Here is a 288,358-nt window from a genome sequence, read left to right on the forward strand (position 1 = left end):
GTCATAGCTATGCGGTGGGAAAACCGTATAATGCTGTGTTTTTACACATCTCCTCCCGACTCTGTGTTCAGTGATGGTACTTCATGTTAGTAGATTGAAATCAGGCACGGAGTGAATATTTATACCATAGAAACCAGCAAATGCTACAAATCAGGGCTCCCCTACTAACCCAGTGCCCTCTTCCCCCACCCCAAGCTACTCTTTATCAGCACACCTCTGACTTTGCTCAGCCTGGAGTGGGGGATGGGGTTGGGGGTGGCAGAGATTAGAAGGGATAGAGATCTTCAAAAAGTTTATCATTTGACAAAACTTACAATTTTTTGCTGCTTCATCCCCAATTTTTCTTCATGTTAAGGTTTTCAAAGGTCACTATATCAGAGTGAAAATCTGAATTTTCCTCTTCTCATTTTCTTTCTTTGCTCATAAGCATTTAGATAAGTAACTTTTGGTAGCAGAGAAGTAGCAGTTTATGCTACTGCTGGCTCTGTAACCCCAAAATACATTTGGAGTTCACCAAGCTGTCACCCCCAGAGCCAGCCATTCAGCCAGGGTTCCTTCAGGCCCCAAGGCTCGTCCAACAGCCTTGACCTTCTCATTGTCACTCTGGTCTTTCAATCCGTTTTATCACATAGCAGTAGGGAGGGTTCCCCCCCACCCCCCAGAATACATTAACTTTACATTTCTCCATTCTTAAAAAAAAAAAATCACTTTATTGGGTTATGATTGACGTACAAAAAGCTGTCTATATTTAATGTATACAACTTGATGAGTTTGGAGATAACTATACATTTGTGAACTCATTAGCATAATCTATGCCATTAACATACCCATCACCTCCAGAAGTTTTCTCCCATTCTTTTCATTATTGTTATGATTATTATCATTTTTGTGATAGGAGAACTCCTGCGATCTAGGCTTTTAGCAAATTTTCAAGTCTATGATACAATTTAACTGACTATAGGCACTATGTTATATTGTAGATTTCTAGGATTTAGTCATAGGAATAATCCATGAGACATGTGAGCCAGGTCATGTCACTCCCATCTGAGAACCTATCCAGAGTTGTGCTTTGCACTTAGGATAAGATGCAAACATCTTGTCACAGCCCGTAAGCATCTACAAGATCTGATCTTTGCCTGTTTGCTCACTTTGTCTTTTCATTGTTTCTCTGACAGTGCCTGGATCACACCCATTTTTTTTTTTCTGTGTCTGGGTCTTTGCACAATGGCTCTGCTGTCTGGACCATCCCCGAACTTCCCTGTTCCCTAAAGTCTAGCTGCTTTTTGTCCTTCAGGTTTGAGCTGAAGTGTTACCTCTCAGGGAGGTCTTCTTTGGTCTTACTGTATAAAATACAGTAAGACCTCCTCTTATATCTGTCTTCACCATGGGTCTGTATCTCTTTCATTTATTGCATTTTTTCATCATTTGTAAATGTGTATTATTTGTTTACTTGCTCCTCTTTGGGCTGGTTCCCCAACAAGTCAGGGAGCTTCCAGAACTCAGGGCCTGGGTCTGTCTTGTTTCATCAGAGCATGCCCAAAGCCTAGCACAGTGTCAGACACAGTTACATTTTTTTTGTTTTTGTTTTTGTTTTTAATTTTTTATTTTTTCAGCATAACAGTATTCATTATTTTTGCACCACACCCAGTGCTCCATGCAATCCGTGCCCTCTACAATTCCCACCACCTGGTGCCCCCAACCTCCCACCCCCCACCCCTTCAAAATTCTCAGATCGTTTTTCAGAGTCCATAGTCTCTCATGGTTCACCTCCCCTTCCAATTTCCCTCAACTCCCTTCTCCTCTCCATCTCCCCTTGTCCTCCATGCTATTTGTTATGCTCCACAAATAAGTGAAACCATATGATAATTGACTCTCTCTGCTTGACTTATTTCACTCAGCATAATCTCTTCCAGTCCCGTCCATGTTGCTACAAAACTTGGGTATTCATCCTTTCTTTTTTCTTTTTCTTTTTTTTTTTTTTTTTACAGCTTTATAAACATATATTTTTATCCCCAGGGGTACAGGTCTGCGAATCGCCAGGTTTACACACTTCACAGCACTCACCATAGCACATACCCTCCCCAATATCCATAACCCCACCCCCCTCTCCCAACCCCCTCCCCCCATCAACCCTCAGTTTGTTTTGTGAGATTAAGAGTCACTTATGGTTTGTCTCCCTCCCAATCCCATCTTGTTTCATTTATTCTTCTCCTACCCCCTTAACCCCCCATGTTGCCTCTCCTCTCCCTCATATCAGGGAGATCATATGATAGTTGTCTTTCTCCGATTGACTTATTTCGCTAAGCATGATACCCTCTAGTTCCATCCACGTCGTCGCAAATGGCAAGATTTCATTTCTTTTGATGGCTGCATAGTATTCCATTGTGTATATATACCACTTCTTCTTTATCCATTCGTCTGTGGATGGACATCTAGGTTCTTTCCATAGTTTGGCTATTGTAGACATTGCTGCTATAAACATTCGGGTGCACGTGCCCCTTTGGATCACTACGTTTGTATCTTTAGGGTAAATACCCAGCAGTGCAATTGCAGAGTCATAGGGTAGCTCTATTTTCAACATTTTGAGGAACCTCCATGCTGTTTTCCAGAGTGGTTGCACCAGCTTGCATTCCCACCAACAGTGTAGGAGGGTTCCCCTTTCTCCGCATCCTCGCCAGCATCTGTCATTTCCTGACTTGTTAATTTTAGCCATTCTGACTGGTGTGAGGTGATATCTCATGGTGGTTTTGATTTGTATTTCCCTGATGCCGAGTGATATAGAGCACTTTTTCATGTGTCTGTTGGCCATCTGGAATTCAGTAAAGTGTCAGGATATAAAATCAATGCACAGAAATCAGTTGCATTTCTCTACACCAACAACAAGACAGAAGAAAGAGAAATTAAGGAGTCCATCCCATTTATAATTGCACCCAAAACTATAAGATACCTAGGAATAAACCTAACCAAAGAGACTAAGAATCTATACTCAGAAAACTATAAAGTACTCATGAAAGAAATTGAGGAAGACACAAAGAAATGGAAAAATGTTCCATGCTCCTGGATTGGAAGAATAAATATTGTGAAAATGTCTATGCTACCTAAAGCAATCTACACATTTAATGCAATTCCTATCAAAGTAACATCCATTTTTTTCAAAGAAATGGAACAAATCATCCTAAAATTTATATGGAACCAGAAAAGACCTCGAATAGCCAAAGGAATATTGAAAAAGAAAGCCAAAGTTGGTGGCATCACAATTCCGGACTTCAAGCTCTATTACAAAGCTGTCATCATCAAGACAGCATGGTACTGGCACAAAAACAGACACATAGATCAATGGAACAGAATAGAGAGCCCAGAAATGGACCCTCAACTCTATGGTCAACTCATCTTTGACAAAGCAGGAAAGAATGTCCAATGGAAAAAAGACAGCCTCTTCAATAAATGGTGTTGGGAAAATTGGACAGCCACATGCAGAAAAATGAAATTGGATCATTTCCTTACACCACACACGAAAATAGACTCAAAATGGATGAAGGATCTCAATGTGAGAAAGGAATCCATCAAAATCCTGGAGGAGAACACAGGCAGCAACCTCTTCGACATCAGCCGCAGCAACATCTTCCTAGGAACATCCCCAAAGGCAAGGGAAGCAAGGGCAAAAATGAACTTTTGGGATTTTATCAAGATCAAAAGCTTTTGCACAGCAAAGGAAACAGTGAACAAAACCAAAAGACAACTGACAGAATGGGAGAAGATATTTGCAAAAGACATATCAGATAAAGGGCTAGTGTCCAAAATCTATAAAGAACTTAGCAAACTCAACACCCAAAGAACAAATAATCCAATCAAGAAATGGGCAGAGGACATGAACAGACATTTCTGCAGACACAGTTACATTTAATGAATAAAAGACACATGAAGATAATCTTAAAGCCCAGAGTTAACATTTTGCTACAGCTACTAGTTTCAAATGAAAATAGCACTCATGGGGTGCCTGGGTGGCTCAGTAGGTTAAGAGTCTGACTTTGGCTCAGGTCATGATCCTGGGGTCCTGGGATTGAGCCACATGTTGGGCTCCCTGCTCAGTGAGGAGTCTGCTTCTCCCTTTCCCTTTACCCCTCCCCCTGACTTGTTCTCTCTCTCTCTCTCTCATTCTCAAATAAATAAAAATCTTAAGAAGAAATAGCACTCATTTTACTTTTTTCTCTTTTGATAGGATAATAAAAAAATTGTTTCTTAATACTCTTGTGTATTTCTTCTCACTTTTCTGACTTTACTGGTCTGTTCCCCCCCACAATACCTGCTGCCCCTCTGTCCCTTGTTGTCCTTGAGGTCTCATCTCAAAGGCCACTCCCCCAGAGCTTTCCTCTGCTCTTCTTGGATATGCCCTTTATTCAACCTTCTTCCTTCCCTCTTGTGCCTTCCTAAAGGCTCTTACCTTGCTGAATGTCACTGTAAAGGAGACTATAAACTTTTCCAGAACCCATACAAATGCATATCCCCTAAGAACCTAACAGCATGCTTTATAGACAACACTGTCCTCAGTAAAAGTTGCTCAATTAGTTTATGATGAAAATCGAAAAAAAAAAAGAGTTAATTACCCAAATGTTTCCAAGTTTATCTTCACGTAAGAAAAAAGAAAACTTTGAATGACTGATTAAACATCTTCCTTTTCATCTCTGTGGTTTAGAATTGTTTAAACGCAATCCCATGGTTTGTTTCTTATCAGCTAAGCCATGTTCTCTCCTTTGCTCCAATAGAGCAAATTTGTCTTCGCTTAGTGCTTCCTCTTTAGAAAAAAATCTTAAAAAACTTGGAGTTTCCTCTTTAAGACAAGGCTGAGAAACACTAAAAATACTAATATGGGATAATAAATATCATGAGGTGAAATTCCTTTGTGCATTTTGTAGGAAGAGCCAAGGCAGACCTGCTCAAAGGCCTGGCAGTCCCTCTAGGCTGGGATCAAAGGGCAAGTGACCTAGATTCTAGACTGATGTTTGCAGCATAATGTGTTTGCAGCTTTGCCTCCAAATTCCAAAGGAAGTCACAGTGAAATGGGTGGGGCTGATGTTGACTCCATTTTCTGAATTTAAAAGGCTTAAGAAAGTAACGTGCCACTCATTTGCAAACTTAATGAAGATCTTGTTTCTACTGTGACCTTGTCCAGATTTATTTTATAACCTAGCTACACAAAATGGAGGATGTGGACTTTCTGGGTGATGTCAATGATCTCTATCTTTATAGGGGTGTGGATTACCCAGGAGCACTTTTGTTAAAATTCTTAGAACCAAGCACTTAAGGCTTGTGTGTTTCCCCCTGTAGATATTAGACCACAATTTTAAAAGGAAAAAGTAAAACGTAAGACATGGGCATTGAAAAACAATCCAAGTAGTACGGAATTGGATAAAGAAAAAGATTCACAATGAAAAAACGACCCAGGCAATCACGACACAATGTGGTCCATGGCCAGCAGTATCCTTTAGCGTCACCTGAGACCTTGTTTAGAAGTGAAGACCCTCAGACGTCACCAGGGCCCTTAGTCAAGGCCCATAGTTTAGCCAGGTGGCCTAGGCCAGTTGTCTCCAGTTAAAGCTTGGGAACCTCTGCCTTGAAAAAAACTGTTGTGTCTGGGGGCACAGTTATCTTCTCCCCATTGAGGTCCCTTTTACCATCTATGGGGCACTGTTAGCCGGTTTCTTTGATTAAAATCTAGCCATTTCTTACTTTCCCCCACTTTACAGAATCCCCCCCTTTCCTTCCCCTGCCCCTTGCCCCTGCCTGTGCCCGGCATTGGAGGCTGTCATCCCGATTTTGTTGTTCCTAGCCACACAGTGATTGGGTGAACTGAGCCTAGTAGAAACCACTTAACTTCCCGCATGTCTGTTTATGCTTCTTTACAAAAGACATAATGGCCCTGGACTACCCAGAGCTTAAATTAATTAATGTTTATAGAGCACTTCAAGCCTTGGGGATAAAAGCCTCTTTGAAAGTGTGTGTAATTATTATTATGGCTAATGAAGCTGGCTGCTAGCCCCTCCCCCTCACTGGGGAGGAGTGGGGTGGAGGGAGCTGCTCTGGGTAACAAAATCCAGAGAAGGTGGAAATTTAACTCAAGTGTCATTTTCCTTCTTTGCTTACTCTATTGGTATTTTCAGGGCCTCTTTCTTTTTCTTTCTTTCTTTCTTTTTTTCTTTCTTTCTTTTTCCTTTCTTTCTTCATACTGCATCGCGTGTAGATGAATTAAGTCAAGTGGGTTTATGATAAAATAAGCAAAACACATTCTAAATACAGCGCTTTTCTCTCACCTCATACACTGCACTCTTCTTGTTCCCTTGGTTGGGAAGTGAGATCCAAAAAGCCTCAGAGAGAGAGAAGATTTTTACTAGAAGGTGACTTAGAGTTTATAGTGATGGTTCTCAAGATGTTGAGGTTTATTATTTAGTCTTGCAATTAACCAACTTCTAGGAACATAAAATTTAATGCTAATTGCAGTAATACGAAGACATTCTGCATAGGTCTCTGCTCTAGGAAAATGACAGTTTAAAGTACGTATGCATCTCCAAGAGGTAAATGCAGAGCTGACAGTGTTCCAAGGGAGACCCATTTACCCAACGCAGATAATTGCACAAAGGACATTTGGCATTGACAATCTCAATTTACTTTTCATTCATTTCTGTGGTGTAAGTCTCAGATTGTCTCTGTTGGCTTGATTTCAGAGATTATTAAAGAAGTAAATGCAAAAAGTCAATAAAGTTGCCCCAGTGCCTTTTGGGACCTCATTGTACAATGATCTATTATTTAATTTTTGGGAAATCAACTCATATGTATATGTACTAGGAGAAACTCGCTACTTTATCTATTTGGAATCATTTTGAAGTGAGAAACTTTAGTATGAAACAATCTTTTAAAGATAAATTCACATGTTTGTTAACTGGGTTTTATCGCAGCTAGATAAAGCTATCCAAGTAAGAGTTCCTGCATCAGGCCTCACAACTGGTCTTGCGGGAGTGAAGTCAACACTGTTGGTTGAGGGAGTTGATCTATAGGAGAGGCCACCATTGGAAGAGGAAGTATCACTGAAACTGAAGTGTAAGCAAGGCTTGTCTTAGGCTTGTCTAGATATGGGCGCCATCTTGGCAGCTTCTTCAGGACAGCCTCCACCCCCTTCACTTCTTTTGTATTCTCCACATTCCCCCTCCCCCACCCCTTGCAAAAGTTTAAGACCCTGATTGGGAGATGGTGGACAACTATTTACTGAAAACTTGAGTCTGAGTCCTATAGGCAAATACACCAAGTCAGTTATGAACATAAATATCAAATTCACTTAGGGGACAGCAGTCAATTAAGAGGCATTCCTGGGACTCTCCTTTGCCCTACAATGTGAAAAGTTGTTCCTGCCTTCAAGGGGCTTTTGAGATACCTATAGAGGCAAGCGAAACAGATTTGTATTTGTCTCTTCCTCTGGAGGAGCTTTATGAGGGCTGGACCCAGGTCTGTTTTACTCACTGTTTAAGTTTTGGTTCATAGTAGAAAAGCAATACATGTGTGTGCTTTTTAAAAGATTTATTTATTTATTCAAGAGAGAGAGAGAGAAGAGGGATGGGCAGAAGGAGAGAGAATCTTCACACAGACTGCACTGAGCACGGAGCCCTACCACAGGCTCCATCTCCAGACCCTGAGATCATGACCTGAGTGGAAATCAAGAGTAGGAGGCTTGCTGATTGAGACACACAGGTGCCCCCCGCCCCCATAGTTAGATGATTTTTAAATGCATGGAAGGAGAAGGATGGAAGAAAGGAAGGATGAAATGTAGGAAAGAAGTGAAATAGACTATGCATGTTGCTTTTTATTCAAATAGAAGTCAATTACTATGTATAAGTTTCAGGAAGGAGGAAGGCATTGAACAGGGATCCAATGGTAGTAAGGGCTTAGAGAAACATGTGGGAAAATGAAGATGTTCCAGTGGAGGGAAAGAATGAGAACAAGGATGAAAATGAGTATATCTGTGGCTTGAGGTGAGAATTAATAGTTAAAAAAAAAAAAAGATGAATGGAGAGAGTGGAGACAGCTTATAGGCATTTAGGTATAAGTTAGAAAGACAAAGTTGCTCTTTACCAGGTCATGTGCCCATAATAATGAAAATTTATTAAAACTAAAAAGTTTAGTTAATAATCCAGGAATTTCCTGAATAAATAACTGAACATTTGTGTTATCTGGAAAAGAGTATTGAAATATGAATTAGGTTCACATTTTCCAGGCTTTTGAAAAAGACCAGTAAAGAATCCCAGAAAGACTTTGTTATTTATATATTAATGCTGATGATAAGTTCTTAATTTCTTTGGAATAATTTGTGTCTTAGGAAAGGCATAATTATAATAGTAAATGCATGAAAATGAAGCCCTTCTCTTTTTTTAATGGAAACTAAATTATTTCCCAGACATATCCAAAATCAGGAAACAGAACAGAAAGGGATTAAAAATTTGTTTAAAACCTTTCTAAATAATTGGCCAGGATACAACTTGAACCCTAGGCTCTCTGGATGTGAGTTGAAAATGACATACTTACTTCGTTCTTTGAATATAGAGTTTTCTATTCTAAAATAATAAGGGGGGGAAAGTACAATTTTTCACATATCTTACAAAGCACCATGATTGCTTAAGCCTAGACTCTTGACATTTTATACAGGATTGAGCCAATTCAGTGAGTGAAGTGTAACTGCATTTTGACTTGGTCTAGACAAAGTCTTTGAGTGTTCAGACAGGCAAATCTAAGAATAATAGTAATGAGTGGAGTGTGAACTTTCCCATTCATCTTAATGGGGTTGTCAACTATGAAGTTTAATTATATCACTGTTAGCCATTTGATGGCAGTTTTGAGACTCAGAGGCCAGCAATTAGTGGTGACTTCTAGCCCAATGAAGTACCTCCACTTTCTTGATTGTTGTAATGAATGTCCGCTAAGCAGAAGGTCAGTTACAGTCTTTTTGATCCCAATCGCCTTAGTTACTGAGTCATTAGCTGCCTAATAATTGGCAGATCCTTCTGGTCGGCTAGATCTGTCTTAGGTGTGTTGGTCATTCTTGCCAGATGAACCAAATTGTCTTTCATTTCTGATTATGATTTCCTAAAGAAAACCACAAAATATAATTAAGAAATGGCCAGTGAGCAAGTTCTGTTTCTTTTGTGTGACTGCCCCTGCTGTCCCTCTCGGGGGATCTAGTCCAGCTCACTAACCTGGTGAATACTCAGTGTGGTTGAGTTACAATTGACAGGGGGAGCCTACAGGGAGAAAGAACTCATGGTCCGTTCATTCCTATATTCTTCTATCTATTCATTTTGTGAAGTATGTTTTCAACTCTACTGTGTGCCAGACACTGGTTTAGAGTAAGCTTGGCCAACAAGATCTGTGGGGCTTATGGTATACTAGGAAACATTTTGGAATTGACTTGTGTAATTCCAGTACACGGTAAATAGATTAGAATTTATTTTAAGAGTGATAAAGTGCTATGATGACAAGAAAGCAGGGTGCTGCGGGTCATGTGGACATTGCTCTAGATCAGCACTGAACAATAGAAATACCATGTGAGCCAAAATATGAGCAACATGTGTCATTTTAAATTTTCCTATAATCACATTAAGAAAAATTTAAAAAAGCATAATTTTAATATGTTTTTTAACTCAATATATCCAAAATAAAATTTCAACATGTAATCAATATAAAAATGATTGAGATGTTTTACATTCTTTTTTTCCCATGCTAAGTCTTTGAACTTTAGTATATATTTTACATATTGAGTACCTCTGAAATGTTCAACATCCACATATGGCTAGTAATTACTATACTGGACAGCACAGCACAGTTTGAGATAGTGGATGGAGAAGGACTTTCCACTACTCTAATAGTGAAAAAGAACCTCCATTGTGAGATATGCCTTCCAGACACAGGAACCGCTAAGTGCAAAGGCACTGAGGCAGGTTAAGTTTTTAACCAAGTTTGAGTTCAACTGTAAAATTAGAAAACAAATATAACTTGACATTCAATTTATAATACTTGTATGTAGCCCTGCTAAATGGTCAAAACCAAATTGTCCTTTCAAGATGCTCGTATAATCCAACAGGTCATAGTTTCTTATGAGCTTAAATGAAATGACCTGTTCAGCTCAGTTTAATAGCTTGGTTGTAAGAGAAAGAAGTCTGGGTAAAACAAAACTTTTAAAAAAGATAATGGCTAAGTGAAGGCATCTGAACATATTTTTTTTCCTTTTGTCTTTGAACATGCAAATTCATCATAGTCTAATGTGTATTTTACTGATAAATATGCTAATTGTAGATTCTAGGTTCTAATAGCGTTATCTATCTTCAGGACAGGACTTTGTGAAAAATACATCTGTGTACCATTGCTTGTGTTTTATCTTTCTCTAGAGGCAGGCTGTGTTTGACCCCTCCATTAGCCCAGCAACATAATGAATTAATTAAAAACAAAGGTTTGCTCTACATAGAAAATGAGAACTCACGCAGAAATCACCTAAAAAGAGTCACTGAATGTATCTTAAAGTAAAACGTCTGGAATAAGCTTTTCATGTCAAATAAGCATTCTCATATTTGCCTATTAGTTTGATGTATGTCTTCGTTTGGATACCTCCAGAACTGACCCCAAGAGAAGGATATGAATGTAAGAATTTTATCTGAGGGGCAATTCAGGATGCAGGGGTAGTCAAGGGGAATGAGACAGGGAGGGAGGGAAGCCAACACAAGGTGCATTCAGAAGGCAGGCACCATGGTGGACTACTGGAGCCTACTCAAGCAACACTATTCTGAGATTCATGTAGAACATGCTCCAGTATTATTTCCCTTCCAGGTTAATACATTTATTTCCCAACTCTGTCTCCAGGGTTGGGGGAGAAAGACATGAAATCCCTTGTAACCTGACTCCCACACTCATGGAGAGGGCTCCAGTGCCCAGGGAAAAACCTCAGCAAAGTGATGTGGGTGTCAGCAATTAGAAGTTGGGAAAGGCCAAGTGAATCTGGTAGATCATGGATGGTAGCTAGCCCATGTGTATAATGGAAATTCATCCAGAAGTTTACCTTTAGCACTTAATAACTTAAATGTACCTTATATCATCCAGCACTTTACAGTTTTCAGAGGACCTTCATTTACATGATCTTACTCAGTCCTCACAGGGACCCTAAAGGGTGTGTTGAGCAGGGTTTACTTTTCATATGTCAGAGAGGATGTATTCATGCGACCTTAACCATCCCAGATGGTTAAGGAGGAATGCAAGGATTTGGCTTTTGTGGAAATCCTGTTGCCTCCCCATCATCTTCATCTATTGTCTCTCTCCCCTATGCAACTATACATTTGGCACTTGGCACTGGGTATGAGATTGACCCCATCCCCACCTACAGGAATTGGCCTCGATTGGCCAATCAGATCTGTGTGTTCTTACCAATAAGGCGGTTGGTGCAGTTCAGTCTGAGCAGAGTGAAGGACTGTACTAAACTAAATAGCTGGGATAAAAGAAAGATATATTTTCATCTCTTCTTTTTTATTTTACACCTGTATGAGACAGCAGGTAGCCCTGTAGTTGTTGGCAGCCTTCATGAAAGCGTGAGATAACCCAGCCTTAGGAGGAAGCCAGTGTCACTGATGGCAGAAAAGACAGATGAAGAAAACACACACAAACCCCCCCCCCCCCGCCAAAACCAAAAACAGGGTCCTTGGTAACATTGTTGACCCACTGGATAAAACCCTGCTGAAGCTGAGAAACCCCTTTGAATTTTTATGCAAACCATCTGGGGTAGGATTTTCAAATACTTGCAGTTGAGAATATTTTATCTGACTCCTGACTTGGTGCTTATAACAAATGCCCCACATCCTCCAAGAATGAAATAACTTGAACCTCCTATATGCAAAATCTAGAGGGATTTTATATGTCATCTCTATGACATGTTCACATAAATTCTATCTTATCATTTGAAGTGTGTGTCAAAATCCATGTGAGCATACAGTCCCCGTTATAGCTTGGAGACCAGCTCTATGTCAGGAATGGCAGCAAAAGTGTTAAGTAGACAAAGAAGAAAGACTTGCTTCAGTTTTAAGTAGACTCGTGGCTAATATAGAGAATATTTTATGAAAAAAATTTTTTTTGAGAAATCGTAAATTTAGACAACAAAGGAAGAATAGGTAAAACAAATGATATCTGGAAAATCAGATTGTCTCTTTTTTGGGGGGGCGGTATGCAACTGTTGCCACTATAAGGGGTTTGTCTACTTTCTTCTCCCTCACCTACCTCACTTCTATAGATTAGAAAAGTGAAATACTCATTTTCTTAGCCCTACCTTGTTGCAGCTACGGATGGCTAAGGAATATAGTTCCAGCTAATAAGATTCAAACAGGTCGTGTTCTGGGGAAATTTCAGGGAAAGAATTTGTTTTCCTGATAAAATGGGACATATAATACTATTATGCCTCTTTCTTCTTTCCTTGGTTTGAATGATGCACATGTGAAGCCCAGAGCTACTGTGGGCATTTTGAGGTAATGAGGAGACAGATGGAGTGAAAAGACAGAAATAATCTGGCTGGCCCTGCTGAGCAGTGGAACTCATGCTTCAAAGAGATGTCTCTGACCTTTCCTAACTGGTATACACAACAACCTTAACAGCTTTTTGAATATTTAAGGTTATTTTAGATTTTTGCTTTATTTAGTTTTTTTTTTTGTTGTTGTTGTTTTGTTTTGTTTTTAGGTTTTGATGGTTGTAACTTAATTCAGGAGATATTCATATGTCAAACATGTTAGTGACTAAGTCTTTTTTAAAAAAATTATTTAATAAAGGAAACACCCACTTGTTCTGGTAAAGTAGGAGGAGCCTCTATTATGGTTTCAGATAGTTTTGGGAGCATGTCTGAGTTCTTCCCACTAAACACCTCTTTGATTTTTCATCTACTTGGGCAATTTCTCTCCTAACTGGTTTGTTTAGGCCTTTCATATTTTAAATGGTTATTGGTATAATTAGATTATAATTAATCTGCTTGTCCCTCTCCCTCTTCCTCTGCACCTTCCCCAGCTCATGCTCTTTTTCTCTCTCTCAAATAAATAAATAAATTCTTTAAAAAAGAAGTGAATCTAAGTCCATCTTCAAATAACATTATAATACTTTATATGAAGTTTAGGTACCTTTTGGGAAAATATTCCCAATTCATCTCTCTTACCCCTTGTGACATTAATGTCCTTTTTTCACTTATCCATATGTATACTCACTGCAATATATTATTAATTATTATTTTGTAAGTTACCATATAAGCTAAGAATAATAAGAATAAAATATTTTGTTTTACCTCTACTTATTCCTTCTCTGGCACTTTTTTTGTTCTTTATGTAGATCGAAGTTTCTAACCTGTATTATTTTTCTTCTGCTTGAAGAACTTCTTTTATCTTCTTGCAGAACAGGTCTAGTTGTGATGAATTCCCTCAGTTTTTGTTTGTCAGAGAAAGTCTTTATTTCTCTTTTAACTTTTTAAAAAGATTTTATTGTTCAGTCATCTCTACACCCACCGTGGGGCTTGAACTCACAACCCTCAGATCAAAAGTTGCATGCTTCACTGAATAAGCCAGCCAGGTGCCTTTCTCTTTCCATTTTGAAGGATTATTTCATTGGATATAGAATTCTAGGTTGATGTTTTTTTTCTTTAACACTTCAAATATTTTACTTCATTCTCCTTTTACTGGCAGTTTCTGATAAGAAGTCCACTGTAATCCTTTTTCTTTTTCTTTAGGGAGGGTGTTATTTCCCTGTGGCTTCTTTCAAGATTTTCTTTTTGTCTTTTTCTGCAGTTTGAATATGATATGTCTAGGGTTTCTGGTTTTTGTTCGTTTGTTTGTTTTTGTATTTATCCTTTTAGGGTTCCCTGAGCCTCCTGGATCTATGATGTTTTTGTACCCATCAGTAGTTTTGGAAAGGTCTCAGCTATTATTACTTCAAACATTTCTTCTGCTTCATCATTTCTTTCTTCTTCTGGTACTCCAATTACTTGTATGTTACACCTTTCAAAATTGACTACAGTTCTTGGATCTTCTGCTCTGGGAAGTTTCTATAGCTTGAAGATAGCTTAAACCTGTCTTTTAGCTATCTCTCCTCTGTCATGTCAAATCTACTGATAAGCCCATCAAAGGCATTCTTCATTTGAATTACAGTGTTTTTTAAATTTTTAACATCCCCTTTTGATTCTTAGAGGTTTTATCTCTCTACTTAACCACCAGTTTTTGCATGTTGTCTACACTTTCTATTAGTTGATTGATATATTAATTATAGTTATCTTAAATTCCTTGTCTTATAATTCAAACTTCAGTTTCATATCTGAGTCAGGTCCTGATGATTGCTTTGTGTCTTCAGACTATATATACTTTTTCTGCTGTATATTGTATGTTGTATTAGGTAATAAACACTGGGGTAAATAGGATTTATGTTTGTCTGGTTAAGAGTATGCCTCTGTTTTTAACAGTTGCTGCAGCTATGGGGGCAGGAATTTAGAATTCCTTAGTGTCCTTGTTTTTTTCTTGACTTTGGACTTCCCTAAGTATTCCTTATCAGGGAGAATCTGGTCAGCAGTTTGAGCTATGATGCTCTATTGTTTTACTGAAGTCCTGTTAGTATTATGATAAGATGATGGGGACGGAGTATGCTCTATAGACTTTCAGTTAAATCTCAGTGTTTTGTAAGCCTGTGTCTTTGGGCCGTGACCTTCACAAGTGGTTCACTATTAGTTTATAGCTTTTTTCTCTTCTGCTCCCTACTTCCTGCCCTCGCTTCAGTGTTCCCAATCTATTTCCTTGGAACCTTGTCCCATGTTGACTATGGTCCCCAATCCCTTCCTGATTAGATGAAACAAGAAGACTAGAGTGGACTGAACTGGATTGCATGCCCCTTTCTCTGGTGAGGTAAGGCTCTGGTAATGTTTTTTTCTTTGGAGAGTATGTCTTTCTTATGGAAATATTCTAAACATATTTTTATAAGGTCTACTCCCCTCCTGGTCAGTGGCCTCTTCACCATGAGAACTTGATGGATTTCCTGGAGGTAAACCCCATGAGAATTTGCTCCCCACCCCCCTTCCAAGCCCAAGGCCCTAAGGAGTTTCTTACTGTCATGCTAGATCACACTTAGCTTCCAGAAATTCATCAGAATTATCTTTGAGTGCCCCTACTACTTTAGGGCTCTAGCAGCTTCTGTTCTAGGTAAGCAGTCATGACTGTCACTTTTGGATGGCCCAGTCTCTCCAAATTTCTAAGCAGTTTTTTGCACACCTCAGTTTTCTGATGGGCCTGAGAAAGTAATTGATTTTCAGTTTGTTTAGTAATTTCTTGTTGTAAGGATGGGAGTGGCACTTTCAAGCTCTTCACACATCAGAACTAAACCCAAAGTCCCCTTACCTCCCCTTTGGGTCTCTCTTTCCTTACCCATAAAAATGCTATTGCCATTATTTTATGAGGCAATAATCTGTGAAAAAGTAATCTAATAGCAATAGCAGGTGGTAAATGAAATGCCTTCTATATTTACATTTTACAGGGAATTCCATTATAAAGAAGGGAAGTAGATTTGAATTTGATACATTTACATTGCATGAAATCAAGTTGATGTGCTCAAAACAAAAATTAATAGAGAGAAAATGATTTAAATAATGTGAGTAGTTCTTCCTGTTGATCCACGGTAAAGTTATGTCAATTAGCAGAAAAGAGCAGTAAAAAGTTGGGGAGTGGGGCTGAGGAGGAGAAGGAATAAAAACTTCCAAGCAGGAGGAACAATGTATGGAAAGTGCCTGGGGCAGGAAGAAGCTAAGAACATTTAAGAAATGTGGGAGTGGAGGGACACCTGAGTGGTGTAGTCAGTCTGACTCTTGGTTTCAGCTCAGGTCCTGATCTCAGGATCATGAGATCGAGCCCCACGAAAGACTCCAAGAACAGTGTCTGCTTGAGATTCTCTCTCCCTCTGTTCCTTCCACCATGCTCTATCTCTCTAAAATAAATAAATAAATCTTTAAAAAAAGAGAAATATGAGAGGGGAGCTTAAGGGGAAGAGAGGTGGAGATAATGCTGGAGGGGAGGCCTAGTGATCATTGCAGAGTGCTCGGACTCTGTTTTAAGAGTACTGGATTCATTTATCCAAAACTCAGTTTCTATCATTCATTTATTTAATAGGTAGAAAATTAGAAATGGTGCCTTACTATAGATTTATTTTGTATTTCTTTCTGTTGCTATGTGAAGTCAATATTCTTCTTTATGTATTTATGTGAAATTTCATGTCTTTTATTTATATTTAAATTCATTTTTAATTCTTATTGGTTCTTATTACTGTTAAAAATTATAAAATATGTTATTTTTTAAATCTTTCATATTTGAGGGAAAATAATATCCCAAAACTTTTGTTTTTCTTTCATTTTAGTTCTTACCACCTTAAAACATATGGCTCTTCCCATCTGTTGATGTGATACTTCAGTGGCTTATAATGATAACCATTTATTTCTCACTCATGTGTCTGTAGGTTAGCTGAAATTCAGCAGCACTAGACTGGGCCCTGTCTACATAGCTGGTGATTTTGGCTTTGTTTTTGTATGTTTGTTTATTTGCAGGATGATCTTATAGATATATCAATGTTTGGTTTCTTGGAGCAGGTTGCAAGAATGCTATAGTTGGGCAAGTTCTTGTGGCTCCATTGACTAGAGGCCTCAAGGTTAGATGTTTGTAGGTGAAAGGGAAAGGTGTCTTTTTGCTTGGGTTTACCCAACAGCGGAGCCAGGGATAAGGATTTGGGTGCCAGAAATTAGTATATTTGGGAGATGATTCCAGAAGCATAGTGAGAGAGTAGGAAAGGGAGACAAGAAATAAAAAACAGCCAGTAAATTGTTCATTGATGAGCAGGTTACCACCATGGGCAGCTGGAGCCCTAACCTGATGAGGACACTTTGAGAAACTACTTAGAATATACCTTCCGATTGTACTCCCCAACTTCAAAGAGGTGCACCTACCTGCCAACTTCCATCATTCACTAGGGAGGGCTGCTCCTGGGATAGCAATTTATGCTTTGTGTGAACAGGGGGCTACTAAGTACAGAGAAAACCCTTAGGAAGAAGGTTGCAAGTATTATGGTAGGAAGTTGTCAGTGTGCAGGAAAATGTCCACCAGGCTGCAGGTAACCTCCAGGGTGGGCCAAGAGGACACAGGCAGAACATCTGCCAAAAAAAGGTACTAGAATGCAGAGACTAAAATAAGCCTTAGGAACTCATGCCTCTTTCCATTAATTACTACTGCAAACTCAGCTGGCCTTCAGTAAACACACTTGTTATATTTAACCAGACCATTGGGTTCATTTACCAGAATGTGAACACTTTGCCTGTAGGGAAGAGGGGTTGTCTTCCTTTCCCAACATCTAATTCAGAGCCTGAAACATCATTACTCAACAAATGATGGTGTAGGGAGGCAGTTTAGGAGAGTAGAGAGAGCTTGGCCTTTGGGGCTGGACAGAGAGTGTAGGCTCTCGTGGCTTGGTGATTTATGTCATTGTATTCCAGTGGGCAAGCTACTTGCTTCTCTTATTCTCTTTCTGCATTTTCAACATTGAAATAATGATACTGGACTCAAATATTATTGCAAGAAGCAAATGAGTTAACAAACGTTCAGGGGCTGCTCTAGAATTTTTCTAATAGGGGAATTTAGAGCAGACAGCAATCTAGAGGGAAGGGAAAACAGAGCTAGGTACTTTGTAGAAGATTGAGAATATATCATCAGCTGGGCAAGAACTCCATCCAAACACCCGCTTGGTGCTGTCACAATATTTGTCAGGTCCTTAGATGAGAGCTTAGCAGATTACAGGCATTTAACCAAATGAAGATGTTACTATCAGGCTTGATACTTGATATTAATAGTATATTGATAGGCTTGAACACTATCAATATACTCTCAACACAACAACATTTCCAAACAAGATTGTTCTTGTTTGGAAATGTTGTTGTGTTGAGAGTATATTGATAGTGTTCATATCTTGTGATACATAACTGTTATTACAATATAATGATGTGACCCCTAAAGTGGAAGCTTATAGTTCAAGGGAGAGGGTATCCTTGAAATTGTTAATTTTTCCTTAGATTTCTCTCGTGTGAGTATCTGGGTCCATGTGAGTGACTGTCAACCTCAGGTCAGGTCAGGGTCCATACCCTGAATATTGAGAATGGCCAACCCTTCCCCATAGAGTATAAACTCTGTAGCACAGGGAGACTTGGTGGATGGTGATGTTGGGGAAATCAACAAATTCATCCTATAGAATAGGATGGAGTCCAACTCTGTCATTTTGCTCACCATGTTTGCTGGTAGGCAGTGGGTGGGTGTCTTGAAAAACTTGTAATAGGCTCCTCAGAGTACGTGACTATGGGGGATAAGGGCCATGGTGGCTAGACGTTGACTCCGAGTGATGAATTCCATATCTGAGATCTAGGTTTCACTCTGCATGGATCCTAAGAGACTTCTCCATTCTTTTGTCTCTGAATGCAGAGCCATAAACCTGTAAGCAGCCTTGACTAGTATCTTGAGGGCCTAGTACCCATAGCAGGGACTTCAAATCAAGATGGGAAAAAAAAAAAAAAAAAGAATTGTTAACCCAAAGAGTAATGTTCTGAGCTATTCTAGTATATTCGTATTTTTCCTCTAAATTCAGTTTGTTTTATTTTCTAATTGTAGAAGATCACACTCCCCCCCCATCAAACACTCATAATCTTTATCCACAGAAAATGGCATATAGTCTTCCAGATCTTTTCTTATGACTTATATAAATATGTTTCAAATATTTAACTAGTTTTATAAAAAATTTATGCTTCCAATATCAATAGATACATTTTTTTCAGTATCATTTAACCTTGAGTTCATTAAACTTAAATAAATCTTAAAAAAAATCTTTAGAAAACTTAGAAAAATCTTTAGAAAATTTAATAAATCTCCTATTTATGGACAGTTATGTTATTTCCAACATTTAGATGTTATAAACAATGCTTTGATCCTTGTTGCTAAATATTTGTGACATACTTAATTTGTTCTTAAGCTCTCTTTCATATTTATATGTGTGTATATATACACTTATTATTTTTTTAATCTCAATCTTGCTGGGTCACATTCTGAAAAATTTTCTTGCTTACAGTTTACTAATTCTCTCTTAACCTTTGTCTATTTAACCCTACTATTGAGATTTTATTTTCAATTGTATTTTGACATTCCTAAAAGTTCCTTTTTCCAAATCTGTCCCCTCCTTCTGACATTTTCTGTTCATTTTTCAAAAATGTCTTTCTTTAATCATTTAAACATTATTTTTTGGGGCACCTGGGTGGCTCAGCAGGTTAGGCCTCTGTTTTAGGCTCAGGTCATGGTCTCAGGGTCCTGGGATCGAGCCCTGCATTGAGCTCTCTGCTCTGTGGGGAACCTGCTTCTCCCTCTCTCTGCCTGTATCTCTGCCTACTTGTGATATCTCTCTCTGTCAAATAAATAAATAAATAATTCTTTAAAAAAATGATTTTTTTTTTTTATGGAGTCTCCTGTCTTTGTTTCTGATATCAACTTCTTGTGCTCTTTTTTATAGTGGATATTTTCCCCATGAGTTTTGCAGTTTGGGGCCATGAGCTCATCTTCTGTGGGACCTCATTATGAATCTTGGTGTAAGACTATGTCCCTTGAGAGAGATTTTAATCTGGTAGCTTCTGCCAGGCACGCACTGGGTATTATAAACTCAGAACATGTTTTATGTTAAGTTATAGACATGAGAATTCTAGTGTAAATCTGAATGCCAAGTCCATGAATTCAGACCTATGGTTATGAATTCTCAAAGTAGACCATTTCTTTTCCTCTATCTAGATCCTAGACAGCAAAACATCATTGTCATCTCTCTCTGCCTTTGGGTGGATTGTTCTAGTTCAACTTCTCACCTCTCACTGATCAGAGTCCTTATCTGTGTTCCCTGCATGGTGTTTAAAACACAAGCCTTGAAGTTATGAGACCAGAAAATGCCCATAGAACTTCTAGAGTTTTAGCTTAGGTGTTACAGCTTAATATCCCAGATTCCTCTTCTTCTTTTTTTCTTTTATGCCAAGCGACTTCCTTAACTTTCCTGCAAGGCTCAGATCTGCATCTAAAAAGATTTTAGATTTTCCTGGTATTTCCTGGTATTTCTACATTGCAGTGACAGAGTTTCTGATTGTTTAGACTGAAATGTTACCAGAAACTAAAGGTCTTCAGGATTTCTGCAGTCTAAATTCTCAGAGGAAGAATTTCAAATTTAAAAGGCATGCACATTATTAATGTATCTCATACAGTAACATTTGATAAACAATACACAATGTGGAAAGCAGTTTGACATTGGAATATCTTATGAGTATAACTCAAGAGCACAACGATGAACACGGGATAGCTTTAAAATAAGTTCTTAGCTCTTTGGTTAATTCAATCTGTCACCTTATTTCTCTTTCATGTTAAGCATCAAAACTTTATTTATTTTTTTTCAAGAAGCAAAAAAAGCAAGTGGCCACGTGTGAAACTCTTAGATTTTTTATTTCTGGTACTTTTCCCCTTTAATAGAACATTTGTCTCATCATGAACTTTGGAAATATAAATCCAAAATGCCTGAACAGGAATGTTCATGGGATTCTGATGAACAATAAGTTTTCTGAAAGCATGTCCCCAGATTCTTACTTCTGCAAGGTGAAGACCTCCTATATATAAATTCTGTGATTCTGTGTTCACATCAGTCACATCTATATATAAGGTTGGATGGTTAAAACAGAGGAAGACACTACATAGGGAAGGGACAGGAATGAATTAGTGCACAAGCTGTTATTTTTAGTGGCTACCTTGCCTAGTCCTTAAACTGTCACTGAAGAGTAGCTTTGAACAAGCTGCAAATGCCCTAATGGTCATAACCCAGGAGAAGAGAGACTCTAGGAACGTGCACCAGGGAAGATGCAGATGGATAAACAAGCCATAAAGTGCACCATATTTTCTCTTTCCCAACATTCACTGAAGAGCTGACCTCAGGCTATTACCCTGTGAAAGTGGAATTTTAAGAGTCAACCCCAAACAAACCTGTACCAATCCCTGGGTGGCTGGCTTTCCCCATCGCTAATGAAACCCAGGAGGGTCCCGGAGGGAGGTGTGACAATTTGAGAGGCAGAGTGAAGATCACAGAAGTGAGAAAACTATCACCTCGTTTTCCCCATCCTGAGGAGCATGCGGGCCAGACTCCGCATGCCGGAAGTTCTTGTGGCCTGGACAGAGGTCTCCCTGCCTGAGAGCTGCACAGGGATGGACACCCATCTCTGTGACACCCTCTCCTCTAGCGGCTCAGCTCAGCCTTCTCGAAGGTGCCTTAGCTGAGGGGGGGCATTCAGATGTGACAGCCCCTGCCCATGTCATTTCTGAGGAACCAGATGAATGCATTCACATGAAAGGAGAACAAGAAATGGTGTAAATGACTGCTTGACCTGTAGGCTGGCTGGCTGTGGGGTCATGACTCTGGCCTCCATCACAGGAGTAGGGATAGAGCTTATAAGTTCTCATCTATCTGACAGAGGTAAATAGGATGGTGTTGGAGCATCTGGGTCTCCAGGAGGTGGGGAGGAGGCTGGGTCTGTAGGAACTGAGATACCAGGGTGTTATCTGCCTCAAATCTTCTTATCGATCTCCCGATACTCCCTTGGGTGGTGGAATCAGGCTCCACCACACTCCTCAGAATGTGTTGGAAGAGACAGAGTTAAGTCACTCATCAGACAGTGGTAAGAGGTGGGCTTCCTCCACACTCATTTTTCCTTTCTCACTTGTGGAAATCTAGAGCCTCAACCACACATGAAACTATTATCTATGAAATGATTATGTCTTAAGACTTTATGGAGCCACAGGTGGGAAAATAGCCTGTGTCCTTGAAACACTGTGTGGAGGAGTGTGCTTGCCAACCCCAGACATTAATTTTGACTTATATCTATATGAGCAAAAAAAAAGAAAAAGAAAAAAAAGAAAAAGAAGCTCATCACCTCATGTTAGGAAAGTTTAATGTACTTTAACAAATAAATTATCATTCTGAGTCTTCTTTGCATGGCACTCCTAGATAAATTCTGATCTTTTCTGGATGCCATGTCTTCCTCTAGTTTGGAGGTATTTATTTTTGAGGATTAGTCAAATAATTTTTTAAAGGAAGATTACTGAGGAAATAAACTTTCTGGATTTTGGCCTTTCTTAATTAGGTAGATTTTTTTAGATATAGAATTTTAGATTTAAAGCTATTTTCCCTCTAAATCTGAAGGCATTGCTTCATTGTCTTTTTGAGTCCAGTAATGCTAATAAGACTTCACAATAGAAAAAGTGTCAGGGGGTACAAACAACGTATGGACAAAAGACCAATACAAATAGCCAATCCACACACAAACTGAATTACTAGTAAATGGGAATCAGACATTAATGAGAACCCATTTTCTTCCATCAAATTGACAAAGATTGTAAAAATGGTAATTGTCAGCATGGGCACAGATTAGAAAAATGAGTATTTGTGTACACTGCTAATGGGTCTGACACTGGAACAAAATTTCTGGAGAACACATTTATTTTTTTATCTTGTTTTTATTTTTTGAGAGAGAGAGAGAGAGAGAATGAGCGCTGGAGGTGAGGGGTGGGGTAGAGAGAGGAGTAGAAGGAGAGAGAGAATCCCAAACAGGCTTCATTCCCAGCACAGAGCCTGATGCAGGGGTGATCCCATGAACCTGAAATCATGACCTGAGCCAAAATCAAGAGTGGGATGCCCAACTGACTGAGCCACCCAGGCCCTCTGGAGGGCACATTTATAATACTCAGAAATAAAATCATTACTTTTACCTTTGTAGGTGAGGTTTTGTTTTTTTTTTTCCAGCTGGAAACTTTTTAGTTCTTCTCTTTTATCTTTGGGGTAGCAAAGTTTCATAAACATGTGTTTGGGTGAAAAGCTATTTTTATTTATCAGCTCAGCACTTACTGGGCCATTTCTACCTTTTGTTTTGTTTCAGCCTCAGGGAAATAGTTCTTTTATTTCTTTGAAATTTTTTCCCCCTGCCTTTAGTTTTCCTGATTTTTTTCTTTCTCAAGTTATTATTAGATGGATATTTGTCCTCTCATATGGATCTATTATAGCTTTTAAATTTTCTCTCATGTCTTTTTTTGTCCTTTGCTTTGTATTCTTTTTTTCCCTTTCAATTTTTTTTTTTGTGAGGGGGGGTGGGACTTCTGGGTGACTCAGTCACTTAAGCATCTGTCTTTGGCTCAGGTCATGATCCCAGGGTCCTGGGATCAAGCCCCACATTGGAATCCCTGCTTCACGGGGAGTCTACTTCTCCCTCTCCCCCTCCCCCTGTTTGTGTTCCCTCTCTATCTGTGTTTCTGTCAAATAAATCAGTAAAAACTTTTAAAAAATTATATGAAATTGGTATGGACATTATTAAGATAGTTGCATGACTTAACTATAATTATTTACAAAATAGACACATTATGGGAAAAATCATGTATTGTTGGCAAAAAAGATTATTTTTCTTTTTAAAAACACTCCTAGACTGATTGGCTGCATCAGTCTGGTAAAAAAATTTTCATTCAAAAGATGCCAAGATCTTTTTCCATGATCTCACATTGCTACCCATTCACTTTTCACACATGGAGCCTTGTTCCTGCTGGGGCTCACAGTCAAATTGTAGGCTACATTGATCTCATCACAGTGAAGCCATTACACTTCTTCTGGTCTTCCTTACACGTTTGCTCCATGCGTGCTTAAAATCTGGGAAAAACATACTCATGGGCTGGTGAAACAAAGCAGCAGCAATTTCCTTGCCTTATTCCTTGGCTGATGATGAAGTAGAGAGCATGATGTGGTGATTGGAGCCAGACCTAACCCTGACCATGGGCATTGCAGCCGACCCAAACCTAATTAAGAAAGATCCTGAATAAACTTGGGTGAGAGCCAAAATCACTAGCCTCTTCAATCAATATTTTTGATATAAAAATTAGCATCTGGGCTGAGTAAAAGGGAGCACTGTTTCATGTCACAGCAGAAAAAAAAAAAAAAATCTCTCCTGCTTCTACCCTGACCTCCTGATGTTGGCTATTTGATTGATTTGTATCTGTGATAATTTTCAGAGCAGTTGACTTACTCATGCCAAGTTCTGTCCTAAGCTCTGTCACAGGAATCAGCCATTTCCAAACAGGTAAATTGGTCTCACTTGCTCTCTTATTCCTGGAAAGAAATTCCTGGAAAGAAATACAACATTCTCCAAAAAATAAAGCCAGACCCTGTTGGAGCTTTAGAAGTCCTCTTTACACACTGCTAATCCCCTTTAACACACTGGCCTTCCAAGATGAGTCCACTCTTAATCTCTACGAGGGTGTCCAGACGATAATGTATGTCGGAGTTCTTACTAGAGTGTCTGGCACATGATAAGTGTCCAAAAAATGATTGACTTGCTGTCTTTCAAGACACCACATACCTGCTTTAGAAATAATTCCTAGTCTTGATCCAGGAAATTTGCAGGTGGAGTATGAGATAAAGAATGAAAAGATTAGGGGCGCCTGGGTGGCTCAGTGGGTTAAAGCCTCTGCTTTCGGCTCAGGTCATGATCCCAGGGTCCTGGGATCGAGCCCCGCATCGGGTTCTCTGCTCGACAGGGAGCCTGCTTTCCTTCCTCTCTGCCTACTTGTGGTCTCTGTCTGTCAAAAAAAAAAAAAAAAGAATGAAAAGATTAATATTTGACTCATATCCATGCCTTTGTTATCCTAAAGACTCTTAATGAGGTTGAGACAAATTCAAGGGACCGATGAAGACATCTCTACCTTTTAGAGAGATCCAGTGAAATATTTCCTAATAAAATCACAAGATTTCTGGGGCTTGCTTTGAAGTAAACTGTGAGTGGGGGAAATAGATGAAAATGACTAGCCATGGACAGATAATGTTTGAAGCTAGGTGACAGATGCACTTGGGTTCATTATACTCTTCTCTCCCTCTTACTCTATGTTTACAATTTTCCATTCTAAAACCTTTTTAATGGAGATGGATTAGGAATAGTTATTTTTAAGTGGATGGACTGCTGTCAGTTCATAGCTGAGTTCCTCCCCCAAGAAGTGCCTTTGGCTGAATGGAATTGTCTTGGCAAGGTAATGCCCTCCCCCACACTTCTACCTTGGTAACCTGTATCTTATGATTAGTTGATGGCAGAAAGGACATAGAAGCCTGACTCCCTTGCCTCACTTTGAGATAATTCTAAAGGGCCATCTCCCCATGGGAGTGACTAAGACCTTTCTATGATGAAATCATAGTTAGGCTTCTTCCTTTTCCAATCCTGTCTCATCGCTCTATCTTACCTATAGTTCCATTGTGTGTGGTCTCAGTGGTGTGTTGGTAAAGGTTTAACAGATGGCTCTTCAGATCCTGAATGTGTAGGGTTTGCCAATATCTGTGGTGTAAATGCTTCCAGCATGGCCAATTTCAAGCTACCAAAGTGATGTTACAGAGGAGGAGTTGGGAATAGATGAACACAATTGGTTCTTGTGACAGAGTTCAAGACAGTGCCAGCCACCCTTGCCCATTTTCCTTAATGAAATTCTTAAAGGCAAATCTCTGAGTCTCTATTTAGGGTAATCCAAACTAACACAGAACCTTCAATTATTTTTTATATTGTCTATTTTGGTGATTTGTCTATTAAAAAAATAACATTTCACAGGCAAAATGAAATGAAATTGGTCACCTCAAATGTTTCAGTGAAACACAGACACACACACACACACACTCACACACACTACTGTTAAGACAATGTCCCATAATAATTGCTTAGATACATTTTAAAATATAGTTGCCTTTTAATTTCCAAATATTACACAGCTGCATAAAGTGTTCTGAGAAAACAGACTTCAAATATGTTGTTTATATGGAGACCAGGAAAAATGGCCATGAAATCACCAGAGAAGTTCAAAGTATAATTGTTATTATTGCCATAAATCCAAATACAGGAAATTAAGGTTTCCTCATAAAAAATTTTAAGTCAGAGTAAGCCATTTGTAGTATTTGCTATCTCTGCAGAAAATAGAGAGGAGCACTGCATGTGTGAAGAACTGTTAAGACTTTCACCCAATTTGAGAGCTGATTTTGGAATAAGTAAATAATCAGAGGCAGATTATTCTTAATATTCAATTTTGTAAAAAGAGAAGGTACCTGGAAAATGGGAAGAAAATATCTCACTGAGGAGAAAAGGTTGGAATAATTCACTTTACTTCAGTAGTATAAGCACCCTTGATTATCAACAGAGAATGAGGACAAAATTTCTGTTATGTTGCTAGAGACAATTGATCTATGCAAACAAAAGCTCCAACAATGGTTCTCAAATTAGGACATGGATTAGAAGCACCCGAGGAGGCTGTCTAAACGTAAATTTCTAGGCACCACAGCTATTCTTACTCAGTGGAAGTCTGGCTGCAGTCCCAGGGACCTGCATTTTGATAAGCTTCTAGCAAATTCTCAAGCCTATGGTGTCTGTCAAAACAAAACAGCTGAAAGGCAATATAATCGAACATCCAGGATAACACAATTCATAATGGGATTAGGGACATATCTCACCATTTCCCTGTTAAGCAAATATATCCTCCCTACAAATATTAGTCTGAATCCTTTATCTTCTGTTTCACTGAAGGCCACTTTTAAAACATCTCCCATCTATCTATCAACCAGCCAGAGTCTCACCTGTGTATCTTTACCTTCTTGCTTGCTCTTAAAGGAAGGGTAAAGTTGTGTATATGTGTGTGTGCATGCGTGTACATATGTGCTTGTGCGTGAATGAGGGGAGGGTTGGGGAACATAACAGAGTTTTCTTAGGAAATTCTCTTAACAGAACTCACTGAAGGGACATTTTGAACTGTGGTATATTTATTGAGACTCAATAATCCCTATTGATTTAAAATTGTGGTTTTATAACCTAGCAGTAGGTGTTTTCTTATAAAAAGTAAAAATTCTCATGATCACCCTCTTAAACAACCTCATTCTATATATGACATATACTCTTCTATTACCAGCCCTATGAGATCTGGGTCTCTCCTAATGGTCTCAGGAAGCATTGTATTTGGTTTATAGTTGTTCTCCTAAGTGATTCCCTCTGACAGAGATAGTTTTTCATTTTTTTCTTTAAATCTTGCACATGAGAATGTAATAAATTGTCCTAAGACTCTGGGATCTTGATGAAGCAATAGTAATGCCCTCCCCCTGCCTTGTTCTTCAGGCCAGGTGGATAAATAAATATTTTCCTATCATGAGTTAGACTCGGGATCCCCCATAAAAGTCATAAAGATGGACGAATATAGCAGCTCACAAAGACACCCCTCTAAATGCTTAAAATTCAAAGGGTAGTTGTGAAGGTGTATATGAAGATCATGGACATCTAGAACGGAAGGGGAGGTTTATTGCTTGCTATACCTCAGTAAGGTCCTCTTCGTCTACTGTTCCTTTTATAGGACTGAAGACATTTATGCATTTTTGGACAACTAACTAGAATCAATTTCATTTAAATGCACATTTTCAAGAGAAAAGACCTTTTTGGGGACATGGATACCACACGTATTTTCTTTGCATAATTACTGGTGCACCGATGCATTGGGAAGAATTAGAATTTAGTTATCAGAATTAGTCACTGGAGGGGGAAACTGCATTGTGAGAACTCACTTCCTCTCCTCTTCCATTGATAGTGATCCTTACAAATGTGTGTAAGAAACCTTATTGTTGTGATCTACTTTTAAACTGATATACCTAATAGGGGTTATACTCTCCCCATAAACAGCTTTCCACACTGCTCATCTTTATCCTTTAATCAGTTGTGAGCATCAGGCGTGTTGCTCTCTCCAACACCAGTGTGCCCGGCTGGGTTTCTGTCTCAGGGTATGGCATGAAAGCTTGGGTCCATCTGTGTCACAAGTCAAGCCTCTCTTGAAGTGATTTGTTTATACTGTCATTTGATGGAGTGGAATGTTCTGTAACTCATTCGAACTAGTATAGAAGCTTTGCTAAAAGGTCACCACTGCTCTTTTGAATTTCCAAATCTGGGAACCATATGGGAGCTTGTTAAAGATAAGGTTTTCCACTGGCTTTTTCCATACCAACGAGAACCAATTAGCAAAAAGGTACTATTCCAGATAAATTCGTGTTCACATTTAGAAAGAGAGACAGACAGAGGAAGAGAGAGAGAGACAGACAGAGAGAACTCAAGGAAATTACAGTTCTTTGCTCAATAGTGTGTGAACCCATTTTATACCAAAATTGGATTGCGTGTGCCAGCAGACAGTAAGGACTATTTAATAGGCCTGAATGGGGGTGTCAGTCTTGAAAAAGTTGAATAGAATTTGCTTTTAATGTCATTTTTGGATTAATACATTCAAGTATAGTCTTGCGAGTCAACTCTAAAGGAAACTACATCTCACCATTTACTCAAAATTTAATAGGAAAATGACAACTCATTCTTTAACGTAATAAGGGTTATGTATGCAAGCTAAACATTCACTCACATGGCACCAACAACCTTCCAGTTGTCATAACATTACAGTTTGAATCTAAGCCTACAATTGGTTTGTGTTTGCTTTCTGCCCCCTTCCTTATGAAACAAAAGTCTTGAGTTTTCCAAACCTCAAAAGCTCAGCTGTAAAACTGTAGGAGACCAGCAAGAGGAAAAGGAAAGTTTCCTTCAAAGAAGTTTGGAGTCACTGCTGGCCAGTCCTGCTCTCTCCCTCCAAACATTAACTATGGCTTTTGACACTCGTCCTTGGAAAAGTCCAAATGTGGCAAATGGTAGAAGCAACATTTCTTTACTCTCCTGCCTGGGGCTCCCCACGATACAGAAGAGTTCTAGCTGGGGCATTCATGGGTGAAACAAGGAGGTCAGCTACTGTCCACCACGCTTGCTCACGTCTGCAGATGAAATAAATACACCCATAATGAGATCTACTGAATTAAAAATCAAAACCCTCTCATTTGGTTGGAATGCCTGAAAGAGTCTGGACCAGAGAGTCTGCACAGTAGCAGTGAAAACACAGGCTCATTGCCATTAAAAATGTTCTAGGAAGTGTGTGTGTGTGTGTGTGTGTGTGTGTGTGTGTGTGTGTGTGTGATGTACTGTAGCAGGATACTGGGAAAGGAGAAAATTTTTAAAATCTGGAACCATATTTTTGTCTCTGCCATCCCAAGCTGGAGACATTAAAAACACAACATTTCCTTCATTCAATTAAGCTGGTTTGGAAACCAAAATTGTCCTTAGAAAAGGGGGAGAAATCCATTTATATTCCTTTTGAGGCAAAAAGGGGGGGTTTTCTGGCAAAGTCTTTAGGTGCAATTCAGGACCAGGAGACTTAATCATCCAGTTCAAAGCTTGTCTCATCGTAGAGTTCGGGGCGTGCTGACTTCCTGTGCCGAGAATACTTCAGTTGTAGGAGATCACCCATTTCATCCAGGTTTTCCAAAACCTGCAAAAAAATTGCCTTCCATCAGTTATTCTTTAAACCCCCTACGCCCCACGGAGATATAATCTTCTATTGCCAACTTCCTTGATTTTAAAGAAAAGGAGAAGATCCAAATCACTAAGGTGTGGCTTATAAACCAGCCCTCGAGTAATGTTATATGTTAATTCATTTTATTTCATATCCTTTAATAGTCTACCCCACATTACAAATATTTAACTTATTTTTGGGGTGTGAGGAGAGGAATAAAAGCATTGGACCCATGCTTACCCTTTCAGGCTTTATTTTAAAGTTTAATGACTTACATATATGTTTTAAAAGATTTTCTTTATTTATTTGATAGAGAGAGAGAGAGAGAGAGAGAGAGACAATGAGAGAGGGAACCCACGCAGGGGGAGTGGGAGAGAAACGGGTTTCCTGCAGAGCAGGGATCCTGATGTGAGGCTCAATCCCAGGACCCTGGGATCATGACCTGAGCCCAAGGCAGACGCTTAACGACTGAGCCACCCAGGTATTCTTAATGACTTATATTTAAACTTGTGGAAGAAAGAGGTAAGGTTGCAGATTATATTTGGGTTTATGTCCTCATGACACAGCAAATCAATCTGGTCAGGGGCAAAATGGAACATTGCAGGAGCTGGTTAGTGTCCTCTTCTCCGTCTGATACTGCCCCACTCCCCAGCACTTAAACTTAAATTTAAACTCATCTCTATGTTCCATAGAATTGTAGGACTTAAAACCACAAAGGACCGAGAACTCATCTGTTTCAGTTCTCTGCATTCAGGCAGATAAATGTATCCCCAATTTTCCAAAGCAACGACTGAGATGGAGAATAGACAAATGTTATTTTCCCATCTAGTATATCACTGATCTTATGGTATTAGGCATGCCTTTTAAAACTTGTTAGGCCATCTTGACCTGTCAGATGAGGAGGACAACATTAGGACCTAATGTTTTGAAAAAGGTGCAGATGTTTGTTAATTCTGGAATGAATGACTAGTGGGACTTATGGGCTTTCCTCTTTGGGAAGTCTTTCAAATGTATCAAATTTGATATCCACCAACATATGAAGAGTCTTTTCTTTCTGGGTGGTAGCATTATAGGTGGTTAAAATGTTTTTTTTACTTCAATGTACTTCCTAATTTTTTACATCAAATCTAAGCACTAAGACAAAGTAACAAAAGTTATATTTGAAATGACATCAAACTAGGATAGTGTCTATTGTTCTTGGCTGAAGGTGGGGATAGAGTAGCTCAGAGTGGGGCATCTGCATGCTTGGAGGAGATGAGAGACAACTCATGGAAGGTGTGGGAGAACATAGGATTTCTAGTCGTTTTAATCTGTCTTTTTAACTTCCATTTTGGTATCTGCTATAAAATGTACACAATATCTTGACAGTGCTTATACAACTTATAAGTGGATTTATGTTGAAGCCCACTATCAGATGACCCAGAGGACACCTGTACTCAAAAAAGGCAGGCATGAATTACAGAAGAAGCATCTTAGTAAGAGGGAGCTGGGAAGGGCTACTTCCCACATTTGAACTTGTGCTCGAGATGACTCTAAGGATGCAGGGACCAGTCGGGGTTGATGTTGTTCTGAATGGGTGAAGTTCAGAGATTGGTTCTATGCAGAATTCTTATGGGGCAGGTGGGATGACTAAGATGAGGTCATTTGTAAAGGAGCAGCCATAACTCATGTTAGAAGAAGGAAATTCTAAGCCATTTTGTGTATATAGAGTGGCCTCATCTCTGTCTTGGTCCAAACATTGTTATAGAAGGAACTTGTCTAGTATATGTATTTTCTGTGAGTGTTATGTTCAGTTAGCTACTTCAATGTCTTGGTTATTCAAGGGTCATTTTTCACTTACCCATATGTGCATATTAAGAAATATGCTCACAATTTTTTATTGATATAGGTGCCTAATTTCAAAAGTTCTGAGGCATCTGTCTACATGATGTCTCCATGCTCCTTCCAAGCCAACTATTCAACAGGATTAAGAACGTTTGAAGAGAAACCTGAGGTCTGATGTTTCCAGAACTGCATATCCATGAATACCTAAATGCTGTTGGGGTCACAAAAAATATAAACTCCCCACTGCTGTCTACCCCCTCTTGTCATCTCTGGGAGCATACTCCCCGGTCATGTCCTTTCCTCTCCTATGCCTACTGCCTCTCTCTCATTACTTTTTTCCTCTCTTCATGTGTAAACATGCCCAAGTCTTTCAAGGGCTTTTATAAACCTATTTTTCTTTCTTTTACAGTCAAGCTTCTTGAAATATCTGTCTACTATTTCTTTTTAAAAGAAATAACTTGTTAAAATTAATTACTAGAAATATATACACATATTGGAGAACCTAAACAACATAGAAAGCTATAAGGTGGGGCGCCTGGGTGGCTCAGTGGGTTAAGCCTCTGCCTTCGGCTCAGGTCATGATCCCAGGGTCCTGGGATCGAGCCCCACGTCGGGCTCTCTGCTCCGCAGGGAGCCTGCCTCCACCTCTCTCTCTGCCTGCCTCTCTGCCTACTTGTGATCTCTGTCTGTCAGATAAATAAATTTAAAAAATCTTAAAAAAAAAAAAAAAGAAAGCTATAAGGAACAATGCAACAAAGTTCACCCATCATCTCAAAACCTAGAGTTAACACAGTTATTAGTATGTCATGCAAGAAGTTGTTATAATGTATGCACTTTGTAGTGGACACTGGTTTAAGTCCTAAGAATGTAATGGTGAAGCAGAAAGAAAATACACTGTGTATATAATTTATTATTTGAACTCAAAGTATTCACTTTTTTATTCTTTGTAGAACTATCTCCTAGTGTATGTATATATACATACATACTACATATACACACACATACAACAATCCATAATACATGTTATATGTGCATGTATATTACACATATACACATAATTCATTCCATCTTCATGTAGAATAACTCAGTCATATATAATGAATGACTTCATATAATCCCATATATAATTCCCACCTTCATGTTCCACAGTTGTCTATATTTCTTTTCCAAAATGAATTTATTCTATCTGTTATCACTAGTCGCTTATTTATTAGTATCTGCTCTTAGAGTTTTTGCCCCAGGGTTTTGCACAATAGTAGATACTCAATATGTTTGCTAAATTGCTTGACACTAGGAGACAGTTCCATTGACTCCAAACCAATTGAGATGGTTTAGTTGTCTTCTCTCACTCATTTCCATAAAGATCAAAACCAAAGGACAGTGAAATGTGGTTTTGAAATATTTAAAACACAATGTAGGTCTGGATGATATGATGGAACTGTCTTTGCCAACATGTTGGTTAGTTGGGTCGTATTTTCATATGATGGGCTTGGTGGCTCTAAAAGTGTCAGTTTGTGAGTGATTGTGGCTGAAATAGCACATCAGATTAGCTATTGCATTTAAGATCAAGTAAATAGCACAACATGTGGCTACTCAGTCAGTCTTTTTTATGAAACCAAAACACTGCCTTGAGTCAAGTCTCCACTAAACTAATTTTTCTTTCCTATCCACTGAGTTGATCACATTGTTGGGCATTGTTGGCAATCCCTTGTCTTTCCGCAGTGAGTTTTATGAGTGTTGTTTTCTAAACCACCAAGAGAAACCCAGGGAGCCCCAAGCTAGCTCAGTAAAAGAATTTGCTCACAATGCAAAGTGCCAGTACCAGAGGTTCTGTTGGCCTGTGGGTACTCACTGTGTCTAGCATCTCCCGGGTATGTGCTGCTGAAACACAAAACCGAGCCCGAGCTTCTGCGAGGGGAGTAGCTGGAAATCCAACGACCACCACCCCGATTTTTCTATTTAATAGATGCCTTGCAAAAGCCCTACGGGAAAGGTAAAAGAGAAGGTTAGCTGAGAGATGACAAAATTATGTGGCAGGAAAAAGAGTGTGGTTAATCGACTTTTCTGATAACAACAAATAGAGATGATTGAAATTACTAAACTTCTATTACGTATAATTGACAAGGAAATGGGGACAGTGTCTCGATGGCACCCATAGCTGAGGGTGCATATGATAGGGCCTGGCACACCCATTAGAGCATTGTGAGTACTGAGTCTTTGACACTGAGCAGAAAATGCTGATGTACAGGACCCTGGTTTAAGGAGTCAGCATTGATATACAAATTCTTTGTCTGCAGGGTTCCTAGGAACAAAAGCCCAAAAGCTAACAAAATGCAACTGCATAAAGAAAGAACATATAGTAAGTGCAAACTTGAATATTTTAAAAACCTAATACCAATAACAGAGTGTGAAAATTTCAAGAAGCCTATACTTAGTGACTATAATTTGAGAACCAGGATCTGAGGGTCTGAAAGGAGATAATCCCGAGCTGTATTATCACTCCAGAGCTGTATTTTCCCCCCATTAAACCAGAGGTGAAAAATAGTAAGGGTCTCCTCATTTTTTATTGTGTGAATAAATCCACCACTGTATGTTCAAGGATGATAAACCCATTGACTGAGTTAAAGGGGGAACGGGGTAAGAGGAATTCAGGGAAGAAATGTGTACACACAGAGAGGCTGGCCCGTGGATGCAACCTGTAGAATGTAGGTCATAACTATAAAGCTTTTTGACACAGGGTGTTACAGATTACAGGGTGTAATGTTTCTCTGTAGTGATTCCTTGCCTTTATCTTCTTCTAGACTTTTTTTTTTTTTTTTCAGAGCTAATCTCAGTAACGGTTCTGGAATATCAAACTCTCAAGTCTACATTTTTTGTGCTAAGAGCCAACGTCAGACAAAAAGGCATGCGCCCCTACGTGAATCTTGCCCCACTTTGCGCTCTGTTGCTTTCTGCAGGAAATCTTACTTACTAAATGTCTCTGCCCACAAGCAAGGTAAATGCCTCAGATCTGTTCTTAGCATTTAGAGGCTCCTGGTGTCCTTTTTAAGGCTGGAAGATGACAGCAGCACCACAGAAACCTTCCAGTCATAACTCAGGAAGAATTCTTGAGCCAGACATGGAGAACTAGCCTGTCCGTTTATTCATTCCTCTTGCCATGGAGCTGTGTGTCTTTTTGGTTGCCTCACGGAGAATGCATGTTATCAATGGAGTGGTGGAGATTGCAAGGTCTGGGGAACACAGTGTCTCTGGCCCTGTGGCCCAGCTGAGGCAAGAGTCACCTTTGATTTGGACAGGGAAGATTAACAAGAAGATGAGGCTTTCTGAGAAAGTTAGAAAAACAGAGGCTGTGCTTTTTCTTGTTCACCCTATGGAAGGTTGCCCATGGAAGGGCACACGATGAGAGCTCATAATTATCTGAGAAACAAGGCAAGTGCTTTTATTGCTAGACTACAAACCACTTGACCCATGATCTCAAGCTAATTTTCGGGACTCCCCAAAGACCATTTTCACTGTCTGCATGTTTCTCTTTGTACCAGAGGAAGTGAGTTTTGCCAAAGAATGTAGAGCAAAATATAGGACTGTTGATTCATTAGGCTAATCTGAGGCCTCCCTGGAGCACTTTCAGCCTTAAAATTTACACTACTAATCCTGGCCTCCTTCGGTTGATGTGCCTGATTGCCCTGAACGTTTTATATAATGAGCCTCTGGGTTTGTACTCCCCAAAACAAATCAGAGCCTGTAGTGTGAGTTGAAAGAAGCTATGCTACATAGATACTAATAATAAGTGGTTAGCAATGCATTATGGGCATCATCATTGTACCGCATATCCTATCATCCTGAAAGTGTATGACGAAGCCCATGGAAGGAGAATGTAAACTCTGTATCAGAGACTAAATATAATATATTCTTGATTATTCAAATGAATGTTTTATGGGTGAAATCACATGATACCAAATGTTGCAGAAGATTCCAGTGGTTGAGTCGCAATGAAACTTTGCTCAAAAAGATACCTTGCTGGAGAGGATATTTTCATTCTGCAGTAGACGGACATGTGGAGAAATCACAATGCTTCAATAAAATCAAAGGGTCAAAAATAAGCACACGAAGGAAGTGCTCATACACTGACTTATACAATTAACTCCTTGTCTCAAAAGCTTTTCTCCATATAAACTTTCTGTTGAAGGAATATCTGAGAAGAAAACAAGGCCAGGGGGCAAAGAAACTTTCGGGAGCAACTCCTGCCAACAAGAGAGGACATTACTTTTGGTCACTGACCTATTCTAAGTTTCCTTAGACAACTCAAGCAACTAGAGTGTTTTGTTTTGTTTTTCCCATTCGCTGGGTTTGAGGCCTTTTGATTCATCAAAGATGACATTGAGAGTTAAACTCATACTGTGTGTTTGCCTTAATGAGATGTGTTTCCCTCCCGCTGTGGACAAAAGCTTCAGAGGTAGTGCTAGGCACTGAGAAGAACTCAGGTTTAGGAGGCAAGCAGAACTGGCTCTGAATTCTGGGCTTTGCTGCCTGTAAGCTGAGTGACCCTCAGTAAGCAATTTCACTTTTGTGGGTCTTGGTGTCTTTGTTTATAAATTAAGGCCAAGTATCCACCTTTGGTAGGTGATCACTGGATTGGACAGTCTTCCTTAGCATAGAATCAGCATTCAGCCACATCCACTCCTCCTTAAATACCATCTTCATTGGAAGGTATTAGATGGCTTGACATATCATCTAGGCTCTAACATGGCATATTTGATTCACACAATAACAGGATCTCTACCTACTATTTTCCTGAAAGTTCTATTTTTATTAATGCAACCAAAGATTGCAATAATTATTTTGGAGAGCCATGCAACCACGGTGACTCAATCTTACACTCAGTTGAAACTAATAATAATAATCATTGTACTAGTAGAAGTCCTAGTAGTAGTAATAATAACTACCACTGATGAAGTACTGATAGTATACCAAGTACTATGCTAAGTGTCTTATATACATTAACAATTAAAACTACTAATAATAACAGCTCCCACTTAGTAGCTCCTATATGGGACAACAGGCTGTATGCGGACAGACCTCATCTTGTTTAACTGAAACAACTATGAAATAGGTCTTATTACATCCTGTCATAAAAATGAGAAAACTGAGGCTTTAGAAAGTTGGGTAACTTGTCAAAGATCTCCCAGCTAGCAAGAGACAGAGTCAAATTCTTCTTCATTCCGAACTCCTCACTACACCAAGGAGCACAGTTCTTACACATAACAGCCTCTGATCTCATTTTTTTCACATTAGCTGTTGTCCAGTTAGGACTCCTAGCATTTGAAGGAGCAGAATTACTCCCTCTTTCTTTCTGTTATTGCAAAGGTAAATTCCTGAATTTAAATGCATTTGTTTTAACTCTTCAGTACTCTTCCCATGGCATGGATTCATACTAATATTCTAGTTCCAGCCTCCCCCACCAAAGTCAGAACTATCCGGCACGCTCCCCACGACCACCCTCCAGCATTGTGCACTTTAGATGATCAATAATAAGACAAATTTATCGTTGATGTCTTCATTTGAGCTAATGATAACATATGAGATAGACATGGGTTACGTGTGGAATATTTCTTCCAGAACATACCATTTTGCTAACCATTCTGAACAAACATAGGTTTTCATTTTGCCTCCCCAAATCAGATGTTTAGGATCATATGCTACTTTGAATCCCTGTTGCCAACCCTCCCTGCCCTAAGTACCGAGCAGCATCCTGTGGGACGTTTCTGTAGCTCAGTATCCTCTTGACCACTCCATACACTGTTAGCCTTACCCAGTTTTGTGAACAAAGGGCCCACTGGTGGTAATGGTATGGCCTGCAAAATAACTCCTGTGTGGTTTTAACTGCTTGTTATTTTGCTGTGGTGAAATGATAGAAGAATGTACTCTGAAGAATTAATCAGTTCTATCTACCATGAGTTCTCAACTGATAATCCCAGAATCTCTTCTCTACACTTGAAATACTCTACCAATCTTTTCACTCTTTGAGAGTCAAGCAGAAATTTCCAACAATGGAGTTATGTTGCAGGAGAGTTAAGACTTCTAGAATCTTATAAATATATGTTGACTATTACTTTCCACTGTGCACATGGTCAGACACCCAAATAAACATTTTATATTTAGAAAGGACTCTAATTAACTTCCTTTTAATAACAGAGGTAGTTTAGTCTGTGGCAGGTTGGAGAATGGCTCATGTATCAAACTGTCTATGCCATATTGAGGAAAAGTCACCTTTTCTTTTTATGTAGTTGTTCTCGTGCTCAATTTCAGAATTGCAGTCAATGGGAAACAACTCCACATAGGTTTATAGGAGAGGCATTAAAATTTAGTGTTAAGATTGTGAGCCTAAATTTGGGTTTGCCTCTTGATAGTCTCTTGATTTTATTACTGCTCAACTTGTATGACTTTGGGCAACTATTTAATTGTCTGCAGCCTCAGTTTCTTCCACACTTGAAATAAATCTGCTTTCTTCTGAGGATGGGCATGAAAGGTCAGCAGAGAAAGCACAGAGTCTGGTAATTTTGTTTTCAAATGTTGAGAGATATGGTCTCCAGAAGTTCTCCCTGAAAGAGGCTGTGGGACAGAAGTAGGCACAGGATCATCTTTAATTTACAGTTGAAGCCTAGAAGGTGACACCCAAACTCAAAGGGCTTGAAAGTGGTGGACACTTGATTCTCTTCTTAGAGAACCTGTGAAAAGGCCCAGCTGATGGGCTGGCAGGTGGCTTCCAAGAAACTGTGCAAGCGAATTCTGAACTCGGCACCCCATTCCAACTACATAACCATTGCCTATGCTGAAAGAGACTTGTAGAGTCAGAAGCACTGTCTTAGATCACCCTGGAGCTTTGGGGTTATTCTGAAAACCCATTGAATACTCACGCTACTTTAGCAGGCATGTAAAGGAGCAGAGGGATGACGGGAGACTCCTCATTGCCATAGATAATGAATCCCATTTCATTCAGTCTCTGTCTGAAGTATCTTGTGTTTTTTGCAAGTTGTCGTACTCTCTGCAACCCTGAAAGGAGACAGACACGAAATCCATCAATTCCCACCAGGAAGAGAGAAGCAAAGGTCAAACTGACTTAGCAAGTATTCCTATTTCCTATGTCTTTCTACAGGCCTGCATCATTAGCTGGGAGGGGGTCAAAATAGGGTGGGGAAATACCTCTTGGTGAGCAGGTATGGGCACTGATGTCTGAGAGCTGTTCTGAGTCTGGAAGCCAGGATCCAGTGGGGTATGGTGCTGTTAGGTTCTGCTAGCAAGTAAAGGCAGGCTAGCCTATGGGGTGGAGTGGGTAGAGAACATGTCTAGTGAGAAGGAAGGAGACAAGCTATCATTTACTAGGTACCTGCTGTGTATGGACTCTGTGCTAAGTGCTTTATTTTATTTGTCATTTTTTTAATTTTAATTTTTATTATTTTTAAAATTAACATATAATGTGTTATTTGTTTCAGAGGTGTGCTAAGTGCTTTAAAGACATTAACTCAGGGGAAGGGAATGCGACAAGGAGTGACACACACTCAGACACAGACACACAAACACACAGACACAGACACACACCACACCTGTTGTTGGTAGAAGCTTTTCAGCCACTCTGAGCTGGCCCTTTAGGTTGGTTCTCATCCAAGTCTCTAATCGAAGAGCACTTCACCTAACCTGAGCTTGAAGTGGAAACACATCCCTGGACAAAGATAGGTCCTGCTGAGACCAGAACTGTTTTGTGAGGAATTTGGTAGTGGTACAGGGAAAGGAATCGAGTGAATGGAAGAAGGGGACCTCTGTTTTCCCCAAGCTCTAAAAATGACAGCATGGGCTCCAAACAGAAGGTCAAAGAAGGTAACATGTGTCCCTTTCCAGGTTATTGGTGCTTCAGCTCAAAAGCTTAGCCTCTGTCCTCCATGTATGTCCTGGGGGTAGGTTACACATATGTGATGGCAAAGAGAATTAAAGAGTGGAAAGAGTTCTGAAGACATCTGTCTACTCCATTACCATCTCCAGTGAGGCAAGTGAGCAAACCAGCCAAATCCAGAGTGTTTGTGCTTGATACAGAAGATTTAACAGAATTGGATGTTTAAGTCCCCTAGAAATCAGTCCAACATTTGCATCTAATGCAAAGTGGCTGTTGAGCAGGAACAGCTGCTATAGCTGACTTCCATTATGATTGGTTGGGTTTTTATTCAAACTGATTAGTCTTTGCTTTACTGGTGTTTCAATATTCTGAACATCACTCCTGCGTGTCTGCAACTCTGCAGATGGAAAATGGTTAACATCTCAGTAAATATGTCAATCACAGTTCTCCAGTTCCTTCTTGGAGAAATGGTCCCAGATTGTGTCTTGACAGAGGGTTGAACAGTGGACATTTCCTGCTCAACATCCTGCCTCCAGGGGGCCATGATGTTCAGACAGAGTTGGACCTGACTTTCCTCTTTTCTACAAGGTTATCATATGACCAAGGCCTAGCCAATTGGAATAATCCATCCCTGTAATCATTGATTCAATAATGATGAACTATAACCTGGGCTTATCAGAGTCTTTCCGATCTGTTGAAGAAGTATATAAGTGAGGTGATCCAAAGCTACATGTTTGTTGTCATATGGAGGAAACCTGCTTGAGAATGATGTTAATGCAGAAAGCCAAGGTAAGAGTCCTGATGGCATCATTGTAACCTTAGGCCTAGCCATGCCTAAGTGAGTCTGTCTTTTGGACTATCTCAGTATGTTTCTTTTTCTTAAGCTATTCTGAGTTGCATTATACAACCTATAACCAAATGTGTTCTGAGTAACACAGGTGACCATTTTATTGGATGTAGTTACCTCTAAAGGACAATGCTAATATCAACCACAATAGTACTTGCAACTCACATAATATCACATAAAGCACTTGACAATAATTTATTTAGTCTTCACAACAACTGTATTGAACTAGATGCTATATTCTCATGTTACACATGAAAAGAAGTCAAGTGACTCGCCCAAGTTCACATGGTTGGTAGGTAGCAGAGTCAGAATTTGAATCCAGGTAATTGAGTTCTAGAATCTGTGCTGTTAACCTCTACATTATGCCCAAGAGTAACAATGGATGATGTTTATCCAGGTAATGGATGATAGCCAACTCTTTACTACAAGCTCAATAAAATGTATCTCTTCCAGCTGTTAGAATCATTGTTATACCAAGTTTTTCGTAGAGGCAGTTCAGATGTTGAGGACTGAGCAGTCTTTCAACAGCCTCATGTTGTAGAGAAAAGGAGTAGGACATCAAGGACTAGAATCTGAGGCCTGCCCCAGGGGAAGACTAGTGAACTCCCTTCACTTTAGTTGGGCTTGATGGGCTACTCCTGAAAAATAAGGGTGAATCAGAAGTAGATAGGCCCCCAAAGGGCACATTCTTTATCCAATCATCTGACATTTTTCAGTAGGCTCTATCACTCCCAAAACACTTCAGCTCTTCCCTGAGAGTTTTGCTTACCAGGCCCAAATCTACCCGACTTCTCTGGCATCTTAAATGTGTTAATAATATTTGCAGAAGAACAGAAATTTAGTTGAGGAGAACACCAACCAAGAAGGAGGGGTGTTGAATGATCCAGCTGCCTCTGCTTGTTCTCTGTTACTATACTTCACTTAAGCCCGGTTTTCAAGGAAGACTCCTCTCTGACTCTGCCAGCAGGTTATGATGGAGAAAGCATCTGGATTTCCCTTCAGGAAAGCTGATGTCTCAATTCTACCATGCTGGCCACAGCTAATGGATGCACGACACTCTTGATTGAAGGCCAGTCCAATTGGGTGTTGGCCAGAGAGCCATGAATTGGTCTATCATGAGAACTTTACCAAAGAGATAATAAATATGAATTAAACCAATAAGGTCCTTTTGCTGGTAGAGGGAGAATGTGAAAAATTTAGAGAAAACCAACAATTGGCATTAAGACCTGAAATTAAGAGACATAGAGAGAAAAGCTTATAATCACAATCTATAAGACACAGGAAGCTGCTGGTCAGTGGCCGTGATGATAAATCATAAAAAAGAGAAGTGGGCAGTGCAAGGTTAGTCAGTAGCAACTGGAGGATAAACAGAAACAGGGAAGAGCATTTAGTCTAGTGGGCAGACAGATATGACATCTACAAATGGATGGAAAATTGCAACTCTAATGAGTGCTGTGAAGAATACTATATGACTAGAAGTCAATACATGTTTAGTGAGTTGAGATTGGAAGGGTAGACAGATGTTAAGAGGCAAAAAACCAGAGGGGAACATTTCAGGTATAGGAAACAGGAGCAACGGTCAAGTGGTTTGTGGAAGAAAAGAGTGGTTGAGAACCAGGTAAGATGTGGTTAAATGTGGGGCAAGAGGAGGCTAGAGTGATGGGTAGATTTTCTTAAAAAAAAAAAAAAAAAAAGAGGACAGGGATAGAAGAATCCAACATTTTGTGGCTGGGAAGAGAAAGAACTTACAAGGGAGACAAACAGAGCAATTAGTGAGGGAGAAGACAAATCAGGAGATGAAATAGTTTTACTGAATTTATCAACATGGCAGTCATTGATAACCTTTACTTCAGGGTCCCTGGTTGGGACTTTGGTTTTCAAGAAACAGGTAGCTGCAAATATGGTTTAGTTTAATGCATATATGCTTTTATTTTCCTGCCCACCTCCTTCAAAAAGGAAAAGATAAGCCCTCAATCCCCAAATTCCAGATTTATATAAATGTTGCTGCATAGAAAAACCTCCTGGGTGCTTAAAAATGAATTGCTTTGTAACATGCCGAAGTGATCCTTGGAAACTTGTATATGTACAGAAAGCACCTCTTTGAAGGCCAGAACTAGAAATGAGGAGGAGAATATTTGTTTTTACTTAGAAGAAAATTTCATCTATACACCGAAACTGAGTATTTAGGGGAGTATAAGGAGTAGGGGGAGATTGTGGAAGAAGAAGGAAAAGAAGAAGAGGGCTGGAGTAAGACTTGTTTTAAAGAAGGTGATTCAAATGAAGTCACAGATCTACATCCCAGCCACCAAAATGTATTCCATATGTCCTATCGCCTTGTACGTTTAGTTCTTTTGTTGATCGTTAGCGGCACAATGAATAGATGACTTCATCAGGCTTGGTCTGATGATTCCTAAATGATCCCCCTCAAAGACTAGAAGGATTTCCTGGCCCGGAAGTGCATGAATGACTTAAATTGTTTTCCCAGTGGCATTATCTTTGCGCTTGCCCATAATGACTCATCTATCATTGAGCTGCCCAGCTACTTAATTGGCCCCGTCTGTCCCCTTTGCCTTGATTAACCCAAGTAACTGGATCATCAGCTAATGCCATCACTTTACTGCTTCTAGATTCTTTGGAGAGTTGACCAAATAGATCAGAATATGGATCCCAAGGGTAGCTGACTCTAAAGAATTGCCCTGTCTTTTCTATCTTTGAATCATTTAGCACAACACGGCTGACAAGCCATTATGATACACTTCGTGGTCACCATGTTTTCTCATATAGTCACTATTAATGCCTTCTCATATAGTCACTATTAATGCCTTTGCATCGGCCAAGATACAGCTCCTTTCAATTACTCTATTGTTCACTCTTTAAAATTGGAAACATTCTACTCCTGTAGGGCCTGGGGGAAGAGAGGAATTTATGCATATAACATGCTACTCATCTAGACAGGATATGGGTGATTTTATTAATTGTGGTGTGCTTTGAGATCCTTGCTTGAAGAGTGCTTTGTAAGTGTAGGAGGAAATTTTTAGCACTTGTCTTTTTGTACAGGGATGGCCAAGTGAGGGTGGCATGGAGATTGGGCATTGCTCAATTACAGACTCTAATTCAACCCTTTCTGGTTCTTCTTTCACACATCATGTAGAAGACAGGGCGGTCTCTGCTCAGATAATTAAGTAAATGAGCTGATCCCTTATGTAGGGTTCCAGAGAGTTTATAGGACTGTTTATTTTGCTATATTGTGGGTTCCCTGTAAAAGGAAGAGTCTTTAGAGTTAAATGGACTAAAAAATAAATAAATAAAATAAAATAAAATAAAATAAAAAAGAACACCGAACTCCCTCTCGACAATATATGGCTTGATACCTCAGTTTTACCTGTAAAATACAGATAAATAAGCTCATTGCCCGAAAGGTTGGTGGAAATAGAGGGGTTAATGCAGAAACATGCTTCATACTGTGCCTGGTACACAGTAGGTATTTGGAAGTCTAATTACCCTTTTTTCCATAGGGCAGTAGTTCCTAGCAACCTTAATGGCACCTCAGAATCATCTGAAGAGCCTGGCAAAGCCCCGGTCGCACTCCAGATCAACTGAATGAGTATTAAATTAATATAAATCAGGATGGGACAGGCATGAATTTTGGTTTCCAGGAGGCATAGCCATGGAGACTCGGATGTCTCAGAAATGGCCGCCATTGCCAGTCGAAGTCCACAGACATGCCTGTTGGCATTAAGTGCCTGACTGTGTCCTGGCTGTGTCCTTGGTAGTGGAAAATAGAAGATGGGCATATGTCCTGGCCTCTTCTTTGGCACGCTTGCCTCCCAGCAGTTAACCAGTGCTTGGGTGTTTGAAGAGTACGTTTTGTGGGGCTGACCTGCTCCCCTGACAGCTATCTGCTCTGACTTGAGATCACCCCAACTGTCAACCCCCACCCCCTCGCCATATAGGAGGCTGGATAAAAATCCAGCTGACCTGTACGTTGCTGTTCTACCCATTCAGATTTCTAGCTCTGCCAACTTGAGAGATGGGGTAGGTTACCGGAGGCCACAAATACTTTAACCTTCTCTCCAATGCTGTTAAAACAAAAACAGCTGGGGCAGGGGAAGGAAAACAAATAAAACACAAAGCATCCCACTACAAAGCTTTGCAGTCCCCTAATAAAAACAATCGTCTGTGGTGTTTCCAAAAATATGCTTGGGAGAACTCAACCTCCAGAGGGCCAGAAGGCATTGCAGACAGTGGAGACTCCCGGAATGACCTGTCAAAAGCCGAAGAAGGAAAATTTGTTGTCTGCTAAACCATCGGCATGCAAAAAACAGAGAGGCACTTCCCTCTGAAGGACTAAGTGGAAGAGGTGAATTTCATGAGCTTGTGAGCCAACCTGGGTGCCGCTCTCTATTTTCTGCAGGTTTGCAGGCTCACATGCTAATAGAGGAAACATGAATGTGCCCAGATGCCACAGAGGGACTAATTTTATTATTTTCCAGGCTTAAAAATGCACATAAAGAAATACATGCCGCTATCCTTCCCTAAATTATTTAGCACGCCGCCACAACAGTCGGAATTCAGACTGGACAACCTTGAAGAGGCTCTTAGGCAGCTTTGCTTGGAAAATGTTGTCTTTTTTCTTTTTTAGAGATGGGAAGAGCCTTCCCATAAAACATCTCTTAAAATTTAAGAAGTCGATCTTTCTAAAAAATCACATTGATATTAAAGAATAACTAAACGATCTAAGAATGCCTCATCTCCTTGCCTCTTGCCCCTTCTTTGTCCATTCACTCAAGGCTCCTCCCCCTGGCATGGTGGGGCATGGCGGGGGTGGTCTCTGTGGTGAGATGGGGGGTGGGGGATGGACAGGACGGACCTTGGAGTAAAGTGTCAGTGTGACAGCAGGAGCCCAGCGGTCTGTTATTTTAAGCTCTGGAGCTCAGACAGGACATTTTGTTTGCAACACACTTAGGGGCAAAGTGATCTCAGCAAAGATCAAGAAGCTACAGAGCAGGAAGAATCATAAGAATCACATTAGCAGTGACAAGCTTCCCAGTGGGATGGAGAAAACTGTTTGGAGTGGTTTGCTGAGAGGAACACACATTTTTATCAGGCACTGAAGCTCTCCCTTTTGATGTCTGGATTCCAAGGTTACAGCATGTTTTATAGTCACATACACATGTTCTTGGGACTCTTCAGGCCACTTAGTCATACCCCCTGGGAATGCACATAGGAGCAGGGAGGCCGGACATCCAGGGTGGACAGCTGTGTGCACAGCCTGATTTCAGTGCCTGCACCACTGCCTCCACCTCCCTACCCGCGGCTCACACACACCATCAGGAGTTTCACCCACGAGGAGAGGTGTGAATGGATAGGTCTTGCGTATCTATTATGCGCCAGAAACGGTGTTTTGGGGCCCTCTTCACAGATACCAAAACTGAGGCTGGGAGATCATTAATGCATTACCCAGCTGACCTGGAAACGGGCCGTACCTCCCGGGCTAATCAAGGTCTGCTCTTTGGAGAGAAGCTGGTAAACTTATTTCTGATGAGGTGTGAATTCCATGATTCATAGATTCGCACATTTCGCAAACGAAAAGCACTCACTATGTTCAGGAGCTGGACCAGCTGGGAAGGTGAAGTAGAAGATGCGAACATTCTGTGGTGGTTTGCAAGGAAATGTTCGCATGGAAGACAGGGCAGATAGCAGACAACATACAACTGAGCGGAAGAGCCTTAAGAAAGGTGGAGACAGAGTTGGCAGGCTTTTCACACAGTAGGGCTTCCCGAATATTTACAGAACGAATGACAAGATTTAATGGTAATTTGCATCTCAATAGAGAGCAGTGTCTTTGCAAGTCACGAATTGTGGAAGTTTGCACATTCAATGGGGTAATTTGGAAGGCTAGGGGCCATCTGGGAACTTTGTAAATTAGTGATTCTTAAGCACAGGAACACACCAGAGTCTTCTGGGAATATATCTTTTTCTAGAATACATACAATAAAGTCCCCCTGCGCCCCCCCCACCCCTGGGGATTCTGCTCCAGAAAGACTCCTGGGGTAACTGTGTCTTGCTCCAGTTGAGAATCATTGCTTGAAGGCATGACTGCTATTGTGGGTGTCGATTCTACAAAGATACTAGGGCTGATCCCAACCGAGGACACCAAAAAGCAATTTCGTTTTGGAATATTTTGTACTCCATCAACAGATCTGCATGAAAGATTCCACCTGCCCTTTCCTTTTTTTTTTTTTTAAATGAAGATGAGCAAGTGACTCATCAACTCTGAGCCTTCATTTACTGATCTGTTAAATAGGGAGAATAGCAGTAACTGCCTCACCTACTGGAATGCTCCATGGAAGAAATGCTTTGGGATTTTTGGAGCAAAGAGCTAGAGGTGGTAAGTGAACATTGTGTGTATCTAAGTTTGGAGGTGGGGGGGCATCTGGAAATGGGTAACTCACTTGCCATAACGTTTGCATCACAGTCATGAGAAAGATTAGTGGAGTCAGACCACAGAGAGCTCTGAAGGGTACCCTAGGATTTGGTAGGTTTTGGTGGGTAGTAGGGAGCCATGGCAGCATCATGAGCAAGACATGCCATGTTCTGAGGGGGTTTAGGAAGAGGAAGCTCATGGTGTATAGCACATGGTTGACGATGAGGGAAAAACTGGAGTTGGCAAGACAAGTAGGAGGCCAGAGTGGCAGCAAACTCTGAAGCAGGTGAAGGGGTGCGCGTCCTCAGCTGTTGGGATGTGAGGCAGGAAGGCAAAGGAGGCAGCAAAGGACAGGTCCTGGGCTGAGCCACTGGGTTCATGGGGTCCCCTGAAAGGTCTCTGTGAGACCATGCAAGTCAATGTGGCCACCAGGAAGTCCCATCAAGAAAGCTGCCTACATGATTCCACCCTCTGGCTTTGTAAGTGTCCGCTAGGAGTGCACTGGTGAAGCCCCAGAGAGGCAGCATGGGGGGAAATTGAGGGAACGCTCAGCAGAAAGCCGATCAGACTGCCCTGCCCCCACTACAACAGTAGCATCAAGGCCAAGAACTCAAAAAATGTGAGAGCCCAGTTTCCTGGGTCCCAAGTCAGCTTTACCGTCTGGGGCAAGGTACTTCATCTTTTTATAACTCAGGCTCTTCACCTATAAAACAGGACTAATGACAATGTAATAATAATAATATCCATTACATTCCATTCTGCACATTAAATGTTAAGCACTTAGAAGAGTGTCTGCACACGATAAGCCCCTATGAGTACTGTAAAATTTAAAAACTATTTATATCTTATAATATGGATGCTCATATATATTTCATTTGGAAAAAAAAATTCTGTAGTTCAAAAATACTGAAAACTATTCATTTGAACCAAAGACCAGACCGACTGACTTGGATTTGCCCTATAGGGCTGCGTCCCTGAGCTCAGTGGAGGTTAGGAGGTTATCTGTGGCACCTGCACCCAATCTGGCTGTTCCCTGGGCCCTTCTCAGGTTTTTGTTTTTGGTTTTTTTTTTCTTTTGTGGGATTTTTTTTTTCAGTGTCTAGGACATGTCCTCCAATCTCTTCTTATCCACCAGAATCAAATGTTCACTGGGACAATTTTCAGTTTCAGTATTCAAGTTGAAGAATCAAACTATATACCTTCCTCCTATTTTAGAAGAGTAAAATAAATTTTAGGGACATTAACCCATACCTGAGGCCTGATCAGGTGAGCCCTTAGAAGGGACTGGGCTCTCCCTGAAGAAAGAGATTCAGGAAGAGAGAGGGGGAGATTCCTGAAAATTCATGAAGGAGATTCCCCATTGCTGGCTTTGAGGCGGAGGGAGGGGCTGGATGGTAAGGAGTTCCAGCAGTCTCTAGGAGCAGAGAGGGGCCAGCTTGCAGCTGGCAAGGAAAAGGGGACCTCACCCTTGCACCCCCAAAACTGGATTCTGCCACAAACATGTGAGCTTGGGAGAAGAGCCTGAGCTCCAGAAGAGAAGCCAGCCACAGATACCTTGATTTGGCCTTGAGCACAGAACAGACTATGCCCAGACTCCTGACCCAAGGAGAACATGAGATAATAAATGATGTTGTTTTAAGCTGCTTAATTTGTGGTAATTTGTTATGCAGAAATAGAAAACTAATACATTCGTTCTCTCTAGCCCAGAGCACACGCCGGGCTTCTCCAGGCACAAATCCACCTGCTTAATCTTCCCCAGCTGTGGCCCATAGGGTAGCTGATTTTCTCCACAACTTGTCCAGATAAGAGTGGGGCTGGGGCAAGGTACCCATGGCATTTGGGGTTTTTGCTGCTTAGCTGAACATGAACCAGTGATGGGAAAAACACAGATCAGTGTGAAACAGCGGCTTCCCTTCACCCTCTGTGATGCTACAGCTGGAATTGCGTTCTTTCCTTCTCTAGTTGTACTGAGCCAACATGAGTCCCACATGTGTTCCATCACGGACTCGCCCATCTCAGCATCCCTTGACACAGAGGACAAAAGCCAAGAGGAAGCTTCTGGAGGGACTCATGGTGTAAAAGGATATCTTGTTTGCAGGGCGTGGAAGGAAGTGGCCACACTAACCTTTTACCCCAGTGCCATCTAAAAGACAAACAGATCCTCTTTACCCTCCTGCTAGGGAAATTTTGTAAGGCCTTAAAGTAAGTGCAGAATTTACGGAGCTGGCCTAAACCTCCACCCTTGCCTAACCCTCACGGTGAAACAAATGAAGGGATGGAAGATCTGGCGAGCCAGTTCCGCACAACCAGACCAGCTTCCCCTCCTTGCAGGGGTTCAGTTTGCCGGCTACTTCTGTGTTTATGGGATAAACCCAAGCTGTCCTATGTGCACAGAAATGGCAACAGGGCAGAGAAGCAATGTTTCTCACTCGGCTGGCTCAGCCCAGCCTGAGGTCCGCACATACAAAAAAAGGGCCAGGTAGGACTTTCCACCCCCACCCCCCAGCATAGGTGATTAATCACTACGGAGGTAGCCCCTCAGTTGAAAGCCAGCGGAGCGTAGCGCCCGGCCATCTGTTTTGTATTAGCTGTTGCTGAAATGCCAGTGGCCTGAAACCTTTGGAAAGACCACAAAGCCCCGAACGTCTTTCTCTGCCTCTGTCTGGTCCCCAGTGGGTAACCAAGCATGGATCTTCAGGAAGAAGCAGCGAATGCCTCCCTCAACAGTGCCCAGGCCCTCAGAGGGCCTGATTCAGGTGGGGTGCTCTGTGGACCCCACTGGCACTCTCTAAGGGACTTCCAAGGGACAGAATGGAACAGAAAAGAAACTGTAGGAAGCTGATCTTGGATCTGCTCTCTGCCAAGGTAGGTGCTAAGAAACGTGAGAACTTTTAAAATCACATGTCTCATTATTGAGTTTCTTCGCCCCAACCAGGGTCCTTTGGGTGTTCACTGCTTTTTCCTCCCTTTCCGGAGGACACAGAATTCCCTGGGGAAGAGTAGATGAACAAGGACAGCTCCAGAAAAGCTCAGTGATGCGGATGGATTAAGGTATCTATAGCTCCCACAAGCACTGAAGAAAAGCAACAGCTTCTGAGGGAAGTTTGTGACTGTATCTCATGTCAAATATAAACAGTAAGAAAGTGAGAAAATTCGACTGGAGAGCAAATTGCTGTCACCCGGAGTACTCCTCCCTCATCCCCTCCCCCACCTCAGGCCCTAAATCTTCCCAGTTACTCACTCCCATTTTTAAACCTATCAAACTCAAGTGTAAAAATATGCGTGCCCTGTTCCAGGACCCAGAGCAAAGGTCCAAGGTCACAGCTGGAAGGCACTGGTGCCACTTTCTCCAAGTCCACGTCGGGTTAGAAGCGGGGTCAACACCTCACCTGCCAATCTCATGATAAAAGTTCACAAATGACTGGGATGAATGAAATAATCCATACAAAATGATTTAAAGATGAGGCATGCGCGTATTTTCCAGTTCGAATGCATTCTATTTTAAGTCTCACTCTTTTTTTTTCTTTTACCCTTAGATTTTCTCTCCCGAGGGTAAAAAAAAAAAAAAAAAAGGAAAATGATGGAGATTCATAAATTGATGAAGTTCCTTGAAAGACCTTGCCATTGTATTCCACTCTTTCTCTTAATAACTGAATAAAAAAACAGGTTAAGCCTTCAAAAAATCTGTTTGGCAAATCTCAAATACAGGACAGCAGGAACGATCTGGAGAGAGCTTGCCCATTTAGGCATAACAGAAACAAACAGTGCTTCTCAAAGTCGATGAAATGCTTCAAGCAATGTGGGGCAGGGTCATAGCTTTATGTGATCTCAATCTTGGCACAAACTCTCGTTTTAGTTCTCTGTCTGGTGCAGAGTGGTGAGTCACCCTGATTAGTCACCTGCTGGGTCCTGGTGTGATGAACGTCAGAGGTTCAATCCTTGTTCAAGTCTCTTAGCCTCCTTTAAGTCCATGGTCCCCAAAGAACCCAAGGGTGGCTGAATGTGAGGGTTGGGCTGATTCAAAACCAGCCCCTCCATTTCAGATAATTAGCCTAAATGTGCTTGTTTATAAATTGCATGTTTTAAATGACAATGTTCTATGTTCTGTCCCATCATGTTCCCCCTTCCAGAAAAAAAGTCTGACTTGTCCGAGAGTACGCTATTATTTCCAAAATATACGTTCTTCCCTGATCTGGCCTGACTTCCAGAGCTGTCCTAATTTCATGTCATTTTAATGTCTTCTGGAGAAGCAACATGCCCAGGGTCCATTTTTCTGCCTCCAAAGAGTGCACGGTATTGGCGAATTTAGCAACAAGTAATGATAATTATCTTAATACCTGCCGTGGCCTGGGACTAGGTTCTGTGCAAAAGAAGCAGAAATGGTTGTAGTAAAATCCAGACGAGGACCCCTGAGAGTCCCTACGAAAGGAAGAAAGATTTATCTTCAGTCCTTTGGATTTTGTTTTTCTTTTTCTCTTAGCTACTTTTATTCTATCTCAGGTTAAGAGATTATTTAATCAGTCAACAGGGAAAGACTGGGAAACTGCCAAAAATATACAGTGTCTTCCTACAGTATACATCCATCAAAAGTCTGGGAAAGAATGTCCCGGACTGAGGTTAAGGACTGTGGCAAAACCTGGCTAGTTACTCACTGAACCCATTTCCTTCTAGGCAGAGAGTTACTTCATTTCCCTGGCTCCTCTGTGGTCAGGCAAGGTCATGTGGCTGAGTTATGGTCAATAGAATGTGGGCAGAAATGAAATGTACCTTTCCAGTTCCGGCCCATGAAAAGATTCATCCCCTCTGTTCCTCCCTCCTTCGGTGGCAAGCTTGGAAGCTATACATTGAAGCTGAAGAAACTACAAGTTGGAAGGAGGTTGGATTCCTGGAAGAGAACTGCCTACGCAAAAGGAGCAACCATTCTGGACTTTGTATGACCAAAAAATAATTTTTTTATTATGTTAAGTCACTAATATATTGGAGTTTGTCTGCTACAGCAACTTATAACCTTAACTAATACCAGCCTTATAAGACTATGTATACCATGAAAACTTTCAAGGGTTTAAAACCCTAATGCCCTTCTACGTTTCATTGGCTAAATGGTATAAAGGGAAACCGTAATTTTTGTGTGAGAATTTTAGTTTCTCAACCTCTCATTACTAGTCACCAAGTAATGTCATGAAAACCTGAAGTTTCTTGATTGAAAAAGATCCTAAGTGCAAATCATCATTAAGATAGAGTAGGGGAGAGAAGGAGGCCCCCCTCCAGCATATTTAGTGGAAAATACCATTGTGGATGCCTCAGAATCAACTTATTCTCCTCTATTTTAGATATGTACTTTGCCTCGGACAGAGGATTAGCTGGTGGCCAGTCCTTGCTGATTACTGTGTATAAAAAAGTCACATGCACTTTTGGGCTTTGGATGTCTCCATGGGAAACGTTAAGTAAGGGATTCAGCTAACTGCTTAGATAATTAAAGGAAAAACTCCATTTTTGTTCCTGCTATTTGGGTAGCATTGGCTTGAATTACCCAGCTTACTCAACTCTGTATTAGATGGTATCTAGACAGAGCCTTAGTATATGTGATAATATAAAACCACTCATTTATCAAAAGAATAGGAAAGGAACCCTAGATTTTGGCGTATACATGTATCAATCAAAGGAAGTGATTCTAACTCCAGTATTTGAACCAAAATAAATCTCTAGGTAATTTCTAAAGAAACCATAATTGTTTATAGGTAGTGATTAGGTTCTAAGCCTTGTCCAGGAAATCTGTTTGGCCCCAAATCTGGTCAGTGAGCATTCATTTACATAGTTGATGCTTAAGACACAATTAATTAACCAAACGCTAACTATTTGGAAGCCTGGGTTGGGGTTGTGTGGCTAACATAGGAGGGATAAATTGCAGGAGATGGAGGAGGGAAGCAGTATTTTCTGAATGCAGTCATTGAGATAGGGCTTCGAAGGCTAAATAGGGATTAGGAGATAAAGAATATATATAAGTGCAGGGCACCTGGGTAGCTCAGTCAGTTAAAGCATCTGACTTCCATTTAGGTTATGACCTCAGAGTCCTGGGATCAAGCCCCACATCAGGCTCCATGCTTAGCAGGGAGTCTGCTTGGCACTCTCTCCCTTTCTCCATCTTCCCCTCTCCTTTAGCCCCTCTCCCCACTCATGTTTGCTCTCTTTCTCTCTCAAATAAATAAATACGATCTTAAGAAAAATTGGTATGAATGGGTTGTGGGAAGAGATGAAGGCCTTCCAGATGGAGGAGATATCTTGAGCATACATAAGGGAGGGACCAATGCCTGGTGAATAGTTGATGGTATATGGCCAAAGCTCCCATTGAACGGGGTCATTCATCCCATCAACATATATTGCTTGGGGTTGGGGACAGGGTCCTATCCTCATGGCATTTGTATTCTACTGAGGGAGACAGACAAACCAAGGAAGCAAGTATATAATTCTAGGTGGTGGTGAGTACTATGAAGAAAAATGGTGCAGAACAGGGGAGTAGAGAGAGTCACCCACAAAGAAATGGGTGATATTTTAGAAAGGGTGGTTAGTGTTGGTGGCAGAAGTTAGAAGGGTCATTCCTGCATGAAGTCCCATTCCAAGATGTTCTGAGTCCAAAGTTCATCTGGGCCCTGAGTTTGGTTCTGAACCAGTTCTGAGAGATGAGTGGGTGGCAGAAAGCACAAGGGCACTTGTGTCTGTCTGGGGTCAGGAGCAAGGAAGTTCTTATGTGGTGGTCAAGGGATCAAAACGAGGAAAGGTTACAAGCTTCTGGGGAACCAGAGAAAGTTCTAATTGTTTTCTTCCAATTTGAAGATAGACCCTTTCCTTGTTGATGAGGCTAAAAAAAATTTTATTGGTGCCAATTATCTGGTGATTTTAAATATGATCTGAACTTGTTCAATGAACAATACATGTCCCCTTTCCATTAATTGTTCCTTTTTGCACAGAAACCGGTCATCTTCAGCCCCTCAGATATTCTCAGTGAATAGAATCTACCAGGGATTTTGCAATGAAGGGACAGAATACTCAGTTTTAATTTTAGAATAGGCAATGTTGCCATAAAATAGTGACACCATAATATAAGCAAATTTTGATTTAAAAGAAATCACTTCCTCACTTCAGGGATGGAGAGCCTCTCATGGGGATAAAGGAGAGTGATCCCATTCCCCAAGAGTCTTCATTCCCCAGCCCTGCCAAAGACAGCATGGAATGTGTAAACAGACCTGTAAACCTACTCTGTTTACAGAGTAGATCCCAGGTAAGGACCTCTTCCCAGATGGAATGTTTTGAGTACTTCCCAAGTCAAGCAGGAAATAAAATCTCAGAAAGATTTAGTGTGAGCAGGCCCTCTGTTTGGGAGTGTGTCTATTTAATACTTCCTCCTCAGATCCTGGCCCATCAGTTTTGATTTGCCAGCAGGCAAAGGAAGCCAGCCTGAGGAAGAATTCCTTGTACTGGCACAACGGCTGAGGGTACTTAGCTTCCATTTGCAGACTCAGTTTCCCCATCCGCCCTTAACTTTCGTGCTCAAGTACACCAAAACCAGTTTCCAGGCTCTCTTAGGCTTGTTAAGCTTTTTCTTCATCTTGAAAGTGGAGAATTGAGGCAATTATTTGGATAATATCTAAGTTTGATCGGTAATATCTAAAATGACTGAGGAAGGATCCTAGTAATACTGTGCTTATTTGTGTAGTCCTTTGGTAGCAATAATCTCTGCCCACAACCTTCAGAAAACATTAAATTAATAAGATAAAACTCCCTATTATTGTTCCATCCTGTCAAATTACCCTACCTTTAAGGACCCTATATAGTGAATTGCTTTATTTCCAGGAAGAACACAATTCATTATCTCATCTTATTTTTTTTAAAAGACTTTTATTTATTTGTCAGAGAGAGACAGAGAGAGACAGAGAGAGAGCACAAGCAGGTAGAGTGGTAGACAGAGGCAGGGAGAGAAGCAGGCTCCCGGCTGAGGAAGAATCCCGATGCAGGACTCGATCCCCGGACCCTGGGATCATGACTTGAGCTGAAGGCAGAGGCTTAACCAACTGAGCTACCCAGGCATCCCCATTATTTCATCTTAATTTTACCTTTAGTTTTTCCTCTATGGCCATAATATCCAGACACATCCCCCCCTACTATTCACAAACTCCCTGTTAAAGGGCGAAGAGGGACAAATGTGACTTTGAATAAAAATAGAGAATTTCATTTTTCTTAACTTCATTGCATATGACTGGGAGACTTTATTAGCAGTGATGAAGGTTTAGGCTACTTAAATTGGGTATTATACATTAGGAACTGCAAATCTGTATACATTTTCTCTTCCAAGTGCATTCTCACTACTGTTTTCATTTCTAGGGATACTCCTGGCCACTCAATTATAAACATCAAATATTTCCATGCATATGATAGCAAAAAAGAGTTTTTTTTTTTTTTTTATTAAAAAAGTTGGTGATCATCCTAACAGTCTAGCACTGAAGTGACAGAAGGGAGAAGGATGGTTAAATCACAGATATGATGATTTTTTCATAAAGCCATTTTGGTAAAATAAGAAATGAGTTAGCCAGTGGAGTCATTCAAATGTAAGTACTGACCTATTAATTATAGCTAGATTTTTTCCAAAGCTATTCCTGTCTCTGATAAAATTTTGTATCTAAAAAAACTGATGTTACACAAAAAATTAAAAATATTATACGTCCAGGGCGCCTGGGTGGCTCAGATGGTTAAGCATCTGCCTTCAGCTCAGATCATTATCCCAGGGTCCTGGGATCAAGTCCCACATCGGGCTCCTTGCTTCTTGGGGAGCCTGCTTCTCCCTCTGCCTCTTTCTTTCTCCATCTCTTATGAATAAAGAAATAAAATCTTTAAAAAAATTACATGTCCAGATTAAACTTAGATATTCAAATAAATGGGTCTGTAGCTTGCATGTTGGCAAAGAGGTAAGTGTTTTGTTTTGTTTTGTTTTAATTTTTTATTTATTCATTAGAGAGAGAGAGAGAGAGAGAGAGTGAGAGAGGAAACACAAGTAGAGGGAGTGGGAGAGGGAGAAGAAGGCTCCCCACTGAGCAGGGAGCTTGATGCAGGGCTCAGTCCCAGGACCCTGGGATCATGATCTGAGCCAAAGGTAGATGCTTAAAGACTGAACCACCCAGGTGCCCAAGGAGGCAGTGCTTGATAAAGTGTATAGTTGCTGTTTCATCCTGATGGGAAATTGAAAGTATTACAAAATCTTAGCATCTTAGCATATTCTTAGCATAAATCTTAGCATATTCAAAAGATGTATTAGATTGAGCAGACCATCTTTTCTAAGAAAAGTGCCAATGTCATTTCAACACCATATCAACAAAATTGTAACAATCACAGCAGGAAAATGAGTAGCCAATAGGAGGCTGATAATTACAGTGCAAAGTCAAGCAGACCCCACACAGTAATCGGAAAAGCCATTCTTCCCAAGTTATGGATATGAAAGACTTGGTTGTAGTTTATTTTAACTTACTAAACTTCCTTCTTCATAATTTAATTTAAACTTAGCAGTTGCCCATTGGGGATCTCCTTTCTCACTGAATGGAGTTCACCTATTATAGATGCTCTGAAAAACTGAAGTATTTATTATACTCCGTCCATCCCAAGAGATACGGGTTACTAGAGAAATGGCAATCCTTGGGTCTGATGTCTCCTTTCAAATCAAATAATATAATCAGTCCTGTGATAATGAACTCCTAATGACTCTCTGTACTTCAAAAAGTTATATAGAAGGGCAGGTTGAAGGGAGAGGCTGTTGTGAACACAGGTACTTCGTGAGGGTATGGAATACTGGGCTATCGGGCACCTGTGGGCTGTGAATTTCTAATGAATATAGAGACCCATCATGTTCCCATCACCAGTGGTAAGCACAGTGTCTGACACCTAGTAGGTCTCTGATATACATTTTCCAAATTGAATTAAAAAGAAACATTCTAAGTCCCAATTATGCACTAAGCACAATACAGGTACTGATAATGTATCTGTTCTGGGCCATCTTTTCCTCCAAAGGATGGAGCAGAGCCTCTGAAAACTTAATATTGGCCATCTCAGCATTGAGCCTGGCCACAGCCAACCTCTTTCTTGGGATTCTTGCCCTATGTCTATATCTAGTTTTGCTCTTACATTTATATGCTAATTTTAGTGCCACCGATGTCTGAAAAAGTTGCCCACGTGTCCCCAGTCATCACTTCATGTCTCACGGAGTGATGGGACAACCTGATGGGAGGGAGGAAACTGAAGTGACTACAGATCATCATACACCTGTGATTCTCAGTCTGGTCCCTGGGGCAACGGCTTCAGCATTACCTGGGAGCTTATGAGACATGCGACAAGCATTTCTTTCTTTTTTTTTTTTTTTTAAAGATTTTATTTATTTATTTGACAGAGAGAAATCACAAGTAGGCAGAGAGGCAGACAGAGAGAGAGGAGGAAGCAGGCTCCCTGCTGAGCAGAAAGCCCGATGCAGGACTCGAACCCAGGACCTGGGATCATGACCTGAGCTGAAGGCAGCGGCTTAACCCACTGAGCCACCCAGGCGCCCCGCGACAAGCATTTCTGAGCCCAAAGCTGTCAGCAGCCTGTTCTCACCATCCCCCCAGGTGATTCTGATACAGGCTCAAATCTGAGAATCATGTCTCTACATAAGGGAAAGGATAAGGGGTGTATATGTGTGTGTGGGGGGGGGGGCGGTGTGCCTGTGCAGAGGGAATTTGAAAGGGAACCGAAGATGGAATTCTGGCAAATGCAGGCAGGCATGCATACCTCACAGAAATGGGGAGTAAGAACAGACAGAAAAATAAAAAAAGAACCAGAAAAGAAGAGCATCTCCATAATTAAGAGAAGACTTCAAAGAGAGGAAGAGTTGGAGAGGTCAGTCAAATCTAGCCAGTGAAGGGCTAGTGAACTTCGAGGGGGCAGAGGCCACGGAAATGGGCTCAGGACAAGCTCAAGTTGCTGAAAGCTGAGTGGGGAGAAGGGGGGACGCGGACAGGCAGCAAATGCCACCGTTTCAGGAAAATCTGCAGCCGTGGAAGAGATGCAACTCATTGGCTGGTTGAAGAGGATGAAGGGGTGAGGGAAAGCTAAAAAGGATGCGGGAAGAGAACAGTTCATCACTGAGAAAAGGGGCTATGCCTGTAGCATGTGGGAACGGAGAGAATCAAGCACAGAGGAGTGAAGGAAACAAAGGTCATTTCTTTGTGGAGCAAAGAGGGAAAGAGAAAATTCTGTCTTTCCACAAGCATTTGTTGAGCACCTGTAACTGCCGGGCACTGTTCTCAGTGTAATGAATAAAACAAGACAAAATGTTTGTTCACCTGGAGTTTACGTTCTAAGGAAGGAAAACAAAAAGCAAGGCGATATCTACTTCATTTGTCAGGTGCTTCCAAATGCCATGAAGACAAGAGCGAGGTAAGGAGAACAAGAGGGACAAGGAGGGAGCATAGTTTAATATAGGGTCACTCCCCTAACAGGCTAATGTTATGTAAAGACGCTAGGGACATGCGGGAGGAGCCACACAGATATTGGTCAGCAATGCTGGGCTGGAGAGGCTGGCAAGGGCACAGTGCCTCTGTAGGCATCGTTCCCTGCATTCTAGGAAGAGCAAGGAAGCCAGCTTCTTGGAGTAAACGAAGCAAGGGAGAGATGGTGGGAAAACAGAAGACCTTATCATGAGAAGACTTGAAGGCCACGGTCTGGGCTTCACACTCAGCAGGATGGGAAGCAGTGAAACGTTCTGCAAGGGGGGTATTCTGAGTTACACTTTTAGAAAAAAAAAATTACTTTGGCTTCTGTATGGAAAACAAGTCCTACAAAAGACAAGAGTGGAAGTGGAGAGGATATCCAGGGGCTACTCCAGTAACATGGGTGGGAGCTGACTGAGGGAGAGCTGAGGCTCACAAGAAGAGACCAGATTCTGGAAATAAAGCTAAGGACGTGTTGTGGGATTTGCTGGTGGAGGAGGTACAGGTCTGAGAGAAAGGCAGAGCTCTCCAGTGAGTAAAAACTTGACAATCTGGAGAAGGGCAGAAAGCAGATGACTTAAAATAATAGTAATAATGGGGGCGCCTGGGTGGCTCAGGTGGTTAAGGGGCTGCCTTTGGCTCAGGTCATGTTCCCAGAGTCCTGGGATTGAGCCCCGCATTGGGCTTCCTGCTCAGAGGAGAGCCTGCTTCTCCCTCTTCCTCTGCCTGCCGCTCTGCCTATTTGAACTCTCTCTGTCAAGTAAATAAGTAAAATCTTTTCATGGGGTGCCTGGGTGGCTCAGTGGGTTAAAGCCTCTGCCTTCGGCTCAGGTCATGATCCCCGGGTCCTGGGATCGAGCCCCGCATTGGGCTCCTTGCTCAGCAGGGAGCCTGCTTCCCTCTCTCTCTGCCTGCCTCTCTGCCTACTTGTGATCTCTGTCTGTCCAATAATTAAATAAAATCTTTAAAAAAATAAATAAAATCTTTTTAAAAAATAATACTAATGGTAACTGTTAGGTTTATTGAGTATTTCCTATTTATCAAGTGTCGCGCTAAGTTTGTTACCTGTATGACGTCATTTACTCCTACGGACAACCCCGATTAAAATTAAGGGACGGAGGCTAAGCAAGGGTAAGCAGTTTGCCCGTCATGGAGCAAAGGCACTTGGGGACCGGGCCCCAGGCAGTCTAGCTACAGAGAACATACCCTTAATCCTCCCTGAGATACAACTCTATTTTCTCCTCAGAGTGCAGAAAGGGAGAGTGGGGAAGGAAGGCTAAATTGGCATTTCAAAAATAATATTGACAGATGCATTGAAAAACATGCATGCAAGATTTAAATAAATAATAACAAGACACCTGTTGCTGGTGCTTTCCTTAGGGGGGTTGCTATGATTTGGGGCCCTGCCCTGTCAACTGTTTGTGCCAAGTGGAGGCGAAGCAAATGACAGAGCTGCGATCTTCCTGCACCTCTTCAAAAGTGATGTCAGTTACAGCGGGTCCCCAGTACTAAGTGATCCCTTCAGCGGACTCACGGGTGTGGAACACATTCCTGGCTTCCACTCCTCTGAGATAAGCATTCCCTTGACCTGGTTTAGCAGAAACTCTGACCTAAAACCGAGTAGGCCGGCAAGATGGAAGTTGAATTGTGATGTATTTATTAAGCCGAGCACTGGGTTTGACACTCAGAGGCACAGCAGATTAATTCAAGACACATTCCTTGCCCTTAAAGGGCTTAGAGCCCTGATTTGGCTTAGGGACCACTCAACAACCATGAGGATGGAGAAACCAAATCTCCACTCTGGGCTCATTGCACTGCATGATGGGACAGGTCAGGAGATTAGAAGGGCCCTGGTGCACGTGGAATGAATGCCTGCACGGCCCGCAGCTTCTCAGTCCGTGTGCCCGAACTCCACAAGTAGCCCGGCTGCAGAGGGAAGGTGGCTGTTTGTGCATAAACGTTGTCATTTCACAGAGACTGCTATTTCATCTTTGAACCTTGGCTTCAAAGGAACCCTGACCTTATTCCTGTGGCTTGCCTTTCTTTGAAGCCTATGGCTTTGCATTGCAGATTAAAGTGAAGATATTCATCAAGGGACAGATCTGGCCAACTGCTCCCCAAACTCAACCCAAAACAAAGCCTTGAAAGGCTCCAATCACAGTTGCAGTGGAGTGGGCTAAACATGAAGGCTTGGAGCCGTGCTCTCTTTCTCAGATCCTGTAAGGCAGCTCCGGAATGACACAGTGTGTCCCTTTGAGCTCCAGACAACTTTACCCCGAGAATCCGTGTATCTCGGCAGAGACGGGTGAGTTAATGCAATGTTCTCAACCTGTCCTATTAATTTTATTTAAAGCAGGCATTGTCGTCAATGAGACCAGCATGAACACTCACTGGTGCCTTTGAATTCTTCAAAAGATGTGTCAGATAGAACGATCTGAAACTTGGCAGATGATTCAGTCAATTTTCTCTTCTACTACTTTCCTTTGTTGACCCCTTCAAAAAGAAATTGTCCTATCTTTCCCCCGGGTTCTCCCATCTTGACTCTAAGAAAACAGGCTTCATACATTGCCTTCTCTGTTCTTTCTTTCTCTCTTTTCCCTATTAAGATGGCAAGAGGAGGAAAGTGAGAAACTTTAAGTGGGAGGTAAAAAAAAAAAATAAGCAAGTAATTCTTTAATTATTAGGTGAAAAGAGAGAACCAAAGGAGATATCTCCCACCTCAGAGGAAGAAAAATGGATGATAGATGACTATCAAAGAATAAATGATTGTATCTTCCAATGTGATTTTTCTGCAGATTTTCAGCTGTGATCAGATAAATGAAGTGAGTTCTGTCTATGATGAAGTGGGAAACCAATCCAGAGGAGGGAAGGGAATGATTGTCAGGTTGACTACACATAAATCAACTGCTTCTGACAGCATATACACTAAAGGGCTTAAGAAACCAGTGATCCTTGGGGCACCTGGGTGGCTCAGTGGGTTAAAGCCTCTGCCTTCGGCTCGGGTCATGATCTCAGGGTCTGGGATCGAGCCCTGCATTGGGCTCTCTGCTCAGCAGCGACCCTGCTTCCCCCTCTCTCTCTGCCTGCCTCTCTGCCTACTTGTGATCTCTATCTGTCAAATAAATAAATAAAATCTTTAAAAAAAAAAAAAAGAAACCAGTGATCCTTACTGAGACATAGGCTAATTTTCAGGTAACTTTCCTAGTTATTTATCTTTAAGATAAGACCAAAGGAAAATTCTGATTATTGTAGGACAATTCATTTAACTTGCATTTTAACTTAATCTTAAATAATTGTTTTCCATTAAGAAAAGCATGGAGTACAATGAGATACAACCTTATACCAGTTAGAATGGCAAAAATTAACAAGACAGGAAACAAGAAATGTTGGCAAGGATGTGGAGAAAGGGGAACCTTCTTACACTGTTGGTGGGAACGCAAGCTGGTACAGCCACTCTGAAAAACAGTATGGAGGTTCCTCAAGAAGTTAAAAATAGAGCTACCATACAACCTAGCAATTGCACTACTAGATATTTACCCCAAAGATACAGATGTAGTGAAAAGAAGGGGCACACACACCCTAATGCTCATAGCAGCAATGTCCACAATGGCCAAACTGTGGAAGGACCCAAGATGCCCTTCAACAGATGAATGAATAAAGAGGATGTGATCCATATATACAATGGAATATTACTCGGCCATCAAAAAGAATGAATACCCACCATTTGCATCAACATGGATGGAAATGGAGGGGATTATGCTAATTGAAATAAACCAAGCAGAGAAAGAAAATTATCATACGGTTTCACTCATATGTGGAACATAAGGAATAGCACAGAGGACCATAGGGGAAGGGAGAGAAAACTGAAGGGGAAGAAATCAGAGAGGGAGACAAACCATGAGCTGGACTCTGGGAAACAAACTGAGGGTTACAGAAGGGAGCGGGGGCGATGAGGTAGCCAGGTGATGGATATTAAGGAGGGCTCCTGTTGTGATGAGCACTGGGTGTCATATGCAATAATGAATCCTTGAATACTACATCAAAAACTAATGATGTACTGTATGTTAGCTAACTCAACATATTAAAAAAAAAAAAAAAAGAAAAGAAATGCATGAAGTTCAGGGTCCCTCTGTGGCTAAGTGTCTGCCTTCTGTGGGTCATGATCCCAGGGTATAGGATCAAGCCCTGCTTTGGGCTCCCTGCTCAGTGGGGGCATCTTCTTCTCCCTCTGCCCCTCCCACTGCTCATGCTCTTTCTCAAATAAATAAAATAAAATCTTAAAAAAGGAGAAATGAATAAATTTCAATATGATCATTAATAATGGCTTTGTGAGCAGCCACTGGTTCCAGACTAGTTTTTTCATACAACCACACAGTTCATGTGGGCACAGATGCAGCTTTATTTCCAGCTTCAGGTTTAACAGGTTGAAAGATTTCTGCTTATCCATATCCACATCCTTTAAGTTACCAGCTCCTCCCTCAAATCCGGGTTTGGTCATATGCCTGGTTTTGGCCAAAGGACTATAAGCAAGGTGGTGTCACTTCCAGGCTGAAGTTTCTCTGTTCCCTGCCACGGGGACTGTGGAGGCTAGAAGTAGGCTTAACTGGTGCTTCTTTAGAGGACAGCTGTGCGGAGAGTTATCTGATTTGTGTTAGACTTGGTGTGAGCAAGAAATAAAACTCAGTTCTGTTAAGCCATAGAGATTTTCAGGGTTTGTTTGTTATGGTGGCATAACTTTGCTTATCCTGACTAATCCAGGGCCTTGGAGGACACCCAGTCTTACCTGACTTCCATCATAAGAATCTTTCCTACAACATCCCAGAGATGTAGTCCAAATACTTCTCTCCCGAGAACTAAATACCTCAATAATAGTAGCAAATAATGGCAGCAAGCACTTATATGATGCTTACTAAATAATTGTTTTCAGACATAATTTTAAGTATTTTGTATAACTTAATTTACTTGATTCTCACAAAAGCATGAGCTCGTCAGTATTATTTTCCTCATTTTATAGCTGGATGAACTGAAGCACAAGGAAGTCACTTGCCCAGAGCTGAACAGGTAAGTTAAATCACTTGCCTATGGCCACAGAGCCATAGGATTCCAGTTTACTTTCAGTTTCTGCTCCTAACCATTGCACCACGTGGCCTCCCTAGATTGGATTTCCATTTCCTTTTCACACCAACTATTCAACAAGAGACAGAACCATAAAACTCCAAAGACGAGGTTGGAAGAGGCTTTGGAAAACCATTAATCACTCCATTTTACATGAAGGAACAAAATCACTCTGCAAGCCAATTTCCTGCGGTTTTCAAACTGGTGTCCTGGGGGGCGCTAGGCTTCAGGAGAAGGGCCTCAGGGGCTGTCAGTACTGAGGTAGGTGTACATGCTACTTCAACCAGCCCAACCCTGTTATAATCTGTCTTAGATAGTAGACTTTTGGGTAAAATTTGCATATGAGTGAAGTATACTGCTGCTTTAATAAAATTGGGAAATGGATCTCCCCACACTTCTACTGAAATAGTAGGCTTGGAAGATGGCAGTTAACAGTGGAGGGCTTCCCACAAGCTGGGAGGTCGGGTGGAGCACATGGATTCTATGGTCCCTTCACCATTCCTGGGGCTGGGAGATTTTGCTACTTCCATAAATGCACTCTGGAGATTGCCTGGTGGCAAGACCTGCCTTATTCACCATTGCATCCCCACTGTGACATGTAGTAGAAGTCCCGTAAACTATATCTAGAAGTAGAAGGCAAGTTCCAAAAGGCTTTGCTAAAACAATTTTTCAAAAGAAGATTAAGCTCATTTGGGTTGAACACAGTAGCACACTTTGGCTGTAGTGACCAAATGCAAAAAAAAAAAAAAAAAAAAAAAAAAAAAGAAGGAAATGGAAAAGGAAAGTTATTGTTCATGTTTTGTCCACCTATCCTCAAATGGGAAGTGGCCCTACTGTGCGCCCAGGGAAACACAAGTGACGGCCCCAAGCAAGTGCAGGCAAATACACACAACTGTTTGCTTCATTTTAACTCAACTGATTACACAAAATTATCCAGATTTGCTGATCACATTAAGAGGAAATTAGAAAGTTTTCTTTGCTTTAAAAAGGCATTTCTCTCTCTCTCTCTCTCTCTCTCTCTCTCTCTCTCTGTGTGTGTGTTGGCAGCAGTTCTAGTACATTTTTGTACTATATATGATTATATATCATGTACAAATTGGGTTTATACAAATTGATTAACAAATTGGGTTACATTAAGAAAAGGTGTATATCTGAGAAGGGGGCAGACTGAATGAGGCAGAAGGAAGGTAGAGAGAAGTCTAAGAAAGGATTTGTGGGAGTTGTCCCCCACTGCAGACCCTCTTACCTTGTGTGGTCCCATCCAGTCCCATGATAAATTTCATTGATCTGATGATTTGCTCTGCTATTGGGGGGCTCATGGATGTAGCATAAACAGCACTGTGTGAGTGAACTCGTAAATAATCCACAAGGTCCTTTAATAAAAGAGGAAACCAAAATAGAAAGCAAATAAGTCTCAGTGTTGGTGGTGAGAATTGTGTCTAGTCCCCTCCCATCTACCAATGCACAAGACATTTGATTCTTGAACGTGGTCTACATTTTCAAGGGGCATCACCAAAATGTTTATTTTTTTCCATCTCTTCTTCTTAGTATCTCTCTCAAAAACCTACTAGGTATACAGAAGTGGGATGCTAAGAATTTGGAGTTGAGGTCTGTAAGGCAAAAACCATAGGTACAAAGGAGAATGATTTCCCACATGTTTGTTGGATATCTAGCATGCACAAACACTAGTTTAGTATTTAGGAATATCCAGGAATACAGGATGTGGTTCTTGCCCTTAAGCATATAACATTAGATTGTGCCTGTGGAAAAGTAATAGGAGGAAAAGTAATAGGATACACAGATCAGTATATGCAACAGGGCTATAAGACTGCAGATGAAAGAGAGGGGTATTGCTGGCTGGAGCAGACAGGGAAGGCTTCAGTGAGGAAGTAGAATTGTCTTAAAGAATGAAGACAGATAAAGAGGAAAAGAAAACTTGGGGTGGGGGTAGGGAGTGGCAGAAGGGAGAGGTGGGAAATTAAACCAGAGTGCAGGTTAGGACCAAGTAAACTCTGGTTATGTCTTGGACAGTAGAGAGCTATTGGAATTTTTGTGCAGCACTGCTTGGAGTGTTGACTGACTGCTGGTCTTGGGGTGGTAGGAATGATTCTTCACTTGCATGCCTGACTCCCAAGGCCGAATATAAGGTCCCAGCTGAAAGCCTGCTGAAAACCTTAAGATGTTCCAGTAACTCAAGGCCCAGTGGGGAGGGCTGCACTGGAGGTGCTCAGCCATCTATCGGCTGAGCAGACCATCCACAGGCTCACCTGCTCTGGTTCATGGCTCGGGACCCTCGGGACGCGCAGCAGAAAAGCTAATGGTCTAACGCTAGCTCTCTGCGTTAGCAGCGAGTCTATTAAGGATCAGCCACCTTCTCTTCAAGAACAGGAAGACAGTTAAGAATCCCTCTGAGAGGTCTTCTCCGATCATTCCCTCCTAAAGTTGACTGGGAGGAGCCTTACTTTGCGCAGGCGCATCTCCTCCTAAACCCCTCTCATCGGCTACCTCCAAGCCTGGCACTGTGGCCACCCTTCACTTTCCCACGTCTCTTGGGGAATGGATGGCATGGTCATTCACAAGCATTTTAAACATTCTTAGTTCATCTTCCTCAGTAAAGTGAATGGTCTGTCTCACAGGTGGTTGGTGATGTGATGCATCTATCTGGCCCACAGGAGGACCCGCCAGACCAGGTCCTGACCTCTCTCCCTCCTGCCCCCTTCAGTGTGACCTTCATTCAAAATCCCGCCTTCCATGCATTCTTCTTCCCCAACTTCCTTTCTCCTTCTTGTCCTTTATTTCACACTCTTCATTTCTTTCTTTTCTTCCTTTTCTTCTACTCTGATTTCCTATTTCCCTCTTTTGTTTCAAATTCATTTAAATCTTTTTTTCTCTCCATTCCTAAGTATTTTCTTCTCCCTTTACCTCCTTTCCCATCCTCTTCCCCTCTTCTCTCTCCCCTTTCCTTCCCTTCTTTCTCTTCCCTATCCTCTTCTTTTTCTCTTCTCTCCCTACTCCTGGGCCTTCTTCCCTGCTTTCATTTTTTCCTTCCAGCATGTTTGTACAAGGACTTGCTCCAGGCTCTGTTTTAGATGTGGGAGTCTAAGAAGAGAAGGAGGATGGAAAGGCCAGTAAAATTAAAATTAAATTTCTATCTCTTCATTTGTTTAGTGAATCTCATACAAGCAGTTGGGTGGGTTTTCACTATATCTGAAGAGTATATGCAGGTTGATGGCCTGACTTAAGTCACTGGCCACACAGTATTTAGAAAGCTCACTCTGGAGGAGGCAGAGAGGGGAGCACCTAAAGAGAGAACGGCATTTTCCAGAGTAGTTGCAGATAGGCTTTTCCTCACAGCTCTATGTTCAGTGTTGCTCTAGGAGCAGCAACAAGGGTTTTCTTTGTTTGTTGAGAGTTGGTGCCTCCTGACAATGGTGGGGAAGCCAAGCGGAAGAGAGTGAGTAGGACGCCGGTGACACTATGATGGGGCCTCATGTGGACCTGGGCTGGAAAAGGGCTGTTTCAACGAGGTTATCTGGCCTTGAAGGATGGGCAGATCTGAACAGATGCGGAGGAGGGGAGAGGCATGGACCTGTGCTAAAATTGGGAATGAGGACGGCATCTTATTATCAAAGAATGGAGGAGTCAATTGGGAGTAGAGGGAGAAGCCAGTACTTCCAAGACAAGGTTATCACTGTGAAGGGAAACGTGACCGAAGAGTTACAGGACAAGCTCTGGAAATGGGCTGCTTGGGTTCAAATCCTGGCTCTCCCACTTACTGATACGTGACCACCGGCAAGTTACTAAACCTTAGAGCTAGGCGCATGGGTTGGGAGGAGGGGACCCAAACACAAAAACTCCTCAAAGTATCTCTATGCCAGTCCTCTTGTTTGGCAGAGGGCAACATTCTAAGGTTAGGGAACTACACATTGGGACACCCAGATAGCAAAACAAAGGTTTTCCGCCCAGCTCTTCCTCCATCCTTATTGGGGTAGTAAAGGACAGAGAAGAAAAGAAAGGAGAAGAGCGTTTTAAAGAAAAGAGAACCCAGATTTGATGACAATTGGCAAGGTCCCGAAAACATAATAGGGCTTGAAGTTAAGACCACAGCTGATATTCCTTGGCCACTTGAGGCGTCAGTGTAAGAACTTTACATGGGTTAATCTGCCCAATCACTCTATTTTTATCTCCCTTTTATAGTTGGGATGCCTGAATCATGGAACAGATCAGAAAATTATCCAACCAAAGCATGGTTGGATAACAAGGATTTGGACCCAAAGAGCCTGACTCTGGAGTCCCTGCCCTTAGCACCACACTATAATTCTTTTCCAGACCAGCGAGCTGGCTTGGCCTGTGGTGGTGGTGGCGGGGGTGGGGTGGGTCGGTGGGTGGATCGCATCAGTCTCAAAATGCTTTGGGGCTATTGCTCTTATTTCTTGAAAGTGAATGAGACCCCCTTGAGAGCAGGGATGGAGTTACACAGTCCTCTGAAATCCACAGCAGTGGGTACCTAGCAAGCACTGGTAAATACCGATGATCTAATGAAAAGCAGAGGGGTTTTAGAGACTGAGGAAGGATGGTGAGGGTCCCCGAAGTATATAGAGAACTGCTAAGCTGCATTCTTAGGAACAAGGACAGAAATAGTCTTGGGGCATCACTGGCAAAGATCAGACAAAGAAACAAAACAAAGCTTCCTTGGGCTCCTCAAGGGCTCTTCTCAATGTCCCCAACCCGTAATCTTCCTTTCCAAATTGGGAAATTTCATAAAGCCAAGGTCACGTGCATTCTTAGTTTGAATAAATGCCTCATCAGGGCAGTTATCCTTCCCTTTTAACATTAAGACTCTCTTGCCCACAGTCTTATCTCTTTTAGACTGGGTCCCCTTCCTTTGAGGGCCTGTTTGTGGATGGGGTTAATTTTTTTGCATGCTTCCAAAGGTGGGGCTCCTTAGGTAACTTCTGCAGAGCCCCGTTCCTGATTCCCTTCTCGCATTCTGCCACCGGGCACTAGGAGCATTGAATTAAGAGTTGGCTTTGGTCTCTCCGAGGCAAGTCTGGGTTATGTCTTCCTTCAGAGTGGGTTAGAGGTCTCCTCCTACTGAGGTTTCCAAGTCCATTTGTAAGTTCAAAACCCTGATTATTTTCTCTACCCATAGGCCTGGAGTTCAAGGGCAAGGGTGGTTTGCTGAGGAAATCAGACAGGAGGCTCTTAGAATAAACATCTTGGTGTTCATACCATGACCCCCATTTACTTCAAAGGGCTGTTAAATGCAGCAGGGGCTGAGGCTGGCTCCTGCGAGGGGCCGACTTTGTCTGGCGCCCAGGCTTCTGGGGCTGATGCTCACCCCAAACTTGGCTGCCCTGTCTGACTTCCCTCCTTCAGCATTCCAGCCCTGCGGCCTATCAGTCATGAAGGCTACCTTTGCTCCACTCATTTGCAGGTCTCTGCTCAGCCTGGGGAGACTATGAAAGCCAGTGGTTAGCAGCAGGCATACAAAGGGATTTAGGACAAATGCCTGAGAAACATTTGGTCTCCGCAAAGCAGTGTCTTTAGAAAATACCTTCTCTGCCACTGGACTGGCACAAGGTATAAAATAAACATAAATCTAGCTTCATCAGTTCAGGTTTCCTCCAAAGAAGACATTCACGGCATGGAGCTCTTGTCAGGTAGAGAGAAGTAATGACCTCAGAGGTCTTGAAAGGACAGAGCGTTCCAAGTTGGGTTGTTCTCAGATCATCTACAGTAGCTTCAAACTCAAAGTGAACAAAATTGCAAAATCTTGCTGGCTCTGGAGAGACCGTTTTGCCGGTTCCCCTAAGGTGGGGAGAGAAGGGCAAGGCCAGGGCAATAAATTCCAACAAGCAGAAATGACTTTGTTGGACATTCTGTGACAGGCAGCCCAAGGCCAAGACAAAATCTCTACTCTCTGAGGTACTATCTTAGCAAATCAACGTTTTCTCCCCTTGTTTGTTTCCGAACACTTCTCCTTTTGTGACATATCTGGTTGTTAATATACACATTCCTGACCTTGACTAACTCCAGAAGACTTCTAGAGCCTCCTAGAAACTGTTATTAGGAATATAGTTCATCTACTACTAATGCTAACATTAACATATAAAAAGAGAGCCAGACTGTTTTATCTTTTTCTAGATCTTTGGACCCAAGTAACTATTTTCAAATTTCAAGATTTACTAAGATCCTCATGAACATAGTGAAATTGAAATTATTAGGGTTTCAGGAAAATGTAAAGTCCCAGTGTGTGTGCTTTTACATTTTTATGGTTCATTTTGTTGCTTTTGTACCCATTGGTTAGAATCCTGGATATTTTGCAGTTACTCGCGCCCCCCACCCATCACACAAATTGAGATATACATTCTAAAATATCCAAGAAAAAATATGATAAAATGCTATAAAAACTGTACTCTAAGTATTTAAATAACCAAATAGAAAGGTTTCTTTCAAATTAAAACTGTTAGCATTTGTCCAATCCTGTCCTTTCAGTTAAAAAGCATAGTTTAAAACAAACGCAAAGTCAAAATTTTTTTGCAAAAATAATTCAAAATCCAGGGGAATAAAAACTATGACTTAAACGGAAACTACACATAATTTAAAATTAACATAACTTAAAAAGGTAAAGGTACAGATGAGCAGATGCAAAAATTCCATTAACTCTTGGGCTTATCAAATCAGATGGAAACCGGTTACTCATCAAAACCATTCCAGATAGGTGTGCATTTGACTGATTTTCAAATCAGGGAACGACACATATAAACACTTTCCCAAGTGGCCTCCAGTCTCTGGCTCACCCTCCATGTCTTGAAACTGCCCTATGTTTTCCAGGTTTTGTATCTATCTTGCCATTTGAGGGAAGCTAACTAAGGCTCTCTTTGGTTAATGGACCTCTGCCAAAGACTCTAATTCTTGCTGCCATCTCGTGGTAAGTTTAGAGACTGCAGTGTAGTGTGGAGGGGGAAGAGAAGACAAAGGCTCCTGGAAGCGAACGGGAGGAGGAGGCTTAGGGATGATGAAGTTCTTTGCATCGAAGCATGTAGAGAATGAATATTTTAAAGAGCAAGGAAATGAACAGATCTACACATTTTTCTGCATTGCGATTAATGTGAGTAATGATTTTCCACGATTGCCCAGTATCTACCCCAAATGAATACAAGTTACATAGATAAAAATAAATACACTTTTAAAACAGTCCTAGTGGCTTGAGGATGGATAGGAAGAGAGAGCCAGAGTGAGCTGGTCCTAACTTCAGACCAGTCATGAGCCTTCGTTTAAAGTGGATATACGACGAAGGAACTCCAAGGGGAAAATGTGACATGTACCAAATTTGACAACATTTCAAGGATCCGCTCACTTTAGTTTATTCAGGTGCCCTTGGTTCAGGAAACAGAGTTACGCCTGGTTAAAAATTTTGTAGTTCAGAACTGCTGCTAAAGTAATCACAAAACCACAAGCTCACAAAGCCATGTAGCCCGGATAAGGGACCTCCTAAATTTGAGAACCTCTGATCCCTCTGCTTCCACTGTTGAGGAAGGAACATTTAACCTTTCACCAGATTCAGCTAAATTTTGTAGGATCCTAAGCATTCCCGATGTTTTTAGCATTACGCAGCTAATTCCCACAGGCCAGTGGAGGGAGGATGGAAAACAGTGCTTTGAGCTCAGAAGAAAGTAATGCTTGTTGAAGGGTCAAGACCACTGTAAACCCTGAACATTTGAAGCAGTTGTGCCTCTCATGGTCACAGTGAAATCTGTTGTTTTAAATCATAGGATTTCAATTGGTCAGACTGTCTCCTGCTGCAGTCCCTGATTTGTCTAACTGGTTTATCAGGAGTCTGAACTCTTGTTCCTGCTGGTAACAATGAGTAAGGAATTGGGAATTTTGGATAAGCCGTGATGCCACCTGCATGCTGTGGGTTTGGGTCTGGTGTGTCTCCTTGGTGGAACCAACGTCACTCTCACAAGTCACTCTGGGACAGGTGTAGGTCTGTGTGAGACAGCCCTAGGATTTGGATATAGGGCAGACCACTGGCTTCTTTATCCCTCAAAGCCAGCTTTGAATTTTTCATTTTCTTTTTCTCCATGGCTCTTCCCTCCTTTCTTTAGTTTTTTTTTTTTTTTTAAACATTTATTGGTTTATATGGGCAACCCCTTTGATGATATTGGCTCAAAATGACTGGGACAACACTCAATAGTCTGATCCCATCAGTTCAGAATTTTAAGTCCTATAGATGAGATATGAGAGGGGCATCTGGCTGGCTCGGTTGGCCCAGCATGCGATTCTTGATCTCAGGGGTCATGAGTTTGAGCCCTACACTGGGGGGTTGAGATTACTTAAAGGAAGAGAAAGAGAAAGAAAGAAGGAAGGAAAAGAAGGAAGAAAGGAAGAAACGAAGGAAGGAAGGAAGGAAGGAAGGAAGGAAGGAAGGAAGGAAGGAAGGAAGGAAAAAACCTTAAAAAAAGGTATTAGAGGGTGACCCAATTTGACCTATGGCTTATCCAATGTGCGGGAGAGAATTATTTTGCACAGAAAAACTCTTAGAAGGGCGTTTCTGATCTTGCCACGATTTTGATGAAAACTCTTAAAACCCAGAACTTGTAGCAGAGTCAACCTTGTTTTTTGCCCACTGTTGCTGTTATCTACTTTATGTTTTTCATGCCCCCAAAACCAAACTACTGACAGCTCTGTAACCTTCCCTTATCATTTCTGTGGTTTGGTATACATTATTACCTCTTTTTTAAAATATACCCTCCCCCCATCTTCTGCCTTTGAGAATGATATTTATTCTAAGACTCCTCAGCTACTACCTGCAGAGTTAACTATCTCTCTCCTTGTATCAAGTCTTTGCCTAGGTACACTGCTGGTGTTGTCATTTTATTATAACGTGATTATGTATCACATGCTTCCCTTCACCATTACAGGGTGAGTTCTTTGCCATTCCGGGCCTATTTGGCCTTGGACCCACTGTATCCAGGCTGCCATGATCTACTGAGGTGTGCTGAACTGAGCTGAAGCTCTCAGGGTATCCACATAAGCCTGCAGACTATGTCCCCAGAGCTTTCAGATTTTATTTTATTCATTTTTTAAAAAGATTTTTATTTATTTATTTGACAGACAGAGATCACAAGTAGGCAGAGAGGCAGGCACAGAGAGACGGAGAAGCAGACTGCCTGCTGAGCAGAGAGCCCGATGCAGAACTCGATCCCAGGACCCTGGGATCATGACCTGAGCTGAAGGCAGAGGCTTTAACCCACTGAGCCACCCAGGTGCCCCAGAGCTTTCAGATTTTAAATAGACACAGGGATCCCTGGCTTACCTTCCTTCCAGCTATGTAACCTCCTGAGGCTCCAAAGCTTTTGGTGAATGTGCCCATAAGCACATCAACATCTCGAGGGTCCAGTCCAAAGAATTCTACAACACCCCGGCCAGTTGGGCCCACGGACCCAATACTGTGAGCTTCATCTATGTAGAGGTAAGCCTTATATTTCTTCTTTAGAGCCACGATCTGAGGCAGATGCACGATGGAACCTTCCATGCTAGGGCAGAAGGAGAAATGCTTGTCACTTGTGTACACTTTTCTGGGAAGCCCTGTGATGGTCTTCCTTCCAATCCTTCTCAGACAACCTGTCCTGACACCAGTCAGTGGTGACAAGGACACACGATTCCTTTCTTCCTAAGGCATAACTTAGTTGGTTAAGACAACCCTCCCAATCTTGTAAAGCTGATCTGGCATTATTTTACTTGGAAAAAAAAATTACATTCGATGGATTAACGTGCTCCAAGTTGTTATAGCTAATTCCCAAATGAACAATGACCTTACTGTGTTGTTGATCAATTTATTTGTAAAGTCAACTAGTGTAACTAGACTGACCATTTTGGATTCTAGGTATTTTGCTAGTTTTAATGAAATTGCTCTATGGTAATCTGTCTTTGTCAGCCTGCTGCTGTCTATTTGACCAGTTCTATCTGACATAGACTCATGCTTGAATTGCCAAAGATTAAAGGTAAGAACTAAAAATACACAAAAGAATTTTGCTTAAGATACATAGTATTAGTGAAAGCACAAGAGAAAGTTCTTAGGATGTCTTGTTCACTGCTCATTGGAAGTCAACGGCTATTTTGAGACATCTGGTAATGTCCCCTCTTTCTGTTCATTTAGGGGAAATTGTTCTCATTCTTGGGTGAGCATCAGAATCCCCTGGACAGTTTGTTAAAACACAGATTACTGCTCCCCCTCTACCCTGCTCCTGAGTTTTTGATTTGGAAGTTCTGGGCTTGTGGGGGGGGGGGGTGCTACGAACTTGTATTTCTACCAAGCTCCCAGGAGACATCCTACTGTTGGCTGGGGAGAACACTTTGAGAACCACTGCCATAGAGGAACCTTTTTGTTTTAGCCCTAAGTGCTTAATTTTTCATGGTATTGTAAATTGCAAAAACACTTCAAGTCCTCCAGAAAAGGGAAAAATATGAAGGAAATAAATAAGTAAAACTCACATTTACATGGCACCTTTGGAACTCGATGGATTTGAAAGGACTTTCGGCTTTCATCAGTTCTCACAACACTTTGTGGGCTGTGTCTACGCCACACACAGTTTGGACTTCCCTGACAGGCGAATTCTATGAAAACACACAGACTCTCACCCTCACCATGCAAAGGAGCTTGTCAGACAGCTCAAGCAGTTTAGTTCAAGAACTAATCAAGTGAACTTTGAACTTCTCCCTTCTTCCTAATTAATTTATTTATTAAATTTAAAGCATTATAAAAATAAACTTAAGTGTTAGGTCAATCCAGTCAAAACAGTCCGGCTGGTTGTGTGGTGACCCAGGCCAAGAGGTGTTGGTTTGGAGGGAACAGACTAGCCAGCCACCAAGTGAGCATTTGTATTTTTGGCTTCTTTAAAGGACTTCATTAAAAAAAAAAAAAAAAAGGACTTTGTTCTTGAGAGCAGTTTTAAGGTCATGGCAAAGCTGAGCAGAAGGTAAAGATTTCCCATATACTCCCTGCCCCGCATACACATACATATCATCACCCCTATTACCAACATCCCCAAGGGCAGTCCATTTGTTACAAATGCACCTATACCAACACATCATTGTCACCCAAAGTCCATAGTTACCATGAGGGCTGCCTCTTGGTGTTGTGCATTCTATAAGCTTGGACAAATGTATGACAACATGTAGCCATCCTTATGATACCCTACAGACTATTTCTACTGCCCTACAAATCCATTGTTCATTCCTCCCCCCACCCAACCCCTGGCAACTACTGATCTTTTCATGGTCTCCATAGTTTTGTCTTTTCCAGAATGCCATGTAGTTGGAATTATGCACTGTATAGCCTTTTGGGATTGCCTTCTTTCACTTAATAATATGCATTTAGGTTTCTTCCGTGTCTTTTCATGGCTTGAGAGCTCATTTCTTTTTAGTACTGAATAGTGTTCCATCATCTGGATGCCCCACAGTTTACTTAGTCATTCACTGACTGAAGGATACTTTGGCTGCTTCCAAGGTTTGGCAATTATGAATGAAGATACTATAAACATCCATGTGCAGGGTGTTGTGTGGACACAAGTTTTCACCAGTTTGGGGAAATACCAAGGAACATGCTTGCTGGGTTGTATGGTAAGAGTATGTTTAGCTTGGTAAGAAACCACCAAACTTTCCTCCAAAGTGATTGTGTCATTTTGCATTCCCACCACCAATAAATGAATCTTTCTGTTTCTGCATATCCTCTCCAGTCTTCCAGATTTTGGCATCCTAACTGGCGTGTGGTGGTATCTTATTGCTTTAATTTACATTTCCCCCATGACATATGATGTGAAACATCTTTCTCTATGTGTATTTCCATTTACATACCTTCTTTGGTGGGGTGTCTGCTAAGGTCTTTTCGATCAGATTGTTAGCTTTCTTACTGTTGAGTTTTAAGAGTTCTTTGTACATTTTAGATCACAGTCCTTTATCAATGTATCTTTTACGAATGTTTTCTCCCAGTCTGTGGCTTGTCTTCTTATTCGCTTGGCATGGTCTTCCGCAAAGCCCAAGTTCTTAATTTTAATGAAGTCCAGCTTATTGCTTTTGTGTTTCTCACAAAGTCATTCTGAATGGTTGGGTTCAGATTTTAATGAAATGGAAACCAAAGACACTCATCTTCTCTTATATAAGTTTCTGAGTTAATTCCAGTATTTTCTTAGATTAATTGTTTGTTAACATGGTTTCCAATGAGGGGAGAAGGTACAGCCATCTGACTGGGCTTAGAGTGTAGCCACACCACTTACCAACTGAGGGCTTGGGCAACTTACACGATGTTTTCTGCCTCCACTTTCTCAGATGTAAAGAAAGCATGATGATGAAACCCTCCTCATAAGGTCTTTCTAGAAATAATGTTTGTAAAGGGTCTGGTGCATAACAAGCACTCACTGTGTTGTTCTTTTTCTTAGGAGGAAATATTTGGAGTGAGGCCTGACTTGAGAAATGGGGACCCCTTAACAATGCTCTGTGTTGAATCTTCCAGGAAAGAGGCATATGGGTGTCATACATAATAAATGGCTATATGCCCTCAAAATTCTAGGATATACTTCTCATCTTTAACATGTTATAAGTTGGTAACACAACTATGCTGAAAACCTGACATGCCACAAATAACCATGCTTTGTTCTGGAACTGAATTTGGCAGGAGCCAGAGTTAATGCTGAACAGTTTGCAGACACTCAAGGCAGCTAATTAGCCATCTTTTGCCGGGGCTGGTCTAGCTGATGTTAGGAGTCTGCCCACCTGGTTTATATTTCTTCCTCTAAGATTAATGACTCTACAGTACTGTTGATTTCTGGAGTTACTACAGGGCACGCATGAGTCCTGGGGAGAACTCAACTTTTATAAAGAGTTATATTCACCTGAACTAAGTTTTCATTTTCTTAATGTGAACAAATTTGAATCGAACCCTTTCCTACAGTGGGATATTGAGATTGGTGCATGCGTAGAAAAGGGATTTCTATGTTATTCCTGTAAATTGCTGTCAGAAAACACAGTGCCAGAAATGAAAAAGAAAACAAGGATGGTGTTTTATTTTTTTCTTCCTGAATGGCAAGTTGTGTTTTCTTTTGACTTCAATGAAAGAAAAACAACTAAAATTCAACCGTAGGTAGAGATAATTCCATCACTTAATTTGAAGCTCTGTGCAAGGATTTGAATTAGTCTTGAAGCACAAGCTGATGAATAATTTCTTTATATCGTTTCTGTTACATAATGTATTAGCTAAGTGGCAAGACTCTTTTTTGAAATTTCCCTCTCACCACCTTCCCCTCCACATAGAAAGCATATTATCCATTGGCAGGACTGGAATTAAACCACTGGTCTGCCAACTTACATGGTGGAAAAAATCTCCTTGGTAGGCCCCAAGTATAATCCAGGGAATAAAGGAAGGTAGAAAGAGAAAAAGAAGAGAGCTAAGACTAATTAAAAATAAAGTACTTTCTTTTCCTTTTTTCCTGTATGTATTTAAATCATGTAGTGACCACCGTGAATCCACCAACTAGACTTTTCAGAGACACAAAACTAGAAGAGTCTGACTTTAAAGTAATACTTAAAAGAAAATGCAGATGAGAACACGATAATAGTATGATTGTAATTTTAAGCCCCAAACCATGAACTTACGGAACTTTAGATCTCAAGTTTCACTCTCCCTATTTTACAGATGAAGAAACTGAGCCCTGTGTAGGTAAATGGTGAAGGCCACACGGAGGACTTTTACAGTTTCCATGTTTATTTCATGGGATAGGGGCACATGGGTGGAGTCTTCTGTTGATACTGGACCTCTGTTCCAGTGGGGCTCCCTGGTTTGAATCTTGGCTCTATTTCATCTCAGTTATCTGTCCTGGGTTAAGTGTCTTCCTCTTCACAGTAACCTCAAAGAGAATGGGAAGGTTTCCTCAAGATCACACATGTGAAGCAAGGAGCAGACACAGAGTAAATGCAAGCTCCTTCCCCTGACATCCATCCTTCAGCTGGGTGGAGAAAACAGCTTCACTACGCAGAGAGCTTACTGCTTTCCATGTTGCAACCTCCTCCACTGAAAAGAAATTTAATGATCCAGACAGCTGCCCTTGGTTGTGGGCTTACCACAGACTGGGATTCTGCCAAGAACAAGGTTCTATGATCTTATGTAATACTTACAATAGAACCCTATGAAGGGCACAGAACCGTAGGTGACAACACTGGGATTCGAACCCTGATCCCAGGCCTCTCTCCAGATCCAGGATCCTCCATATTCTCTCTCTATATAATGAGACTTAGATGGTTTATGGATGGTGACACTATTATTGTTATTATTGTTAGTATAATTATCATTATCATAACTGCTTTTGTGGAATTGATGGATTTCTTAGACTAGGTATCTGCTTTTTCCACCTTGATACCTGCCTGAAACTGTCTGATTTGGCTGACTCTTTTTTTTAGGAATTATGAAAAATTGATTTATATGAGGCATTTGTGGTAGGGGGTAGGGGGAACTTGGCCCATGGTGGCAAACCACAGCAATAGATTAAAAAAAAAAAATACAGGAGTGAAAATTCAAAGGAGGCTTTGTGTTGATGTTAACAGGGTATGTGTCCATAGCACTTTGTTAACAAGTAGAAGTGCATTTATGAACTGCTGATTTCACATTATTAACCCTGGCCTTTTAGAAAATTTTGTGGGAAATAATTTCATTTTTTGGTGACAGCAACAAATGAGAACATCCACTATGTTCCAGAACTCCAGTCTTGGTTAGCCTTATTCTGCAGATGAGGAAACTGAGGCCCCAGGAAGTACCGAGCCTTTTTTTAGAGGTGCCCTGTTTCCTAGCTATGTATGGGTCTTTGGAGGTCACAGTTTCACTTTCACATAAAGACAAGATTCCGTCAGATGAGATAAAAGGAAGCTCTCTATGAAGGAAATCCAAGGAAAGTGGAGGTTTCCTCATACAAATAAATGCCACACTGATTCAACCACTGTGGTAGATTGCCTTCAGATATGGCTGACTGCAAGTCTTCCCAAACTTCTACACACAAGCCAATCCTCCCATCAAAAGGTAGGTTCTATCTTCCTTTCCTTTAAATCTGGGCTGACCTTTGGCCATACTGTGACCAATAGAGCATGGCAGAAATGATGCTATCCCAGTTCAGGGCCTTGCCCTTAAAGGACTGGCAGCTTTTCCTTTCATTCTCTCAGAAGACAGCACTATGTTTTAAGGAAGTTCTGGCTTGATTGCTGAGTAAGAAGAGCCAATAGACCAAGCACCCCAGAGAAGAGAAGGGAACAATGTACTTTGGCCAATAGCTAGTATTGAGTGAGGTCATTTTGGATGTTCCAGATCCCAGCTGGACTCCCAGCTGAATGCAACCCCATGAATGACCCCAGCCAACACCATGTGGAGCAGAAGAACTGCCCAGTGGGTCCAGGCAACCCATTGTGGTGTGGGAAATAATAACTCATTGCTGTGTAAGCCATTATGGTCTGGGTGGTTTGTAACATGGTGTCAGGTAACAGGGCAGGACCCATTGCTAAGTGAAGCCCAGATTGTGGTTTGGTGCCATGTCGGCTTGGAGCCAGAAGTCCACACCTGTCTCTGCTGTCCTCCTGAGATCATGGTGGTAGGACACAGGCCCAGCCATGAACAAGCCCAGCTGCTGGAGTGAGTTCTCTGTGTAACTGATGGGACTAGTTGACAGTAAAATACTGGTGGTCCAGTCCACTTAATTTCAGCTACAATCAAAGTACTTCAAACACAACTTTCCTTTACTGGAACCAAGTTCTGTTTACTTGCAGTTGGATTCTGTCAATTCTGGTTAAAGGAGATGCCCAGTCTGCTCTCCCTCAGCTGATCCATGCTCCCACAAGTTCAGGCCTGAATGACATGTGTTTAGATAAAGGCTCTCTTCCCAGACTGGCAGCTGGCACAGATCACACAGGGAGAAAGATCTGGGCTTGAGGTTATAACAGCCCAGAGTCAATAAGATTATTTCTGAAAAGTAGCAAGTTCAAGGCTAGTGAGTAAACTATTCATAAAATTGATTATTAATTGAATGACTCTACAGTAGGGTCTTTCAGTCTTGGCACTGTTGACACTTGAGCAGGTTGATTCTCTGTGGTGGGGGCCTGTCCCGTGCATTGTAGGATGCTTAGCGGTATCCCTGGCCTCTGCCCACTAGAAGCCAATAGTACTCTGTGGCTGTTGTGCCAACTGAAAATTGTCCAAATTCTCCAAGATAGGGGCGGGTTGTGGAAGGGAATCACCTTGATTGAGAATGCTCCTCCAGGGTGACCCCAAAGACTTTATAAATAGGGTATCGTCTGGGGGCTGACCTGAGGAGTTATTGATGGGGATACATAACGTGGGCTGCTGGAAACTTGCAATGCCATCTTTGCAACTCTACAGTAGCACTAGGGACATCCAGAACATCAGGCGCTGGGACAGTGAGGCTGAGGGAAAAAACCAAGATGGTACCTGGCTCCTTATTATTACTATTACAGTTACTATTATTATTATTATTTTAAATTGAGGAGAACGCACTTCTTTTTCCCAAGAAGGGTGGAGACATGTTTCTTCTGCTGCTTGTTATCCATTCATGGAATGGAAATGATGCACACTCTGGCTGAGTGGAAACTCCCATCAGATCTAAGTCTTCTTTGCGAGCACACCTATCCTTGTAGGGAAGTTAAGCTCTCACTCCCTTCCATCTAATATTGTTCGCTTTTCCATAATTATAAGAAATAACTCCCTCAATTCTTTGAACATGAAGATTGTTTGAGAACTGATTTAAGGAGGGAGCACTCTGAGATGATGTTTCTTTGACTCAGGGACAAGGGCATTCGATAGAAGAATAGCCTAGAGGCAATTTCCATTTCAGTAGTGATAACCAATTCAGACAGAGAATGAAACCAATTCCATCACAACTGCCTCGTACAAGCTCTCAGTGGCTTAGTGGGCGTTTTGTCTGCATGGCTTCAAAGTGGTGGGAAACTGAGCACACCTTCAGATGCTAAATCCAGCTGCTCCCAGCTCTGGATCAAGAATTGGCTTTGAGATTAGTCTTAACCTTGTGGAAAATGTGCTGGCTTTTTGTATTCTAATGCCAGCAACTGGCCCAGTTCAGCAGGCAACTTGTGTTTGGGTGCACTCTCCAATTAGAAGCATCTGGGTGCCTACCAGCAATGCCATGAAGGCAAGAAGCATTCCTTTTCTCTCTCTCTGTCTTCTTTCTCTCTCTCTCTCTCTCTTTTTTTTTTTTTTTTTTTTTTTTTGAGAAAGAGCTTGCGAGTGGGAGGTTGGGAAGGGACAAAGAGAGAGGGAAAGTAGAGAATCTTAAGCAGGCTCCTTGCTCAGTGTGGAGCCCAATTCAGGGCTCCATGTTGTGACCCTGAGATCATGACCTGAGCAGAAATCAAGAATCTGATGCTTAACCAACTGAGCAACTCACACACCCCAGGCAAGAAGCGTTCTGATGTTGAGTAACCAAGCCCCCCTAAGCCTTTGAAACTGTGGGGCAGCCAACGGTAGTGGAGAGAATCAATGCAAGTTATCGGTGCCCTGGGAGGACATTTCTGAGGACACCTTCACAAGAATCCAGCCTCTGAAGCGTTCTGTCATATGCAGAGACATTGAAAAGCCAGGTGACCCAAGGCCTGACAGCTCACATTAATAGCTCTGGCTTCAGTCCCTTCATAATACCTTACATCCAACTCATTTTTCCATGGAGCTAGGAGAGGTCAGACTTTCGTCAGTTGTCAGCTCGCTGTGGGCCCCAGTGCCTAAAAATGTCTCTGGTTATTTCCATACCTGTAGATGCCCTCCACTAGGATGAGAATCTTCTTCCAGGCTCTGCGGATTCGAGGCTGGCCGTAGATTACAGCATCTCTCAGGAGCTTCTCAAGGCTTTGCATGTCTTTAAATAATACCAAAAAAGAAACTGAGTCATGAGAAGGTTTTTCTATCCTCCCCCATTTTCTTTTTTGAGACAGCATCAGACTTCTTGGGCTCAGGCTCAGACCTGAGCTTTTCAGGGAGCAAAATCGGAATCAGAGAACACCTGGGGGGGAGAGAAGGGCTTACATTTTAGTACAACTTAACTCTGACAAGATGACTCGTGGGGTTTGTATAACAGGCAGAATCAACCCCCACTGGACGCACATTGTTTCATAAGCTCTTAAAGGCTCTCCTCTCCTGCCTCAACAGAGATAGAAATGCTACATTACATGCATCCCTGGGACTTCAGCTTTGTTACCAGGTTGAAATGAACTCACAGAGATATCATAAACGAACACTCATCAACTGTTTAGGCATGAGCATGTTAGAGTTAGTTGAGTTTGTACAGAGCGGTAGCCTTGCTGGCAGGTGTCTCACTATCTGTACTTTGAGACCTGACCTTCGACATCCTCCATCTTTGGAGGTTTCAGAACTCCCAGTCAGGGGAACCATCCACACTCCTTTGCAAATTATTTGGAAACATCTGGACACATTAATAGGCGCTCCCCATTATTAAGCCCTGTCTGCATTCCAGGTATCCTTCCAGGCATATTTTTTGTAAGAACTCTTCTAATCCTTACCATGACCCTACAGAGGAGGCATATTCATTTTACGTTTCAGGAAACCAGGACATAGGAAAGTCTGGTAAGTCTCCTGAGGTCATGATCACAACCAGCAAAGTCAGGATTTGAACCCATGCAGTCTTGTACCATGACCCACATTCGGAACCACTACCTTCGACTGCCTTAAATGAGAGCTGTTGTCCCTTCTTCAAGCCCCATAGTCATGTAGAACAAGGAAGGGTGGATGTGTGCTAGAATATTCTTCTTAACTTGGGGCATCAAATATAATTAATAGTGACTTTTTATTTATCTGCAATCACATGTAGATGACCAGGCTTTGGTTGAGAGACCATATTGGGAAAGACTCGTCTACATTTCAGCTGCGTATGTGTGTGTGTGTGTGTGTGTGTGTGTGTGTGTGTGTGTGTGTGTGTGTATGTTTAACCTGCAAAGCCCAGAAAGAGATATAAAAGGCAGAGGCTTATGGGCTTGTTTTTTTTTAGACTCCTTGTATTTCTACTGTGTGGCTTTGTTTTTGTTTTTTTACCTCCCTGAGGTAAAATTTTCTCTTTTTGAGAATCTGAAACTGATGTATCTTAGTCTGGAATCTGATTGTAATTTGGAAAGACGGAGATGCTACTAAACAGCTGACCTGTTACATAATGTTCTCCAGGAATTAGAGACTCCATTAAAAATGCTCATAGAATAAACTTAGTAGATATAAATCTAAAATGGCACAGTCTCAATATCGGTTTTGGTTACTGCGACGAGAAGTAGGTGTGCCAAAGAAACAGCTATTTGTTGGGTTATCACTGGTCTAAGCTCAAGTTAGCTGAGGTTCTTGGTTTCAATGGAGAGCCCTGAAACTTTACCTTTTAGTTTCCAGTCTGTGGTTGGATCTGCCTTACGGCTTCCTTTACAGCGTTAATCCTAGTGCACAATATTAGTGCCAAATAAATGATCATTCAATCGGTTGCCTTCCCATGGAAAAAGGAAGGAGAATAACACATTGGATCTAAAAAGAAATTCTGAGAAAGGATAATTGCCTGATGTCTGCAATAATATTTCTTTAATTATTGTGTTTGGGGGGTTTGTTTTAAAGACAGGCAGGCAGACATCTTCTGTCTTCACAGATGTCATGTGTTTTATTGACATGACATCATTACCCACTAGATGGCAGCCAAGGAAACGAAAAGTAGCTCTTCTTCATTCGAGAATTTCCAGGATAATAAACCTTCGCCTGTATGGACATTTTTCTTTAGGCTGGGTTCCTAAGATGTTGAAGGAGCCCCTGTGATTGAGGGAGACAGCTCCTTTTTCTATAATCTACTGCAGGCCTGTAAGTCTCTGAACGGAATGAAGAGATGATGAATATAATCATTCCTGTTTCAAGAGTGTTTTTCCTTCTGGGAATTGGAATTTATAAGTTTTGTTTGGTACAGAAAGGACACATGATCAGTGTGGTCCCAATGCCATAGTAATAAAAACAAACCCAAGTGAACGAAACTACCAGCCATTTAAAAAATGACTATTCTGGGGCACCTGGATGGCTCAGTGGGTTAAGCCTCTGCCTTCGGTTCAGGTCATGATCTCAGGGTCCTGGGATTGAGCCCCACATTGGGCTCTCTGCTCAGCGGGGAGCCTGCTTCCCCTTCTCTCTCTGCCTGCCTCTCTGCCTACTTGTGATCTCTGTCTGTCAAATAAATAAATAAAATTAAAACAAAATAAAAAATGACTATTCTAAGATTTTGAAAAATATGTATAGGCAGAGATTATTCTATTGTTTAGGCAATCAAATAGGTCCCATACATATTATAGGCTTAGCATGGGATTAGGTTTAAAATAAACACCACTAAAGAAAAACAGAAGGTTCTCCCTATTCTTTTAATAATAAGCAGGACAGAGAACAAGCCTTTCAATGGCCATGATGTGTTTCATGCATTTTGCTGATGGAAGCTAGAGGAATCGTGGTCCCTTCTATGGAAGGGACCTGTTCCACTCGAATAGAGAGTTCCACGGGGCTGGGCTTTGGTGAAACATCACACAGCTGCTGGTGTCCACACACTGGGATTCTTGAGCAGGGTGAAAATCAATAAGCCTTGTTTCCCACCTTATTTCCAGTAAGCAGGAACTCACCGGCCCCTTAGAAATAGAGAAGCTGGGCAGAAAAAGGGATGACTTCACTCAGTGTGGGATTCCAGACCCACATTAGTGTCTGGAAGCTTCTCTTTGGTTCTTAGGGTCTTGCTCTATTAATGCTAAGAGCTTGTGTGGGTTATAGACCCACAGGATTTAGGGCTTTGTGGTTTATGTTCTGCAGGCCTTGGGAGAGTGTACTATTTCAGCAAGCCACACGCTAACATCTGCAAGGGATTTTTAAATAATGATGCTTAATAAAGCACTTATATTTGCATTAAGTTAATTCTCATGACACCTCTAAGAAGTCGGAAAGAATGATTAGGTTTTTGTTTTCTCTGATGAACAAACCAATGCCAGAAGGTTTGTAAAACCAACCACCCCAAAACCAAACCCAAACAAACCAGTTTCTTGTTGATGTATAAAAAAAGGTCTGAGAAATGGAAATTAAAATAAAAAAACAAATTTGATTCCCTCAAGGCGCACACACAACACTACAATATCGTTCTGAACTTATTGCACACTATAGACTCGTAATTTGGCCACAAGTTTGGGTATCAGCAATGCCTTCAGCATCATTCGCCACCGTCTGGCTCACTGAGGAGATTTCCTTTGGTTTGTGAAGGGCTGAGAGGAGCGAGCTGGCATGATGCGGGATGAATTGTTAGCTATCAAAAATGAAGGCATGGAGGCCACATTCTGGTGATCCGTGCAAAGCAAGCCCTGGGGTGTCACAGGTATGGTGAATCAGATTACTGAATTGCTAAATACTTGGAATAATCCAACGATGTGCCAGAAACTACCATCAGGCTTATGTGACAAATACCCTTTGAGGGCTTGTTCCTGAGCCTGTCCTTAAATTCAGAGCCCCAATAATATCAGCACGCCTCTGGATCTAGGGCCAGTCATGGTGGTTACGATGATTATCAGCTCTGTTTTCCTATGCTGCACAGTGTGGCTGATGGTTCTTCCCTTGTCCTACAGGGCTCCGTGAAAACCACCTCGAGGTGCATTTAGCTACACCCTCTGCTTCCCTGTTCTGTGGGCTCCTCACCAAAAATATCATCATGCCTGCACATGACAGGCATTCATCAGCTATCTCTTAAGTGAAAAGACGGTTGGATGATGAAGGAACACTACTGGCTACTCTAAATCCTTGCTCTCCATCTGTCCTCCATTCTTCTTGTTCTTGTGGAGATGCCCAGTTTCATCCTTGAACATTGAACTGAAATGTGAACTGTGAAGCAATATTACTCAAGTGACTGGGAACAATGATAAATAAATTATACATACTTTTTAGATGATGATGGGGGAAATGTACCTTGTTTAGCCTTTGGGGGAAAGCATAATCATAATGGCTAACTTTGGTAAGCAAAGTAAATGTTTTTGAGATTTATGAGGGAATTTCTCATGCATTGAAAATTTGGTACATTAAGTTTTGCAGTTTGGGTAAATAGTTTGGTTCAGTATCAATATTTTCTTGATAGCCCTGTGGGTATGTGGAGAGGTGTTGCAGGGCCTTGGGGCAGGTCTTCAAGAAGCAAGGTGATCTCCTTGCAAGGGCACCAAGGCAACTGGGAGTAAAGGACCAAGCTGATTTGAAGGTGAGGCAGGTGCTAGGGGCAGGACCTGTGTACCAGAGGAGAGGATCATACGAGCGACTTGACCATTGAGGTCAATGCAGGAAGGTCAGATGTGACTTGGGGAATGATGTGGGAGCTCAGAAGTCAGTGCTGGGGTCCTGTGTCTCAGGTCAAGGGCAACCACTGCGAACCGTGGCTGCATCTGCCTAACCCAGCTGCCCGGCTCAAGAAGAGTTGCATGGGAGAGGGAGAGGCAGGCTCCTGCCCTTCACCAGCCAGGGGGAGGCAGCTTGGAAAGGAGGTAAAAGTGCGTCATGCTTAAGAATGGGAACTAGAGTCAGATCTTCTTGGTGTACATTCCAGCTCTGCCTCTTATTAGCTCTGTGTCTCCTTCCTACTTTGTGCCCCTGTTTCTTTGTGTAAAAAGGGGGATAATCCTAGCAGGTGCCTTGTGTTTATGAGGCTCAAATGAGTTAGTACATGTAAAAGGCTCATTACAGCAAAGGTTCAGTACTGTTAGTTGTTGTTAGAGCACATCGCGGCGATCACTGTATTTATTAATATAGAGGGCACGTATTGCATGGATCACTGGGTGTGGTGCATAAACAATGAATTCTGTTACACTGAAAATAAATTAAAAAAAAATCCAAAAAAAAAAAAAAAAAAAAAGAAAGCAATCCAGTTCAGGAGTCCAAGTCAGACCTTAAGATCTAAAATGTTGTGGCTCATAAAAAGTAGTCTCGGTGCTGTTTCTAGGTTTGAACTTCCACGGAAACAACACTTTTGAGCCCTCAGAGGCAGAACCCAAGAGTTTCCCCACAAACATTGCACTCATTCTTCTGTCTCCTCTTGGCCTTTAAATGCCATTAGGTAGAACCTTGGTTCTGTTTCTCCACCTTTTCAAAAAAAATTAATTAATTAACTAATTAATTAATTAGTTTATACCAACTTCTCCAAATTCTTGGCTTGCCCAGGGCTCTGACCCCATGGCAACTCTTCTAGCTGAAAAGACTGCTTCTCCTCTCCAAGACTAGTTCAAGAAGCCCTTTGTGATGCCCTTGAGGACAGAGATTGCCTTTACCCTTGCTAAGTGTGGTCCCACACCAGCACCATTGGCGCTACCTGGGAGAATGGCAGAAATGCTGAAGCTCAGTCCTCACCCGGGATCTACTGCATCCATGTCTGTATTTTAACAAAATTCCTCTAGTGAATTTAGTGTATGTTAAAGTCTGAGAAACATTATTCCAGAATCTAGGTCCCATGTCATTATCAGTAAAGTGAGCAAATTCAGAGAAAAAAAAAACCCACCTCAGTCCTGAGTTACCAAATCTCTGGAAGAAGTTGTCAGTTTTTCCAGAGAGTTAAAATTTATCCAGGGCTTGAAGTCCTGGAAAGCCAGGGTGTTAATTCTCAGCCTGGAAGATGTGTTTACCAAGGGCATCCAAGTGCCCCAAGGGGCTGTGGACCACTTCCTCAAAATGTACCAGAATCATGATGGAGAACAGACTTAGGGGTCCCTTCTTGGAGCTGACTCCTTAGCTTTGGTTATGAAATGTCTGAAGAGTCTGATTTGTGACACCTGAGGAGTCATGAAGGAAACCTAAGGACTGGCTAGTTCACTGAAGCTGCCCAAAGGAAAAAAAAGAAGGAGATATTCTTGGCACTTCCGGAGGGATCCAAATTCCAGAGGAATTTAGAGGCCAAACTTTAGGATTCTGAGTTAAAATTTGGGCAACTAACAGGATAAGCTGTCACACTAAACTGATTTTTACACAGGAGCCCTACCTCTGTGGGTCCTACATTCACTCTGCCAATAGCTGAACTTAGTGGGTCAGAGCATTAGCGAATGCTCTACGGGCCCTGCCTACATCCCTCAGCCCACCTCTTATTGCAAACACAGGCCATTCTTTGTCCAAGGGCTTTTTTTTCCCCTGGCTGTGAGGGCCATACTCAGTCTGAGCAGGAATAGCCTCCAGTCACCCACAAATGGGAATTGGTGTATAAATAATGCAGCTTCCTCACACCTCAAGTGGGATAACACTGAGGTATGTCTACACTGGCCTAAAGAGGTTCCTAGTAGGATTGAGCTTCAGTTGTCTATTGTGGTAGCTTGCTTGACAACATGCCCTTTGTTGACTGCCTTTCCTTCTCTGTCTCCATTCCCTGTTCATCTGCTGGTGCTTCCTGGGGTTCTCATCCTAAATAAATCACTTATACTCAAACCCTTGCCTCAGGCTCTGCTCTTGGGAGAAATGAACCAAGAGAAAAGCAACACACTTGGGTTTGAATTTTGACTCTGGCCATTTATCATGTGTGATGTTACGCAGGTCATTCAATCACTCTGAGAATCAGTTTCCTCTTAACAATGGAGAGATAATGGAGAAAACTATGAATATGGGGTTTTGTTAAAATTAAATGAACTGATTATATAAAGGGCTTAAACATAGAGTTTGGCACCAGGGAATGAAGAATAAATGATAGGTAGGGCCTCAGTAATTGTCCATATTCACTATCTAGGAAGAACTAATCTATTGGTGATAAAGAAGTCTGGTACCCAACTTTGAATTTACTACCACTGAAAATGTTCTTCTGAGTCCTTAAAGAGTTTCCTTGGAAACTAGCTGTCACGTGTTCTGATTTTGTTCCCTTTCAGAATTTTCCTTCTGTTTGGTCTCCTTTGATCCTTATTCTGATTTTGTGGGAAATTGAAAGAGAAATGAGGAATAGCTTCAAGTTAGTCATCAAGCTTGTTCAAATAGGATTTAAAGCTTGCAACGGTCTGAACAGGTTTAACTGTTCCTTTAGGTATATTCTACCCATACATAATTCAGAAATTCAAGGGTCCAGAATTCGGATTTATACACAGTTGCTGTAAATAGCAAAGGGGATTCTCTAGTACTGATTTGTATAAAATAGGACCGCCTCTCCTCCACAAGTCAGGGGAGTATCCTCAATGTATAAGCAGAGGACACAGGCAGGGGAGAGCCCAGGAGAGCAGAAGCAGAGAGTTGTACAAAATCCCATCATCGTGGTGTTTAAGAATGTTCGGTCGAGGTGGCCATTCTTAAGAACCCGTCTCACAAGTTACTAGCTTCTGTCTGGGCTGGTTGCATGCCTCATACACACACAGGAAGGCAATTTAGTATCCTCTACATCTTCTTTACATTATCATTCCAATCTGCATGGATGCATATTAAGGATTAAAGCATCACCGTTTACTGTGGAATTTAGTGTTCTCCTGGGAATGGCAAAGCAAGAAAGACGGCCAGCAGCAACTGAAGCCTTACATATCATGACCTCATTTAATTCTTTCCCCTCCATATACCATTCCACTTCTCTCACTTCTCGAGGAACAAGTCACTCAAAGGACCCCAGAGGTACCCCGGCTCCTGGAAGTGGCTGTTTTCATGCTATAAACACAATAGCTGGGAAAGTACACCCATTTGCAAAAGTAGAAAGCATGTCAGTGAGTGGGAACAAGGGCTTTGTGTGTCTGGGAATGAAAGTGTATTAGTTTCCTTCTAGGCTGGGAGAAATTAGCACAGACATGGTCAAAAACAACATAGATTTGTTATCTTACAGTTCTGGAGGCCAGAAATCTGAAATCCTCTCCCTGGGCTCAAATCAGGGTATAGGCTGGGTTGCTTTCCTTTCCGGAAACTCTAGGGTAGAATCCATTTTTCAGCTTTCAGGGACTTCTGGCACTGCTTGGTGTGTGACCTTTGCCCACTTCAAAGCCAGCAGCATCTTTCTCACATGGCATCACTCTGATGCTTCACGCTCCTGCTTCCCTTTCCTACATTTAAGGACCCTGTGATTACACTGGAACTGTGTGGACGATCTCTATGTTAATGTTCATTGTTGAGCAACCTGAATTCTGTCTGCAACTTCAATTCCCCTTTATCACATAATATAATATATTCACAGGCTTTGGGGATTAGGACACAGACTTTTTCCCCCCCCCTAAGTAGGCTCCATACCCAGCATGAAGCCCAACAAAGGATCCTGAGATCAAGACCTGAACAGTGGTTCAGGCACTTAATGGAATGAGCCACCGAGGTGCCTGCAGGTCATGTACATCTTTAAAGGCCATTATCCTATCTACAACAGAAAAGAGCAATGGCAGCTCATACATGAGAGAATTTTCACCAGATGATGGAGTTTGAACCCTTGCTGCGCACAGCTCTCCGGTAGTTGGAAGGGGTGGATTTTACACAGACAGCTCCCAGCTTCCCCATTGAGCAGTTGTAGGATCTTGGACAAAGCCCACATCTCCTCATTGGTAAACCAGCACCTGCCTCATGGGGTCGTCCATGAGATTAAGTAAGTACATAAGAGAAGGCCACTAGCTCAGGATGTGCTGCAGCATAAATTCTCAGTGAGTGCTGGTTGCTGATATAAAATAACCACAGTTAACATTCATTATAGAGATGTAAATGAGAGCTATTCTCTGTGTTCTGCGAGGACAAAGGGAGGGCATGAGGAATAAGTTACTAAATGTTTTGAGAGCTTTGTAAAATTGGAAGATAAAATGAAATTCTTGAATTAGAATTTGAGCAAAGGATTAAGGAATTAAAATGTTATTTGAAAGTAATAGCAAACCTAACAAAAAAAAATTGCAAGAATAAGAGTACTACAAAGAACACCTACATACCCTTTGATCTAGATCCATCTATTAACATTTTATTCCATTTAATTGATCACTTTCACCTATCGATCGATCAACTGATTGATCTATTTTTATCTCATACTGTCTTTTACTGAACCGAGACTACTTTGCATATATAATGGTATTTTTGAACATTGTAGCGTGTCTTCCCTAAGAATAGGGTATATCCTCTTATGAGAATACAGCAAGGGCCAGAAAACTTTTTCTGTAGAGGACCAGAGAGTAATACTTCAGCTTTTATGGTCACACATTCTTCTCTGTACTTTATACAATCTTTTAAGAATGTGAAATCTATTCTTGGCTCCCAGGCCATAGCTTGTTTACCCTGGATGACAGAGGAGCTATCGGCTTCAGTACATTTAACGTTGATACCATAGTCTTATTTAGTAATATCTAACCCTTGGCAAGTTCCAGTTTTGTGAACTACTCAGGAAAGTCCTTTATAGCACCTCCTTGTCTCTTTCGGAACCCAGAGCCCCACATCGGGCTTCCTGTTCAGTGGGGTGTCTGCTTCTCTCTCTCTCCCTCTGCCTGCCGCTCCCCCTGCTGGTGCTCTCTTCTCTCTCTGTGTCAAATAAGTAAATAAAATCTTTTAAAAAAAGAAAAGAAAAGAAAAAGAAGAACCCAGTCCAGAGTCAGGGACTGTATTTAGTTATCATAGCACTTTGGTATCCTTTAATCTGGATCATCTCCTCAGCCTTTCTTTGTCTTTTACAATATTTGCGTTATGTGGAGAATACATTCCTTTTTTCCCCTCTGTTTTCTTTTCAGTAGAATATTTCTACTTTGGTGCTGCCTAATAATAAAATTCATTATTCTGATCTGAATACTATGTAAGTCATGTTGAGTCCTTCTTGGGGTATCGTATCTGGGGATACACACTGTCCCTCTACCCCTCATCAATGATGTCAGTTTTTACCTGGTGTCCAGAAGGTGTCAGATTTCTTCCCGATGTAGTTACTATGCTTCCTTTTCACTGGAATTGTTATCCTGAGCTGGAATCTGAAGTAGAAGATATACAGCTAGCTGCCTAGGGTGTTACGGGCTGGACCAGGAGAAGCCGGTTGAACAATTACGGAGAAGTTGGAACTAATGGAAAGATTCAATCCGTGACTGAACTGAATTATTTGAATATTTAAAATAAGGCTGTTTTATAGCGGTCTGTTTAGAAGTTTTCCCATTATACTGTTTCTGCTAAATTATGTGTGTGTTTGTGTGTGTGTGTGTGTGTATGAACAAAAACGTGGAAATAACCTTCACTGATGTGTTCCTGTTGTTGGCATCTATTCTATATATGCATGAATAAGAGCAGTATTTTTTGGTAACTGTTTGTGGGACTGGAATACAGGTGGTGATTATCCCCTTCTCTTCATATTTCAGCCTCAGCCAACAGGCAAAGAATCAATTCAAGCCATCCCCTGCCCCACTCCCCTCAAAAGAAGGGTTGTTAACATAGGGGGGCCAGGGCCTGAAATTCCTTTGCCATGTGGGCCATAGGAAACTATCTCAAGAAGCATTAGCCAAACCCTAGTTCACTTCCTGACCTATGTCCTATAGGCTTTCAAGTTTCTTCCCTCCATGCAGACCAAGAATGGTTTGTCATCCAAGTTTTCCCATTTTGGCTTCTTCGCCAGTGATGAGGGGTGTAAAGTCGCTGGGTAAAAGGACTCAGAGTCTGCTAAGTCGTTTTAGATTCATAGGAGGAAGAAGTGGGAAATCATGCATGGGTGTCCAGCTCCTGCCACAGCAATGGTGGTTAGAGAAGCTGTGTTAGTTATCTATGGCTATGTCACAAATTACCCCCAAACAACAAACACTTATTATCCACAGATTCTGTAGGTTAGGAATCTGGGAACCTTAGGTGGGTGTTCTGGCTCAAGAAAGTTGTGAGCTGCAGTCAGGATGTTGGAGCTACAGTCATCTGAAGGCTTGAGTGAGGCCAGACGGTCCCCAAAGATATCCCATTCACAGGGTTGTTGGCAAGAGGCCTCCGCTCTTCTGCACAGGCTGCTTAAGTGCGCCCCCTAGTGATGCCAGAGGGAGGAACAGCAAAAGCCGTAATGCCTCTAAAAAACTAGCCTTAAGAATGACATATCATCACTTCTACTGAGTTCTTTTGACCACATAAGCCAACCCTGAGACAATGAAGGAAGGGGCTACCCAAGAGCATAAATGCCGGGAGGTGGGGAAGTCACTGGAGAATCACAACCGTAGGTCCTAGGTTGGAGAGTAGGGAATTCTTTTTTTTGGGGGGGGGGGTAATTTTATCTATTTATTTGACTGAGAGAAACACAGTGAGAGAGAGTGAACACAAGCAGGGGGAGTGGGAGAGGGAGAAGCAGGCTTCCTGCTCAGCAGGGAGCCCGATGTGGGGCTCGATCCCAGGACCCTGGGATCATGACCTGAACTGAAGGCAGATGCTTAACGACTGAGCCACCCAGGTGTCTGCCCCCTGCCTTTTGTTTTTAGAGTAGGAAATTCTTGGTTAGTGAATAAGAAAACTCTCTGTTGTTTATATATACTTGTCTCTCTCTCTCTATCATCTATCATTACCCCTATAAAGCCTTCAAGGGAAAAGTAGAGAATGGTAGAATTTGGGCTAATTTCCATATAATAATACATACAGAAGGTGTACAACAACTGTTTTGGGGACAGCTGATCTTCACAATCCATAAGCATATTGTCTTTTCCACCAGATTCTGTTCAAAGCTTTAACTTAACTCAAAGCTTGTATCTCTGTTTTCACTGCCACTAGACATGGTGGGGGGGGGGGTTACTAAATGCTTTGAGCAAATACAGTTCATCCAGAGAACAGCACAGAATGAAGCAGAACTGTCCAAACACTTTTTGTTGCTTCTTCAAGTACATATATCTTCGCTTGTATATATATCTTAGTGGCTCTACCTTAACTGGCCAGGACATTTTTTTCAGGCTCTTCTCCAGTAGTTCAGTTTCACGCTAGAGCTTTTGCTGCTCTTTACACACTCCAGATTAATCTATTTGAAATACCCTTTCCCTTATCTCTGATCAGAATTCTCTTAATCCTTCAAAGTCTTTGGCAGATACTATCATTTTCATGCAATCCCCAAAGTGAAATGACCTCTGCATTCTTCTGGGTCTTCATAATGTTTTCTACAGTCCTTTAGTGGCACTGGCAATGAAAATGATGAGGATAATAATAACCTAATAACAGCAGATACAAGCAACTCAGAAGTTTCCATTGCCAGGCTTCATGCTAAGCAAGTTTATGTGCCTTTTCCAACATATTGTGAAACAGGCATTGTAATTACCCTCATTTTTGCAACAGGTAAATTGAGATCCAAGAAGTTTAAGTAATTTGCCAAGGATCACATGCTAATAAGCTATAGAAGAAGGACACAGATGCTTGGGCCAAAGCCTATACATTTTTCTTTTCAATACCAAAGATATTGTATGATAACAATTATATTTTAGGAAAACTTATTTACAAGGAAACTGACAGAGTTTAAATGTAGAATTCAATGAATTTTAATAAGAATGTACATATCAGCCCAATCAAAATAACAAACATTTCTATCATCCCAGAAAGTTCCTTTATTCCTCTTCTCACCAAGCTCCTCCCCGAAAACCAGGGGGAAACATCGTTATGATTTCTATCACCATAGATCAGTTTTACCTAAAAGTTTCTTTTATTTACTATAAATAAACTCATATAGTATGTACTGTTTTATGTCGGGTTTATTTCATTAAAAATATTTTTTCTTGAGAATCATCCATGGTGTGTGTATCAGTAGTGTATTTCTTTTTTTATCAGAGGGCCATATTTTATTACATAAATACAGCACAGATCTTTTCCATTCTCCTGCTGATAGAAATTTGGGTTGTTTCCAGTCTTGGCTATAATGACTAAAGCTTCCACAGACATTCTTGTGCAAGCCTTTGGGTGGACATACACTGGAAATTCCAAGATGAGGAATTTATGGGTCATAGTATAGGGACATATCTGCTTCTCCTACTAGATTGTAAGCATGTGCTGGGTGGGGAGAGTGAAAGGAGGCATTATTTTAAGGAAGAACATAACTTTTTTACCTGACTGTAACATAGAACTTAAGTCTTAAAACTTTCCAAAGGCAGAATTATAGAAAAGGAAGAGTTATAACACTTCTGATAATCTAACGTCAGTCTCCTACGAGATCAGTCATGTCTACAGAGGCTACATTGCAAAACCACTAATAACAGTGACATTAATGTGTTTGGGTTACACTTAGCAATCTGGGTGTTTAAAGCACTTCAACCATTTGTTTCAGGTCAGCAGAGGTTAACAAGCCAGTAGTGAATATAAACATAATTGTGTTTCATGAGACTAAATTCCCAGTGGGAAGAGCAAGGACAAAGCCTCATCAATAATCTTTACTATCCTCTAGAAGCAAGCAGTAAATGTTGGGATAAATTGATTGATACTCACTGTTGTGTTTGAAGATCCTTATGGTTGCACCTGAGAGTCGGGCCCCAAGTACAAGAGATGCATGATTTAACTCATCACTTAAAATGAGGCATCCCTGTTCAGAAAGCAAGCACACAAAACACACAAAAAAGTAAATAAAATTAGAGAAAAACAACATGTGGGAACAGAAAGACACTTAAAGACCTGTAATATACACCCCCAAACCCTCTTTAATTTTAAAAGGACAAGTTTCGCCTGATGTCTATGTGGATAGAAGCCTGTAGACAATTAGCTGATAAAGATGGGGATTATTTTAAGGGATTACATCTTTAACCATTTGCATTTGAAAAGATCGTTCAAGACCTTGGTTAAATGCCAGTTACCATTTTCTAAAGAGTTGATCTTTGACGGGAGAGTGGATATACTTTGGGTGGGTTGTGGTTTGCTGGGGTTCTTCCATGTTGTGCTGGATTATTTGGGACAATTTTGGTGTACTCCCTCTGGAGGGCAGGGGTCCTTTCTGCAAGGCCTTTCAAGCCCTTGTTTTCCTATTCTCATTCTCTTCTGTATTGACATCCTTGTAGATGAAAGCGTCACTGCTTTCCAGCTAAAAAGTTGCATTTGGAAAAGTGTGGATGGCAATTCAGTCTGAGGTGAGCGATAAAGATCAATCGAATTTACTGCATATAAATTATAATCATGAAATTCATTTTCTTTTTTTAATTTAAATATTTCTAAATTTTAAAATTGCTCAAGTGAACCAAAAATGCAGAGACAAATTCTGGTGGCCATTTGTGGCCACCCAGAATCTTTGAGGTCTTGCTCATATTTTGGAAACTTCATACGTGACATGTTTTAAGTTTTGGGGGCAAGAGTCAGCAATATTCTCATACCTCCATACTCTAGATATGTGTGTGTGTGTATTTATAATTTTTTTAATGAGCATTTGACAGTTATTTGTAAACCTCATGATACCTCACCCCTAAATTCTTCATCATGTATTTACTAAGAACAAGGACATTCTCTGGCTAAATCACGGTGCAATGATCATACCCAAGAAATCCAAAATTCATAAAGTGCTATCACCTAAGATACAGCCTGAATTTACATTTCCCCAACTGTCCTAATGGTATCAGTGTCTTATTTTATAGATGTTTTATTTCCTTCTATTTTTCTTCAATGCAGAATCTAATCAAAGATCATATATTGCATTTAGTTGTCATGAATCAGATTTTTTTAAACCTAAATCTGGTTATGACACTTGCTTACTTAAACTGAGTCAACCAAATTCCCACTTTTCCTCAGAAAGAATTTCCAGTACTCAAGCATGACTATATATGAGGCTTTTTCCAACTTGCCTTAACCTCTGGTCTCTTCCTCACCTACAACCTTACATTTTAGTTTGTCCAAAGCTCAGTGCTTTATGCATGCTGCTCCCTCTTCCTTATCTTAAAGTAAAAACTCAACAGGTGAGTAACAGATTCAGTTCCATGTCACCCACTTTGCACAGACATCTTAGCCTTTCCCAAGAAGAGCTTGGAAGCAACTCTTTTGCCCTTCTCAATGGATGTGCATGGCTTTTCTGTGGTATTCATCCTATTTTATTTGGTGCATTGTTTCCACTAGACTATAAACGACATACATCTATAAGGCATAGGTCTTATTCATCTTTTTATGCCCTGTATCTTGCTTTATATGTGGACAAAGTTGTTTCTCAATAAGTGATCTGTTGAATGAATAAATGGAATGAGTGGCATGAGCAAAATGTTTTGTTCAAATAAATGCCCGATAAGCATTTTCTACATTGTAAGTGAGGACATGAGAGCCTTAAAATCTCATTGATCTTGCTAAATAATCATCAAAGATGACATTTGACCCACATCTAGGACTGCAATTCTATAAACAGAATATCATTATAAACAGATTTGCTGGACTAAGCTGGTATATCAATTTAAAAAGCTGGACATTCAATCAGCTTTTCCCAGAAAAAGGACCTTCACCATACTTCTAATGAAGGACTTGCTCAGAGTTGTAATTCTTAGGGTTAACACAGCAGAAGACAGTTATATTGACAGATTCTCACCTTTCCGACTAGTGCAGGGATATTCATTGAGTTAGTTGCAAATCCCATCCCAAAGACCATAGCTGCTTCTACATTCAGGAATTTAGCCACAAGGTTCTCCAATTCTTCATGCTTATCCAAGGTTCCTGCATGTGAAATCATGGGATGAGTGAGTCTTCTCTTCTCAACAAGTTTGGAAACTCAAAATCCAGTGCATACCCGTCACCAAAAGACACGTATAAGAGTGTATGTAGCAGATATATTTGCCACAGCTGCCATCAAGAAACAACCCACATGTCCACATATTGTCAAATGGACAAATTAAATACCTTGTGGAGGTATTTACATAGTGGAATTAAACACCATAGTGAGAAGGAGGAGTCTATTACGCTATACAACAAAATGAAAAAAATCTCACAAATATGTTGTTGAGTGCAAGAAGTCAGACACTTATACACTCATATAGGCTGGGTCCATTTATATTAAGTTTATAAACAGACAAACCTACCCTATGTGTTAGCCATCAGTATAGTTAATTTTAAGTTAATTTTGTTGCAAAAACAATGAGAGTTTTGAGATTCTCTCAGTGTTTTGTTTCTAGATTTGGGTGCTGGTTACACAGGTATGTTTGCTTTGTGAAAATCTTTTGAGCTGTATAGTTAGGATTGGCATGTTTTTCTACGTAAATACTGATAATGCAATAAAGTCTACAAAAGATACTATAATTTTTCTCTCCTCTCACCCTACCTCCCTCAAGTGATTAATTAATTATAACCCCTTCCAAGGGGTCCTGCACTTAAATCCAAACAGATCCCATGATTTCTATAGATATTAGTAAATCTAGTTATAACTTAGCGAACCTTTGGAATGTGCTAGATTTCAAAGCCCACTATTTAGGTTATCTCATTTAATCTTAAAGGGACCATAATGCAGATATCATTACTTTACAGATTAGAGAGCTGAGGTATAAAGAGGTCACAGATAAAAACCAACGGAGATAATTTGGTCTAACTCCAAAGTTCATGTTTTTACCACTCTGCTACCTTTTATATGCTTATGCTCTGATTCCTTCTCATACATTACCTCTATGCCTTACTAAGAGTAAATGTTAATGATCCTCATATTTTTCTTTTTGCCATCACTTTAAGTTCTAGATCTGCTGTGTCCAATATAGTAGCCGCTAGCTACATCTGGTTAGTGCAAGAGTTTTAAATTGCATTTAATTTCAGTTAACTTTATTTAAGATTAAAAGCGGAAGCACTGTAGGGTGCCTGGGTGGCTTAGTGGGTTAAGCCTCTGCCTTCAACTCAGGTCATGATCTCAGGGTCCTGGGATTGAGTTCCACGTTGGGCTCCCCGCTCAGTGGGGAGCTGGCTTCCCCCTTGCCTATCTGCCTACTTGTGATCTCTGTCTGTCAAGAAAGTAAATAAAATCTTTAAAAAGAAATGGAAGTACTGTAAAATATTTCTACTGAGCACAACTTTATTATTCATGTAGGATTATATTCTACTTATTTCACTTTAAACAATGAAAATTTAGTGTCCGAATTGAGATATCCAGTAAGAGTAAAATATACATTATTTTTTGAATACTTAGTACAACACAATAAAATAATGTAAAATAGTTCATCAATATTTTTATATTGATTACTTCTTATTTTATTTTTTTAATTTATTTGACAGACAGATCACAAGTAGGCAGAGAGGCAGGCAGAGAGAGAGGAGGAAGCAGGCTCTCCGCTGAGCAGAGAGCCTGATGTGGGGCTCAATCCCAGGACCCTGGGATCATGACCCGAGCTGAAGGCAGAGGTTTTAACCCACTGAGCCACCCAGGGGCCCTATATTGATTACTTTTTTAAATGATACCATTTTGGATATTTTAGGTCAAACAAAACATATTATGAAATTAAGTTTACCTCTTTTCTTTAAACTTTTTTTAAAGTGGCTACTAGAAATTTTATTTATTATTTATTATTTATTTTATTTTTTAAAAAGATCTTATTTATTTATTTGACAGAAGGAAAGATCACAAGTAGGCAGAGAGGCAAGCAGAGAGAGAGAGAAGGAGAAGCAGGCTCCCTGCTGAGCAGAGAGCCCAATGCGGGGCTCAATCCCAGGACCCTGAGATCATGACCTGAGCTAAAGGCAGAGGCCTAACCCCCTGAGCCACCCAGGTGCCCCAGCTACTAGAAATTTTACATTCCACATGTGTCTTGCATTAAATTTTTATTGGACAGTGCTGCTCTACACGATACACTTGACAGAACATAAAAATGTACAAGTGGAGAGATGTTGTAATTTGCAACCACAGAACATAGAAGCAGATTTAACTCAGATTTAAATTAGAGGAATATTGTTAGCATATTTGGGCCTACTATAAACTTTCTTTGTTCAACCTAAGGATCAACATATTTTACTATACATAGTGTGACACCAGAATTTTGTTAAATTGGTAAATTATCTTGCTTACTGTGCTAACATGGTGAAGAGTTAAACTTAAGAAGGCATGGATTAGTGAGTTCAGAGTTATTTTGCATTTAATATGAAAGAGGACATTTCATGGATCATCTTTGTCCTTCCTGAGTGGTCACATTGTCATACAACAGATGGCTGATGGCCCTCTTCTTGATCTAAAATTCATTTACCCCCAAATTGTCAGAAACCATAGTAAAACAGTATTCTAGCAGAATCAATTTTGGGGGGTAGGGAGTTAAAAATCTAAACTGTCATTTAAAACTTTATTAACAAAGATACAGAGAGAAAAGAAATACTAAAATTTAAAGATAAAACATGGGCACATAATCACTCATCAGATTTGTTTTTATCTAACGGAGACTGTATCCCAAGGGAAATGTCCCCAAAGATATGTAGTGAAAAGACCATTGGTCTGGGCATGACAGCCTTGGGTTCTGGCCTAAGCTCTTCCACTAAACTGTTGAGTGGCCTCTGGCTACCTTTCCTCGAAATTTCCAGAGAGATTGGGAGAGGTGCTGTTTTAGGCTTCCCTGATGTTGGGAATGGTCTTTCCTCCACATAATGGTCTTCTTGTAGATCCCACTCATTCTTTGATGTCCACCACATATGATGTCTTTTCTTGGATGCTGTTCTTAGTTTCCCCAGGCAAATTTGGTCATTTTCTTCTGAGATCACATAAGTTTCATCACATAATGATTATACCACTTACTAAGTTGACCATTCAATTGAGGCCATCTTCTCTACTACAGAAAGAGCCGTTGGGGTGCCGATACTGTGTGTTGGATGTTCATCTTGGCACAGTCTAGCACAGTACTGGTACATAGTAGGAGCTTGTTGAATTGCATGCTGTCTTTTGATGGAGAATAACCCCAGAATAGGGTATGTCACAGGGAAGAAGGTCAAGAGGTCACATGATGCTAGGGCAACAAGGTGATTAGGTAATGAGCTCCACCTTGAAAACAACCATAACTGAATAAGGCCTCCAGCAAGGATGGAGGGTGCCCAAACATTGCCACCGTGGTAAATTTCCTCTTTCCTTTCTAGAGAGTCAGGTGACAACTGTGTACCAGCCTGGTCACCCAGAAATAATGAGTAGAACTTCACGGTGAGTCTCTGTGATGTCTTCCTCCACTTTCATCTTCCCCAAGTCTGCCATCCAGGGGTTTATCTATAACAGATGCTTCACTAGAAGTCCTTAGGATAATGTAGAATGTGTTGTAAGCAATGAGACAGCCAAGCAACTACTAAAACTGGGTATATCCAAGAACATCCTGAGAAAGTGCCCTCTGTGAGTCTTCATTATTAGCCCAGGCTTGTGCAGAGGAAGAAGAGAGGAAATGCAAGTGTCCATATTAGGTCTCCAGATCTAGTCTTCTTCTGGATTTCCAGTGGTCAAGCAGAGAGTAAACTAATATTCAAATATACCTATTCTTATGACCACATGTCTCACAGCTGAGTTACAAGTAGTTTTGCATCTAGGGGCTTACCTTCATTTGTGGAAAATAACAGTCCCCACTCCCAATTCCCATTTTTATAGAATATCTCTGTCTGGTGCTCGCAGCTCAAACTTAATAAACAGTTATGAGAGAGTCTCAGGATGTCTGGACATTTTCTACGTCAGGAAACCATGCCTCTCAAATTCACACTGGGCTGTCTGGATGGGGTGTTCATTAAGGAATACTGCAAGTATGGCTCATGTGTATTAATTGAGTGCTGCTTTCCTCCTCCTGCTCTTCACAACGAAGAACTAAAATGTAGGAAGACCTTGGGGAAACAAAGCAGTCATCACAAAAACTGGATGAGCTGCAAACATTTAGGCCAGATCCTAATTGGGTGGAGATGTCTGAGTCATGTCAAGTTGAAGTTGGTGGTCTGAGTACTTGAGTGGTTCTAATAATTATATTCAACATTTTGTCTTTGTTATGTAAATATGGTAAGTTTTTTTAACCCTTGAAAGTAGGGTTGCAGTCCTTACCCAAGATACAGATAAATTCATATTGATTTTTATTTCTCTCTGACTTCAGTGTTTTTTTTAGTCTCTGAAGGTCAACCACAGTCACAAATTGGCTAGTGACAATGGATCTCCAAATTGCTATGTTGTGCATATATTGACACTTGTTCTCATCCTGAAGGTTTATTTGCCCAATGGGATACAGAAAACCTGCTTTGTGAATAAAAGAATAAATACAAGTTGGATGTCTCCTCTTCCCAGCTCTCTCAATGGTATTTCCATGTGCCAAACACTGGGCTTGCCGCCATCAGTCAAATCAATAAAAATCAGACACAGGAGAAAATACCAGTATTATGTTTATGGACTGTGTACTTCTGCTGGATTTTTACTGATACTGGCTGGCTCATACTTTTTAGTCAGAACATAAAGACTGCTGGCTTTCAAATGGATGCTGAGTAATAGTAAAGAGTGTGGGTGTTATTAATAAGCCTATTTCACCGTCACCAATTCTTCCCGTGCGGTACATGTGAAGACTATTTTCCAAACTGTGACTGTAGTCCTTTTTGTCCTGTTTATAGATTGTTTCTTAGACTTGATCTGGGAGAAAGTTGGCATTTGTCGTGACAACCTGTCAGCAGGCTCACCTGGCTGTTCCAAATGTGCCATGGATATCATCCCAATCTGAGCCACTTCGCTTGAACTGGGGACATGGATGTGGGAAGCTAGGGGCAGACATTGACAATGCCCTTGGTCTTCCTCAAGTTGGTATTCCTGGCTATAAAGGATATACATAGGTGCTGATGTCAATGAAAGATAATCTGTATCCTCAATGTGTTTGGATGTAACAGGATTTCTTGTCTAAATGAAGTAAAAAGAGACAAACTTTGATGCACATTGATGTGCCTTGGATTTGGAAATCTGGACAATTGCTAATAAATCTAGAGGATTCTTCTTCCCAAGTTGCCACGAGGGCATGTGCTTATCTACAACAGCAAACATGTTATGGAGGGCCAGAGAGAAAGTAGTTTGGACTTTGTGGGCCAGATGGTCTCTGTTACAACTATTCCACCCTGTTATTGTAACGTGCAAGCACCCATAGACAATACACAAAGGAATGGCTTTGAGTGTGTACCAATAAAACTTTATTTGTGGATACTGAAATTTGAATTCTATGTAATTTCACAAGTTGCAAAATAGTATTTTTATTTTTTCAACCATTTAAAAGCATAAAAACGGGGCGCCTGGGTGGCTCAGTGGGTTAAAGCCTCTGTCTTCAGCTCGGGTCATGATCCCAGGGTCCTGGGATCGAGCCCCACATTGGGCTCTCTGCTCAGCAGGGAGCCTGCTTCCCTTCCTATCTCTCTCTGCCTGGCTCTCTGACTACTTGTAATCTCTATCAAATAAATAAATAAAAAATCTTAAAAAAAAATAAAAGCAAAAAAAAAATAAAAGCATAAAAACTACTTTGTGACCTGCAGGCAATACAAAAGCAGGAGGCAGCTAGAATAGTCTGGTGACTCTCGATGGGGATGGTGTCCGATTTTAGCTATGAACAGTGTGGGGTAGTGTCAAGAGTTCTTTGGTGGGACTCAGGAGAACTGGTCTCTACTTTTGACTTCTCAACCTACCAACTGCAATAACATTGATTGGCAGCTTATTAAAAAACCCTAGGCTTCATGTATCTCATTTTATGTTATTTGTGTGGGTGGAGAGAAGATGGTGGAAAAGCCACATATTCTGAAATTCTATGAGTTTCAACTTTGTTCAGTCAACCCAGGTATTACCTCGCTGGCAAGTATTTTACTTACATAAAATTATTGGGATATCTTGTTGAGTTGTTACGCCTGCTTGGCTTTGTTGACTTACAAGGCCAAATCTACACTTGCAGAAATATCTCTTCTAGTTGCAATTTGGTTGTGCTGTTATTTCTGTCATTGTCAAGAGAAGGGCAATTACCTTGTCAGAACTATAAGAGGTATCAGGAAATTGCCCAAAGGCTTTTAGAAACCAAGAGGTACCTTCATTTTCTTACTCTCAAACAATTCCTCCGAGAGTCTGTTTCCCTTTACAAATACTCTTAAAGGAAAATAAAGAGGCTTGAGAGAAATGGAATGAAATCTCATTAATCAGAATTTACAATAATTTCGTCAGAGAGGAATCGGCACTGTTTATGAAGAAGAGTTTTGCTGTTGTAAATTAAGAAGGTGAAACTAATTGATGTGGGGATGTTTACAGCTTATTTAATCAAATGCACAGTTTTAGAGCATGTTTATGGCATTGGTTTGCATAAAACTGTGTTAATTACAATTGCTTTTTTTTAAAAAAAGAAAACAAAATCTCTACTTGGTAGCAATTTGTTAGAAGCTGCTTATTTGCATAGGAACTTGAAGGCCATAAGATGATATTTATTTGAAATTGATTTAATTTAGACAGTATACAGACTCAGGCTGGCCCCTTTTTCAATAGTTCAGACTAGTGAGACTGTACATTTCCTGGATCTAGACACAAATATTTGAGAAAGAAACACAGAAAGAGCCTTGCAAATTTGAATGAGATGCTAGCAGAAAACTTTAGGAAGATAAAGAGGGAGAAGAATTATCAAGGGATTTAGGACCATGTTCTCAAGCTGAGAAATAGAAATTTCAGCAAGTTGGTACATTACAACTAGCATAAAAATCACATGTCAAACTCAAAAATGGAAAGTGATTTCCCAATATAGCCAGTCATATCGATTCCTGAGTTAATGCATCCTTTCTGATGTCTTTAAGATGAAAATATTTGAAGGCTACTTCTTAAAAGTTTAACTATAATTTGAATGAATATTCTCCACCAAGTAGTTTTGAGGTGCGCTTAGTCTTCAAGTTTCCCTGTTGAGCTGAATCAAGCACAAATAAGGCTTTCCTTCTCAAAGAATGAAGTCTCCTAGTAGAAACGAGCTTTCCTTGTGGCGTTCCATGAATTTGTTTTCTTAGAAGCAAACCTCTGACTAATAGTTGCTCCAGCACAAAGGACTTACAGAGCATAGGTTTCCAAATAATATTGTTACAACATATCTGCTCTTAAACAGGGAAAGAAAGACCAAGAAACTAAACACCCTTGTAGAATAAAAGTGGGGGGAGGGGGAAGAAAGGAAACAAAAGTTTCTCTTCTGTTTGCCTGAGTTTAATCTTCCCTGGATTTGGAAATCTAGAGCAGCCATGTGTGGCAGGATGTCCTCAGTGATCGAAACTAACTTGCTGCATTGATTTTCTGGCTTGTCTTTTACCTACTTTCCAGTTTTTATTTATAGATCTCATCCCCCAGCCACATGTGGTACTCACTCCACATAAAGTAAAAGACCATTACATTTTGGAAAATGTTTGATTAATTTTGTCAAGAAAGTCAGCCATGCTAGATAGTATCCATTGATTCCCAAAGTGTAGTCCCCAGAGCAGCAACATGGGCAATGGCTGGGAAGTCATCGGAAATGTGAGATCTTGGGTTCTATTCCAACATGGCTAAACCAGAAGCTCTGTAGGTAGGGCCAACAACCTGTATTTTTCCAAGCCTTGCAGGTGATATCTGATGTAAGCTAAAGCTTGAGAATCACTGGTGTAAACTCAAGAATCCACATAGTGGGGTCCCTTCAGGAGACTGGAACATTTGGTCAGTCTGATTCAGTGGGCAAGTCTTGGAAACGCCAGAACTATTTTCATAAGTCTGTGCCTTCATTTTAGACTCCTGTTGACTTTTAAGGAAATCATTAACTGGGGAAATGTGGGCTCATTGTGGAAAAATCAGAAGATACTACAAAATAAAATATAATCATCTTTATCAATGCAAATATTCAAGTAAAATATATGTTTTAAGATGGATTCATAGTAAACATACTCTTCTGTAACTTGTTTTATTCTCTTAACAATGTATTTTCTGTTTTCAGAATATTGAGGACTGGGAAGGCATAGAGTTTATCTCAGGCCCTAGCTAGTTAAAGGGGAGAATGAGGATTTGAATCCAAGCAAACTAATTCCAGAGCCTTTGCTCTGAACCACCCTGCTAAGAAACTGCATTGTAATTTTGCATGGTTAAATAATTTTGCGTGTTAAACAGATCTATGAAGTATATTTAATCAATTTCCTATTGTTGGAAACTCACTTATTTTCCCCAAATTTTACTATTATTAAGCATATTACATTGATTATTCTAGATCACACATCTTAGAACACTTATTCAAAAATTTTAAGGCAAAATTTCTTGAAACAAAATTGCTGAGTTAAATGGCTTTCCATTGATATATTTTCAAATTACCTTCCAATGTACTCTATCAACAGTATGTAAGGGTGTCCTTTTCTTTATTCCTTTGAAACTATGGGATATTATTATTTTTTAAAGATTTTATTTATTTATTTGAGTGAGAGAGAGAGCACCAGGAGGGGGAGGGACCAAAAAAGAAGGAGAAGCAGATTCCCTCCTGAGCAGGGAGGCTGACGCAGGGCTGGAACTCTGGACCCTGGGATCATGACCTGAGCCTAAGGCAGATGCTTAACCTACTAAGCCAGCAAGGTGTCTCTAATGGGATATTGCTTTTTTTTTTTTTTTTAACTTTTGTCAATTAGGTGGAAAATGGTAACTCTGTCTTATTCAGTCTTTGACTATTAATGGGACAGAGTATTTTCCACACTTTCATTGGCTACTTATATTTCCTTTTTTCCTTAATTGCCATTTTGTGTACTGGATCTACTTCTTAATGTAAAATTTTCATTACACTATAACATACATGTAGAAAAGAAAACAAATTTTAAGTATTGAGCCCTATGAGGTTTCAAAAAGTGAACACACGCATATTACTGCATAAAAAAAACCCTCAAAAACAATATAGACAGCACCCAAGAAGTCCCACCGTGCTCCCTTCTGGTCACCATCTACTTCCCCTGAAGGGTAATTACTATAGTATGCATTCTCAACAGCTATGATATTGGTCCCAAAGGGTTGACAATCTGTTCTTGGAGGAAGGACAGATAACTTACTCTATGTATAAGGCACAGATATCCATGACCTATATTGCAGATATACTATATCTGCAATATTAAAATATCAGAAGAGAGAGTGATAAGGAAAAGCTTGAGAAACATTACACAATTTGGACTATGCATGTTTTACCTCTTGACTTTCCCAAAATCTTGGCCCACTTATTTTTTTTTAATTAACATATAATGTATTATTTGCTTCTGGGGTACAGGTCTCTGAATCATCAGGCTTACACAATTCATAGCACTCACCATAGCACATACCCTCCCCAGTATGTCCATCACCCAGCCATCCTATCCCTACCCAACCCCTACCACACACACACCCCAGCAACTCTCAGTTTGTTTCCTGAGATTTAGAGTCTCTTATGGTTTGTCTCCCTCCCTGGTACCATCTTGTTTCATTTTTTTTCTCCTCCCTTCCCCCCATGACCCCCTGCCCTGCCTCTCAAATTCCTCATATCAGAGAGATCATATGATAATTGTCTTTCTCTGACTGACTTAATTTGCTTAGCATAATACCCTCTAGTTCCATCCACATCGCTGCAAATTCTTAGCCCACTTCTTAAGTTGGGATGTTCTTTTTCTTCTGATTTGTAAGTCTTTTGTGTTAAGAATATTAACATTTTGTCTTATATTTTGCAAATAACTTTTTCTAATTTCGTTCCTTGACTTTCAACTTTGTTGACATGGTTTTTATGTAAAGTTTAAATGCTTCATTTTGTTGGCTCTTTTCCCCTGTGATTTCTGGATGTGCTTTCTTTGGTTCTCCGGAGCATGAGGACACAGGAGACTACTGTCTGAATGAGGCTTGACAAGTCTGAAGGGAAAGTAGTTGTGTCTAGAGGCTGGGGTGGGAGCAAGCTGTCTTTCCTCTAGCAGGGAAGAGTGCTTGTTTTCCCACAGACAAGGGTGGCTTGTGTTGCATGGAGTCAGCCTGGAAGTCATTTCAAATGGATCGCTCCCACTAAGAGGACATACTGCCAGGTAGGGTGAGTTAGGTAAGGTGAGTTCCACTGGAGGTCATTATGGGTTACAGAATGGAAGGGCGATTACAAGCGACAAGTCTAGAGAAGAGGCTGCTGTGGATGAATGTTTATGTCTCTCCAAAATTCGTATTGGAAACCTAATGGCCAAAGTGACGGTAGTAAGAGGTGGAGCCTTTGGGAAGTGATTAGGTCATAGAGATGGAGCCTTCGTAAATAGGATTAGTGTCCTTATAAAAGAGGTTCAGACAGCTGGCACCTCCCTTCCACCACGTGAGGGTACAACCAGAAGTTTGCACCATGGAAAAGGGCCCTCACCTGACCATGCTGGCCACCTCCAGAACTGTGAGAAATGAACTTTGTTGTTTACAAGCCACCAGGCTGTGATATTTTGTCACAGCAGCCTGAAGGGATTTGGACGGGGGGTTGCACTTATCAAAGGAATGACAGCCTGACAATCTTAGCAGGGGCCTAACCAAGGAAAGCATACACGTGCATTTTGTATTTGAATTGTTGAGGTTCTTTTGCTCTGTTCATTTGTTCATTCATTCATCACATCAGTTATCCATTCAGTTTCTATTTTACTTATGTAGTTATTTCTGGTGGTGGTGGTTCTTATTTTTTATATTTCAATCTCAGATGCATTTGCAATTCACACAAGCAGAATTTACTGAGATATAATATGTGAGGTAGGGATCTAACTTATTTCCTTCTGTGATCAGCTAGTTATCATAATACTACGTATGACATAATTGGTCTTTTTCCAACTGATTTCAAAATTGTTCTCATTGTATACAAATGAGTATACCAAGTTGTGTCTGTCTCTAAACTTCCATTTAGTCTCCACAACTCTTCTCCCCATCTATTAATGTCATTGGGATGGTGTTCAATTCACATATCCATTTGGAGAAGTACTGATAGAAGTCTAACACCAGGTCATTCCCTTCTAGGATTTGTTACCTCAATTTTTTTGAGTCTTCTTTTAAGTCTTTTACAAAAGTTTTATAGTTTTCCTCAAAGAGTTTCTAGATATTTTCAACAGAATTCCCTAAGTGTTTGCTAGTTTTGCTCATATTTATTAATAATATAATTTCTCCAATATATTTTCTGATTGTTAATTACTGACTTTATGAATTTTAAAAGTTGGTCTACATGCAATAAGTCTTTATTGACTTTTTTATTGGATATTTATTATTTCTAATAAATTTTTGATTATTCAGATTTGTAAATTGGAAGAAAGTAGACCCAAACTCTGTCGTTACTGTCCAGCTCCCTCTCATATTGATGGTGGCCCCATGAAGAGCCCCTGCAGAGGTTCCCTTTGCTCCTCAACAGATCACAACTTGAAAACCAGAGAGGTGAGCAATCAGATCATCTACAAATAATGGTTAGTTTACCTCTTATTATACCCATCCTTCTTATTCTGTCACATGGTAGTCCTTCAATAAATCTGTATGGACTTAAAGAATGAAAAATGAAATTATGTTGTCTAGTTTTTCCCCAGGTTATTAAAAATGGTAGATAAACACATCTTCCTCTTTTTTCTGACTCTAAAGTGAAAGTTTCTAGTGTCTCATCACAAAATACAGTACAGTCTCTTTGTTTGAAGTAGGTGTTTTTTATTGCATTCTGGATCTCCTATTTTTATTCTATTAAAATTTGTATTGGGGGGCACCTGGCTGGCTCAGTGAGTTAAGCCTCTGCCTTTGGCTCAGGTCATGATCTCAGGATCCTGGGATCGAGCCCCACATCAGGCTCTCTGCTTAGCGGGGAACCTGCTTCCTCCTCTCTCTGTCTGCCTTCCTCTCTGCCTACTTGTGATCTCTGTTTGTCAAATAAATAAATAAAATCTTTAAAAAATTTGTATTAGGAACAGATACTGAATTTTATAAATGTTTTAGTGTCACCTATCAAGATAATCATTTGTTTTCTTCTAGGATTTTTCAATCTTATGAATTGTTTTATTATTCATAAAACAATTATGAACTAACTATCCTCATAGTTCCCAAAAAGAACTACTTGATCATGGTATCTTGTTATATGAGTATTACTGTTGGATTTACATTGTTAATTTCTTACTTTTTTTTTTGTTAAGTGCTTGTTTGTCAATTTTTGTTCAGCGGTTGCCCACTCTGGTTGCCGCTCAACAAAATCACCTCTAGCGACTTATTAAAACACAGATGCCTCAGCCCGACAGAAATTTTTCTTCTCTAATTCTTAAGTTTCTGTTTTTATTTTTAATAATTCAACACTTTTGCTTACCTTTTATTCCTTACTGCATGGGTAGCTAAGTTTACTAGCTTCAATCTTTCTTCTTTAGTAAAGTAAAACTATATATTTTTCTCTGAGTACACAGCTAGCTGGACCTGATGGTGTTCTCATAGTTGTTAGTTTCTGTATATGACGCAAATGTAATTTCATTTCCCTTTTGATTATAGAGTCTCTTAGGAAAGGGCTTTAAAACCTTCCAGAGATTTTTTTTAAAAAGGATTTGTTTCTATTTTATTATTTATTTTTAGCTTTATTTCATCATGATCCAAGAATGTGACCTATGTAGATTCCACTTTTTGGAATCTAATGAGCTTTTCTTGGTGGCATAAAATATAGTAAATTTTTGTGAAAATTTACTAAGTATTTAAAAAGATGAAGTATACTGGCAACATGTTTAAAGGCTTGTAATTCAATATATAAATATTAAATGAAAGTCAGTAATTACTGTTAGTGTCCTTTATGTTCTATGTCTTCCTGTCCTCCTTCACTTCCTTCCTCCTTCCTTCCCTCCTTCCTTCTTTCTCTCCTTCCCTCCCTCCCTCTTTCCTTCCTGCCCTCTCACATTCCTTATTTCCCTCCCTCCCTTCCTTCCTTCTTCCCCTCCTTCTTTCCTTCTCTCCTTCCCTCTCTCCTTTCTTCCCTCATTCTTTCTTTTCTTTCTTCCTTTCCTTTTTCCTTCCTTCCTTCCTCTCCATATCTGTCCCTCCGTCCCTCCCTCTCCCTTCTCCCTCCCTCTCTCCCTCCCTTCTTTCCTTTTTTACTTTTCAAGGACTGAGAGGTACTTTGTGGTCTCCTATCACTATTTTATTTGTCTTGTTTTTGTTTCTAATCAGCTTGTGGAATGTTAAATTGACTGACATGACTTTCAAAGCCTCTCATCATTCATTTTCCTAATTTCCGGGTGTACAGAAAGATAGACAGCCATCTTGTCTGCACTGTGTTAATTGAGGCATAGAAAATATAGGAGTTGAACCTGTCTACATTATGGGTGCTCCACATAATTTTTATAAGGTGAGTCTCTCTTTTTTTTTTTTTTAAGATTTTATTTATTTATTTGACAGACAGTGATCACAAGTAGGCAAAGAGGCAGGCAGAAAGGGACCCCGGTGAGTCTCTTCTTATGTTTAATAACAACTAATAACCTTAATCTAATCTTCTGCTTTCCTTTGTGTTTGCATTCATACCACACATTTAGGTTGTTTATTTTATTTTATTTTTTTTTAAGTTTCAGCTTGTTCTTTACTCTTTGGCTTATATGAAAGAACGAGCAATTATACATTTACTTCACCTCAGGGGCTGCTGCATTACATTTTTCATTGTGAAACCAGCATATACAGACAAACAAACGCCTTCCATGTACTGAAAAATTAAATAGTTCTTTCCGATGAAGAAACTCAAAGAACAAATGTGGAAATATCTTGCATAATGGAGCTATTACTGCATATTGTTTGATGTTAATACTCAGACGTCATGAACAATTCTCAATCCTGGTGCTGAAAATCTAAAAATCCAGGTAATTTTAGAATCTGTAAACAGTTATTCAAGTGACTTTCCAGCTCAAAATGTGGAGGCAAGCCACCTGAAGAATAAGATGTTGAGCAGAAGTCTCTTCAACTTTTGGTAAGATGTTCGGTCTAGAACACAACGTAATATCACACACGACAATTCTCAAGAATTTCTAATCTTTCACAGTACGTTAAGAAAGTTCTTAGGAGGGGTGCCTGGGTGGCTCAGTGGGGTAAGCCTCTGCCTTCAGCTCAGGTCATGGTCTCAGGGTCCTGGGATCGAGTCCCGCATCATCGGGCTCTCTGCTCAGTGGGGAGCCTGCTTCCCCCGCCCCTCTCCTGGCCTGCCTCTCTACTTATGATCCCTCTCTCTGTCAAATAGATAAAATTAAATAAAATAAAAAAAGAAAGAAAGTTCTTAGGAAAAAATAAATAAATTTTTAAAAAAAGGAAAATTCTTAGGAAAAACTAGGCTGTAATTACCAAAGATATGACATAGGACACACAATTTGAAGGAGACCTCCCAGATCGAGAAGAATGCTAATAAAAAGGCCCCCATGAATATAGACGGTAAGAAATAATAATGTGTCAGGCATTTCAAATAATGACTCCTAATTGCCATTTCACTCTGCCTCATATTTAGGATATCAGAAAAACGTGCCAACACTTCCATCAGCCTATGGAAAGTTAAATTGACCACAAGACAGTAAAAGCCTCCCTTAATTCTCCGTGCCGTGTAAGTTAGTTGTACATGAAAATAAACAGCAGTGCATCATTCCACATGTTAAACACAGCATTTGCAATTTGTACTTCTGTGTATGGAAATGTTTCATTCCTTACAGCTCAGCTGTATTTCAGGCTCAGTCCTAGCACTTGTAGATGCAAAGTGGACACACAGCTTTGCTCTTGGGCTCTTTGCTGTGCTTTTTATAGAACTGACCTCCCTCTTGGGTACTGAGTGCATTTTAGTGGTGGTTACAGCAGGGAGGAGAGAACCAGGTGTCTGGTTGGGACTTCTCTTTCTACTTTTCACCCTTAAGAATAATTTAAATTTACTTGTATTTGTTTGTGATTATAGCACATAGTTGAGTTTGGGCTTTTGGCAAAATCTCAGTCCTTTTCTTTCAATGGGAAAATATGCTCTTCTCACATACTTTTGGCCAAGATACTGTGTGTGGTCTCCTTTCCTTTTACTGTGCTTTAAATACTTCCTCTTGATTTCTTTTTTAATTTCCTATTTTGTAATATGATTTTTTTGTGTGTGTGGGCTTTTCCCTCCAGAACATTGGAAACTATTTTTAAAAGTTCTGGGAAGGTACTCAAGTGATTAAATGTTCTTAAACGTTTACTTTGGGCTCCTCAAGAAGCATTTTTGGTTGCTAAATTGGTAAGCCTCTATATTCCCACATTTTCATTGACAATCCACAGGCACTGTTAAACATTTTCTTAAGACTAGATAGCTTATGCTTTCTAAAAGTTATCTGCCTTTCTTGAAATAAGTGGCATTCAAAACTATGTTACTAATTCTTGCGTGCTATGCTAACGTTACAGCTTCTGTTGCACAAATTTTCAAATGAACCCCGTTTACTTCTTTATTTTCTGACTGCTCATATCCATCTTTGTTATCAAGGCTTCTGTTTGCTTAAAATTAGTGTGGGTGGCTTCTATTTTTGCTTTCTCACCATTTCCTTGAGAACTGTTAAAATTTTCTTCCTAGAGCTTGAGCCAGAGACCAAGTGAAGAGATAAACAATCAAAGTCTAGCCATTCAGAAGGCTGAAGAAGAAGTGGAGAAAGAACTTAGGCTACAGATAGTCCAAACTATTATCTTTATCTCTGCCTGGCTTCTCTGGTTCATTGAGTCTACCGATTCAGGAACTCCTATTCCATATCTGGCTTCCACAGGAAAGAGGCCATCGACTATGTCAGGTTTAGCTTCTGCTGGCTGTGAGTGGGGAGTGTTCTGTCTCAATGAGTTGCAGGGGGTCATCATCCTCAGGAAAAGTGTTTTCTGTCTGGTTCATTAACAATCCTGGTGTTGAGTGTGAGCAGCACCAGAGGAAATATCCACAAAGCTTACTTACTGACTCCACATCTTTTATGACCGAGGGTAACCTTCCAGACTCTGCCCCATCCCAAATGGGGTATCATGGGTCACCTAGTTCTGCTATGTGAAGTAGAAGCTTCCTTCCACATTCTGCTTATATCTGTAGCCCTCCTACCTCAAAATGAAGAAAAGATGTCTTTCTTAAAAAATCTGGGCAACCGCTTATAAACTCTGGAGCTTTAGCTAAATGTTTACTAAATGTATGGATTAAAAAATTACTTTGTTCAACTTGAATTGTTCTTTGTTGCATGGGTTTTTAATGATCTTCTGTCAACTGGATTCTAAGAGGGGCAGGTGGCTCATTTGTCTTTAATGGTAAATCCCTTTTTAGTAGGTTTACCTTGGGTTCTTAGAATGGCCTGAAACTGACATGGTAAACCATGCATATATCATTCTGGATGGGAAACTGCTGTCAGAAGAAGCTAGCTAGACTGGGAGTTAGTATGATTAATAAGCCAGTGGTGGGACATCACTTAGTCACTATGATCCTGTTTCCTCCTCTAGAAGATGAAATAATGTCGCCTGTGCTGCCTCTTGAGCAGAGGACTTTTGCAAGTAATAAATGAGATGATATATAAGAAAACACTGTGTCAGGAATAGCAAGACACTCTGTAGGAGGAAGCTTGCCTCACTCTTTCTCCCTGAGGTGGAGAGGACCAGAAGATTCCTTCTCACAGATTTCACTCCTTTGAATAAGAGGAAGATGTTTCAGCTAAAAGAGAAACAAACAGGCCATTTGTTCCACCTTCATTCATTCATTCATCATTCACTCACTCATTCAACACAACAGACCACAAGGTCAATTCTATCCTTCCCTTCATGAAACTTACATTTTAGTAGCAGCAATGGGCAATATCCAAATACAAAAGCAAGATCAGGGATGGACATAGTTAAGAAAGAGCAAAATCTAAACGAAAAGTTGTTCAATGGATATAAAATTTCAGTCACGCAAGATGAGTATGTTCTAGAGAGATGTACAGCATTGTGTCTATAATTAATACTGCACTGTGCACTTTAAAAATTTGTTGAAATGGTAGATCTCATGTGAAGTGTTCTTACCACAAAAAGTGGGGACACAAAGAAACTTTCCAAGGTGGCGGACATGTTTATTACCTCGATTGCAGTGGTGGTTTCAGAGTGTTTTTATATATCAAAACCCATCAAATTGTATACATTAAGTAAGTATAGTTTTTAACAATATCAATTATACTTCACTAAAGCTGTTTTAAAAAAAGAAAAGGGGAAGAAAGGATCCTGAAATGGATCAAATGGAAGAGGCACAAGAGTTGTTATTTTAGATAATGTGGTCTAATGAAAGATCCATTTTCATTTTTTCTGGAGAATTTAAACCCGTAATTAATAAACTGTCTGACAAGAGCATAATGTTTGAAATTTCCAAAAAGACCTTCAGGTACCTTTCTCATTTTGCAATTTATAACAGCTTTTTGAGGTACACCGTCTAGATGCGATCTAGGTTTGAGAAATTGCCACAGGGAATCTGAGGCCCAACTGGACAAAATTTCAAAATGGTGAACATACATACCCATTTCATGTCTGGTGCTGGCCACACCTAAGCCATACTCCTCTAAAACGTCCTTTACTGTCCTCATAGATTCATCATAACTGGCAGCCAGGCCAAGGAAGTTGTATGAGCCCATGTTGATGACATCTTTGATGATTCTTCCAGTGAACCTGCAGAGAGAAGACCATAAAGGGCTTTCTCATTTAACATTGTCCTAGTGCCCCACAGAAGACTCATACAAGGAGATCTTGGGTCTGGCCCCAATCATATATTTTGTTTTTCCTTTCTGGTATGCATTGGTCCATACAAAATGGTCTGCCCTTGGAGGATAGTAACGCCAAAATGAAGCTGGGCAGAGTATTAGAAAAAGGTATCACAAACCATGGAGTATCATTTAGCCCTGGTTTTCCTTGGCTGCTCACTTCTGTGACACCTGTGCTCTTGTTTAAATTCCAGCAAGAACTTTGTAGGTGAGAAAGAGCCCTGGTCATCACTGCCTCCTTCAGCAAGAAGTAGGGGGGTAAAATTGTCAATAAGGCTGAAAAGGCTCTTCGTGGCTAGCTCTGTGTAGACCGCACTTTCTGACACAGGCTTTATTTTAATCTAACACAGCCACCCTTGGCAACCAAATAACCATGACTTCCCCCACTGGAATTACCAGGGCTTGCAAAAGACTCAATGATGGAAACCAGCAACTTCCATGGTTTGGTGTTTATCAGCTCTGTAATTTAATGCCCATGCTAGGATTTCCTGGGAAGAATTTCTTTCAACCAAGACCCTCCAGAAGGCTGCCTCACCTAAATGTCCAGTTGTAGTCATCCGACACCCTCTCCATCACATCAAACCGAGACCCCGGGGCACTGCAGATGGGCCGGTTCCAGTTGTCTCTGATTCTCATGTACAGGTTCCGCGTGTAAAAATTCTCAAAGTTTTGATAAAGCGGCACAAAATCCTGTTACAACAGAGGTAGCAGTTTACCTTTGGTCTCCTGCTTTTTGTATTTTCTTAGCAACTGAAGGCTGGAAGAGCCATGAACATAGTCCACTGCACATAGTTTTGGAGCAAGGGCCTATCGGTAAGGGGACAGGTGGGTCCACAGAGAACACTGTGAGGCCTCCATCCCTAAACAATTTACATTTTAGTGGAAGGAAGTAAGAAAAACGTGGCACAGAAAGGTAGCAAAGATGATAGTGCAACACGAGGTAAGTCCCCAAATGAGTGGTGGACACAAGGAATCTTTGCGGGATACCGTCTGAAAAGTAACAATAGATGTTTATATCAAAGGAGTCTTAGAGAGAAAAGTGGTGAGATGATAATCTGGTCTTAAATTTTTTGAACATGAATATCCCCACTCACGTTTTCAGAAATGTGGATGAACTTGATCTTGAACCTATTGGCAAAACTCTTGGCAGCTGGCTGCCTGTCACATAGCCGAGGGCCTAGAAACTGAGTTGATGAGCTCGTGGAGGCACCTGGCTTCTCTCACATTTGCAGTGACAGCACCGTTTTTGCTCTATAAAAGGTAAGCCATGCTTGAGGGGTTGACAAGCCAGCTGAGGCTCAAAGCAAAACATATCTAACTTTTGGTCATCTAACTCCCTAATAGTACAAGGCAGAAATTACAAAACCTTGGTCTAAGCCAAGTACTTTGGGCAATTGGTAAGATTAGAATGAGGGGGAGAGTCACATCTTGCTGAAGCAATCAAGGTAGTTTACGTGGGAGGGGTCTCGAAGCTGGGCACCGAAGGTGGAATGAAATTGCTTTGGGCATGGATGCTTGGAGGGGGCACTCAGGATGAATGGGTCTGTGTTAGAAGTATAGGGTGTTTTTGAGAATGAGTGAAAATAAAACATATGACAGTTGTTGTCACTCCTGCCTGATCTATAATGGCTCCCACCTCACTTAGGGTCAAAGCCAACGTTCTGAGCGATCTGCTCCCTGTTATCTTCCTAATCCCATCCACTATTATTCCCTGTGGTGTGTTAAGGTGGCAAATCCAGTGGGGCACAGAAAGTGGGACCTTTTAGTGTCTGGATGAAGAACTCACACATTATCTTGGAGTCAATGAGGAACCACTGAATAACCAAGAGGGAGCTTTCCTATTCTCCTATCCTTTCTGAGTTCTTTGCTCTCCTTCGATTATGGAATAGAGCTGATTTCCTGAGGGAACAAGGAAGACTAGGGCTAAGGCTTTGTGGAATACCTTCTTGTGCTACTGGTTTGGCTTACTCATCTCTTGAGCTGATCCATTCCAGGGAAAAATATATAGAATCTGCAGGCTTTGATGGCTGGTGGTTGCACCCAAGCCATAGTCTGGTTTGCAACATCATTATGTTTTCAGTAGCGTGGCATCATTTCCGGGGAGGGAGTTGTGATTGCCTATAAGAAAGAATGTTTATAACCACAACCCCAGCACATGATGGGGACTATCTACTGCATGCAAATTTGGAGGATGAAAAGGGCAACTTTACTGGTTATATCTGTAAGTTGAAAATTTCATACCAAATACATTTGTCCTTTAAATTCTAAGTATCCTGATAGAAATCTTAAGATTCAAAGCTACAAAGTTATGATAATTATACCCATTTATGTTCTAACAGGGAAATGGACATTTTTAAAAAATTATTTTTATTAACATATAATATATTATTTGCCCCAGTGGTACAGGTCTGTGAATCATCAGGCTTACACATTTCACAGCATTCATCATAGCACATACCCTGACATATTTTTGAGAGAAAAGGAGATTGTATAATTTCAGGAAAATCTTTTCCAAACAATTTCTTTTTTTTTAAAACTGTTTACTGACTTATAGATTATTCCATATCCCCAAATGTTGTGTCCTTCTATTTCTAATTTTTTATTCCTTAATTGAAATGACATCATATACATTCATACTATCAAGAGAAAATAGAGAAGTAGGTCTATAAGTCCTATTTTTAGACTCCGAATGGAATTATAGTTTTAGATTTTTTGAGAAATCTTACTCAAAATAAAGTTAATAGTTCGTTTAGGAAAACACTTGGCTTTAGGTAGGAAAAACAATATATTATGTCTATAGTATTAAAACAAAATTAATTTCTTTTTTTCTTAAAGATTTTATTTATTTATTTATTTGAGAGAGAGTGAGAATGAGGGAATGGCAGAGGGAGAGGGAGAAGCAGGTTCCTCACTGAGCAGAGAGCCTGATGCAAGGTTTGATCCCAGGACCTTGGGATCATGACCTGAGCTGAAGGCAGATGCCTAACTGACTGAGCCACTCAGGTGCACCAAAAACAAAATTAATTTCAGCGCAGAACGACAAGATGCACAGGATACCAGGGCAGGGGGTACATAGAAACTGTAGAGTTCAAGCACCCATTTGACATGTGAGGAAAATTAGACCCAGCAAGGTGAGTAGCTGAACTCTAGTCAGCCTCTGGCTTCGGTCACCTTCTCAGCAGTCACTTCAGAGTGACTTCAGGCTGGCACCTTCCCCACTTGTGCAAGCTTTCCTCCAAAACCCCAGTTATAAAAAAAACCATGACCCATGATATGGAAAGTTAATGCCAACAGCTTGCCAGATCATGGAGGAGTGTCCGCTCATCTTAAGGAACTTGGCATTTTACTTCAGGAAACAACATAGGGCATTTCGTCATTGAGCCTCATAAAGATATGCTATCATGGCCTCTTGAGGGAAGGTGAGAAAATACTCTATCTTGCCCAAACTTTCTGACCCAGACATCCAGATTTTCTATCTACAAGGAAATGGGCAGCCAGTTTTTTATTGAGACAAATGCTTTGAGGGCAAGATCCAGGGATTCTAACCGATCCTGTGGGATCAGAGAAGACTTTGTAGTAGGGAATGATCTTAGTATTTCTTAGTAATTAGAATAGAATTTGGCAGAAACTTCTCTGCCAAAGGGATAAGCTAGTTTTTTGTTTTGTTTTGTTTTGTTTTTGTTTTGTTTTGTGTGTTTTGTTTAGCCATGGGGAGCCATTTTTTTGTGAGTTGTGTGAGTGCTAACTTAGATGTGAAACACAAGCTCAGCAGTCTATGTGTCCCTGAGAGGGAACTACTTAGATTTCAAGGTCTGGTTTGGGTAAGAACTGCCTTCTTTTGCGGCATTGTCCTGCTCCTCTGCACCTGTAAGCTTCCTGTGTCTGCATGGGTGTATGTTCACCCCACCCCATTCCTTTGAGCACCAGTGAGGTTTCTTCAGGGGCAGTCAACACCTTCCAAAGGTCAATGTCCTCTAATCTCAGGTAAGCCTCCCACAGCATTTTCGCTATACCAGAAAATGAAACTGGGCTAGATATTGTAAAAACAGGAGCATTGCAAGAGGACATACCTGTAACCATCTGTAGATGTAACTTGTCACTTGGCCTACTCACTATCTTTCTTTTTCTTCCTGACACAAATGGCTAGATGTGACAGTGAAATTTGGGCCATAAGGACAGAATTGTTTGGGGGTGGGGTGGGGGGGTATAGGAGGGTTGAGCAAAATCTAAAAATGAAGCCACAAAAATGTCTTTGTTTCTACTGCAATATGACAATCTTTTTTCACCTTTAAGCTTGAAGGATACTTTATAATTTTCCAAGTGTTATACATATTTCTGTCCAAGGTTTGTAGACAAATCAGTGGAAAGTCAGAAAATCTGAGTGGACAAATTGGGAATTAGAGTTCTAAAACCAGTGTTCTTTTCAATAATCATGCAACAGGGCTAGGTGTTTATAAGGAAGTGAAGAGAACATATCCATGGCCCATTGTGAAAAATACTGCCAAATTTGGAAGCATGCTTCTTATTTGATTTAACTACCTGCTTATTCAGTATGAAATAGAATCATGAATTTGTAGAGAGAAAAAATCATTATCAAACATCAATTATTAATTTTTGCCCACACCAACACTTTGTTTTCACCTACACTTCTGTTCTCATCTAATATTTCATTTTATGTCACTATTTCCTTTTGGGAAACAGCCATTTCTCCTACCAAGGTCAAGCTCTGGATAATAATAAAAAAAATAATAATAAAATGTTCATTTTTTCTTTGTTTTTGGAAAGGACAATGTATCATAAACAGTTCTTTGAAGTATGAGAAGCATAAAGTCAAGATGGCTAAGTTTAATTCTATTAAGGAATTAGAGGGAGATTTGAATAAAAATGGTAGACTCAGTGCTTGTAAGTATTCTACTACTCGTCTAAAAGTCCTCTGAAGTGACAAAAGATGTTTAAGAAACAAGATAAATTTATAAATGCCTAGAAAGACAATCAAGAGTATCGTTACTGAATCGGAAATACTGAAGCATCACAAAATATGGAACACATGTAAAATCTGACCAATGGAGAAGTAAAACCATAGGAAACCATAGTTCTTTTTTTTTTTTTAATATTTTATTTATTTATTTGACAGAGATCACAAGTAGGCAGAGGGCAGGCAGAGAGAGAAGGGGGAACGTAGGCTCCCCGCTGAGCAGAGAGCCTGATGCAGGGCTCCATCCCAGGATTCTGGGACTGTGACCTGAGCTGAAGGCAGAGGCTTTACCCACTGAGCCACCCAGGTGCCCCAGGAAACCACAGTTCTAAAACATATGCTGGGAAGATTGGTTTGGACATAAGTAGGGGAGTTTAAAGTTAGAAGTAAATAACCATATGGTAACCATATGGTAAATAACCATAAGAAATGGATAGTCAGGGCACCAGAGCCTGGGAATCGAGTACCGCATTGGGCTCCCAGCTCCACGGGAAGTCTGCTTCTCCTTCTGATCTTCTTCCCTCTCATGCCCTCTCTCACTGTCTCCCTCTCAAATAAATAAATAAAATCTTTTTTTTTTTTTTAAGAAATTGATAGGGTGATTAAGTGGGAAGTTAGATCTCTTTGTCTTCTTTTTATGGGTTAATAAGTAAGAAGCAGTTGTGATGTCCACAGGACAAGTCTCCTTGCTAAGTACCAGGAACGGAATGGAAGAGCAATGCCCCAATGTAGAGAGATTGGGAGTCCACACTGCAAGAATAGAAGCTATTGGTCCTGGTAACTCCTTCCATTTCCCTTCTCCGGTCACTCAAAATAGGCAAATATGTAGGAAAATAAGGATTCTTTAATAAAAAAAGAAATGAACATAGAACAAAGTGTCAGTGCTATTTAAGGAAAACTAGCATTAGAGGTACCACATTTAGCAAGCAGAACAACTAGCGAAAAGACTTAACAGAACAAACAGAGAAAGAATTTAAAATATATTCATCTTTTGAGACCAATAGCAGAACAATGCATCCTTTTTTTTTTAAGATTAAGGAAATTATAGAAAGGAAGAAAGATTTGAATCTTAATCTTAAATGATCTACTGGTTAGATTTAAACGATCTACTGATTAAATTTCAGTCTCCAGGGATAGTGAGGAAAACCTCAAGTATTTTTAGAGAAGGAAGAAAGGCAGTTTATATACAAGGGAACAAGAAATGGATTGCTTCAGACTTTTGTAAGTGACAAGGGAAAAAAAGATTATGAAGGAAAATGATTTTGAACTTAGAATCCTATACTCAGGGCGCCTGGGTGGCTCAGTGGGTTAAGCCACTGCCTTCGGCTCAGGTCATGATCTCAGGGTCCTGGGATCGAGTCCTGCATCGGGCTCTCTGCTCAGCAGGGAGCCTGCTTCCCTCTCTCTCTCTCTCTGCCTGCCTCTCCGTCTACTTGTGATCTCTCTCTGTCAAATAAATAAGTAAAAATCTTAAAAAAAAAAACATTAAAAAAAAAAAAAGAATCCTATACTCAGCCAAGCCAGCAATCAAATGAGAGAGCCAAATAAAAACATTCCAATATATGTAAGGAGTCATGAGTTTAACTCCCACAGACCTTTTCTATAATAATTGAGCATATACCTCAACAAAACAAACAATGAAATAACTAAGGAGGAAGAGAAGATGCCTGGAAAAGTAGTGAGTGAAGAAATTAATGGACTTTGGTTTAACCCAAGTAGTTTTGTATATGAGGTATAAAGAAACAGAATCTATAAATTAATAAACAAATGATACCCTGGAAAAATGGGTATGTGGGATAAAGAAATTCTTCTCTTGGTCTGTGGAAGATTCTTGTCACTAACTGTATCTTGTCACTAACCATATATATATATATATATATATATATACACACACACACACACACACACACACATACATACATACATACAGAGAGAGAGAGAGAGAGAGAGAAACTTTAAACAAATAGCAGGGAGAAATACTATATACAATTCCTAACAGTGACAAGGAGAAAAACAGTGGCAGAACAAAGAAAATTCAAATATATCAAAGGTATGAAAGGAAAAGTACTTAAAATAAATAAAAAAAAGAAAATGTAAACGTCAAATATAAAGGTGGCAGGAATAAGTTCAAACACAAGAGTAATTAAAGTATTAGGTTTAACCACAAGGAGTCGCCAATGTTTGTTTTTGACCTATAAGAACAGCAATTTCATATGGTTCAAGAAAGTAATTGCTCATAACTTACATTATTTTACTAAAACACAAAAGCTCTCACATTTGATTTAAAATAAATTGATATGCTGCTTACAAGAGGGCTACATTTTCTGAAAGTGATGAAGACTGAAATAAAGAGATGACTGTTGAAGAAAAAGCAGATGTATAAATATTCATATCAGACACAACAGGGTGCAAAGTAAAGTAAGATAAAAGGAAAAAAACCCACCAAGAATTGAGGGAGTTGTAACTCATGTATCTTAAGAGTTACACTGAAATACGTAAGAAAAGGAGAAACTAACAAATCCGTAATCACAGTGGAAGACATTAGCACACGTTTCTCAGAAATTATGTGTGAGAAGACAAAAATTAAGTAAGTTTAGAGGATCCAAATTACATAGTTAGCAAGTTTGTCCTAATAGACTTAAAAAGACAGTGTTGAGTTTTTCATGGCATGCATGGAAAATTGCAAGACATTCCAATACAACTATCAGAGAAGCTGTGGCACCTGAAGAGAGATATTCATTAAGGTGGTAGCATCTGGAATTAAAATATGAAAATATCAATAGCTTTTCTCTATGCCATCAATAACTAATTAGAATATGGGATAGAGAAAAAAAGATAATATTCAAATACCACCACCACCAAAAATTCATACCCAAATAATGATCATAAGAGGAAATATCAGACCTTAGAATAAAGAAATAAAATTTTATTAGAGGACATGTGAAATACCTAAATAAATGGAGAGACATATCATTTTCTAAATGTTTCATATCATTTAGAAAATATCAGTTTCTAAATGGGAAGACTAAATGTTATTAAATGCCAAACTTTCCAAAGTTAACCTATATCTATAGATTTAATAATATATTACCAATTAAATGGCAACAGTTTCTTTAAAAAAAAAATTCAATGCCTGACAAGCAAATTCTAAAGTATATACAGAAAAAAGATCTTTAAGAATTACCTAAAAACTTCCAAATTTACCTAAAAAATAGACAAATAGATCAATAATTCAAATCAGTGGGTAAACATTTCAATTAAAGACAATTTAAAACACTCTTTTAAAAAAGAAAGTCCTCCTCACATGAGAAGATGCTCAACATTACTCTTCTTCAGGGAACTACAAATCAAAACCACAATGAGATACCATGTCGCACCCATCAGAATGGCTAAAATTAATAAGTCAAGAAACAATAGATGTTGGTGAGCATGCGGAGAAAGGGGAACCCTCTTACACAGTTGGTGGGAACGCAAACTGGTGCAGCCACTCTGGAAAACAGTATGGAGGTTCCTGAGAAAGTTGAAAATAGAACTACCCTGTGACCCAGCAATTGCATTACTAGGTATTTACCCCAAAGATATAAAAATACTGAATTGAAGGGGCATACTCACCCTGATGATTACAACAGCATTATCAACAATATCCAAATTATGGAAAGAGGCTAAATGTCCATCAACAGATGAATGGATAAAGAAGATGTGTTACACACACACACACACACACACACACACACACACACACATACACACACTCTGGAATATTACTCAGTCATCAAAAAGAATGAAATCTTGCCATTTGCAATGACATGGATGGAGCTAGAGTGCACTATGCTAAACGAAATAAGTCAGTCAGAGTTAGACAAATACCATCCATTTCACTCATATGTAGAATTTAAGAAGCAAAATAGATAAACATAGGAGAATGGAAATAAAAAAGAGAGGAAGACAAACCACAACAGACTCAACTGAAGAAAAAATTGAGCATTGATGAGGGGAGGTAGGCAGGGGAGTGGCTAAATGGGTGATGAGTACTAAGGAAGGCACCTGTGTTGAGCACTGAGTATTATATCTAAGTCATGAATCATTAAATTCAATGCCTGTAACTAATATTACATTACATGTTAACTAACTAGAATTTTTTTTTAAAAAGATTTTATTTATTTATTTGACAGAGAGAGATCACAAGCAGGCAGAGAGGCAGGCAGAGAGAGAGGAGGAAGCAGGCTCCCTGCTGAGCAGAGAGCCCGATGCGGGGCTCGATCCCAGGACCCTGAGATCATGACCCGAGCGGAAGGCAGCGGCTTAACCCACTGAGCCACCCAGGTGCCCCTAACTAACTAGAATTTAAATAATTTTTTTAAAAGTCCTCTCTCTCTCTCCCCAAAGAGCAAAAACTAACAACAAGGAACACAAAAGAAAATGTCTGATACATACGACTTAAAAATTAAAAATGTAAATATGGCTAAATAGAACATAGAAAAAATTAAGAGCCAAGAAACAGAATTTTAAAAATACCTGAAATCACTTAATAGATAAATTATTCATATATGGATATATAGAAAAGTTTCCTCGAAATCAATGAGAAAAACCCAATTTAATAAAATCAAGAGCAAGGGATAAAAATAGGCAATTCAAGAAGAGTAAGTATGAAGTACTAACAGTCATAAGAAAAGAAGCTCAGTCTCACTATTAATCAGGAAAATGCAAATTAAGACAAGAACAAAAAATGTTCACCTATCAGATTGGCCAAAGTAAAAAACACATTGATCATATCAACATATCAAAGGCTGGTAAGGAAGCAAGCACTCCTAAGAACTGCTCACTAGAGTCTACCTGGGCAAGCTCTTTTGAAAGGCAATTTGCCAATCTCTCAGAAGTTGAAATATACATTCCTTGAACCCAGAAAGCCACTTCTAGGAATCATCCTCAAATAAATGCATGTGCTGCTCACTGAGGAATTATCTGAAGTAATAAAATAATAAAAAAATGATAATACAAATAATCATATACCCACATTAGGGAATACCATCATGCAAAGTATTAAAAGGAATGAGGTAAACTTGTATTGGCATGTGATGGTCTTCAGACATAGTTAGGTGAGAAAAAAGTGAATCACACAGAAGTCTGTATGATGCAATCCCATTTATGCTAAGGAAAAGACAGAATGGGTGCAAATGAACCTATGTGTAATTAAGTGCACGAAAAACACAGGAAGAGGGATTTTGCTCGTTATTTCCGTAACAAAAAGGAAAGGGAAAAAAAGATTTCAGGGTTCTTCATTAGGACTTGTCATAACCCACCCATATCACACATTGGCTTAGTACCATTGGTGATAGCAAAGCTCTACCTTATCAGTATGGTTTCACTTATATGTTTAACCGAGGGGAAGGGCGGGAAAACTGAATGGGAAGAAATCAGAGAGGGAGACAAACCATGAGAGACTCTGGACTCCAGGAAACAAACTGAGGGTTACAGAAGGGAGGGGGATGGAGGGAAAGGGTAACTGTGTGATGGGTATTTAAGGAGGGCATGTGTTGTGATGAACACTGAGTGTTATATGAAACTAATGAATCGTTGAACACTACATCAAAAACTAATGATGTACTACATGGTGGCTAATTGAACAATAAATAAATAAATAAATATTTAGTAGAATTAAAAAAAAATCAGTGAACTCTGCTTTCCTCCTATTTGTAGATTCCTTCTTGCAAAGGGAAGCAAAGTCTATACTGTAAAAGCACTAAAAAATGATTATACTAACATTTTAATGACACAGCAGAAGTTATATGTGTGTGTATAACATGTATATATGTGTATTTACTTGGATGTTTCCAAATAAATACTGACCTGAGTATTCACTATTTGAGGCTGTGATCTGATTTTACTGATGGTCTTACTTCACAAAATATTTCTAGAACTATGATTTTAGAGTTAGTGTTCCAACCTAGGGCACGTATTTCTCTCCTAGAAGCAATCGTGGAAAATATTCAGCCCTTGTGAGGGCTGAATCTGGGAAGCATCTGGGAGGTATTTAGAATGAAGTCTGGTTGGGGAGACTGGGAATTTCACTGGCCAGCAACTTCTGCTGCATTTAAAGCTATTGATTTGTTAGTAGATAGTTAAGTCAAGGAAATGAGGGAGTGACGCTTTGTGCCCCCAGGAAAGTTCAAGAAGCATTGTTCTAAAACACTGGCCTCTAAGTTTCTGTATATGAGAATCACCTGGGAAGCTTTTATGAACCTCACCAAGGGTATACCACAGACAAATTAAATTAGAATATCTGTGGGTAAAGCTCAGGTATCAGTAGCTTTTAAAACTTCTTAGGTGATTCCAATGTGCAGCAGAGGGTGAGAATCACTGGTCCAATATTACCATCTCACCAGCGGCTGGCTAGTATGTTAACTTTCCAAGGAAACCCCAGTGAAAGCTCTCTGACTTTGGACTCACCCAGGTACAAACAGGAAGACCAGTGCTTGGGCCATCTGTTTGCTTTGGACAAAACTCATACCCCGTGACCCTAATGGAACTCATCCTTCAAATTACTCAGAAGAAAGTCTCTCTGGGTGAATCTTTGTTATTGTAGCAAGGTGCAAAATGTACATACAAAAGGGCAATTTTTAATTCAGGCACATATTTGGAGATCTGTCTTAAAATTCTTTACAGTTACAACTGGCTGAACCCTCTTTGTTTCATGTGGGAGTAAAAATCTCTGGGGATGGGCCAGAAATGTCTGGGATGTACTTGTAGAGGAGCTACAGGGACTCTCTGGGTCTAGTGTGAACATGGACTTGCACTGCTATGTTTTCTAACAGGCTGATGCCCTGGGGAGCAGGTCTTGCTTAATCAGTTATCAAACTAAAGGGATTGAGAAATGGGGCTGTGCTTGGAGTTTTCAAGTCTCTGATGATGCTTGACATTTATGTGATTATTCTATTTTCTGACATCTTCTGGATTTTGCAAAATTAAGTCATCTGATTATTCTATTTGCTGACATCTTCTGGATTTTGCAAAGTTAAGTCAAAGTTAAGAAGGTGATTTATCGAGAGGTCTTTAATGAATTGCAATTAATCACTGCAGTGGCCTTGGATTTTAAATAAAAGATACATGTGTCCCCAAAATTAAGCATTAAAAGGAGAATTTAAGCAAGAATATTTAAACTTGTACATGTCTGTATTGTCCTATTGTTTGCCAGTGTCTTCTGATTGCTAGTGGAGTCAATCTGATGTACCCCATGTCCTGGGCCTGTGATTTTTTTTTTAATGCTCTTCTGGACGAAGATTTTGATTTTTTTTTTTCCTTTTCACTTAGTTTATACTAAGTGAATCAGAAATACTAAGTGAATCAGTCTCCAAGTGATGTAGATAAGAGGACTGTCAGACCCTTTATGTTTTGGAGTCAGCTTCAGGGTATTGGGGCTAGAAATCAAAAAGAAGAATGCAAAAAGATTCTAAATTTGGGGCAACATTTTAGTTTGAATGGATGGTTTGATATGAGAGGAGTCATCCCAGTAAGGGAGAAAATAGGAAAATTGGGTTAATAAATTCTTGTATTTGAAAAACAGGAAAGAAACGAGGAAGGGGACATGCCAGTTAGCTTCATGGCAACCATCATTTTTATCTGTAACGATATCTGTATATTTTTATCAAAATATCTTGCTGTACACTTAAATGCAACTTTTATTAAAAATAAAAAGAACGCATGTGGAGTAGAAGAGTGTAATCAGAATCAGCATCTCTTAATGATCTTTTTGAAAAAAATAATTGCTCTTTTGGATGCACTTTTTTCCTGGTGTCATTTTGCTCTTGGCTGGTTTGTCTAAAGCGACGATTCATTCTGGTCTCTCAGTGACCATGCTTTTAGAATAGAATATAGGGTGCCTGGGTGCTCAGTTGGTTAAGCAACTGCCTATGGCTCAGGTTATGATCCTGGAGTCCTGGGATCAAGTCCCCGTTCAGGCTCCCTGCTCAGTGGGGAGTCTGCTTCTCCTGCTGACCTCTCTTCTGTCATGCTCTCTCTCTCTCATCTTCTCTCTCTCTCTCTCTCAAATAAATAAATAAAATCTTTTAAAAAAAGAATAGAATATAATGCTCATTTCTGCTAAGAGAACCAGGAATCATTGGGAGGCAGTGTGTTTCCAGCAAGAGACTTCAAGACATGGCTCAAGTAGCTTATTAACACAAAGCAAGGGTACTGTCAGAGGGACGGGGCTGGGGAAAAAATAGTGAAAGGCTAAAGGTCAGCCTGAAGACAGGTTTCTCATGACCAAGTCCCATCAAAAAGGACATAGCAGCTGTAGCCACTGCAATTTATTAAAACCAATTACTCTGGGAGATTATAAATGTCTAAAGGGGCTCCAAAGGAAGGAACGTGTAATAAAAGTGTCCCATGTGAAAGGTATGACCACCAAGGTGAGCTAGTTGATTGACTGGTGCTCTCTACGTCACAGAGATCAACCAGGAGGAAAAGAATTTATTTTGTCAAGAAGTACAGGGCATTCATTTTTCTGATGCAATGTCTTCCTCCTGGGAGGTGGTTTGAGTCATGCTTGCAGTGTAGTGACAGGTGCTGCCATGCAGGCTGCTAAGCCCAGATTGCTCATTGTTGGGGACCAGGCACCCCTTCCCCCAGTGCCAGGAGTATTGGAGGCAGACAGCTTGATGAAGGGAAGCTGCCTGGCCCGGGATCACATCCCTCTACGGTGGTAGCCCCCATCTATCATCACTGGAGACTCCACACCCTGCCATCCCTGAGGAAGGCTTCTGGAAGGCCCTTCCATCTCCAGAGCTCCCTGTGGGATCCATTGGGGCCTTGGCTCGGACTGCATCACAATTCACCTGTCTCATCTTGCTCCCTTTGCTCCCTTGCTGGTGTACGGGTGTTGCTTCCACGAATGTACCCCAGAAACCTTTCTGCCCTCACGCCTCCATCTCAGAGTCTGCTTCCCTGGGAGCCAGTTTGCCTATATATAACTATGTTCTGCTTGAAATGTAAGAAATGCTTTGGAAAGACCAAAGTGACTAGCCCTGTTGGGTTGCTCGAGCAAGAACATTGGCACAGGGTAGAAATAGATGGCAGAGCTGAAGCCGAAGCTTGCTAAGGGATGCCACACCTGAGAAATTTACATTTGACTCACCCTCTGTCCCAATAAATATTCTAAAATGTGGTTATCTATTGGGCTCCGGTTACCTACACCTGGGGAGCAGGCAGATTGGTGATAAGAGAGCTTCAAGCTGGTGTCAGGGAGGGGCTGTGGGGATCCTTGTGAGAATGGCCAGGAAGAACTTGCTTTTCTTATCCCAGTCTCCCATTTCATTACCAGCTCCTACTAGCTTCAACTGTTTCTATATCCTTTGCCACTTACAGACCTGTACATCCTCAAAACTGTATCTGTGCACATAATTTTGTTAATATGAAACTTTGCCATTTTGATGGGTGTATCACCACCATTCTCGTGTCTGACCAAAGTAAAAAGTTGGGATTACCTTGGTTTCTTCCCTTTATCATATTTTCTATATCTACCTCCTAAATATCTCTACAATTCCCTTTTCTTCATTCCATCAACCTCTTTCCCAGTTTAAGGACAAATATCTTTTTCCTAAACTATTTTAAGTCTTTTTAAATTGTCACTTTGCTCCTAGTCTTGAATTGGAATTCCATCTCCTACATCTATTAAATTCTCTAAACTTCTTCATTCTCAACTCTCCCTTCCTCTTTTTTCTCTATAGACCTTCCTTGGGAGATCTCATCTACTTCTGTGGCTTTGATTAATGTTGATATGCTTAAGATAGGCTAAAGATGCCATCAGGGATGTTTCACCAGGGATCCAGACCTTTCTACCTAACTGCCAGTTCTCAACCTGTCAAAAAAAGAATTGACCATTTTCTCCTCCAATTGACTCTTCCTTCTCTATTTCCCATTTTAATGAATGCCACAACCTTCTTCCTGCTCAGCTACCCAAGGTATAGACCTGGGTGTGGGCTTTCATTTGTCCATCTCCCTAATTCCCCAAGTCAAGCCAACCATCCTTAACTCCATCTTCTTTAACATCTCTTGGCCTTATCTCTTACCACCACCCCTACTATAACTACCCTGGTCTTACCCCAAGGTCTCACCTAGCTTTTTTAATTTTTAAGCTAGATTTCTGCATCAGTCTCTTAACTGGTTTTTCAGTCTGTGCTGTCCTGCAATCCCTTCTTCATAGGTTAGTGAACACAGTCTTTCTAATCTGTAAATCCACATTCCTCTGCCTGAATTCCTTCAATGCCTACCCATTGTTCTTATAATAAATACCTTTGGCTTATAAAAACCCATTATAATCTGGTCCCTACTTGCCTCTCAAACAATCTTTCTCCCCACATACTCCCACTGTCATTCACAATAGTCCAGTCATTGGAATTCCTTGGTTTCTTGAATGTACAATGCTTTCTCTTACCTCTTTCACACCATGTTTTCTTTCCCTATTTTCTTTGCTTAGATGTGTTCGAGACTCCCTCATGTGGAATGATCTTTGTCCATAATCATCATAGTATTTCAAAGAAATTTTTAGAAAGAAGGAATTCAGGGCATCATAAGTCATATGAACCAATTTGGAGAACATGTTAGGAAAATGCAGGCTCTCTGCAGTTCCCTGAATATTTGCCAGGTTGTCCTAGTAGCTCTATGTGAAAAGAGGATGATGTAATCTTGTATGCGTTAACTCTCAAAAGTATCTATATTAGTGGTTCTAAATTGGGGTTTTTTGTCAAATGATACCATTTGACAATGTTGGGAGAAATGTCTGATTATCACAAGTGTGTGGTAGAATGCTAACTCACTGATATGAATAGAGGCCAGTGATGCAGTTAAAAACTTTACAGTGCATAGGGCAGCCTTCCATGTCAAAGAATTATCCAATTCAAAATGTCAATTCAAAATTCTCAACCAGAGTTGAGAAATCATGAACTATACAAAATTAAAATTTCATGTTTCACTCAGGCACACTTTTCTATTCTAGGATAGAACATAAACAATATTCATCTTGCAACAAGAAGACCAGAGTCCAGTCCTATCCAAAAGCTCTTGTTCTTATATTTTGTTTTTTCATCTTCAAAATGGCATTTTAATACCTGTCACATGGTATTGTTATAAAAATTAAATATGATGATGTATGAGAAAACCCTTAGTTCATTGTCTAGAGAACAGTAGTTTCTTAATAAAATATTTGTTAAAAACAAAACAAAACAAAAATCAAGTCCGACACATGGAAGATGGGATTTACGGGGTAGAGATGAATAGAATTTACCCTGAGTGGTTTCTGCGTGTCTCACTCTTTTATAGGATCTGTACAAGCATCACAACTTCTGAGAACACTTAAGAGAAGAATATGCATTGACAAAGATCCAAGGAGGTACACATACATACTTTTTGTTCTTCTCGCTCTATGGCTGCGTTACACTTTTCTATTCCACAGCTCCTCAAAAAGTCTCTCAGATAGCCAAATAGGGTTCCAAGTCCATATCCCAAGTAAGTGAAAACCATCACATGAAGAGGTGCTTCCTCAAAGGATTCAACAAGTGGCTTATCGTAAACATGTGGCCACCCATTTTGCTGAAAACACAAAAGGAAACAGAAGGTTAGTTCTCTTCCAGGACAATAAAACATATATTTAAAAAATTTTGGACTTTGAAGCTTTTAAATTTCAAAGAACACGTTTAAGATCATAAAAAGTGCTCAGAGAAAAATGGAAGTTGATCATGAATGAGGGCAATCAGAAAGGTGCATTTTATTTTACAACCCCCTAATAAAATACTGGATTCAGGCAAAAATTCTCAACAGGCGCTAAATCCATTAAGTGAAAGGTTAATGAGGAACACAGTTTTTGTAAGATGTCAAAGTTATCACTCCCATCAGTTACTCCCTAATCACAAATCTGAGGTTACTACCTTGACCGGGTGATCAAATTCCATCCCCAATGTTGGAACAAGAGCACTTGTGCTCTTATCAGAGTGTAAGATTCAATACACTAATGATGCATTTAACCTGAATTTAGTCAAGTTTTCATATCCAGCTTCCATTTCACCAGAAACATCAAAAGGGGAGGTGACAAATGACTTCATGAGGAAACAATCAGATAACCCACAATGAGCACAGCAAAGGAAATTATCAACAAAATGAAAAGGCAACAGATGGAATGGGCAGAAATATTTGCAAACCAAATCTCAAATGGAGGAACTCATATAACTAAAAACCCCTCATGTAACCTGACTTTAAAAATGAGCAAAGTCCTAAATATTTTCCCAAAGAAGACCTACAAATGGCCAGTAAGTATGTGAAAAAGTACTCAACATCATTAATCTTTAGGGAAATTCAAATGAAAACCACAATGAGATACCACCTAACACCTATTAGGTATGGGTATTATTGAAAAGGTAAATGATAACAAGTGTGGGTGAGGATGTGGAGAAAAGTCAACCCTTGTACACTATTGGTAGGAATACAAGTTCATACAACCATTATGAAAATGTACAACCCATATGAGGTTTCTCAAAAAATTTAAAAAACAGAACCACCACATGATTCAGTTATCCCAGTTCTGGGTATATATCTATAGGAAATGAAATCAGTGTCTTGAAGAGATAGCTGTTCCTCCAAGTTCATTGCATCATTATTTATGATAAGCAAGATACAGAAATAATCCAAGTATCTGTAGATGGATGAATGGATAAAGAATATAAAATACTGTAGAATATTATTTAGCCACAAAAAAAGAAGGAAATCATGCCATTTCCAACAATATAAATGAATCTGGGCTACATGATGCTAAATGAAATAAGCCAGGCACAGAAAGATGGATATTGCATGAACTTATTTATATGTGGAATCTAAGAAATCTGACCTCACAGAAGCAGAGAGTAGAATGGTGGTGATGAGGGGCAGGAAATAGGGGAAATGAGGAGATATTGGCCAAAGTATGTAAGTCTTCAGTTATAAGATGAATAATTTCTGGGATCTAATGTACAGCATGGTTACTACGGTTAATAATATTGTATAGTATACTTGAAATTTGATAAGACAATATATCTAAAGTGTTCTCTCCACACACACAAAAAAATGGTAATGAGGTGAGATGATGGATGTATTAATTAGCTTGGCTGTGGTAATAATTTCACAATGTTTACATATATTGTACACCTTGAATATAAACATTTTTATTTGTTAATTATACCTCAATAAAACTGGACCGCAGAAGAAAAAAAGAGGGGTGGCAGAAGAAACTTAAAAGACACAACCCAATGCAGTGTGTATTCCTTCATTGGATCCTGTTTTGTTGTTGTAAAAACCTGGTTAAAAAAAATCCATATTTTGGGGCGCCTGGGTGGCTCAGTGGGTTAAAGCCTCTGCCTTTGGCTCAGGTCGTGATCTCAGAGACCTAGGATCAAGCCCCACATCGGGCTCTCTGCTCAGCGGGGAGCCTGCTTCCTCCTCTCTCTCTGCCTGCCTCTCTGCCTACTTGTGATCTCTGTCTGTCAAATAAATAAATAAAATCTTTAAAAAAAATCCATATTTTGAACAATTGCATAGGTCCAAATGTGGACCTAGGTTATTATAGGACCTATATTATTCCAAATCTTATTAAGGAATTATTGTTAATTTTGTTAGGAGCGGTAGTAGTATTACAGTTATGTGAGGAAATACTTCAGGGCATGCTGAAGTATTAGGGGAATTAAATGTTATGACACCTATAATTTTTTTAAATGGTCCATCAAAAATTGAACATATATATGGAACAATTTTGGGAAAATGTTAATAACTGTTGAGTCTATGGGGTGCCTGGGTGGCTCAAGTTGGTTAAGCATCCAATTCTCAATTTTGGCTCAGGTCATGGTCTCAGGATTGTGAGATTGAGCCCATGTCAAGCTCTGTGCTGAGTGTGGAGCCTGCTTAAGTTTCTCTCTCCCTTTCCTGCTGGCCCCCCCCAACCTCAAATCTTTCTATTGTGCTCTTTAAAAAAAGTTACTGTTGGGTCTAGGTGGGGGTCATGTGAATGTTGGTTAAATTATTTTTCCACTTTTGAGTGTGTTTGAAATTTTTTATAACAGAAAGTTAGAGGAAGTATTTCTTTGTATTAGGTGTCAAAATTCCAGTGGAAGTAACTTTGAGTACCAAGCCATTCTGATTCCTGTTTAACTGAATTGCATGTTATAACACAATCAATTTTGGCTCAGTGGATTAGTGAGTAAATTATTCCTAAGGCTAAGATTTAATTAATTTTTATTCTTTAATAAGTATTCATACATTCATTCATTATTTCACTCAACAAATATAATGCAATGCCCAGATTCTGCTTTTCTCAATGAGAAAGTATATGGACCACGTGGAATATATAACTTTTAGTGACTTACAGGAAATTGTCAAATGTCTACTCATATTTAATGCATTAATTTAATTTACACATATATATTCAGAATAATGCATTATATAAAATCTTAATAAATAGAAGCAATGTTTTTGCTACTGTCATAATCTTTGTTGCCACAACAAACACTGTTTGATTCCATCATCACAGCTTTCCAAAATATGTCACCTTCCTTTCTCCTATGTTGTTTAAGCGGCAATATTTTAGAAATCTCTATGTGACTTAGTCACTGCAAGTTTTAACCCAAGCCCCAAAATATATGACAAAGAAATCTGTCTGTAGATGAGTATTTTTTTATTTCTACAACACTTGTTTTAAAGTAATTTTTTAAAAAGCCCTTTTATGATGACATTGAACATTTGAGTTGTTAAGTCAAAACCCTCGTGAGATACCACTAAATCTTATTAAAATTCCTTGCCTTCTTATTTATGCATTCTGTCAGGTTACTTCTCTAGATCCTCCAAACTAACATGGATGGATGGATGTTGCTCTTGTCTCATATGACTTCCCCAAACATTACCTGGTGTCTCAAGTAATGACAGTGAGAGAGCATTGCTTAATATGAGGTCTTGAATGAGAGGTTATAACCATTGCCTTGTACTTGGGATTATAGGGAATGCAATGTGTGCCTACTGTGAGCTATGGGCAAGGTTCTGGAGATTCGAAGATGAACAAAACAGACCGGGTCCCTGGTTCCTGACTTCTTGACCTCCTTCTCACTATGTCCTCCCACTTATCTTGTAGGTCTGATGGAGAGCTGATCTCAGTATTCTGATGCCAGCTCTGATGCTTAGCTCTGTTCTGTGCTTAACCTTTGGATTACTTCTGTGTTCTGCATTCCAAGTGACCTCCTAGCCCAGTTAGGAACCATCTCCTGGCTCCTTTCACATCATGGGGACACATCATTGGTTTCCTTCTTTCCTCAATTTGTCAGATTCCAGGAAGGGACTTCGAGAGCCTCATGAAGGAGGATTTGATGAACTTTTGTGACTGGTTAGGTACAAGATCAAGGAAGAGGGAAATGGAAAGTATCTGCAAGGAGAATTTTGTTATTGTTGATAAGAAGACAGGGAATTAGAAAGGGGGGTGCTTATGGGGGGGAAGACTGAATTGGAGGTGGTTATAGCTCACAGAAGTGGGAACATTTGTCAGGCAGCAAGAGATGCAGGAAAAGTGAGAGCCCCTGGCTGAAACGGAGTCAACTGCTACAAGGCACAGTCTAAGCCACAGTTAAAGGTGAATGTGATAAAGGACAAATTATAAAGAGAGAAGGACAGTGGGTTTGAGATAGAATTTGGGAACCCATTGATTTTAAGGGCATCATAGAGGAGGAGTGAGTGAAAGGGGCTCAATACAGGTGACATCACACACAAATTAACTGCTTTAGTTGACTTAGAAGTTGGCTAAGCTATGAAGCCACATGTAAAGAGATACACTTCCAGGCCATCCTGCGACGATCAGCTGAAGATTTTCCCTTTTCTGGCTTGTATCCATTTCTGAGCTCTGTATGTGGCCAAATCAAGCACCATATTTCCCCTGGAATCCATGGGAACTTTCTGCTTGAACTGGCTCTGCGGCAAACCTGTAGTGCACAGAACAGATACCTAGATGCAAGTAATACTGTCAGTGGGGTGCATAGCCTGGGCTTCGGTGACTTTTTTTTTTTTTTTTTTTTGCTCCTTTGGCTTGTTCTGGAAGAAAGTTATAACATAAAGAAGAAATTGTCAACAAGGTCCGTCAGTTCAGACCAATATCTACTTTCTCTCATAAAACTTCATTTATTTATTTTAATTTAATTTAATGTAATTTTATTTGGCAGAGAGAAAATGAGATACCTTGATGGAGAACAAAGTTATTGGGAAATATATAGGTCTTTCTTAACAGATGGAAAGTGACTCATTAACAACATCCCTTTATTTACGTATTTATTATATATTTTTAAAGATTTTATTTATTTATTTGACAGACAGAGACCACAAGTAAGCAGAGAAGCAGGCGGGAGGTGGGATGCAGGGCTCGATTGCAGGACCCTGAAATCATGACCTGAGCCTAAGGCAGAGGTTTAACCCACTGAGCCACCCAGGCATCCCTACATCCCTTTATTTAAAATTGAAGTCCATCATAACCTCTTGGGAAAGGTTTCTCAATCTGGGGTTGGATAGTTATTCTTAAATATGAGATTTTGTCTTTCCAAAATGAGTGAAGCATTAAAATCTTACTTAATAAGTTTGCTGGCCAAAGGCTGACAGACACAGCATGGGAGTCCGTAATGTGCTTTCTTTCTCTGCTCTACCTTTTCTTTCACAGCCTTGAAAATAAACAGATCCTGAGCCACCTGGCCTAGAGTGCCTGCTCATTTGCAACACTGGGACACCCTGACGTTTGTTCACTTCCTGGATTCCTGTCACATCTGGAAATTATCAGGGTGTTGGGCATGCTGGGAGGACAGGTCTTCCATTCAAATTAGCAGGTCTTCTGCTGGCTGAAGACAGTCCTATGCTAACATTAGAGGGATATGAAATCAATAAATACAGTCCCTTTCTCCCAGGATTGATAATGTTACGGTGTATGTGGGAGGTGGGGTGGGGGCGGGGAGGGAAGGGAGTGAAAATGACCATAACATTGAGTAAAAAATAAATTTCATAAGGTGCCACAAATGGAGGGACCATATCACACTAGGGGGTCAGGAGAGGCTTCCTGAAGGCCTAAAGAGCTAAATGGTGGAGAGCTCTTTGGCAGCCATGAGACTATCTGGGTTCAAATCCTGGCACTTTCATTTGCTGACTGGATGACCTTGGCAAGTTCCTTAATTTTTCTTGCCCTCAAATGCCACAAGTATACAACGGAGCTAATAAGAGTTGTCTCCCGCCACCCAAGATTTATTTTTTTAAGAGAGAGTGTGAGAGTGAGCATGAGGAGGGTAGAGGCAGAGGGAGAGAATATCCAGCAGACTTCCCATGACCAGCACAGGTCACAGGGCTCCATTTCTGGACCCTGAGATCATGATCTGTGCCAAAACCAAGTCGGATGGCCAACAAACTTAGCCACCCAGGCGCTCTGAAGGTTTATTTGAAAATTAAACAAGATAATATATGCAAAGTACCAGCCAGAGTAAGTACTCATGAAATGTTATGATTTTCATGAAATATTCTGAATAGAGAAGACAGATTAAAGAGTTACACTAAAATATTTGGGAAGAAAGGGAAAGAATATGTGTGGAGCCCTGGTGGATACTTAGACACAGGGAGAAGCAGAAGGAGAATCCACTGGGAGGCAGCAAATGTGAGGGAAGAAGTAGTGGGAGTTTTAAGGGGGAGAAAGTCAGAGAGTTGGGACACTGGAGCTGAGGAAGAACATTGCATATAGGACGCTCACAAGGAAACTTCAGCAAGTGATTTTATCCACCGGTTTCCTGAGTGGTTTTATGGACAGCAGGATTTAAGGAGAAAGGGGATGTAGAGGCAACAGACCTTGGAATGGTGACTAATCACTAAAGAAATGTGCTGGTGAAGGATGGGACAGGCAGGAGGTGGTGGCTTTAGGTACTAATAGTGAAGGGAGCTGCTTTTTTGTGAATAAAGAAATATCATATTGAGGAATTGAGGAAAGTACCCAATGGATTAAAGACAAACCGGAGATAAAAGGAAGAGATGGTATAATTCCCAGAACAGTGTCCCTGAGGGGGTGGGAGGGAGAGCACAAGTAACTATCTTGACCAGAAGGACATGGACAGTCTCAGTAGAATTTTTCCCCTCAGAATTTTGAAAAACAAACAAACAAATCCCGAACAGGCTGCAGGCCTTTGCTCTGCTATAGTCCTTAGAGTGGGATAAAAAGGGATGAGCAAATCTGGAATCAAGTTAATTCTGTAGATTAACCACCCACTCACAAGGAAGGTTTTGTTTTCAGACCGAGGCAGCCCACGGAACATGGCACATTTCATTGTACCGCTGGGTTGGTCCATGGAAAGAAGAGACAAGATGAGAATGAAGAAACTGTCAGGTTTGGGTCACTATGAGGGTAGGAAGTCTAGGAATAAGATTGTCTCCAGGATGACAAAAATGCTGAAGGGAAGTTAGAGCACTGGGGATAAGGAGAGGGACATCTTCCTTTCTGAAGTGGAATAATGCAGAATTTTCCACATTATGAGAGTGGGGTAAACCTCCTCTGAGGTCTTCTGGGTAGAACACAAACTTCTGAGGATACTGGCATTTTGAGAATGAGTGTCTACCTACATTGTAGTTGCTAGGTTTTGAGCAGAGAAACAGAACCACTCTGAATGATATCGAATAAGAGACTTATTCCAGTGATTAAGCTGTAATCAAATGTGGGAGTTGATTAAAAATCCACGGGAGGGGAGACTGTTTCCACAATGGTGCCAGGAAGACCTTCCATGGACCGTCTTAGCAGTAAAACAAGCATAACTGGTAAAAATTATAAAAATACAGCCATGTAGCTAGAAATTGTCTTAAGGATATACAGCAAATGAGGAAACATTTATTTATTGCTTGTGTGTGTGTGTGTGTCTAGTATATATATATGTATATATATATTTCTTCTTTAAAAAAAATTATCATCCCTAAGGTAGTAAAATTCAAAGCAGCTCTTTCTTCAGTAGAATTCTTACTTTTACTCTAACATATTTGTCTTATTGATTCACACATTGCCATTTATTTCTCTTCCAAAATACTTTGAAATGTCAATTATATACAAATGATACAGCCTGAAAACTCATAAAAGTGGAAGGATACAAGAATGATGAGCATACACAATTCTACCTTATTTGGAAGGTACTTCAGTTGACAACCCGCAAGTTGTCGGGGGTTATTAATAAATGCGTACTTTAACCACAGCCTTATCTCATGTGTTTGGTAGATATAAATGTTTAGAGATGCTTTATAAAACTCTTATGTCTCAGTTTAGTCTAAGTCCTATCATCCTGTCACAAATAGGTGAGACACTTGGGCTCAGAGTGGATCATTTAATTCTATATGTTTATAGTCATGTTTAATTTGGGCATAAGCACCTTACAAATTTTATTCTGGACTTCCACAGTCACCTGGTATAACTAATCATTGACTACTGGCAAACCCTAGCATAAAATGTTCTCCATGATAAAATCCAAGTGGAAATCTCTTCTCTAGGGTATTCCAGGAGGATAGTAAAAGAAACATTTGCTCAGCCAACTCAAATTGTTCAGGCCATGGAGATACATGAACATATGACAACTTAGGTTAAAACTTTTTTTTTTTTTCTACACAGTCTTCAGACTCCAGCCTCAAGTGTGCCTGAAAGATTTCATTATTTTTTTTTTCTATTTCAACACTAAACCAAGCCTTACTGTGCCCGTGTTACCAAATGCTCTGCAGAAGCATCTTCCAGGATGTGTCCACAGACTACAGGCTGACAGCTATGACCAGAGAGAGATGTTCAGGGTTCCATGGGAACTGGGAGAAGGTTGTATCTAACCCTGGCTGGAAAAGGTAGGGGAGGCTTCATGAATGAGAATGCAGTTGACTAAGGGCTTGAAAGATGCGGGCAGGAAGGATAAGGGCAGTAGGAATGGATGGAGAGAAAGATCCCCAACTTGAAACTGGAAGCATCAGAGGAGATGCCCATCAACCCATCTCCAGAGCCAATGCAATCACCCTCTCGCCTCCTGGATGCTCTCCTTATTCCATCCTGACTCTTCAGATCTGCAGCTGCTTAAGTAACTTTAGCTGTAGAATCCATTTATCACAGCATTTCCAAAGCTCTCCCTAGAGAAGGCCACTAACAGAAAGCGTTTTGGGAAAGGCTATATACTTCTGTGTCTCTTGGGTATTTGCAGTGTACAGAAGGTAGAATATATGAGCCATCTTTCTTGTTCTCCACTGTTACTCCCTATTGCTAGCACACAGCTTCCCATGGTAGGTGTTGAATAAATACTTGCTCATTGAATCAGCTTATTGAATGCTATTAAAATAATAAGAATGAAACGCCATTTAACTTTGGGAAATCCAATACTCTGGTTTCTCTTCAGATCGCATAAATCTTTTGCCTTTTAACTTTGGGAAATCCAGCACATGTATCAAGTGTATTTTTCACCTTTCATATATATCTACCTAGACCATGACAAAAGACTCTCTTGGGGAAGTGCTGGTTTTCAACATAAAGCTAAGTTTCTTGGCATAGACATGACTTGCCTCAAGATCTCCCATTTCCTGCCTTACCTTTGTTGCTTAAGTAATATTAAAGTTTCTTTTCACACCTTGATTTTGTCTCCTTCACAACTTTTCTCATGCTGCCACTTTCCTGTAATTTCATCAGTTTCTACTCCCTTCCCAAACTGTCTTCTGCGGCTACCCCACCCTCTTTTCCACACAACACACACACACACACACACACACACCCTTTGCCTGCCTAATAGCCCCTGTTTAAGCAACTCTGGCTGCTTCACTTCATAAGAAGATCCAGGCTTGATCGTCTCATGGCGTAACACCATCATTATACTCACCACAATGTGTTACAATAATATTTTTAGAAGACAAGGCATTTAATAAAAGGACAGAAAATAAAGGATTATTTGCAAAATAATAGCTTTCATTATCTTGCATTCAGGACTTTCAAATATTTCAAATATTTTAACCCTGTTATTTGTCCAGTGTGGTGAAGACTGGCTAATCACCAAACCCAGTTCTCTTTCCTCTTCCTCCCAGCTGGCTACATTTCCCTCCTCCCTTGCAGGCAGATGTGGCCACGTGACCGCCTGTGACCCAACATGAAACCGGCAGAAGGGAAATGTGCTGCTTTCATGCCTAGCCCATAAAAAAAGCCTCTCTTGTGATCCACTTCTTTCTCTCTTTCCCATTGCCCTCTGAATGCTGATAGCCAAGGTGACCTTGAAAGCCACACATTAAAGATGGCAGAACTCTTGTTAGCCTGATTCTCTGAATAACTGTGTGAGCAAAGTCCTCACCACTTTATCCTCCAGCTTCCTATCACTGTCAATTAGACTTACTACGGGTGAGAAATAAACTTCTGTTGGGTTATGCTGTTGAGATTTGGTGGCTCACTTACTATGACACCTATTATTATGTAAATGAATACATTCTATAGGGATTCTGTTAAAATGTTTTTGTTTCTAACCCTTGCTTAGATGTGTTTGGGAGAAGTCTAAGAACTGAGTCATGTCCCCAAGGAAACATGTGTATCAGGACCCATCTGGGCTGACCAAAATTCAAATGTAAATCTGGGAAGTTTATGCCAGAAAATTGAATCAAAACTGAGTCAAAGATTCAATTCTTGATTCATTGAGCATCTCTGTATGTCGAGCAGTGCATGACAGATAAAAGGATATTACACAATTTAGGCTTCAGTGACCACAGACATCAGAGAGAAAGAGAGACAAGATTATAAACATGGAATTTTTCAGGGAATAAGGTCCTTATGTATTAGCTACTTCAGTCCTTTTTTTTTTTTTTTTTCTTTTCTTATTGATGAACAAGTTTAGTTCTTCTGAGATTAAGTATGTTTCCCATTATCTTGGCTTTCCTCTTCACCATCTGAAAAAGTAGCCAATAGGTCAGGGCAGGCCATGAAGAAAGCCATAGGCTTCTTCCACAGGACACACCCAGATTGGGAAATGAAGGATTCAAAATAAAGGGCAGGATTGCTCAGAGAGATGAAAAGAGTCCCTAGCAGTATGCCCCATGAATATCTGTTGTAGGAATGAGCAAATGAGAGGGAGAGAGCCACGCTTGGGAAAGCCTGGGAGAGGTGAGCAGGGCCTTCTAGGACAGGAAGACCAGCATGGGCACTTGTTGCTGGGTAGAAACAGAACTTTGCTTGGGCCTCTGGCTGGACCTTATGTATTACCTGCTTGGAGATGAGATGTATGGAGTGCACAGGTACTGAATGAGCCTTCTATGGCAAGGTAAGCTAGACTTTCTGTTTCAGATAGCAGTGAAAGAAAGGTATACCTTCATTGGGATGCCTCTTTATCAGAACTGCAGGAGGATGGATACAGGACAAATCAAAAAAGATTTGAAGGATCCTCAGATCTTACCTGGGATGACAGCTGGAGAGTAGGCTCTAAAGTCAATTTTACATAATTCAAACAAAATGGCTGTCCTTCACCACCCTCCAATGATTGTATTCTTCTGATATTATTTACAACCAGCTAGCTTACTTGAGGAACACAGAGCTTTTACTGAGTTATCCTGATAAATCAAAGAAAACAATGTACCAGTAATTAAATATCACTGAGAAGCACTACCATCTATTATCCTGTTGATCAGTTATAATGAGCCATGTAAGAAGAGTGCCTCTCTCTGAGGTGTTTGAAGGTATATGACCATGTTCTTATTTATTTACAGGACATTCCTAAGAGGTAGGTGGTGGAAAACTGTAATAATATTAGAATTATCTTTGCTTAATAAGAGAGGGATAGGGCATTAAGCAACTTCCCTAAGGCTGCTTGGGGAAGGCAGGATAGGTCAGGGCAAAGTTGAATTTCTCAATTTTACAACAGCAATATTGAAGCAGAAAAGCTTGAATTTAGACTTTTGGGATGGACTGAAACATATTTCAGAAATAAAATAGCTATAGGGTTGAATCTTTTCCCTTTTCAGGTAAGTACGGGTAACTGCAAACACTCTGTGGGAAGGCTGGCTACCATGGGGATATTCCTGTACTGGACACTGGGGGAATCATCCAGGGAGTCTCTCTTATAGCCCCATCTTTATAGAGCTCATGGGCTAATGGTGAGATAAAATATGCATACAAAAATATAATATTTCAGGACGAGAGAATAAGAAGCATTCAGTGGCAACATCTCATCAAGTATATAGCAGTGGTAAAAAGCAAACAGGAAGTTTGCTAAGTCATCCCATCCTTATACATTCATTCATTCATTCATTCAGCAAGTAAATATTGAATACCTACCCTGTGCCACTGCTGTGCTAGGTTCAAGGGACATGGTGGTGACCAAGGGGGTCCCGGCCTCTGACCTCATGGTCTGTGTGTGTGCTATCCAATAAAATAATCACCAGCCACATGTGGCTATTTACATTTAAAGTTAAAGAGTTACAATTAAATAAATTTAGAGACTTAGATCCTCAGTTCCACTAACCACATTACAAGTGCTTGATAACCACATGTGGCTGGTGACTACCTTATGAAAGGGAACAGATCTACAACATTTCCATTACCACAGGAAATTCTGTTGTTCAGAGGTCAACTAATTGCAGCCTGTAGACCAGATAGGGCCCACCATTTGCTTTTATAAATAAAGTTTTATTGGACTACAGCTACACACATTTGTTTATGTATTGTCTATGACTGCTTTTAAGCTATAATGGCAGAAGTGAATGGTTGTGACAGAGGCTATATGGCCCACAGAGCTGAAAAAAATTTATTATCTGGCCCTTTAGAGAAAAATTTTGCCAACCCCTGGTCTATATGGACATACAGGTTCATAACAAATACTTACTAAAAGGGAAATGATGTATAAATAAAAATGTTATGGGATGCGGGGTGCCTGGGTGGCTCAGTGAGTTAAAGCCTCTGCCTTGGACAGATTTGGGATCTGACCTAGTTAGGAAAAGAGAAAGACCTTCCTAAAGAAGACAGTGTTTAAAATGAGATCTGAATAATCAGTAGGAGTTTACCAGGCACAATGTTATCAGCAGAAGGAAGAGCCTGAAGAACTATGGGAAGCAGGGAGAGGGCACAGTGTTTGGTAGGCATGGACAGTGAAGGGGCAGGCATGGTCAACGGTCATTTCTGGAGGATGGGAGGGAGTCCATCCACTCTGTCCATTGCTACTACATCAGTGCCTAGAATGATGTCTGATACGTAGTAGCTATCCAATAAATATTTGATGAATGAATGACTGAGTGAATAGCCCTTGGAGGTTATGCTGAGCTCATAAACCAAGTTTAGGATTTCAGCCTTGATCCTAACAAGGTAACCACTGATGAGTTTGAGAAACATCTGTAGCTTAAGAATGTGATCAGATATGTGTTTTTAAAGGGCCCTTGGAAGCTGGGTGAAGAAAAGATCTTTGCAAATACCCACATTTAATGATTCACAGTGATCTGTGGTCATCTGGTTGGTAATTTCAAAGTCTTTCCTATATCCACCCTGGAAGAAGATCTAATGAAGCAAACTTATTTTGGTGATCCTGAAATTTTGAATTTACAATCCCAAATCAAAAGGATTTGATTAAACTGTAACTATATGGGAATGAGCCAACAGCAGAGGTGTGCTTGGACACTAGGTGAGGTGTGCAGTGTGGTATTTCTTTAACACGCCAGGCAGCCAGTGACTCATAGGTGAGTTACAACAAGGGTGGGGCTCTTGGAAGAGCACAAAATGTGGTTCTGGGAGTCATTTGGCTGAGCTCAGTGGACTGAACTTGGATTACAAACAATGGTTTTTCTCTTTGAATCAAACTGAATCTATTTTTTTCTTGCACCTCAGTGATGCTGAACTACATACTTGGGCCGCACCCAAAACTTCCTGTTCTGTGAAGCTAGGCCAAACAGTGCCTGACTTTCAGCAACATGAAGAAGCAGAAGGCCCTGCTACCTAGAAAGAGAGAAACTGCCAAGGATCCAGTTGCTGTTTCTTCTCTATATGTTTCTTAGTATTTGGTCCATGGCTGTACATACCTATTCTCCTTGCTTTTCTCCTCCCTTTCTCTGACTGTCACCCTATAAAACCACACACATTTTATGCATGTCAAGAGCAGCTTAGGAACCTATAACCTATAACCTACAACCTTCTTCAAAGACAGAATGTGAGAATGTGTGTGTGTGTATGTTTGAGAGAGTGAGCATGCCCAACAGATGGTGGGGGTGGGCAAATGGGCAGGGGCAGACAGAGAGGGAGAGAGAGAGTAGTAAGCAGGATGCATGCCCAGCACGGAGCCCAACTCAGGGCTCGATCCCATGACCCTGTGATCATGATCTGTGCTAAAATCAAGAGTCGGAGGCTTAACCGACTGAGCCACCCAGGCACCCCCAGAATGTGTCCTTAAAGAAATTAGTTGAACATTGCTAGCATTTCCTCACTGTGGAAAGGAAGCACTTTCCACTTCCTTCTGTGGAAGGGAGCATTATTTTATGTTCCATGAAAACATTTTTCTCCTTGGAAAAATACATATACTGTCTCCAAACAACCCATTCACCAACAATGTGATACCGTAACAAATTATTTCTTTGCTTCCAAAAAATCTGATAATTTCCATGGTCATAGCTATAATTATCTGGTTAATTTTTCTTATCATGTGACTTATAATGTAGAAAAAAGTAACTTCTCCAAGAGCAAGGTTAATTTTGACTAGTTCTTATCTGTACTCCTACATTAACCAACTAAGTAGATTCAGGCATTTTTAGCCATCAGTTTCTGAGCCCTAAGTAATGAATGGGTGCAAGGTCTGAGTTGTCTGATTGGTGTAAAGATTAATTACACCTAACAACAACAACAAAAAACCCCTCTGTTCATGACCTGATTTTTTTCAGGCTTTCTGTCATTTTCTCAGGCCACCATGCAGAGTACTTTTGTTTTCAGTCTGTAGGCACTTGAATCAGTGGTCTTGCTAAGAGCTTATCAGTGGTAGGGCACCTGGTTGGCTCAGTCAGTAGAGCATGTGATTAATCTCGGGGTTCAGGAGTTCAAACCCAACTTTGGGCATAGAATTTATTTAAGAAAAAAAAGAACTGGCCAAATGGCAAGCATGGCCCTTTAAAGAAAATGTCACCCCCCTTTTGCATAACTGACAAACCAAATCCTGAGGTACATCAGTTGTAGGACTTTTCCTGGCATCCTAAATTTTTTGCATGAGTTGGCAAAAAGTGTTCGTGCCAAAAGCTCCTCTGGGGTTTGTTTTAGTTCTATGATGTGAAAGACACTGATGTGTAGTGGTGCTAGAAACTGGCAGTGGACATAGGTATGTCTTTCTCTGGATTGGCTATTTTGAGGTCTTGGGCAAGTGATGACACCTATTCAAGTCTCAGTTGCCTATTGAGAAATGTGTCAATAAGATCTAGAAAATGAGATAACGTGCTTCTCTGCGATTTGAGATCAGTTCTGCCATCATTGTTCAAGTGTTTGAGATGATCTGGAGCCTAGTTTCTTTAGGAATAATGATCAAGTAGGTGATTAAGAAACATGCTATATAGCAAGAACCCTGGAACTCCTACCGTGTCATCATCAACATCATTGCCTTGGGCAAACTCAGAAAAGGAACCAAGAACTGAACTGATTAGAAGCAAGTGTTCATGATAGTAAGTGTTTGAAAATGATAAAGGGCTCAAGAAAAGGCACTTTACATATGCTATATAACATAACAATAGGAAGACAAAGGCAAACAATTTTAAAAGAAAGATTTATGGGAAGTTGTGCTAGCGTTGCTGTCTGACCAGGGACAGGTAAGGTAGAAATTAACATTTTTCAAGGCTTTTAGAATCTCATAGATTTTTGTTTTTTAATTCACTAAGACTGACCCCTAAAGCTGTTCTTCTGAGTAAGTTTAATACCAAAAATAGCTCTCTTCTTCTTGTGAATTATACCACTGAAGGAAAGATGCCTTGGTTATTTTCACTTCCCACGTGTTCTTGGTAGGAGCAGTTGATGGAGTTATGTGCTGAATAAGGGCTGGATTAATGTGTGCTGCAGCCAGTCCTTTGAGACCTCTTGGAACTTTAGAGTCAGAATGTCTGAGACTGTTGTTCAGCTCTGTCCCCATCATCCATGTGGCTTTGGCCTCGTTCTTTTTTTTTTTTTAATCTTTTTATTTTTTTTATAAACATATAATGTATTATTAGCCCCAGGGGTACAGGTCTGTGAATCACCAGGTTTACACACTTCACAGCACTCACCATAGCACATACCCTCCCCAGTGTCCATAACCCCACCCCCCTCTCCCTACCTCCCTCCCCTCAGCCACCCTCAGTTTGTTTTGTGACATTAAGCCATCTCTTATGGTTTGTCTCCCTGCCAATCCCATCTTGTTTCATTTATTCTTTTCCTGCCCCGCAAGTCCCCCACATTGCATCTCCACTTCCTCATATCAAGGAGATCATATGATAGTTGTCTTTCTCCAATTGACTTACTTCACTAAGCATGATACCCTCTAGTTCCATCCACGTCATCGCAAATGGCAAGATTTCATTTCTTTTGATTGGCCTCATTATTTTTCTAAGCCCCGGTTTTTTCATCCCTAAAATGGACCAATAACAGTCATTCTCTCTGTTGTATGAGTCCAGTAAGATCCTGGATATAGGCTGATGGTACAGTTATAAGGATCTGGGTACTTGATGCTGAGAGTTGAAAGGGCAAAGAATTGTTAAGTTTTTAAGAAATCATTGTCTTAATTTTGGGTTCCCCAGAAGCAGACCCTGAGGAAAAGACTCAAATGTGAGTTGTTTATCTAGAAAGTGACCCCAGGAAGCACTGGTAGAGAGGGAGAATGAGGTAAGGAAGGGAAGGAAACCAGGGAAGTGTGTGCTGTCAAGTCATTTACTACTGCGGGCAACTGACCCTCCCTTCCAGATGGGGAAACTGAGGCACAAAGGGATTATACCACTTGCTCAAGATCACAGAGCTACCAATGTGAAGCTGGAATTCAAGTCTACACAGGGCCAACGGTGACATTAGGAGTCAGATGATCATAGTTCCACTACTTACTAGCCATGTGAGTGACTGTCTGACCTTTTCAAACCTTGGATCCTTATGTGTGAAATTCGAAAACCCTTGGTGAGGATAAACAATACTATTTCAAAAAGCATAAAATCATGTCGTTGCAATCATTCACTCTAATTAATATTGATTTTTCTGACATGCTGTTCTCAGATATGCAAAAAAAAAAAAAGCTTTCCACATGTGGCTTTTATTTTGGGAAATAAGAAAGGAGATGCTTTACTTCTTACAGGAGACAAATGCAATTTTCAGATTTTAATTTCGAAAGGGAAAGCTAATGAATTTGAAATAACAGATACCACTTTGAGTCTTTGGATATTGTGGTCCCTAGCTATTTGCTTTGACCCTATGTGGCTGGGGAGGGGGTCTTCACACTGGTGTGACCTTGGAGGTAATCAGTTAGCTTTGTTGACCTTCATTCCTCCATCTGTAAGAAGACAAAGGATGGAGTGGAATTGTAGGGATTTCTAAACTGAAGTCTCCTTCTTCCAGATGGATTATACTAAGGCCAAAAAAGGAAAATGGCTCTTAATCCCTTTGGAATTCTATGTGTGCAACAGGGAAGTTTCTCTAGACAAACCTTTTGTTGATCCTTCTTTTAACTCAGGAGATGCCAATTTACACATTACTCACTTCTTTTTGAAGCCCACATGCATCTTGCTAGTTCAAATGGAAGAATGAACATAGGGGTCATATCATTTCCAGGCATGAATGGACTAGCCAGGGGACATATAGATCCAAGCTCAACAGATAAGAATGCTTTCAAATTCAAAGAAACATACAGAAATGCAAACTCATTAGCTTATGCATGTACAAGTAGTTTGAATACATGCAGGCAGTACTATCCTGAACGAAAAAGAACCAGATACACGTAACAGAATATCCAACATGAAGAACAAAGGTATTTTTCAGATTCCAAGTCTTTTGAGAGGCAATAGGCCTCCACAGGACCAGACAGAGGGGCACCAGAAGCAACTAGGTAACATCTATTAACGTGACTTCATGGGCCTCGGATCAACAGTGTCCACCTTCTCAGAAGACACCCACCCCAAATTTTGTCCTTAAAAACCCTGACTTGTGCATCACTGGGGAGTTTGGGATTTTTGAGCATTAGCTCCCTGTTCTCCTGGGTGACATCACCCAATAAATAGCCCATCTTCCTTCACAGCCAAAGCTCTGTGTCAGTTTTTCTTGGCTTGCTGCATGCCGGGTAGATGAACTCTCATTTGGTTTGGTTATTACACTGTGTCCAGAGATTGAACTCTCTGATGTTAAGTGGAGAGCTTTATAAGATCTTTCCAGAGTCAAAACTATATTATGAAACTTTTCCTGATAAGAACATCAAAAGGCAATGTAGGTCAAAATTTACTGAGTGGTGGAATTCAGATTTGTGCATTTTATTATATGTAGATTTTACCTTAAGAGAAGGGGAAAGAAAAGAACTGTAGACAACTATTGAAACCACATGATATTCATGCAGAAAGATTTGGGGTGAAGTGTACTGATTCTACAACTTTCTTTGGAATGCATAAAACAGAAGGATTGATTAGTGGATAAAAGAATGGATAAATGGTAGGGGCGCCTGGGTGGCTCAGTGGGTTAAAGCCTCTGCCTTCGGCTCAGGTCATGATCTCAGGGTCCTGGGATCGAGCCCCACATCGGGCTCTCTGCTCCGTGGGGAGCCTGCTTCCTCCTCTCTCTCTGCCTGCCCCTCTGCCTCCTTGTGATTTCTGTCTGTCAAATAAATAAATAAATCTTAAAAAAAAAAATGGATAAATGGATAGATATGTAATAAAATAAAAATAGTAAAATGTTAATTGGAGAATCTAGGTGATAGGTATATGAATATTTACTATAGAGCTGCTTTAATTTTTATGTGATTTTGCAAATATTCACAATAAGACATTTGAGAAAAAGATTTTTTTTTCCTAGTGATAAAAACATAGAACTTGGGCCCAGCCCAGCACTACTAACTAGAAGTTTACTCTTAGGCAAATTTACTTAATTTTTATATCTTTAGTTGACTCATCTAAGAAATGGGATAGAGTAAGAGTATCAAACTCACATAGTTGTTATGAGGAACAATGAGTTAGTAGTAATTGTAAGGTCTTAGCATGTTGTGTGATGTAAACATTTGTTAAATGATATTTTAAAAATCATTTTATATACAGGGACATTCATGGGAGAACAGATTGTACTGACTTTATTTGGACATTCAACCCTAAGAATGCAGAGTTTTATTAAAACCAGATGACAGGCTTATATACCCTGAGGTATGTGTCATTTTCTCTCTAATCCAGGTATGTTTCATCTCCTACTAAGAAACAGGAATCATCAGGATGGGTCAGTGATATTTAATTTCTATTTTCCTTTACTTCAAAAAGTTCCACTTGCTTAAAGCATGTTCCCTGACCCCATACCTAGAGTATATATAATATCTGGATAGCAGTATAAAAGCGTGTAGTTACCTGGTCTTAAAAATTAATCTAGTGGTTTGGTAATGTTTAAAAAGAGGACAGTGAAGAGTGGCCATATTCTCCAACAAAGGTTAGGAGCCCTATAATTTAATCAGTAAGAGGTTTTACACTTTGAAATTTACAAAGAAGCCTGTATATCACATTAAGTGGGGCTTTCCCCATATTTTAAAGAACGAGGCATATGGAAAGCAAATGGCAATTTATTTTTTTTTTAAAGATTTTATTTATTTATTTGACAGAGATCGCAAGTAGGCAGAGAGGAAGGCAGAGAGAGAGGAAGGGAAGCAGGCTCCCTGCTGAGCAGAGAGCTCGATGTGGGGCTCCATCCCAGGATCCTGAGATCATGACCTGAGCCAAAGGCAGAGGCTTTAACCCACTGAGCCACCCAGGCACCCCGCAAATGGCAATTTAAATAGCAAACAAAATAAACTGAAATGGAATTCTTACAAAAAATGGATTAACACAAATAGGTGGTCTTTGTTCATTCTACAGATATTATCGAGCACCTACTATGTACAGGCTCTGGTCTAGGTGCTGGGGATTCAGCTGTAAATAAGACAGAAATCCCTGCCCACATGGTGCTTATATTCTAGAGGATGAAGCAGGCAAGAGATTGGAAATCAGTTTGTGTGTGTGTATGTGTATATGTGTACATAATGTTAAGGACAAATGAAAACAATCAGGAAGGGAAAGGAATTGCAATTTTTGATAGGGTTGTTAGCTTGTATCTCACAGAGACAGTAACATTTGAGTGATGACTTGAGAGCAGGAAGGGTGCAGGTATGAGGACATCTAGGAAGTACATACAGGAGAGGAAGTGTGAATGTCCCCAGATGGGAGGATGTGTACCGCCTGCTTGCTCTAGTGTTGCTGAAACAGATTAAGCACTGGGAAAAAGAGCAGGACATGAGTCGAAGAGGACAAAGCCATGGGGCCTTATTAGATCATTGTAAGGATTTTGTTTTTGAGTAAAACGGGAGCCATGGAAGGATTTGGTCAGAAGAGTGACATCTCTGGATTCCATTTCAACGAGATCCCTCTAGCTGTTCTGTTGAAAACAGTCTTTCTGGTGATGGTAGATGGGAAGGCAGAGGTAAAGCAGGATATGGTGGTTTTAAAATTTGTCTATGAATTCTTTGATATTCTTCCCATTAGGAAATTGGGGTAAGGGAAGGCCCCTTTCCCCTTGAACCATGTGGGCTCACTTGTCACTATCTCAAACTATAGAGTAGGGTAGAAGTGAAGCTGACCTCTGAGGCTAGGTCACAAAAGGCCATGAGATTTCTACTCCATTTGCTAGAAAACACTTTTAAAGACCTTCTGCTAGAGAGGCCACATTGGTAATTCCTACTTGTCTTTTCTTTCAGCCATTCCAACCTTGATGCCAGACATGGGAGTGAGGAAGCCATTTTGGAGACAGATCCTTCTGGCCCAGCTTTTCCATATCTAGCCAACAGAGTCATCCCAGTTGAGGCCCCAGATATCATGGAACAGAACAGGAACTGTCCTGATGTGTCTTTTCTGAATTCCTGACCATCAGGATCTATGAGCATAATAAAATGATTATTGTTTAATGCCACTATGTGTTGGGATAGTTGGTTATGCCAGCAATAGGTACCTGGAACACAGAGAGAAGAGGTGAACCTCCTGTAACAATCCAGGTGAGATGTAATGTTGGCTGAGACTGGGATGGTTGCTGTGTGAAGGTGAGAAATAGATTCTGGATATACTGTGGAAGTAGGATCATGAATATGCTGACTGACTGAATGTCAAAGTAAGGTGCAGAGCTGGGACTCAAAAAACCAGCTCTATGTGGTATTGAATATTGGTCTTTCTGCTATCCATTCCTCCTTAAGTGATTTCCTGGGAAATCCTGAGGGTTGCTGGGGTGTGAAAAGCCACCAGAAAAGAAAATACCTTTTAACTTTGAGTTCAGTTTTACTCAAGGTTTTAAGTGGAGGATTTAAAAGTAGTTTTATAGTAAAAGAAATATGACTACATTGTATAGTTTCAGAAGGCAAAATTCTAACATAAATTTTCCAAATAAATAAATAAATAAATAACACATGTAGGGCTTGTCACCTGAATGGCTCTGAGTTAAGTATGTTTTTCTTCCTGGTGAATCAACTTGTGAATCCTTTACCCTATCTTCTCTGGAGAGGCTGACTTGCTGGTTTTTCTGGTTGGGTTGTGAGAGCAGATGTAGCCTAATTAGTAAAGGCACTCCAGAGCTAAGGTTCTTAACCTGGGGATGTGAGAAAATCAGGGTTGGCATGAATTCTCTACATGGAAAGCCCTGTGATTCATGGACACACTCATCTTTCCATAGGAAGTATCTATCACCTTCTCAAGAGGATCCTTGACTTCTAAGAGGCTAAGCCCCACAAGGCAGATAAAGAACAGTCAGGTAAAACTTGTAGTTACGAGGATGATCATGACTTGCACAAAGCCTTTTTTAAGGCAACTTTTGAAGGCCCAGTTATAGCTTATATAGAGAACAGTAACAGTGACCAGGCCTTATGATTGCATTATCTAATGCAAGGTTTGTATGTCACTTCCTATGAAGCTTGAAGATGAGATTTGACCAATAAAATATTGTCAGTTCTAGGACATTTCAACAAATGGGACCTAATATTTGGTTGGGGAATTCAAGTATGTGTGGTTGGTCATACTTTTTCCTCAGACTTATACATTTTAGGATCAAATGTTAATATAAAAACTCAAGAAAATGAAGATGTGAGACTCATCTATTGCTTTCTAAAAATATAAAGTCTAAGTTAAGAAGACCCAAATTCCCTGAGCAATTTTCAAATAAAATATTTCAATTAACGACCTCTCAGTTTTCCCATCCTATATGCTTATAGCTCAGAGGTTACAGATTTGTGGCTGGTAGCAATGTATCCTTGAAATCCACACTATTTGGATTTTTAAAGATTAGATGCCAATACTTAAAAATCAGGATAGTTTTCTCTCTGGCACCTCTTCCTACCCCATTTGGATTTCCAGCTTCTTTTGAAAATCATAAGGTCTGTCACCCAATATAGTAAAACTCTTGAAGCTGCAATATTCAGATTGGCAGTATGATGAATAAAGTAGATTGTGGAGAACGATTTTGAATACTTCTCAGAGCTATGCTTACAGTGTTGTTGTGTTTTTTTAAAATGGTTAGTCTAATTTAATTTGTTTCTAATTTGGCGGCAACAGCTCCTTCTCACATGAATTTATGGGTTGGTATACTTCAGAATTCCAGAAAAACTACATTAGTTCAGGTCCACTGAGACAAATGCGACAATACGTAATAAAAAGATTAAGTGTATTTAGCAGTGCCTGGGTGGCTCAGTGGGTTAAAGCCTCTGCCTTCGGCTCAGGTCATGATCCCAAGGTCCTGGGATCGAGCCCCACATCGGGCCCTCTGCTCAGCAGGAAGCCTGCTTCCTCCTCTCTCTCTGCCTGCCTCTCTGCCTACTTGTGATCTCTGTGAAATAAATAATTCTATAAAAAAAAAGATTAAGTGTTTTAAAAATAAATGTAGTTGATTTCTTGCAAGTAATTAGGATAATATCAATCTAACTTTAGCAGTACTTCCAAAGGGAAAGTTGTTCTAGGAAACTTAAATAAATAGATAAAATTAGTATTTAATTGGTTGATATTAAATATATTAACTAAAAATATGTATTCTTTCAATTAATAAAAACATCTGCACCTGAACACACATATACTTCTGAGTCAGCTCTTTCTTCATAGATAATGCACTGAATTATAGCCTCCTCCGGTTGAATAATTACACATCAAATTTGATAGCATTCAAATGATGGTGTTTTTGCACTGGTAATAATTTGCGTTTCTCATATTTGGTATTTGGATATACCCGCCAGACCCTCATCTTAAAGCATACTGTCCTTATTTCAAAACACAAGCAAAACAAAATAGAAGTGTACAGCTTTGGGAAAGACATCTTTGCCATAGGTTAAATGCAAATGGATGGCCCAAACAAACTCTTCCCTCAAAATGCAAATGTTAGCACTAAAAATGGTTATTAAGTGAGATTGCAAAGGGATTTTTCTGGGCATTTCAAAGAAAGAGATTATCCACCCGCTCCTTTATCTCCTGCAGTTTAACAAACCATAGGAACCGTTAGAACATCGTTTGTTTGCTCAGGAGTCTATAATTTGAGCAGGGCTCAGTGGGGACAACACATCTCTACTGCATGAAGTATCAATAGAAGCAGATAGACACCAGGGCTGGAGGACCTACTTCCGAGATAGCTTACTCACACAGTCTACATTGGTGCTGCATCTTAGCCAGGGGCACAGCAAGGACATACCTGGGATTCTCTTTGGGACTGCTTGGGCTTTCTCCAAGCATGGTGGCTGGGTTCCAAGAGGGAGTGTTCTCAGATGACTAGGTTCAAGCTACAAGGCTTCCTGTCACTTAGTATCAGAAGTTCCAGATTATCCCCTCTGTCTCATGTTGTTGGCCAAGTAAGTCATTAGGTCCAGCCCAGATTCAAAGGGAGTGGAATAGATTCCATCTCTCAATGGCAATACCCCAAAGAATTTGCACACTATCCTTCATATATCACATCACATGTCCAAGATGTCACTATAACCAGGAAATCTTGTGCTAATTTAACTGCCTATTCAGGGTGGCCATGTGCCCTTAAAGAAGCTTCTAAAAACTGAGTATCTCCAGAGCTACATCTGGGACTCAGTCTGAGTCCATATAACTTAGAGTTATGTGGGTCTATTTTCTTTAAGTTCGGAGTTGTTTAAAGTGAAGAGTGGGGTGGGGGATGGCCAGTGCTTCGATGTAGTTTGTCCACGAGTGGACTGTGTTTTGTATTGAAAGCTCTGGTATGTGACAGTTTGGTGCTAAGCTAAATTTTCATTAAGAACAATAAAGAGGGGCGCCTGGGTGACTCAGTGGGTTAAAGCCTCTGCCTTCGCCTCAGGTCATGATCCCAGGGTCCTGGGATTGAGCCCCGCATCAGGCTCTCTGCTCAGCGGGGAGCCTGCTTCCCCCTCTCTCTCTGCCTGCCTCTCTGCCTACTTGTGATCGATCTCTCTCTCTCTCTCTCTGTCAAATAAATAAATTAATTAATTTAAAAAAAAGAACAATAAAGAAAGCAAAATAATCCACAATACCTTTAACCCACACTGAGTCTGCCCTTCAAGGCTGAGTTCAGTTTGCCCCTTCCCTGTGGAAGATGGTATGAATCCTATTTCTATTAATATCTTGTGGTTAGAGAAGCAGTGTAGACTAAGGACCTTGGTTCTAGAATTAGACAAACCTAGTTTCCAAACCCAGAGTTGATACTTGTGAGCTGAGGACTATGGTTAACTTACTTAAACTTTCTGTTCCTTCTATCAGACCTCTATGATGAGTCTGATAGGGCTGCCTGGGTGGCTCAGTAGGTTAAGCATATGACTTGATCTCAGCTCAAGTCATGATCTCAGGGTCATGGGAGGGAGTCCTCCTGGGCTCCAAGCTCAGTGAGGAGTCTCCTTGCCCTCCCATTCCCACCTTTCCCATCCCTGTGTGCGATCTCTCTCTATCTCAAATAAATAAATACATAAAATCATAAAATAAAATAAAATAGGTCTGATAATAAGAGTATCTACCTCAGAGGAATGTTGCAGATGATGAATTCAAAGTACTTAGAATGCCTGGCATTTAGAAAGATTCAATACATGTTGGAGATTATTATAGTTATTATTTTCTTGATTACCTCCCAAGGTTCTTAACTACAGGCCAACATGTATTAGGAGTGGGAGCATGATAATCTAAACTATTTGTGGTCACAATGAAAGCATAAGACTCTTTCTTTTCTTTGATAACTCAGGCAACTGGAATTATTTTCAGTTCTTAAAGTAAAGGTTTCTAGGCTTAGTTTTAATTGAAAGCAGATAATATCATGGGGTCTAGGGCAAAGTGTTGGAGTAAAAAGAAATTGGCTAAGGGGTAAGATGTAGAGTTTATGTCCCAGTTTTCTTCTAGCTGTGTGACCTTGGGAACTTATTTATGTTATCAGAGCCTCAATTTCCTCATCTATACAAACATGGCTCATAATATCCATTTGGCAGTATTGTTATGATAATTAAATGAGGCAAATTTTATAAAAGGACTTGGTAGGGAGCAATTACCAATAATGTTATTTATTGACCTTACTATTGTAATTGAAGTGATCAAAATAATTAGATTATACCAATTAAGTTTCAACTTGCCTTTTTTTTTTTTTTTAAAGATTTTATTTGTTTATTTGACAGAGATAGAGATCACAAGTAGGCAGAGCAGCAGGCAGAGAGAGAGGGGGGAATGCAGGCTCCCCACTGAGCAGAGAGCCTGACACGGGGCTCAATCCCAGGATCCTGAGACCATGACCTGAGCTGAAGGCAGAGGCTTAACCCACTGAGCCACCCAGGCACCCCTCAACTTGCTTTTATATCATACAGACACAACATGAAATACAATCTTTTCTTTCCCTTCTCATGGAAAACTGATCCTACTATATTACTTTCCTTCCCTGTTCTCACTTCCCTGATCTTTTCCCATTTCTTACCTTTTGTATTTCCACTTGGACTTTCTTCATATCGTTCCCTATATTTTTTGCTTTGGTTTTGTACATTTTTTTGTATTGGTTTCTGAAAGTTTATATATATATATAAAACATCTCATGATATGAATTGCAAACATTTTTCCTAGTCTGTAATTTACCTTCTGATTATTTTATGGTGTTATTTTTGTTTTCTTGCCATGCAGAAAGAAATATTTGATTTTTTAAAAGATTTTATTTATTTATTTGACATACAGAGATCACAAGTAGGCAGAGAGAGAAGCAGAGAGAGAGGAGGAAGCAGGATCCCCACCGAGTGGAGAGCCCGACATGGGGCTCGATCCCAGGACCCCGGTTTCATGACCTGAGCCGAAGGTAGAGGTTTCAACCCACTGAGCCACCCAGGTGCCCCAAGAAATATTTGATTTTTATGTCATCAAATTTTCAATGTTTTTTTAATGGCTCCTATTATAGTTTCTACATGCAACTATTATTAGAAATTTATATTTTAGCACTATTATGGATTAATTTTAACAATTAATACAATATTTATCTGTGTGTTCCATGTGCTACTATAAAACTATTCTAATTCTTACACTGCATAACATGGTTTATTAAGTGGTAGTGCTGGTTCCCTCTCAATATAATTCTTTTTCATAAACTTGCTCTTTATTCTTGTTTGTTAATTTTTCCACATTATTTTTAAAAGTCATTCCATCTGGCTCAAAAAAATGATGTTATTTATTGGGCTCAATGAAATTTATGGATTAATTTAGGCAGAATTAACATAGTTTTTATCTTGAGTCTTCCTATCCATGAAGATTGTATGCCTTTACACTTATTCCAGTTTGTTTTTATGTCCCTCAGCAGCATTTAAATGCTGCTCTTCAAAACTGATTTTCTCTTCAAATTGATTTTTCACTTCTTACATTCATTCCCAAGTAAAACATGTTTCTGATGTTAGCATAAATGGAGCTTTTATTTCAATTACTTTTTCCAATTGATTTTTATTCATTGTTCTTTATGTTTTTTTTCCCATACAGAGTTTTAGATTTTTATGTAGATAAAGTCCACCACATTTTTCTTCACGATTTCTACTTTTTCAGTTTCTTTGAATGCAAAAGGAGAAAATCATGTTAATGATATTTAACCCTGACGTACTGCTTTTGTTTTCTCCATTGCCAGCTACAGTAGTAGGAGGTTCTGTTTATGTTGCTTAATAGCATAATCTAGTCTTCCATAATGACTAGTCCATTAGGCCAAAGATAATCCACAATGCCATGTTCTAAAAGTCACCAGAGATAAAACCCACACAGCCTGAGAAAACCACATTTGATCATGTTGATTCTCTTCTCAAAACTCCCTCATTACAAATATATATGGTTATACACTTTTGTTGCTATCCAGATCTCCTGGCATTCTAATGATTTCTTACTACAAGCACCTATAACTCAGTTTGAGGTCTATCTCTGGTCCTATGTAGTCAGGCTAGGAGTGCTCTATTGTTAATGTTCCTGGGAGACTCCCTCAACTGATGAAGGACAGGTGTTAGTTACATATACCTCTTTTTCTTGTGACTTAGTCGGAATAACTTTGAGGCACATTCTACACCATTATCGAGTTGCTTGCCCCTGCCCCCACTAAATAAAAGAAAATCTGAGCCCTAGTTGCCAACAGTGGTAACCTGTTCATGAATGTATTGACTTCCTTTTCTTCTGTGTCTCACTTCTCCATTTCCTTAATACTTGGGTTCACCTCCCAAATAAGTTTCTTGTCTCAAATCCTTATGTCTGAGTCTGTTTCTTGGGGGAATGTAAACTAAGAAAAAGGTATTTTATGAGCTTATTTACCTACTTTTACAGGCTTATTACCTGCTTATCTCCATTAAACATCCAAAACTTAGTCCCATTTACTCAACACCCAATGACCAAACACATCATGCCTTGATGTTTTGTATCTAAGAGTGTTTCCTTCTGTTTAGGATGCCTTTCCATGACCTGTGCCTGGTTACTCTGCCTTTAAAAGTCAGGCCAAGAGTGACTTCTTTACCTTCCTATCCTGGGTCAGATGCCCCCTTCCTTCTGTGTATTTCCAAACATGGTTCATAGATCTCTGCTGTGATGGACTGTTTCCAAAGATGGTCACAATAGTTCCTCTGATCCCTCACAACATTTTGTAATGTGACTTTGCAAGCTTGCTTCATTAAGAAGCAGAGCCCATTTCTCTTCCCCTTGCATCTTGTGACTAACTTTGACAACAGAATGAGGTAGAAGTGAACCTAAGCCTTAAGAGGAGTGTGGTTTCCATTTTCACTCTCTTGGAAGCTAGCCTTCATTTAAAGAAGCTCGAGCTACTCTATTGATACTGAAAGACCACATGGTAAGGGTATCCCTGTGAAGGAGATACAAGGTTCCCCAGACAACAGCCAGCACCAACGTCTCAGTGGGTCTATACAGGATGCTCATTAAACATCATATGGAGCACAGACGGCCATCCCTACCAAGACTTGCCTGAATTCATAGCCCACAGAAATAATCAGCAACTGTTTAAAACTATTGAGTTTGGGGGGTATTGGAGTAGTTGTTATATAGTAATAAATAATTGCAACACCTATTATAGAACTTGTCATTAAATATTATAGTTATTTATTTACTTATCTGCCACTTTGATGAGCTACTATTAATAAAGACAGAATATTTTCATCTGAATGGCTATAGCATCTGACATATGAGAATGCTTTAGAATGATGAACCTGTGAAAAAATGAGACTCTTTAAGGAGATCTCAGAGAAACATTGTCATGTTGAGGATATGTTAAAGGAAATGAGAACCAAAACACAAAAGCTAGTAGAAAATGATTGTAGGAGGAAAGAGTGGATGAGCATTCAGAGCAATTGCAAGGAATCTCCAAAACTTGTAGTTTACGAGTTCTCTTTATAATTGGTGAGATTATTGACCACTGTCTCCATCAGTGTGCAGCTTAGACGATCCCCACAGACATGAATATTTGGTATGGATGGAGGTGTAACAAGGGCCTGTCAGGTAGCGACCACTGTGTGCAATTAAACTGTAAGTCATGGTTCTCACTGTCCAGAAGTTTATACTGTAACAGAGAAGCAGATGTACCAGGACATTGTAGGCTTCAGAAGGATATGAAAAAGTAAGGAGAACAGAGGCTCATATTCAATGGTTACAGAGCTAGGAAGGATTTCCAAAAATCTGCCTATTCTTTCCCCTTCAGGGAACATTTATTGAGTACCAACTGGGCATGGCCCTTTCTCTTATGCTGAAGCTTCACCAAATTGAGAAAAGTGTCTCAAATGTTCTGCACTCTGTCATGCCTCACAGCCTTTGCTTTTTCCCCCCTTCCTTTCTGGAATGATTTATGACCTCTGCTCCCCTGCCCCTCACCTAGCAATGCTTACATTCATCTCTGGGGTCCCTCTCTCTTCTTTTCTTTATTTGGCCCCCAGGAATAAATGCCTTATTTGCTTTGCCATTTCAAATGTCTCCAAATTCAGTCTGAGTCCTCTCTGTTCTACAAAGCCATCATGGGCCACCCCAACCTGGGGCTTCTTAGAATATAGTAGAGAGGGAACTGGCTTTGGAGCAATATGGATTTGGGTTCAAATCCTGGCTCTGGGGCCTGTAACTCTGCACAGGTTCCTTAATCTCTTATGTTTTTTTATCTGTAAATTGGACATGATGCTCCCACTTCACGGGGTTGGAATGAGAGCCCAGGAGATTGTTACGTAAAGGTTTAGTTGAGTCCTGGTATATAGCATCTCACTGATATAGGCCATTGTTTTCCTTCTCTCTGAACTTCTGGTATTTATTATCTGTACCACGCATTTGTCCTTAAATCATAGTTGCTTTGTGACAGCTCTTGTCCTGTACCATCATTTAACTTAATGCATTTATTGCTCAATTTGCATATAAACTTTTTCCTAATAGCTAAATAGTCCTATTTTGTACATCTTTATATGTCCCAGGGAAGAGATTCTTAATAAATATTGGTGCGTGAACAAATAAATGGTAGAATGAGCAACTACCTCTCAGGTCTGTCTATACTACATTTTGTAAAGTACAACATTCAGGGTCAAAATCTCAGCGAATTAGAATACTCTAATGTCGGGACATTTTTGTTTTCTAGGGAAGGAGTGATTAGGGAGAAGTTCAACAGTTTTCCTTGATCCTACAGGATCAGGGTAACAAGGGGGAAATGCAGACCCCATTCCATGAAAAGGTAACTTGGAGGCGATGCAGTGTTTAGAACAAAGAAGACACTGGGACTACCTCCCCAGCTTCAGGCTTTCTTAATATGAATGTATAGCCAGGTCAGGATTAATGAGTGGGATTGAAAAAGCAATTATGTGACTAGTAATCCCCAGTTAATTTTATGGGTATTAAGTAAATAGGAAATAACAAGTTTGAGTTAAGATATTAAGGACCCTTCCATCATGTATATGGATATGCTCATGAGCAGAGAGAATAAATCCTTTAGGACAAGAGTGTTCTGTTACTGACTGAGGCTCCATCTGTCAGAAGTCGGAGGTAGGATGACAAATTACGAGTTAACAAATAAAGAGACTTAATCAGTGATGAAAACCAAGAATCCGTGCATCCTCAGGTCATGTGGGGTTTAAAGAGAAAACAACACACAAAAGGGTCAAGCTCCAAAAAACTCCAAAAAGGAACTAGAAGTTTTCCAGAGAGAAGGAGTCCGCTCCCTTGCCCAACTTGGTATCGGGGTAGTGAGCTGGGCTCTCCCACGAGGGTGTTGAAACCAGGCTACACTGGGACAAAGAGAAGGAAACTTTAAGGAGAGTGACTAACAATGATTTGCATACTCTTTTTTGCACCAAACAACCCTTTGTTCAGAGTCCCACAGGGTCCTGTGACACATAAAAGAAACAGAGGTATTGCTGTTATGATTGCAAAGAAGCAGGAAGAGAAAGCATGAGGGGATCTTGGGAGAAGCTGGTACAATCTTCGATTCTACTTCCTACGACCTTAAGCCTGGCAGAACGTGTTGGGAAGACCACGGGCCCAGGAGATCTGTAAGCCTTTATGAATAGCTCTTGCCAACTGTCAAGGGTTTGGGTTAAGATCTGTTGGTTGAAGTTCTCTAAAGCAAAATGTACTAAAACTAGTGACGACGATCATGTAGTCAAGATGACTATCTCCTCCTCAAAGGGGAAAACAGGCCCTTGTCTGTCTTCCTGCATCAAGATCTCAGCCAGGTTTATTCTTTCTGGAAAATATTTTTCAAGTCATAACTGAGGCTTTCAGTGGAAGCCAGTTCCAACTTAGGAACACCTAAATATATCTGAACCAACAGGTTCTGGATGGCCCGTCAGAGGGAGCTCTGGAAGAGGCAACAGCTGTCCTCCTGTTTCCTTCTGCTCTGAGACAGGCCTTGATGTCCAAGGGTATTTTCTATCTTACAGGAGTACTTAGTAATGAATCTCGAGGATCTTGAGTTTCATCTTTACTTAGGAGTGGTTGTAACCATTTAGCTAAGTTTCAAGCCTCAGACACGAGAAGGTGGTTAGAAAACCAAGATAAACTAAAGAGACAGAAGAACAGCTTTGAAGGCCTTTCTGCCCAAACGAGAGGCCTCAGGGTCAGACTGGATGAGAGGGTGAGCGGTTGTGTGGCCGGTGTTTCCAGCATGTCAGGGGATAGGAGCATCTTGGGTGGTTAGCCCTCTGAATCAACACTGACAGACAGAGGGTGGATATTATTAGGATTGCCCTCTGGGGAAGATAGGGGTTGAATGTTTTCTCTTCATATCGTGATACGTTTCAGATACTCTGCTGGGTCAGTGGACCCGTCCAAGCCTAGGGTAATGCCTATTGTTAAGAGGGGAACACATTTTGGGACACCCCCCCACCCAGGCTCCAGAGTGTCCCTCCCCACCCACCTCTTCGAACTGGAAGCATAAATTCAATTCACTGAGGGCTGGGCCAGCCCCCAGCCAGCAATGCCTGTCCTGTGATCTTAGATCAATCTGACCTTCTTCCTGGGTGGGTGCTGGCTCCTTGGGGACGGATGTGTAATGCCGGACTGCACAGGTTCCCTGCCCAGCTGTGCATTTCCCAAGAGTGAAGCCACCTGTTTGGCTATGCTAATTTGCTCCTGAAGCAGGTGAGCTCACCTGTGCTGCTTTAGCAGAGGGCATTACGTGAGAAGGAGGGCACTGCCTTTTCACAGGTGCCTCGTACACCCGGGCTCCCTCTTTGAATACACTGACAACATTTCTGAAGTTTCTCCCCCTCCCCGGCACATCCCCATCCAACATTCTGTCAGCACGAAGAGCCAAGAAAGACAAAAAAGTATCAAATGGGAAAACAATGAAAAGCCTGTTTTGTTCCTGTGTGCAGCGCGAACAATAAGCCACCCTTTCTGAAGTGTCTCAGAAAGGAATGCCTGTGATGTCCTTTCAAAGAAGGGCTCTGGCCCCAAATCAAGCTGTAAGCCATGACAATACTCCACTAAACAGGGCAAAGAATTCGCCTTTCAGCCAGAGAGGCATTTCTCCTGCACTGGGGAAAAATGCTGCCCACACCACACCACTTCAGCACATTTACTATCCCTGCTCTTTTCCTTCCCAAGCCCGAGGAGGGTAGCCTGCTGTGATCCTTTGATGAACAGAAATGCAGGGGACCAGTCTGAACAGTCAGCGCTTTGACCCCCAAAATGCTCACAACAAAGCAGAAGTCTAGTAGATATGTTCGTATTGGGGGGAGTTTAAGGCTCTCGGGTCTGTGTACCCGCTCTTGTACAGAGACATGCTCCCCCTTCATCCACGGCTCAACTTTTTCCGTAGCCAAGCATTTGAAATTAGCCGAAGTGTCAAAACACATAAAACATTTCAGAGGAAGGACTTTCAGTGCGGCAGCTCCAAGCTCCAAACAGCCTCCGAGAGAAGGAGGGAGAGAGGTCCAAGTCATTCAGACTACAGGGAGTTTTCGTCTCTTACCTGGGCTTCTTTTACTATCCCATTCTTCGCGCAGTTTCCACTGGCTGAGCCGTCGCTCTGTTTCTCGTGATTGTGCAGATTCCCATTGCAAATAGCACCACCTCCAGGATTAGCCATTTGTGCGAAATGCTAGAATCCAGCAGGTTTCCTTCCAGAGGTTCTTGGCAAGCTTTGGCTTGGAAGTTGGAGAGGGGATGGGAGGAAGCACTTTGGGCTGAGCCCCTGAAGGAATCCTACCGATCAGGCTTTCCAGGAGAGCTGCAGCCTATCTTTGGGGCAGATCTTTGAAAGGAAAAACAAGTGGTTACCTTTATACTCCTCAGCTCAGAATGCAACCTTCAGGGCAACAGACCTGCTCCTGAAGCTACAAAGGAGATTGCCCATGCTGGCTCCTTGGGGGGCAAGAGGAAATCAGGAGACTGCAAAACCCCAGTGGCAAATTGCAAGGAGGCGGGCTGGGAGGTGGAGCATCTTTTAAAGACACACACACACACACACACACACACACACACACACACACACACACAGCACAGTCAAGGTCTCCTACATGTAGTCAGTTCCGAATTTACGTCTACCCCCACCCTCTCCCTCCTGTATCTAATTACAACTGCTGGCTGTAAACTGCTCTTTCTTTTTTTCTCCTGTGAAAAAAAACACTTCACAGTGGCTGCCAGGACTGCCCAGAGGAAGAGGAGAATGAGAAGTTACTGTTTCAAGGGCACACAGAGTTTGAGCTGGTTCCGTGGGTGACAGTGATGGCTGCACAACCATGTGACCATACTTCATGCCACTGAACTGTACACTTAAAAATGGTTAAAATGGGAAATTTTGTGTCATGTGGATTTTACCATAATCCAAAAATGGCCAAAAAAAAAAAAAAAAAAGTAATACTATTCAGAACCCACCTGATGTTAAAACCAGGGATATAACGAGAGGTTATCAAGGATTCCAGGAGCGCACAAATCTGGGAGACAGAAAGTTCAGTTTCTTGTGAAGTCTGCATTATCACGTGACTTTGGGAGAGCCATTTACTTTCCTTTGCCTCCGTTTCTTCAGCTAAGAAGGGAAAAACATTTTGGGTGGGCTAACGTCCAGTGGGATAGCAGGGAAAGATATGTGTGGCTTGGGTTTGTTCCTGACACAGGTGTTGTGAGGCAGGTGGCGACTGCCGTGTCCCAGTCCTGAACACCTGTGGTTTACTCATTAACTCTTACTCTCTCAGTGCATTAGGCATCTGTGTTCCATCACCATCAGATGGCATTGTGCTTTTGGGACAGTGTCAATCATTTACAGCCTGTTCCGTCCTTCCAAGCCCACTGTTACGGTTCCCCTGAATGAGACTTTTTAACATCAGGCACATGGGAATAAAAACCCCAGCCATATACTGGGCCAATGGACAAAAACAGAGACACACACATTAGCAAAAAACAAGAACAGAAAAATAGAGATGGCCCCTGTAGTCAGAGCCTCATTTCTTGGTTCTCAGCTCTCCTGGATTGGGTTTATTTTCCCTCCAGAAAGATGTGGCTTATGGCGGAGGTGATGATAAAGCCTTTTCTAACCATGATTTGCATAGGAGGGTTGCCATCTTTTCTGCCCCAGGGATAGCAAAAGGAATAAGATAAGGTCTTGGGCTAAATGATGGGATGGGGCTAATCCCACGTGTGCCCACCCCTTGGTGTCTCAAACTCAGAATTTTTAGTGCATTTCTTCCAACTTTGTCATCAGAGCAGAACTAGCTTTTTACTGGTCTCTCTCTTCCATGGTTGTTATGCTGGGAGTCAATCTGTGTTGGATATTTCCTTCTAGACTTACGCAAAATGTCAGAGGGGGTGCCTGTGTGGCTCAGTTGTTAAGCATCTGCCTTCAGCTACGGTCATGATCCCAGGGTCCTGGGACTGAGTTCTACCTTGGGCTCCCTGTACAACGGAGAGCCTGCTTCTCCCTCTCCCACACCCCCTGCTTGTGTTCCCTCTTTCTCTGTGTCTTTCCCTGTCAAATAAATAAATAAAATCTTAAGGAAAAAAAAAGAAAAAAGAAAATATAGGAGGCACACGATAACTGTTGGCCTGACTGCCCCAGCTTACTTAGGAAGACAAGTTGAAGACACAGTGTTATTTTGACTCAGCTCTAATGATCCATACAAGATTATTTTTGGAAAAAAGATTTCAAGATAACTAAATTCTGAGCGTTAGGTATTTCTATCCCACCTTCTTTTCTTTTCTTCTCCCTTCTCCTTCCCTTTTGTGTTTCAAATTTCCACTTTTTCCTTTTTTCCTACCCTTCTGTCTCCTCCTCCTCCTCCTTCTCTTTTTATTTTTCTTTACTTTCCTTTTACAAGGGGACAAAACTGTATGTAAAGAAAACATCTTAAAACAAAACTGAAATCTGCATCATTTTGTTTCCCCTCATCCCAATTACCAACATTAAGTAATCATTCATCAACTTTCAGGAAATACCTACTACATGTTCTTACCCTTGAAACTTTTCTACTTTACTTGACGTGTTGGGATATGTGAATTGTTATATGCACAAAATCATCTCAACACATCAACCATTTAACATCAGGTACTGTGCATATGTGTAATCATGGTGACTCATTGTTTCTCCAGTCAAAAGAAGTGTGGCGATCTCTTTGAGTTGAGTTGTAGCTTTGAGTTTAAGGACATTGATTGCTACGATCTGAATCTTTGTGTCCCCCTAAATTTACAGACTGAAATTATGATCACCAAGGTGATGATATTAGCAAGTGGGGCAGCTGGGAGGTGATTAGTTCCTGTTGGGGGATTCTTTGTAAATGAGATTAGAGCTCCCTTGCCTTTTCAGCCAGGTGAGGTAACAGTGAAAAGATAACCATTTAAGAAGTAGGCTCAACTCCATCAAAAAGGATGAATACCCAACTTTTGTATCAACATGGACGGGACTGGAAGAAATTATGCTGAGTGAAATAAGTCAAGCAGAGAGAGTCAATTATCATATGGTTTCACTTATTTGTGGAGCATAACAAATAACATGGAGGACATAGGGAGATGGAGAGGAGAAGGGAGTTGAGGGAAATTGGAGGGGGAGATGAACCATGAGAGACTATGGACTTTGAAAGATGGGGGGTATTATGGATGGCACATAATGCATGGAGCACTGGGTGTGGTGCATAAACAATGAATTCTGTTATGCTGAAAAGAAATTAAAAAAAAAAAAAGAAGAAGAAGAAGAAGTAGGCTCAAATCTTCCAGTTCCTTGATCTTGGACTTCTAGCCTCCAGAACCATCAGAAATAAATTTCTGTTGGTTATAAGCTACCCAGTAAAGGGTATGTTGTTATAGAAGCTTGAACATATTAAGATATCAAGCAACAACACCAACTAAATATTGGGTATGATTTGGTGTCTCTGAATAATGAAACACACTTCAGATTAACCAATAAACTTAATAAATATTCAAATAATTGCGATGTATTAGGTATTCACTAAGCTTTTCCATACAACAATGAATGGGACAAGCAGAGACTCCACCCCCCAAAACCAAGAGTTAGAAGCACCGTCATATCTTCTACTCAAGATACCCCATTAGTGAAAGTAAAAAGAAACCTGTCCATTTGTGTATTAAAGGCAAAGATGAAATTAGTTAACCATGGCCTTCTGGTATTCTCTGAAGGGAATTTTGGGCCCAGATGCCTGCTTATAAAAGTAGGCAAGAAAGAGATGTTCAGAGGCTTGATAACATGTTCCAAAAACATTGGCAGAAAAGGGAGGAAATGAACAAAATAAATGGTCAGAATTTTAGAGTGTCTAGAAATCTATTCATTCTCTGTGACTTGATCTTTACTTATGTATTGGAGTGTGACGCTGATGCGAAAACCAAAGTTGCCACAAGTTAAGTGACTTTCCAAAGACACAGGGCCATGTGGCAGAAGCAGGGGTGAGAGCTCAAGCTAGAATCTCTGGGTCCGGAGCAAGTCCCTTTCCCACATATCATGATAGCTCTCCTTCAGACAACCATCGACCACTACAAAGAGAAATAACAGAAGGTGTTATGTTTTGAGACATTTTATTGAATTAGCAAAATAAGAAATAAATTTTTATTTTGCCTCCTGATCCCTGAAAGTCTTATGTCTATTAAATAAATGCAAACATCAAACAATACCTCCATTCCTCCTGGGATTGGATAGTCTGGGATTCCTCTACAGAGAAGTATTTAAATTCCCTAAAGAATTCAGTCTAGAAAATTTTTGGTGTCGAAATAATTCAGATCAAAAGGGTTTCTTATCAATAGTTTGTAAACACCATAACATCAGAAGGTCAGATACAAATGCTACAGATGTCAGGCGTCAGATTTTTTTTTTTTCTTTCGAAACATTGGCTACTAGAATGGCAATGCTATTTGAAGTTAGAAAAAACCCTGTTATTGATGACTCTTACCCCAAAGTCAGCAGCAGTGGAGTGATTTTGTTTTTCTCCATTTATAATCATCCTCCAGGAGTGGTGTGCCTGTCTTTGGGGCAGCAGTTACCTTCAGAATGCCCTCAGCAAAGCCTATGGATGTCTGGACTCTTCAGCTGTTGAACGGCATCTGTTAAAAGAAAACTCCAAACTTATTATGCAAAGTGGAGTAAATCAGAAAGAGAAACACAAATATCATATCATATCGCTTGTATGTGGAACCCCCAACATAAAACAAATGAATATACAAAAAGCAGAAATAAACCCATTAATACAGAAAACAATCCGGTGTTGCCAGAGGGGAAGGGGGTTGGGGAAAGGGAAAAATGGGTAAAAGGGAGTGGGAGGTACAGGCTTCCCTGAATAAGTCATGGAGATGAAAGGCACAGCATAGAGAATATAGTCAACGGTATTATAACAGCATTGTGTGGTGACAACTGTAGCTACACTTGTGGTGAGAATAGCATAATATATAAAGATGTTGAATCTCTATATTGCATACCTGAAACTAATGTAAAATTGTAGTGTTAACGTTGTGTGTCAACTACACTTCAACAAACATCTCCTCCCTGCCCCTCCTCCCACAGATTTTCAGGGTTGAGACTCTGAAAACATAAAATTAGGTACTTCTCAGAAGCACTCCAGAGCCTCTCCTATAACCCAGCTGTTCCAGATGTTTGGGGATGAACTCCTCATGAAACCTACCTAGTTTTGGTAATCAGAAAATTTTATTTTTGTCACTAGAGTTTCTTAGTTCCCTTAAGTAATTCTTAGCACAAAACAATGATGATTTACTTAAGTGGGTTTTAAATTAATACTTGGCATATTAAATTACAAATTGAAAACCTAGATAAGTTCAATCTATAAATCTTTTTTCCCTCAATCTATAAATCTTGTTATGACTTTTGTATGAAATAAGAAAACTGTGCTAGTGATTATGAGTTCACTAATATTTGACTGATGCATGTTGAGTAGGCTAAATTCTCCTGAAACAAACAGTGCCATTTATAAACTGAGTTACTGCACTGCTTTAAAATATGTAAAATTTAATTAAATCCTTTTAAAATTTGAAACATAACAACACTTGTATTTTATGTTCTTTTAAGAACTTTAAAAGGCTACTGGAGAAACTTCTAGCCTTAATAAGCAAAACCTTGCCAAGTAAAAAAATGGCTTATATAAAAAATTTATTATTAATAGTGTATTATGAACCAGCCATGGTAATATGTGCTTTATAAATATTACCTCTAATTTCTTTTTTTATTTTAAATTTTTAAATTTATTTTTTTAACTTCTTTTCAGTGTACCACAATTCATTATTTATGTACCACACCCATGCAATACGTGCCCTCCATAATACCCACCACCAGGCTCACCCAAATCTCACCCCCCCACCCCTCCAAAACCCTCAAATTGTTTTTCAGAGTCCATAGTCTCTCATGGTTCATCTCCCCCTCCAATTTCCCCCAACTCCCTTCTCCTCTCCATCTCCCCATGTCCTCCGTGTTATTTCTTATGCTCCACAAATAAGTGAAACCATATGATAATTGACTCCCTCTGCTTGACTTATTTCACTCAGCATAATCTCTTCCAGTCCCCTCCATGTTGATATAAAAGTTGGGTATTCATCCTTTCTTTTTTTTTTTTTTTTAAGATTTTATTTATTTGACAGAGAGAGATCACAAGTAGGCAGAGAGGCAGGCAGAGAGAGAGAGAGGGGAGGAAGCAGGCTCCCTGCGGAGCAGAGAGCCCTACGCGGGGCTTGATCCCAGGACCCTGGGATCATGACCTGAGCCTAAGGCAGAGGCTTTAACCCACTGAGCCACCCAGGAGCCCCTATTCATCTTTTCTGATGGAGGCATAATACTTCATAGTGTATTATGGACCACATCTTCCTTATCCATTGGTCTGTGGAAGGGCATCTTGGTTCTTTCCACAGTTTGGCGACTGTGGCCATTGCTGCTATGAGCATTGGGGTACAGATGGCTCTTCTTTTCACTATATCTGTATTTTTGGGATAATTACCCAGTAGTGCAATTGGAGGGTCATAGGGAAGCTCTATTTTTAATTTCTTAAGGAATCTCCACACTGTTTTCTGAAGTGGCTGTATATAACTTTAATAAATTTAAATATGCTTAGGGCAAATCCAAGTTCTCCTTGATATTCCAATGTTGTCTATGAATTAGTGTTCTATTAGATGTCTCAACTTAAAATTACAAAACTGCTATGTGAAAGCACCTTAAATATTACAGATTTTTTTAATGTCATTCACACACATGCATTATTCCTAAATTTAACAGGCAAACATTAATACTATGAGTTTGATTTTCCTTATTACCTCCTTATTAATTTCAACATTCCCAGGATTAAAAATACAATTACCCAACTTTAAGGAACAGGTGTACCCTACTAGTGAGGCTGAGGTTCCTAACAGTGTAACTAGATTGAATAGAAACCAAATGTGGGTCATAATCTGGATTTAAAAAATTATGTCTCTGAGATAAGTTTATTTTAATTACATTTGCTTCTGTATTATGCAAGTAGAATATTATAAGGAAATTACTGGACACTTGAATTCTCAAATTCTGTTGACTTGAATTCTTGATAAAGCTTTACTTTGTTATCTCTTTAATGGTTGAGACGGATAATTAGATGTGAAAACCCATTCATCCCAGATGACTCTGACACAGTCCTGCTCTTGAAGAACTGTGGGCAAGAGGGACACATGGAGAGCTCTAAACTAATGTGAGAGGAGAATCGAGAACTAGGGAGCATAGGTGAGGGAACAAACAATTTTGCCTGCTGTGGAAAACCACACATCAGAAGCAGGATTTGAACAAGACCTTCGTACATGAATAGACGAGTTATCAGGAGACAAGATGGGGAAAGAATGTTTCAGGTAGAGAGAGTAGTGTGAAAGCATTAATGTGAGGCTTGAGTGGGAAAATATGTGACAAAAGAGTCATGTAACAGTGAGGAGAGACAGATCAACTTCTTCAAGAGAGGAGGTAAATCTGAACTCTTTTCCCAATGGCAGGAGGGATATGTGGAGCTAGAGGGGTGTGTGGAAAGGATGTAGACAGGTGGTTGTAGGAAACTTCCCAGCCCTGTTGATTGACCCTGTCCCCCAAGTGGGTGGCAGGAAATTGCAGGCATTTTAGTGGGACCCAAGCAAGACTGGAAAGTGATCTTGAGGATGAGGTAGACTACTCAAGGCTGCCAGGAAATCACAGAGCTGTCAATGGATACATGGAAGGATAGGGAGGGATACCTGTTGTGTCTTAGTGACACTGCTCAGCACTGAGCAGCCTAGTAGCATAGTGAATTGTGCCACAGACCACCCAGGACACCATCTGGGGTGGTGCCATGACTCACTGTTGCCGAGAGCAAGACTGGATGCATTACACTATGGAAAGACTATGCAAACCCAGCAGAGCAGAAACATGGCCCCTCACTTTCTACTCCCTTCATAGCAGACTTCTATGTGGGCAACCCTAGAATGGGAAAGAGAGAGGCAAAGGGAAAACATACTACACGTGACTGAACATTACATTTGAATTGGCAAAGAAGTTATTTCAATTCTCTGAGAAAACCCAGAGAGCGACCATGCCAGTTTGTCTGCTATGGGGTACAAATTGTTACTCTTAATGAAGTTAGTGTTCACATCTCTGGATTTTGTGCACAATTGTGATTGGGGAAGTCATGAATAATTCATTATTTATAGTTTTTCTCACCACAGGCCTTTGTCTGGAAGTAGATCAAATCCAGGGAGGCAGAGACAGTCCGTGCCTCATTCATATCCTCTTGGTGTCCTCTGGGGGCCCTGACAGCCCGTTCTCATGTGCTGGCTGCTCCCTGTGTCTCTCTACATTGCATGGGTTCTTCAATCATTGGGTGTGCTCTGCTTGTGCATCATGGCTAGTCAAGCTGGGGACACACACCCCTGGGAGCAACCATAAACCAATGAAAGGCAAGAGCTGGTGCATACATGCCTATGTTCTTCTTCTCTATGGGACCCTTCTGAGGTGTGGCCATAGTCTCTCAAGTCTCCGCAGTGGGACTGAATCCCTGTTACCGTCAGCAATAAGCTTCTTAGTAAAACACCTATTACTAGCTTTCCTCCCTTCATTGTTCTACTATTCCAGTCTTCCTGGAGACACCCTTCAAATAAATGCTTGTACCCAAATCCTTGTCTCAGAGTCTGTTTGGGGAAACCTAAACAAGGACAAATGAACCCCAGTTAGTCCACCAATCTGTTGATCAGAGAGCTAATTTTATCTTTTGAATGATCAGTATTGGATTACCCTGAAGATGAAGAGAGACAGTTTACGGACAAACTAAATGTGGTTATTGAGTAAAACCTCAATAAACTTGGAAGAGAAGCAGGAAAGCTGCAACCTTCTGTCTCTGATAGGAAAGGTTTGTGGGACATGTATAGAACAAGAGTCTCTACAATCCTACCTGGGGAAAGTCATGAATTTGAGTTATAGCATCATAAAAGCATCATAAAAGCACTAAGCATGTGAATGAAGAAAGGGTTCAGAAAATGTGTTTTATCTGCATAAAAAGTAAAACTAATCTATCCTTTCTCTAAAGCTTTGATGGGAAAAAAAAAAAATCCTTTTTATCTGGCTAACCAGGGAAGATAAATGGAAATTATATGTTCATTATCCCTGCTAGTTTTCTACTACTGTGGCAACAAATTTCCCTAAACTTGGCTGTAACAACACAAATCTATCATCTTACAGTTCTGTAAGTCAAGAGCCCAACCTCGGTCCTACTCAGATAAAATCAAGGTATGAGCAGAGATGCATTCTTTCCTGGAGGCTTTAGGGAAAAAGCTGTTTCCTGGGCTTTTCTACCTTCTCGAGGTCACCCTCATTCCTGGTTAATGGCCTCCTTCCTCCATCTTCAAAGCCAGCAATTTTGCATCTCTCTCATCTTTCTTTGGTTGTACATCAATGCTGACCACACCTGGGAACTGTTGCCTGCTTTCCAGAAATCATATGATTAGATTGTGACTGTCTGGATAATCCAAGATAATCTCAGGATAACCTCAATCACATCTGAAAAATCCCTTTTGCCATGTAGGGTAACATATTCACAGTTTCCAGCGATTAGGGTATGGATGTCTTTGGAAAATCATTATTCTTCCTGCCTATTACTAATAATCTAAAATATTCGAAGAGTCACAGAAGGTCACTTAATTTAGTTTATTATTTAAAAAAAAGAATATAGTAAATGTGTGTTTGTAAAGGCTTTCATGACTTTATTCAAGTTGAACATACCGAACCTTTTTACAGAAAAATTTTTAAAAGTTTTATTTGTTTATTTGAGAGAAAGAGAGGGAGTGAGAGAGAGCTGTGTGAGGGGCAGAGGGAGAAGCAGACTCCCCTCTGATCAATGAGCTCCCTACGGGGCTCAATCCCAGGACTCCAGGATCGTAACCTGAGCCAAAGGTTTTGCTTATTTTAACAAGCAGATGTTTAATTGATGGAACCATCCAGGAGCCCCTTTATAGCAATTTTTCATCGCAGTCTAATTACTTACACAAAAAACCACTATGTGTACAACTCAATGGATTTTCAAGAAGCAAACACTTCTAGGAATCATCACCCAGATGGAGAAATAGGACAGCTCAGCCTACAGAATCTTCTCATGCCCTGCCCCATTCATTACTCTCTTCTCCCCAAAAGAACATAACATGTTGATTTTTACCACCATAGATCAGTTCTGCCTCTTTATTTTTATCATACAGAATTATACAGTATATATTCATTTATGTGTGGCTTCTTTCATTCAGTTATTGCATTTAAGAGAGTTTTCCTGTTGCAGTGTGTCGTGGCAACCTGTTCAACCTGAGTGGTATGTAGTATTTCATTTTATAAACATCCTATCATTTTTATCCATTCTATTGTAGACATCAAGTTGTTTCTAGTTTTTAGCTATTAATATGATTACTACCACGAATTTTATATAGAGATAAATATAGCTTTTGGTAATCATAGATATACATCAATTTTGATTATGTATCTAGGAATGCAATCACTGGGACATAAAGTATCCTCCTAAGCTGTGTTCAGCTTAGGAAGATATTGACAAATCGTTTCCCAAGTGTTTGTACCATGAACATTCCAGTTGCTCCACATCCTCACCAACACTTGGTATGGTCAGTCTTTTAAAAATTTATACATTCTGGTGTGTAGTTGTATCTCACGGTGGATTGTGGTTTCTTTTTTATTTTAAAGGTGGAATTTACATATAGTGAAATGCACAAACCTAAGGGTACAATTGAATGAATTTTGTCAAACCTCAAGCTTGTTATAACTTTAAGGTTCCAAGCTGTTTAATGGGGAATTTACCTATCAAGAAGATTTAGGGGGAATTAAAAATCACTGTGGCCAAAGAGGGAAAACTATATTTACCACATGCTCCTAAAGCATTCCTTCTCGTGTCAGGCATAATATTCATGCAGAGACAGGCACTCAGTTGGGTCTGTGGATTGTTGGATTGACTTGAGATAGTATGTGGATTGATTGAGGTAGTACATGTTGCTGACCTGAGAAGCCATTTATCTACTTACCCGGGGACACTTGTCCAGGAAAAGGAAGGGCAGAGCCTCGGTCTCTGACTCTCAGTAACATTACTTAGTAGTCTAGCATCAAGAGAGGTTGCCTGCTTGGCTCCAGGCTCTTGCTGCTGATGCCAAACCACAAGTTTGTGATAAGACTGAAGCTAAGTGCATTCTGACTTCAAAATATTTTCTTTCCTTTTTTTTTTTTTTTTTTTTTTTTGCTCTTGTCACATTCCTTTATGAGTCATGTACAACTAGGTGTTTATGTCATGGTTGAGACATATTCTTCATTCTCCTGGCATACACAGGTCCTGATGCTTCATACTTAACTTGCTGCAGGAAATGTGCCATGTAGTTTTAATTTGTTTGCAAGTAAAGAAGGTGAAAAAACAAACAAACAAACAAAAACAAGTGGGCTTGTAAAAAGATGGTGGCCTGGATGTTCTCTGTCAAATGAAACAGCCTAAAAAAAAAAAAGAAAGAAAGAAAGAAACAGCCTCACATTTTATTTCAATAACATGTGTTTCATGAAGGCTGGGTGGTATGAATAACTGATCCTGCTGGTATTGGGCTAATGAGTTTTTCTGAAGCTTATTTATTTCCATATATAAAAGATAGTAACAGACTCTGAAGGCTCTCATAAACATTATATGAGAGAACATCGGAAAGCACATTGTACGAACTTGAGAGTCTCTCTTCCTCCTTTATCCATGAATACTGTTAGTAATGATGTAATGACATTTATGGAGCTAGTTACAAAGGTTCAAATTCACAAGTTGTAAATTTGATTGACATAAGATCACCCAACAAGACAGTTCAGTAGGAGGGACTACAACTCCAAATCATCCTGATCCTCTTAGAACTTCTACCCAAGAAAGCAGGGGGTGGTGGGGGGAAGGAGGGGAGTGGGCAGGCAGACACTGACAAGGATCACATTACCCAGTTCAAGTGTGATGTCCACACTGAAATGATTCAGGCTCTGTCATCTCAGACCATGTCTTCCAAAACCATTATGGTTATCACGTTTCCCTGGTCAAAGGAGAAAAGTCATAGACCCATGCCTGAGGGAAGATTTTGTGGTCCAAGTGTGGAAGTGAACATATCACTTCTTCCTATTTCCATTGCTGCAACTTAGTCACTTGACCACCCTTTCTTGCAAGGGATGTTGGGAAATGCCTTCTAGCCATATGTCTGGGAAGAAGAGAAGAATGTAGATTTTGACAATCATTAAGCCACCTCAGCCACAGATGGACGATAGCTTGACCCACCGTAACCTTTCCCGTGTTCATGAGAATATAACTGTAGCCACATCACTGTGGAAGCAATGTAGGAAAAAACCAGAGGCTGTCAAAAATATTCATAAAGTGCTTTTATCCCTGTTGTTTAAAACCTATTTCTAAGTTTCTTAAATGCAAAGGATCAGGGAGGCATTTCTGTAGCCTGTCTCTCATTTGCTAGACAGTTTATTTGGATTCCTAAGAGTGACTGAGTCACTTTATACCCTTGCTGTCCAAAGTATAGTTTAAAAAACCCACCTCCTTCCAAACACTTGAAGGATAAACCCATCCTGGATTGGTATGATGCTGGAGGTAAAACCTAGCAACTTGGGATGGAAAATTTTTCTAAGTGTCCAAGGGGCTTATGGCTCAGCCTTCCTGATATTGACAAGAGGCTCAATATTATGGATCCTATCTGATGAGGAGCACTGGAGGTGCCAGAGGGCTGAATCTTTCTAAGTACATCATCTTAAATTCAGTACACATAAATCATAGCGCACAACTCAGCTGTGCAAATAATAATAATAAGAAGAAGAAGAAGTAATTCTTCTGAGAATCTAACCTTGAGGACTGACTCCCATTCCATTAGGTGGTTTAAGTAGTCCACTAGTCTAGTTATGGGGGGTGTTCATGAACTCAGATTATTCTAGAAACAGAAAGCTTGAGGAATGACAATAACTTGGTCATTGATATATGCTACAGAGCATCTTCTCATTCTGCACTTCTGCCCCTTTCAGTTCCAGTGGATTTCTCTGTGCTTTCTCTGTGCCATATGGGAAGGTAAAGGAGCCTAAAAAGAAGAAAGAAGAAAGAAGGTAAACTCCTCTTTCCTTGCCAGGTTAGAAATCAGGGATCCTGATAAGTTTGCCTATGGTCCTATCCACCTAGATTCTCTCTGTAGCTATTCTCTGTCCAGGAACTTCCCTCTTCTATGGAGCACTGCCTTGGGAGGAGGGCAAAATCCTCCCACTGCCTTCAACTTGAGTCTCTGCTCTCACTACTTCTCTTTCGATTTCCCTTTTCCCGACTTAGAAGCATCTCTTTTCTAGTGCCTCAGGACATCCCTCTCTTCTCAGATCTGCTGCCATCACTCATCTGAGTCTTTTGTGCTCCCTAGGTCTTCCCTTTTGGAGCACAGAAGTCTAGAGCAAGTTATTTTTATTCCTCTCTATATTGTTCTGTAACATCCTCCTCTTGGCTCAATGAGAATGGAGCAGCTGAACAGGGGGGAGGAGACTGTGCCCATCGGTTACCATATTAGAATCATATTCTACAACAATAATTCACCTACCTGCCTGTCTTCCTTAATATAGGCACATATATACAAAGAAAGAAAGCAAATTTATTGTCCCACAATAGCATTTGAAGCGAATGTGCATGAGCTTAGACATTTCAAATTGTTTCCATTCAGCTCCATACACATATACATATTTACACGTACAGACACATATGCACATACAGACACATACACATATACATGTACACTATAGACACTCTACATGTGCACTATAGATACGTGTACAACTTGGAAATGGACAAAAGAAATAACAAAATGCCCTTTCAAGTTGGAGTGTAGGACATGACATAGTCCAGTGAACTCTGGGGGGTTATCTGATTCTGTAAGAACATGCACATTTTGATTGATTTTCTGTTGACTATTTCACAGTTCTGGAGGGTTAAAGATAATGTGTAGAAAACTGATAGAAATGCTAATGATTCTTGTGAAAAGCAAGCAAATGAATTTTCCCTGGTAAAGATACAATTGATTCTGCCAATCCGAAAAGATATCCCCAAACATTAATTGCATTGCCTTAGAGGACACCATCCATTTTATATTTATTAGAATATTAATGTCTGCATTCTTATTTTTCTCTGTCTATCTATCTACATCTACATATATCTGTCTGTTCTTCAAATTCTCCTTTGGCCAGTCTTAGCATATTACTGTTGATGAATTAACTAAAAAAGTGCATAAAACCTTTCATGTGTTTATTTTATATTTAAAAGTCAGGTTTTTTTACATTTTGAAAATTACATTTTAGTCATTTGCAGTATAAGCTTTTTCTTTGGCATCTAAATTTGCCACTGCTGTGTTAGATCTATCAGCAGTGTTCCAAATAGTTTCTCAGGACTTGTCCACATTTCATGTGGTCTTCAAAATAATCTTCACAATGATAGGCCATCAAATTTCTATTTTACACATTAAAAACTGAGGCTCAAAGAATAATTTATTTCATTTAAGGTCTCAGATTGTTAAAAAGTACTATATAATAGAGCTATGTTTTTAATAAATATGAAGTTGCTTTAAATCCCTTTATCCTACATTATTTTGATCCATTTTAAAGTCAAAATAAGTCAGGACTATACAGTCCCCCCATAAAATTAAAAGTATTAGAAGACATTATGGTCCTCATTTTAAGCTTTTTCAAAAAAAAAAAAAGAAAACCTAAAACAAAAAAAACAAAATGTTAGCTTTGGAGGTTTAAATTCAAAGCAATGTTTGGTGAGATACAAAAATTGATCAGCCAATAACTTTTGCATCCTTGATTTACAGAGGGTGGTGGCCTGTAGGACATCGGATAACAGCCATCAGCTGCATCAAGGAATCTATGATTCGAGTATCATATGGCTAACAGTCGCTAACAATCACCAATCCACCGTAGATGTATAAAATGAAAAGTCAAAAACATGCTTAAGAGTAAAAGGTCTAAGCAACAGTTTCCAGAAAAGTAAAAATTGAGGCATCATGATTAATAAGTAATTTGAGACCAAATTAATCATTCTTTCCCTTGGAAGGAAGAGAGCATAGGAAATAATGTTTTACAAGGAAATGTCATTTGCAACAACACAGATGAACCTGGAGAGTACTATGCGAAGTGAAATCAGACAGAGAAAAACAAATACTGTGTAATTTTACTTAATTGTGGAATCTAATCTAAACAAACAAAATCCCAAACTTATCGAAAAAGAGATCACATTTGTGGTTATCAGAAATTGTGGTGGGATGGGGAATTACAGAAAGGTGATTAAAACGTTCAAACTTCCAGTTATAGGATAAATAACATTACATTCTTAAAGAATGTAATGTACAACATGATGATTATAGTTTCACTGTTGTACGATATACAGGAAAGTTGTTGATAGAGTAGATCCTATGACTTTTTACCAGAGGAAAAAAATTTTTTTCTCCTTTTTCTTTTCATTGTATCTCCAGGAGACAATAAATGTTAATGACAATTATTATAGTCATCATTTCACAATATATGTAATTCAAACCCTTTTGCTGTATACCGTAAGATTATATGGTGATATATATCAATTATATCTCACTAAAACTCAGGGCAGGGAAATATATTGTTTTCTATTGTCTTGGTATTTGGGTTCAAAATTGATCAGTTCACTTTATTATTTTCCTTTTTCTCTCTTCTCCAAACCAAAAAGTAGGTGTGGTTCAGAGTTGAATGATACCATGCCTGGGATACTTTTATAATGTTTGTAAGAATTCTTGCTTTCTTCAGACTGGCTTCTCTTGATTTTTTTTTTTTCCCCTGCCCTGAACTCATGATTCATGATACTTTGCAAAGTGGCCATTGACATTTTTTCTTGAATATTCAGAGTAAATACGAGTACAACTAAGAACAAAAGGAACCACCTACTTTGCAGGCCCAATGCAAAATGGCAATGTGGACCTTTTGTTAACACAAGAAAGAGGACATTACCAACACCCCAGAATCTTACTCATGCTCCCTCAACCAAGACTTTCCCAAGGGGAAGACTACCCCTACTTTCAACAGCACGGATTAGTTTGGCCTCTTTCTGACTTTGCGTTAGTGGAATCATGAGAAATGTATTCCTTTGTGTCTGACTTCTTTAGCTCAACATTGGGATTGTGAGATTTTTCATTTCATTGCATGTAATTGTAATTTCTTTGCTTTTATTTCTTGACAGCGTCATTTATAGAACCTTAAAATGGTTACCATCAGTCAGAATACGTTTCCTTTTGCTCCAGATCTTTTCTCTGACATGGACACACCTGCACACACACATCATGATGAATTCACTCTCTCTAAATGGAGGTGGGAAAGGTGGAGGTTTTGACCTCTGCATAGAGTGTTGCTTGCCCAGTAATCACGTGTTAAGTCTCCAGAAGATATTGGCTGACGCATTTAATCACACCATCTTCTTTTTTTTTTTTTAAGGTTTTATTTATTTATTTGACAGAGAGAGAGATCATAAGTAGGCAGAGAGGCAGGCAAAGAGAGAGACAGAAGAGGGGAAGCAGGCTCCCTGCTGAGCAGAGAGCCTGATGTGGGGCTCGATCCCAGGGCCCTGGGATCATGACCTGAGCTGAAGGCCGAGGCTTAACCCACTGAGCCACCCAGGCGCACCATCACCATCTTCTTTTCTAAATGGCTAATGTTTCTCTTCTTGTGAGTGAGCTAGTGCACGAAACTTCAACTGGTGACATACCAAATCTATATTCAACCTGTTTTTCCAGTTCTGGGAATCTGACAACTTTCCCTCTTTCTATTTCCAAAGAGTTCGTTTCTAGTTCTTGCCGTATTGGTGTGATTATATGAAGAGATCACCCATACCTAATGACAGGTGGAAAAATTCACAGAGACGGATCACAAATGAGATGTGTGTCAATTCCACCTTAACTTGTTTTGAATGCAGTGATATGTCATCATATATTGTCTTCCAATATTTTTGAAGTTTCCAAGACTGACTTTTTTTTTTATTTCTTTACTGAGCAGTGTTATTGATAGATAATTCACATACCATATAATTCACTCATTTGAAGGATAGAATTCAATAATTTTTGCTATACTTAGAGTTGTGCTATCACCACCACAACTTCAGAACATTTTCATTACCTTAAAAGGAAACCCTATACCATTAGCAGTCACTCTTCATGGTCCCCCATCTCCTCTTCCCCCTGTTTGTCCTCAGGTAGACAAGCACTAAAGCACTAATCTACCCTTTGTCCCTATTGTTTTACCTTTTATGGACGTTTCATATAAATAGAATGACATACTATATGTCCTTTTGTCACTGGGTTCTTTCACTATTTCATTCTTTTTTATGGCTGAGTAATATTCCATTACATATACATATATGTGTATATATATACACACTACATTTTGCTTATCCATTCATCAGTTGGTGGATAATTTGATTATTTCTGTTTTTTGATTATTATGAGTAATGTTGCTGTGATCATTTGTGTACAAGTTTTCATATAAAAATATGTTTTTATTTCCCTTAGGTGTATATGAAGTTGTGGAATTGCTGGGCCATATGTTAACTCTGTTTAATCATTTTTCACAACCACCAGACTATTTTCTAAAAACCCTCTTACCTTACAAACAGCAATATAAGAAGGTTTCAATTTCTGCACATCTTCACCATCACTTGTTATTATCTGTCTTTTTGGTTACAGTTATTCTAGTTATTCTAAATTTCAATTTGCATTTCCATGATGGCTGATATCAAACATCTTTTCATGTGTTTATTGATCATGTATATGTTTTCTTTGGAGAAATATCTTTTCTGATCATTTGCCCATTTTGTAATTGGGTTATTTGTCTTTTTATTGTTAAGTTGTAGAAGTTCTTTATATATTCTAGATATAAGTCCCTTCTCATAAGTATGATTTGCAAATATTTTCTCCCATTTTGCAGACTGTCTCTTTACTTTAGTTATGATATCCTTTGAAGCACAAGTTTCTCTTTTGATTGAAGTACAGCTGACACACAATGTTATATTATTTCAGGTGTACAACATAGTGATTGGACAATCCTATACACTATATACTTCTATATACTATATACTATATATTCTATATACTCAGTGCTCACCACAGTAAGTATAGTCATCATGTATCACCAAAAGTTATTAACTTTGATGAAGTCTAATTTGTCTGTTTTTCTTTTTCATTTGTGTTTTTGTGCCATTGAAATTCATTCTTCAGTAGGATTTCGAAGCACTTTTGAGTTGTTAATGCTTAAAAATTCATTTTATTTTTTTCCTGGAACTTGATATGTTTACCATAATTTTAAGGAAGAATTTTTTTTTTTAAATATTTTATTTATTTATTTATTTGACAGACATAGATCACAAGTAGGAAGAGAGGCAGGCAGAGGGAGAGGGAAGCAGGCTCGCAGCTGAGCAGAGAGCCCGATGCAGGGCTCAATCCCAGGACCCTGGGATCATGACCTGAGCTGAAAGCAGAGGCTTTAACCCACTGAGCCACCCGGGGACCCCAATGAAGAATTTCTAATGTCAAACCACTCAGTGTTTTTCTATATGTTTTGGGGAGGTTGGGATTCCCTCTTTTTGCCTAGGCTAGAGGGAGGGAAAAAAATCTTTTTTTAAAATAAAATGGAATTTTTTTCCTAACAGAGGAAATGAGGGTGACCAGAAGTTGAATGACCTTGGAATCAGCCACAGGATAAGAATGTTTGGTGACTAGTTGGCATCTGGTTATCCTGAAAGCCAAGATGAGAAGATCCTAAGGTAATCAGTCTAATAATATGTACTTAGTGGGCCCCAGGCTGGGCTAATCATTATGGGGGTTTGTTACAAGCAGGCTGAGCTCTATTCTGGGTAAGATCTTAAAAACTAGATAGAACAGATAGATCTAACACAGGAAGCAATTATGAACAATCTCTCTAATTCCCAGAGTATCCAATTTAATGCTCCACAAGTAAGTCTTCAATAAATATTTATGTAATTACTTAAAAGCTAATGTTGAATCAGGGATTAAATCATGTAGTATGGATTATAATTATGGTGTGACTTTGGGCGAGTCACTTCACCTTTTTAAGCTTTCATTTATCATCTGTAAAGGGGCACAAAAATAATGCTTAGTTCAAGAGGTCATAAGGAAGTGCAAACGAGACACGCCTAGGCAAACATGCACATAACTATCAAGACTCAAAAATGCTATGAATGCAAGAACAGAGGCAGCAAGGAGGACTGGTTTAGATAAAGGGTTTGGAATTAAACAGAACTAGGTGAAAAGTTTGTATCTGTGTGCCTTCAAATAAGCCTTTGTTTGTAAGACCTACTTTATGTGATTGTTGTGTGGAATATTTTAAATGAGGTCATATATACAAAGAACTGAAGAAAGGAGGATCTTTAAGGTGAAGAAAGCAACAGGTGCAAAGCATAAAAAGACATAGTTTTCCCAGGATAAGAATATGTAAAAAAAAAAAAAGTTCTAGAAAAGCAGATTTGGGAATGTCTGGGGGAAGGATGAAATACAGAATCAGAGGACTTATAGCAGGTCCCATGGAAAACCAGAGAAAGATTTTATCAACAACTGTTTTGTCTGATACTTGTCTGAGGCTGGAGAGAAGGCAACCTGCTGCATTGGGAAAAGCCCTACTATGGGTAAATTAGAGGCCTGGGTTCAGTTCTATCTCTGCCACTAGTTAACTGTGGCTCTCAAATTAATCACAACTTCCCCAGGCCCTGTGACCAGCTGGTTTCCTCAAAGTTTATTTTGAGCAACAGTAAGCTCCAGGTTTACCTAGTTTTCCCAACAGTGCCATTGTCGGACAGCTGATGAAATTTAGAAAACAAAGAATGTTTGATCATCTGGGACTTGGAGCGATTTTACGACACCCATAGACTTGGGGCTTTGGAAAATCATTGATGGTTTATAGCAAAATATGTGAGCATATTTAGAAACCCAATTTCAGTCCAAACTGGTAGATGGTAAAATGTTCCAGATTACTCATATGTCTTTCTGCAGCACAACAGATAGTCCCATGAAATTGCCACAACAGGGGTGCCTGGGTAGCTCAGTCGGTTGGGCGTCTGCCTTCAGCTCAGCTCACGATCCCAACATCCTGGGATTGAGAGCTCTGCATTGGGCTCCTTGCTCAGCGGGAAGCCTGCTTCTCCCTCTCCCACTCTCCCTGCTTGTATTCCCTCTCTCCCTGTATTTCTCTCTGTCAAATAAACAAATAATATCTTTAAAAAAGAAAGAAAGAAAGAAATTGTTGCAACAAGCTTCTTGAATATTTACTATAACATACATAGAGAAAGTGCTCAAATCTAAAGTGTACTGCACTTCAGGTTTTCACAAACTAAACATGTCTGACTCATTAGTTCTCACAACAAGAAACAACATAACCAGGTCCCAGACCTCACTTGCTCCCTCTTCCAGTCATTACGTTCCCCAAGGATAAGAAAGCCATTATGTCTTAAAAGCATAGAGTGCTTTAAAAACATCAAAAAGCTCATTAAAAATAAGGATTGCAGGCTCTTTATTTAGAAATCTTTAAATGTCATGCATAAGGGTAATGTGCCTGGATAAACGGATAACCATACTTTTGGAAAATAATTTGGTTCTATATCTCAAGAACTGTTAACATGTTTGTTCTATTCTGTTCTTGGAATTTTACCCAAGGAAAATATGCTTATAAGGTATTATTGTATATTCTTGAATGTTTTCTCTTCAGTTGTCTGTAAATTATTAGACCAGAAATAGCTTTGTGGATGCCAGACCCTCAATTACAGATGAAGCATTAATTGACGCATATAGATGCAACCTGTAGAAGAGCAAGCAGCTGTTCAAAGGGAAGATTCTATAGGAACAGGGAAAGTATTTATCTTATAATGTATAGTAAAAATTGAAGGAGTACAATTGTAGTATACAGAATCTTGTCTTCATAAGACTCAAAAGCACATGGACTAAAATGGAAAAATAGTTATGAAGTGATGTTGGTTGCTTTCTATATCTGTTATGTTGTAAAATTGTTACTGTAATAAAAATCCAATGGCAAAATAAGAATGTGTGAGCCTTTTCTATTTAAAATGAACATTTTATAACAGTACAGTCAGGACTTTTAGAGTACAAAAAGAAATCACAAACTTTTTTTTTTTTAATCTAAAAGTCACCCAACAGCTATGAGAATGACAACGTCAAAGTATAGCAACCTCCAAAGTTGGCAATGCTTCAAGGAAATGAGTAGTTTCATACATTGATGGTAGGTATAAAACTGCTGCAACCTCTGAAAACAAGCAAAGCAAACATTAACCGGTAAAATAAAAATACATGTGTCCTTGACCAACATCTTGCTTGTAGAAATCTACCCCATGTAAATAAAAATACCAGGACTCAAAGATACGTGTATCAAATGTATCAATTTGTCACAGCCTTGTTTGTAGTAGAAAAACAAGCAAGTAAGCAGGCAAGCAAAGCAAACTAACCTGGGAACAACCTGAATGCTAATTAGCTATGCAATGATTGGACATATTGTGGTACATCCATAAATGAAAGGTTTGCAGCTATATAATAAGGAATGATTAGGATATCTAAGATTGACTTAGAGGCACACTCATGAATGGTTGCTAAGTGAGAAGAAAAGATTGAAGACTAATGTGAATAATACAAATTTATCCTGTAAAAGTATTATAAACCATCATACACACTTGTGGGGCATTCAGAATTATGTGAAATTATTCTGGTTGCCTGAGCAAATACTAGCTTTTTCACAAAGTATCTTTACATCTGTGAATTTGAGATGTGATTACATAATTTCTGAAAAGGAACTTAATAAAAAAATTTTTTTAAGTCAATGATTTTCCCAAAGCACTTAAATTTGAATACCGATCAGTAAGTTTTCTGACATAACAAACTATTAGGTATAGAATTATTACTAGTGAGGCTGTTTCATCTAATATCAAGTGGCATTTAGAGTCTACGTACGATTCCTGTTGTTCAGTTCCATGAATACAAACACTTCTAAAAAAATAAGGGGAAAACCAATTATGAATATTCATTTCATAGAATGCTCATTTATGTGCTTATGAAAACTATTTTTAATGTTTCATTTTTTTAAAAACTAGAATTTATAGCATCCTTAATTTTTTCACTAAATATGACGTTTTCCTAAATGCTATCCAAGAACAACATTATGGGATAAAGTGAGAGTGAGAAGCATCTCTTGACTTCTGATATCCACAAATATCTGATCCTCGCCCTCAGTTGGTAAAATGCTGGCACTCCTTCCTTTGTTTACTTAGAATGGGGTGGGGCAGAAACTTGGACCAGTACCCAGATGTGACCTCTGGCATTCCCCAATTCTCAACACTGTTCACATTGTCCAAACTTGTTTTTTTGAAGAGGCAGGGCTCCCATCAGCCTTGTCCCCAGAAACCATCTGCTTAGTGGTAAAAGATGCTATAAGATCAATTAGTCCTCCAGCAAGTACAGTATAGGAATTATTAAGAGAACAGAGAGAGCACTTTGGCCCCCAGAGTCTATTGCCAGCAATAGTCCTAAGATTCACTTGTTCCTCTTGCCAAAAGATTGTCTGACCAAGGATTGCATGTAGTCAGCCAAGGGGGCTGGGGGAGCATTGTTGATGCACCAGGCAAATTGTTACCTATGGACCCAAACTTGGCTGATTTTTTCTTAACCTGCAATTCATTTTCAGTATTTATTATTCAGGTGAGAAAATTCTGACATGATCTCTGCCTCTTCATCCTCCAAACCACAGGACACGGACTTAGGTTGTACATAACACTGAGTTATGAAGTGCCCAAATTACAGAAAAAAGAAGAGTTACTGCCTGGGGTCTCAGAGAACATCTGACCTAAACTTCCTCCTCCTGTTCTCCCAAATATCCCACACAGGTTGTCTTTAACTCATGATAAAGCTTAGCTCCCAAAGTTTATTTACAAATCACTTTGGAATTTGGCATTCCAATATTTTAGGTTGTAAGAGGGAGTTGTTCTAAAAGGACTCATGCTTAATACACTTTTTATTGTGTTAAGAACAGATAGGATGAGATCTACTCTCTTAATAAATTTTTAAGTGTACACTATATTATTGTTAATTTTAAGCACAATGTTGTACTGCAGATATCTAGAACTTACTCATCTTGCTTCGCTGAAACTATATTCCCATTGAATAATAACTCCCCACTTTCTACCTCCCCTTCCAGCCCGTGAAAACCACCATTATACTGTCTTCGAGTATGACTCTCCTAGATTTCCCATCTAAGTGGAATCACACAGTATCTGTTCTTCTGTGATTGGCTTATTTTCCTTAGCTTAGTGTTCTTGAGGTTTATCCATATTGTTGCTTATGGCAAGATTTCCTTCTTTTTTATGGCTGAATAATATCCCTTCATCCATGGATATGTAGTTGTTTCCACACCTTGGCTATTGTGAATCACGCCACAGTGAACATAAGGATGCATAAACTTCTTTGAGATTTGGATACCCTTTTGGATAAATACCCTGAAGGGAGATTATTGGATCACACAATAATTCTATTTTTAATTTCTGAGGAAGCCACATACTGTTTCATCACCATTTCATCACTTTATAGTCCTGCCAACATTGTACAAGGATTCCAATTTCTTCATATTCTTGTCAACACTGGTTATCTTTTTTTTTTTTTAAGATAGCCATTCTACAAGTTGTGCTTATCTTGAGTACTGTAACATCTTAATATAATCTAGACCTCTCAGAAAAGTACTTGGGTTCATGTATCATTGTTATGTCTGTTTTTGTAGGGGATCAAAAATTGGGACTTCTTATTCTGCCATCTTACTCACCAAGGTGTTTACAGGGACTACTTTACTTTAAGTGATAATTTCTTTTTTTTAAGAAATAAAAATATTTATGTTTTTAAAAAATAAAAAGCTAATTGTCGGGTGCTTGGGTGGCTCAGTCAGTTAAGCATCCACTCTTGATTTCGACTCAAGTCATGATCTCAAGGGTGTGAGATCAAGCCCTGGGTCAGGCTCTGTGAAGCCTGCTTGAGATTCTTTCTCTGTCCCCGCCCTACCAACCCCATCTTACCCCGCCACCTCACGCCCTCTCTCTCTTTCTAAAAAAAAAAAAAAAAAAAAAAAAAAAAAGAAAGAAAAAGAAGAAAAAGAAAGTGAAGATAATTGGAATAAAACAAAAACAATCTATATTGTAATTTTCTATTTTATGTGATAGAACAGTCTTATGAGGGACAGACAGGCAGATATTTTTATTTTTTATTTTATGAATCAGAAAATTGCATCCAAAGAGGTTAACCTTATTACCCAAGGACTTACTTTGTGAATGAAGGCATATGGACAGGTTTATCTGGGAGTGTGAGAAGCAGTCTCCCCTATTCAGTAAGTATATGGGGAAAGGGATTAGTTCTGAACACTAATCAGTTGTGAATTTTATCTTCCTAAAGCCCAGAACCTCCCTAGTTTGGTAACTCCATTGCTGTCCTGAATAAGAGCAAGAAGGTGTGGCATTCCACACCCAAACTCTCTGTTTCTTATTCAGATGTATGGGTGCTAGTGGAGTAGTTTGTGTTAGAAACTGAGTGCATAAATAAACACACTCACCAGGGAAAGAAAATAAATGGAAATATCTATGTGGCTTACACTAACTCAAACATATACACATTTATCGTCATGTAAAAGCTAATCAGGGTTGTAGTAAAGGCAATAATCATAAAGATAATATTTAAGTAGAATGCTTAAGGGCAGCAGATAGGTTTTGACCTTAACAGAATAAATTATGCGGCTTCTTTAATGATGCATCAAAGCAATAGAAATGTGGTACCCTCTTTACAGAATCCATGACATTGCACTACTCAAAGAAATTATTGTTCTCATTCGGACTGCTGCTGTTTTGTGAGAAAGTTCATGTGACAATACTTGGAGGAGATGCGGGAGGAAACCAAGAGGAAGAAAAGGCTAGAAAAAACATTCCATAATTTATCAAGCTTGAGAATTCCCAGTTACACACTTCATTAAAGAAAAAAAAGCACCAATTTTTTTTCTTTTTTTCTTTTTCTTTCTTGACTTGTATTTCAATGCTACAGCAAAGTAGGAATAAATAATGTTCATGGCAGTAGTCACTAAACAGTGCTTTTCTAGCTCCATTTCCCATGTCTCTGCAAGAATGACAACTTCTTTCAAATTCCTCCTTAGTCTTTCTCAAGTGTGTTCTGCAGATAAATCCTCTTGTCTTGAGGAAGGAGATGTGTGAGGACCCAGACTCCCCGTCTCCTCTCAGTGCTTTGATTCTTTGTGCTAATCACTCCCCATTCTGACCTGGGGCATTGCTACTGCTACAGGGCTGGTGTGGATGGTCTCCCAGAAGCAGGAGATCCATGATAAAAGGGCGTCAACATTTACACTGAAGTTGCCAATTCCTGGTCTTGCTGGACCTGGTGCTGTTGGCTAATTTTTCTCTTAGTCTTGTGGAAAATATACTTGAAGTGACTTTACGGTTCCACTTCCTCTTTTACCTCTTTTACCAGTCTTTACCCTTGGGCCTCCAGTATACTCTGGCGCTATGCTCAAGTGCCTCGACCACACCAGCACTGTTCTATAAACCTATTTCACTATTTTCAAACCAAAGCTGTGGTTTGGACCTTGGGAGATGTCCATTCCAATCTGTCTTGGTGGTCTCAACTTTTTTTTTTTTTTTTAAGATTTTATTTATTTGACAGAGAGACAGAGGGAAAAACAGGTTTCCTGGCAAGCGGGAGTCCAATGCAGGGCTTGAACCCAGGATCCTGGGATCATGACCCGAGTGGAAGGCTTAACGACTGAGCACCCAGATGCCCCTTGGTGGTCTGATCTTAAAAGCATGTCGAATATGTCCAGATATACTGGAGTCCTTAGAACATATACAGTTTGGACTCAGACGGGACCCCATCTACACAGACTGGCTTCTTAGTCACTAGAGGCATCCCAGTTCCAAAGGTAACCTTCTTGAAGCCCTAAATAATCCAGAGGAGAAGTTGCCCAGGTTAAAACCTCTATTCCCCTAGAGTTAATAGTGAGCAGGGATAAACAATGGCAATTTAGTCTCCTTAGGATCTTTTTCTTCCTGAGGAGTAAATTGGATCTGCCTAGAGGCCAAGGGTCCCCTAGAAGAATCAGTGATCTTGGGAATCCCTCTCCGAGTCATTCCTAGAACAAGCATGGGAGGTTTTCATTATAACCATTAGTACTCTCTGTTCTTATTGTGGGTTTGCTGCCTTGTGAGAAGGTGATAGAGGAGAGGGTTTGCTTTTATTTTGTTTTTTTTCCATTTGACCTCTCAGTTTTCCCAAGGAGGTCAGATTTCATTTGTAATTCCCTATCTGTTAGATTTCACTTGCAGACTAGGGTGGAGAGAAAAAGATGTGAGTCTGCGTAGCAACTGTTTCCACCTGGAAGTTACTATTTGTTGTCTGAAGGCTAGAGAGCTTACTGTGCCCCCACCCTTTGGACATCATACACCCCAAAGCCTGTCTTTTTCTGAAAAATACTTTGCTCAAATGCTGAATTGTTCCTTGGGGTCATATCCCTCAACTTAGGTAACATTGCTTTAAAGTATTTCTTTCAAGTCCTCAGATATAAATATTTAAAACCTTTCCCCAGATTTCCTTCCCTTGATGCTCACTGAGTTTGCATTCATCCTGCCTCCTACCTTTAGCACCTTTATAAATAATGCCAGATGTGTGCTGCCTCATTTAAATCTTAAGTGTTCTGATCACCATTGCTCCAGTTGTCCTAGATGTGGCATGGAGCTGTGAGTGTCCTTGGGCAATAGTTGGACTTGTCTGAGCTGATTCATCGTTTTCTCACCCATTATTCTGAATCCTGTGAAAGGTATACAATAAATGTTGGACAAAGGTGTACTGAATAAATGAGCCTCAGTCTATTCAACTGTGAAGCAAGGTTAGAATAACCTGTTATAAGTTCTCATCCAGTCCAAACATTTGAAGACTCTGTAGGTGTAGCTCAGTGTAGCTGTTCAGAGTACTGTGCCATATGTTGTATAAACAAGGTAGAAGTGACAGCACCCTACAGTTAGCTTTCTACTTTAAGCAGAGGACATTGATATGCACATTTACTTAATGTCCTGGAATGAAGACATGTTCATTATACACAGAATGGGCTTCAGGGTAAAAAGTTTTTGTTTGAAAAGTATACAGGTATTTTCAGAAAATTCTCTCAACAAGTAACGATGTGCTCTGTGTTGGTTAACTGATCATAATAAAAAAAAGAAAAGAAAAATTCTGAAAAGATAATAAAAACTTTTCATCTTAAAATGATCAAGGCTCAGTTAGACTCTTCCATCCTACATCAAAAGTGTCCAGACCACTTTGTCCAGTCTCCTTCAAAGTGGGCTGTTTAGAATCTTGGATTGTTATTTGTAAGCTTTCAAAGAGAAACGTTACATAAATATGTTTGGGAGCTGGTTCTGATTTGAGATACTTATACCTAATGGAGAACAAGCTGCATGCCTTTGGAGGCAGACCAATATGGGCTTGAATTTTGGGTCTGATCTGCTCATTACAAACTCCAAGCTTTTAGCAATTCTGAGGCTTAATTTTCCTACCTGTAGAATGTACAACAAATATACAATTTATCCTATGTTTCCAGACTCTCTGGCATATTTACTGTACTTTTTGCAAACTAACAAACCCATTGTTTTACATTTAATGCCCATTATTTGATAATAAAGCTGACATACTCTTTTAAAATAAGGTTGTCATATGGTTTTCCACCTTCTCAGATACCCTATAAATGCATGAGGTTTCCATTTATGATGTGAAATGCGTGATAATGGGATATAAAATAGTGTCCTCTGAGAGAGGACCCAGACCCTTCAGACTGACCCACAAACACTCTCATGAACTATGAGTGTTTAATCTTTCCTAAATCAGAAAACAGGTCATTGAGGAAAAAGTGCAGAAAAGGTTGGTTGGTTTTCTTTCCATTGGGGTTGACCTCTTGTGAGGATTCAGCGGCATGGAAACAGAACCCCAATCTGTCCATCTTCTACTTGTTTACATGGGTCAGTTCAGGGTAGCTCAGCCTTCCCAGTTCGACTGCCATATGGGATCTTAATGTTGATGTAGTAGAACCCTCACCTTTTACAGTTGAGGAAACCTTGGCCCATAAAAGTTGTGTGACTTGGGCAGAAAGAGCATACGTGGCTAATGGCAGAGCTAGGGTAAGAACCCATTTCTCCTGACCCTGAGTCCAGTACTCTTTTCACAGGACTGTGCTTCTTCTGTGCAGAGTATAACTCTATAAAGAGGCATGATTTAAATACTTCTCCATTTCTTAAAAGGAAATAAATTTCATGTGTCTGGTAGCAATAACATTGGGAGAAGTCTCTCTATGAATGGGTCTAGAGCCAAAGGGCTGATACCCTGAAGTTCCAAAGAGAGGTCTAGTGCCATAAATAACAAAAACAAGAGGCTGCATGGTGGGAGAGCAGCTGTGAGTATGTACTGGCTTTGATATTAATTCAAGAAGCTGGTCTGAGTCACAGCAATTACAGCTGAGATAAGCTTTAGCCTAATGAAAACTTGTGGGGAGTGTCTCATGCCATTTCCTGTGCTGTTTATGTTTTTGACTTGTGCAATCCACAAACTATGTTAAATACTCTTTTTGTGATGTAGCCAGGTAGATGTCACATGTCCAGTATTCCCTCAGGGGGGAAAAAAAAAAAAGGCTGGAAGCTTAGTACTTTCAGGAGGGAGACTGCCTTTTTTTTTTTTTAATTTAAAAAATCATTTCCTAAAAAAAAAAAAAAAATTTAAAAAAAAAATTAAAAAAAAAAATCATTTCCTAAAAAAAAAAAAAAAAATTCCCTACCATTTACTCTTACCAAAAATGGTTCAATTCTTCTTGCAGAACAAAACCAAAAGGGTACATATTGAACACATACACCACATTTTTCTTCCTGCGACTTTAGCTCACCCCACCCCAGCAAGAGACAGGATAAAAACAAAAAACAAACAAACAAAAAAACCCAAAGCCCAAGGACAACAAAAACAAAAACTCTACCTTACCACATTCGCAGAAAAGGACACTGTGACACACTACAAAACAGAAAGTGGTGTCATCTACTCTGCGTCCAAAGGTTTTTTTCTCTGTGTCTTGTACCAGGTGAGTAACCATCATTGAACAAACTGTGTGCCAAAACAAAAAATTATTCAACATATGTCAGATCTCATGAGAGATGATAAGTGTAGTAGAAATTGGAAATTTCCCAGCAGTATATTAAAAAAAAAAAAAAAAAACTCAAAAAAAAAAAAAAAGAAAGGCTATAATTGTGGGCATGCTGTTCAAAATCCAAGTGTTCTTAACAATGTCATGGCCAATTTTGCCCTTGCTACTCAAACTGTAAAGCCTGCTTAGACTGGTACACAGTGCTGCTAAAATTTCCTTATGGCCAATGGGGAGAAAAGCTGAAGGCATTTGCTGTGCCAGAAAACGCCTTGGAGCACATGGGTCACTTTGGGCATTAACGTGTTTAACACTGCTGTGTCTGATGCTAGTACCAGTTCCAGTGCAGTTAATGTGACAGAGTCCCCGGCAACATTTTTAGCTACCAGTACACCGTGATGAAAGTCTGGATGAAACAATAGATATGATATTTGTTAAATCAGTAGGTCTCTAAACCTACCTCTAGTAGGGAAATGGCTGCTGTTTTACCACAGCTGTGGATTTTCTGTTTGTTTTTTTTTTTGTTTGTTTGTTTAATTGGCTGGTGCTCCTGCATATAGATAACTTCTATCCAATGCTTTCATTGCTGAGTTATGTGTAATAGTTTTGGACAACTAGTTTGCAGATAATGGAGGAGTAACCCTACAACTCTATGTCCTTACTTCTTATAGAACTTCATAGTTTGAAGACTGGCTCTCTTAAACTTCATTTTATACTGTTTTTTTTTTTTTTTTTTTTTCTTTTGGCTATGCATTCTTAGTCATGTAGCCAATAATCCCACCTCCTGGTTTATGTATAATTCTAATACTTACACCTTATAAGAGCAGTTATGTATGGATGAATAAAGCTCAGTTCCTCTGCTGTTTGATGGTAGCCACTAGCCACAGGTGGCTATTTAAATTTAAATTTACAACAATTAAAATTAAGTGAAAATTAAAATTCACTTCCTTAACCACCAGAATTACATTTCACATGCTCAACAGCTACATGTGGCTAGTGGCTTTCACAATAGCCAATGAAGACATGGAACATTTCCATTATCACAGAATGTTCTGTTGGGCAACACTAGTCTATTTGGTAAAGATTAAAGAAGCAGGGTCATGTAATTTGCCAGATTATATGCTGATTGACACTCCTGATTGAAATAATGAAAATGTTGGATGGATTTTTTTCTAATTTAAGATGGGCCTTATTCAGCTGGTATGTTAGAAAAACACATCTCCAATTTTCAGACTGAAGTGAAAGAAGAAACCCTGTAAGTTAGATTAAAGGCTGAAGCTGGAATGTCTCTGTTGCTAAGAAACACGGGCAATTGAGTTTCTGACTTGGCTTTATGGAATAGAGGGCACAGAAGCAAATCTTAGGGCATACCCAAAGAGGTTTAATAGGACATCTCCTCATAAGGCTGGGATTCTTAAGGGCTATGCCCTTGGAGTCAAGGTGAACTAAAAAAAAATCTCACCCTGAAGAAGGGGGCATAGATAAAACTTGTATTTTTTTAACTTGGTACTAGACAGAAAAGAAATCTCCTCTAAAAATATGCAAGCAAGCCCTCACATGGGTTTTGGTCTATATTCACACTGTCTTTGTAGTCTGGAAAATTTCAATCAGATCATGTAATTGAAGTGACCTCATTCTAATAATACATGTAGGCACCTGGTGATGAAAATGCATATTCTTTCTGTAAAGCCTCAAATTCAAACTCAAATTAAAAAATAGAGAAAATAGAAAATAATAGAAAATAGATAAAATATGAGTAGCTCACAGTTAAAAAATCACAATACACAAATACACAAATAAATCACAATACACAAAAAAGTGAAGCTCACATTCATGTGCAATAATAGAAATAGAAATTAACACCTGAGTGAGACAGAGTTGCACACTACCAGCTCAATAAGATTTAAAATATTCAGTGATACTAAGTGATGACTATTAAGATGTAGAAAAACCAGGACTTTCATCCACTGTTCATTTGGGTATAATGGTACAACTTTAGAAACCAGTTTAGTATCAACTATGGTATTATAATGTAATAATCCATACCAAGAGACAATTGTGCACGCCAGTTAAAGAATATGTATATAAGAATGTTCATGGAACTAATCCTTGACAAAGCAGGAAAAAATATCCAATGGAATAAAGTCTTTTCAATAAATGGTGCTGGGAAAATTGGACAGCTATATACAGAAGAATGAAACTTGACCATTTGCTTACACCATACACAAAGACAAACTCTAAAATGGATAAAAGACCTCAATGTGAGATAGGAATCCATCAAAATCCTAGAGTAGAACATAGGCAGTAACCTGTTTGACATTAGCCACAACAACTTCTTTCAAGACATGTCTCCAAAGGCAAGGGAAACAGAAGTGAAAGTGAACTTTTGGAACTTCATCAAGATCAAAAGCTTCTGCACAGCAAAGGAAACAATCAACAAAACCGAGAGGCAACCCACGGAATGGGAGAAGATATTTACAAATGACACTACAGGCAGAGGGCTGGTATCCAAGATCTATTAAGAACTTCTCAAGCTCAACACCCAAAAAACAAATAATCAAGTCAAAAAATGGGCAGAAGACATGAGCAAACACTTTTCCAAAGAAGACATACAAATGGTTAAAAGACATGAAAAAATGTTTATCATCATTAGCCATCAGGGAGATTCAAATCAAAACCACACTGAGATACCCCCTTACACCAGTTAGAATGACAAAAATTGATAAGGCAAGAAACAACAAGTGTTGGGGAGGTTGTGGAGAAAAGGAAACCCTCCTACATTGTTGGTGGAAATGCGAGCTGGTATAGCCACTTTGGAAAACAGTATGGAGTTTTCTCAAAAAGTTAAAATTAGAACTACCCTATGACCCTGCAATTACACTAGTGGGTATTTACCCCAAAGACATAGATGTAGTGAAAAGAAGGGCCACATACACCCCAATGTTCATAGCAGCAATGTCCACAATAGCCAAACTGTGGAAAGAGCCAAGATGCCCTTCAACAGAGGAATGAATAAAGAAGACGTGGTCCATGTACACAATGGAATATTACTCAGCCATTAGAAAAGATGAATACTCAACTTTTACATCAAAATGGTTGGAACTGGAGGAGATTATGCTAAGTGAAATAAGTCAAGCATAGAAAGTCAATTATCATATGGTTTCACTTATTTTGGAACATAAGGAATAGCATGGAGGACATTAGGAGAAGGAAGGGAAAAAATGAAGGGGGCAAATCAGAGGGGGAGACGAACCATGAGAGACTATGGACTTTGGGAAACAAACTGAGAGTTTTAGATGGGAGGGAGATGGGGGGATGGGTGATCCTGGTGATGGGTTTTAAGGAGGGTACATATTACATGGAGCATTGGGTGTTATATGCAAACAATGAATTTTGGAACAGAATATCAAAAACTAATGATGTACTATATGGCGAGAAACATAACATTTAAAAAAAAAAAGACCCAAGTAAAATAAAAAGGGAGGGGGGATGAAAAATTCTCAAAATGTGGAGCAACATGAAAAGGATATGGAATGTTTTAAAGAAATCAAGACTGAGATCTACCCAGGAGATCTAACAGCCAATGAGTAGTAGTGTCCCAAAGATAAAACAGAGGAAATAAAACAGGTCTCAATGACTTGAGAAGTAATGAGTATATTTTTCAGAGCTGAAGGGGAATAGAATTCTTTAAATAGAAAAGCTTTCCATTCACATTCTGACTGTCAGCAATGTCAGAATGCTAAAGATAAGGAGAACAAAAGGAATTTTGGCAGGAGAATTATCATTGGAAACATCATATCCTAGAAAAACAATGGAAAAACGCCTCCAGATTTCTCCATCCATCATACCCACTCATCCATCTACCTGTCCATCAACCCCTGAATTTTCTTTTAGTACCTATATTTCCAAAGCAATTTCCTTATAGTAATTGTCATGTACATTTTAAACATATCAGTGATTTTTAAAAAATATGAACAATATTATTCCATATTCTAGTATGGCATTTGCTGGTCTGCTTTCATATCTTATATTGGGACTTGTTTTACCCCAAATCCTTTGTCATTTGTTTTACTAAAAATGAATATTTATAATACGTGTGATTCTGAAACTTAGCTTTTCTTGTTAACATATAATAATGTCAATACAGATATAATATTTCCTTGTAGACATTAACCACAATTTATTCAACTGCTTGCTCATTAAGAGTTATTCCACTTATTTCTAGTAACCATGCGTTAGTGTCTTTGAATGATGGAAACCCAGAGAATTAACAAGCATTCAGAATGGGTGGAGAGCTGGTGAGATCCAAATTATCATAGTGTATTTCAAGAGTTTGCACTGTTTCTCCAAGTGTGTGTCCCTCTCTATCTACAGAATTCTGGCATCTCTACACACAATTATCACCTATTTATTACTGGAAAATACATCTCCATGTAACAGCTTAGCTTTCCTTCTAGAGAAGGTTATATGAATTATCACGGTGCAAGGCTATATTTTCCTTCTCAAACAGACTTTCAACTACTCTTAACTCACTTCTGCTTCCTAAGCAAGTCACCAGAATGACAAATTTTATAGATTTCTATCTTGCTTTTGAATAAGAAATATAACTTTTGACTCCCCAGACAAGTAACCTTAAGTATATATTTCTTAGAGCTTATCTGGGTAAAAGATGATGAATAGTAATTAATTTTGTTTCCTAAGCTAATTACAGAAAGTTATATGCTGCCTTTTTAACATGAGCTCTATGTCTCTGACAGATAGGAGGACACGCTTCAGCATGCACTATGTATTACCTCTCAGAGTGGGAAGTAAATATAACCAAAATGGGTTTTATTTCCAAAGCAAATTTTATGAACCATGAACTTAATTGAAACAATATTCTTTAAAGGTTCTACAATAAATTTTTTTAAATGTATAAATAATGTCATTTGAGCATAAAACTAGCTTTTTCTGCATCAGACCTTTAGCTTTTCTAAATTATGGATTTCTTTAAACACACCACTGCAGTATCTTTTTCCACTTTTCAGAATTTTTGGCCATAATTTAGCCTTTGAGATACAAGCTATTATTAATGTATTAATTTTATAGCATTCCTTATCTCTTATAAAAGTCATTAATTTTTTAAATCTAAGCTTATTATTTTTTCTTTACTGTAGGTTTTTATTGGTTTTATTGAGCTCACCCTTATGTCCTTTTCAACCATTATTTCCGCCATTTTATTTTGATTGATTTCTCAGGTAATGTATGGGAATGTTGTGATTTGTTAGTTTTTTTGTTTTCCCCAGGAAGTTTGCATGAATGCTACCTTTTCAGTTCCCTAGAATTTTTTTTTTCTTTTTTAAAGATTTATTTATTTGACAGACAGAGATCACAAGTAGGCAGAGAGGCAGGCAGAGAGAGAGAGAGAGGAGGAAGCAGGCTCCCTGCTGAACAGAGATCCCGTTGTGGGACTCCATCCCAGGACCCTGAGATCATGACCTGAGCCGAAGGTCATGGCTTAACCCACTAAGCCACCCAGGCGCCCCTCCCTAAAATTTTTTAAAACTAAGTTATAACTGGCATACAATAAAATACAGAGATGTCACATGTTCAGTGTGATGAGTTTTTGACAATTGTGTGATAAGGGTAATCACCACCAGAAATAATATGCAGGACATCTGCATCCCCCGTGCACCTTCCTAGTTCATTCTCCACACCTCCCTTTATTTCCTTCCCCCAAAACCCACTATTTGATTTCTATTTCCACAGATTGACTTTCCCAGAATTTGGACTTCAAAAAAATGGGATCACATGGTTCATACTCATATCTGGCTTCCTTTACATTATATTTTTGAGATTTAACCATGTTATTGTGTCTAGCAGTAGCTCATTTTTTAGTTGTTAAGTAATAGTCCATTATGTATATAATGAAATTCGTTTATGTAATTTTTTTTGATGGACATTTACGTTATTTCCAGCTTTTCAATATATTGAATTAGGCAGTTGGAATATCCTCCCTTCCTCCCTTCCTCCCTCCCTTCCTTCCTTCCTTCTTTCCTTCCTCCCTTTTAGAGAGAGAAAGTGGTAACAAGTGTGTGCACACACACATGCACATGTGAACCAGGGGAAGGGTAAAGGGAGAGAGATAATCTCAAGCAGACTCCCTACTGAGCATGGAGCCTTACCTGGGGCTCAATCTCATGATCCTGAGATCATGACCTGAGCTGAAATCAGGAGTAAACTGCTTAATCAACTAAACCACCCAGGTGCTCCTGCTGGCAGTATTCTTATACAAGTCTTTTTGTGGGCATATGTTTTCATTTCTCTTAGGTAAGTACCTGAGAGTGAAATTACTGGGTCATAAGGTGAGCTTTATAAGAAATTGCCAAACAGCTTTGAAAAGTGATTGTTCCACTTTCTACTCCAATGAATAGTATACAAAGGTTCCAGTTGCTCCACATCCATGCTAGTATTTACTCTGACAGTGAGTACCATGATAATTATAGTAGCTATTTGGCTTCTCCATCTTTTCTTTGGACTTTTTCAGTTTCTCCTGGTCTAATTGATTCTACATGGTACTCCAAGTTTCACTGTCCTAAGACTCAGCTCTAATGAGATAATACTCAGCTCAACTATTTTCAATGGTGTTTCAGTTACTACCTTAGGCTGACACGGAAGGTTCTCTAAGATCTGATCCTTACGTAAATCTTTAATTTTATCTCCTAGTCTCCAATACGTGAATTCCACACACCTCACGTTCCAGCCAAACTAGCAATCACTGGCTCTTCCCCAAACCTGTTAGATGACTTCTTCTGATTTTCCTCACACTGTTCCCTGCCCTCAAACCCTTCCCTGACATTGCTCATCCCCTTAGCCTGCCCATTCCCCAACACTCAGCTCACACTGTAAATTTTTATGACATCCACTTCCCCAAACACGAAATTGAACTTGAGAATCCTTTAAGAATTTGAGTTTTTGCCTTTGTTTCAGGATGTTACACCTTCACCTTTTATTATAATTCATTTGGTATATGTCTTTAGGTTCCTTCCTAGTTGCAAACTAGTTTGAAGGCAAGTATACATATCTTACTTCTTCTCTGTTTGCAGTGGGCCCTGACTAACTCTTCACGGAAGGACCGAATAAGCTGAAAGTGGTTTAAGTGGAGATGTGAGTGCCATTCATGATCAGTGGTGGCCATCCTTTTTTAAATTGAATTTTGTCTTGCTGTTCACTTAATTAAAACTAGTTATTTGGAGAAGTTATCATATCTACTTACCAGACACTGTTTGTATAAAAAGTAGCAGAAGTGACAAAAGTATGGGCTTTGGAATCAGACATACCTGTGTTTCTGCCTCATTAACTGTGAGACCTTGAACAAGTCACTCTTCAGTGACTTCCAGAGCTTAAATTTTCCTTTTTTTTTTTTTTTAAAGATTTTATTTATTTATTGGACAGAGAGAGATCACAAGTAGGCAGAGAGGCAGGCAGAGAGAGAGAGGAGGAAGCAGGCTCCCCACCAAGGAAAGAGCCCAATGTGGGGCTCGATCCCAGGACCCCGGGATCATGACCTGAGCCGAAGGCAGAGGCTTTAACCCTCTGAGCCACCCAGGTGCCCCTCCTTTTTTTTTTTTTTTTTAAATCAAGTAAGAATGATAGTACTTCATTATCTTGTTGTGACAATTGATGATGAAATAAGTTCTCAAAACATATTAGAATTTTCCTTTTTTATTTAATACAGAATGCTGATCCACAAATCAAACTTTTGAAATTCTCTTTAATAATTGTTCTTTATGTAAGATTTAAAAGACAGGAGGACATTCGCTATGGTCCCATATTGGCAACAATGAACCCGACCTAAGGATAACATGAGTTGCATATTGACCTTCTAAAATACCACAGGGACCAGGCCCTGGCCCAGGCTTACCAAGAGGAGACTCATCATCCCTACTATCCAGGAGAGTCAGCCATCATCTCTTTCCATCCTAGTAAAGAACTGAGAGAAGTGGTAGATTCATAAGAAGTATGGATGTCAGCCTGGTTAAGCAAGTGTACATGATAAAGTTGCTTTCTCATCTCCCAAGCCAAGTGATGGGATTTCTAAAAGAATCACACATAAAGACCAGGGCTGCCTGCTAAAAGTAAAATCTTGATCTGTTTCCCAGATAGGCATGTCTCAAAGCAAGTGTGTTTGTTCCCCCACCCTACAGCCTGAGGAGAGAGAGAAAAGACAAGGGGGCAGGATAGACAGCAATGACCAATGGTGGAGATGTTCACACACTCAATATTGGCATGCAGAGTTTCCTATGACATTACAGAAAAAAGCCAGTTTTGTGTCATCTTGTCTATTCTCTGCTGAAGATCGTTGCTCAAAAAACAAAGGCTGCCTACCAGGAACAATGTGTGGGGTTTTCCACCAGGAAAATATAATAAGGGAGAATAGAAAAGGGTTGACGTGAGCCATGACGTCAGCCAATTGTGTGGTAGGGAGAACCCCATTAAGGCATTTGAAAGATTCCGTTCATGCAAGATTCCGTTCATGCAACCTGCAAGCCAATGTCTGAAAGTCTCTCTCTCACTTGGGAGTGTGTTTGGTAGACAGTCTGTGGCTGGTACCACAGAAGAAGCAACCACCACAGAGAAACAACAAACAAACCCAGTGAAAAGGCATTTACTGTTTTCCTTGAGCCCTTCTTCCTCATCTAACATCAGAATAGCTGAGGACTAGAAAGGAGAAGACCAAGAGCGATTCCAGAGATGGACTGTGTCTTCCTATTTACTGGGTCCAAGATGCCGAAGGAGAAGGAAAGAGCAGACCCCAGTCCCTTTCATTCTGAAAGTTTAACTTTTGGAGAAGAAGAAAGATGAGATTTAAATGTGTATTTAAGTCAACATTTAAAATGAATAGAATCTTGGTAATTGAAAGTGACTAGAAAGTCAGGGAATCTGCCCAGGAGGTACCTAAGGGACTGGACAGGGAGCTCCAATAGAGATCCAAGGAGAAATCACAGTGTGAGAAATAGAAAACCTTTTCTTGTTTTTGTCCCAGTGTGTTGAGACTTAATGAACTGGCCACCAATGCATTCAAAATAATAAAATTTTCACAAATCACCCTGTAAGTAGTCAGTAGAGCTACATATAGGGACATTTAACAAAGAAAAAAAAAAAGAGTTTCACGATGATAAGCTACCTGCACCATACACATTTAAAATGTTGATTTACTGAAAATAAATTTTATTGAGAATAGATTTCATATGGACTTTTGGCCAGTTTGTTTATTATTTGTTTTGGGTTTTTTTTTTGTTTTGTTTTGTTTTTTGATCAGTTTCCTTCCTTCCTCCCTCCCTCCCTCCCTCCCTTTTTTCCCTCCTTCTTTCCTTCTTTAAATCTTGTGAAGCAAATTCTACTACCTGCCTCCCCAACAGTCTTGATGACAAAGCCCATTTTGTTCAAGTCTGGGGCAATGCCACGCCCCAAGGGATGTGTCTAACCAATGTAAACCAGCCGGGTCCCTACTTTCTTTGCTGGCGACTGTTCCAGGAACAGGCTGGTCAGTGGGTTGTGCCTACATCTGCTGGACAGAAAAAGTTTTTTTTTCGGGCCTCACAAAAATCCACAAGAAAAGCCACCTTTTCCCGTCTCTCCTTCTCCATGGTGTGGAACGATGGTGTGGTTCTTGGAGCCGCAGCAGCCATCTCCCGCGCAGGAGGAGAGGTTCTGCTGATACCGCAGAGGGAGGGCAGGCTGCAAGTGGCTGCAAGTGGGAAAGCAAATTTTTTTTTTTTTTTTTTTTTTTTTTTTTTTTTTTGGAAAGCATTTTCATGGGAGAAGGCAACGAGCTGCAGGACACACAGGGAATAGCCTTCATGCTTGCCTCTGGCTGGGGGTGGGGGAGTGCAGGTATGCGGTGTCCTCTTCGCAGATCGAAGATATTGGTTTCCTGTGCCTTGCGCAGGCAGCTCCAGCCAACACACCGGGCAAGGGTCCAGTGTCCCCTCAGCCCTGGGGGTCGCGGTGGTTAGGAAAGCTCCCTCAGAGGCTGGACGCTCCTCTTAGCAGAGGCCCCTCTGAAGCTGCTAGAGCTCAAGCAGTCAGTTGTGATTGGTTCATGTCCACAAGCCAAAGATGATTGGTCTGCTCAGAATCAAGAAAGCTAAGGGTTTCATCCCAGGCAAGCGGCCACTGTGGTTTCTGTACCTGACCTTGAGGGTCGGGAGGGCCTCAACATAACTTTTGGTTAGGGGGAAAAAAAAAAAAAGTCTTATTTTGTGGGCCGGGAAAATGCTGGGATGCCTAAGCTTGGGCTGACATCTTGTGGCTGGGTTTGAAATAGGCGCGTCAGGAAGAAATGTCCATAGGCGCGGGGTGGGGGTGGGGGGTTGAAATGTTTGGGAAGAGAGGGACCCTGAAAATAGCAAATAATAAAACCAATTAACTAAAAAACAAAAAAAAATCAATTAATATTTTCTAACTGTATGATGATAATCTTTAACTGCATTTTAAAGGATATCTATGAAAAGATAATATTAAGAATATCTATATTTGAATATTAAAAAAATATATATGTCATATATATATTTGTTAATCTGTTTGGCACAGATAGAAGTTATCCAAAAAATGATGAATTCTGCATTGATTAATTTCTAGCATATGGGAGATCCTCTTCCATTTACTGTTTGGTGGTCCTTACTCTGAGCAGCCTATGGAGGCTGATAGGTATTTTTAAGAACCTGGACAAGTGTTAGAATGTTCCATTAACCCACCTATGCCCCTGGTGGCTTCATGTTCCAGGCTCAGGCTCAGGCTCAGGCTCAGGCTGAGGCTCAATGCCTTCCCTTGGTCTCCTTCTACAGGTCTGACATCTTTTCCACATTGTAGTTATTCTCTCTGATCTGGTTTTGCTGAAGAACGTGGACAAAGAGGAGCCCTCCAGTCATAATTAACAAAAGGGCTGTGGATTAAACAGACTTTGCTCACACTTTAGGATAACATAAGGAAACTACAGTGTATAAAAGGGAAACTTAAAAATAATATTCCAGCTTTTATTTTCCTGGAATTTGTCAGCTACCTTTTCCCTGTGATTTCTGGTCCTAACTCCTAGCATGAAGTCAGGTTACCAAGGTTTGTGCTTTGCTCCCAAAAGGGTCCAAGTGTTTAACATCTTCCAGAGTGAAAGACCCCAAATCCTGCGTCTGCTTCCTGTCTGAGGAAGCAAAGCATCAATTCACATCATATTAAGCTCTGCAGTGATGCACCCTGATCACAAGGGTAGAGAAGGGAGAAAGGGGTGATTGAATCAATTACCCCTACCCCCCACTTAGGGTTTGGTATCTGGGAAGTGGCACGGTGGGTGGTTCTGGGATACTGATAATGTTTTCTTTCTTTCTTTCTTTCTTTCTTTCTTTCTTTCTTTCTTTCTTTCTTTCTTTTTAAAAGATTTTATTTATTTATTTGACAGACAGAGATCACAAGTAGGCAGAGAGGCAGGCAGAGAGAGATGGAGAAGCAGGCTCCCCGCTGAGCAGAGAGCCCGATGCAGGACTCGATTCCAGGACCCTGGGATCATGACCGAAGCTGAAGGCAGAGGCTTAACCCACTGAGCCACCCAGGTGCCCCGGTAATGTTTTATTTCTTAATCTGAGTGATGACTCCATGTTCATGTTTATTTTGTGAAAATATATTTATACATTTCATTATATATGTTATTCTTCACCAAAAGAGTTTGCATGAAAATTCTAATGCCTCTGAACCTCCAGGCACATTCACAGGGACACACTCATACAATGCAGCAGGTGGCACTTGTGAGAAGTAAAAAAATCAGTTTTAGAGAAATAAAGATAAAACCTTTCTTCATAGGTTTCAGTACAGTGTGAGTAAGTGTATAAATCTCCTTTATGTGTTTTGCTAAAGAAAGTGGGTCAAAAAGCTATAAACACAGTAGACTTCCCAAATACAATGACAGTGGCACCATTAGAAAACACTCAGGCTGGCTATATATGTAATACTTCCCAAGTAGGAATTATCTAGAACCAATTTCAAGTGATAGAAATTAAAGAAGAGATTTAGTTGTCATTATAGCTGCATACTAGCATTATAGCTATGTTAGTAGTTATTGTTATGTTGATGTATTATCGGAAACACCACATACTTTCTAAATAATATTCTTGGAGGTCTTAAAGAACTTTAATCAAAATCTTCTTTATTTTAATTTATTATATTATGTTATGTTAATTTAATTTAATTTATTATGAGGCAGTAGCCTCATAATAAAAAAAGCTGGGTATAGTGGGAAGGAGAAAGTGGGTCAAGTCCATACCTTTCAGCAGTTGTAACATGTGAGATGAAACACATAATCTCTCCAGCTGCTTTCTCGCCAGTGAGAAAATCCTTGTGTCTGATGACCCACAACCTGGCAGTAAGAATAAAGGAAATGCTACACATTGAAGTCCTCCAAAAACTTCATTCACAAGATATGTCTCGATAATTGCAGAACTGTCTGGAGAAATGAAAGACCAAACATGTCCATGTTCTGTAACTCGTACGGTAGCTTCATATTTCCGGAGCTTTAGTCCTTGCTAGATGGTCTCAAGGAAGCGGTGTTGGAAAAATCCAGTCATTGCTCCCCCATGCTCATAGCAGCACTATCTGTATAAGCAAAGACATGGAAACAACCTAGGTGTTCATCAATGGATGAATGGATAAGCAAGTGATATTTATATACAGTGGAATGTTATTCAGCCATAAAAACACAAGGAGACTCTACCATTGGTGGCAATAGAGAAAGACAAATATTGTATGAGCTCACTTATATGTGGGACCTAAAAAAAAATCATAGAAAAAGAGATCAGACTTGTGGTACCAGAGACCGAGGAGAGTGGGGGGAAGGGAAGTGGAGGAAGGTGGTCAAAAGATAAAAAAAGTCAATTTATAAGATAAATAAGTACTAGATGTATGACCCCTATCATAACCATGGCTAACACTGATGTATATACATGGGAACTATATATAGTTGAGAGAATAAATCCTGAGGGTTTTCATCACAAGGAGAAAATTTGACTTTGCTTCCCACTTTAAAAGGAGTGTCAGATGACTCTTCCAGACACCTGTCATAGGATAAACATACTGATTCTTGGATAACAGCATCCCTTGCAAGATCTTTTTTTTTTTTCTTTTTATTGTATCTATATGAGAAGACAGATGTCAGCTGAATTTATTGTGGTCATCAATTCACAGTATATGTAAATCAAACCATCATGCTGTATGTCTTCAACTTATATAGTGGTATGTCGATTGTTTCTCTATAAAACTGGAAAAATGTAAGAATTCAATGGCCTTTGATTAATGGTGCTTGATAATCTGCCACATGAAATGAATTATATATATATATAATATTATATATATAAAATGCATATATTATATATAGATATTGATACATGTAAATAAAATGGCTTGTGCTGCATAGAAGTGAACTGCTCTGTGGGGTATGATACATAGTGGGAATAGGATAATTTCTTCTTTGCATTCAACCCTGTACCCTGCAGCTCATACGTTACTGCTCACCCAGTTTTCTCCCTGCCATCACGCACCTGTAGCATCTAACTCCCAGCTCCTGTGTCATTGGGCTAGGGTTTTTTTCTCTGCCCAGTGGGGCTGGCTCTGTCTGCTCATGGCGGTACTGCAGAGTTAGAGAATTAATGCCCAATGAAGCCTCATTCAATCAGTATCTCAGCTCCCTCGCCCCTGGGGAGAGATAACACTGAGGCTGTGTTCCACTCTGACCCCCTGAGCCCTCCAAGAGGCTAGAGCTCCAGTGACTTCAGTGGTAGCTGGCCTGATGTCATACCTATTATAGGGTGGCTTCATGTCTCTGTCTTATTTTTCCACTGTCCTATTCCTGTTTCCTTAGCCTCTCAGGGACACTAATTGCCTCAAATTTTTTTTTCTTTTTTTCTTTTTTAAAAAATTAAAAAAAAATTTTTAATTATTTATTTAAAAAATTTTTTCTTTTTCTTTTTCTTTTTTAAAAAATATATTTTTTTTAATTTTTCTTTTTCTTTTTAAAAAATTATTTATTATAAGGAAAATACACAGAAAAACAGAGCTGGAAGGTGGTGGGATGGAAGATCTGGAAAAACTTAATTACCAGACAAGCTGCCCAAACAGCTTCCTACTGTGGAGGAGAGTGATTTGGCCCTTGTCTTTCCCACCTTTTCTGATTCAAAGAAATCTGCTCTTTGTGCAATGGGACCCGGAGAGCCCCATTTTCCCACTTGTTCTCTTCCTGGGGCTTGGGAAAGGTGGTATAGTTCTCAGGCTTTCAAGATACAGAAAATAGTATGGAGAAGGAAAAGATGTTACAGTCCTTTGGTGCAGTGCTATCTCCAGCCCCATCCCTCAGTGTTTGTTGATCAAAGAGATGAGTCCCATGGAATTGGGGCAACTTAGGCAGTAGTACACTGAGCCATGAGGCTGTCTTGGTGAGGAAATGAACAGCATCCTACTTGGTGTAGAAGCTGGCCAGGAGGTAGAGGACACCAGAAGAGATACTGTGGGATCTGCAGGAAGACATAAATTGGATCCTATACTCCCATCTCTTCCCAGTGTGCCAGTAGCTGAGCCTTTCCTCGGCCAGGAGCTCAAAGGGTGTGTTTTTCACCATATGTAAGGAAACCTACATAGCCAAGTTGTGGATGATGTTGGTCAGGGTCCAGACAACAGGAATGCCGAAGAATGGGATGCTGAGTAGAACCACATGGAGCAGTCCTCCCAAGATGGGGTAGGCCAGCCAGATGCCCTGGCTATTCATCACTCGAGGGCTGGGGTTTACTTCTCTGTGTGCCACCCCCAAATACTTCCTACCACAGTGGGGGATCAGGCAGGGATCCAACTCAATTTCCTTTCAACCTCTCTTTGAGTTTGTTCCCCCAAGTTGTCTCCTGAATAGCTAAAAATGAAAGAATGAAAGAACTTCCCTATTGTGCATAAAGGAAAAGCTGACAACCTAGCAAAAAGTAACTTAAAAGGCAAGACCGGTCCTCTCTGCTCTTAGAGCCACTAATGGTCATCATTACTCTGATCCTTACACTTCCATTGTAAGTTAAAGGAGTGAGCCTAGGCTTGGAGCAGGGGTTTCAAGCAGCAAGGTTAATAAGTATCTTTCTTTATGTTCCTGAAGAAGTTAATAGGGAATCATGAAGAGGTTACATTCACCATAATTTCAGAAGAGAGTCAGGGGAAAGAGTTACAGAATCACTAAGAAGCAAGGGGAGGTTATCATATGATCTCCCTGATATGAGGAATTTGAGAGCCAAAGTGGGGTCTTGAGAGGTCTTGGGGGTTAGAGAAGGGAAAAATGAAGCTATGGTGAGTGCTGTGAAGTGTGTAAGCCTGATGATTCACAGACCTGTACCCCTGGGGCTAATAATACATTATATGTTAATAAAAAAATTAACTAAAAAAAAAAGCCTTATGGGGAGGGGAGAGTACTTCTAATGCCCACCTTTCCCTCTGGGCTTGGCTGTCCTGTCTCTCACCTCCTTGGCAAGTAGACAGGCAGCATCCCATTTCCTTCTCTCAAGAGTCAGGTGTTACCAGATATTTGCCCATGGCTTTTGGAATGAGCTAAGAAGGGACCTGAGCTCGTCATCTCAGGAGATGGAAACCTGATCTCCAGTTCCAGGGGTGGCTCTGATTGTCTGAACTTTGCCCTAAAATCTCTAAAGTTGATGATGCCTAGTTGGGAAGCAGAACTTACCTGCCCCTCTTCACCTAAAATTTCCTAAACCCTAGTATTGGGCTCACCCAGGCTCCTTCCAGCTTCCCTCTCTAGTTCATCATTCGTGGGCTCTTTTCAAGGCTCTCTTTAGAGCTTCTCTCTAGCTGTTTAAATTCCGGAGCTCCCCCTCTCCCTCTTCCCTCACCTTTCGCCTCCCACCATTTTTCCTCAGCACCCCTTTCTGGTCTCTTTGCAGCCCCTCCCAGCTGGCTTCAGAAGCCCATCTCAGATCCTTGCCTTAACATCTGCCTCTGGCGGATCTCAAAATAAGACAATGACCAACAATATTGGCTCTAATTTTTGACTCTTGAACTAGAATTTATTGCCTAATTTATGGCTTTTCCCCCTACTGTCCATGCCACGGACCGTGGATCAAAGGTTATAAGACTGAGTTGGGAATGGGGTATTGGTTTATTTTGATAGATACATGCATGTATCAAGAGCATATTTTCCAAAATTAATCATTATATTAATTAATTTTTAATTATTATGTTCAATTAGCCAGCAATCGTTATTCTTTAGTATCTTTAGTATCATCTAAGTTGCTTCTTCTCTCCAAATATGATTCCTTGGAGTTCCCTATAACTTAAAAAGAAATAGCTTAAAATGCATTCAAGATAACAAAATATAGGTTTCCTTGAGGAAAAGAGATTTCCGAATGTGCTGATTTATCGGGGAACCACGAACTATTTTAATAGATGAGATTCATTCAACTGTGTAATTCCTCTGTCTTGCCCACAGTCACCTCCCACTTCTTTCCCTTCCTTTTATCTTTCCACCTTCCTTCCCTGATCTTTTGTCATCCCAGAGACCCCAACTACCCACCTCACTTTACAAAAACTATCAGATGACTCCTCTGGAAACCTCTCATAGTCCAAACATACTCTTGAGTGAGAGCATGCCTTGTAATATCTCTTCTTTGGCATTAAGTTAATTTAAAAGACATCAGCTTCTGAGTTCTTCATTAGCAGACGCCTTGTTAATTAGAATGTCTGTCATCGGATGGGTTCTCCAGAAGTCCTATGTTATACAGAGCTTGAGAGCTCAGATACCTTAGGACAACTCAGGAACAAGTTTCCTAATGGAGAATAGACATACAGTGGTGAAATCAAAACACAAAGGGTAAGATTTATTTTCAAAGGAATTACTTTTAATTCATTAATTTATTTCAATATCATGGCAATCTCCATCTACTTTCAAGTAATTTCACGGAATAATAAGGACTGGCTTATAATCACTAAGTCATTAAAAACCAAACCCTCATAACCAAGATCCTACCATGAAATGGGTTTTCTTATTTCCAAGCAAGAGGGAGAGAAGACGTTCCTTCCCTGAGCGGAGGGATTCTGTCGATAATAACGACATTAAGCCCAGGCTTCTCTTTTTGACTGGAATGCCCCCAGAAGAGATATTTTTTTCCCTCCTGTTTTCTATGAAATAATCCAGGTTAATGTTTGAAGGACTCAGAGATCTTTTCAACATGGGTGGGACAGAGAAACAAAAGAAGGAAGCTTCTATTGTTACTGTTGATATTTTCCTTGGAATTGCAGAACCAGAAGGGGGTGCTTCATGGCCTCAGAAAGCCTCTTCTGTAAAACTCAATAGGGAATCAGAATTTTCAGAGTTCCAAAATGCTCCCTTTGAGGAGGAGGAGCTGCTGTTTTATGGAGGCCATAATACCTCTAAATTTTCTATGGGGAAAGGAGTTTGCCACAATAACATAGGCTGTGTGACTGAAATATAATTTGTCTTGCTGCTGTGAGCATATCCTAACTTTTAATGGCCTGAACTTCATTTCTTTGCAAAACATACGTTTCACTTTTACTCAGTCAAGTATGTTTGCATGACCCCCTCACAGAAATACTAGAGTTTCTGAAATCTGCTGAATACAGAGGGACCCTTTGATGAGGAGGGCCTCAGCTGCCCATGTGGTAAGAAGCCCACTTCACACACTATGGGAATTTTCTGTTTGGTGGGATTTTGAGTCTCAGCGCACTTAGAGTGTTAATGTAAGTGTGTTCATGGAAAATGGCATTTCCCACAACCTCCATGAGCTGGAAAGTTTTATTTTTATCTGCTTTGACCACAATTTTAAAGATCCTTAATCTCCTTATGATCATAATTTGAGTATATCTCTCCATCGATCAAACATATATAATAAACATTCTTTCCTTTTGCAGGAAGTATAAAAAAATTAACCAGTTCTGGGGAGAAGTTGACATTTTAGGTTTTCTAAACAAAGGCACTGATTTTTTTTCTGTGCTATTTGAATCATTCACAACTAAGAAAGAGAATGTGGGGGTGTTCAAGTTTACATCACTCACTGTAAAGTTATGTATGTTCAAACTGGGAGAGAATTGAAAGTTAGAGATGAGACTTTCTATACTCTGAGTTTTAGTTGAGACTTTCCCTTTTGTGTTCAGTAGCCCTGTGAGTGTTAAGAAAACAGAGCTGTCACTAGCATATGGTTCCACCCTTTGGACAGGGATGTGCCAACAATCAATAATGTATGATTCTCTGTGGGGCGTTTTACTAGGGTCTCAAACTCCCAGACTCTGGGTTTCCTTACTCATCCATACTCTTAAGACAGAATTATTTTGATCTTTCTCTCTTTCTCATCTGAGCTATTGGCACAAATAAATAACACATATAATACCCAAATATGTATTTTAATCTCTAGAATGATTTTTTATTATGTTATGTTAGTCACCATACATTATATCATTAGCTTTTTATGTAGTGTTCCAAGATTAATTGTTTACATATAACACCCAGTGCTCTGTGCAATACATGCTCCTTAATACCCACCCCCAGGTTCACCCAACTCTCCACTCCCCTCCCCTCTAAAACCCTCAGTTTGTTTCTGAGTCCACAGTCTCTCATGGTTTGTCTCCCCTTCTGATTTCCCCCGCTTCACTTTTCATTTCCTTCTCCTAATGTCCTCCATGTTATTCCTTATACTACACAAGTAAGTGAAACCATATGATAATCAATTTTCTCTGCTTGACTTATTTCACTCAGCATAATCTCTTCCAGTCCCATCAATGTTGATACAAATTTGGGTATTCATCCCTTCTGATGGCTGAGTAATATTCCATTGTATATACAGACCACATCTTCTTTATCCTTTTGTCTGTTGAAGGGCATCTCGGCTCTTTCCACAGTTTGGCTATCGTGGACATTAATGCTATGAACATTGGGGTGCATGTGGCCCTTCTTTTCACTCCATCAAGTCTGATGTTATTAAGAGCTGCAAGAATATAAGTCAATAAAAACTGACATACATCTCTAATGGATATGGAAATTATTATAACACTTTGAAGGATAATTTGCAATATCTGGTAAAATTGAAAATTTACATATCACAGACCCATCAACTGTCCGCTTATGTTTTCTGAATGCATAAAATGAGGATAATAATGATCTATTTCATTGGGTTGAAGTGGGGTTGAAATGATTTAATTTATCTGACATACTTAGAAGTTACATTTTGCAATTCTCAGTAAGCTGCATGTTTTATTTCTCGTAACAATAGTATCAATGTTGTCATTATTCAATATCACCCTAAAGAAACTCTTACACATGTCCATAAGGAGACAAGTATATGAGTAGTCACAAAAATATTGTTTGTAATAGAAAAAAAAAGTTGGAAAGAACTTAAATAATCAAAAAATGGAATTGATTAAAAAAAGCTATATTCATACAATAGAATATTATACAAGAGCTAACTGTATCTCTATGAATGAAACTCAAAAATATAATGCTGATTGAAGTAAAATTTGCAAAAAAAAAGCCCCCAAACACCTAAATTTCGATACCAGTTACATGCAGGTTATAAGTGTATAGGAAACACTGGATTTTCTAGGGATGAAAATATATGTTAGAAAATTATAGAAAGGTACATGAAAATATTAATCCTTGAAGTCTAGAAGGTTGTTACATCTAGTGGAGAGAAGAGTTCTGTGATCAAGGATGAGACCACTAGGAGCTTCAGTTGGATTGAAAATGATTTATTTGTCAAGTAGGGTAGTATGTAAATGCATGTTTGCAATATTATTCTTTATGTCTTTCAGTAAATATTGAATATTGCATGACCAAGAGCACCAAATAGCAAAAGTAAAGAATAAATAACATATTCATGGACCAGGTATTTATATATTTACTGAGGAAAACTGGTTATTTGTTAATTTGGTAAGTGGCCCTTTGACTTGAATATATAAATTTTATATAAGGAGGTCTTGATTCAATTTGAGTCCTTGACAAGGAACAAAAGACAAGTGGAATCTGAATGCACTGTGAGAATTCACGTAGCAAGTATCTACTAATGGACACTTATAGGGTTAATAATGGCAAGACAGTTAACCTGATGCTAATTACACCAACTGAGTGTAAGTGCAACTGCAGTGAAGCTAGTTGTTTTGATATTTTGTTGTGTCCCCTCTACACTGCCCTCTCCAACCCTTGGCCATTGTTGGCCTTTAGCATAATTCACTGTCCATTCAGGTCTGGACTCCTCTCATGCTCTGGTTGCCCATCTGGATGCCTGTCAATGAATGCTTGTTCCAGTACTTTCTTTAACATTTAAAGCTTCTAGAAGCTGAGATTACATTGAAACAACCCATCATGGCCACTCATTCATTTAACGGACATTTAATGACTGTCTACTGTCCGCCAAGAACTGTATTACACAGTGACTTAACCCTTGTCAATTGCATCTTTATTAAACTACACCAGTAAGAGATGATGTCTAGACCAGGATAATAAGACAAAAGAGTAATAATGGGGGAGGAGTCAAGATGGCGGAGAAGTAGCAGGCTAGACTACTTCAGGTAGCGGGAGATCAGCTAAATAGCTTATCTAAAGATTGCAAACACCTACAAATCCAACGGGAGATTGAAGAGAAAAAGAACAGCAATTCTAGAAACAGAAAATCAACCACTATCTGAAAGGTAGGACTGGCGGAGAAGTGAATCCAAAGCGACTGGAAGATAGACCGCGGGGGAAGGGGCCGGCTCCCGGCGAGCGGCATAGCAACGGAGCACAAAATTAGGACTTTTAAAAGTCTGTTCCGCTGAGGGACATCGCTCCAGAGGCTTAACCGGGGTGAAGCCCAGGCGGGGTCAGTGCGGCCTCAGGTCCCGCAGGGTCACAGAAAGATCGGGGGTGTCTGAGTGTCGCAGAGCTTACCGGTATTAGAACGGGGAAGCCGGCTAGAGAGACAGAGCCGAGGAGTAAGCTCTAAACTCGGGGTTACTTTGAACCGGTCGCAGGCTCGGTCAGTTCGGAGCGCGGCCGGAGGCCAGGGTGAGGCCAGGTGGCCGGAGGCCAGAGTAATTGGGCGATGTTCTCTGAGGGCGCACTGAGGAGTGGGGCCCCGGGCTCTCGGCTCCTCCGGCCAGAGACCGGGAGGCCGCCATCTTCATTCCCGCCCTCCAGAACTCTACAGAAAGTGCTCAGGGAACAAAAGCTCCCGAAAGCAAACCCAGCAAACCCGAGCGGATTACTCAGCCCAGCCCCGGGTAAGGGCGGTGCAACTCCGCCTGGGGCAAAGACGCTTGAGAATCACTACAACAGGCCCCTCCCCCAGAAGATCAACGAGAAACCCAGCCAGGACCAAGTTCACCTACCAAGGAGTGCAGTTTCAATACCAAGGAGAGTGGCGGAATTCCAGAGGAGAAGAAAGCAAAGCATGGAACTCATGGCTTTCTCCCCAAGATTCTTTAGCCTTGCAGTTAATTTAATTTTTTTTCTTTTTCAATTTTTTTCTCTTCTTCTGCTAATTTTTTTTAACGTTTACCATTTTCTTTTTTAACGTTTTTTAAATAGTTTATCTAATATATATATATATATATATTTTTTCCTTTTTATATTTTTTACCAGCTTTCTTTTTTTAATAGTTTTTATTTTTCTTTCTGAACCCCTTTTTATTCCCTTTCTCCCCCCTCACGATTTGGGATCTCTTCTGATTTGGCTAAAGCATATTTTCCTGGGGTTGTTGCCACCCTTTTAGTATTTTACTTGCTCCTTCATATACTCTTATCAGGACAAAATGACAAGGCGGAAAAATTCACAACAAAAAAAAGACCAAGAAGCAGTACCAAAGGCTAGGGACCTAATCAATACAGACATTGGTAATATGTCAGATATAGAGTTCAGAATGATGATTCCCAAGGTTCTAGCCGGGCTTGAAAAAGGCATGGAGATATTAAAGCAACCCTCTCAGGAGATATAAAAGCCCTTTCTGGAGAAATAAAAGAACTAAAATCTAACCAAGTTGAAATCAAAAAAGCTATTAATGAGGTGCAATAAAAAATGGAGGCTCTCACTGCTAGGATAAATGAGGCAGAAGAAAGAATTAGTGATATAGAAGACCAAATGACAGAGAATAAAGAAGCTGAGCAAAAGAGGGACAAACAGCTACTGGACCACGAGGGGAGAATTCGAGAGATAAGTGACACCATAAGGCGAAACAACATTAGAATAATTGGGATTCCAGAAGAAGAGGAAACGGAGAGGGCAGCAGAAGGTATATTGGAGAGAATTATTGGAGAGAATTTCCCCAATATGGCAAAGGGAACAAGCATCAAAATCCAGGAGGTTCAGAGAACCCCCCTCAAAATCAATAAGAATAGGTCCACACCCCGTCACCTAATAGTAAAATTTACAAGTCTTAGTGACAAAGAAAAGATCCTGAAAGCAGCCCGGGAAAAGAAGTCTGTAACGTACAATGGTAAAAATATTAGATTGGCAGCAGACTTATCCACAGAGGCCTGGCAGGCCAGAAAGAGCTGGCATGATATATTCAGAGTACTAAATGAGAAAAACATGCAGCCAAGAATACTATATCCAGCTAGGCTATCATTGAAAATAGAAGGAGAGATTAAAAGCTTCCAGGACAAATAAAAACTGAAAGAATTTGCAAACACCAAACCAGCTCTACAGGAAATATTGAAAGGGGTCCTCTAAGCAAAGAGAGACCCTAAAAGTAGTAGATCAGAAAGAAACAGAGACAATATACAATAACAGTCACCTTACAGGCAATACAATGGCACTAAATTCATATTTCTCAATACTTACCCTGAATATTAATGGGCTAAATGCCCCAATCAAAAGACACAGGGTATCAGAATGGATAAAAAAACAAAAACCATCTATATGTTGCCTACAAGAAACTCATCTTAAACCCGAAGACACCTCCAGGTTTAAAGTGAGGCGGTGGGAAAGAATTTACCATGCTAATGGACATCAGAAGAAAGCAGGAGTGGCAATCCTTATATCAGATCAATTAGATTTTAAGCCAAAGACTATAATAAGAGATGAGGAAGGACACTATATCATACTCAAAGGAACTGTCCAACAAGAAGATCTAACAATTTTAAATATCTATGCCCCTAACGTGGGAGCAGCCAACTATATAAGCCAATTAATAACAAAATCAAAGAAACACATCGACAATAATACAATAATAGTAGGGGACTTTAACACTCCCCTCACTGAAATGGACAGATCATCCAAGCAAAAGATCAACAAGGAAATCAAGGCCTTAAATGACACACTGGACCAGATGGACATCACAGATATATTCAGAACATTTCATCCCAAAGCAACAGAATACACATTCTTCTCTAGTGCACATGGAACATTCTCCAGAATAGATCACATTCTTGGTCCTAAATCAAGTCTCAACCGGTATCAAAAGATTGGGATCATTCCCTGCATATTTTCAGACCACAATGCTCTAAAGCTAGAACTCAATAACAAGAGGAAATTTGGAAAGAACCCAAATACATGGAGACTAAACAGCATCCTTCTAAAGAATGAATGAGTCAACCAGGAAATTAAAGAAGAATTGAAAAAATTTATGGAAACAAATGATAATGAAAACACAACGGTTCAGAATCTGTGGGACACAACAAAGGCAGTCCTGAGAGGAAAATATATAGCGGTACAAGCCTTTCTCAAGAATCAAGAAAGGTCTCAGATACACAACCTAACCCTACACCTAAAGGAGCTGGAGAAAGAACAAGAAAGAAACCCTAAACCCAGCAGGAGAAGAGAAATCATAAAGATCAGAGCAGAAATCAATGAAATAGAAACCAAAAAAAACAATAGAACAAATCAACGAAACTAGGAGCTGGTTCTTTGAAAGAATTAATAAGATTGATAAATCCCTGGCCAGACTTATCAAAAAGAAAAGAGAAAGGACCCAAATAAATAAAATCATGAATGAAAGAGGAGAGATCACAACGAACACCAAAGAAATACAGACAATTATAAGAACATACTATGAGCAACTCTACGCCAACAAATTTGACAATCTGGAAGAAATGGATGCATTCCTAGAGACATGTAAACTACCACAACTGAACCAGGAAGAAATGGAAAGCCTGAACAGACCTATAACCAGTAAGGAGATTGAAACAGTCATCAAAAATCTCCAAACAAAAGCCCAGGGCCAGATGGCTTTCCGGGGGAATTCTACCAAACATTTAAAGAAGAACTAATTCCTATTCTCCTGGAACTGTTCCAAAAAATAGCAATAGAAGGAAAACTTCCAAACTCATTTTATGAGGCCAGCATCACCTTGATCCCAAAACCAGACAAGGATCCCATTGAAAAAGAGAACTACAGACTAATATCCTTGATGAACACAGATGCAAAAATTCTTGCCAAAATACTAGCCAATAGGATTCAACAGTACATTAAAAGGATTATTCACCACGACCAAGTGGGATTTATTCCAGGGCTGCAAGGTTGGTTCAACATCCGCAAATCAATCAATGTGATACAACACATTAATAAAAGAAAGAACAAGAACCATATGATACTCTCAATAGATGCTGAAAAAGCATTTGACAAAGTACAGCATCCCTTCCTGGTCAAAACTCTTCAAAGTGCAGGGATAGAGGGCACATACCTCAATATTATCAAAGCCATCTATGAAAAACCCACGGCAAATATCATTCTCAATGGAGAAAACTGAAAGCTTTTCCGCTAAGGTCAGGAACACGGCAGGGATGTCTGTTATCACCACTGCTATTCAACATAGTACTAGAAGTCCTAGCCTCAGCAATCAGACAACAAAAGGAAATTAAAGGCATCCAAATCGGCAAAGAAGAAGTCAAACTATCACTCTTTGCAGATGATATGATACTATATGTGGAAAACCCGAAAGACTCCACTCCAAAACTGCTAGAACTTGTACAGGAATTCAGTAAAGTGTCAGGATATAAAATCAATGCACAGAAATCAGTTGCACTTCTCTACACCAACAACAAGACAGAAGAAAGAGAAATTAAGGAGTCCATCCCATTTACAATTGCACCCAAAACTATAAGATACCTAGGAATAAACCTAACCAAAGAGACTAAGAATCTATACTCAGAAAACTATAAAGTACTCATGAAAGAAATTGAGGAAGACACAAAGAAATGGAAAAATGTTCCATGCTCCTGGATTGGAAGAATAAATATTGTGAAAATGTCTATGCTACCTAAAGCAATCTACACATTTAATGCAATTCCTATCAAAGTAACATCCATTTTTTTCAAAGAAATGGAACAAATAATCCTAAAATTTATATGGAACCAGAAAAGACCTCGAATAGCCAAAGGAATATTGAGAAAGAAAGACAAAGTTGGTGGCATCACCATTCCGGACTTCAAGCTCTATTACAAAGCTGTCATCTTCAAGACAGCATGGTACTGGCAAAAAAACAGACACATAGATCAATGGAACAGAATAGAGAGCCCAGAAATGGACCCTCAACTCTATGGTCAACTCATCTTCGACAAAGCAGGAAAGAATGTCCAATGGAAAAAAGACAGCCTCTTCAATAAATGGTGTTGGGAAAATTGGACAGCCACATGCAGAAAAATGAAATTGGACCATTTCCTTACACCACACATGAAAATAGACTCAAAATGGATGAAGGATCTCAATGTGAGAAAGGAATCCATCAAAATCCTTGAGGAGAACACAGGCAGCAACCTCTTCGACCTCAGCCACAGCAACATCTTCCTAGGAACATCCCCAAAGTCAAGGGAAGCAAGGGCAAAAATGAACTATTGAGATTTTATCAAGATCAAAAGCTTTTGCACAGCAAAGGAAACAGTAAACAAAACCAAAAGACAACTGACAGAATGGGAGAAGATATTTGCAAATGACATATCAGATAAAAGGCTAGTGTCCAAAATCTATAAAGAACTTAGCAAACTCAACACCCAAAGAACAAATAATCCAATCAAGAAATGGGCAGAGGACATGAACAGACATTTCTGCAAAGAAGACATCCAGATGGCCAACAGACACATGAAAAAGTGCTCCACATCACTCGGCATTAGGGAAATACAAATGAAAACCACAATGTGATATCATCTCACACCAGTCAGAATGGCTAAAATTAACAAGTCAGGAAATGACAGATGCTGGTGAGGATGCGGAGAAAGGGGAACCCTCCTACACTGTTGGTGAGAATGCAAGCTGGTGCAACCACTCTGGAAAACAGCATGGAGGTTCCTCAAAATGTTGAAAATAGAACTACCCTATGACCCTGTAATTGCACTGCTGGGTATTTACCCTAAAGATACAAACGTGGTGATCCGAAGGGGCACGTGCACCCGAATGTTTATAGCAGCAATGTCTACAATAGCCAAACTATGGAAAGAACCTAGATGGATCTTTCAACAGACGAATGGATAAAGAAGATGTGGTATATATATACAATGGAATACTATGCAGCCATCAAAAGAAATGAAATCTTGCCATTTGCGACGACGTGGATGGAACTAGAGGGTATCATGCTTAGCGAAATAAGTCAATCGGAGAAAGACAACTATCATATGATCTCCCTGATATGAGGGAGAGGAGAGGCAACATGGGGGGTTAAGGGGGTAGTAGAAGAATAAATGAAACAAGATGGGATTGGGAGGGAGACAAAGCATAAGTGACTCTTAATCTCACAAAACAAACTGAGGGTTGATGGGGGGAGGGGGGTTGGGAGAGGGGGCTGGGGTTATGGATATTGGGGAGGGTATGTGCTATGGTGAGTGCTGTGAAGTGTGTAAACCTGGCGATTCGCAGACCTGTACCCCTGGGGATAAAATATATGTTTATAAAAAATAAAATTAAAAAAAAGAGTAATAATGAACAGAGAAGAGTAATAACGCTCTGAATAGCTTTGGATCCTCTGTCTACCTGTCCCACTTTAATCCCCAAGAATTTGTGCCTTCTGTATTTTTAAATGTTCCCCCCCCCCCAAAGCCTGGAGCCTTTTACAATCATGTATAGTATGGGTAACAATATTAAAAAATATAAGGGTACACTGCCAGTATAAAGAGTGAGAAACAGTTCTCACTGAGAGCAGCCTCCTTTTTTACTCCACATTAGTTAAGTTACTGATTTAAAAAGCAGTCTTAAACACCAAGACATTATTGCTCAAGTCCATAACATCCAGAGGAGTTGACATGGAGCTTGTAGAAGGAGCATTTCCAATGTGTGACAGGCTCTGCCAGTGCTGAGGCCTCGTCACGTAACCTCAAGTGGGGTTTCTGAAGTGGAGAGCTGTCTTTGGAAAAGCTATGCAGTCATGGTAAATGTTTGCTTGTTTGCCTTCCTCCATTAGCTCATAATCCCCCTCAGTGAGAATGACAGAAAAAAGGAAGATTTTGGCAAATGAGAAAATGGGGTTTGTAATGGATCATCCTGTTCAGGGGTCTGGTGAACTGTCTGTATAGGCACACATAGTAATAGCATTCATTTTGTAGGTGGTGTGGTTTCTATGGCAACTATTAGACTTGACCATTGTAGCATGAAAACATTCATAGATGGTACACACACGAGTGGGCATGGCTGTGTTCAAAAAAAAGTTTATTTTCATAAAAAAGTGCAGGGCCAGCAGTGGTTGCTGATGACTAATCTGGTTGGATCCTTTGTTTGTTTGTTTTTTTAATAAAAAGGAGCACAAATGTGCCAATAAGGCCCATGCTCTTGGCAAGGTCTAGGGAAAGTTCAGACTAAAAGAGCAAGAAACAGAATGAGGGAGAACACAGTAGCATTTATTGAAGTTAAAACACATACACATTATAAAACTATACATTTTATATGAACTCATACAAAATAAAAGACAAAATAAACACATAATGATTTCTTTAGGGAAGATTAGGAAAAAAGGGAGTGGAGAATTGGAATAAATAAAAGAGATAAGGAAATAGATTTTGAAGGATGAATGGTTATACTGTGCTTTGAATGGAGCTTCCAATGACCCAAACTGTGCTGCCGACACTCCTTAAATTTAAAGGCACAAAGAGATTGAAAATGAAAATTAAAAGAATGTAAATAGTAAACATTAGAGAAGTGGAATGACTCTATCAATAACATAGATTATAAGGGGCGCCTGGGAGGCTCAGTTCATGAAGTGTCTACTTTCAGCTCAGATCATGATCCCAAGATCATGATCCCAGGATCATGATCCCAGGGTTCTGGGATCCAGCCCTAACTGCTCAGTGGAGATTCTGCTTCTCCCTCTGCCCCTCCCCCCAGCTCATGGTCTCTCTCTCTCCCTCTCAAATAAATAAATAAAACCCTTAATAAAAATAAAATAAAATAGATCTTAAGACAAGAAATATTATTGGAGGTAGAAACATCTCAACAATAAAAATTTAACACACCAAGAATATATATTACAGGGGTGGGGGATGGGAGGTTGGGTGAGCCTGGTGGTGGGTATTGTGGAGGGCACATATTACATGGAGCACTGGGTGTGGTGCATAAACAAAGAATTCTGGAACACTGAAAGGAAATTAAAAATAAATAAATAAAAATTCAAAAAAGAGAACATATATTATAAATGTATACATATCTAATAAAAAAATCTAAAATACATGAAACAAACTCTACTAGAATTGGAAAGAGCAATAGAAAATTCACTGGCTATAGTTAGAAGATTCAATACCCTATTCTGAATAATTATTAGAACAGCTGGGCAGAAAATTAACAAAGATATGGAAGACTTGAACAACATAGCAACTAACTTGAGATAGATGGCACACTCCACTTGATGATTACAAAATACAGATTATTTTCCAATGCACATGTAACATTCTTTGGGATGTACCACATGCCACACTGAAGAATAACACTAAATTTAGATGATTGAAATCAAAGTATATTCTCCAACCAAACTGGATTTGGTATGCTTAAAAACTAGTTTACCATATAAATATAATGTCAGGACACATTTTTTGTTTGTTCAAGACAAGGGTGAACTGCCCCATGATTTAAACTTTATAAATTTCCTGTATTCAGTTTATGAGTTAGGTTAAGTTACCACTGTTTACATAACCAGTTTAAAATAAAAAAAAACTATGCATAAAAATTTAAATTTATGTATATACATGGTGAGATAAAATAATAATGGATGTCTTTTTAAAATTTTAAACTTTATTATATTTTTATAAAGCTATAGATTTAACTAACTTGTAATTTCCCAATCCTTATCTAATCTTAAGATCTTAGACAAATGAGTCAGTTAAGTTCTGAAAGCTAGAGAAGTTTCCAAAAGCAGACACAAAACACTTACTGATAAACATAATTTCTACTCTTACTGTTTCAAGCAGCAATTGATTAACAATGAAATATACAATTGTCTTTGAATGACATCTATCTCATCCAAATTATACAGACAGAAATAAATATGTATGTTTTTGTGTGTGAGAATCCATCCACTTCGATTGTTAAAATGATGTGTTTATAAAAAAAATAGTGAAACAATTCTTGTTTTTTGTCCTGTAGTTATTGTTTGTGTTGGTTATTTGGATTAAAGATGATATTAATATAGGAGCACCTGGGTGACTCAGTTGGTTGAGTGTCTGACTCTTGGTCTCAGCACAGTTCTTGATTTCAGGGTTGTAAGATCTTAAAAAAAAAAAAAGGATGATTTAATATAAATGGCTAACTATTAAGATATAAATAATATGTGTCAAATACATATGGATTACTGCGTAAGAAATTTATAACAGCTCATTCATAGGATAAATCTAATATGATAGCTATGTTATTAAATATACTCATAAATTAATAAAGCTACAGTAAAAGTTTAAATAATTACCTCTTTATATACCTGTGTATGCCTAAGTATATACATATAAAAGTACAATAATAAATATTTTGCTCCAAATTATTACATAAGTAGTGTAGAACAGGAATAAACTTGTATGCTTTTATTGTGGAGTTTCTTTTCATAACTCAATAATTCTGTTAAGTATTAGTATTTTCTTTACACTTTCATCAGTTTTTAAAAATTTGTTGTGTTTTACTTAATTTCATTCTTACAGTTGTTATTGTGTATTTTCACAATGTTCTAAAATTATTTTTGATTTTAGATAGTTATGATTTATACTCTCTTCTGTGCTGTTAGTCTTTATTTTGCCCTTCCAAAATTCAGAATAATAATTTTATAATTTTACTGTACAAAATAAGGGGAAATAGGAATAATTAGATTTGTTAAAATTCTTCAGATTTTAGGTAATTCAAAGCTATAATAAGACTTTGTCCTCCAACCTTGGTATTTAAGAACAACCAAAAAAGACAAAGGAACAAAAGCAAAAATGAACTGTTGGGACTTCATCAAGATAAAAATCTTCTGCACAGCAAAGGAAACAGTCAACAAAACTAAGAGGCAACCCACGGAATGGGAGAAGATATTTGTAAATGGCACTACAGATAAAGGGCTGGTATCCAAGATCTATAAAGAACTTCTCAAACTCAACACCCAAAAACCAAATAATCCAGTAAGAAATGGGCAGAAGACATGAGCAGACTCTTCTCCAAAGAAGACATGCAAATGGCTAACAGACACATGAAAAAATGTTCAACATCTCTAGCCCTCAGGGAAGTGAAAATCAAAGCCAAAATGAGATACTTTACACCAGGTAGAATGGCAAAAATTAATAAGACAGGAAACAATAAGTGTTGGCTAGGGTGTGGAGAAAAGGGAACCCTCTTACACCGTTGGTGGAAATGCAAGCTAGTACAACCACTCTGGAAAACAGTATGGAGGTTCCTCAAGATGTTAAAAATAGAGCTACCCTACAACCCAGCAATTGCACCAGTAGGCTTTTACCCCAAAGATACAGAGGTAGTGAAAAGAAAGGACACATGCACCCAATGTTCATAGTAGCAGTGTCCACAATGGCCAAACTGTGGACGTGTTGGGTCCATTATCAAAGGAAGGAGACTGAGACAAAGTGAAAGTTATGTAAAACTTTATTCTATGCCAAGCATTAGAAGTCTGACTGGCCAGGGCCGCCTCCGAAGAGACCGACCACCCCTTGGTATGTGGCTTTGGCTGATTGGATGTCTCCTACCTGTGTGTTTTAGTAACAGTTACCTGGAACTGATATCAATAAATGTTGAGGCGTTTATTAAACAAAATGGCCTTGTTTTAGGTGTGTGTTTTAGCAACAGTTACCTGGAACTGATATCAGTAACTGCTGAGGCATTTACTAAACAACAACAAAAAAATGTCTACCTAGGCAATATGGAGTCATATGGCTAAGTAGGCCCAGGCAAGCCCTAGGGGTTTAACAGGTTTTTAACGTGGAATTGGCCCCAACAGAAGGAGCCCAGATGTCCTTCAACAGATAAATGGATAAAGGAGATGTGGTTTATATATAAAATGGAATATTACTCAGCCACCAGAAAGGATGAATACCTACCATTTACATCAACATGGATGGAGCTGGAGGATATTATGCTAAGTGAAATAAGTCAATCAGAGAAAGACAATTATCATATGGTTTCAATCATATGTGGAATATAAGAAACAGTGCAGAGGATCATAGAGGAAGGGAGGGAAAACTGAATGGGAAGAAATCAGAGAGGAAGACAAACCATGAGAGACTCTTGACTCTAGGAAACAAACTGAGATTTGCAGAAGGGGAGATGGGTGGAGGGATGGGGCAATTGGGTGATGGGAATTAAAGAAGGCACGTGATATGATGAGCACTGTGTGTTATCCACAACTGATGAATTATTGAATCCTACATCTGAAACTAATGGTGTGCTATATGTTGGCTAATTAAATTTAAATTAAAACAAAACAAAACAAAAAACCCACAGCCAAAAAAACAGAAACAAAAACAAAACAAGCAAACAAACAAAAACCAAACAAACAAAATACAGCCCATAAAATGAGACAAATCCAAAAGAGAGCTGATCTCCCTAGGTGAATTGTATATAAGTAGAATGTTTTTTTTTTTTTTAAAGATTTTATTTATTTATTTGACAGACAGAGATCACAAGCAGGCAGAGAGTCAGGCAGAGAGAGAGGGGGAGGCAGGCTTCCTGCAAGCAGGGAGCCTGATGCGGGGCTCGATCCCAGGACCCTGGGATCATGACCTGAGCTGAAGACAGAGGCTTCAACCCACTGAGCCACGCAGGTGCCCCAGTAGAATGTATTAATTGAACTATCTTTTAATAATTGTATACTTTTCAGGTTATAAGAAGCAGGCTCATGTTTAAGCACAAATATTGAAACAATAACTGTTTATCAAAAAAATTAAAAAAATTTTTTTTGCAGGGCGCCTGAGTGGCTCAGTAGGTTAAATGTCTGACTCTTGCTTTCTGCTTAAGTCATGATCTCGGGGTCCTGGGATCAAGCCCCCAGTTAGGCTCTGTGCCCTGTGTTGACTCTGCTTGTCCTTCTCCCTCCTTCTCTGCTTCTCCTGGGGCGCGCTCTCTCTCTCAAATGGATAAATAAAATCTTTTTTAAAATTTGCTTTAGGATTCTAGATTCATAAATCCCTTTTGCTTCTTTTTCATGAAAATTCTGAACAAGTGGTAGGAGTATGGACTCAGTTATGTGAAAATCATTAGAGATCTCCTGCTTATTTTAGTGTTTAGTGGCCAAACCATATTTAACTTGTTTAATATGTACAACAGCAAAATGCATGAAAACTTGCATTGATTTAGGGGAAAAAGAAAAGAAAACTTCCATTGATTTAGTTCTAGGGCCCCCACGACATTTAATGACTTCTCATTCTACCCAGACTCTTTTTCTTTTTCTTTTTTTTTTTTTTTTACATTTTAAAGCTTTATCATACTTGAGAAGATATAAAAATACACAACATTAGCACCTAAAAAAACATTAAGATTTTAAAACTGGCTACATTTTCAACATGTTCCTTCTGATATATTTTTCTAAGATTTACTAGACTAAAATCAGACCTCATACTAGCTTTATCAACCTTTCAAAAACAAAGAAAATAGTTAAGTAGTTTATGTATTTATTGTTCCTAACATATCCAGTTATGGCAAGCCTTGGAGCCAAGCCTTCATAGGCAAGCCAAGTCGTGCTGTGATTTGACTGCCACATCACCCACTCTTCCTTCCCACTAAACTCTGAAGAAGACAATGTATAAATCCCCTCAGAGATTTCTCAATGATAAATTCTACAGATGCCTACTAGTAGCACCTGGTTCTGGTTCTGGAAGCTCTTGCTCCAGGCATCAAGAGGTAATGAAGCAAATGGCTATGTGGTAGGGTGGTATGGCCACAAGGCCTTGGGCTGTTGTCAGTGAATAGTTCACATCATCATCAGGAGTTACTTGTTTTGGTTCTAAAAAATTTTTTTTTTTCAGTTTTCAAATAGTGATAGTAATAATAACCATTAACTTTGAAGTCCCCAAATGAGACAGATGAAGTTCTCAAAACATTTTCAAAATTATTGTTCTATCTGAAATAAGTTACAGTCTAAAAAAAGAATGTCCATGGAATAACTTGAAGACCTAGACTTTTTATTAAAATATGTCAATACTTAGTTGATGAAAAGAGCAACTTCAGGATTTCCAGAGAGAACTATATAATCCCATGACAGTCTGAGTTTTCATCAGGCAATTCTTACAGCTTTCCATAGAAATTTTCTGAAAGAGAAAAACATAGCATATTTATTGTATAGGTACAAAGGTTTTAAAAGAACAACATCTGAACAAATGTGGCTATGAATTCTAATCAATAAAATTACCAAAGTATGCCAGAGGATTAACAAGAAGTGCAATCATCAGAGAACCACAAGTAGCCATTGACCATTACTATATTATTGTGGGCACACCACCAGCCCAGAGAAGACTTTGGGGGAGAGCCTGTGTTGTTCTGGCTGAAAATGGTCCTGTCCCTTCACCAAAGTGCTTGGACAGTAGAGAAGTCTTAGTCACTTATGCTCAGAGGCTACCCACGAGGTCTGGGCCAGGGGGTGGTTACTGCGCACAGTCTCACACCTGAAGGCATGTAATGATTATCTTGAGAGGACTTCACATGAACACAGAAACCCAGTTCTTTGACAGTGAGTCTCTTTGCCTTTATGCTTTGGTTCTTTAAGTTAACATAATCTAGATCTAATGGTAGAGGCACAAATTTCATTTTCTCTCTCTCATGTCAAAGGCAATGTAATATGCTGAGGACATCCAATATGCATCTGGGAACCTCTTCTGTTTTGGAGTCTGGTAACACCATGCCCCATGGAATGTTTCACAGAGGACTTGGTGTAAAAGAACCACTGGATTCACACCTGCCTGAAAGCGATGACCACCTATTTTACCCACTGCTGCATCATTTTAAAATCTGACGACTGTCCTTTCTTTACCTGAGGAAAAAGAATCCAACAATTATACAATATCATTTTGGGAACTCTCATTCCTCAGTATGGATCTTCTAGATGAGGTAACTTTGATTTTATTTTGGTTTTATATGGCTCATACTTAAAAAAAAAAAACCTGAAAATCACAAAGCTAGGTATGCCATCAAAAACTTGAATTTGCCCTTGACATATAAGCTTCATCCAGAAATTAAATATTACATATGGCTAAATTAATTGTCTTTACCCAAACTTGTAGGCTGACAGAAGATAAAGAGGTAAACAGTTATATTGAGAGTAGGTATGATTTTAGGGTAGCTCATGATTTCAAAATGCTTTAGGAACAGAGATGTCCTGGCCAGTATAGGACCGTGCTTTGGAGACACTGGGATGCTTTGCTCCTACCTAAACTTATAATAAGCCATAATGGAAGTAGAGTTTTTAAAAAATGCTTCATGACATTATCCACAAGAGCATATGGTATTACTGAGGATGTTTACGGTATTGTCCCACCTGCTGATGACACAACCCCAGAAAGACCACAAAGGTGGGACATAGGCACGGTAGAGGTTTAGCCTTCTGGAAAACTATGGCAATAATGACAGGGGGAAAACTATTGCTTGATTTTGTACTTTGGGCTAGGAGAATCTTAACCTGTCTTTGCAGTAATGAGGACACATATTTCATGGGCACTACTGTTAAGAACTCTGTAAGCCTTACCTTTTATTCAGAAACTCCATTTTATTATCCATAAACCTCAGGGAAAGTAAAAAGAACTAACAGAATTCTAAAACCATAATGATGAAACCTCTCAAAACCCCTCAAACTTCTTAGGCCTTATTCCCATTAGGCTTGATGGCAACAAGATCAATTTCTCATAGGTCTCAGAAGTTATCTCCTTCTGCATTAATAACAGGCTGCCTCAGGAGTTTAAGAATTACTTCCAATTCAAGATTTACCATCTTATATGCCGATATGAGTAATTACTCTAGGGAACTCATACAATACCTCTGACTTTATCACCAATAGGTACAATTTCTAAAACAGGCCCCTGAAGAAGTTGCTGCATGATCTGAGACATGGAGGTTTGGGTGTCTGAAAAAGGCACCAGAGAAAAACTCCTTGAACCTCAATGGGAAAAGATTTATCAAGTACTCTTGAATGACTGTCACAGTGAAACTCCAAGATATTGGTCTTCAGGCTATGTCCCCAAACTTAAAAGACTTATTCCTGTCCACTGGATGTCCATTCCATCAGGACACTTGAAACTGAAGGTTCTTAGGAATTTTCTGGATGATTTTGAGTGCAAGACCCAAGATGTCTGAATCAGATAAATTTTCTGTTTTTCAGTATCCTTTTCCTTCCCTCTCTCTACGCTAATCAAATCACACCCAGTGTTTTCCTCTGTCATTCTCTTAATATGATCTCCCTCAACTTCATCTTGTTAAGTTTGACTGCCCCTTCCCCACACCATGATCTTTTACCATTAAAAAAAAAATAAAATACTTTGGCATATTTTTCTCAGACCATGTTTTTTGTTCCTTTAAACACTCAAGGTAAATTTTCTTATACTGATCTTTCTGGTACATGAGCTTCTCTCCATAACTGATCTTAAATTCAGTCTTATAAAAACTGGACCTTGACCCATGTCAACAAAATGTTTCTGTGAAAGCCATAACAACCCTCTCAGAAAAGCCTAGTCCAGTTGGGACTAATATTGGACTGAGTTTGGTCCAATAGTCAGATACGCTCTTGGCTGTTTTGCAGGAACTGATGAATTCCTTGGGGAATAGAATATTTGGTCAATGGCATTGCAAAATAATACTTATAATCCCAGTATAGTTCATGCCCCAATAGGATCTACTGCTTATGGGGCCATCAGACTTAAGTACAAAGATAACTTAGTGTGTCTTGACAACCACATACTAATCCTGCATATTCAAGATAATTTTTATAGATTATCATATATTTAAAACTACTACCCCTCCAATGGATTGTGTTTCTCTGAACAAAAAAATATCCAGAAACCTCCAGAAAGAGGCAAACAGAATCTACTTGGGAGAACTCCAAGAGGCTTAAGTGACTTTTTCATGCACGGTATTTGCATCACAACCTTCACAGTACAGATAATACAACTAGAAAAGTTGCATCAAGTCCAAAACTTACTTTTGACACTAGCAGATGTCATGAGTTACACAATTTGTTCTCTGGAAACCCTACAAACCAGTTTAAATTTATTAGTCAGAACCACAGATAATCATAAAGACGTGAATTTTCTCTTAACTAACCACTAGAGAATTTGTATTGTTGCCAACACTTCTTGCTGGACGTACGTACTCCAGCCAATGACACAGCCTGTGATTAGGCTAACGGAAAACCTAGCTTTTCACCACCGACCTTGTTGGATTCCAGGATTTTCTGGCCTCAGTTTGATGATTAGGCCCCTGTGCACAGCCTGTTGAAAGGACTAATTACCATTTCTGTTTCTGGTAACTGCCAGCAATACAGTCAACTGATACATCCCACCCAGAGTCTTCAATGCTCCTTCGAAGTCAGGGCCATGTCAGTGGATACAACGACTCACTCTGCAACAAAACAGCAGGAGAGATTACCTACAGGCAGCACACTCTGGACAAACAACTGACCAGCGATGTCTCGACAACAGTGAAGATCATCAGTTTATGTCCTGAAACTTGACAGTCTGGCCTTGGCTGAAAGAGATACTGAGAAAGACGCAGCCCCTGACATTTGGGAACTGGCCTGGCGCCATCTGTTAGGCTCTGCGCTGCCAGGAGCAGATGTGGCCCTCACAGCTAGGACATAACACTCTCTTGTTCAGTAGAAACAATTTCACACAACAGCAACATTAGAGAAGGCCATGTTGCAACTCCGATGGTCAAGGCAAAAAGAAAACCACTCTGTAGTCATGTCTGAATGCAGTCTGAAACATGGACATAGTCCAAACCACAAAACTGAGCAAACACCCTTCCAAATTGTATATAAGATTTTTCAAGCTACTCGGTCATAGATTTGACTCTACTTCCTGCCGGCATCCATTGCAGAGCAAAGACCTGATTCCACAAACCTGTCCCTAAAGCACCCAACTCAGGCCCAAATCCTATTGTGTCCCTTCCACGATGCTCTTACTCAGGACTCCACATTTCCTCTTGGTGTTGTCCTTCATTTCGTTGAGAAATAAATTCAACTTGTTCAATCACAAGTCTGTTCCTGGTGGTCTTTGGCTGGAGGACATTTACAGGGTAGAATGAAGAACCCTTCTGAGGGTATGTCCTTGGGTACCTGGCTAGACACACTTCCAAGGACTGGTTTCAAAAAAATTAAAACTATTACCAAAGAGGATGACCCCAAGTCACAAGTTCAAGTTGTAACCTCCCACTGATTGAACTGCTTATTTTATTATCCTTTGTGGTGTAAATAGTTAACATGAACAATTTAGAATATCATGATTGTGTCATTCCATTAAAAATATTTTTATTTATAAAATCTTCATGCGATTCTGACGCAGAGATCAGGATGGAAATCCTTTATCTGTGCCAGTGGGACTCAAGGGAAGGTCTCGGTTTCATTACAACTTTGCAGTAGGAAGTCCTTGTAAAATCTTTACTCACTATCTCCTTGGGCCCTAGAATAGTGCTTTAAGGTCTAGGAGCACCCCTGAGGCTCAGAGAAATCATCTGCTCAAAATCAGAGTAGTTGATAAATCATAGTAAAAATAATAAGAACTAACATATACTGAGAACTCCCTGAGCTATGCACCGTTCTGAATCCTTTGTGACTTTAACCTCACAACCCAAAAGCAGGTACTATTATTAGCTTTGGTGGCTAAGGGGGACACTGAGCTACACAGATACTCAGGAAACCTGACCCTGGTCTCTGAGCTAGGAGGGGATTATGGAGCTGGGCACTGGGGCATTTTGGTCCAAGACCCCTGCTCCTACACACCATGATCCAGGGCCCAGCACGAACCTGGCCCAAACCCTGTCCTTCCACGTAAGCTCCTCTTTTCATTCGTCTCTCCTTCTTGAATTCCCCTCTTGGGAAGAGACAGGACAAGGTGAGGGCAGTGAGTGGCACAGAATATTGTACCATCCAGCCCTGGCAGGGGTGCCTTCAAAATGGGACATTTCTCCTTGATGCCCAGTTCTCTTTTGCACAAACCTATGGGATAAGAGCAAAGCTGAAGCCAGGGGTGGCTCACATGCCTGACTTTGTTCCTGGTGGAGCCTGAAATTCCTCTGAATATAAGAGAGTTTCTCCCGGACTTATCTACCTGGTCCCAGGGGGAGACGGATGGCTCCCAGTCAAGCCTTATGCAATTAATATCCTTCTCCACCCATGAAAGTTGCAATGGGGTTGGTTCCCAGAGTATGTCTGCAGGAAGCCTGGTTCTCTGTAGCTTTTACTGTTTCTGAGACCCTGGGCCCTGAGCAGGGGCTGGACCAAGGCAAGGGAATAATGACTATACATGTGCCATCAGCATCCCCAGAGAAACTGGTGTTTCTCTGCCAAAAAAAAAAAAAAAAAACCTTTTCAGGAGAAAAATCATAACACATGTAACCAAAATCCAATTGCCATTCCTGTATTCCTTCCCCAGAGTTGACCTTGATCTTGAAGGCAGAGCACATCATGACTTGGTATTTGAATACTCTTATTACACACCCCTGTCGGTGAACAATACCTCAAGTTGTCTCCCATTTTCTAGGCCTACACATCAATGGCCTCACAGTTCATGTCCCTTCCAGGTCCACTTCCTCAGGAATTCCTACCTTTGTCTGGGTAGTTTGTCCCCACTGGTCAGCTATAGGAAAGGGAACACCTACATCTGTCTGCCGATAGTGGTGCCCAATATTTATACAAGCAGAGAAGATCAGTGGGTTGGAAATTTTGGGTTATCATGACTCGGTGCCTTAAGGGCACATACAGAGACCAACAAACAGAAGGCCGGGCCCACCTGTTCCCAAGGAGGGGCAGTAGTCCAGGCTGATTCTGTGCAAGGCTGCCCCCTTCTGGAACAGGCTGCATTTCTCCAAAACAAACAGACCCAGAGAGCAGAGGCGTTTTCTCAAGATCTCAGACAGTCTGAGCAGAACAAATCCCAGGTCCCCAGCTCCTGACACCTGACCCAGTGCTCTCTGTGCTGAATCCCGGGGCCTCTTGATGTGAGGATCCAGGCGGGTAACAGCAGTATGTTTCTTTTCCCCCTTCCTCCAGCAAAGGGCAGCAGTTTCTATATAAATTGTCATGGTTGATGATTTCCTGACTGCTTCAGGGAGGCTCCAGCAGACTGCAGACCTTCTTGGGCAACGACTTACCTGGCTCCTGGGAGATAGGTCTGTGTCCTGACTTCAGATTCATCACCCCAGGCTCTAGAATTCAGCCCAGGAATATGAGTCCTCTGCTTAAGAATGGTAAACCCTCCCCAGACCTAGGGAATGAGTCTAAACAATCGAAACCAATCATTGGGTCCCCATTCTTCTTGTTGGTGAACATTTCTGGGACACCGGGCAGGGACCCTCACACCTACATCTGCTGGAAGGTATCTGGAAGAGGTTTCTTTTCCTTCCTTTCTTTGTTTCTTTCTCTTTCTTTCTTTCTTTCTTTCTTTCTTTCTTTCTTTCTTTCAGATTTTATTTATTTATTTGACAGAGAGAGATCACAAGTAGGCAGAGAGAGAGGGGGAAGCAGGCTCCTTGCTGAGCAGAGAGCCCGATGTGGGGCTCAATTCCAGGACCCTGAGATCATGATCCGAGCCAAAGGCAGAGGCTTAACCCACTGAGATACCTAGGTGCCCCTGAAAGAGGTTTCTGGTGGGGGGATGGTCGGGGAGGCTCACAGAAATCAACAAAGAAAGAAAGAAAAGCCCCCTTTCCCTCTCTTCCCTGTTGTGTGGCAAGGAGGTGGTTCTTGGAGCTACTGCAGGCCTCTCCACCCATGAGGGAAGGTTCTGCTGACACCCTGTGGGGTGGGGGGAAGGCTGTATATCGGAAAGCATTTTGGTCCATGAAGGCACTGAGCTGCCAAGCCATTCCAGAGTTGCCTTCATACACTGGTGGAAGACAGTAAGGGGTGTCCCTTCTGAAATCAGGGACCCTGGTTTCCTGTCCTTACTTAAGAAGCGCCAGTGGATACTCTGGGCAAAGGGTCAGTGTCCTCCCAGGCCTGGTGGCCGTGGTGCAAAACAAAAGCGGCTACTCTGGAGGCTGGATGCTGCTATTAGCAGAGGCCCTTCTGAAATTGCTAGAACTCAAGGCAATCAGTGGTGATTGTTAGTGTCCACAAGCATTTATTATGCACTTGTGCATAAAGCTCGGAGTCCATAAAGAAAACAAAAGGAGGGGAAGAGAGGAAGACATTGGCACGTGGCCTGGAAAAGTACAGAAATGAAAATACAGGGGCGCCTGGGTGGCTCAGTGGGTTAAGCCGCTGCCTTCGGCTCAGGTCATGATCCCAGGTCCTGGGTTCAAGCCCCACTTCGGGCTTTCTGCTCAGCAGGGAGCCTGCTTCCTCCTCTCTCTCTGCCTGTCTCTCTGCCTACTTGTGATTTCTCTCTGTCAAATAAATAAATAAAAAATCTTTAAAAAAAAAAAAAAAAGAAATGAAAATACAGACATGACCAAGCTTAGGCTGACCTCTTGTGGCTGAGACAGAAAAAGGCGTTCCACTAAGAAAGAAATGGTGCAGTTGGGGCAACTGCCCGGATGGGGGGTGTCGGGGGGCCGCGGCCTGGAGTCGGAGAACAGGAAATTTGAACCTTTCATTCCACCTTCATTGTTACTCATCACCTTTATTATTATATGTCACATTTCTTCGGTAGTCTTTTTCAGCATAGCTATAAGAAAGTAATATTTAACTTTAGTGACATTGATGAACTTATTTCTGGCTAGTAATAAATTATTATTATAGCTATTTATGCTTCCGTTAATAAGCCATTCACCTAGTGCCATTAGATGAGCCCTTTCTTTAGATGGTCAGCATAACACAGGAGTCTTGAGTGATTTGTACAGCTAGCCAACCTGATGTTAAGAAAATGTGCCTTGTACATTTCCTTCTTCATGAGCAGACCAGCAGGGAAGACCTGTTCCCATTTTACTTAGAGGGAACCTAGTAGCAATGCCTGAGGTCACATTGCCAGCAGGTGCTAGATGAGGCCTTGCATACGGGTCCCTCAGACCCCAGGGTCCAGAGGTGGAGCTCATGGTCATCACTTCCTTCCAAACAAGCAAGATCTGCACGTTGCCTCATTTAATCTTTAAAACCACTGTGTAAGGGGACGCCTGGGTGGCTCAGTTGGTTAAGCAGCTGCCTTCGGCTCAGGTCATGATCCCAGCATCCTGGGATCGAGTCCCACATCGGGCTCCTTGCTTGGCGGGGAGCCTGCTTCTCCCTCTGCCTCTGCCTGCCATTCTGTCCGCCTGTGCTCGCTCTCTCTCCCTCTCTCTCTGACAAATAAATAAAATCTTTAAAAAAAAGAAAAAAACCACTGTGTAAGGTACTTAATGTTATGCTCACTTTATAAGTGAGGAAGCAAAACTGAGGGTCATGGACGTTGGCTCTGTGGGAATCTGAGCCTTGGCCTATTTCCAAAACCCATCCTTGTCATTTGTCTCCATTTTTGGAGATTATCCACTGTCTTGCCATCCTTCTCCCCCGCACTTCCCTCCCTTTCTTGTATACGCCTCTCTTATATCCCAGGCTCCTGAGAAATTGTCTTTGGCATTTGTTGCTGTGGTTCTCCTTGAAATATTAGTTGATAAAGAGCTATCATTTTTTCCCCAGGGACATTTGCATTATAATAGATAAGGAGCTTCGAACACAGAAAGCTTGTGGGATTGAAAGGAAACATGTCAGACTGTAAAAAAATATATGAGCCCGGGACATTTGGGGAGCAGGTAAACAGAGATCTCCTTTAAATAACCCCACAAAGATGACACTGTCCTCTGCAGCCTGGGGCTCCCAGACATCAGATTACATATCTGGTGTAATTGAAAATCCAACTGGAGGCAAGCAGTTGTTTACTCAGCACCCTGGACAGATTTAGCACTAGACCAATGCACGTGCCACCCGAGAGGAGCCGGAGGCAGCTCCTAAACCAAACAGAGGGGTTCTCCCCACCTGTCATTTTGAAAACATTGTTATATTTGTTATATTGCTATAATTCCAAAATACAAGGGGCCAGAACATTTTAATTCCAATTGATTCGCAGTTTTCATTTTTCCTAAAATATACTTGAATAACAGCAGACTGGTTTATGATATTGTCCTCAGCAGAGAAGCCACTCATGGGGCACTTACTAAGGTCAGGACAGTTCTGCCCTTGACTCCAATGTGATGGCTCTCTTCCTCACAGCAAGCAGTCCTCTGAGGCTGGGTGTCCTATGATTTAACTCAGTTCTGTCACTGTCTACCTGGAGATGACATCAGATCCCACAGGTGAAGGGCTGAGTCCCACAAAACTGCTCTTCACTTCAGACACGAGTCACAAGTCCAAACTCTCACCTGTGCTTCTGGCCAACAAGCTAGACTTCAAAGGTTTCCAGGAACCCCGCCTTGCATTCCATTCATTTGCTGGAGTGCTCACAGGACTCAGGAAATTTACTTACTACATTACCGGTTACAAAGGTATTAAAGGGCACAATTTCATAGCCAGAGGAAGGGATACATAGGGCAAGGTATGGTAGGGACCTTCCATAACTACTCTCCCCAAGTCTCCCTGCATTTATGAACTGGAAAGGAAGCTCTCAGAACCTCAACCTTTTGAGTTTTTCTAGAGGTTTCATTACATAGGCATGATGGATTACATCATTGGCCATTAGCTATTGAACTTGATCTCCAGCCCCTCTCATCTCCCTGGAAATCAGGGGGTGGGACTGAAAGTTCCAATTCTCTCATCACAAGACTGTTCTGTGGCAACTAGCCCCATCCTCAGGTGCTTTCCAGAAGTTGATGCATTGACATAAACTCAGATGTGGTTGAAAAAGGCTTGTCATGAATACTAAGACACCTTTATCATTCAGGAAATTCTAAGGGTTTTAGGAGAGTTGTGCCAGAAACAATGGGGATGAAGACTAAATACATATTTATTACAAATCAGAATATCACAGTCAGGCGACCAGACCCCAGGTTAAGCACTGTTGCTAGATTATTTGATTTAATCCCAACACCTATGAGGTATATGGATATCTCCATTTTACAGATGAAATATCTGAGTACCAGAGGGATTAGGTGGCCTGTATGGGCTGTAGGATTGGAGCTGGCATCTGAGTCTAGACATATTCATAGTATTTACCTCATTTTTTGGGTAGTAAAATGAAATATCAACTCTGATATTTCAGAAATTATCCTTTTCCCTCTGTGGTAGTTGGTAATGTTGGGAGGAAAAAAATTCTTCCTCTATCCTTCAAGGTCTTCCAGCTAGACTAAGAATTAAACTTAACTCTTAATTAATTCTTAAACTTAATTGGCAGGACACAGATTAACAGGACAAAAAACCCCCAAAATTTTATTGCATGAAGCCCTAATAATAAAACTGGGACCTCAAGAAATGACTACAGCAGATAGTTTTTGTACTTTTTAAATTGAGAGACAATGACTCTGTAAGGAATTGACAGGTCAAAGGAAATTTAACTTTGGGAACTTCAGTTACGGAATTGGGGCTGGGATAGTGAAGTTTTGCTAATTTTACTAAAGAACACGAGGGCTGTTTATAAAGGCTTTCAGCCCTGAATTCCCCATCTCTGGTGATGAGAATCTCTTTTTACTTCCTGGTACAGAGAGGGTAACTTTCATATGGGAAATTTATTTTCTGTATCCAGGGGGATAGAGGAGGGTCTGAGTGTTCTTCTTACACAGGCTGTCTCTTACTTAACTTTTGTTTAAAATAACCACTATGCTAAAGTGGTGCATTTTGGGACAACCTGCCCTTGGCCCCACAACAAGAAGGGTGGACAGAGACCTAGAACAGGTATTTGGGTCCCCTTTGTTAATTAGAGTTGTAGTTAGTTTCCCTGCATTGTGAGGGGGTCTCTCTCCTTTACTGTCCAGTGGTCTTAAGTTGGAGCCCCTTTGGGTAACAGAAGATGTTTCTGAGAACCCTGGAGGGGGGGCGGTACCAGAGTGTTCCTTAGGCCCACTTGTGCTCTCAGCACCTCATGTTGCACACCAAGGCTCACCTCCTCCTTCTTTCTGCCCCTGTAGGGTTGTAAACCCCTTTTCCTCTTTGTAGTTATTCTCTCTGGCCCATTCTGCCCAAGAATGTGGACAGCGATGATTCCCTAAAGAACAATTAACACATGGCTTTTGAGTCCAACATTTAAAGATAATATAAAGAAATTACAATGCAGAAAAGGGAAAAAAAATAAAATACCAGATTCCCTTTTCTAGAATTCAATAACTTGCTTCTACTTGGGGGCCCTTCCTGCCCTCCTCCCTCAAGAGTCCAAGTTTTCAAGCTTTTCCAGAGTACAAGACTGCTGAATCCTGTCCAGAAAACAAAACATCAGTTCCCATCATAATAACCTGTAAGGGGAGCATGGTACTGTGAAGATGGTGGCCCTTTATGTTTCTAAACAGGAAGCTTCTTTCCCAGGACACATGGTCTGCATTTAGCTTGACCTCACCTATGGAGTGTTTCTCCAGGACACTGGCCCCAGCTTATGTTTGATAACCATCTGAATGACAGAAAGGGTGTGCTAAAAATTGTCTTCTCTGAAAACCAAGGAAGTTGGCCCCCAAGACACCTTTTGTTTCTACCTTTAGAACCACAAGAAAGGCATGCTTATGATATGTTGTTTTTTCTTAAATTATGGCTGTATGTTGGGGGCAAGCAATTGAATTGCTCCAGGCTTCTGCCTGCAGGTAGTAAAACATCTCCCACAAACTCTTCTGGGCTTAAAATAAGGAAGGAATTAAAAAGCATCTTGCAAACAATCAAACACTATAAAGGCAAGCCACTACTGTTTCCTTTTGTTTTTGGAGTTGCCTGGCCCAATCCTTCTGCACTTCATGAATGGGAGCCCATTAGTTATCAAGGGTAGTTTTATTTACATGAAGGGATATTGGAAGAAATATGCCCAAATTAATCTTTGCATCTCCTATTAATATTTTGAAATATCTGAATAAGGTTTTCAATTGTGTATTTCTGTGTAAATGACACCTCTCTCCTCTTCCTGAGCAGGATTTTGTTTGTTTGTTTGTTTTAATTCAAAGAAGAGATTTTTATTTATTTTTTAATTTAATTTTTTTTTCAATGTGGCCATTGCTGCTATGAACATTGAGGTACAGATGGCCCTTCTTTTCACTACATCTGTATCTTTGGGGTAAATACCCAATAGTGTAATTGCAGGGTCATAGGGTAGCTCTATTTTTAATTTCTTAAGGGATCTCCACACTGTCTTCCAAAGTGGCTGCACCAACTTGCATTCCCACTAACAGTGTAAGAGGGTTCCCCTTTTCAAAGGAGGGATATTTAAAGAGAAAAAAATAATATTCATCCTTTGAATGAAATCTAGGTTCTCCTCACCCTTTCCACAAGGCAAGAATCTTAAAAATTCACTAATGATTTTTGATGAGGGATAGAAGCAGAAACATGTCCACCTTTAGCCAGGAAGGCAGCCCTATAGCCTGCACCGTTCCAATAAGAATAAAAACGGTGCTGGCTGCTACATCCTTACAGGGTCTCATGACTGCCTGTACATCTCACTGGTAGTTAATACTGAGCCGAATGATAAGCACCAGAGAAATCTTGCAGAAGTAGTTTTACAAGTCGAAATTCGAAGAAAACATTTATAATCGAATGTTCCCTGCACATTCCCCCCTCCTTGAGCACTAAACGTATAACCACCAGCTTGACACAGCAGAAGTGCAGCTGTTTCAGCCCATGGGCCCTGTCCTTGTGCTATAATAAAAGCAACTTTTTGCACCAAAAACATCTCAAGAATTCTTTCCTGACCGTTCCCTGGGAGCCCCACATCAGTTTGTATGTATTTCTGTATTTATAGTATGCTTTGAGAAAAGATAACTTTAAAAAAACCTATACTAGTCCTCTACACTCTACCCCACAAAATGAAATACTACACACACATACACCCAGCAGCTTGTAAAAAACAGGAAGCCAATCCCAAAGAAACAAAAATGCCTAATTCTTTCTGCACATTTGTGAATAGTGTGAGCAAAAGTGTGAAAACTTTTGCTCAAGAAATAAAAAATCAGTGAGCCTGGGAAACTCCCAAAACATGATGGCAGGGACACTGTAAGGAAAAACTCGAGATGCTTAGATGCTTACTTTTAGAGCAGTGTTAGTTCCAGTTTTCTGGATTAAGTTTCAGTCTACAGCAGTTTAAGAACAGATTTGGCATCATTTTATCTGCATATATGGACTTACTTGTTGAAAGAGATTTCATATATTTTTGTAGTTATTTTTGTATATTTTTAGAAATATCACATCATATTCTTGGAGGACTTTTTAAAAAAAATGATTTTGTTTGTTTATTTATTTATTTATTTGAGAGAGAGAGAGAGAGAGAGAGAGAGAATGGGGAGAGAGGCAGAGGGGGAGGAAGAGGGGGAGAGAAGTTGAAACAAACTCCCAGCTGAACATGGAGCCCAACTCAAGGCTGAGTCCAATTTGAGGCTGAACAAACCCTGAGATCACCACCTGGGCCGAGATCATGAGTCAGATGCTTAACCCAGTGAATCACCCAGGCACTCTATTCTTGGAGGTCTTAAGTCAGCGTTAACTACAATATTCCCTGATCCTAGTCTGAACCCTCCTGACATACGCTAAAATTCAGCAAGGTGTAGCAGAAAGACTTGTAATTAGAGCAAGGAGCACCTGTGTTATAATCTGCCCCCACTTAGTGCTGAAAGGACCTTAGATGAATTGCATGACTTCCCAGGCTGAACCGTGTAATTCTGAGTCTAAATATCTGAAGTTAGGTCAGATTTCACAGGTTAAGGGCAAACTCCTCTACAAGACGGCCCTCACTTCAGATACCAGCCCAGAGCTTGGGGGTTCCCAAGCCGCCTGCACTTCTGACCCACTGGCTACAAATTCAGGAATTCCTGTTGTGCCCTGAGGCTTGATAATTTGCTAGAATATCTCACAGATTCAAGAAATTACAATTGTGAGCTTTTAAATAAAGAATACAAATGAGGAGCAACCAAAAGAAGAGAGGCACAGGCTGATGTCTGGAAAGGTCCCAAAGTGAAATTTGCATGTCCTTGGGACACGTTCCCCTCCTGGCCCATTAATGTGTGATCAACAACTAGGGAAGCTCACTTGAGATTTGGGTGTCCAGATATTTTATTGTGATTTCATTATGTAAGTATGACTGATTAGCATTGGCCACATGATTGCATTCAATGGCCAGACCCTCTTCCCTCCCAAGAGGCTGGGTTGATATCATGTGACCCTCCAATACCATGGCTGGTCTTTCCAGCATGGGCTGTCCCCATCCTGAAACTAGGGATCCACCAGAGTCACTTCATAAGCATAAACTCAAGTATGGCCCAAGGGGTCCCACCTTGAGGAACAAAGACATTCTTGGTACTCAAGAGTTTCCAAGGTTTAGAGGTTCCTTCCTAGGAACCAGGAACAGTCTATTATATAACAGGCTGTTTGCTCACAGAGTGTTGATGTGAGGATTCTATGAAATGAGGAACTGTAGAATACAGGACAGCTTTTCACAATTCTAGATCTATCTCTAGAAATGAAAAAGAAAAGATGCAGGAGTTTCATTTATATTTGGGCATCTTGCTGGAATGCCAAAAGGAACTGAGATGGCTACATAAAATTGGAATGTTCCCTGACTACTGAAGCTTGTAGGCACCAAGGGCAGGCCACCCCAAAATGGTCCACTTGAGCATAAAGACTATTGTTGAGGTGAAGGCAATCGAGACCCTGCGGGCACAAGAGAAACTTTTACCCCCTTACCTACATAGAATAATCTAAATTAAGGGTCTTTCCCAGATAATGGTTATTGCCAGAGATGAATTTTTTCTAAATGACCTATCTGTATGGCAGGTGAACATCTAATTAGCAAACATCTGGTCTTTTTTTTTCTCCCATGAATTGCATTCCTTCCCATTGAAGTCCCAGACCCCTACCCCTTTGTCCTTAGATCAGTTTGACATATATGTCTCATTTTGCCTGTCTTTGAATTTCATGTCTACATGTATTCTCATAGGTACAAAATTAAGTTTGATTTTCTCTTATTAATCTGTCTCACAGCAATTTGATTCTTAGTCCAGTTAGAGAGACAAGGAAGGGGGTGGGAATTTCTTCTTCTTCTACAAGCTCCATAGCCTGCCTTTGAAGGAGAGGGTCCATGCCGTTCTCAGTCAGGTGCAACTGTGGGATGGAAGGTGAGATAATCCTTTCCTTATACTCAGCAAGGTTGAGTTCCTGTGAGACTGGAAGTGAAGGGGGTCAGTGCCACCCTTACTCTTGCCTCAATAGTCACAATTCACAGATCCTGCTTTTACTTGCTAATCCCTGGACTTCTCTGACTGAGGATGTTCTCTGTCCACCAAAGCCTGTTTTTGCTCACTGGAGATGCCTGCAATTCATGAAAAAGAGCAAGGACTGGACTCAGGTCCTCTCAACCCCAACTGCCAAATCTAGAGTTCCTCGATAGCTATGCCCCTAGACTAGGAGGTCGTCCAGGAAACTAAACCTCTATGCCTTTGACTAGTATATCCTGCAGGAAGGCAGAGAGAGGGTGCTCACTCAAGGGAGGGACTAGACTATAAAGACTGTTGAAGACAAGACCAAACCAGCCTGTGACCAGTGCTGAACTTTCACCAAATTTCCTCCTATTTAGTATTATAATACTAAAAACTTTGCTCAGGGGTGGAGTTGTTTTTGTTTGTTTGTTTGTTTTGTTTTGTTTTTTAAAAGATATTTATTTATTTATTTATTTGACAGAGAGAGAAATCACAAGTAGGCAGAAGTAGGCAAAGAGGCAGGCAGATAGAGAGGGAGAAGCAGGCTCCCTGCTGAGCAGAGAGCCTGATGCAGGGCTCAATCCCAGGACCCTGAGACCATGACCTAAGCCAAAGGTGGAGGCTTAACCCACTGAGCCACTCAGGTGCCCTAGGGGTGGAGATTTAACATGCTAATGAAATACATGATCCATATAAGAACATGTTCTGTCCACTGGGTCTGCACACCCAACCTCACCTATCTCCCTGCCCCAACATGCCGAGATGTCACTCCTTTCCCACTTCACCCCTTCTAAGAATTTTCCCTGGCCTTTGTTTAGGGAGCTAGCCTGAAGGACATTGTCCCCTGGTGCTCTTTCCCTTGTGCTCCAGCATAAGCCCTAATAAAAGCCTCTCCTGGAACTCCTGTTTGGCTTCTAGGCAATTTCTACTGTTTTGAGGGCCCAAGGACTCAGGTTAGTTCCACATTTCAGTGACCATGAACGGGCTCTGGGGAGTCTTTCTCTCCCTATGAGACAGGGTCTGGGACCCTTCAGGGCAGACTGACAGATGAAACCGCATCGCAGCTGACATGCGGCCACCTAAACATTTGTTCCAGTGTCACGTCCAGGCACATCTGTCTCCAGGGTCCCGGGATTCCCCCTACTCTCATCCAGCCAATACGTTTCCCTTTTCCCTTCCTTCTCTCCTCATTCAAACTCCCTCTTCTTTCCCACACTCTTTCCCCTCCTTCCTACCCTCTCTGGGGTGGCCCCAGACCTCTGCATCTTCACTGCTCTCAGCTTGTGCCAACGTGCTCCCTTGTGCTCCCGCTGTGCTCCCCATCTGCTCGCTCTGGTCAGTAACTGACCAGCAGAGATGGGAGGGCCTGCCCCACTGCCTGTAATGGCTGTAAGTCTGTGAGTCCCAGGAAACATTCTTTTTTTCTCTTTTCTTCTTCTTTTTGGGTAGAAATGGTTGACTCCCCGGGGCCTGATCACCCAGGAACAGGTGAACAGATTCGTCTCCCTGCACTGGTTCCTGTTTGGTCTCTCTGCCTGAATAGACACCCTTGATGAAAGCAGGCTGGAGTGGTATTTCTTTCTTTTCTTCTCTCTCTCTCTATTTCCCCCTTTCCTTCTGCCAGCTGTCTGTCGCTGCTTTACCCACTTCTGGCCTTCAACCTGGAAACTACCCATTTTGGTTCCCTTATGAAACTCCTGGGTTTCTCCATCCTCTGTCCCTGTCAGTGAGGAGGAGAACAGTACAGAGGTCTTTGTCATTTCATTAGCTGGAATTGTCACCTGGTTAGATCTCATTGTTGTCTCCATGAAGGCTGCCTCAATAATATGTGGGCACAGGCTCTTTCTGACCCTAAAATCTGTTTCTTCTCTCTCTATTTGGTTTAGCCACTAATTAAATTGTTCCTCATCCCCAAAAAGAGTTGGGTTAGGACTGAGCAGGACATGGATTTGGTGTAAGATTGGAGAAATTCAGAGGCCTGCTCGTACATGCAGTTCAGCACTGCAGGAACCCCTCCTCTCCTACACTTGTTCCTCTCTCCCTTCTCTGCAGCCTCATTCCCATAGTAACTGGGCCAGGAGTTGAAGTCCATTTATAGCCACGCTGGGTCCCAGAGGCTCCATCCAGTCCCTGGTCCTTCAATAGCTAGAATACCAGGTTTATCCATAGTTAAGGAAAATGCTCAGGGAATCTCAAAGGACTCCCCCTTGGGCTGGGGAGTCTTCTTATTAACTGGGACCAGTTCGAATTAGATGGCTTAAAGAAAAAGAAATTAGTTTTCCTTGGTAACATGGTCTAGCACTCAAAACACTTTGGATGATGGAGAGAAGTGGCCACCAAATGGGTCCCTTAACTTTGACTTTAACTTAACTTTAGCTACAACTGTATCTGTTTTGTAAACAGTGTCAAAAGTGGAGAGAAAGCCCTTAGGTACAACCTTTATGAAACTGTATCAGGACCCACGCTTGCATGACTGTGCATGTGTCATGCCCCATTCCTGCCCCACCCCCAAAGGATTCTGAGCCAGATTTACTTACAGACCCTCTTTCTTGCTGCCACTGCATCCTCCCCAAGTCAGAGACATTCCTCAGAGACCATCTGGCTATCCTCAGCCTCCAACTTCAATACCCCCTTCAGCCCCTAAACACCTACCTTCCCATAGTCCAGTTCCTAAAGACCCAGAACCCTCTAGACCAGAGTCTTTCTTCCATGGGACTCTGATCAGGCTCCAAGTTATCTCCCTCCTTTGTCTCTATCTCCTCTGGGAGGCTGTTAATGGGCAGGGTGGGGGACTGGGGCTGGGGAATGGCTAGAGTACATGTCCCTGTCTCTATGGAGATTTAGGGATATGCAAAGAAAGGTTTGGTAGAGTTTCAAAAAAGTTTAGGGATGAGTTTGTCAGACTGGGACTGACCTTTTCACTGACCTGGTCATTTTAGCACTCTGTTGCACCTCTGACAAGAAAGGTCTCATCACAAAGAAGGTTAGAGAAGGTGCAGATGACTTGATGGTCACCAATTCTCCCCATCAAGTCTACCAGGTTGGGGGTGACACAGTCCCAGAACAAGACACTCCCTGGGACTATACAGATGCCATAGACTGAGCCAGAACACAACGTCACTGCAGTGGCTTATCAGAGGGATGGATAAGATCTGTGAATTATGATGAGGTTAGAGAGATTACCCAAAGACCTACAGTCTTTCTGAGCTGGGTAACAGAAGCATTCAGAAAATATACTAACGGGAGGAGACCAGGAGTCTGCAGCAGAAAGGACATTGCTTGCTTTGCACTTTTTTTTTTTTTTAAACCAATCTGCTCCAGACATTAGGAGAAAATTGCCAAAGTTAGAGGCTGGTCTTCAGATGCCATCATCAACCTCAGTAGAGGAGATCTTCGAGGTTGATAACAGTAGGGGCAAGGTAGAGGAGCTGATAGAAATAAGAGATCAGCCAAAAGACACAGTTGCCCTAATTCATCCACCATCTTGAGGTCACCCTCAGAGGTTCTGAAGACAGGACCACCAACAGGAGATTGCCAGCCTCCAGGTGTGCTTATTGTTGGAAGGAGGGACATTGGAGAAGAAGGGAATGCCAGGAGCGCTCCCTGTGGGAAGCCCTAGCCACACCTGCTGCTTGCTAGTCTCTCCATGAGAACACCTGCACCCTACACCCATTGACCAAATGCAGTGCCCGCCTAGCTCCAGCTTCTGCCCAGAGCATCAGTGTTCCTGCAGTGGAGACTCCAGCCATCCTTGCTAGGACAGATAGGAAGACTGAAAATCTTACAGATGCTAGAGCCATCTACTCTGTTATGACCCCCAACAGCCCCTCTCCAACTGCAACTGCACAGCAACAGGGATAGATGGGTGGCCTGAGCTAAGGTAATTTACTCCCCCTCTTGCCTGTGAGTCATGTCTGCCACCATTACTCATTCTTTCTTATATGTGCCTGAGTGCCCCATTCCCCTGCAGGGAGGAGACATTTAAATAAACTTGGAGCCATCCTTTTCCTAAATATAGAATAGAATTCCAATGGAAATGGAACCTGGCAGGGACCCCATCTATTGGCACTTCTCAACACTTTGGATCCTAACCTTCTAAATATTCCCAAGGAGGTTAGGGGCCAAGTCATCTCTTCCATCTGGGATATAACCTATCCAAGGAAAGCCTACAAATATTCCCCTGATAAAAAGAAGGTTAAAACCTGGAGTGGGATTTCCTTGAAAAAGACAATATCCTAAACCCTGAGGTCTTAAAAAGAATCTGCCTGCTACTTGCTAAATTTTTAGGAAATAGACTAATTAAACCATGTTAAATGTTAGGGCCAATTTAATGTTAAAACCTGTTTAACTATTAGGGCCTGCTTAGCCAGAGCAACTCCATATTGCCTAGGTAGCCATATTGTTGTTTACATCCACGGACTTCATTCTGGGAATAAACGACCCCCTAGTTCCTGGTATGGTTCTGGGTATCGATTCTGGGAGTAAACGCCTTAACAATAGAAGCCACGTACCTTGGGTCGGTGGTTATGTCCTATAAAACCAGACTGTGAGATGGGGAGGGGTTCGCTTTCTTCAGAGGCGGCCCTGGCCGGTCAGTCTGACTTCTAATGCTTGTCATAGAATAAAGCTTCACATAACTTTCACTTTCATCCCATTCATCCAGGGTCCCAAATCCGTATACCTTACTCACCTAGGTTCCTGGAACACCCAATATTTCACTGCGATGGGTCTTTATGATCTTAAAGAGCAGCATCTTCAAGATGCCTTTTTCTACATCCCTCTCCACTCTAACTCCCAGTTCTTTCTTTCTCTCTCTCTCCTTCTTTCCTTTCTTCCTTCCTCCCTCCCTCCCTCCTTTCCTCCTTCCTTTCTTCTTTTTCTTTCCTTTTCTTTCCTTTCCTTTTCTTCTCTTCTCTTTTCTTTTCTTTTCTCTTTGAGACAGAGAAAAAGAGAGCATAAGTGGGGAGGGCCAGAAGGAGAGAGAGAGAATCCCAAACAGGCTATGTGCTCAGCATGGAGCCCTATATGGGGTTCAATCTCATGACCGTGAGATCATGACCTGAACTGAAATCAAGAGTCAGATGCTCAACTGACTGAGCCACCAGGTGTGTCACTTTTTGCTTTTGAGTGGAGAAACCCTGATACTCTGGAAGCTACTCAGTATACATGGACTACAGTCCCACAGTGCTCCTGAGTCAGTCCCAGCTCATTGGAAATACACTGGCAAAGGAACTAAGAGAATTCAACTTAAGGAATGGAACCCTGTTAGAATATGTTGATGACTGGTTGATAAGAAGCCAGACAAAGCAAGACTCAGACATTAACCTTAACTTCCTGGAAGAAAGGGTGTAAAATCTCCCCGATGAAGGCTTGATCTCATGGCCACAGGTTCCATATCTGGATTGTGTTGTATCTGGATTTCTAATTATGACCTAATTAGAGCCCCTGTTGGAGGCTCTAAAGCAGGAGGAAAAGGGGCCCCTACAATGGAATAAGGAATGTGAGCAAGCCTTTAAGGCTTTAAAAATTAAATGAGGCAGGGCCCCAACATTGGGACTCCTCATTCTGGACAAACCTTTTACCTTGTGTATTCATGAGACACTGGGAGTTGGGGTTGTAATCCAAAAGCTGGGACTTAACCAGAGACTGGTGGGCTATTTCTCAGAACAGCTAGATTCAGCTGCACAAGGCTGCCTACAAGTGGTTGCAGACACTACCCTCTTAGCTGTTGAAGCTTCTAAGCTTGCTCTGGGCCAACACCTGGAATGCATAACTCCCCATCATATTTAAACAGTACCAGAAATTAAGGGGCACCATTGGCTAATGGGAGGATGGTTAGCTAAATACAAGTCTCTCCTGATGGACACCTCAGGTATTACTCTAAGAATATGCCAAACATTAAACCCAGCTACTTTGTTCCCAGCCACAGAGGAGGAAGGTTTGCAACACTAGTGTGTACAGACAATAGAGGAAACCTATTCCAGTAGACCTGACCTCCAAGACAAGCCCCTTGGCAACCCAGTGATAGAATGGCTTACCGAGGGGAACAGTTTTATAGAAAGGGGTGTCTGGAAAACAGATTATGGAGTAGTAAGTCTCAATGAGGTTACAGAAGCAAAATCCCTCCCATCTCAGACTTCAGTTCAAAGCGCTGAGTAAATTGCCCTAATCAGGGCCTTACAACTGGGGAAAGGAAAGATACTAAATATTTTTACTGACCCAGAGTATGGGTTCCATGTATTACATGCCCAGGCTGCCTTCTGGAAAGAAAGGGGGATTCTAACAGCTAAAAATTCTCTGATAAAGAATAATGATCTGATTCCGACCCTCTTGGAAGCAACACCACTCCCCACTCTGGTGGCCATGGCCCACTATAAGAACCACCAACATAACAGGTCCCTTGTAAGTCAAGGAAACAACAGGGCTGAATGAGTGCTAAGGCAGTTGATCATAAAAGCCTGATCAGTCATGGCTCAGTGGCTGGGCCCTCCAAGCTCCCCAGTCACCCCCCAATATTCCCTATAGGAACAAAAAGTTGATGAAAAATGGAGATATAAATAGCAGAGTACTGGATTGTTCATAAAGGATGACAAGGTCCACATTCTTGGGGCCCAAATGTGGAAACTCATGAAGTATTTACATAATACTACCCACTATGGGAGAGAGGCTCTATGGGACTAGGTACAAAAGATCTTTTCAGAAAAGGGACTCAGAAAAATGGTAAAACAGGTAACCTTCACCTGTGACTTGTGTGGTCCTGAGAATGCACACGCCCATCTAATCCCTCCTTTGTTACTTAAGCCAGTCTAACACCAAGGTACATACCTAGGGGAAGTTTGGCAAAAAGACCTCACGCCAATGCCTCCATGATCAGGGTATAAGTATCTTCTTTATGCTCATTGACACCGTCACAGGATGGGTCAAAGCCTTCTCCACTCCATCTGAGAAAGCAGCTGAGGTTTGCAAGTCCCTCCTAAAAGAAATAATTATTCATTTTGAACTTCCTGAGTCTCTCCAGAGTGCCAATGGGCCCTTCTTTATAGCCAAGGTCACCCACAGTCTCTTGACAACTCTGGGAATAACTGTAAATCACATGCCTCCTGGAGTCCCCAGTCTTCAGGAAAGGTTGAAAAGATGAATCACACCCTAAAGAAAACCTTAGAGAAACTTTGTCAGAAGATTCATGAGCCTTGGGCCAAATTGCTTCATATTGCACTAGTCCCACTGCCCCGAGACTAGCCTAGACTTAGTCCATAGGAAATGACATATGGGGAAACCTTCCTCACTGCCGAAATTTTACTACATGGGGAAATAAGCCAAGGCTAGCAGCATATTATTAACTTGGGCCAGATAAAAAAATCTATATTGGGTTTATATTAGTCATGTACTACCAGCACCCCGAGAGGTAATTTAGAAGAGACTGCCCCACCACAAATTAATCCAGGGGATCTCCTCCTCCTTACAACTTGGAAAGAGGGCTCCCCAGAAGATTTGCTACCCAAGTGGAAAGGCCCCAGCTAGTGATTCCATTCCAACAGCAGTTAAGCTACAGGTAATTCCTAGCTGAGTAGGTCTTTCCAGGCTAAAACCTTTTTCTCCTGGACATCTTCAGCCCAGGAACGAGTTTAATCTTCCAAGCCTGAGGAAGACCTCAGATACTCGTTCAAGAAGTGACCCTTGGTGTCAGATTAGCGATTATGCCTTGGTGGATTGGTTTGTTAAATTTTCTTTTTGTTGCCCTTGTTTTACTTTTCCTTCTCTACCAGTACCATTTTGGGTCACCTCCACCCCCTGGGAAAGGTCTGTTCTGCCCCTCTGGGTCTAAAATATGGAAACCAATGATGAGATGGATGAGATAGACTCTTCTCTTGGCCCTTCTCTCAGGACGAGTTGGGAAGGAAATAACAAAGGGAGGGAAACCTGAAGAAGAAATCCAATTGTCAACTTTTCTGGCATCATGGCCTCAGAAAATAATCTTCCTAATGATTAGATCTATCATCCCCACCCACATGAAGGGGTTCCTAAGCTCCAGTTTGTACTTATAAATGAAGATACTAATCTCACCTTGACTTTTAAAACCATTAGGAGCACAACACTTTGAATGGTAGAACTCGATGATCATGAAGACTTAAGGTGTATAGGGCTTATAGACTTTTGGAACCAAATCAGTCTCCAGATTTAGTACCCACTTCTCTGTGGAAAACAGGGATAACCCAGACAGATACCTTCCCTTACTGATATGGGAACCTCACCCTCTATTTATCCTATGCCATTTTCCTCTTCAAGCTCTTCATGTACCCCCAACCAGACTCACTGGTGTGTGGACTCACCCCTACTCTCCCCAGGCCACCAACCTAACTCCTCCTAAAAGAAGTCCTCTTAAAGAACTCCACTGAAAAGAACAGCAACCCCTTCCTAGAGGCTCACCTATCAGACCCCATCTGCCTTAGATAGCCAGGAGAGAATAAAAGAGGACTCAGAACTAGATAGGGAGGCCATTGGATGGACAGTTTCTGTCTCCTAGATGCAGTAATGCACCTAACTGGGGTCCCCTTTTATAAAGATGGTTTAGTTCCTCTTTACCTTTCCAAACTTGTAGCACCCCCCCCATCTATTCTCCTGTAGTCCACCATAATATAAACTACCCTATGAAGGGATTTCAGATTCCTCCTCCTCCTGGCTTCTTTGGGCAGATAATGTTCCCTTCCAGTGAGAGTGTACTTTGGGACAATTAGCCCTAAAGGGCTAGGCCCCAGAGGATTAAGCCCCACTATATATAAAGTCACTTCTCAAGCCAGACAAAAGAGAGCACTCTGACTCATCTCAGAAGAAAGCAGAGCAGCCATAAGACTGGACACCCGCTGAGGGTGTTTCACCTGTCATGAAACGACCTCAAGGAACCATATTCAGGCCTTAAACAAGCTGGCCTCAGATGCTGTTTGATAACTTAGAGGGCCTCTTGGAGTCCCTAGATTCTTTGGTGAATAGGCTGTAGTTGACATTAGGTTGGCTCTAGATTATCTTCTGGGTGAACAAGGAATTGTCTGCGCAATTGTCAACAAAACTTGCTGTACATACATCAACGACACTGAGGAGGTTGAACTGAATATTCAGATTTACAAATAAGTCAAATGGTTGCATGAGTTAATTATACCAATGACCAGATTATGTGGAGCTCTATTACAGGCTATAGCCCTAACATTACCTGGTTTTCTTTGGCCTTTCCTTGGGCCCTAAGTGGTTATTCTATTGTTGTTACTTTTGGGGTCCTGTCTTCTTAACCTCCTGATAAAGTTTTCATCTTCCAGGCTTCAAGAGTTCAAGTCAAGCTAATGGCAGTACAAGCATTCCATCCTACATCACAACAGGAGAATCCGAGTGCTTATAAATCATTAGACAGTCAGCAAGAGATTTTTACAACTTCAGGGTGGGCTAGGAATGACGACTTCCCACTCAACAGAAAGGAGTTTCAGAAGATGAGACCTTCAGCTCTTCTCCTTCAGCTCAGGTCCCTTCAGGTTCCCTAAGTGCTGAACCCAGGGTTCCTGGATAACAATGCTCCTTGGGTATATCTTCCAAAAAAGTTACAAATCTGTGTCTTTGAGTAGTATATCCTGCAGGAATGCAGAGAGGAAACTCACTGAAAGATTCAACTATGAAGACAGGACAAGATCAGCCTCCACCAAGATGGACCCCAGTACTGAAACTTCCCCCCTCATTATGATACTAAAATCATGCCTGGGGTAGAGAGTGAGTATGCCAATGAGACACATGATATATGTGAAATCATATTTTGATGTTTTGTCCACTGTGCCTGTGTACCCAACCTCCTCTATCTTCCTGCCCCAACACGCCTAGATGCCATTCCTTTCCCATCTCAACCCCTTGAAAAATGTTTCCCAGAGAGCCAGCCTGAAGGACATTTTCCCTTTTTGCTGTTGACCTTGTGCTCCAGCATAAGCTCTAATAAAATCCTCACCTTAAACTCCTACTTGGCTTCTAGGCAATTTTTTGTTTAGAGAGCCCAGGGACCTGAGTTGACAATCATTAACACTCAGTTCAGCAAGCTCAGTCAATGACTTACAGGACTTGACAGGTACATTTCTGGCTTCCTCTTGTGGAGGCCAAGAAAATTAAGGCCATCCCATCTCAAGTTTAGCTGATGTGGGAAACTGAGGCAGAAGAAAATCATTAAAATTCCTTATCTACTGACAAGCCCTTGAAACAGATAGAGTGGCTTTCCCCTGGGGATTCAACTGCCCTCAACTTGAGGTTTTGCTAAGGACAATCCTAGCCTGACCGACCCCCTACCCACATTTCCGACCAGAATCCTGTAAGTCTACTTTAACAATTCCTTTATCTCTAAACCTCCAAGATAGTGTCGAGAATCATTCCCAAGTATATGGCCCACTGATAAACATCTAAAGGGTCTCATGAGAAGATTTTTATTATTGGTAATAAATAACCTTTCTCCCCACCATAGCTAGCCCCTCAAGGTCCTGGAGACCTTGCTTCCAAAATTCCTTAGAGACTTACCCCATCCCTGATCCCCTTTGTCCTCACCCACCGCTGAGTCCACCCCTACTCTGCCTTTAAATAATCTGACTGGGGGCACCTGGGTGGCTCAGTCGTTAAGCGTCTGCCTTCGGCTCGGGTCATGATCCCGGGGTTCTGGGATTGAGCCCCGCATCGGGCTCCTGGCTTGGTGGGAAGCCTGCTTCTCCCTCTCTCACTCCCCCTGCTTGTGTTCCCTCTCTCGCTGTGTCTCTCTGTCAAATAAATAAATATTAAAAAAAAATACTCTGACTGTAATCTGGTTCGTGGTCCAGGTCCCTACTCTGCTGGGTTGGGTATACTTGGGCCCAAGCTTAAGCTTGTCAAATAAACCGGCGTGTGATTGCATCGGTGCTTGGCTCCTTGGTGGTCTCTCAGACACGAAAACTTGGGCCCCTCAGATGGATTAGTTCTAAGGCATTGTGTTCTGTACCAGTCCCACACTTCCTGAGTCACCTTGGTGACAGCTTGCTCAACTTCTTTATTGGCAATGTTTCCCTCCCTGTTTCCTTGCCTGGTGTTACCTTTATTATCCCAACAAGCTAAATGCCCATAAATTCTCTACTCAGGGTATGTTTCCAGGGAAAACTGCACTGAAACTTGACCAATCATGTTAGTTCCCTATTGTGTGTCCTGATAATGTGGATGTATTATCTCATTTCTGTTGTCTCTTGAGTTCTAGCATCTTGTCTTTAAAACTACCATGTCCCATAGCCAATGGGCCACACATAGGAAAGCTGAGGCAGAAGAGGGGCCTGGGTTTACTCTGGTGGATGTGTATTTGCGTGTAAATGTGCATGCACAGACAGTTCCTTTTCTAAAAGTAAATATTTGGGACAGGTTTTCCCTTACTGATATTCTGAATACTGACATGTCCATACTGATACTCCAGAGTTTCATGTAGCCCCAAAGAAATACACCTGAATTGTGTTAAAGAAAGAAAAATGTCATGAGGTAAATTATCAGGTTTCTTACCACATTCATTAATTTATCAGAGAAAACTGTGATTTTGTGAGATAAAGTGTAACAGGTGTTTGTTCTAGTTTTCTCATGGTGTTTTCTCCTTGTTCCCTTGTCTTTTCTTTCCTCACTCCACAGTCCTTCTCCACACTGGTCTTTTCCTGGAGCTCCCCCCACTCATACTTTAAAAAGATGATAGCTCCCCTTTTCATTCCCATCCTCCAGAACTCTACGGAAAGCATTCAGGGAACAAAAGCTCCTGAAAGCAAACCCCAGCTGATTACTCAGCCCGGCCCCTGGTAAGGGCAGTGCAATTCCGCTTGGGGCAAAGACACTTGAGAATCACTACAACAGGCCCCTCCCCCAGAAGATCAATAAGAAATCCAGCCAGGACCAAGTTCACCTATCAAGGAGTGCAGGTTCATTACCAAGGAGAGCAGCGGAATTCCAGAGGAGGATAAAGCAAAGCACGGAACTCATGGCTTTCTCCCCATGATTCTTTAGTCTTGCAGTTAATTTAATTTTTTTTCCAATTTTTTTCCTTCTGCTAATTTTTTTTAACTTTTACCCTTTTCTTTTTTAATGTTTTTTTAACTAGTTTATCTAATATATATATATTTTTTTCTTTTTTATATTTTTTCTTTATTTGTTTTCTTTTTTTAATTGTTTCTTTTTTTTTCTGAACCTCTTTTTATCCCCTTTCTCCCCCCCATGATTTGGGATCTCTTTTGATTTGGTTAAAGTGTATTTTCCTGGGGTCTTTGCCACCCTTTTAGTATTTTACTTGCTCCTTCATATACTCTTATCTGGACAAAATGACAAGGCGGAAAAATTCACCACAAAAAAAAGAACAAGAGGCAGTACCGAAGGCTAGGGACCTAATCAATACAGACATTGGTAATATGTCAGATCTAGAGTTCAGAATGACGATTCTCAAGGTTCTACCTGGGCTCGAAAAAGGCATGGAAGATATTAGAGAAACCCTCTAGGGAGATATAAAAGCCCTTTCTGGAGAAATAAAAGAACTAAAATCTAACCAAGTTGAAATAAAAAAAGCTATTAATGAGGTGCAATAAAAAATGGAGGCTCTCACTGCTAGGATAAATGAGGCAGAAGAAAGAATTAGCGATATAGAAGACCAAATGACAGAGAATGAAGAGGCTGAGCAAAAGAGGGACAAATAGCTACTGGACCATGAGGGCAGAATTCAAGAGATAAGTGACACCATAAGATGAAACAATATTAGAATAATTGGGATTCCAGAAGAAGAAGAAAGAGATGGGAGCAGAAGGGATATTGGAGAGAATTATTGGAGAGAATTTCCCCAATATGGCAAAGGGAACAAGCATCAAAATCCAGGAGGTTCAGAGAACCCCCCTCAAAATCAATAAGAATAGGTCCACATCCCGTCACCTAATAGTAAAATTTACAAGTCTTAGTGACAAAGAGAAAATCCTGAAAGCAGCCCAGGAAAAGAAGTCTATAAGTACAATGGTAAAAATGTTAGATTGGCAGCAGACTTATCCACAGAGACCTGGCAGGCCAGAAAGAGCTGGCATGATATATTCAGAGCACTAAACGAGAAAAACATGCAGCCAAGAATACTATATCCAGCTAGGCTATCATTGAAAATGGAAGGAGAGATTAAAAGCTTCCAGGACAAATAAAAACTGAAAGAATTTGCAAACACCAAACCAGCTCTACAGGAAATATTGAAAGGGGTCCTCTAAGCAAAGAGAGAGCCTAAAAGTAGTAGATCAGAAAGAAACAGAGACAATATACAGTAACAGTCACCTTACAGGCAATATAATGGCACTAAAATTCATATCTCTCAATAGTTACCCTGAATATTAATGGACTAAATGCCCCAATCAAAAGACACAGGGTATCAGAATGGATAAAAAAAAAAAAAAAAAAACCATCTATATGTTGCCTACAAGAAACTCATTTTATACCCAAAGACACCTCCAGATTTAAACTGAGGGGGTGGAAAACAATTTACCATGCTAATGGACATCAGAAGAAAGCAGGGGGTGGCAATCCTTATATCAGATCAATTAGATTTTAAGCCAAAGACTATAATAAGAGATGAGGAAGGACACTATATCATACTCAAAGGATCTGTCCTAAAGAAGATCTAACAATTTTAAATATCTATGCCCCTAATGTGGGAGCAGCCAACTATATAAACCAATTAATAACAAAATCAAAGAAACATATCAACAATAATACAATAATAGTAGGGGACTTTAACACTCCCCTCACTGAAATGGACAGATCACCAAGCAAAAGATCAACAAGGAAATCAAGGCCTTAAATGACACACTGGACCAGATGGACATCACAGATATATTCAGAACATTTCATCCCAAAGCAACAGAATACACATTCTTCTCTAGTGCCACATGGAACATTCTCCAGAATAAGATCGCATCCTCAGTCCTAAATCAGGTCTCAACCAGTATCAAAAGATTGGGATCATTCCCTGCATATTTTCAGACCACGATGCTCTGAAGCTAGAACTCAATCACAAGAGGAAATTTGGAAAGAACCCAAATACATGGAGACTAAACAGCATCCTTTTAAAGAATGAATGAGTCAACCAGGAAATTAAAGAAGAATTGAAAAAATTTATGGAAACAAATGATAATGAAAACACAACGGTTCAAAATCTGGGATACAGCAAAGGCAGTCCTGAGAGGAAAATATATAGCAGTATAAGCCTTTCTCAAGAAACAAGAAAGGTCTCAAGTACATAACCTATACCTACACCTAAAGGAACTGGAGAAAGAACAAGAAAGAAACCCTAAACCCAGCAGGAGAAGAGAAACCATAAATCTCAGAGCAGAAATCAATGAAATAGAAACCAAAAACAAACAAACAAACAAACAACAAACAAAAAAAACAAAAAACCAATAGAGCAAATCAACAAAACTAGGAGCTGGTTCTTTGAAAGAATTAATAAGATCGATAAACCCCTGGCCAGACGTATCAAAAAGAAAAGAGAAAGGATCCAAATAAATAAAATCATGAATGAAAGAGGAGAGATCACAACTAACACTAAAGAAATACAAACAATTATAAGAACATACTATGAGCAACTCTACACCAACAAATTTGACAATCTGGAAGAAATGGATGCTTTCCTAGAGACATACAAACTACAACTGAACCAGGAGGAAATAGAAAGCCTGAACAGACCCATAACCAGTAAGGAGATTGAAACAGTCATCAAAAAATCTCCAAACAAACAAAAACCCAGGGCCAGACCGCTTCCCAGGGGAATTCTACCAGACATTTAAAGAAGAACTAATTCCTATTCTCCTGAAACTGTTCCAAAAAATAGAAATGGAAGGAAAACTTCCAAACTCATTTTATGAGGCCAGCATCATCTTGATCCCCAAACCAGACAAGGATCCCATTAAAAAAGAGAACTACAGACCAATATCCTTGAGGAACACAGATGCAAAAATGCTCACCAAAATACTAGCCAATAGGATTCAACAGTACATTAGAAGGATTATTCACCACGACCAAGTGGGATTTATTCCAGGGCTGCAAGGTTGGTTCAACATCCGAAAATCAATCAATGTGATACAACACATTAATAAAAGAAAGAACAAGAACCATATGATACTCTCAATAGATGCTGAAAAAGCATTTGACAGAGTACAGCACCCCTTCCTGATCAAAACTCTTCAAAGTGTAGGGATAGAGGGCACATACCTCAATATTATCAAAGCCATCTATGAAAAACCCATCGCAAATATCATTCTCAATGGAGAAAAACTGAAAGCTTCTCCGCTAAGGTCAGAAACACGTCAGGGATGTCCATTATCACCCTGCTATTCAACATAGTACTAGAAGTTCTAGCCTCAGCAATCAGACAACAGAAGGAAATTAAAGGCATCCAAATCGGCAAAGAAGAAGTCAAACTATCACTCTTTGCAGATGTTATGATACTATATGTGGAAAACCTAAAAGACTCCACTCTAAAACTGCTAGAACTTGTACAGGAATTCAGTAAAGTGTCAGGATATAAAATCAATGCACAGAAATCAGTTGCATTTCTCTACACCACCACCAAGATAGAAGAAAGAGAAATTAAGGAGTCAATCCCATTTACAATTGCACCCAAAACTATAAGATACCTAGGAATAAACCTAACCAAAGAGGCTAAGAATCTATACACAGAAAACTATAAAGTACTCATGAAAGAAATTGAGGAAGACACAAAGAAATGGAAAAATGTTCCATGCTCCTGGATTGGAAGAACAAATATTGTGAAAATGTCTATGCTACCTAAAGCAATCTACACATTTAATGCAATTCCTATCAAAATACCATCCATTTTTTTTTCAAAGAAATGGAACAAATAATCCTAAAATTTATATGGAACCAGAAAAGACCTCGAATAGCCAAAGGAATATTGAGAAAGAAAGACAAAGTTGGTGGCATCACCATTCCGGACTTCAAGCTCTATTACAAAGCTGTCATCTTCAAGACAGCATGGTACTGGCACAAAAACAGACACATAGATCAATGGAACAGAATAGAGAGCCCAGAAATAGACCCTCAACTCTATGGTCAACTAATCTTTGACAAAGCAGGAAAGAATGTCCAATGGAAAAAAGACAGCCTCTTCAACAAATGCTGCTGGGAAAATTGGACATCCACATGCAGAAAAATGAAATTGGACCATTTCCTTACACCACACACAAAAATAGACTCAAAATGGATGAAGGACCTCAATGTCAGAAGGGAATCCATCAAAATCCTTGAGGAGAACACAGGCAGCAACCTCTTCAACCTCAGCCGCAGCAACATGTTCCTAGGAACATCGCCAAAGGCAAGGGAAGCAAGGGCCAAAATGAACTATTGGGATTTCATCAAGATCAAAAGCTTTTGCACAGAAAAGGAAACAGTTAACAAAACCAAAAGACAACTGACAGAACAGGAGAAGATATTTGCAAATGACATATCAGATAAAGGGTTAGTGTCCAAAATCTATAAAGAAGTTAGCAAACTCAACACCCAAAGAACAAATAATCCAATCAAGAAATGGGCAGAAGACATGAACAGACATTTCTGCAAAGAAGACATCCAGATGGCCAACAGACACATGAAAAAGTGCTCCACATCACTCGGCATCAGGGAAATACAAATCAAAACCACAATGAGATATCACCTCACAACAATCAGAATGGCTAAAATTAACAAGTCAGGAAATGACAGATGCTGGCGAGGATGCGGAGAAAGGGGAATCCTCCTACACTGTTGGTGAGAATGCAAGCTGGTGCAACCACCCTGGAAAAAAGCATGGAGGTTCCTCAAAATGTTGAAAATAGAACTACCCTATGACCCATCAATTGTACTACTGGGTATTCACCCTAAAGATACAAATGTAGTGATCCGAAGGGGCACGTGCACCCGAATGTTTATAGCAACAATGTCTAAAATAGCCAAACTATGGAAAGAACCTAGATGCCCATCAACAGATGAATTGATAAAGAAGAGGTGGTATATATACAGAATGGAATACTATGCAGCCATCAAAAGAAATGAAATCTTGCCATTTGTGAGGATGTGGATGGAACTAGAGGGTATCATGCTTAGCAAAATAAGTCAATCGGAGAAAGACAACTATCATATGACCTCCCTGATATGAGGAAGTGGAGATGCAACATGGGGGGTTAAGGGGGTAGTAGAAGAATAAATGAAACAAGATGGGATTGGGAGGGAGACAAACCATAAGTGACTCTTAATCTCACAAAGCAAACTGAGGGTTGCTGGAGAGAGGGGGGTTGAGAGAGGGGGGTGGGGTTATGGACATTGGGGAGGGTATGTGCTATGGTGAGTGCTATGAAGTGTGTAAACCTGGCGATTCACAGACCTGTACCCCTGGAGATAAAAATATATGTTTATAAAAAAATAAAATATTAAAAAAAAAAGATGTCTCCTCCAGGCACTTGCCTTAGGGTTAAGACATTTCTGCATAGTAACACATTTCCCCTTCCTTCACTTCCTGCTAAAGCATTTCCTGAGGCTGTGTCTCCTGAGAAAAGAGTCTAAGGAGTGCCATTCTGGATGTTGTTTAGAAGTTGTTGGTTGTCCTTAGAATCAGAAGCTAGCTCTAAATCTTGAGAAAGAGGAGGCTTCAGATTTAAGTTTTATATTGGAGAATAGATACAATCTGGCTTGATCAAGAACCAGATGGTTTGTTTGTTTGTTTTGTTTAATTTTGGAAGATTCCATCTAGTTTCAAGGATAGAAACTGGCTTATAATAGCTAAATAGCTCCAAAATCCTTTCAATAACCCAAGGTCTACCATGAAACATGTTTACTTTTCTTCAGGTGATGAGGGAACAGAAGGCTGGCTAAGGACAAAGCAAAAGCTGATGCCCTGCAAACTTCTCCCACCCCTACTCCTGGGTGGGACATATGTGACACTCTTTAGGAATCTCCCAACTAACTTAATGTTAATACCTTTCTAGAGGGAAAAATGTCCTTGACAATGGCAAGGCCTCAAGGTCTCCAGTATCTTGTAGGTCCTCTTTAGCATATGAAAGTTCTATTGAAACCTCCCTTTCCTTCCCCCACCCCCATGGTACATAACCTGCTACCGCTCACAACCCCTGGACAACAGTTCTTCCTGCCCATGGTTCCTGTCCTTGTGCTTTAATAAACCACCCTTTTGCACCAAAGATGTCTCAAGAATTCTTTCTTGGTCATTGGCTCTGGACCTCACTGCACTGAACCTCACCTATATTCTAAGACTTCACCACAAGGGAAAAAGAAGTACAAGACATTCTTTGTATCCCTGAACCTCAGAGATTTTGTCCATAATGGTGACACCTAATATCTCTTTGGGCTTCTCTTTGAAACTGGAATGCCAGGAAGAGATTATTGATTTCTGTCAGTATTTCCCATTGGATAGTCCAGGTTGGTTAAGAACTCAGGTTATTTCAAAATGGATGGGGCTAAGAGATGAAAGAAGGGAGTTATTTTACTGTTGAAATTTTACTGTTGATACTATTGTGAGATCAGACGTGATGCTTCATAGCTAGTAAAAATTCCTTAAATTTAATAGGGACTGGGAATTTGTAGAGCCCTAATATTCCCCTTTTGAGAATTAGGGTGTAGTGTTTTATGGCGGTCACAGTACCTTGAAGTTTCTCTGTGGAGAAAGGAGTTTGACATAAAAACATAGGATGTGTAACTAAAATATAATTAATTTTGTTGTTAGGGCCTACCTTAACTTTAGATGGCCTAAATTTATTCTTTAGTAAAACAAGGCTACCCTTTAATCCAGTCAAGAATGTTTTCACAGCTTCCTTACAGAAATGCCCTAATTTCTGGAAATCACTTTTATGGAAAGCCCTTTTATGAGGGAAGAATCTGTAATAGTTGTGGGGAGGAGCCCATTGCCCATACTGTGGGGATTTTCCAGTTGGTCTCACTTAAAGTCCCTGTGGGTTTAAAAGGTTAATACTAATAAACTAATGAAAATTGGTATCTTTTATGGCTTAGTTATATGGGGCTATCTATGGGGGAGGGTATGTGATCTGATTTGAACCGAAGACTTTCAATCTTCTGTGTTCATAGTTTGGGTATGTTTTCACATCGATCAAGCATACATAATAAACTTTTCTTTTTCCTAGAGGAGACAAAAGAAAATGAATGAATGCTGGTGAAAAGTGATAACTTTAGGTTAAAAGGAGTGCTATTGATTTGCTCTGTGTTACATGAATAATTCATAACAAAAAGGAGAAAGCAGAGCTGCTTAGGGACACAACATTTATTGAAAAGTTGTAATATTAAAAGTAGGGAAGAATTAAGAGTTAGAGATAAAGGAATTTTCCATTCTCTGATCTTTAATTCAGATATCCCCCTATGGTCTTTGACAGCAAAATGAGCACTGGGTAAAAGAAAAATTAGTGTGTGTAAGGCTCTGTTGCCTGGGTGGGTGTGAGAAAGACTATGGATTAGTAGTCTTCTGTTTGGCTGTTCCTACTGAGATTTCAACTCCTAACTTCTTTAGCTGCCTTTCCTCATTCCTGAAACAGACTTGTCTTTACTCTGTTTTTTCTCTCTCTCTCTCTGTTTCAAAGTGTCAGTGAATACACTCTTTACATTATCAATCTCTATAAACATATTTGAAAACAAATTTTAAATCTGACAGTACCAAGTTTTGATGAGACCAGAGAGTGACAGAAATTTTTATATATGCCTGATGGGATTATAACTTTTTACAGTTGGGTAATATAAGCTAGAGAATTTGTATTCGACAACTCATTAATACCCCTCCTATATTTTCCTTATTGGTGAAATCAAGTTACTAATGTATCTATTTCAAAGAATTTTTAAATTAAATTACAAAAACAAACTAGTAAAACCAATTAAGTTGGCTAATTAATTACGAAATTAGTAAAACAGACTAATAAAATTAGCTCTTATTATCAATAGTAGTAGTTGCAGGACGGTTATAGCATATTATTTTTGTTAACTATGCAGCATAGAAATCATTGTTTATAATAGCAAAAAAAAATTGAAATAACTTATCACCAAGAGAATGGATAAATAAATTGTGTATATTCATATAATGGAATACTATACAGGTAGTACATGTATCAGCAGGGATGAATCTTAAAAATATATCATGGAACAAAAACCAGTTTTTAGAAAATTAAAGTAGATACCGGTTATACTTAGGCTAAAATATACAAACAATACTGTATATATTTTAAAGCATATAATTATAAATGTTCTGAAGCTTAAAGAAAATATAGAAATAATAATTCCCAAATTCAGGGTTGTTGGGAGCTCTGGTAGGGAATGATGGGTATGTAATTAGAGATGGAATTTCAATTGGATTGTGAGCCTATTACTTAAGCCGGGTGTTCATTGTATCCTTCTTTGTCCTTTGCTGTATCTTGAAGATTGCCCTCTAAATAAATTAGCACAGAACAACAGAAAGAATAAATACCATATTAATGAATCACTGTTTATATGTCTTCTGTGCATAATATTTATTTGTAAACTTTGTAAGCCCTTATAAATTGAATATCAGAAGTGTTTGTCCAAAAAAGACTGGACTGGACTGAGATTGAAAGAAAAACACACACTGTGGAAATTTGTGCATGCAACAATCACCAGTGAACCCCCAAAGAGTTACGGAAGGCAGATTGGTTGACGTGAGAACAAGTAAGTGATTACCTTTGCCCAACTGAGCTGCATTGCTTTGTCTATTCTGAATTTCATCAAACATTTTGCTCTTCCATGGCCCTAGGGATGGTTCTATCCATTTATGTCTGAACTATTTTTATATTCCTCTCTGGATATTCTTTATCATGCCTATGCCAGCATTTTTTTAATGTTTACTTTTCTAGAGGGTGATATTCTGTCTGAAGTACATATCAGAGTCCATTCATTTACTTGAGATATTTATTGAGAGTCTATTATGTGCCAATCATTGCTAGGTATTGACTCAACTATTCTATTTTACTTTTATGTTTTATTTCTATTTTATTTCTTATTTATTTATTTATTTAATTATTATGACCCTGAGATCAAGACCTGAGCTGATATTGAGAGTCAAATGCTTAGGGGTGTCTGGGTGACTCAGTCAGGTAACTGTCTGCCTTTGGCTCAGGTACATGATCCCAGGGTCCTGGAATCTCGCCCCACATTGGTCTCCCTGTTCAGTGAGGAGTCTGTTTCTCCCTTTCCCTCTGACTCTCTCCCACTACTTACATTCTCTCTCCTTTTCTCTCAAATGAATAAATTAAAAAAAAACTTAAAAAAAAAAGAATCAGATGTGTAACTGACTGAGCAACCCACTTGCCTGGACTCAACTCTTTTACATTGTTTGGCAAATGGCATTTGAATCTATTTTTCTGATTACTGTTTACCTACATAAGGAATGTTGCCCTATAGGTAGGCCAGAAAATTGGGGATGTTCTCAGGGATTTCTTTCTCTTTCTTTCTTTCTTTCTTTCTTTCTTTCTTTCTTTCTTTCAATTTCTTTTCAGCATACCAGAATTCATTGTTTATGCACCACACTCAGTGTTCCATGTGATACGTGCCCTCCATAATACCCACCACCAGGCTCACCCAACCTCCCACCCCCTGCCCCTTCAAAACCCTCAGATTGTTTTTCAGAGTCCATAGTCTCTCATGGTTCGTCTTCCCCTCCAATTGCCCCCAACTCCCTTCTCCTCTCCATTTCCCCATGTCCTCTGTATTATTCCTTATGCTCCACAAATAAGTGAAGCCATATGATAATTGACTCTCTCTGCTTGACTTATTTCACTCAGCATAATGTCTTCCAGTCCTGTCCATATTGATACAAAAATTGGGTATCCATCCTTTCTGATGAAGACATAATACTACATAGTGTATATGGACCAAATCTTCCTTATCTATTTGTCCATTGAAGGGCATCTTGGTTCTTTCCACAGTTTGATGACTGTGGCCATTGCTGCTATAAACTTTGGGGTACAGATGGCCCTTCTTTTCACTACATCTGTATCTTTGGGGTAAATACCCAGTAGTGCAATTGCAGGGTCATAGGGAAGCTCTATTTTTAATTTCTTAAGGAATCTCAGGTATCTCTTTCTAATACTTATTGTCCTCCATCCTTTCCAGGTCCCCCTAGAACCCCAAATTAGGGCTACACATGTTTCTAAGAGGTCTCTCAAATCCCAAAGTCTTTTAGATTATGCCAGGGTTACTCATAGTTATTATTAAGCTTGTAAACATCTTTTACATTTTACGTTTTGGGGGGGAAAGTAAGAAACTTTTCTGAAATCAATTTATTTTTTCACTTGATATCAGTTAAGTATCAGATATTTATTTTTTCACTTGGAGTCATTGTTTAAACTCATAGTCCAGAGGAGTCAACATGGAGCCATGCTGAATGTTGAAATATTTCAAAGGACTGAACAGCTTCTGCTAGCACCAAGTGTGCTGGCACATGACAGCAAGCAAGATTTCTGAAGTGGAAATTTGCTTTTAGAAAATCTCTGCAGTTACAGGGATTTCTACAGACAGTGCACAGTGATGTGTTTGTTTTTTCCAATTGGCTTATTCGTGGCTTCTATTGCTGGCACAGCATCATTGCTTTTATTTGCACTTATCCACAGAGTTTATGATAATAATAATAAAATAATAATAATAATAATAATAATTTTATTATTATTATATTTGTTATAACAGCTAAGATTAAGTCAAGTACCATCATGTGCCAGACTGTTTTAAGCAGACTGTGTTCTAGCCCAACCAGCCTAAGCCCACCAGGGACAAACCACTAATTCTACTAAGTCAGATTATTGATGCATTGCAATGAGGGAGAACACACACTAGAGGAATGTGGTAGATCTTATCAAATAAAATCAAAAGTGCCGTTCGAGGATTTTGGAGAAGGGTGGAATTTAGGTGAAATATATTTGCAGCAGCATCTTGATGGGCTGAAAGCAAAGCTGGGCTGTGTGTAAGAGGTCAGCATTAGGTCTGGATGCGAAGTAGACTCAGGATCCTTTAACTTTACAGTAAAGTTAAGGTAGATGTGGAGGACTATAGCCAGAAACTCCTTATTCGGTGGTCTGCCCATAGCTTGTAAGTCTGGGCTCTTTTTCCCTGTCAAAGTGATTTGGATTCTCTAGATGAGTGTAGGATGCTTTTGTGGGAAGCTGCTAGGAGCAGAGACAAGTCTGGCTGACAGCCAGAAAGGAAATGGGACCTCAGTCCTGCAACTACAAGGAACTGGGTTCAGTTAACAGCCTGAATGAGCTTGGAACACTTTTCCCTAGAGCCTTTATTAAGGAATGCAGCCCTACCAACACTTTGATTTTAGCCTTGTGAGAACTCATTACTTAGCAAAGGAATCACATGAACCCCCCCTGGACTTAGGACCTATAGAAACTGTAAGATGATAAATGTATATTTTTTCACAAAGACAAAAAGCCCAAGCCAAACAGAGTGGGATGTTCCATTCACATTGGAATGATTTCAAATGGCAATGTTTCTCAGGATCTATGATTTAGAGAACAGAGTTTCTCAGTGGGTAAAGCAGCAGTTGTCACCTGACAAAGAGGGCTTTATGACACTACAGCTGTAGCATGCCCTTGGGGGGAATATTGTCTGCTGTTAACTTTGCTGTCAGCTTTATCTTGTCTATGTGCCAAGCCTGATTTTTACTTTAAAGTACAAGCTCATTTTTAATTTCTCGAGGTATTGACTTATTTTATCCTTACAACATTCCTACAAAGTAGGTAGTATTATTATCCCATTTTAGATGAGGAAACTGAAGCATTGAAATGGATCAGCTGACCAAATGGGAGAAAAAAAATCATAAGGAGAGGTACCAGGCTTCAATCTAGGCCATCTGTCCTCAAAACTAATTGTGTATGTCCTTTGCTGTCTTGCTAAGTGAGCCTTTACATTTAGGCCAATAGTAAATATTTTAGCAAATGGAAATAGAATTCCTCTTAGGGAAGAAAAATTAGTTTCAACCATTTCTCAGGCCAGAGACATGGATTAGTACAGGAAATGGCACAAATGGGTAACTGAGAGGCTCTACATTAACAAGAGTAAAAATCCTAACACATATACACATTCATTATGTGCTAGGGTTACATATATGTATTAACTCACTTAACTCCTACAACAGCACTGTAAACAACAGTGATCCCATTTTATAGTTAAGCAAACCTCCGTAGCCTCCAGAGGTCAATTAACTTGCCCAAGGTCATGTGGACTGTAGGGGTTAGATAGAGCTGGGAGCCACACTTCAGTGGCCTGCCTCCAAAGTTCAATTTATTAACTACTTGGTTATATAGGAATACACAAGAATTAGAAGACACAGGGACAAAAAGAAGGGAAGTAGGGATAGAGGTGATATGGTGACTGAGCTCATTGAGAATGAACAGAGCTCAGGAAGCTAATATTCATTCTCCAGCTCAGGAAGCTAATATTCATTTTGTCCTTGTTTATGCTGCTATGATATAAACATCTCTGTCTCTCCAAATCTTCTCTGCACATAAAGGTTTCTACAAATGGGATTCTTTGGCAGTAGAGTTGGGAAAATGAGTTTCAAAAAAAAGTCACAAGATGGATAATGCAAGGTGTGTAATTCATGAGATGCTAGCAATAACAGCCAGAGGAATGGGAAAAACATCACCTCAGATATTTACAATTTTTTTGGTGGTGGTGGGGAATTTGGAACTTTCCAGAGCATGCAAAGAGAGTTGGAGTCAACCTTACTGAAATCGTAAAGACCGGAAGACTTTAGTTGACAACCATGTTCATGTCTGTTAAGCAGTGAAAGTGAAAACACCCAAAGAGTTGAATGTAATTAAATCATTGACAAGTGATATATTAGTAACTGTTAATTATTTCTGGCAGCTAGATAACATTAGGTATGTGGCTGTCCCCGAATAAATAAATATTTGTTGAATATGAATAATGAATAAATGAGCGCCTGGTTGTTTTTAAACAACAATAATTAATGGATAGAAGTCAATTATTGTATTCTGTTCTGTTTACAGACAATTAGAAACTCTTTCCACCCATATGCTATTTATATTTGTGTCTGGTGAGTTAGAGTAGAGGCTACAGACGGTTCAGATGGTTACTAATGCCTTCCAGTTTATGACAGTGGCACCTAATGCATATGTCAGGAGGGAAATCAACAAGTAGGTGGTACTTGATTGTCAAATTCCGCATATTGAAATCAATTGTTTTTGAAGAACATGGGGCTCAATCCTAGGACCTTGGGATCATGACCTGATCTGAAGGCAAATGCTTCACTGGTTGAGCCACTCAGGCACCCCAGTGCAGTGGTGGTCTTGAGATAGCCAATAGGCATTCTTGGTTGCAAATAACAGAATCCACTCTACAGTTAGGTAATAAACTCATTCTTAGATCTTAGGTAGTTCACAGCATTATAGAGGGCAAGAGTATTAGGTATGTTGCTTCAGCAATAGGAACGGTGCCTCAACAGTACCACTGGTGACTCCAGGCTGCTACCATCAGGTACCAGCTCTACAGGTGTTACAGGTGCAGGTGTTGTTTCCATGATTTTACCCAGTGCTCCATGTGCAGTGGGATTTCTCTCCACTACACTTAGTCATCCTCACCAGAAACTGGATTCCACATGGCAGCTAGTGTCTCTTCCAAATCCAAGATGGGAATACATGATTGATGGGAGTTGAAGTCACCTGTCTGTGTTTTAGTTATAAAGGAATCTGGAAATATGAATGTAAATAAGTGAATTCTGGATTCTACCTATAATGTGGGAAACCCAGAAAGGCTGTCCAAAACATGCTAGGTAGCCACACACGTGGCATACATTCATCATGACCTTGGACTCACAGATGGGTGTATGCTGTGGCTACTGTGGATTAAACAAAGGGATTTCCTTTAAAGGATCTTTTCCTGCTACTCTGTTTTAATTAGTCTTTCTTGGTCTTGTGTCTTTTTTACTCTTACTTATCATTTCTTCCAAGGGCTGGTTATAGGGAAAAAAAAGTTAATTCTTTTTATTAGTCATGCTAGATAGAATTGGCTGAGCTTTGATATATTCTAGGCTCTATGCAAGAGAGCTTTATATATATTTCAAATTTATTCTTCACAAACCCTTCATAAACCTGTGAGATAGATTTTCTTCCAGCCTTGAATTTTACAAGTGAGCACACTGAGGTTAAGAGGAGTTAAGGTGTCTTGCTGGGATCTATGGTGGGATGCTGAGCGAGTGACAGAGCTGAAATTTGAGCTATGTCCCTAAGACTCCAACTCTGATTCTCTTCCTGCCCATTATATTATATCTTTCTCTTAAGGTTACATGCAAGAATTTATCTATAGGTTCCATTATTCTCCAGGTTGATTAACCACTTATAGGTAACTAGATATTGACATTTCTTTCCTTTACCAGTAAGTGAATGAAGTGTTATGAATTTGTGTGATTTATAAGAGATTCAAAAACATAAACAAAGCAATTGCCACAGAGTAGAGGTCCTTGCAGAGATAAATCCAGCTTCTTTGTGTCGGGGTTTTAGTAATGTGAGCTCCGAAGGAAGCAAGTTAGGACTGCTGATCTTGCAAGAAATGCAATCACTCTGCACTGATTCCTGGGGATTCAAGAATGAGAGAGGCTCAGTCACTACCTTTCAGGGCACAGAGTCAGAACGGGTCCCAGTTAGTTACTCTGTGGGTTTGGTTTGATCCATTTTTTCTGGTAACTCTAACTAGTGCCTCTTCTTTGACTCATCCTCCAATCTCTCTCACCATCACATCCACTAATACCAAGAAGTAAAATCGCAGCTTTAAGTCTTTTCCCCCTTTCCAGCTTTGATGGCTGTAGATTTGCCCAATAACCCACTTAGCTCATGGATAAAGGTGAAACACAGGATGGTGTCTGCAAAAGGAATGATTACTACACCTTGAGAGGTCATTATGAATACTCAAATTTATATGTGACCATAACTCCTGCTCTTACCAGAGATGTTAGTTTTTGAGAATATTAGCTAATCCTGATTTCCTTTAAAATTCACATACACTTTTAAAAATTAAAGAGTCTTTTTTTCAAAGATTTATTTATTTGAGGGAGAGAGAGCATGAGCATGTGGGTGAGTGGGAGAGGGGGAGAGAGAGTCTTAAGCAGACTCCACGCTGAGTGCAGAACTCCAACACAGGGCTCAATCTCATGTCCCTGAGCTGAAACCAAGAGTCAGATGCCCACTGACTGCACCACTGAGGTGCCCTTAAAATTTAAGCTCTTTTATTCCCAACAGCCATGGATGATTTTTATCTTGGGAAAGATATATTGTTATTTTTATAAAAACAGGTTTGAGGACACAAGTGTAAAACAAACCTCTTCATATTTTTTCCTTTGCAGAGTGTACTTTTGTGTCTTTGTGAATCAATAATCTGTGTTCCATGACATACTCAGGATGTACATGAGGGGCTCCTGGGGTAACAGCCATGGAAGAGTTGGGGACACCCTCACAGGTTCACAAGCCCTTACCTGCTTCTCTAGGACCCGTCCGCTCAAACCATTTGGGGCTCTACAAGAACCTTCATTTGAAGAAAGGATTTCACTGTTCATGTGAGTTTGGAAACTACTGAGGTAGAGAAGGGTTGAGAGAAAGCAATTTGTTCCTACTCAGCAATGACTTCAAGGGGGTATGTTAGGCTGCACCTTCAGACCTTTTTACACTTGGGTTTCAGTTAGTTTTTTTTTTTTTTCCTTCTTTTCTCAAAGTATGAATTCTCAACATCCAATGGACCCATGTTCATTTGTCAGTTCAAAAATGTGCCCAAATCAAATATATATTGCTTGGGCAAGTCTGCCATTTTGGGGGACCCCTAAGTGATTTTGTCCATGAAAACAAATCCTAAAGAGGGTGTTTTTCACCAAAAAAAATCAAGTGGGGATTTTTGCAGTAAATTAGGGAGGATTAACATCGTGTAACACACCCCAGTTTGCCCTCTCATTTCTGGGAAGTGTCATGAGTTGTGCAGATCTTCCTGGATTTCCTACGTTTCTGGAAATTTCTAATTCAGTTTGTGAAAATTGTGTTTTCCTATGGCTGAGACTGTCACGCTGGTTCTCTGGTTCCTTCTCTGCCTCCTACTTCCCTTCCACTTAGTAAAATGTCTTCTGCTCTCTTTTAAAAGGCAGAAGGAGATTTAAAAAGACCTGAGACGTGCCCCAGTGGTTTGTTCATAGCTCCCTCAGCCTGCCTTGCCCTAGGGGCTGACACAAACTTCAGCTTCCGGGGGGAGATGTTCCCCTCTCTGTGTGTAGGTGTGTTTCCTATGTACGTGTGTCTGCCTATGGGTTCGGTCCCTCTCAAGTTGGTGGCAATATTTGGTTGACACCATGCCGCGCATGCACTGCGCATAATCTGCCAGTGTCGGGCCTGGCTCCCTTTACTGCTGACTGCAGGGCTCATCTCATTCCTCTCCCATATGTGGAGACCCCGGGCTCTCTCTGCTTTCCCTGTATGCACACATACCAACGAATGTCTCCTGTCAGGGGTGCTGTGGCCGCACTCCTCCTCGGAGCCTCAGAGAACCACCGGCTGCCCGCACACTGGGGAGAGCACAATCCCAAAATGGTGCTGGGCTCCTTAGGAGGCTTCTCTTCAAGCCGCTCTGTGCAGGGCACACATGGGATAGACCGAGCGGCAGGAGAGGATCAGAACTAAGTGGGCCTCCGGATTATTTCTGAGTATTGCTCCTGGCAGAAAAGTCCCACATCTGACCCTAAGCATCAGCCTGCAAATTGGTCCTCAGAGCTCTCCTTGGTGGCTGGAGAAAGAATGTAACACTGCAGTTAAGGCTCGGCTAGGCGTTCAATTATCACTGTGCCTTTTCTACGGCACTGGACTTTCTGGAAAATCTCCACCCCCAGAGGGTGCAGTCCCAGCCCCACTGCTCTGCTTAGAGAGGGACATTTGCCATTTGAGCCTTGGAATAATAATAATAATGAAAAATAATAAATATTATTTATTCATATGTATTTATAAATATATTTATAATATATAATATAGACTAAAATTATAGGTAAATAATATATACTATAAATATACAAATAAAATATTTATAAATATTATTATTATTACTTTCCAGGCAGTCTTTATTTTATTTTTTTAAAGATTTTATTTATTTATTTGACAGAGATCACAAGTAGGCAGAGAGGCAGGCAGAGAGAGAGAGGGAAGCAGGCTCCCCACTGAGCAGAGAGCCAGATGCAGGGCTTGATCCCAGGACCCTGCGATCACGACCTGAGCTGAAGGCAGAGGTTTAACCCACTGAGCCACCCAGGCGCCCCTAAAATTTTTATATGATAATAATGTCTTTTATTGTGAACTTTGTATATGCCAATTACTGTCCTAAGCACATTATATGGTTAATTCATCTAATTGTCACAGCAACTCTATAATCTCCATATTAAATATGTATGAAAGAAAGCATAGAGAGGTGAATTAACTTGCTTGATGTCATACAGCTAGTAAGTGGTAGATGAGGAGTTCAAAACTCAAGTATATGCATTATACCATCAAGCCCGAAATTACACAAAGTCACACAGAAGCACTTTTTTAATCGTGTCAGGGCTATATAATAAAAATGGGATTTGTATATACGAATGTCTGCTTGCAAGTAGTACAACTTGGAAAGGAAAAATTGACAACAATGTTCCTCATTCAGAACACTTTAAATAAAATTAAAATTAAATTACCCAAGAAATAGACTACAAACATCTATAAACAGATGTTTATATATTTCAAATGAATAAGACTGGCTCCATATTCAACAGGTTGATATAAAGAATAAGACTGTAAAATTATTACTTGACACACTTAATAACTACAAACATTTGTCATTGGGATCAAAAAGTTACTCATAAGAAAGCAAAAAATTTTATTTCTAGTAATTGTAGTGTTTATTGATCACTTAGTAGTGATTCTATAGTCATTTTCAGATTCAACAGTTTTAGGAGTATCTTCTTACTGATCTCATTTTATAGTGGCTTGTCCAAGCTTCTGGATCTAGGAGGTGGCTGATCTGAGTTTAAACCCAGACCTAGGAGATGCTGAAGACACAGAGTGCAATTCTGGCCATCTCCTCCTTGGTGGTAGAACACAGCTGAACACATCAACATTTCATGTTTGTAAATTGAATTTTTCATCCACTTGGGGCAGATTGAATGATTTTTATATCCATTGGAAGATGGAAGGACAATGTCTTCCTTTCTTCCTATTTTTGACAAGTTTCGTCTTTGAAACACCTGACAAGGAAACATATTTCCTTTTCACACATCTGTATTCTTACCTAGGATTCTCCTCACCAACCTTACTTCAACTCCCCATCTATCTTGTTCCTTTATACCTTTGTGGAAGAGTCAGCACCTTTGAGGGTCTTTTCTGACCCCTCCATGTGCCATCAACCACTCTTTACTTTCAGCTCCATGCATGTATATATTTACCTCTGCACAATATCAGAATAGTCCATTTTTGTTGACTTTCTCTATCACATACCTGGGAGCTGCCTGAAAGTTGAGACTATTTGGTTCACTTTTGTTTCTCCAGTGTCTAGTTCTGTTTCTAATACATAATAGGTGCCCAGAATATGGTTGTGAACTAAATGAATAAAGGGGAGTTTTCAAAATAAAAAGGAGTATGAGTCATATGGCTTTGTACTTCCATTACTTAACTATGTCTGGTGTATAGCAATGCTCAAAACATTTGCTAAATGAATTGGCTCAGCAGATTAGAGGTTTTAGCTAGAGTCCTAAGATGAGGCAGTTTTATGGAAAACCATAAGCTTAACTATCCCCAAAATGAACATATTTCTTTTAAAGCAGCTTTAAGAAACTAAATGCCCTTGCATTCTGGAGGGAGCAGAGATATTTTCGTTTTATGCCTAATAAGGAAAAAGATGTTCTTTTGACTTTTTCTCCTTTTCAAGCCAACACATTCACCTACAGCACTAGTCTACCAGTTACTTGGAAGTGAAATCAAGCTTAGAGCGGCATCCCTATTTCTCTGGCCCCCATTTGTGTTGAAGAAAAGAATTTGAATTTCCATGTTCAAACTCCCAGGTTGATGGATGCTGAGTATGATGGGAGGACAGCCATGCAGGCCAGGTGGGAGTATGTTTACTCAACTTCATTGCCATGACAGTTGGTTATGATAAGTTGGCTGGCACCAGATCATCAAAGAATCATGCTCTTCTATAACCACAAAGCCAGGGATGCAGGGAGGTGATGTTTCCTGCCTACAGTTATACAATTAGTGGCAGAGTAAGAACTAGAAACCAGTTGTCTAGATTTTAAGTGCCATTATCACTATTACAATACATTCTGTTGTTGTCCATTACCACTGAAACAGATTACTAAAAATTTCTCGGGGATAATGGCTGTACTTCTCTCCCCTGCTCTTTCATGATATCAAGGATCAAGCTCTACATATCCCTGGCTCAGCCCATCACATCTACCCAGAGTAACAGAAGAGGAATCTCTATCATTCCAAGCATTGCACAGCATAGAGGATGGGTCTTCTGGGCACCTGCTTTTCTGCTCATTGAAGAATTCTCCCAAGTTCAAAATGGTCAAATTCCAACTGAGTCAACTTCACAGCATAGTCATGTGTATGTAGCTATAGACATTGCCTCTCCTGAGGGAGGGGCTGATATTTGCTGAGAAAGAGCAAAACAGATACCTGGAGGCTTCTATTTGAAAAACACTGAAAACTCATGTTTAAAACCCAGACATTGAGTCTGCTTTTTATTTTTCCTTATTTTTCCTTCCTGTTTTTCAAAGAGTACACCTCCTTCCTTCATTCCTTCCCCAATTATCTATCTGCTAAGGTTATAAGAACTAACTTTGGCTAATTTAAGAGGAAGCTATTACATCTACCAGCTCTCCTCAGTGACTTCGTGGAGGTGGTGGGAGTCCATCCTCAGCCACTTCTAGAATGCCACAGATAGGAGCTGAGTGGTCTTGGGAAAGGGAAGCACAGGTTGGCAGCTGAAAGTCAAGAAATCTTGCACTAACATACTATAATAATTTATTAGCAATTTCTATTGTCCTATTAATTTCCTGATTAGCACAGACTTAGTGGTCAAGGACACAAATTAATATGCTGAAGGTCAGATGTTTAAAATTGAGGTGATGAAGGGCTACTTTCCTTTTGGACTCTTCAGGGGACAATCCATTTTCTTGCCTTTTCCAGCTTCCAGAGGTTGCCTCCATTCCTTGGCTCATGGCCCTTTCCTCTATCTTTTAAGCCAGCGGAATAGCATGGCTTTCCTCTGATTCCACATCTCTCTCTTTTTGTCATCACGTGGGCTTCTCCTCCTCCTCCTCTGACTCTCCTGTTTCCCTCTTACCAGAGACCCCTCTGCCTACACTGAGTACATTTATAATCCAAAGAACTGTTCCATCCAAGGTTCTTACTCAGATGTGCAAAGTCCTATCTACCTGTGTAAGGTAACATAGTTATAGGTTCCAGGTATTAGGATGCAAACCTCTTTGAGGGACCATTATCCAGCCTACCACACAGGGTAGGACCCCAGACTGTCAGCCTTTACTGGGGGACTGGAGGGGACTGTTGGGAACAGGACGTAGATTTTGACCAGCCAAAGAAGGACAAATATCTTCTACAGAAAAGTCCTTTCTCCTTGTCCTCCCTGCTATCTCTACTTGGTTGAAGATGAAGGAAAATGTTAGGCTCTGCGTCATTGCTCCCAGACCTATGGAACAATGAGACCCACTGATTTCCACATGATTGAGAGCAGATCAAATCACAATTTCCTCTTCTTTTTGTCCAAATCACTTTCTGCTGACAACTCCTTTGCACCCTCTTGGACCACCACCTCCAAACCCACAATGTGACCTTCAGAACCAAGTGCCCAGTATGCAGCAGGAGTTCCCTAAATATTTGCTGAAAGAAGGAAGGGAGGAGGATGCAAATCATGATGAAGCCTCATAAGTGCGTGTGTGTATGTGTGTGCACCTTGTGTTTGCGCTCATCTCCTCTGACATCAGAGTGAACTCTGTGCATAAACCACGAGACAAGCCTGGCTTGGATCTTTAAGCAAAAGTGGCGGGCACTGTTATTTATTTCTGGTCAACCAAATTGGCAGATATAATCAATCTCCTCTCAGGCTTCTCTCACACCCCTGACATGCTGAGCAGTGAGAGTGGGAACAGGGAGCTGGTGAGCTGGGGAGCTCCAGCGCCTGATGTGTCTTGTGCTTTCCTGCAGATCAGTCCGAGGCAGGATCAGAGCCTGCTTGGAGGAGAATGCTGACACCTTCTTGGTGATATGACAGGCCTCCCTCCAAAGGCCTGGTGTTTCCTGAGTGGCTGAGTTTCAGCTGCAGGGCAAAGATCTCATCCTGGTTTTACTCTGGGATCGAATATAAAAATCATTTCCCCAAATGCCCTCTCTTGCTAGAGTTCCCACAGTCAGAAGAAACAAAATCTCCCTCAATCAATTCCACTGGTTCTGATGTCAAGCTCCTAAGCCCCTTGGAGGCTCCAGCACCCCACCTCCCAGCCTTCTTTCCTTCTGCACACGGCACCATGTATTACTCTCCAAGTCTGTCTGGGCAATTCTCTTCCTAGTGAAGGAGTTCAATGAAATATGCCTAAGCTGTGTGTTTGTTTACAGATAGAACGTTATACTGTCCAAATGCCAGATTTTAGCTAATGATAGTTTCTTTTAAATAGAACACTTAGTTGGAAAACAAAAAAACAAAAAGCAAAAAACAAAAAACAAAAACTCAACTCCCTTCCTCACAAAATTAACTATTGCTGACCATTTTTGTGGTCCTGGCTCTAAGCCTTTTGAGGAATGTGTGACTAAAGGTAAAAGACATTTTTCCAGTTACATTTTCGGTGGGGATTACATTTTAGTTTTATTTTCCTTATTTTTAGACCTTCACGAATGTCAGCTAGACCTTCGACTTTCAGTTTTGTTCTATTCATTTGAGTAAGGGCATAGTGAAAAGGGGGTGAGGATTTACGTCATTTCTCTAACCCTACACAGTGGGGCTGGTGCAGAGACTCTGTTAAATAAGAGTTCCCACTGGGCCTTTCCCAGTTGTTTTCACAAACTGCTTGGTGATGCTCAGATAACCATTTTGTCTGGTAGAGGAGGCACTTATCACAATGCAAGGACTTTTCTCCTCAGGCCTTGGGACAGCGCAGGCACAGATGGAAGTGGGAGAGGTGTGAGCAGCCTGTGTGCGGTCCCTGGGATCTAGGCCCCTGCAGGCCCAGGGCCAGATACCTTGGAGGGCCCTCAAAGCTATCTCAGACTTCTGTGAGGATGTGTCAGAGATACTGCATTTGTGAAAACGTAAGTGCATTTGTGAAAATTTTAAGGGCATTTGAATACTCTTTAGCTTGAAACCCCACAAGGCAGGACAGAGCTCATAGAAGGAGGTAACATTGGAAGCATTGCTCTGTCCATGGCATCTTCTGGGAAAGCACATCAGCCAAAGCCCATGGTCACGCAGCACTAAGCCTTTTAAAGGCTCCTCGCTGCCCTTAGGATACACTGGGAGTCCTTACTGTGACTCGCCAGGCTCTGAAGACCCCTGTGCAATTCCACTTTTTAACTCCCATTACACTTAACCTGCTTTGTCAACATCCATCTTGTCTACTTGTTTATAAGCTCTGTGATGGAAGGGACCATGTTTTCCTCATTCACAGCTTTATCCCCAGGGCTTAGCAGAGTTGCTGACACATAGCAGGTGAGCAATCATTGTTGGTTGGATGAGTGAATGAAATCGAATAACTTCTTCAGTTGACTGGAGTAGTAAACAAATGCCTGGAGTCAGGCGGATTTGGGAAAGCTCAGATCACTGGCCTGAGTCAGACCATAATTTTGTGGAAAGGGACTGAAGGCTGGAGGGTCTTGCCATGCTTACTCTGTGTCCACGGTCCATCAGGGAGAAAATGGTTTAATGTGCTTGGAAGGACCATAGAAGCTGAAGTTTCTTTCTGGTTGGTTTATGAAAGTACATGCGGCAGAAATGGTCACCACCTCTCTTCCGAGTCAGTCTTTACCAGATACAGGTGGGTGACAACTGGTCTAGTTTCTTCCCTTCTCTTAGAAGAGACTTACATTGAATCTCCTCATTGGGTGTTTATGCCGGGGTGGGCTCAAGTTAGGGAATATTGCTCCCCATATTGCACAGCTACTCCAAACCGAGAAGCAGCCCAATGATGATTCATATACCTATTGCCTCCCACCTGGGCAGGAGCCCACCTGCCCGGTGACACACATGCTCCAACTCAACAACCCAAGGAAAGACACAGCGTCCCTCTGTACTGTGATCTATTTCAGATGTTCTCAGGGAAGGCAAAGCAGGCCTATGACACCCAGGATCCATTAGATGGCTGTATTGCATTTCTTTCTATTAACAGATGTTTCTTCTCTGTCCGAGAACTGGAGGGAGATAGCCATCTGAGTGTGTGTCCCAGATTGAAGCTTTCTCTCAGATCTGCACTGAGCCTGTGTTCTGGTTTTGTCACACTTCTCTGTCAAAGAGTGTGAAGGTGTTCTGGAAACTTCCTCTGGAACACAGCTGGGGCTGAGCCTGTTGGCTTCTAGACTACATAGAGACAGCATGGTGTGATTTCAGAGGTACTGCTCTAGTTGTCAGGAGATCTGGTTTTCGTCCCACTTCTTATACAAACCTTGTATTAGTTTTTCCTTCCTTCTCCACCCTTGTCATGATTCAACTGGGAGTGACATATTCTTCCTGCCCCCTTAGCTCTGGGTTCAGATCACTTGCTTTGGCCAATGGAAGGTGATGACAGGTTGCAGGTTATCAGATGAGGTTCTAAGGACTCTCATGGCAAGTTGAGAAAAGCTTGCCGTGGTGACTATTAGAACTCCCAGAAGAGACAAGTCCCATAGGACTACTGGTCAACCTGCCACTTGTGAGCAAGAAACAAGTGTTTGCTGTTGCAAGCCACTGAGCTTGGGGCTTGTTTCTATTAGGCATTATGGACAGCAGTATCTGATTAATATAAAGACTCTCAAGTGTATTAAATTTACTTGGATTTAGGTGTTTTTTTTAAATCTGAGGTATGGTTTGTATACAGTAAAATGAATAAATTTAATACTCTTATTACATTTAATGAACATTTTGGGGGGGCACTTAATGAACTTTGACAATGTTATATGTTCACGTAACTGCTGTCCCAAACACACTATTGAACATTTTGCATCACTTTGGCAAATTCCTTCAAGTTCCTTTCTAGCTCTTCTACCTCCCCCAGTCCATAAACAACCACTTGCTGATTTCTATTACTGTAGTTTAGTTTTGCCTGCTCTTGGCAGTCTAGTCTCTCTGTGTCTGCCTTCTTCAGATCAACATGATTTTAAAGATTCATCCACGTTGTGTGCATAAGTAGTTTCTTCTTGTAATTACCAACTAGTATTTCTTTCTTTTTCAAGATTTTATTGATTTCTTTAAAGATCTTATTATTTATTTATTTATTTATTTATCTTAGAGAAAGATTGAGTGAGGGCATGAGCAGTGGGGATGAGGGAGAGAGAGAGAGAGAATCTCAAGCAGACCTCACACTAAGCACAGAGCCCAACATGGGGCTCGATCTCACAATCCCAAGATCATGACCTGAGTCGAAATCAAGAGTCATTCAGTCAGCCAGTCACTGAGCCACCAAAGTGCCCTTCAACTAGTATTTCGTTGTATGAACATACCACAATATACAATAATTTATTTCTATATTACCTGGTAATAGACAATTGGGTTGTTTCTAGAGTTTGGGTATTGGAAGTAAAGCTGCTTTGTGTGGACATTTATTTTTGTTCCTTCTTGGTAAATACCTAGCAAAGGAGTTACTAGGTAATAGTGCAAATTATTTTCCAAACTGGTTAAACCATATTATCTTTGATTAACAATGTATTATAGTTCTAGAGCCCATATATGCTTGTCAACACTTTGTGTTTTCAGTCCTTTTAATTTAGCCTTTCCAGTAGAGATGTAGTGGCATCTCACCATGGTTTTAATTTCCATTTCCCTGATGAATAAAGGCAATGAGCATCTTTTCATGTGCTTATTTGGCCATTACTATAGCTTCTTTCATGTGTCTAAGTATTTTGCCCATTTTTTAAATTGAATTTTTTTTTTTTGTCTTATAATTGAGTTGTAAGAGTTCTTTATATGCTCTGGGTGTAAGTCCTTTATCAGGTATATGCATTGCAAATTATTTCTTATAGGTCATTCTTTCAGTCACTGAGAGCTGAACATTGCAATCTCTATTATCATAGATTTTTCCATTTCTTTCCTCAGTTATACTAGTTTTTGCTCCACGTGTTTTGAAGTTCTGTGGTTCAAAATGCCTCCTAGGACTGTTTACATCTTTGAGATAGATTTCTTTAATCATCATGAAATGTCCTTCTTTATCCCTTAGAATACTGTCTTGAAGTTTACTTTGATATTAATATAGTCCCTCTAGATTTTGTTTGCTTATTGTTTGTATGTTAAATCCTTTTACCTCCTTTTACTTGCAACCAATTTGTGTCTTTATATTTAAAGAAGTCCTTTTAGACAATAAATAGTTGGATCTTCCTTTTTTGTCCCACCAGATACTGTCTTTCAAATTTTTTTACTATTTACATTTAATATAATTCTTGTCATGGTGGGTTTATGTCTACCAGTTGATATTTATTTATTTATTTATTTATTTATTCAGATTTTATTTATTTATTTGACAGACAGAGATCACAAGTAGGCAGAGAGAGAGGGGGAAGTAGGCTCCCCACCAAGCAGAGAGCCCAATGTAGAGCTCAATCCCAGGACCTTAAGATCATGACCTGAGCCGAAGGCAGAGGCTCAACCCACTGAGCCACCCAGGCACCCCACCTACCTTGTGATATTTATTTTTATTTTCTATTTGTCCCATCTGTCCATCCTCCCTTTACTTTTCCCTTCCTGCTTTCTTTTGGGTCAGTCAAGTATTTTTTTCAGTATTCCATTTTATTTCGTCCCTCAACTTTGTAAGCTATACCTCTTTAAGTCATTTCTTGAGTAGTTGACCTGCATTACAAAAGTCATTTTAAAATGATCACAGTCTTTTAATTTTTTATACACACTGTAAGATATTATAACATTGTAGTTAAACTTGCTTCCCTCCCACCCTCTATGCTTTTGCCATTTGTTTTTACCCCAGTATGCTATAAACCCTATAAAATGCTCATTCTTTTTGTTGTAAAGGATAGGCTAAACAACAAATATAATATGATAATTTTAAAAATGTTTCATGTTTACCCACATGTTTGCTCTTTTTGGTATTCCTCATTCCTTACAAGTGACCTTAGTGTCCATGTGGCATTTTTCTTCCATCTATAAAACATCTTCTAGGTTGTCTGGCATTGCAGGTCCCTGTCTGAAGAGAAGTCTTCCTCCCCCACCCTGCTGGGTATGAAAGCAGCCTGGATTCTTTTCTCCCCCAGGAAGAGATTGTTTCTACATGTTAGCTCATATAGGTTGTTGTTGTTTTTTAATGTCCTCAGCTCTCTAAAGAGTTTGAAAAAATGATGTTTGAGGCTGTTCCATTTTGTATTCTTGGTTAGGATCAGTGTCTTGCCACTCTCTGAATTGGAAACGGAAGTCCAGGATTTAGTTTGCCCAATTTGAAGTGAGAAGTTTAAACTCCATTCATTTATTGGACCAAAAACCATTTCTGAGCGGTCCTTCCAGAGCTCAGCATCTAAACTGGAGAGAAGCATAAAGCTTTCCTTGCAGTGAGTTCTTAGGGTGAAGTTTTACATTGTTAATATCACCCTGAGCTTTAACATTTTAACATGCTGTTTGACACTTTGTACTTCTCTGTCTTGATGCCTGATAATTCTGGGGACTTATTGTTTGTTTTCCTGATTTATTCTCAGCTGCAGAAGTGGGCAGACCACTCATTTTGTAATAGTTGATCTACGCTTTAGTGTTCCTCGTTTCCCACATCCTCCTCCCCATCCCATGAATACCTTTTCTTTACATATTTAATCAGCGTTCTCCTTTCCCTCTCTTGAAAGCATCTAAGACATCTCTTTCCTCCATCCTCCAGCCCCAAGTTCAAAAAGACCCACCATTTTTGGTTTATGCTCCGTTATTCAACTGTTTCCAGTTTTGAATTAACAAAGTAACTTCAGGATAACCTTGCCACTCATGAAGGGCTGGTGTTCATTTTGATTGGTCAGTACCAGTGCATTACTAGTTATTAAATATTTTCTAAATCCCTCTACCAGGATTGTCAGTACTTTGCATGGTGCCTACCTCATAGTATACACTCAGTACATATTTGTTGAATAAACTAAGGGCCTTCAGGATGATTGCATGGGATGGCCAGGTTTTCCAGCTAGTAGGTCCTATTCTGTGGAAATGGGATACAAAGACAAATGAGGAACCATCCCTGGCCTTAATTGGGACCCATACGTGTATGTTGGACATCTATACCTTCCCATCCCAACATGTTGTTCAGGCCACTGTTATGGACACCTGCTATATACCAGTGTATCCCTAGTATACTTGCTACACCCCATATCTCATGCTTTTTGCACCATTGTCAATACTCTCTGAATCCTCTTTTGATTACTGGGAAGATAGGACTTGGAAAATGAATACAATTCTCTTTTTGCAAGCAGACAATTCTAGTTGCACATGACACAGTCCCTCAGAGGACCCCCAGTGGATGGAGCCTAGTTGCCAATAATGTCCATCATCTTAGCATTGATGTCTTGGATAACCTTTCTTTCCTCTCATATTTCATTCTTCCCAATCACCATGTCTGTTCCTTAGGAGATCACTCCCTAAGGTAAATTTCCTGAGTGCAATGCCTGTCTCTGCTTTTTGAGAGATCCCAAGCTAAGACAACTTGTAAACAGGTGATCATAGCACAATATGATCAGTGTATTAATAATCATTAGAATCAGCTCAAGGTTACAGAAGGATGTGGGGAGATGGGGTAGCTGGGAGGTAAGTATTAAGGAGGGCATGTGCTGTGATGAGCACTGGGTGTTATACACAGTTGAACATACATCAAAAACTAATGATGTACTATATGTTGGCTAACTGAACATAAAAATAAAAAAATTTAAAAAAGGATATCATTAAAAAACAAATAAAATAATCATTAGAAGCATGAGAACTGAGGATTTCTTTACCGAAGAAGTAAATTTGAAGTAGTCTTCAAGGCTGAGCAGAAGGCAGGGAGAAAAGATGGAATAGGGAATTCTGTGCTGACATATCAGTGTGAAAGTCAAGGATAGGAGCCAACTTCCAAGATGGCCCCAGAGATTTGGGGTATTCACACCCTCATGCAGTCCCCTTCCCTCCTCCACTCTGTACCCTGACTGACCTGTGTGATATAGGATAGGACAGAATTGATGGTGTGTCTTTTCTGAGATTGAGGCTATAAGAGGCTTCATCTTCCATCATGGCTCTCTCCCTTGTGGGTCACACACTTTGTGGGAATGTAGCTATCATGCCATGAGGACACTCAGTCTACTTATGGAGAGGTTCCATGGTGAGAAACTGAGGACTCTGGTCAGCAGTCAACAACATCCGTCAATGATCACATGAGTGAACTGGAAAGCAAGTGTTCTAGCTCCAGTCAGGTCTTCAGATGATTGCAGTCTGGGCCACCAGCTTGACTACAGTCTTGGGAGGAACTCAGACCCAATTAAGCTACTCCTGGACTAAGATAATGCATGTCTGGGAAAAGTTGTTATGCAGCAATAAACAACCAATACAGAAAGGAATTGTGAGAAAACATGATGCACTTCGGAATTGCAAGTGAATTTATTTTAAGTTTTTTTCAATTCCAAAAATCATGGTTGTATCATCATTTAAGTCAATATTATTGAGACAAAATGCATCATCTTTGGAGACAGACCACCCACATTAAGTCCCTCCTCTGGTGGGTAATAACTTGGTGATCTTGGACAATTTGCTTGACTGCTAGGCCTTAATTTTCTTGCCTATAATTTGGGATTGGAATCATATCTCTCTCAAAGAATTGTGAGAATTATATAAGATGGTCCATTTAAAGCTGTTATTATCTTTCTTGCACATGATAAACATCCAGTAAATTTCAGCTATTATTATTTTTACAAAATTGTCCCCAGCCCCAAACCTCAATTACAAAGATAGGTTACAGAATAAGGTGACAACTCCCTTTTCCTGGTTTTATTTATAGTCTCTCATAGCCATTTTCAAGGGTAAATTCAACAGAAACTTTCCCCTTTTCTTTTTAATCAACTTAGTTCTAGGAGTTTAAGAATTTGAAGTGTAAAGGTATATTCAATACCTTTAATTAGTAACCACTAATACATTTCCCCAATGTGCCAACAAAAAGGTTGAAAGTAATCAGCTGATGAAAGGTTAATTAACTCAATCTTTTATAGTTCAGAACAAGCTTCAAAAACACTTCATTTGGGGTGGAAAGCTTTACAAGAAAAAAGAAAAGGAAAGGAAAACTCAATCCAAACTAAGCTGAGAACAGACAAACAAAAATAAACCACAAAGACAAGGAGGCTGACAGCTCAGCCTTATTCTCTTTTCTCTCAAGACCTACCCACTCCCAAAGAGGATTAGTTCAGGGAGTGCTGCTAGATGATAGTTGTAAGAAAAGGTTAATCCAGTCCCTCCCCAGCAGGGAGAGCAGTCAAGATCCTGAGGCCAGTCAACCTTCACTTAAGCCTTTAGATGGTGTTTCTCTGGATGGTTTTGGCCTCCCCTTTTGCATCTTTTCCCCACCTTTCCCACTTTATTTGATCCTCCTAAGAAGTCTGTGTCTGGCAGGTATCTCTTCTCCCTGTTATTTCTACCTGATGAATTGAAATTACCAGGTTGCAGCTCGTAGGGGCATTTAGGCACACAGTTCCTCTGTCCTTCCTGACAGAAGGATTTCAAGCACCAGGGAACAGTTGGGGCAGATTTTTGTCTGGACATCAGGGAACTTCTCAGAACCCAGGAAAGTTGTCCTCTGGGGTGGGCTGTTACCAAGAACATCCTCGGGGCCCTTACAGCAGGCAAGGCACAGCCCAGCAAGGCGCCAGCCCTTACAGCAGCCCAGCACTGTGGGCACTGCCCACAGTGACGGGATTCAGAAGAGTACAACCTCTAGGAAGGCAGACTGACATCTGCTGTTAGTATGGAATTCAGTCAATCCCATTGATAAATAAGGAATTCTATTTATAGAAAGTATGTCTCCTTTTCTACTTTTAAAGCACAATATGTTCAGACTGGGATTCTTTGTGGTAGAATTTTGCCATTATGTCAAATCAGCCTTACAAGGAATATCTTCATCGAGTTTTCCTTATCTCAAACCATGCTCTGACTGTCTTGGGCTTCCCTGATTATGCAAAAAGCCCACTGTGGTGCCAAGATGGCACAGGCAAGGCACGTAGCCTGGGAAATGTGCATCTTCAGGAGGCATGCAATGGCTCTGGCTTCCAGCTTGGACAAGGTGATATTCCAGATGTTGAAGGTCACTTGAGGAAATGGTACTAGCCTGGCTCCAGGACTTAGAATTTGAAGAAAAGATAAAGAAATAAAACAAAAAGTAAAGAAGTCTCTCCCTTTTAATTTTCCTTTTCATCTTTATATATCTCAAGCAAAATGTTCTTTAGAGAGAAGAGTTCTGGAAAAGAGGGAGGAAAAACAGAAGAGAGGGTAAAGGGGGTAGTTCACAGACTGGTGGATGCTCTGAAGGGGTTTGTGTCCTAGCAAAGAGCAGCAATGCCTCTGACAGAAGACATGTGGATGCTCTCCCCACTCTATGGCAAGTGCTGTAGTGGGAAATCACTTCTCAGTGTGTGCAGAAAGACCGGCCTACTCTCGGGTCTCCTCGTGGATTTGTGGGGACATGCCTGATTTCTGTGAGGCTGTGGTGGAACTCGTTTGTTCCTTTGCCACTCTGTATCTGTGTAATCTTAGAAAGAAGTATCCTGGAGGTCATGGATGTCTATTTTCACTGATGTCATTTGGCCCACTGACTAATGCCATGAAAAGCCTATGTGTCTTCACGGCGAGCTCAGGACAGAGTATCATGCCTAAATGTTTTAGGGTAACCATCAACACCACTGGGACCTCAGCATAGTGGCTGTCCACATGCTGTAGGGGGCTGGTGTCCAGACTTGGCTATGACACTCTAGACTTCTGAGGCACCAGGTCCACTATTGGCAAATGAGGGCATCAGACAGAATGAGCTCATTCTTCCCTTGCTCCTCATCAGTGTGGAGATTTACTTTACATCAACTCTTTGCAGATCTAAATTATGTGGGGATGACAAATGTGTTTAATGTTAGACCTCAACCTTTGGAATTAACCAGCTTTCCAGGTCTTACTTTGTCAAACACGGGTCATGAGCTGCAATTTTCTAACCCAGCTTGTCCTGCTCAAATCATATCTAGCCTATCTTAATTTATGATTTCTATACTCTTGGGAAAAAAATATGAGTGGTATCTACAGAAACTTGAGATACTATCAAACATTTGCTCTCATGGACACACATCTTTGGGCCCATCACGTAAACCTCTGTAAGAAGATTGGGGAAGCGGATCATGAAGGGAGAGATGTAATAGTAAATAACTTTCGTTCATATGTTGCTTTCAGTGTGTTAGACCCAAGTGCCACGTGCTGTACTGTATATCTCACAACAACCCTATGAGGTGGGCTTTATTTTTTGCAGTTGAGGAAACACACTGCATGTCAGGCTGTGTTGGATAGGGTCCAGATGCATCCTCCCATCTTCACTGTCCCTGGAATTCATTTACACTAAATCCATCATTAGCCAAGAGGAGAAAGGCTACAGGCTTTCAAGTCACCTAGCCCTAGGTATGAGCTCTGGCTCTGGTCTGTGCCATTTATGGCATATTTCTGAATCTCCCTGAACTTCAGTTCCGTTCTCTGTAGAATGAAGGTAATTCAATATACATGACAAGTTGCAGCAGGCTGCATGGAGACATGGGGGAGTCTGGCACAAGGAAACTTCCCAGCTAAGGCTGCTTTTACCTTCTATGCCTTTCATTTCCCGTGTGCCCTCTCTCTTTACTCCACCTGATGGATTTTGCTTGCTGGCTCATGCACTGTTCATTTCTTGTGCTTCCCCCAGAAGAAAAGTTATAGTTGCCTCTCCTCTATAAGCCCTTCTTATCACTTTTTCTCTCTTTCCCACCCACGGATATTTTCTTTCTGGTTTCACCACTTCCTTTAGGCTGGGATGTCCCAACCTTCTCATTTTTCACGGAGAGCCCACAGGGATGCCATCCTGGGGCTCTGAACATCCTGGCACACCCTCCTCCATATCATCGCATCTCAGCATCCATGAGCAGCCAAGTGATGGCAGCACAGACGAGAGTCAGAGGAGGTCACTGGATTCTAATTATAAATAAAGCAAGCCAGAGTTGCATAATTAGGTTGGAAGGAGCAGAATTACAGCTGTTGTAAGGGTTGTGACCCAAACTAGTAAAAGACAGGAAACTCAGGAAAGCAGATCCCTCGTCAACCTTGCTTTTGAATGGCTGGTTTGGGGGGCTGATACATCGTTCCCCTTCAAGGCATTTTGAGCTTCTAATTTCTGAATTTTCAGTTCTAAGGCATTTACAGAGCATTATACCTGGGAGACTGATGGACTCCTTTGAAACTTAAATAACCCAAAGGAGCCATCCAAACCTGTGGGTGGAATACGTATTCATGCATTTTTAAAAAGGCATATTATATACATCAGAGAGTTGGATGGCTCATTAGGAAGGGTTTGGTGGAGTATGTAATTCAGGATTTAATATGCTGTCCGTGGACTAAGCTTATCTGGGCTGTGCTAAAGCTGTTTTATTTTACCTTATTTTCCACAGTAACATCTAAAGCCTAAAGCATTTACACAAAATGACTGACTAATCATTTGCATAGTTTTATTTTTGAAATCTAAGCTTTTTTTCAAGGTAAATGAAAACCAGACGTACCTGAAGCCAATATGCCTTGCATGGAACTTAAATAACCTTGGTAAAATTCTTCTTTTTCTTCTTTTGATTTGCAACCTAAGCTGAGAATGAGTTATTTTAACTTTTTTCTCTGGGGAATTGTCTGGGCTTGGATCCATGCAATGCAACTTTGGGGATTCCTCATAGAAAGCAAGTTTAAGCTGGATTAAGCTTTACAAGCATTTGTTAATATCTTACTCTTTAGCATATTAATAATGGTTTATAATTTCCAGGATTTAAAAAAAAGAAGAAGGTGGTGAGCCGGATTTAGAAGGAGTCCCATGTGATGACCAAGCTTTGGGGAACTATATATTCAAGATATGAGAGGAGTAATCAAGTTGAGGGGAAGACAGAACTCAACTCCCTGTGCCTTGTGTGGATTCCAAGATCTGTATTTTCCCTTGCCTCTGTACATCATACCTCTTTCATTCATTTCTTTTCTGCCAAAATTTGTAAACATAAAACATATTTCTCCCTATGTTGCTGTCCCAATTGGCCAGAAATGTTCATACGACTAGTGGGTCTGTATGGCTATTGAGTATCACTGAACGTTCAGTTTTTTCTGAAAAACTTTGAGAAGCAAATTCATTTCTGCTGTGCAGGAGAAATTTCTGTTCTTACTGTATGGAGAGTGGGTCATATTAAGGGTGCTGCTCAGAACCTGAGAGAGCCACCAGCTTTAACCCAGAGCCTCCGGACCTCCTGAGGGTATTGTAGTGGTAAGACAAGATGCACGGAAAGGTATATTTCTATTTATATATGTATGTATTAATCCATTCATTCATCCATCCACACATTCATGTATTTATTTGGAAAGGTATATTTTTAAAGCAGTATTTAAGAAGCACCATAAAGGGGGGTGCCTGGGTGGCTCAGTGGGTTAAAGCCTCTGCCTTCGGCTCAGGTCATGATCCCAGAGTCCTGGGATAGAACCCCACATCGGGCTCTCTGCTCCGCAGGGAGCCTGCTTCTTCCTCTCTCTCTCTGCATCTCTGCCTACTTGTGATCTCTGTTTGTCAAGTAAATAAATAAAAATCTTTAATAAAAAAAAAAGAAGCAACGGAAAGGGCTTCTAAGCTATTTAATACTCTGTGGATGACTGAAGAGAAATATGCTTCATTTGCAATATGAAGGGGAGTGTGTGAAAATTCCCTTCTCTAGGTAGAACTGGGAAATGGTTTGGATTTTCTTTAATCTGATAGCATTAGCTAAAATATCATGTTGTGGGTAGCAAGAAAGGGTGAAAGGGGAGAGAATAATTTATTGAAATCTTCTAGGTGCCAACCAAGCCAATCACTGTGCTAGGAATGTTACACACATCAGTTATTTTGTCCCCCACCACCCAGCACGGTGATCATGATTACCCCTCCTTACAAGTAAAGCAATTGAGATAAAAGGTGAGGAATTTGACCCGTGATAACATGGTGGGTTGGCAGTTGTCTTGATTCTAGCTCTATGACC

At 40.3% G+C, this 288,358-nt stretch overlaps 1 protein-coding gene and 1 pseudogene across 1 annotated transcript; both read right to left on the bottom strand.

The window, feature by feature from the left end:
- Positions 1-27,201: 27,201 nt before the first annotated feature.
- Positions 27,202-164,174, bottom strand: SPTLC3 (serine palmitoyltransferase long chain base subunit 3). The gene is made up of 12 exons (XM_047746890.1): positions 163,745-164,174; positions 131,050-131,235; positions 115,210-115,364; positions 114,434-114,582; positions 96,613-96,737; positions 94,551-94,644; positions 80,970-81,075; positions 72,474-72,693; positions 64,395-64,521; positions 38,285-38,420; positions 33,223-33,352; positions 27,202-29,522 (listed from the first exon to the last, which is right to left on the bottom strand). Exons 1-12 carry the CDS (start codon positions 163,859-163,861, stop codon positions 29,409-29,411), a joined length of 1,659 nt encoding a protein of 552 aa, XP_047602846.1. The 5' UTR covers positions 163,862-164,174; the 3' UTR covers positions 27,202-29,408.
- Positions 164,175-207,305: 43,131 nt separating this feature from the next.
- On the bottom strand, positions 207,306-208,925 carry LOC125109869 (ORM1-like protein 2; annotated as a pseudogene).
- Positions 208,926-288,358: the final 79,433 nt, after the last annotated feature.

This window comes from Lutra lutra, chromosome 9 (assembly GCF_902655055.1).
Source record: "Lutra lutra chromosome 9, mLutLut1.2, whole genome shotgun sequence".
Lineage (NCBI taxonomy): Eukaryota > Metazoa > Chordata > Mammalia > Carnivora > Mustelidae > Lutra > Lutra lutra.

What these genes read in the sequence shown, in the direction of transcription:
- SPTLC3 (XM_047746890.1), bottom strand. Translation starts at nt 163,861, where the DNA reads ATGGCTAATCCTGGAGGTGGTGCTATTTGCAATGGGAATCTGCACAAT. An exon ending in GGATAGTAAAAGAAGCCCAG is followed by an intron (nt 131,236 to 163,744) that starts GTAAGAGACGAA and finishes TTGTGTTTTCAG; the next exon opens with CAAAATGGGTGGCCACATGT. An exon ending in CTAGTGGAGGGCATCTACAG is followed by an intron (nt 72,694 to 80,969) that starts GTATGGAAATAA and finishes CTTCTGCCCTAG; the next exon opens with CATGGAAGGTTCCATCGTGC.